A 288358-nucleotide genomic window follows, 5' to 3' on the forward strand; every position below is an offset into this window, starting at 1 on the left:
TGGCATCTTGCTGAGCTCAAACATTTTGTACCTGCCTAAAAGAAGTTTGAACTAAAACACAATGGAAAGCCAGCCTTTTGACACTTTTAATTACATGGAGAAAAATAAGTGGGCCCCACCAACCAGATCTTCCCCACATTACCCCCCATTTTGGTATTCACTGCACAAGTGTACATGTGCTTCAGCACCACCGTGCAAACTCACGCGTGTCTGGCAGGTGTGTGCAGCACAGCATACTGGGCTGCTGGCGCCCATTACCCCGGCTTTCTTGCCACAGATTGTGCAGTTCAAGCTATCTCCCAAGACACTGCAATGCCACAGCTTCTCCCAAGCTTCTCAGTCGTGTGTAAAATACAAAGTCGAGGAGAAGCTGCTGCATCTGTTGTGAATGTGAGGGATATGAGACTCTAGCAGATGAAAACCAAAGCTGTTACGAAAGTCGCACACACGGAGGCTGCAAATTTCATGTGGCCCTCTCCATTTTTAAATTATAGATTTTCAACTGTAAATTGGTTCAGAATTTCTGAACCAACTAACAGACCATTAATAGACTGAACATAGGCACCTTCAGTAAGAGCTGAGCTAAAACTAGAATTTATCCTACAAAATGTACTTGACTACCTGCTTGAAATTAAAGGTCTTTAAAAAGTAACTGTTCATGGCAATGTCTTGTAATGTGTTTAATCAGATAATAAGAAAACAAACAATGGCCTGTTACGTATATTTCCTTCACTTGAACATGACAGATTTGTTTTCCTTTGCATATTACACCACCAAGTGGCCCAATGCTCTTATTTTTTTCTGTTCACTGTTTCCTCTAGAGACATCACTGCACAAAACAAAATAAAATTAAAAAGCTGAATTGTTACCTAAAATAAAAAAGTAACTGGAGCATAATCTAAGAGATTCAGCTAGACACTTGTATTAAACTTTCTCCTATTATAGCTTACAAATGCAAATTTAATACAAGTGTAAATTCTATTATCTGTTTCTGCTCTTAGAGCAACTTAAAACTTATTAGGAAAAGGTTCATCTCCACCTTTATTTGGGTGATACATGTGTCTAGTGGAGTAGTCTGAAGAACCTGCTATGAACACCAGCATTTTCAGATAATTCCTTAAGTTTAAAATATGACATAAGTAATTAAAATATATACAGTGGAAAAAAAATGTTTTAGGACTTCAAATAAAGTCTGGCCAAACAAGCAAACCAAGAAAATTCAGAACAGACTTGTAATATCTTAGCTGAACAAGTAAAGCTTGCAGGTATTTGAAATCAGCTGGTCTACACACATGAGTGGCGGGCAATGAGATCAGTCTCAGAATCAATACTAAATATAATTTGGTTACATCTCCAAAAAATATTAGGTTGCAGCCTTTGATTAAAACTAGCTAGAGCTCAAACTTTCCATCATAATTTTCAATGCCCAATCTTACACTGCTACAAGAAAGCATGGCTTTATCTGGAAATCTGCTCCACATTTAGACAAAATTTAGCTTACCATTTAGACAAGGTTGAGCTAGAATTTTTATGTTAAAATAATATATTCCTTAAGCTATCTTACTGAGAGAATCTTAAGAGTTAAATACTCCTCCAAACCTGAGGGAGACACTTCTTTCAATATGATTATAGTAAACGCTGAGCAAAATTTTGAACCTTGCTGTTCCAAGCACTGCAGACAGTAGCCAGGCTGCACGCAGCAGTCACACAGATTTGAGCTAGACACACACAGTAGTAGAGCTACTACCCTGCTACATGGCTGCAAGCATATAGCTATCGCTGAGGGAAGCTTCTGTTCCTTATTTGTTCCATGAAGGCCACTCAATGATAGCTGCTGCCCTGAACAGCTCAGAGTAAGGTCAAAGTAGAATAATATAACTGGTAAGCAAAGTAAACAACACAATGGGATGCAGATTTCAACTATACCCACTTGGGTATACAAGTGTGATTTGCGTTCCGAAGCTACTAGCTGAATGGCAAGAGTGGGAATGAAGATAAAAGGTGCAGGTCTGGAACAAGTCACCACAGAAGACAATACTCTGCACTGAAAAATAGACTCTGCCAGGATCATATCTGCTCCCTAAAGAAATTATCTGCTGCAACTGCTAAGACAGGCTTCAGTTCCAACTTGTTCGCTGTTCAGATTTCTCCCTTATTTTACTCCAAATCCTCCACTTGACTGGGGAGAAACAGGGATGATGCATAAATCCCATTTTCCATCCATCTCCACTTGTGACCAAAGCTATGCAGACTCAGCTGAATCCTGTTTAATTTTCCCAACTTGTGCAGCAATAGCAGCCAAGAACCAAGGTCATAAATGTTTAAATTTCATGCAATTTCATGGATGTCTAGCAAAAATTTTTCTATTTTAGTTCAGAGATGTGCAACAAGGTATTTCTTCAGGTACACAAAATCACTTCAAGAGTTATTAAAAGACGTGTCCACAGGATTTGGACAAAAGACAGGATTTGGTCACAGGAAAGATATTTACAAAACACAGACCTATGCAAATATACACACAAACATATAACAGCATGATCGATATGACTGCTCTATGGACAATAAGGTAATCATCCATAACTACGATTGAATTACAATCTTCTTATAAAGTTGACTACAGTCTTAAGGATTTTGTAGTAGAAACAGATATTTGCCTATTATCATAAGTAAATTAATTAGGATTACTTTTCCTAGACAAAGTGAAGTGCTATTTCTTCACCACTAATAATTTACAATGTGTTTCCAGATGGGACTTACTACCCCCACAATATACAGTACTTTGGTGCTAAAGTAAAAAAGAGAAAATGCATCATAATGATGAGACAGTCTATTAAAACTAAGGGAAAAACTTTCATCTGCCACACTAGATTTTGTCGGGACATATGCATGTAGAAAATTACAGTGTCCCACTAACACAGAAGAAAAGAGTTATATCTTTCAGCTAATGAGTAACTGATTTAAAAGTCATACTGATAATACATGAATCAATAAAATATTGACTACATTCTTTACTTCAGCTATATGCGTTCGGTTATGTTTAGAAAGGCATGCTAGTGTAAAATATTAGTTTTAAATAAATGTCTGTCACAAAACCTGTTTATGTTAATGTTTCTGCTTATGAAAAACTCCCAGTGGGTTTAGCATCCCAAGCTTCTACATGCTTGTACACTCATGGAAACCTTTCAAAGATTTTACCACACATCTCCTGTGCTTTGCAGTGTTGTTTAAGAGATGAAAGATAGTATATGTGAAATACTTGGACATCTGTTTTCAAACATTTCCTCTGTGTCCAACAGTGGTAGCAGCACACATTATTGTCTCTCACTCTTAAATACTAGTTGCTATAGAAAATTGACACTGATTAAGATGAGGAACATGATCCTCAGAAAATATGCAGTGAACTGAAGTTTTTAATCCTGTGTATTCAATCAACAAGAATGAGACCTTGCATCTCTAATACCAGTGATAAAACTCTTCATAAGCTTATAAATAGCATTTTAGAAATGATGCCCAAAGAGACTTTTCCTGAATAATGCCATACATGGAAACACTGTGACCTGAAGCAGGTCCTTATTCACTGACAGTTACTGCCAGCTATTTGACTGCTAACGAAAAGTATTACAAAGAACATAGGTAACCACTTTCAAAGCAACTATTCAGAAGCAACTGTTGACACAGAGGTTCTTATCCTAGCCCAGCTCTGGGGTTTTGTGTACATAAGCTGCAACAAAATTCCTTCTTACTCTGTGATGAAATTCTGGAATCCAGTCAGCTGACATCTAAAACATCTCTGTTCACATTAGCAAAACATAAACACATTTTACACACCTCAACTTGCAGTCACAGTACGCATTCTACCACTTCATTGCATTAGCAGAAATCATACAGCAACCGACATGGATATCTTGTTACAAAGCTACGTGTAGACCAAGTAACAATACAAGCTGTTAACTTTCCTAGGTCACTACATAGTATTTTGAGGTTCAATGTAATATTGACTTTTTCTCTTTAATTAATAGAAGCTTCTCTATCTGCATTCCCTCAACGAGAGAGTATACTTTGCTCAAAAAGCAAATCATGCTGGAAGGATAAATTTCCTTCAAAAAGTTGCATATAAACAGTGACAATCTTCATCATCAACTCACAAAACCAAGTTCTTCAAACAGAACAAAAGTTTCTTAAACCTTTACAATAAATAAATGACCTATCATCTGTTTAGTCCTGCTATAAGGCCACATTGCACATTAATTTGAGAATATAAAATACCTGTTGTTATGGAGTATTAACATCTAATAGCTTCCTTTTTAAAAATCTGGTTTTGTTACCTAGAAAGCAGTGTTTTAGAAACTATTATATTGTTTCCATGATACTTCTTATATAGTTCCTTATATAGAAATTTACTGTATGATACTTCTCTTATGTAGAAATTTTCTATATAATAGAAAATTATATACTTATATAGAAATTTTCTTAATTAGTTCCCAGATAATTTGGCATACAAGTGAAGAATGTTACAATTAAATGATTCGGTAGACTCAATATTAGTATATAGCATACATCATGCAAAAAATCTTAAAATAACTAGCCGCTGATTTACTCCACATTAAAGCCTATTTATGGAAGACCCCAAAATTTCCACACAAAGAGAAAATAATGAGATGATGTGCAAGAGCACATATTTTAATAGCAATAAAGAAGTTTCAGGTACATTTTTATTTTTCAGCTTGAATTCAAGATTGTTGAAAGAATTACACCCCACTAATTTGACATATTGTAGAGGGTCTTGCTGTGTTTGCAGTCAAAGCACATGCTTCATGAAGTAGATTTTTAAAACCCTCTACAATAAATCTACAAATAACCTTGTTCAAATTTGTCTATTTCAATGCAAACATACATCAAGAAAACTTTTTTGAAGAAGAGGAAAAGGAAGAAAAAGTTTGATATCAAATACCTTTTATGTTAAATATAGTTTGCAGGAATAAAGTTAAAGCCCTTCAGCAAAAGTCTAATGGAAATCAAATCCCAACGTATGATTTTAATTACAAGGCTGTCACAGTCATCTGCAGACTGTACGGCAGAGTTAGTTACAAGTTTTTCTCTCTATTGTGATTTAAGTTAAAGGAAATGGAAGAGGAGTAGAAAAAGAAAAAAAAAGAGAAAAAGGAGGAAAAAGGAGAGAAGTATGATATGATAAAATGCTCCACCCCTCAAGTAATGATGCACAATTTTACACCTCAAAGTGAGGTTTATACTACAGTTACTTCAAATCCAAGTGACAAGAATGTTATAGAAAATACTACACTATATATACGATGTATTCTTGCTGTGTAGGTGTTGTGGTTTAACCCCAGCCAGCAATTACACACCACACAGCTGCTTGCTCACGGCCAGCAGAGCCAGCTGAGTATGAAGGAACACAGGCTTGTTTCTCAGGCAAGTGACAAGACCCAACAGCAACGCTCTTGTGCATCACTGAGAAATGCAGCATTTTCTCTTTCCAAGCTTGCCCAAGCTGAACAGTGCTTTGGAAGGCTGCACAGGTGTTTTTGAGGGGAAATAAATACTAATCTTTTAATTGGAAAGGAGAGCTGGAGACAAGGATTGCAAACCTGATCCATATTCTAGGTATGTGTGTGTACACCAACAGTTAAGAAAAAGTACCTTTGTCTGATCCAGGGGATGTTAATGAACGAGAACCTAGAAAGTGCAGTTCTCAATATTGGCAATATCTCACACTACTTGTTTGTGCATAATTCTCTCAAATTTCATTAAATACAGGACAAGATTAGTCAGGAAATTTCAGAATAACAATTGAGCAAATGGTCTTGCCATATAACATTTAAAAGAAAAAAACTTAGAAAGTCTGCCAGTCCTCTTGTGGGAATAGAGGATATAACAACTTTTTTTTTTTCATTCTATAAAACATGTCCTTTAAATATTTACTAGTCTTGTATTTTCTACATGTGGCCACAGCCCAAGCAAAAGCGCTCTACCTCTCACTAAAGTATGCTTAAGAACATTCACTGCATACGCAATAAGAGTATTAAATGATCCAGATGTGAATTAGAAAAACAACTGTGTCTATTATAGCTGAATTTCAGACTACTGGAATAAGATCAAGCAGGAAAGTTGTGGTTTATGCCAGAGCACCACCCACTCAATTCTCTGAGTAGGTTACCAAATGTCAGTAAATCTAACCAGTAAAACGCAAAACAAAGCTGTCACATCTGATTAAATTCCCAGGAACTGAATGGACAACGGTCAAGAGATTTTCTCTATCTTCTCAAGGTTTCAAAATAAACCTTGTGTAGATGTACAGCCACACAAATAATAAATTTCTAATTAAAAACTGTTTTTTTTCTGGCTATAAAACACCACATATGATTCAACAAACTTGAGGCATACTTACAGGACCATTGTGTGGGAATAAAATTAAAGCTTCTCTTTTGAAATAGACACAGCTTATTTTTGTACTCTAAATTTCAGATGTGAAATTTCAAGACTCATTACAAGATAGGTGTTTGTAGAACAAACTACACAGTGGTCCTGAAATGGCAATGACTGCAGTTTAAGTGGTATCAGCAACTACACTATTAACGGAAAGACTATATAGTCAGTTTTATATTTAATTCTGAAAACCATGCTTGTTTTGGTAAGTACTGACAGGCAAAGCAAATATGTTAACTTCCACCATTTCCAGGAGGTCCTAATTTATAACTTATTTTTAACCTGCACTGAGCAACACACATGTATTTTCCTTAAATCTACAACCTGATTATAAAGGATTTGTTTTCAAAACTGGTGAGCAAGTTCAGGCATTTAGTCTGTAAGGCTGACCCTGTCCCAGCCTGCGCAGGACAGGCACAACCATCACTGCTTTTCCTCAGGGCACTGAGTAGACCTGTTCCTTGGACTGGTACAGATCTCAGCATACCTCTGCAAACTCTCTACCCTTCCTCAGGCATATACAGCCTCTGCTCTTCCCACTGGTACAAATTTGGGCACAGGTTCTCAAACTCTAGGATGAGCAGGCCACTGCTCGAGGTCTTTATCCTGGATTGAGGGTTTGCCTCAAGCTGGAGCTTTGCTTGGCACGACCAGGTCACGGCCCCACACCACTGCCAGGCAGGGGGGCAACCCTCACAGGCCCCTTCGTGCCTAACCAGGGGCAACGTCAACCACTCTTGCAGGAAAGCAGGCTTCCCCAGTGCCCCTTCTGCTAGTATCACACTTGGCTATCTGGCTCTCACAGCCGTGGCAGGGGCGGTTCTGCAGCACAGACTAGCGTAAACACAGGAATATTTAGGCTGAGTCTTACCAAAAACACCGAAAAAGCTGCGCTGCCTCAGAGACTCAAGCGTGGGGGACAAGAGGAACAGGGCTGCAGACAGAAACCGCCTCAGGCAGGGAGCAAAGGGCATCTCCGAGGGCGCTGGAGGGAGCTCGCCGGCGGCTCTGTGAGGAGCGGGCGCGAGGGACTGTGAGGGGAGAGGAGCAGGCGCGAGGGGCTGTGAAGGGAGAGAAGCAACGCTGCCTGAAGAACGGAGCTGGGCCAGCCTGACAGCATCCTCCCACCAGCCCCGGGCTGAGCAGGGCCAGGCGCGGCTAGAAGGGCTGCCCGCCTCAGACAACCGGCGCGGAGCGGTGCGAAACTCCTCACGCTACCGCAGCTGCTCCCGCCAAGCCAACAACATACCAGGCAGCGACGGCCTCTGCGCATGCGCAGACTGCAGCACGGCTGGCCGTACCGCCAGTCCGCCAGGGGGCGCGCCTGCCCTCCTCTCACCGCCTTCCCCCCCCCCCCTCCCGGATGCGCGCGGCGCCGCTCGTCGGCGGGGCCGGTCACCGCGGCCGCAGCGGGGCCTGGGCGGGCGAAGGGCCGCGGCCGCCGCCATGGGGAAGAAGCACAAGAAGCACAAGTCGGACAAGCACCCCTACGAGGGTGGGTGGGTGGGTGGGCAGAGGGCAAGGCCCCAAGGCGAGCGCGGGCCCTCGGCCCTCAGTGCCGGCCGCCCCGCCGCGGGGGGAACGCGGCCGGCCCGCCCGCCGCGGCGGTTTGAAAAGTTGGGGGTGAAGCTGAGGCGATGTGGGGAGCGGGGCGGGGAGCGCGGCCCTTCCTGCCGCCGCTGAGCCCGGGGCAGGGAGGTTGGGGGTTGGTGGAGAAGCAGAAGCAGCTGTGGAGTCTGGAAGGAAAATGAGATTTGGTTTAGTGACAGCCTCCGAAAGGACTCCGAGGTAGCAGAGAGCTTGTGCCGTGCAGTTCAGGCTGAGTATGAGGGTGATTCCCGCGGTACTCACGCGGCTTCTTTCTCTGCTGTTTTAAGAATATGTAGAAAAGCCACTGAAGCTGGTGCTGAAAGTTGGAGGAAGTGAAGTTGCTGAACTCTCTACTGGAAATGCGGGACTTGATTCCAGCCTATATGAAGACAAATCTGAACATGAAAAACACAAGGACAGAAAAAGGAAAAAGAGAAAGAAAGGAGAAAAACAAGTTCCTGGAGAAGAAAAGGAGAAAAGAAAGAGAAAAGTTAAGGTATGTACTCATACTAGTGCATTTTAGCAGAAAAAATGCTTCAACTTCCTCTAGTCTTCACATCAAAAGGTGAGCAGGTATGACTGTCACAAATCGCAATACATTCAAACTCAGTATATTAGTTTTGCCAATTCCTTTTCTCCAGATACTTTTATTAGAAAAAGATGAGTGAAATCATTTGAAATGTGTCATCTTTCAAAAAATATTGTCAAATATAAGAGCACAGAAAATTAAAAAGGGGGAGAAAATTCTGTGTCTAAATAATTTATATAAACCAGAACGAAGACTTTACAAGTTCTTAATTAAAAAGAAAAAAAATGTATTTCCCTCTCGAGGTTCTTAACATAGTAAATAATTCTAACACGTTTATTCAAGGCATTATGTGTACCTCTAATTTCATATTTCCTGACTATTTAGTTTGTCTAACACCTTCAAAGATCATCTTAGGGGCTTCACTAGAGACAAGTCTCTGTGCAGACAATAGTGCAGAGTCATGCCTGTCATACTGTAAGTGGCTTTCACATATTTTGAAAAGATAATTCTGTGATACATTGCGTTGTACAGCTGAATTACTTCATTGTCCAGCAGATGGAGACAGTACATAAAGAATACAAGGTTTTTAAAGACTTACAAACTATTTTTTTTTTAAACTATGTGAGGTGGTTTTGAAAAATCCAGAGAGCATTATGTACAGTAATAATGCCGGTTTTGCAGGTTCTCTAAGCTTCTATAACAATCTTTCTAGGAGGATAAAAGGAAACGAGATCGAGACCATGCAGATAGTGAGGGAGAACAGGAAATGAAATGTCAGACTCCCATCAGATTGGAATTGCCACCAGAGAAACCATTGACGAGTACTTTATCAAAACAGGAAGGTAGGGGAAAAAAAAAAACAAAACAAACAATTTATTTCACTAATTGCAGTTTTCTTTAATTGACACACATTTTATTGTTCTTTGTTTCTGTAGCAAGTGACCTGACATTCTTTGCTATCTGAGTGTTTTTCCCCATCTCACACAAAAATGTGAAATTACATTACTGTATAATTCTTTTACAGAGTGGTATCTGGTACCTACATCAGAGTGAGCAGAATGTCAAGTAAGGCCAAGAGAAAAGTAGATCCCCTATATATGTTGTGGGTTTTGTCACTGTATTCTTTTCATTTATGATGAATTCTCAAGTTGTATCAGTTTTGTTTAGTTGATTTCTAATATCTTGGAAGTTTGGTACCTCTTGCAATCAGTTCTATCTAACACCCTTTTTCCCCCCACTTCTTTTTTGTCTAGAGGTGGAGCAGACACCACTTCAGGAAGCTCTGAATCAACTCATGAGACAGCTGCAGAGGTAAATGTCAGTGCTACAGGCTTTCAGAGCTATGAAATGAAAATAGCATACATTAAGAGGCATATAAAAAGCTGAGTGAAGTTGTTATTGCTAAATATATTCCTAACAGGACTATTTTAGGAATTTAAGTACTTGTTTAAGAATGCACACTTAGAATTTCTCCTCAGCTTAGGTTTCTTGTAAACACCTCCAGTTTCAAGTTTAAAGTACCTTTAAAAACCCTTCAAAAATAGGACAATTTTCCAATAATGTGATGCTTTCCTTATAAGAACTTTTTTTCAGGGAGGCACAAGAGTTTGGAATGAACTTGCCAAAACTTCTTTTACCTTGAGTTGTCCTATTTTTGGCATTGTTTACTATAAAAAAAGAAGTACACACTTTAAAACTTAAACCATGTTCTCTTGCTGTCTTATTAACCAAATGTCTTTTGATTAAAACAGATTTGCAGTTCTTTCAAGTAGCCTGTGGTTTAAGATATTTTTTCTTGACTTTAAGAATTAAGAATATCTGTATGTTTTACGCAAGAGTGGTTGAAAGATCTTTACCTGTCTCACCAGATTAAGCTTGAAACTTTGTTCACAAGTTTTCCCGTAACCTTAAATATTCAAGACCTTGGTGTATGTTTCAAGAAACTAACAATCAACTATGAAAAACTGTGTGTGGTTTTTTTGGCTACCTTTCCACGCATGCAGAAAGCAGCTGCCACTTCTGGTTTTGAATCCTGTCTCTCAGTTGGAAGCTGTTGTGCAAGTGTTCCACAGGTGTTGCAGAGTATCTGCACTGTGTGCTTCTCGGTTTGCCTAGCAAAATGCTTTTCATTGTTCTGTAACAATTTGGCGACTAGGAATAGAAATCTGCAAGTCATAAGTAAGCCTCGGGAAAAAGGCCTGAAAATGCCAAGGGTTTCACCAGTGTGTAGTATCAGCACTGGCACAGGAGGCCACTCATGTGCTGTGGAGTTTAGTGAAAGGCATAAAAGCAGTGGCTCTGGAGGAGGGATTCTTGCCAGTTTATCAACTAAGCCTGAGCCTAAGGAGAAAACAGCAACCAACTGTATTTGATTTTAATGCTATTAGAAGCACCCAGAAACTTCAGTGTATGTCGAAGATGACGGAAAGTCTTAGGAAATTTTAATGTAAAAAACTAAAATAGTTTACGTAACCTGAAAATTAACATAACCATAAGTATACACGTTCTATCACAATTTTTAGCAATAAGCTTTCCCTTCTGTTAATTTCAGAGTAAGCAGTGAATGACACATACACATGCTTATGACATTTGTTCCCGTTATTTTTCAATTACCAATATAATATAAAACCACTTCTTGAAAAGCCAAAACCAAAAAAAAAGTTTTTTTTTTAGTCTTGTGAACACAGTTATCAAAATGCAGAATTAACTTCTAAAATATATTTGTAGCACTTCTTTTGTTATATGGGGTTGCATATGGGATCTTCTCAACGTTCAAAAGCAAAAGATTATGCTGACATGAGCCGTTTCTAGCTTTATGGTTTTGATTCCTTTTCAGCTTAGTCCTTTCCTTTCTATTTAATACCAAGCCCAATGTGTCCTTTGCTGTAAGTTGAAACATACACTGTTGTTTAATTTCTTAACAGAAAGGATCCAAGTTCTTTCTTTTCTTTTCCTGTGACTGATTTTATTGCCCCGGGCTATTCAATGATAATTAAAAACCCAATGGATTTTAGTACCATGAAAGAGAAGATCAAGAACAATGGGTACCAGTCCATAGAAGAATTAAAGGTAATTCTGTAAATTTTATTTTGACTGCAGAGATGTATGATGCTCAATTGACTAGAACTCTTGTATTTCATGAGAACATGAAGATGCCAAAAGATTCAGTACTTCTGCGTGAAGAAATGTTTCTTGTTGAATCTTTGTGATCAAATAAGTTCTGGAAGTGAAAAAGAAAATACTTCTGGTTTGTAAATGTGCATCTCAAAAAGATGTGGATGGTTTCAGGTTTTATGTGGGATTAAATAGAACCTGGCAGTTTGTCCTTCAGCGGGTCACTTTAGATCTTTACTTAATAATGAAAATGTTAGCATTTCTGTCAGACTGCTCTCTTTTTGAACGTACTGCCTCTCAAAAAACAGAGAGTCTGGTGAATTTATTGGCTTTGCTTGTTACTACTTCATCATTTGCATCCTCTCACCTCGGTGCTAGCCAGGCTTATCTAGTCATGTAGATCCACAACTAGTGGAGGCAAGGTAAGCAGCTGCCTAACCCTGTGCTGTAGTGTGTATGGTGGATTCGAGGGCCTGTTCTGAAGGCCCCTAAAGCTTTTAAAAGGTGTGGGGGCTTGTTTTGTTTTGCTTTCTTTAGCAGAAATACTCTCTAGTTCTTTACTGGTCTAGATGAGGACCTGAGTGAGAAGTGTAATCTGTGTGTAATTAACAGTTGAATTTAGGCAGATGTTAAGAGTATTGGTTGTAATTTCTTGCACGTTCTTTAGAGCTCCAAAACTTAAGAATAATATTCCCTGTTGTTTCAGCTGTTCCTGGTTAGTTTTCCATTTTAACTTTTTGTCTTTGTAAATAGCTGAGAATGTGATAAAACATATCTACCTGTAGGGGCTCTGCAGTGGGTATAGAAATGAAGTTTCTAGCTCAGTTATTCAAGAAATGAACTTCAGACAAGCATACATTTCTTTTCTTCATTGTAACTGAAACTTTGGTGTATTCGTTGTAATGACTTAACTGAATTGCAACTTTTCGGTTTTTAAAGTTAGGTTTATTGTCTTTTTTTATGTTGTTTCACTTTGTTTTTCTTTTAATGACTGCTGATTGGTCAGGGAAGTGGGTAACTTTAGGTAGGAGGACTTCCATTGAAACTTTAGAAACTACAAACAATACTGAACACTTAAGGATGCTTTCGGGATGTTTATTGAGGTGCGAGTTTTGAGACTTAAATCTAATTTACATACTTATTTTTGTTTAAATTTTAAATTTAATAGATTTCTTTAATTAATTAAAAATGTTCTTCAAGGTTCTTTTTCCCTAACACTCAAGACACTGCATTTGCAACAAGAATTTTAGTACCGTATACTGTAAAATTTTAACTTTCATTCCAAAATTATTAATGTCTGTACAGGATAACTTCAAACTTATGTGTACTAATGCAATGATTTACAACAAACCAGACACCATTTACTACAAAGCTGCAAAAAAACTGCTGCACTCAGGGATGAAGATACTTAGCCAGGTAAAAGAAAATACAAAACAATATGTTAAAAAAAATATGCTGTTTTCTTTTTGATCCCTATTTAATTCCACTTTTCTTACAGGGATCTCATGAAAATTAGTAACAACTTGCTTAATATTTGTCAGATGCTTGCATATTAGAATTTAATGAGTACGTTTTTTTAAGGCTCATGCTTTAGTATTGCTACCAGATGAGTTATTGAAGAAATACTTGCATTTAATATTTCATTTTCTAAACTGCCTTTATACTTGCTAGTATAAGAAAGAAAGAACTGAAATAAAATCATCCTCTATGGGTAGATTATGAGAAGATTCATTGAAGTAGAAAATAAAAAGATTATGGTGTTTTTTAGGAGAGAATTCAGAGCCTGAAACAAAGTATAGAATTCATGGCTGACCTGCAGAAGACTAGGAAACAGAAGGACAAGACGGAACTGCAGCAAACTGGGGAAGATGAAAATGGTCCTGGGAAAGTCACAGGAGAACCTGTGGATGGTGACACCAAAGCATTCAAAACACCTAGCAAAGAAAACAAAAAGTGAAGTATTCTCTCAATAACAATCTATAGGATACACCCTTTAAATGCTACTGAAACAAGATGACTTCTAGGGACCAGCGGATGTGGGTTTCTCTCTTTCTGCTACTGTCTATACACTAAGACCTTTTCATCTCAAAGGAGCAACATTTATACAAAGCACCCTCATATACCAAAAATAATGAAGTTTAGAATCTTTTATGATACCATGATTTTTTTTATGTAGGCAACCCTGTACTGCTCACCAACTCCATTCCTTCAGTTATTTTCTATTTTAGTGTCTTTCACATAAGTGGTATTGTTTTGGAGGAAATTTGCAAATATGACCTCTTAAACATTTTGGTACAAATAACTATATAGATAATTTCAAGTACTTTTTTTTTTTTTTTTGCATAGTAGTTGTATTTGAAACATGTAAATGCATAGCTATAGAACTTCCTGAAATTATCTTTTAATATTTCAAAATAACCCTTTCAATATCTGAAATACTAGTGACTTTATTTTCACAGATTCTGAAATACAGATAGTAGAATTCAGAGTATCTAGTATTTTATTTTACCAGAAATATCCTTGTTAGTTTTGTGGGAGTGATGACATAAAATCTGACAACATGCTGCACTAGGAAGTCAGTATGGCTGAAGTAAGCTAAACAAAGACATTTGCAGGTACTAACATAAAAACCATTTGCTGATACAAATCTTTGTCATGTATTTTCCCCAGCTATATTAAATACAGGCATCTTAAATGGTGCTTTTTTTTGTTAGTTGTTTTGTCTACAAAAACAATTTCCTCACTATCCTTTTGTGACGTTTAGCCAACTGGTGTCTGTAAAATCTGTTAAAGCTAGTAACCAGGTTGCGTGGGTGTTATTCACAGGAAGGACAAAGATCTACTTGAAGACAAATTGCGAAACAACAGCTTGGAAAGGGAACAAGAGCAGATTGATCGTATTGTTAGGGAATCTGGAGGAAAGTTAACAAGACGGCTTGCAAACAGCCAGGTAAATCTTTGTCTTGGATATCTCTCACTTTTTTCATAAACCAGGCTTACTTAGCATTGTATGTCAGCTGAAACTCAGGGTATGCTTTTACTAGAGTTCACACATGACTGATCATTTGTGGAAATTGGCAAGGTTAAAAAAAAAAGGCTTATCAGTTGAATGCGTGCTGAATTTCATCAGCAGAGCAAGTTCAGCTTAAAATTTTCAGAAATTTTAGATAAAGTAGTGGAAAAGGATAAATAGTAAGGAACCTCAAGAGAATATGTCAAATCTGACCTGTCAAATCTGTAGTTCTGAAACAGCCACATATCTGAGCAAAGGTGATTAATGTTACAGGAGAATGAACCCAGTTTGGTAATACTGGGCCCTTTGGATTTTCTACATGAATTACATATTTTACCTCTTAGCCTCTGCAGAAACATTAATATTTGTCATAATTTCTTAATTCCTTGTGCCTAAGACAATAATAAAGTTATGTAGTGAAAATAAAAAAGTTAAAGCAGCACTCACTTCCAAGTCTGACTGATCTTTCCAAATCCGTTTCTGATTCCTGTGGGTAGGACAGTTTCATTAGGTATTTCTGTTAGTTTAAGGACCATGAATTTCAAACTAATATGTAAACTGAAATAGTCTGATCTTATTTCAGTGTGAATTTGAAAGAAGAAAACCAGATGGTACAACAACTCTGGGCCTTCTTAATCCAGTTGACCTTACTGCAGGAGGTAAGTTGGCATGGTTTGGGTAACAAGCTGCTTTTACCTACGTGCTCTGCTGCTTTTTTTGCTGGGGTAGATCAGCAAATGCTGGCCAAGAACCAAATGCTTCTTTACAGACTGATGAAGATCTGGATTTAAAAAGCTGCAGCTGAGGGAGCGCATGGATGAGAACCAGCTGTGGCAGTTGGGAGCAGCTGGAGGGAGCCCTCAGTGGCTGTTGCTTCTCCTTTTTACATCAGTTGTTTTTTGGAGCTGCAAGAGAACGCTTTTGCCATTGGAAAGAGACTACCTGCCGTATGCTTGGGCACATTTCATTCCTTGGACACCCCTTAAGTCTGATCCATGTATGGAGTGCAATGTCTGCTGACCCAAAAGATCACAGATGTTCCAGAATTGGCTACTGGAAACTGTCTGGGTCCCAAGTCATGTTGTCGTGTCAGTGCCATTGATGTAGTGCCACTAACTGTAAGAGTGAAGGCGCTTGAGTATTTAACTACCAGCTCATTACAGAACTGAGCTGACCAGGTCTGGAATAGACAGAATCCAAGCTGAAAAGTTGACTTCTCCCTTTTCGCTATTTGTGCAGTAGGAAATGTCAGCAAAAATAAAGAAACTGTGGTCTTCTGCGTTAAGAATCAGAGCCTCTATAATGATGCAGCCTCTGGTAGGGGCGGACAGGAAGAAGGAAGACTGATAGTGAAAACTTAACATTTAGGTTAGATCTTCTGTGCTTAACTTGTATTACCACTTGGTCTGGATCCATGTGTAAGACTACACACAGTCTTAAGTATGAAGTGTTTGGAGGGGAAAACACACTTTGAGAGTTGTATCCTGCTTATTCTGAAGTTTTAGCTATGAGTACTAAATGAGTATGAACATCTTCCTATGTCACTTAACTATGCCTTCATTATTTCTGTATTTTGATATATCCTATTGTAGAACCAGGTTACTGCCCTGTAAAGCTGGGTATGACCGCAGGAAGACTTCAGTCAGGAGTTAATACATTACAAGGGTTCAAAGAAGATAAAAGAAACAAGGTTACTCCAGGTAAGTACAAATATATAAACAAAATAGGTTGATCTTATTACTAGCACACAAATAGTTTGGAACTAATTTTTTTTTTTAATGATAAAGCACATTATTGCATGTACCTATCACACACTGAAACAGCACATCATGAAGTTTAGCTTAATTTACACATACAAAAAGGGGAGGCATATTTAATAAAATGTTCATCTGTATTGAGAAGAGGAACTATACCAGATAGAAAAAGGTTTTTGCTAGCTTTGGAAGAGCATAGTGGGGAGCTTGAGAACCTGTTACTGGCACCAGACTGAATTTTCATATTGTGTTATGGCAGACAGTTTTGTTAATAAAACATCTGTAAATACGCATTTGATGTAGATGTTACTAAAAGATGTTACAGTGTGAACAGATGGTATTCTGTGGAAGTTTGTTTTAACCATAAGAAATATGTTCCTAAAAGTTTTTCTTTTGGGGGATTGTTTTACAACCCCTTCTCATTTTCATCTGATACATGCGTGTCAGAGGTAATAATTAGTACTGTTGTTATTCATTAGTGACGTATTTGAATTACGGACCCTATAGTTCCTATGCTCCAACATATGATTCTACATTTGCTAATATAAGCAAAGAAGATTCTGACTTAATCTATTCAACATACGGGGAAGACTCAAATCAAGGATCTTTCAGGTAATCAAACTACTAGGGTGCTTTTCACAGCTTTCATATACAGAAGCATTTATGTGCAACTCTGCAGTACAGGCTATGTCTGTGCTGTTGAGTAATGTCACTACTGTCTTTATAGCCTACTCGGTTTTGTTTGTTTTAAGAAACAAATACTTTAATAAGAGAATTCGCCAAGATTGAAGGATTTTGATGTTACTGATACATGGGAACAGAGTCTAAAATTTCAGTGTATTTATGACTAACTTTGAAGGACTTGTGTTCAAAGCCATAAGTAGAGTGGGACAAATGTTTATACAAATGGGATTTTTTTTAACATTAATGAATTAATTACTGTCTTGAGGGAGCTGCATCTTTGTTAGTGTCATATACTGACCAAATCCCTGTGGTCACAGTGAGAGAGCTGAATCCAGAGACAGCGATTACCAACTTCATTCTTAAGTAGTGGGTATACTGCTTGATTTTCACATTATTTACTACAGTAAAAATAATTAATTCTCACTGTTTTTCTTATTCCTGGTTATAAAAACTTCAGAGTTAAAATCTTTTTGTTTTAGGAGAATCTCAAAAATAAAACACACAGTGGTATAAATTTGCATGAAATGTGGGAATACTTGAGTACAGTGCAGATGTAAAGCACCTGTGCAAATTTGCTTTCAGCTTGCTGCAGCTGCCTGAGCCAGTGTACTTTTCCTAGTTTTTCAGGTTTTGTTAGTAATCTGGATGGGTTCCTCAGCTACAAAAGGCTTGGATAACTAAACTAAAGCAAGCATTTAGATCAAATTCTGTGCTGTACATACTGGCTTGACTTTATGTAACTATTTCCATTGAATGTTTGGTACGAAAGTAGTTACTTTAACTGCCTTTTGCTCTTTCAGTATTCATGATTTTTTGATGAAATCACAAGATTATCCTTTCTTAATGGCTGATAGCTTGCTGGATGTTCTGACTAAAGGAGGACATTCTAGAGCTCTCAGAGAACTGGAAACGGTAAGAGTGGATTTGTGTACTCTCTGGTCTTTGGCTTTAGCACACAAGCTATAAAGCTAGAGAAACATGATGGTGATCCAATTGCTGGGCTCTCTTTTAATTGGTAAAATTTGAAAGTGAAGACTGATGTTTGTCTCCAGTGAATGGATTTTCTAGAAGGATTATTCTGACTTCTTAATTAGCAAAACATGAAAATTAACAAAATATTGTAGAGACAGTAACATATTTTTCCTCTGTCTATCCTCCCACTCCCATTAGCACTAGCTCCTGTTCCATTTAGGAAGAAAATATCAGTAAGCAGTTGTTTAGGAGTGAGGTGGTAATGGATGGGCCTTCTTGCTTCCATTAAAAGTTTATCATGTTTCTAGCAGCCACTGTTTAGTTCAGGAGATAAACAGCTACTCTTCAGATTCCTAGGAGATTTCAGTACCTGTATATGCCAAACATGACTGGAATCAAAGGGGCTGATCTAACAATCCTAACTGACAATCCAAGAATTAGTTGAGAATCTCCACAAAACAGTTCCTCTTAACTAAATGCCTTGAGTTTCACATCAGTGTAAACTATTGAAATAAACAGATCTTGGCCTTTTACTAATGGGTCAAATAGTAGCTAAATTAATACCAGAAACTTCATGGATCAGAAATCAACCTTTAGCCCCAGTTCAAACCTTTGCTTTGCATTACTAGTTTAGCTCTTTTCTAGTACCCAGTAGCGCTGCTGACTTACAGGATTCAACCACTCCTGTTGCAAGTATTAAGAGAAACACAGTTATGTATAGAAACAGAATACATTTCAGCCTCTACTAATCATCCTTCCCTTTCTTCCTGCCCCCCGGTAAATAATCTGATACGGCAACGCTGGGGAAAAGCATGTGGACTTGGCAAAGAGCAAATAAAATGGGTGCTGTATTGTAGTAAACAATATCTGAAGAAAGCCCTCTAAAAAATAGCTACTTTGTAACTTGGTTTACAGAAAAAGCTCATTATGACATTGTATATTTACCTCACTTTAAAAGTAATGCATTTTGTAAGGTTTTACTTTGAACTTAAAGATTAATGTCATCTTTAAAAATCCTTTCTCTATTCAGCCATTGGAGGAAGCTGAAGGCCCACATGAAAGAAATGATGCATTAAAAGATGTAAGGGTAAAATTTTTCTGTATCAATTAACTACTCTAACCAACCTGACTAACCCTGCAGCTACAAAACTGCCGCCAACTGTAAGGCCTGTGCAGCTACACTGAGACTTTGACAAGCTGTAGCTACACACTCTGTGAATGGTGACAAGGGCATGCTCTTTGTAGGCAGTTGGAGAGTAAGAATCTCCAAAAAATTAAGTCTTAAACGAGACTGTATGTCAAAAGAACCACAAGAAAATGCTCACGTATTTTTGTTTGTGATTGTTTAACCATGTGGTAGTCCTCCTGGTTGGCAGCTACAGTTGTTTTATTTGTATCTTAAACCAAATCAGATTAACATGAACTTGCAATATAAGTGTAAAATATCACACAATACATAACTATCTTCGAAAAGTTTTCTCAGATATCTTGTGCCCCTATAGGCATACAGTGTACCTCTAGAATCATTCCACCACAACCTTGTTCAATTAGAAGCAGCATAGCAGCAGTTCTAGGGAAAGGGCTGCTCTCCTGAAGCCTTCAGCTGCAGCCAGTTCCCAGGTTGGTTTTGAATTTTGGCCTTGGATCTTAGATAAACTCTGCTTTAGGTGAGCTCAAGGAATTTTATTGGGTTTTATTTATATAATTGGGATGCTGGTCTTAAGTTACTGTATCATTTGTGCATATCCCCACTGTCTTTGGCAGATGTTATTTTCTATGTGAGTATAAAGAAGAATAGTAAACAGACACTGTTCTCCAGTTAAAGTTCTGCAGTGTCTTCCCAGCTTTCCCCCTTTATATGTTCACTTGTTTTGTAGAGCAGACTAATTTTAACTAACTTTGTGTTCTGATTTTCCCCAAACAATTTTGTTGTTTCAAGGTTGATCTAAATATTATCTAAATTATTACTTGCCTCTTTTTTTTATTTGGAGATTATGGAGATTGATATTGCTGGGAGGTTGGACTCTGCTAATAATGACAGACTGACAGCACTAAAGGCAGTTACAAACTTTGGCCTGCCTATGGAAGAGTTTGATTCTGAGGGTAAGTGTTCTCGGTACTTGCACTTTGGATATGTCTGTAACTTTTTCAACTTCCATTCCCTTTATATAGTAATGCAAGTAAATATACTCTTTACAAGTTAGGATATTCTTTTCTTCATTAACAGAGGCTGAAATCTTCCAGAGGAAACTTGATGAAACAACGAAGCTTCTGAGAGAACTCCAGGATGCTCAGAATGAACGACTAAGTACAAAACCACCCCCTAACATGATTTGCCTTCTGGGTCCATCTTACAGAGAGATGCACTTGGGTAAATACACTTTTTTTCATCATTCTTGCAGAATACTTGTAACAACTCCAAGACAGATAAAAGTTTAACAGTTACAGTGCAGAACAAGTACCTTGTTAGGCCAAGAGATAAATGTAATCTCTGGCTTTACATACAAAAATTACAGGTATTTTTTCTTTATTAATGAATTCCCCTAGAACTGATTGGGAGCTTTCTCTATGCCATGGGGCAGACAATAACCAAACTCCTCTAAACACCATGATTTTTGCTGTGTCTTTGAACAGGGGTTGCCTAAGTATTACCAAGTTCTTACTGTAAGGCTAGCTTTACTCCAGGTTTCATCCAGTTACCAGGCTACTTAATTATACCAATTAATACCAATCATACATTCTTTAACTATTTGAGCAAAGCTTCTTGTCTCACAGGTCAGTTATACAGGTGATGTTAATGGCAACCTTCAAAGATAAGGGTGTCTGTTTTGTAAGTAAAACTAACTTGTGTAATACCGACTACAGCGTATGTGGGCTAAAGTAAGCACCTTGATGTGATAAATTCCCCATTATACCAAGTCTAAACCAGATCAGATACTATCTTTCTTAAAAAGTTTAAGTACTTACAGCTTACTTCTTGAAGGAAAACCACCTTTGTAGCAACAAGAACAGCCTCTCTATATACAAAACTAAATGCTGAATCCTGAAGGCCAGCTATTATGAACACAGGTGCTGTGTGGGTGCCACCAGATCTTGCTCAGCTGCTGTACCAGTGTGAGCCAGGTGTCATTAGCTTACTCGTTAGCTTTCAGGTTCCTTAATGGCAGCAAGCCCTGGTCAGCAGCTATTTCATTCCTCCTGTTCTTCTTAACCATCTCTTTTATAGTTCCCCGTATGTCTTGCATGATTGCACACCGTACAACAAAACTCTTCTGTTGCAGAAACATTATTTAACTGTCGTGGTTTCGGCCTGGTTGGTAGCCAACCACAATGCAGCAGCTCTCTCTCCCATCCCCTCCAGCAATGAGAAGGGACAGAGAGCCAGGCTTGGGGTCCGAGATAGGACTGGGATGGGGAAAAAATTCCCCTTTATGGTCACGAGCAAAAGGCAGACTCGTTAGGGGAAGAAAAAAAGAACATACATTTATTACAGACACTAACAACACATAATAGAGTAGGACAGTGAGAAGCATTGCCACATCCTGAGAACACCTTCCCCCCACCCCTCCCTTCTTCCTGGGCTCAGCTCTGCTCCCCATATCTCTACCTCCCCCAGTGGCGCAGGGGCAGGGAATGGGGGGTGCAGTCAGTGCTGCCACTTTCTTCATCTTCGGTGGGGGGAGCGTCTGGAACTTGTTCCCCCTGCTCCAGCGTGGTCCCCTTCTCACAGGAGACAGTCCTCCACAAACTTTCTCCAACATGAGTTCCTCCCATGGGCCGCAGCGGTCCCCACACTGCTCCGTCATGGGTCACTAACTTCCTCCGACTGGATTCCCTCCCACGGCTGCAGCCCTTCCCGAGCTGCTCCAGCGTGGGACTCCCCCGCATGCTGCAATCCTCCCAGTGCTGAATTACAGCAGCGGGGCTACCTTTTCCCACGAGACCCCGGCCTTTTTCGGGCACAGAACCTTGATCAGCTGAGCAGGAGCCACAGGCCATAAGTCAATGTCTGCTCCACCGTAGATCTTCATGGGTGGTAGGGGGGGCCGCCCTGCCGTCTCACCACAGGATACAGGGGGGTCTCTGCTCCGGCACACCTCCCCCCTCCTTTCTTCCTCCGTTCCTCCACTGACCTTGGTGTTCATGCAGCTGCAGCAACTCCTCCTCACAAGTCCCACTGCCCATCACCACGTCCCTTCTTAAATATGTTATCACAGAGGCGCAGCCGATTGGCTCAATTTCCCAAACAGAAGTGGAGCTGATGTGGAGCTGGGGGAGCTTCGAGAAGCTTCTCACAGGGGGCCGCCCCGATAGCCCCCTCCCTTGCCACCAAAAAAACTCCACCATTCACTCAACCCAGGACATTAAGCATAGTTCCATTTGTACTTAGAGTGTTTGCAGGGTGATGGGCTCATTTCAGTGACTCCATGTGTGTATATATAGCATATAAATACATCCACTTGTCTTTTCTAGCGGAAAGAGTGACCAATAACCTGAAAGAACTTGCACAACAAGTGACTCCAGGTGATATTGTCAGTACGTACGGAATCCGGAAAGCAATGGGAATTTCAGTCCCTTTACCTGATGCAGAAGACAGCTGGGTAGATTTGACAGAGGGTGAGTATCCAAACTGTATTGTAGCATCTGCTCAACTAAAACAAAACCACATCTGCAAATCATTTGACTGGCTTGTGGTAGAACTTGTAGTAACGTAGTTTCAACTTTCAGTTGTTCTCCTCTTCTTAAAATTCTGTTTCTAATGGAAAGTTGGTGTGTTTTGTCTCAGTCCAAAATTAATCTTCTGGATGTGTGGAACTTCATGTAGTTGAACCAAAGTAGTTATTTTACCATTCATCTTAAAGCATTGCCAAATTCTGAAGCTTGGCAATCTATTCAATTTTAGTTTTTCCATTTAGCATGAAGTTACAAGAGAAGAGTTATAATTCCTCACTTGCTAAAACAAGGACATGGTGCTTCTTCCTCCAAGCTGTTGGCTGTGTGCTCCTGTTGCTTAATGTGGCCAGCTGTAGTGCATTGTAAATTGACAGCATCAGTTCAACACAACCCCCCCAGCTAAAAGTACTACTGGTTTTGCTGGGTTAAAGAGTCAGGTCAGTGGGAAATAAAAAGAAAAAAAAAAAAAAATCTAAGTGCCCAAGCCAGATCTCCCCCTTGTGGCATATTACCGGTAAAAGCATACAACAGGCATTTGTATTCATTCCCAGTTCTTAAGGCAGGTAAGAATTTCCTTTCAACAAACATAATTCACACAACAAATTTACTCAATCTGTGGTTTATAAAAGTTTCAGTTAACATGTTATTTAATGAAAAGAACTGGATTACTCCAAGGAAACTGCTCAATAAAATTGAATTTCAAAATTATTGAGCAATTTCTTTTGCATAGCACTGTATGAGAAGCTGTGTAGCAGAACTGACTAACTGAAACATAATCTTTCTTGGACTGTTACAGAACACACAGCTAACTCAGGCCTGTCCACATACATAGAAAATTACTTTAGGAATGCTCTGTTATATATTCATTTCTTTCATTTAGTTGACCTGGTACCTGTTGTAAACTTTCAGACTTTCAAGAATCTAAAAAGACTGTCACCGTCCCTGAAAATGAGTGTGGTCCAGTTACAGTCTGAAGCTTCGGTGATGTTTACAGCTGTTTGTTTGATTCTATTTAAGAACCAGATAAACTTCCTTCAGGTGCATTCACTGAGCACATGTATATTGTGTGTTAAACTACTTCTGTTTATTAAATTTTGGAACTGATGACATTAGAAGTTGAATGGTTTGTATTAGAGTTACTTCTGCCACATAAATGCACTAAATTATTCTTTTTCCATTCCTTACTATTTTAAAGCACCTCTGCAGCATTTGACTTTTCATAGATTGTCAGGAAAAGTCAAAGTGTGCCTATATATGGTGCAGGGACTCAACCAAAAGTTCCTAAAAGTAATGTGTAGACTCTGTACCAGAATCTCACTGGGGCAAAACCCATTAATATCTGAAGATGCAAGTTTCCCTTTTAAAATTACTGTGCAACTCTTCTGATTGCGAGGAAGAGAAATAAACTGTTTAAATAAAACTGATGTAGCCTGATGAATTAACAAAAGATCAGCTTTGTAAGACATGGACTGTGGATGAATCTACTATTAGAGAAACACCACCATCTGCTCATAGTATTCTAAAACTCGAGGGCAAGCTTAGAAAGGTGTCGGGACAGTAAGGTGAGATGAAGAAACCCACCTGCAGCCAGTAAGTAAAAATGCCATATTAATATTTTACACGATCATACAGTGCTATACATAGGTCCTACCACAGGTGTTGCTTAATTATTTTTAAATGTTGTTCCTTTTTACCCTATGGTTGCAGTAGTACCTCGGCCTCAAACAGGAAGGACATGCAGTGTTTTGGCTCCATCTGATCCGCAACCACGCAAGTGCACAGGGGCAGGGAGGTGAAGCAGGAGGTCACTTAAAAGGCAAAGCACGAGTGTGAATTCCACCCTCTAACCCCAGCCTTATGGCCAACATCATCCATACACTGCCTTCCTTTCTCCTCTCTAAAAACGGCTGCACAAGTGTTTAAAAACAATTAAATTTGCTGGAATAAATTTTAAGAACTGTGAAAGGTTGAACAGTCAACCTGGATTTTTCTCCAGTAGTTTCAGTTGGCCCAGAATAGTTCTTACTACAGTCACCACTAGTTTTTTTCCACAGTTCTAGGTAATTGCAGCTGAAATATTATGCCAGGGAATTAATTTTTCAATTAATATTTAAGTCATTTTCATGCTACAAGCGAAGACAAGATGCACAAGAAGTAGGCCAGGCAAATCATTATTGACTCACTCTATAGCATCTCATTTCTCATCACTTACCTTTCGTACAGTGCAGTAGGCAGCCGCAGAGTACAGAAAACAGAGTACTGAAATTATTCTTCAGCTGTTGAACAAAAGTACCTCACTACCTATTTTCCACTTAATGCAAATTTTTTTTTAAATGTTTTTACTCATAACCTTGATATAATCTCATTAATTCTATGGGGAATTAAGAAATACACCTCCTTTTCATGAGAATCATCAAAATAATTGCAAAACCAGACAAGTTTCAGGAAGTTTTTTATTTAATGGTAAAACCAAAAGTTTGTTCTTCAAAAGAGTTTGCTAATTCAAGACACAATTAGCTCTTCAACTGAGATACAGTGCCACTTTTTCAGTTTAAGAAAACAATAATGCTGTAAGGAAGATTTTTTTAAATAAAGTTATTTCCTCGATCTTAAATTTCACAGTTCACTCTCAAAAGGACTGCTGAAAACAATTATTTAAATACAGTTGCTTCTTAAATTGAACTTTTTCTGTGGTTGAATATAGTGCTCTCATTATACAGTTCTGATGAGAAATCAGAAAGTCATCCTCAGATACAAGCCCTTTGTCATGACACAGTTTCTGGCGTTGCACAGTACACCGACATTGAGCGAGCACTGGGAGTGCAGAATGGCCTTTTAAAACTGCAACAAAACCTACTTCTTCCAGTTTGAAAGCTGCAGCTCTTGATACCACTTTTGTAAATGAGGTTAAATGGAAGTTAGCCCAAGCAAGTAACTAGCCTGACAGGCAATACAATGTAAACAAAAGCATTTCAAAATGCTGTTACAGGCAGCAAATTTTCTTTCATAGATTAGTTACATCTACATGCTACTAGTTCTGTGAACAGAAACACTTCAGAGCCAGCTCTATCGATAGGCATAATGCACTTTTCCAAATATATTCATGAGGCAAATAGTCACTTTACCTAACATGACATCAAAGACTGCTGAAAGGCACTTTTGCCACATGCATGGTCCTTATAAAACAATAAATAATATCTCAAAACAAATGCTTACTACAAATAACCAACATAAAAGAGTAGCAAAAGCTGCTTGAAAGTTTACTCAACTACAACACTGACATTATACTAACAAGACACCAAGTACGAAACTTCCTTCTTCAGCAGAGTCCACACATGAACCAGACAACCTCAAACTAAGGTTTTCTAGGGTGCTATTTTCTGTCAGAGACTTACTACAAACACAGTTTTGACCTACCAAATTGACAAAGGCCACAAGCACAATTTTTAATCCACAGTTGGACAATATTTAATTTGTTTCTGTCTTGAAACGTAGTCACTTCGTCCTCTAAAGAAATTACACAGTAATTAGAAAGCGGCAGTGATGCATAGGACTGCTTGTTAAACACTTCTCCAGTATGGTTTAGTACTAAACCCAGAAATGTTAGCAAATGCTGCTTTGTTTGTGGAAGGGTAAGGCATAACAAAACAGATGTTGGACTCATTAGTCACTGTGCTGTTTAGTCCTACTACAGGTGGTGGTGGGGAATCCATCCTTAGTTAATACATATATTAACTGGGCACAAGAGGTTAGCTTTACAAAATACTATCATCTCCACCAACAGAAAACAGATTAAGTGATTGCAGAAAGTAGAAAAATGCTAATTTAGAAATTAGCAAAAGCCATTAACAGCTTAAAAACTTTACAAACTAAACTAACTTACAGCAAATCAGTTTCCGTGATCATCTTACTAATGCTCTGCGCCTGCATTCAGTATTGAGGCTCTGCTGAAACATGAATATTCCATTATGAATGGCTTTTTCCATACATCCTTTTGTAACTTGCAAACTCTACTTGTTTCATAAACTGCGTTGCCTTTAAAAGGTATATAAACCAGCCAGTGGCTAGTCAAATTGAAGAGACAAGAATAGGAAAAAAACCCAAAGCCCACCTCATACAGCTGTTTATACAGTATCTGCTACTGTTTCTAATACTATCTTATTAGTTCTTCAGTTGCCAAACAATTCAAAACAGATCATTTCTTCTTTCACAAGCTCCCTCAGGAACGCAGTCAGCATACAGAATTCCTGCTGGGTGTCAGTGATACAAGCTGTTACCAGAGCCTGTCTAGCCCAGCACGCAGGATAAACTGCAGGTGCTCAGTGCTCCTCAGGATCAGGTATATATTTTAAATTTAAAGCTCGAATTTTAAAGGCATTCCCTTATGTGGCTGTATGAAATGTGCCTGCAGATACTAAATACAGAGGCACAGGAATACAAGGGAGAACATGTAATACAACGTAAACACTCTGAACTAGATGAAAGTTATTTCTGAAGAGCTGTTGGTCAAGAAAGTATTTGCGTAATACAACGTACGTATGGAGGAGGTGAAGATAATGAAAAAGTCATCTGATACTGTGCAATTATTTTTTTTTTCTTTCAAAGAAGCTCAGCACAGTTATGATGTATTTGAGTTCCCTTGCATTCCTCTTTCCGCTATTCAGCCGTCTCTCGCTGTGAAGTCCGTTTGGCGTTGAAGCAGGACAGGCTCCAGGTGCCCCGGGCGTCACCGCGCTCGCCTGTGACGCCTGCAGCACTGCGGAAGCAGGTGTGTCGCAAGGAATGAGGCAGCGCATTGTTCTGACGGGGTAGGGAGTTCTGCAGTGCAGCCACACGTCGTGGTGTTACCGGAGCTGCCGACGCTCCCACAGTGCAGGTAAGGAAAGGGACTCACTGAAAACGCTCCATGGCAATTCCAGGTAAATCCTCAAATCATTTCAGGAGAGAGTAGTCTTTTTCAGAGCAGTGGTTGTGTGTCTTCTAGGAACTTTTCAAAACTTCTTTCAAAAAAAAAAAAAAATCATTCTCTTATCTTGAGATGTTGAAGAAATAGGAATAGTATATTTATGTTTTTAGAATAAAGTCCTTCACATAAGGAGGGAAATTCTATGTCTTCACAGAAGGGAGGCAGTTCTAGATCGATTTTGATTAACTTCACCGTAGCCTCAGTTCAGTCCCAAACCTTGGAATTTGGCGGTCTCAGTGCAAACAAAGTAAGTCCTCAGTTCTCCCTTGCCTTTGACATTAATGAGTCCCCTACATTCACATGAATATCCCAACTCCTGTAGTATTTTACTTGTTTCTTCTGTGACCTTAGTGTGAAAAGAATTAGAAAATTTGTGAAATTCTGCTGATTATTCACATTTTTTAAAAATCCATAAACAATCAGAAATAATTTCTTAGACATTCCAAGGCTGCTCTGTTTACCTGGATTTTCCCAAGTTCCCCCGTGCTCTCCATTCGGCTAGCGACATTAACAGTGTTGCCCCAGATATCATACTGAGGCTTCCGGGCACCAATCACACCAGCAATCACAGGGCCGTGATTTATCCCTTAGTATAAAGAAAAGCAGCAGGTGTCATTACTGAAGCAGAAAGTTACGGGATATCTAGCTTCATTATAGGCTATACGTCATGAGCTTCAGGGGAAAGAAGAAAAAAAACCCAGAACTTAACCCTGCAACACATTTCTAGCACCCGCTATTACCACTCTTCTAGAGGTATTAGTCCTGAGGCTCAAGAGATGTTTAGTGACTCATTCATTGTAAAAAGGTAAGTCGAACAAGCTCGGGCAAAGTTCATGACAAAGAAAAATTCTTCCTTTTCTACTTTTAAGTCATAGAAATAAACATTTGTATAATGACAATATTGTCCTTTAGTCAACAGTTAGTACCAGGGTACTTCACTCTTCATCCGTACCTTTAATATTCCCCAAACTCATCCAGCTGCAGTCTTTGTATCGCTCACTCCAGGGATTAGATGAGCCCGTCCATGAAGGAGCTTGACATTAAAAAAACTTAGACTAGACTAGACAATACTACCTTCACCTATTCAGCATTTTATATTAATCCAAATACGGTGTTCAGTGTTAGAAGGGCTCCACAGCACTCAGCAATTTACCTAAGTCATCCTAGCTCATTTTTAATTTTTAGAACTGCAGAGTTCATATTCTTCACAAACTGAACTTACCAATCCGTAAGCGAAAATTGTTAAAGGAATGTCGGTTGATGCCATCCAGTTTACTCATCAAGGCAATCCCATATTCCACCATAATCCCAATGTGAGCGTGCTGTCTTTCCTTATCCTACGCAATTCATAACACACATATTAGTGATCACAGTATAACGCAGAAGGTCGTGTCAGCCTGCTATTCCCAAACAGTACTACTTGTGAATAAAGTTTATACGGATGAGACCACTCATTCTCCTAACTGTGCAGAATTGCACAGTTCAACAAACATTCAAAATGGATTTTAAAAACTACATTAAATTCAACTGAAATGGCTATGAGACGACAAACATGATATGATTAGATTTTGCAACAAATTTATGTCTGTCCTTTAGGATTCCAGATTTATTTTTGCATGTTTTGTAAAATATTATATACGTGCCCCCTAATGTCATACATGAACCTGCTAGAGTGAAAGTGAGCCTGAGTACAGAAACTGGTTTTAATTCTTCTGGGCGACAAACAGTTTCAGATTCAGATCTAACATGGCACTTGAGGATTCTCTTTTTGTGCCAGTTCTCAGGTATCACAAAAAGCTTACTGTCCAACTCTGAGATGGCCTTTTCTTTGGCAACTATTCTTTGACTTACCTATTATTAGAGCTATTCTGTTATGCATCTAGAAATGTTAAGCTGCTTGAATCAAACATTAAAGATGTAACAAGTATGCTGGGGTTACAGACTTCATACCTGCTTAAGAAAAAAGTGGAACTAGGAGATAAATAGTGAATTCAGCAGGAGACAATACACTTCTATCATCTTTTTCCACGTTTCAGAAAGTCACTCAGTGATTTACTTTCCCTTTTATATCACATTACATTCTGTTACTTTGAAGCGTACCTACGTCCGCCCAGAGTAAGGACGGCAGATTTCAGAGACAACGTACCTGGTTGTTCTCTTGGCCTGGCGTAACACTGAGACCAGCTGCTGCCATGTAAGTGCTTCCAATGGTTTTTATTTTTTCAACACCACTAAATTTAGGTTTTAGCAAGAGCTGTTTGAAGGAAAGGAAAATAGAAACTTGAAGCTTTAGTACCATATTTTATTGTGGGATTTAACCAGAGATCTTATACTGTCTACAACAAGCATTAAACACCTCTAAGAATACTGTCAATCACACGAAGGTTATACAAGAAAGTCCTGAGGATTAGTTTCACAGTTTTGATCTACCTGCTCACAGGAGAAACGAACACACTGAAGTACTGAAATAAACTCCTGAAATTCAGGACTTTCAAACCATACCACTAATGCATTAGATGATGTAATTGAAAAACCTGATCAGATGGGAATATATCTCTCGAGATTGCAAGGCTGAAGTCAGAACGTTAGATCAGCTTAGCAGCCTTTTTTCCCAAACTCTAATGCTCAAAGGTCTATTGAAACATTTTATTTTTCAGTAAATATGTAATCCAGTTCATTTTTGGCAGAAGCTTAATTACCTCATCAAAATCAGCAATGATTTCATTTAACAGCCGCAAGCATTCCAGGCCTTCTTTATTGACATCACATTCGGTATAAAACACCTTAAAATCTGGTACCGATGCAAACATGACACAGACACAATCATAAGATTGATGGTACCAGTCCTACAGGAAAACAAATACAGTCACACATTGTCGGCAGTCACCTTCCACCACAGGTATTCAAAACCATGATTATTTGTTTATAACCAGTAATCGAATTAGTTCTCCCATGAAGTCAACTGCAGTACTTTACAGTGGGCATCTCTTATTTTATCAGAAACATTAATGAAATTGATTTGCCTAAAGAAAAGCTGATATCTCTATGTATCTTAAAGATTCTCATCTATTCTGGTCAGTACCAGTCCTCTGACACTTGCCAAAGGTGTGAAATCAGCCATATTTATTCTGACGGGTATCTTAAAGAAGTCCTTACTGATGAACCTCTCACTGGGGTTGTTACCAAGGAGATACTAACTGTTCCTTAATTAACTACTTTTAAAATAAGGCCTAGCTTCTCTGATAAATTACAGTGTTTGGAAAGCAGTGAATACTTTTAAAATATTTGCCTAACTCAAACTGTGTCCTGAAGCCAAACCACCAATTCCAAAAACAGATTTCAGACACTAAAAGTTTGCATTTTTTTGAGGCCATTTGGATAGCAGATTCTTGGGTTTACAGAGGTCTTGGGATACAAACAAGGCAAAGAGTACAGAACCTTAGAGTCCTTTGTGTGCTTGTTAGCATGACATCTACGTCACGGAAGTCTGATTTTCTGTCCTTCAGATAGTAGAAATTAAACATACCTCATTTCGTTTTTCACCAATGAAATATGCAGCAACGTGTGCTGGAAGTACATTTTCCAACAAAAGCCTGTTAACATTCTCCATCGTTTCAAACTGTTCATGTTCTTTTTTAAACTTATTCTTCCACAGACAATCCAGCCGACAGTAATAGTCAATCTGCAAAGGGACCAAATACTATAAATTAAATCCATATAATATCTTGCTGAAAAATATTAGTCAATTTATTCAAAAAGTGTAGTAGCAATAAAGTTTCTTCAAGGTCTTTTGAGCCTATATTGTTATGAAAAATGTGCTTTGAGAATGAAGGTCAGAAAAATACGAAGCAGTCGGTATGAATGAATGCCACTTGGGTGCCATCAGGTGTATTTACCAAAATGACATTTTAATAATACCGTTATTTTTTATCTTGAACTACTGCCTTGATTTAAATTGCTTATTGACATATTCAATATGGACATATAGATAGATCCAAATTGGAAGAATTTGAAACTTCTGTAATGCAAACACTACAGAAAAATGTAAAAATTTTCCCACCCGTTCACAGTAAAGATTTTTACATTATCTATAACTACAAGTATATTATCTACAACTAAGTACAAGAATATAATAAAAAGATAAAAATATATACTAATTTAGAGCACAATATCAATGAACAACACTTGCATTTTATCTAAATCAACTTGCTGCAAGTAAAATAACTAACCTATTGCTTTTTAAATACATACCTGTTTTGCAAGTAAAATTAAGGTTATGTAAAATAGAACCAGATATAAATTAGTTGTTATCCTTGGCTCTTTGATGAAAAGCCTGAAAAGAAGAATGCAATACAAAGTCATCTGCATCCTTTAAGAAAATCCACAAGGTTAAGGGTTGGGGCAGAGGGGAGGGGAAGAAGAGCGTAGCAGAAGAGGGTGTCTTTATTCAGACATATACCACCAGTGCCACTGTTTGTTTGTGCCAGTGGCTGGCTGGTTTTGGTCCTACCCTAATAACAAGAAAGGTTTATCATTCAGTTCAGTACATGAACTGCATTTCATGCAATGACAAAATGGATGCTGAAACCTTGGTTAGTAGCTACTGCAGTGAGATGTGTTCAAGTAAACACGGCTTCATCTGCGTGGAGCCATCTTCATTTCCACTGCACTGCGCTGCAGCTTTCCACCCCACACCCCCACAAACACACAGCCAACTAAACCCTGAAGTAGGAAAAGAAACCTTCTTATTTGTGGAAAGAAAGATGATAACAAGTAAAAACCTGAATTGCTAAAGCAAAGACAGCCATTAAATCACACCTGTATGTAGTTCCATACAAATCTGAGACGCCACTCACTATTTCATAGTAAGATCAGTCTGTTTTACCACATCTATTAATTTTCACCAACGCAAACTAAATTCTCATTATATGAATAGCCTGGGATTAAGAGGCTAAATCAAGAGCTCATTCAGGCTTTTTTATGCTGTGCTGACAGCTCACAGCCGCTGCAAAACAGATTTATCCTAATCTTCAGCTACCAGACTATGCTGAGGATCTGAGAATGACTTACAAACGAACAGTAAAACTCTTCCACACGATTTCTCAAGTATTTTTATAGTTTCTTCCATTAGATTGGAGAAATTGTTCACTATTGTACTGACTAGCAAGGTCTTGCAAGCACAGCTTGAGCATCAGACTTTTACAAGGCTTTTCTTCATAGTTCAACAGAAGATCAACCTTATTATGAAATTAATATCGTACACCCTAGTCTTTAATGTAAGCTAAGCTTCCAGAGACCTCAGAAGCCATAATACAGGATTTATCAGAAAACACACACTTTCTCTAAAAAAAAGTTGTTATGGTCTAATATCTCCATGTCCTTAACTTTACAGAAAGGTTTGTAATGTCTGACTTACATGATATTTTGATATTTTAATATTCTGATACGTGTACAAGAAAAATCTAACACCTCCTTTAATGAAAAATTGTTGTCAGTTATAAGAAACTTTACACTGCACCTGGTACTGTTGCCATAGAAGTTCAAGTTTCTGTGCTGAAGGGTGTTAAAAATGACGAGGTAGACAGTCACAGCAATGGACAGGAGGAGAACTTTGAGTTCGAAGCTCATCTGAAGAAATACTGAGCAAGCAATGAACCCCAATATGCAGCAGTAAGCGTAATACTGTAAAAGAATTTAAAGAGCAGTTGTATTATTTGGGCTTTATGCCTAAGAGACTTTCAAACCATAGCAAATGCTCTAAGTTCAGGATCTTTGTAGTTTAAATAGAAGAAATTACCATCACTTCCTAAATACACTTAAAGCTTTGTTTTTAATTGCACTAAAAGGCTGAACTTAATACTTTTTTTAGTTATTTTTTTAATTTGTTAAAAGCAAAAAGATTTAAACAAAAAGCATCATACCAACATATGCAGTGTGAGTTAACAGCTGAAGTGTTGAGAATTGATCTCCTGAAGGCTATTAATTGAAGCAATTATTTATTTGAAATTCAAGACTAACTTAAAGCTGGTTCATAGTCCAGTAAACAGGCTCTGAACCAGAAACTCCAACATTCTGGTCCTATTTTTGACAGTGCTCCCCCTTTGTAACCTTACCCAGGTTCTGCATTCCCATCTCCCCCCCCCCCGTAACATGTGAAGACCATGTCCTGCTACCCAACCTTAGACACAGCTCCTTCCTAAGAACTTGGATGCTAATAAGCATTATCAAGCTGGGGCCCTTGTCCAATGGAATTACTGAAGAATGTCCCCAAGGAATCACAGTTCAGGCGAGGTGTCCAAGGTCAGCATGCGGCTGGGGCATCAAACCTGTCAGGTGGTACAAAGTGTTGTGCAGACAGAATTGCTCCCTGCTGCCGCCTGCACAGGTATAAGATGCTGAGCCAGCATATTTTGTCTACAAACAACTCCATAATTACCTCAGCTTCTGCTCCTTGAGAGTTTATTTCTCTTTTTGTACAAAGCACAGTTTAAGATCAGGGAGATTAGCTGAACAGTTAACATTTCTGCTGAAGTTAATGAAACCAGAACAATTTATGGGGCAACTCAGAATCAGAGGCTGTATAGTAACATATTACACCAACTCTGTCCTCCTAATGGCATTGAGGCTAACCTCCAAAAGATAACGCACACTCACTGTTACAACCCTGAAGCCAAACCTCTGAAAAAGAAAACACTATGCAGAGAACACTGACACAGGTCTGTTGGCCATTCAAATCCTTTCACTCTATCAAGATACTTTACTGGGACGCTTGCAAGTACATTGTTCATCTTTCAGACTCAAACATAATAACCATCCTGTTCTACTGCTTTTTCCTCAAAGTTTTAGATGTAATTTTAAGTCTGAAATTTCAAAAAAACTGCAAAGCCATGCTTCATTCATCACAGCAACAGCAGCTGAAACATCCTGATTTCGTGAAGAACTTTTCTGCTGTCAGATACTTAAAAAGGCTGTGTCTTATACAGCAACAGAACCTGCCAGTTGTCAGTAACATGTACAATAGTCAAACGACGAGGGGTTTAAAGTAGCATGTATTCACTACTCACAGTTTCCTCAACGCAGGACTGAGTTGTGTTTCCAAAAGGCTGATTTACAGACATGCAAGAACAGGAAATTATCAGATAAGTACAATGTGCATTATATACATATAACTTGTCATTTGTCATAAGGATCGGAATTAAAGAGTCCTCACACAGCCTGCTGTGCATTGTTCAAAAACATGTCCATCATCTAAAGGGTGGCCAGGTGACAAAGAAGCATCCCGAACATTTGGATGACCTCAAAATAGAATGCTACTTTGTAAATAAAGAGAGAAATAAAAGAAACCCTTAGAAAGAATCCTTTTGTGTCATTAGTGATATGCTTACTAATATATGCTATGTATCCTTACAGAAGTGCTAAAGAACACCTGTCAAAGGTGCTGAGTAACCAAAACAAGCCAAGACTTTGGCTTTATTCACAAGTACTCCAGACTTTTGAAAAGCCTTAAAAGATGCACAGTAAAGCCATAGCTAATGATAGAAAATATCCCTAGAACTGCCTTGTGGCACGAGTAAGTTTTTGTGTTCAATGATTTAAAAATGCTATCTTTATAAAAAGATATCAAAATGCTGCCCTCCGTCTATATTACACACACCATCCAAGACGCATTTCATTTTAACCTTAGAAATTAAGAGGGTACTTACATAGGTGGTAGCACACAGGTCATTTGATCCAGTAAAGTTTGCTGGTTTGCTCTTTTCAGTAGTCTTTAATTATCGGGAAAACAACAACAAAACCACCATACAAACTTGTTAGCATGTAGTCACTGGTTTTAAGTTATTTCTCCATACAGTGAGTCCTGATCCAGTTGCCCTTTCAGTGCTATTGCAATATAAACATTGAGTACAATGGTACCCCATGTAGTTGTATTAAACATATGCACACACGGTGCAAGAAGATTAAAATTGTCAAGTATTTACTTAATTTTTAATTTGGGGTAAAGTTGAGCATTAGCTATGCTAATCTAACAGCTAACTGGCACAAACGTGGTTCTGTCTCACCCCTCAGTTTCACAGCTGCTGTTCCTGTTCTCTTATAGGCTGTCTCTGGTGGCGTTCACATGACACCACTGTGAGTCAATTCAAGGACCTAAGCCAGCAGAAAAACAATCCTACAAAAGAAAATGAAGCACTTTCTACAGTATAGCTTTCAGAATAAAGTGCCCATGGAATCAGAAGAATGGCAGACCAAGCACGTGCGATCAGGAGGACATCACCTTTTAGTAGCTAGCTCTCAGGTTTAACATTTAGCATGATGTGTCACATAAAGCTCGTTTATAAAAACCACAGCAGAGTGGTCTTGACCATGAGGTTATTCCAAAGGGTTGTTTTCAAAAGTATGTACCCCAGGTGCAATACAGCACTCAAACTATAAAATACAGACAACATTTGCATCTTAGTCTAGCAGTCACTACCCAGAATGTCTTTGGTTTAAGAGAGCCAAGTTATAGTCTTCCCTCCATCTGCATTATTACTCACTAGTGCAAATAGCACAACAGACTGCTTAAAACTTCTACCTGCTACAGCCAAACATTTAAATTTACATAAAAAAAAATACTAGAAGACCATCTTAATGAAGAGGATTACAGTCAATAGTAATTATAAATGCCATCTGGAAAGCAAGAAAAGGTGGTGCAAACTAGAACTCGAGTCTATCACAGGTACTTTTAGTTCTACAAACTGCAATGTTTTACTTTTAATGCTTTTACATGACATCGTGCATTAGCCTTGTGTAAATCAACTGATGTTGCAAACCAGACATTAGATAAAGCACCAAAAAGCACGGTACTCAGTGAAAAGAATATAGGAAGTTACTTAAACTGTGGATGTTACAACAAATTCACAGAGTAAAGATAATGCTATTACTTACCACATTAAAAATGGCTATAATCAGCAAGGCACCTATAGTGATGACTGCTAAAGGAAGCCTCAGCAAAGGCATCGTTTCCACCTTTTCTGAGATAGAACAAAGGCGGCGCAGGAAAGGCCACTGTTCTGAGCAGCACTTCTGTGAACAGAATTGGTTTGTTTCAGTAACACGGATAACACTTTGATACATGGAAAGAAATATTTCTAAATATAAAATACTTTTTCTCTGCAGGAGAGTGTCAAGTGTCTTTGCTGGAATCCTACCATAGAACTCTGATTCTAGTCATTCAGATTAAATGCCTAATGCCTTTCCACAACTGAAAATAGAGATAATGCTTCTTTATTTAAAAGGGGCTGGGTGCTAAAATTTTCTGAATTTCTGCTTTAAACATTCAAAGTTATGATCTGATTGGAAGTTCTTGAGCAATATTACTAAAAATATAGTTAGAACCTACATTGTACTTTTTAGTTAGAGCTATGTTATATTTGGAACTACGTTTTCAGATGACTAAATTGAAACGAATCACAGACAGTCCCCTTTCTTGCCATCCTTCCATCCTCCATTTGCTGCTACTGAGAAAAACATCTAGTAAAGTGCATTTTTAATGATTGCAAGCATTATTCAAGGATGCTATACCAAAACACCCCCAGTGTAAAACTCAAGTCTAATGCAATTGCAATCTTGGAATTTTCTTTTTCTTTTCTCCATGTGTTTTTACGTATGTAGAAACCGTATGTGCATACATATACACACACACCTCTCTCTCTCTCCACAGATTCTCTCCATATTTATATATGGGCACATATATCTAAAAATCCATCCACCCATATATATATATATATATAAATAAGATACATAAAATCTGTACATGCTATCTAACTGTACTTTTAAATTAATCATAAGACTTTATCCCATGTACAGAGTGCAATTCATTTTTTTTCCTTCCCTTTTACACAACTTGAACCTGGCTCTGTAAGTTTCTTCCTGTGGCAGTTTTCCGGGAAGACCTCCATGACCACTCTGCAATAGGATGACGGTGTCACCTTCTCAACAGAACTTCAGAATCCCCTCTCACCCTTGGTCTGGCACAGCAATTTGATGAGTGTAAGAAACCCTCTTAAATCCCTTCTCTCTCCCACCCCTGCCTCCATTAGTTCTTGGACTGAAGAAGATTTTTTTTTTTTTTTTTTTATTTTGAATCATTGAACTCTGTGTCACAATGTGTTGTCACTATGTCATTTTTAACAGTAACTGCATATATTTAATACTGCAAAGAAAAAGGAACTACAAATGCAAAGTGTCCTAACTGACGTAATGGTGAATTTAGAATTCTAACAGCTATGAAACGGTTGCCAATAAATTATTCATGTCTATAATTTTTTTAAATGTCTGTAATCATTTAAACATAAATGATTATGAATACTAGTCTGGTATTCAAACTAATTTTTATTTTAATATTGTTCCTAGTATAGAAAATATCAGAGTTTACAACCAAAATTACTATTAAGGGAAAACAGAAAAATAATAAATTTTTAAAACCCAGCCCCACTCAGCAAGTGTTACTATCTTCCTCCTCCCTCCTACCCATCTATTCTGGCACTTGAATAATTCTGAAATATAGTGAGAATTTTCAGACATGAAAATCTGTTTCAGGAAATTAAACCTTCTGGTAAGATGAGGTTCAAGGCTCCCATAACTCCTACTAAAATTATATTGCTTAATTCATCATCCTAAAAGATTGACCAAGGTGCCAAATTAAATCCATCCACTTTTGAAATCAGGTAACTTTTTTTTTTTTTAATAAACTTACCATACATTTCTCAGCAAAGCACACAAGCAAAATAAGTACAATGATGATGGCAACAATGCCAAAGGAAATTCCTAGTTTTGCAGTTCTAAATGGAAGAGAAAACATTAAACAAACCAGTGTTAAATGAAAAAAATTTTCAAACCGCAACTCAGACTAATGTTTGCTAACAGTGTTTCTCTAAATTTAAATATAATTTCTCTTCTAACAGCACTGGATGACCATAACATTGCACAGGCTATTGTTGCTCTGTTGCACAAATACTATAAGATATTCTACTCCTGTCTACTGACAGCCTGAACCACTACTGCATGCATAAACCACATGGAAATTGCACTGCAACAGCCATGAAAAACAAATAGATCATAAGCTTCAGAACTGTAAAATGTCTGCTTTCTCGGAGGTATGAGGAGAAGCTCAAAGTTCCCTCCTTGTACCTCTACAGACAAAAGGATCAACTGAGCACATTTTAACCAGCTAATCCCATTTTTCTATTGCTCACTCTGTGCTTACAGCCAACTATTCCTGTAAAACAGTATTTCTCACTTAACTGATCATCTCCCTGTGTGTACTAAGCAAACACAATATTAAAGAAATATTTCTGTTTTATTTGCACACTGATATCTAGGTTCTTATATCAACAACATGAACGCACTACTTCTTTAAGGAGTAAATTAGTCCTAAGAGGTGTATGTTTCTTAAATGTAAACCCTCAGGAACTCCATAAGACTTTAAAAAATTTCATGCACATGAGTCTCACTTTAGCTATTGGTTAATTTGAATTATAAATTATTAAAATACTGACACTTACTTTGGCATTATAAACATCTGTATCAGAAATATACAAAGGAACACGAAACTGGCACATGCGAAGTAACTCTTCAGTTTTAGAATAGGAATGCTGCGATACTGAAACACAGATTATAATAAATTTTAAGGATAATTCCAGGGTTTTTTTAAATTCATTACATTTTTGTGATGACACATATATGCAAATTTATACTCTACTATTAAAAATATACATAGAACTAAAAGAAAAAAAAGAAAACCACCAAATAAAATTCACTTGAACATATGTCAAGAAAAATAGCCCAGTCCAAAGGATAATTTCAGAGAGAAAATCTGAAGAATTTCAGAGGGAAATCCACTAAGCATATAAATCAGCACTTCACCGATGCACATACTCAAAATCCTTATAAAAAAAGGATAGACACAGAAGTAAACCTAAAGTGTATACACACACACACCCCCCAGTAACTACATATAGTACACCACAGCACAGTAAATTAAAGAGCAGTTATTCAAACAAAGAAAGTACACTGTACCTAACAAATAACAGTATTATACTTGGACTGAAACAACTACAGAAAGCGTTTTCACTATGGATGTAGAAATACTTCAGGGGGTTTTGTGGGTGGGTTGTTTTTTGTTTTGGTTTGGTTTTTTTTTGTTTGTTTGTTTTTTTAAATCTCATTACTATATGAAGAGCTCTGAAAAGTAAAGTTGCCAAACTCCTATTAACTCCTTCATGGCAAGGCTTTCAACACAGATTAGAGACAATCTCCTTTAATTTACAGAATAAGCATTCTCATGGGAGAATGACCAACTCAAGCAAATCATGAGATCTGCTTTTCATTAGTTACCAAAAACCATACTGAATGTGCTGTCACCTCCAGGATCCAATTTCAGAATGAAAACAGTTTCCAATATATTGTTATGCTGCTGTGAAGTGCAAAATCAAAGACCAAAAAGGATTATTTTGCTCTTACCAACCTCTTTTTCAAGACCAGGTTCTGCAAAAATGAGTGAAAATCCACAAAAGTCATCCGATTTGCCACACCATGGACTGCATTCAAAGAGACACACGTTACAAAATGTACCCAACAGGCCAAGGAGAGTATGCAAAAGCTCTGTTGTAGTACGAGACTCCACAGTATATAGGATGAAAATGCTACTGTTTTACACACATTTGACAGTTCTGCAAAGTCTTTATGTTTCACAGCATAACATATGAGCAATTATATTTTTATGTAGCTGACAGGCAGATCCAGAACACTCACAGACAGCAGTGTCTGCCAGTTACATGCAAGATATAACCCCAGATCTTCACTAAGGTTTACAAGTAGGAAAGTATAATCACAGATGTTGGAGATGGCTCACAGCCTCCAACAACTTCCCCTAAATAATATTAGGCCCCTATTAGGAATAGCTGGGGTACAGTGATAACAGCCTTGCTATAGTTTAGATGAACAAAAGAGTTTTCCTCCCCAAATTCACTGTTTTACATTCTACAGGAATTTAAACACTGTATTTTAAATTTAAAAAACCCCAAACCCAACAACACTGCCTGTGTTTGCCTGCTTTTAAATGCAAATATAATGCCAAATGCATGACCTGCTACTGATAGGCCTTCAGTGAACTAGACACTAAAGCAATTTTATTATTACCCCCCAAAAAACGTACTTTGACTTTACACATAGGTTTTGTTCGGGATTGCACCCCAATTTCCTAACACTTCTTATTTTAATAAACAGAAGACAAACATTAACTTCCTATCCCCGTTTGGCTCATTACATCAGTCATAAGAAACAAAGCAATAATTTTGCTATTTCATAGTTCTATACTACATTGAACAGCTAGACTAACCATTGGCTTCTTGCTATAATAATGCAATAATACTCACACTATATTCAAATTAAAACAAAAAAAAGAAACTGAAGTAAACAAATATCGAAAAAAGGGAAGACAAAAATCCTGGTAACTTCTCATTTTTAAGAAATAAATTTTATATCTAGACTTAAAACTGAGAATGCAAATTATTCTCAAAGAAAAGATGAATTAAAAACCCAAAATATTGCATACTTAGTTGAACTGAGGCCCTCAATGGTTGACATCATTTCATCATAAATATCTTCCTCTATCCTTCCCTTCTGAGATGAATTTCTGAGAACGAAATGAAGTCTGTGTCACAAATGCTATCCAGAAACAATTAATAGCTACAGAGGACCACACTTTCTCAGTACACAAGTGGGGTAAGCCACCAATGAAAAGTTAAACAAGAATGCTTCAAACTGATAAACATATACATCCGTAAGCACTTTACTAAGCATTCCTCTAGTTACTTAAATCATGCATGCTTCAAGACAATGTTTTGATAAACTAAGAGAAAGTTTCACAAGCAAAAATCATCTGCTTAGTTAACTCAGTGGTACAGGTACCATTGTAAGCATTTCTACATATAATGTCAATTTTTTATTACACTACATGGCATACACTAATACTACTAACCACACTGTAAAATATAATGTATATTTACTTACATTGTAAAGTTAAACTGTATTTATTTTGTACTATGATATTTACAAACAAATCTAGCATCTCTGAGTAAGAAAACTAAAAGCTGAGGTAGCACAAAGAGTTACAATATATACATGTACACAATATATGAGGTATTTTGATTTGCTTTCCACTCCTCTTTAGGTCTCTTACTTCCCTACTCCCATCCTGCTACAGCCCATAAAGCGAAATGCAACCTGAATGACTGAGGTGCCAGTAAGACCAAGGAGGGGAAGCTCCTTTTAGTCTGCTAACAATAACAAATGTGAGTTGAGAGTCTTCTGAAGACCAGATTTAGCTTAATCTTTCTAATGCAGGAATACCATACACACAGTGATTAATCAACCAAAAGATCACATGCTTACATTACACTGAACTGTAAGAGGAGCACAGGATCATATATTTAAAAAAAAGAAAGTACTTTACAAACCTGTCGGAAGTTCTCTGACGCCCAGTGGAACACAAAGGTATTTCCTAAATCAAATAAGGAATTAATAATGTTACACACTTAGTAAATGGCAAACAACTACTGAAAGTAAACCTTGGGAAGCTGCCAAAAACATTTTTATTAACGAAGAAAAATTAAGAACCATTCTCACAGAAGAGCTTATCAAATATCAACTCTTTCCAGAAATGTTTTCTTCTTTAGCGAGTTTTCTGAGAAAAAAAAAAAAAAAAAACAAACCTGTTAGAAAATAATTGAACAGATCTTCCCTCTTCTTTTTCTCCACATGCTGAAATAACTAATATCAGCAAACAGACTGGAAACCACTTCCACAAACCTGAATGGGCAGATACCTAATTTAAAATTAACTACCACTGTCTGTCCACACAAAGTAGTGCAGCCTTGCTGTGCCTCCAGGAGCACAGCTGAAAGCATATACATCTCCTCCTTTCAGCTTTCAGGAAGGGCAGATGGTAGGAAAAAATAGCTTTCTTTAAAATCTTAAGAAATCTTAATCTTAAAAATTCTTTATTGGTATAATCTTGTTGCAGGTAGAGCATGTTCAGGGACTTCAGAAGAAGAGACTTTGGCCTCTTCAGGGATTTGCTTGGCAGGGTAACTTGGGGTAAGGCCCTGGAGGGAAAAGAGGCCCAAGGAAGCTGGTTGATAGTCAAGGGTCACCTTCTCCAAGCCCAGGAGCAATGCATCCCAACAAAGAGGAAGTCAGGTAAGAACACCAGGAAGCTACATGGATGAACAAGGAGCTCCTGGACAAAGTAAAGTATAAAAAGGAAGTCTACAGAGGGTGGAAGCAAGAACAGGTAGACCTGGGAGGAGTAAAGAGACACTGTTCAGGTAGCCAGAGATCAGGTTAGGAAGGTCAGACCCCTGATAGAATTAAATCTGTCCAGGGGCGTCAAGGGCAACACAAAAAGCTTTTACAGGTAGGTTGGTGATAAAAAGAAGACTAGAGGAAATGCAGATCCTCTCTGGAAGGAAAAGGCAGAGTTGGTCACCCAGGATATGAAGGCAGCTGAGGTATTCAATGACTTTTTTGCTTCAGTCTTCACCAGCACATGCTCCAGCCACACTGCTCAAGATGCAGAAGACAAAGGCTGGGACTGGGAGAAGGGAAAACCACCAACTGCAAGAGAAGATCAGGTTTGAGACTATCTAAGGAACTTGAAGGTGCACAAGTCCATGGGACCTGAAGAGATGCATCCACAGGTCCTGAGGGAACTGCTGGATGAAGTGGCTAAGGCACATGGAAAAACAGGAGGTGACTGGTGACAGCCAACACCACTTCACTAAGGGTAAATCATGTTTGATGAATCTGGTGGCCTTCTACAATGGGGTTACAACGTTGGTGAATAAAGGAAGAGCAACTGATGTCATCTACCTGGACTTGTGCTAAGCTTTTGACACTTTTCCACGTGACATCCTTGTCTCTAAATGGAGAGACATGGGTTGGGCAGATGGACCACTCAGTGGATAAGGAATTGGCTTGATGGTTACACTGAAAAGGGTTGAGGTCAACAGCTTGATGTCCAAGTGCAGAGCAGTGACGAGTGGCATTCCCTAGGGGTCGGTGTCGAGACCAGTGCTGTTTAACATCTTTGTTGGCGACGTGGACAGTGGGATCAAGCACACCCTCAGCAAGTTCAACACCACCACCACGCTGTGTGGTGCAGCAACATGCTGAGGGGAAGGGATGCCACCCAGAGGGATCTGGACAGGCTGAAGAGGTGGGCCTGTGCAAACCTCATGAAAATCAACAAGGCCAAGTGCAAGGTCCTGCCCATGGGTCGGGGCAATCCCAAACACAGATACAGGCTGGGTGATGGGCGTACTGAGAGCAGCCCTGCGGAGGAGGACTTGAGCGTATTAGCGGACGGGGCTTTGAGCAACCTGGTCTGGTGAAAGGTATCCCTGCCCATGGAACTAGATGCTGTTTAAGGTCCCTTCCAATCCAAACCATTCTATGATTCTGTAATTTTCTATACATTTTAAGTAAATATTGAGTGAATCTGGAGTTGAGGATAAATGATCTTTTTTCCAAAACTACATGTAGCAGGCAGGACCCCAAGATGGAAAAATATCAGGAAAATAAAGATAATTTCAAAGTTTTACTTTGAAGGTTTACTATGAGTACAGCATGCCAGAGATTGGTGGAGTTTGAATACTGTTAAATTCTGACAGAAGTAGTTGTTACACAGATAGCTTGGTTCTGTGTACACACTTAACACCAAAAGTAACAGCAGAAATTCAGCCACAAAAAAAACATTTTATTGTTTGCAATTGAAGGATAACAATCACTACCTTCAAACCTTACCTTTCTTCGCCTTCCCTGTGAACTCGAAGAGTCACTGCTCACACTTTCTCTGTGGTTCAGGTGGGCAAAGGGCCTGGCTGCTCCCCAGGACTCTAAATAACGTGTCATCCGAACAGATGCTCGCATCTTCAGCCCATCATTAACTCTTGTTTTAGGGAGATGATTATTTGATATGCATTGTTTGGACTAACAGAAAAAACACACTCATTTAGAAAACAGAAAATAATACAAATTAAAAAGAAATGAAGCTCTGTGTGCTTGAGTAGTTTAGGACTATACAATCTACCTGTTTAATAGGACTCTGAACACATATCAGCAATGTGTCAGCCAACCTCAATTCCTTTATCTCATTTAATTAATGTGAGCTAAAGCAAATCATGACATAATGAATTTGCTTCGGCTGTCTTTACAAGCCTCTGCTTGTAACACTGCAACATTCAAACTTCCTGGTTTATTTATGATGATGTGAGAGATCGCAGGATCTTATGAATAGATACAACTTCCTTGCAGTCAGCACAACAGCAGGGGAAAAGAGATTCCCAATTCCTGAGCTAGGGCGTATCAAAACATTGGTTAGGAGGAGATCCCACAAATTATAGACTCGGCATTAGATTATATCCTTATTGTCACGGGTGAAGAATCAGGCAGAATATACAGGGTATACAGCAATACCCTTGTGGGTCTACAAGGAAGCTAAAACTACAGAATAAACCAGTACATCAATGACTCGTTATTCTCTAACATTTCACAGGTACCTTCAAGTGAGCAGGGACCATTTTAACAGACTTAGATCCTCATTCTGAGAATATGTGCCGTGTACATGTAGGGGGTGTTACAGTGTTGAGTACGTAAAACATGCAACAAAGATAAGATTAAGCCACTTTTAATTAGCAAGAACTCGACACTGTTCCTTCCTGCAAAGATCCTGAAGAAGTTTATCATTTTCATTCTTTTTTCTTCTGAAATATTTTACTCATCAACCACAAGCCAATTCAAAACAGGTGTTTGCAGTTACCAGGCTCTAAAGTGGCAACCAACAGTTGCTAACTTTACACCTTGAAAAGAAGGTGAATCTCACATCTAAGATAGCGAGGAAGATGTCAGAAGCTATTTTACAAAGAATATTTTATCTGAAAGTAGCCACATAATACAGATATTCTTTCATGACTTCATCCCACCTTTTGACCTGGATTTGTGAGACATGCACTTCACACAAATACACAGTCAAATATGTATTTCTACTCTAAGTGGACCACATAAGAGGTTTCAGCATAACACTTACTACTTTCAAGCTAATAGACATGTCATAAAGCAGAAGGACACGTTTTCAGATCTGAAGTCCCAAATCCAGGATACTCAGATGACTCATACTATGCTTTAATTCTGTTGCTTAATTAAAAAGGTATATGCACCACAAACACCTATGTACTTAAAATGTAGGTATATATTTGAACAAATATACATGTTTGAAAACATACACATACCCTTGGATCAACCACTAAGTAGGTTTTGATATTCATGGATTCAAGGTAAGGATCCCTCAGGTGTCCATTCCCTTCCTCTACTTCATAAGCTTTGCCTAGGTGATTTAATGTTGCTTCAGTGATGTGTACACGGCTGAGAAGGGGAGAAAGAACAAGACACACAAACACTTACAGAAAGGTCACATTAAGCATTTTGTTTACATTTCAATGGCCACTGCTGACATTTCTGCTTTTCAGCCATCTTGTGCTTTGGCAGACAACTACAAACTCCTGCCAGTACTTAAAACTGTATTTGCAGTCCTCTACTGCAGTTCTTTGCCACACATCTTTTGTAGCAAGCATGCTAAAAAACACTTCCCATAATGAGATATAATCAATATAAAATTGAAATTAGAGATATGTAAGAAACAAGAAAAAAATGTGATCAAAGGAGATATGATGACTGACAAGACAGACTCATTCACAGGCAGGTTGTTTCAGAGGGTAAGAGCTGTGGGGAAAACTCACAAAAAAAACCACAAGTAAGGACTGTCTCATGCTAGAAATGCATCAGGAGGGGAGGAGATGGTTACAAAGTCTGGGAAAAAAAGCTGGAAAGGGTTTTTTTGTCAACTAGGAGGATAATTCTGAAAGTCTTTCTGACTGAAACAATCAGAGGAGAACATGACACAGTAACAGCAGCAACACAATTCTAAGGGGAGCAGCTAGGATTTTTCTGTACCCATTCACACTTTCCCTTAAACGTTATTTGGTGCAGTATCCTGAATCACGTCTTTCCATATAAATTACGAGTAATATCTTTACACAGAATTTCTCAACATGAGACTTGAGTGTGTTCATAAAATACAGTTTCTTTTCTTATATTCTACTTTCTCACTGTTCATCTTCCCACAGCTTTTCTCACTTTTCTTTGGTATGGATGGGTTAAACACTATGCTGTTGGTCCTGCAATCCATCAGCACAGAGCTGGGAACAGAACACTTCCAGAATGGGAGCTGACAGGGTGCAGCACTCCTGCCTAACTGCAGAGAGCCCAGGGATCACTGTCCCATACGCCTCTACTTCCTTCTGCTGCATGTAAGTTTGCCTGAGAATAATTTAGCCAAGACCTGGAGACCACTGGCTGTGGCTTCTCACAAGGAAGAACAAAAAATTCCTCAATACTTTTGGAAACAAGAGGTAAGAGTTTTGGAATATAGAGGATGCATGTTTCTATTTGTTTACTGGTCATTGTTTCAAAAAGCTGTTTTTTTAATTGTTACCTTGATGATGCAGATTTGCAAATCAAGGTGAACATTCAAATCTGAAATTTTAAAGCTTGCTCTAAAGCATCATTTTTTCCCACAGACTGGAGCATACTGGGTGATGTCTGTATTAACTGAGCCTTAAAACACAGTCATGTACTGCATCAAGTTTTCAGTAGCTTTCCATTTATCTCAAAAGGCAGTACATTTGTTCACTATCCACCATTTTCTATTTTGCCAAGCTTCCTCTCCCCTCTTCCCCAAATCACGCACTGCTGTAGTACATTTCAGATCTACCTGCAAACTTCTTGCCATTTAAATTACTATGCCAATGATTTCTCAGCAGTTTCTAATGCTTACTGGATTCCAGGATCAGCACGTAACCAAAAGCTGATACTGCTAAAGCTGCCTCTCAAAGGCAAGCTGTAGCGTGCTCTATTGCACCTACCATGCTAGTACAGAATACCTAACATATTGCACTCAATTTCCTATGCTAACAGGCTTCAGAATAACATATTCTGATCTTTCAGGTGTATACATACTAGAGAGCATTGGTCATAAATGCATTTTTAATTTTAGTTTTACGCTAGTCCTTTCTGCTTTACTACTGTATTACATTGTTATGAATGGAAATAATTTTTAAAATCAGAAAGATGAACAATGATACACTGTCAATGGAAATAAAATATTTATAAAGCTAGAAGTTTTCCCGCATCCTTTCAGAAGTCTTTAGAACTCCTTCATCTACAAAAACGCAAAATATATATACCTCCTATTTTAAATAAAAATTTCATACTGCTCCAAAAGACAAAACTTCTGCTTCCAAAGGAGCACGACTGGCTAACACTGGAATGGGGAATCCCAGACATAATTTTTTTGGCAGAGCAGGAAACAAATACAACATTTGCATAATGAATAGAAACCCTTCCTCCCTGTGAGGCTCAGTCTTCCAGAAGTGCAGAGTTTCCTTTGGCTGGTTTTGAAACATGGTAAGTGAGTGCTACAGACATATAGATATAGGAAGTATTAAGTGTACTGTTTCTGAATCAGCATGCCAACCTAAACCACCTTTATTCTTTAATAGATTATCAAACATAAACACAAAGAATATAATGGAATTATCAAAATTGTCAAGATTAGGCAATGGTCCTAAGCGTGACTAAGAAAAGTATGTTTTCATGCTATACTCAGAGTCATGTTGTTTGCTTTACCAACAAAAGAAATTTTACAACTCTGTATTCTTGTTTAATCATGCTGAGTCAACACACTAAAACACTTAACCTGGATGGTATTGCAAGTATTAACCAAGCTCCAATTAGTTTTCTTTCTGTTTTGGTCACCAATGCAAGAAAATAATTGGATATTCATATCCCCTTATCACTTTGCAGAAATAATTTTTATGTTACAAGCATATATGTAAAAGCTCTCTGAGGCATAGAAATAATAACCCTATAATGTCAATGGTTAGAATCCCTTTCCAAAAGAAACCAGTACTTCAATGCTTAAACATATGACCACACAAATCACATTCAATTAGTAAGCATTAATTTGCACAGACTGCCAAGAACCTGCAAAACCATGGTCTCAGCTGGGAGCAGAAAAACAGAGGCTCTTAATATGGTCTTTTTTGGTGCAGAATACCAAAAAAAAAAAAAAAAAAAAAAAAAAAAAAGAGGAAAATACAAAATGCTGGTGCTTTTAAAAAACATTTATATTTCTCCTTTTCAATGAGCACCTTAAAAAGGCAGCATGAATATCAACCTCAGACCCAATCCTCCACACTGCTGAGCAGCACAGAGCAAGTTACATTACTGCTTTGCCTCAGCTCTTCTACTCAGGACCACTCACTTCCCTTCCCCTCTGCCCATGACAAACACTACACAGAGAGAATACACAACCACCAACAGCTCCAAACTCTCCTCGCTTGGATGCTTCTCATGAGGCTGCATTTTAACGTCTGGGTTGTGTCTGCTTTTTGGGGGTCGGAGGAGGTGGTGAGTATAGAGCTAATATAAATCAAATGGGACCGATCAATATATTAAGAGAAACACTAGGTAAACATGCAAATTTGCCTTGTCAATGTAGGTAACATACGTATTCTTTAGCTAAACCTACAAGTATAGAATTATCTCTGTGCACAACATGAATTAACTAAGTCAACATAACGCTCTCCTGAAAACGCACAAGTGTCTCCAATGAAGTGAAGGTCAAGAAGCAGTAACTTGCCTAAGAACAGAATTTTCTAATTAATTGAAAACAGAATCGGAAAATATTAACATTTTATAGCTCTGCTAAGTACATATTCGCCCTATTTTCATCATCCCATTATAAGGGTTTATGTCACGGCAGTTACAAATTCCAGATTCATAAACCAGGATTACGAAAACCGTGATGACAGAGCGAATCAGCACTGACAGGGAGGATCCTCACCCAGGTACGCCCGCGGACTCCATGCGGTTTGCTAAGGACACGTCGTGCGACCAGACGTCATACTGCCACTTCCGGAGGCCGATCACACCGCACAGCACATTCCCAGAGTGAATCCCAACCCTCATGTTGATATCCACTCCTGTCGCTTCTCTCACCTGCCTACAGAGGGAGGAGGGTATTACAGCACAACTTACACTTTAGATTTTCTCTCCTCCTTCTGGAGATCTGTTAAGGTTTGGTCTCATTATACACTTAATGCAAAGGCAAGAGACAAATTTATGACCTAAATGCGTAACTATCTGACTACAGCTAATAAATACACTCTGAATGTTGAGAAGAAAACTAAGAATGGCTTTACTGAATATCTTCATAACCTTGATACATTAAAAAAAAAAAAAATCTTCTGTGCTATACTTACTTTATTGCTTCACACATGTCGAGTCCCATTTTAACACAGTTCCTGGCATGAACCGGTAAGGACACAGGTAGACCTGAGACACAGTAGTAACAGTCTCCCAGGATTTTTATTCTCATGCATTCATTCTCCTGTGAAATTACAGTAAACATATTTAACAGGAAAAAAAGAACTGCAAGTAGGCTAATGACACCAAAACTAGAGCTTGTCTATATCATTTTGAGAAAATCACGCTTCCTTCAGTCCTTTTCAAAGCAAAGCTTACTTCTCTCTTCCCACATCCAAATGCTAATTGCTCACTGGAGGGTAACAGAAATGACCACTTCAAGCATTTCTGAAATAGTCTTACTCATTTCTGACATTATTGCTGGAACTGTGTACAGTTGAGAAATTATAAATAAAAACAAAACTGCCACAGAATTTACCATCTAAATGTTGAAATCTATGTATCTATCTTTTAATCTTCATCTTTATTAACACCTGAATTACAGGCAGTGTGTTCACCTTTTCCTCAATTTTTGCATGGCAGCCTCATAAGTAAGATTGTACAGTGTTGTAAAACCTGCACAGAATTTAAGGAGAAGTTGGGAATTAAGATGCCCAACTTGGTAGCTTTGCAGAAGCAAAATGGGTTTTCTCATTTCAACTATGACTGAAGAGGAAGTCAGCACACACTAGAGTTTGTTATCGCTAATAAGAAAAAATGGCAGTACTGTGTCAGCAGAAAACTTTTTCCTAACTGTGCAACAGAGAATACTGCTGCCCATGACTGGCTGGAGAGACCAAAGGGGAAGAGCAAAGAGCTCCTCACGCTGTCTTTTGTTAAAACGTTACTGAAGAATTTTAACTACAATGGTTGCAAGCAAGCTAGGGCTAATTCTGCAAGGCTGTAAAGTGTTTGACTGATGAGTAGAGACAGCTTAATTTGGGCCAGCTGACACCATCAGCTGCCCAACCCTTCAGGCTGTGGGAACATCCCAGCAGTTCTTCAGTCAACTCCAAAACCAATTTACCAAACTAAGCTGTTCTCCCTCATCAGTCAAAGCCTTAAGAGAACATCCATCATTCTCCATCACCTTAAGCCATCCAGTAGCAGCAAGTGACAAGCTTCGATAGCCCTGTGCTTCCGAGATCAGCAAGGAAACCAAGCCCTAGGTGAGAGCTGTTAGACTTCAGCATCCAGCTCAGTGTCCAGGCTAGGCATCGATTTTTATTTAATTGGAGTAAATTGGAGCCTAAAACATTTTTACATTATGGAAAAGATGACTGCAAATACTCCCTGGCAGAACAAAAACAGCACAAAAAGCAGGAATCTCTTCTTATGGCTCAACCACAAAGTTGCGAAAGACCTTGACTCACTAAATCCAGACATTTTTTAAACAGTGCAATTTGCAGACAAGAGAAATTAAAACACATGATTCAAAATCTAGAACTTTTTCTATTTTTCTATCTGAGGAACAGTTGCAAAAAATGACCAATGTCTTTAACCTCATCTACTTTGGCATTAATGCTCATGGCAACTAAGATGACATGACCTACTCTGTGTGTTCTTAATAGCTGCTTTGCAACAACACAATTACTATATGGTTAGTAGGACTCCCTTATTTGCCAGTACTTGAAACTTTAACAGCAACTGAATTCATATAAATACAAAGATTAGAAACATCATTTAGTCAAAAAGGTTAAGTAGAATTTTAGCCATGTTTTAATCAGTGATGTATTTAAGAATTTATTCAATGACATCCACAAAGGCTTAATTAAAGCAATTTCAGTCCTCTGCTATATTAATAGAGTTTTTTCATATTTTCTGCAGAATTTTTATAATTCCACCAAAATCAAAAAGATTTTCCAAGTCCATTAGTTTTCTAATTCACATTCAGTATATCCAAATATAGTCAATTATGAAATCAAACCAACGTCTCTAAAATGAGAATTTGGGTAGATATATTTGTTTTTTTGATGTCATATAGGATGCAACGAAGTCTTTTCCTAATGACATATTTGCCTCATAATACTAACAGGAAAATTAGTGGATATGACTGAACATATATCCAAGATTAGGGTCAGTTTTAGAGGATAACAGAAATCATCACACAAAGTCAACCATGCAAACATGTATATGATACAGTCCCTGTAATCTGAGAATTCAAAACCAGAGTTTAATTTCTTTGCAACTGTAATAAGAACCTCAAACAGCACTTGGAAGTGGTAAGAACTACTGACAGCCTGAAGGGTCAGTAGTGAAGGTATGTCTTAACAGGGACCATTTAAATCTACTTCCCATTCTTAGACTTTTCTGTAAGTATCCATTACTAATTATTACTCCTGAGATAAAGAACTCCTTAGTCTGATGCAATAAACTGAATTTATGAATGTAAATGTGTGCCTGAGAGTTCTCCATTTTCAGAGCCAACAGACAATCCTTTTAACTGGACGCAGCAAAGCCCCTCAATACAGCTTGTATACAGTACTTCTTACAGCCATATTACAATCATTTATTGCCCTCAGACAATTAATTCCCTGAACAACACATATAAACCTCCAGACACAAGAATTGTAATTACAGTAACAACTTGCTAAATTTCCCATTTTTGTTTTAATTTTTGTTTTAATGTGTTTTTACTAGTTAGCTTTAAAGTGAAAAAGCAGTCTTCCCTTCCTAACTTCAGAAGCACTAACACCAATTGCCTTCTGTGTTACGGAAAAGACTTCTTTTTCCAGTGGTGGCCTTTATCTCTGCTGCACAACAAACTACAACACCTACCTTTGCAATCTGATCAAACTTTCCAAAAAGTTCATTCAGCATCACTACTAGTTCCTTTGGAGAGCAGTCACTGGCAAGGCGAGTAAATCCTACAATGTCTGCATAAAGAATGCTAGACAAGAACAAAATGAAAAAACAACATAATTGAAATATGAAGATAGTTCTATTCCAGTGTCAGCTTAAATATTGAAATGCATTTAATAGAAAGCATCTGTCTCTTTGGGAAACAACTCCAGAAAAAAAGGGTTCAAGAATCTCAACTGATTTAGAAGACAACACATCAGTTCAAGACACATTATTTTCTCACAACAGGAATGCAGCTCACTTCATCCTGAAACTCTACCTCCAAATTTTAATTTCAGTGGAAGACATATACTGCTAAGAACCAGCATCTTGTATTAATAAAATTACCTCTAGAGTTTCCACTTACCTAACATTTTGGTGCCTTTTTACATATAGACTATGGAAGTTGTTGTCATGCATTTGCCTATTATCATTAGTTTCCTTTAGTCGCTCTATAATTGCTAGCTTCATTTCCATAGATATATGAGCTGGCAGTATGGATAAAAGCAAATTTTCCTAAAAGGATAGGGGAAGAAAATTAGTGATGCAAAATTCTTAACACAGTAAATTTGAAACTGCAGGATTTTAGTGACTGAAAGAAGGGATTAAAAAAAACAAAAACAAAATTCAAATAGTTTGTGTAATCCATGTTAGGTTTTCCAGAAAAGACTTTTACATTACTGTTCTCAAAATCACAGATTTTACAGTTAAGTAAGGGTGTTGCATATTTTTTCTCTTTTGTTCCTTGTAACCTAGATGTGATATCTCTCTGTAATCGTGCAACGCATAAAAACTCAGTATTAAATACTGCAATTTCTGGATAAATCAAAACTTATTTTATCTACTAATCTCAGTGTTATGTTAGCATCATCTGATAAAGCTTCTGGTAAAAGCCTATATTCTACAGCGAACAGTCTATGCAGTGTTAAGAACCTTTGTGAATTCTCAAATATGGGTGAAGCAACAACAGATACAGAAGTGTCAACAACATGCTGCTCCAGCTTAAATGACCCAGGGGCCAATGCCACTGAAATAAAGTCTTTGGAACTAAGTGAGAATACAGGCTCTTCAAAAAGCACTTACATTGTCTGACTGTTGAGTGCACTGTTTTACACTGGCTTTGACTTAAAAGCTTTCTTCAAAGAAGACCCTGCTAAGTTGCTGGGCAGAAGAGGAAGACAAAAAGAGAATACTTTTAACCCAGGAAGGGCTCTAGCACCCTAGAGACAGTCACCACAGAAAAGGAAATGTTGCATGCAGCAGCTACAAGCAGGAACTTTTTCAGATGACGTTGTCAGCAAGGTCAACACATTGTGTAACTGAGTAAAATGCTGTCCCTTTGGACCAAATCTTTGCCCCCTTTGTCTGAATACCTAATTCAGCAATATACAAATGGCAATAAGCTGCCAGGGTTACTTAACCAGTGCCTGCCAGCAAGAAGAAATGCCTTGTGAACACAGTGGGGAGAGGGAGGCCTTGAGCATCAAGTACTGGGGCCTACTATACCTGGTGAGACAGCAGTTTAATCTCAGACTGCCCCCACAAAAAGAAACACCTCTTTCCCCTCCTCTAGCATTTTAATACTAGGAGGGTTAACCTTAGGGAACAATTTAAACTGACAACAGAGCCCCAGTGAATGTAAGGGGGCCATTTGAGGCTGATACATGACACCGTTTTCAAGGAAGTGATGATGAACCCTGAACTGCATTTCTCACATCGTTTTCACAGAGAAAAAGTGGGTGGCAAAAAGGAGACTCAAAATCGTGTGACAAATTTAACACAGATGAAAAGAAAGCTGTCCATAGACTTAAGCACATCTACACTTCAAACAAGCAACCATAAAAATAAATAAAAACACGTCCCCAACCCCGTCCCCCCCCCCCACACACACACACAAAAAAATAAAAGTTACCACATCGCCCAAAGAATATGAGCACACTGCCTGTGTAAACTGATCAGATGCTTCCCTGGCTGCTGCGTGGGGAAATTCTGCCAGGACTTTCATGCAGATTTGTCATCTCACATCACAAGATTAGCATCAGAGGACAGATCACACTAGCAGTGTGCCATTTCCTTCTTTTCAATTTGATCAAGTCAGTTTTCAGCCCCTTCCTTTTATCTAATAACTGGTGGGCAGAGAACTCAGTACACATCAGCCTTCTAGAGCTGCTGTTCTTAACCCTACTTATACCAGGATAAAAGAGGAAAGGCGCCCTTGTTTCAGCTTTGATACTTCTTTACAATCCTTCCTCAGTAAGAAATTCATGTTCCTTGCTTATTCTTTAAATACCACTGGACTGTATGGAAATAAACGATGTCATACTCAAACCCTGTAATCTATTATATGACTTTTTTTCCTCCCTTAGGCTCCAATTTTTTCCTTCTAGCATAAGAGAAACAGTTTGTGAGACAAGAAAATATAAGAACAAACAGTACTTTAGAATTCAAAACAATAAAAATGCAACCAAGGGAAGCATGAAACTAACTGCTGAAATTACCCTACAAGTATTATTCAGGGCATTAGGGGCATGTTCTTTTAAGTTACCTTGGGCCAGTCCCAGTAACATTTCATACTAGGAAAAAAGTAACTAAAATAACTGGCAATTACATTCCTGTTACAAATACTGTGATTTTCATATAGACAAGCCACAGAGAACAGCTTCCTCTCTTTAACTTCCTTCTTTTGTTACAAATGGCACAACTTTTATTTTTGATACTAGGTGGGTATCACAAAGATTGAACCAAGTCTTTCAACATGCATTAGTCACCAACCTTATAAAATTACACAGACTTTAGAAATGAAAACAAGCAATTGATAACATGAATTATTTCACTCACTTGTTGCCTCTTCTCAATCTTCAATTTCATTCGGACCTGAATGCACTTTAATGTGTATCTATACAAATCCCACGAAGCAACCTGCATTTGGCGTTTGTGAAATGCACCCATCAAGTTGCCACAAAGAAAAATGACAGCATTGGCAAGTAGCTGCACAAGAAGAAAAATATTTATCTACTGCAGAACAGTCATTGATACCTCACTAATACACATACTAGTCCCTTAAAAAGAATCAATCCCAGGCCACATTCAATTTTTCTCGTATCCTGACACACACCAAATCATAGTGTTGCAATTAGCCAGGATGCACCTGGCAAATATAAGCTAACTTTCACAGCCACAGGCATTCCTGTACAAACATACAGTAGTATAATGAAGCAGAAAATTCTGCTGTATCATTTAACATTTATTTGCAGACACCAGTGTTTCATTTAGGGAGAAACCAGTCTACAAACTTGTGCATCAGCATGATGAGTGAAGTCTAACACACACCTGCATCTAAAGAGCTGGGGTGCTCCTTTGAACACACCCTATTAATAAGTGTTGGGAACCCTGAAAGCACCCAGTAGCGCTCCCAGGCCCTGCCGACTCCCCCGGGCACGAATGGCCCTTTTGATCCTCCCTGTAGGCAGTGCCAGATAAGTTAGATAGACCCATCTGAAACAGCACAGGCTGGGAAGAATGACTGTGGCAAAGTTTGTCATATTTTGAGTAACTTCATTTAAAAAATAAAGTAATAATTCTGCTTCTTTGACTCTAGTCAGAAAACCAAAATGCATTCTAGATTAAAATAAATATGATTTTATTAAAAGCATGCAAAATACATTGTGCCCAAGCTCCAAATCCATGAATTTGAAACATTCATGTAGAAATCTGGAACTCATCTAAACAGGACAGTTATGCCAATAGCAAATGCTAATACAACTAGGGTATTTCATTACTTAATCAATCAGTATTTCCTTACCTGAAATAGAATGGATTCCTTATTTTCCTGAGAAGTCATGCTTACCATGATGCTTAGAACAATAATATGGGAGAGAGCAGAAAGAACGCTAATTATGACAGCACCTCGCATCCCAAAGGGTAGCATGGTATAAACTGTGAAGATTATGAATAGAAAGAATGGCACCTTTGGAAAGAAAGAGGAAGAAAGAAAAAAAGTTTTAAATCGCACATATACATTATTAGGTGCCTGCCAAAAATCACTACAGAACAAGGAGGAAAGTAGCAGGATGCTTGCTCATTTTCAGACTGAACAATTAAATATTGATGTTTCAAAGCACAATTAAAATCATAAGGACAGTGGTAGTCCTGAAAAGTGGTAAAAACATAAAAAAAGTGGTAAAAACTGGTAGTCCTAAAAGCTGAGTGAATTACAGCTATAGATTCATAGATAAGACAGTTTAACATGACATATCACCTTTAAGTTTTTCAGTTGCCCTTGCCCTTCATCCTTAATTTATCCATTACAGCTGAAGATGTACTTTGTACATCATGTATCAGGAACAGCGTGTTGCAAGGATAGCAATATTGAATAGAATGAGATTTCTCACCTTCTCCAAGTTATTACCCTAATTTTAACATCACCCGATCACATGTCTATGTTCACTCCATATTTGATAAAAACCCAAAATCCAGCCAATACTTCCTGTTGCTGACACAAGAGCATAATCGTTATAGCCACTAACTACACATTTAGCTGCAGAGGTTTTACAAAATGTGCAATGGTCCATGAAACTGCTAGGGATCAGAAGGAAGGTCTATAAAAACTTAAATCCATATTCATAGATCTGTTATAGTGTTTACTTGTATATGTATATATGGAAACTAACAACCCTGATCAGAGGAAAACATTGTAGCGTTCTTGGCTCAGCTCCATCACATCATTGTAACTCAAGTTGTACCATTCCAGACATGAGCTTCCTTCAAGGAAGTCTCAAGGCCCAGCCTGCACTTAAATGTTTTGCCAGAATAGATAGCTTGGTTGGGACAATAATAAACAGCTAAGCAAGCAAATAAAAGTTTTCATTCAACTAAAGTAACTTTTTCATGTTCTTCTTTACTATTTTAGCTGGACTAAAAAAAACAGTATTTTTTTTCTGCTACACATACAACCACCATTACACAATATTCTGAATGATGTGTAATAATTTTATAAGCAAATAGTAGCTTTAATTAGTGATAAATTCAGAATTTGAGATAAAAGTCTGGAACAAACATATTCACTTCTACTTTCTAATCTAGACTCTCCTCCTATTTTAGGCTTTAAATCAACTTTAATGAATTACCACGACAACACCATAAGACATTGGCTCGCAGCACTGAAAGCAGCAAAACCAAATCTTACTTCATTACACATTTGTACTTAAGAACAGTAAATTTTGTTGTCTCCTAAGGTAACAGCTTCTTCCTTAAGTTAAAAAATACTGAATAACAACTGTAAATACACAGTGCTGGATCCAGGCCATAATACAAATCACTTTTTGGTTGTTTAACTGATATTTATGTCTTTTTTTATTTGAAATAAAGAGGGGAAGGGGAAGAGTCAGTAAAATCAGATTAAAAGTAATTTTTATTCAATTAAAAACTCTTCTGTTTACATTATGAGAGTCTAAGAGGAGTTTCCTACAGTTTATGGTATTTTTGGCATCATGAAATTGCCTGTTTTCTGATCAGAGATACTAAGTAATGAACTTCAGCCACACCCAGATAGGCCAGAATGTGTCATTAATTCTTATTGTTCACTTCACCTCTCCCAGTGATGTGAAAACATGCTCCCTAGGGCACACCCAGCTCCAGAGTCCTTTATAGGTTTCTTGAACATCACTTTGACCCATATAAATTAACAAAGCAAATATTATTAATGAAAAGTTCTCTCAAAGATGAATTCACAGTAATTAAGATTTAGTAAAAATCTTAACTAAAAATACAATTCAATTACAACTTAAAGATGCAATTCCTGCATAGATTTATGCAGTTATCCAATACTCTCAACTGAACTATATTTTCACTATAATAAAGAATACAAACTAAAATTTACTATAATAAACCAATAAGACCAATTTAGAAAGTGAACCTAAATCTCAAGAAAATGTAGTTACAACGTACAGAAAAAATAAAGCACACCAACACATTCATATATACTGACTACGTGTCCTATGTAAGTCCCTGAAAGAATAAGACATACATACCTGTTCCCACAGTTGATAATCATTTTCTTTTTCAAAAAGAGATACATATCCTACGGTTAAGAAGCAAATCCAAATCATAACTCCAAATAACGTTAGCCATCTCCGAAAAAGGGATTCAATACATAAAAGTAAGTACATGACTGCAAATATGACGAGAGCAGCACATACTGCAATAATGAAGGCAAGATGATAATGTGCTTCCTGCAAATGCAAAACAAAGTGTTATATTTGATCTAAATGTCCCCTTTAGAAAAAATGGAAAATACACTTATACTGTCCTGGAAACAGCTTAGACAGCTTTAAAATATGCCAAGCTGAGTTCCTAAGTAGTCTGGCCGAGGCAGCATTAGCGCTTTCTGATATTCACAGAGATAATATAATTAAGACTATGATAGATACCCAGTCTACCCCAGTTCCACCATTATTATTCCCCAAATCAGTGGGTTTGGTCTTGTCATTTGCGATAAGTTCTAACTACACTATATTGTACAATGCAGATGTAACCAAAGAAATGCATTTAAGGAGTTCAAGCTTTGCTAAAAAGGAGTGTAACAGCTCTTTTCCTAAAGTTTTACAGATGACGTAGCATACAAATAATGTTGCTACTTCTTTCCTTAAAGAAGTAAAAGCTAAAAGGAACACAAGTACAATTGGTAAGATAGTATTTGTTGCTAAAGAGAGACTTAAAGAGACTTTATCATAAAGTATGGTATTTGGACAGCAGTGTTAGAAAGCAATGAAGTGTTATAACAGCTTCCTTATTACCTTTTTACAATATAATCTTTAAACCAACTTCCCTTTTTACCAGCTGTCAACTGGGCTAGCTTAAAGAGCACCTAATTTCTTTACAGAAAATCATATTACACTACATAACAAAAAGTTTTTTAAGCTGCATCTTTCCTATACCTATAGGATCCCTGCTCCTTGTTAACTAACTATTGACTCAATGAATAACCAGTTGTACTGGGAGATTCCTGTTGTGGTTTTATTACAAAAAGGAAAACAAACCAAAAAAAAAAAAAAAAAAAAAATCCGCAAATCCTTAAAAAAAAAAAAAATCATCACCTCAGGAATTTATGAATGACTATTATTTTACATTTCTTAGGTGGCTAACAAGAAAATATGAGAAATACAGGATGTTTTAATTTAAATTCTTGTTCCTTCCTTGGCCCCTTTATTACTTATTTACTATCATAGCTATCATTTAACATAGATTATGATTTGTTCCTAACATACAGGAAGGAAAGAACAATCCTTAAAGTAACTCTGTGTGAGCCTGACAACAGTGTCTCCTTTTTCCCCTGTCTCTTCAAAAACACACACAGCCTTACATGCACAATTATTTAATTTCTTTCAAGATTGCAACTTTGATACAATGTGGTTTAAAAATTATTTAGGCAGAAACATTGTGTGCTGTTATAGTGATTCCTCATCACCTTTGAAAACACCAAACACAAAGAAAAAGGTATACTCACATCAATGACAAAAAAGATTATAATTAGAGTAGTCCAGAAGATGATTGCAATGAAGAGCAGCAATAGCAGGAGTGGATGCTGCTGGCTTGTATAGCGGTACTTCTCATAGAGTGGGTCTGATATCCTGCAGTCGTCATTTTCATTGAAGAAGTATTTACCTTTAGCTGGCATTTTTGCCCAGGTTGGCTGCTACTTCTCTCAGTTCCCAGTGCACACAATAAGACACAGCTGAAGCTACTGCTTCAAAGTGGAGTTTTGTCTTTTTGCTGCTGTCTCTGTGATCTTTAGGCACACCAAGTAAACCACGTTCTCCAATTTTACTTCTCATGAGCATTAACTTCAGATTTCCAGTGCAAGCAAAAGCAAAAGAGTTAGCCTCCCCAAAACCACGGGCAATTCATCATCAGCTTATGCATGAATCTGTAGATCAACTTGTATCTGTGCAGATAGGAGGTTTTGGTCTGGGGTTTTTTAATGATTTTGCAAGTCTCTATCTCCTTCCCAGAAACTTGAATCTCACTTCCTGGGATGAATTCTGCAGAGAGACGGTATTATTAAATTAATGAATTCAGTTAAGTGCATACAGTGTTCCCCAAGGAAAGAAAGAAAGAAAAAGTACATTCTTTAAACTTCCTATCTGCATGCTCTAGCCAGCAAGCAAAAGCTGCTTCTGACTGGCAAGGTGGAAGCCCCACAGCCCCGTGCGTGGGCAACGCTGGCCAGCAGCCACAGGGGCAGGGCCGGGGCAGCGCCCGCTCCGCACACACCACCTGCACCTTCCTCTGGCAACTGAAACATTCTCATATGAAAAATGTACTCAATTTTGTTCCCTTTTGAGCAAATGACATCATTTCCATGAGCATGTTGAGTAACTGAATACTAACAACTCTTCTGAAGTGATGTGCATGCCTGCGTGTATGTGTATATAGACATATATCTATAAAATCTTTAATCACAATACACATTGTTTGTATTTTGTCAAAACGTGCATCTTAAAAATTAAGAAATCCTTTCTATTTCTTTCACAGTTTAATTAAAAGACATAGAAAATGAGAAAAGAATACAGCTGTCCAAGCCAAAATTCATTAAAATTCAAGTATCTTTTTTAAAAAAAAAAGAATAACATCTGGTTCTATATATTTCATTCAACTCTAATTATAGCGTTTCCAAGGCAATAGGTGTGTTCTGTTAACAATGAACATTAAGGAATGAACTGCATTGTTAATTACTAATGACCAATGTTTTTCAAATAGAGTCATGAATATAGTTCACTCGATGCCAAGGGATGACAAACAAAAAAAGCAGGGGGATGGGATGGAAGGAAGCATGAAAACCAGGATTTCAGAAGAAGTCTTATTAAAACTTAGTAACAGGGCAACGGCTTCTTTGCCACTTGACTGCTGTCACCATGGTGCCCAAGGCCATTGCTCTGGAGAGAAAGAGCCCACTAAGAGACTCACAGAAAAGCCAAATCCTACCCAGTTACTCTCAAAAGGCAAAATGCTTAATCACACACGTGTTTAGACTGCATTCACACTACAAGCAGAAGTGGTGTTAAGGAAAAAGTTTCAGAAACCATACTGAGTTATTTAGCCTATGTAAACAGAACCAAACACTAGTAGTATACTACCCAATTATTAATGACCAAGTATAGCAAAAAAGACATACCAATAACTAAACTGGACAAAAAGAAAAGTGAACTTTTGCAGCAAGATGAGTAACTACAACTTCTTGCCCAGAGTATATCACAAACTTGGATTGATCACAAAAAGGGAAAAGACAGTACTGCATCACTTTTATTCAGCAACACCCAGAATAAACTCACATACATATTAAAAACTGAAATAAAATCGAATACATCTTTCCTCTGTATAGTTAATGGTACACCTAATATCTCACCTGTACTGGTTCTTACTGAGCTTTTCTTCATAATACAAGGCATTTCATTTTTCACCTGAAAAAATCCTTCACGTACTCATACCATCTGCATGTGCATAATAATGCTCTTGACAAGGTGTGTGAATGCATCTTAGAAATCACTGAATTGACCTTTCAGTAACAAAGACAGCACGCTATAGACATTGGGAGTGTTACAACTGTGATGCACCAGAGAGGCAGAGAGCTCACTAAACAGCCTGAAGAATTCCTTTACCATGAGGGTGGGAGTGCAGAAACAAATTTTGCCTGGTGTGACCCACTATACATAAGAGACAACAGTCTTGCCATCCCAGTTCCCTATAAAAGTGTATTTTCAGAATAAAAGCAATGAAAAAGTTCTTTAATATAATTGCAGAAATAATATTTTGAGGGTAATTTTTATGATAATAGGCATTTTGACAGGCAGCTTTATTTTTCCTGTTAGCAGAACCAAATCCATTTTCTCAAAATAACTATTAATTACTAAGCAGTAATACATTACAATTATGAGAGACAAGTAATCCTGTCTTGGGCTACTTAATATTGAAATTTAAGAAAAACTACTTCACAGCTTGCTTTCTGTAATTTATTCTTATGACTATGCAAATGAAAAAACAATCCCAGGGACAATCTCTATTCTACAGAACTGTACTGTGTGGCTGTGATTCAGTTATCTAATGTTCAAAAGATGAAAAATATGTCAAATGTCAGCTTGGAACTATCTCTTAATATTACTTAAGAGTTTTATAGGACACCAAGTTGAAGAGACATGTCTCTTCAATGGTTTAATCCATTTTAATAAAAAAAGAGATGTCTAGTTTATCGATTTGTTTATTCCCCCACTGATCTTCGTAGATATACATTACAAGTAATTGTGAATGACCCCTGGGTCATAGCATTTTCTTCCCAAAACTCTATTAGGTAAAGAAACGCCCAAGGAATACTTTACTGATTTACCAAGAATCTATAATACACTGCATAAATGCTACTTTGAGATGAACAATTCAACTCTGAAATAGATTCAGTTTGCATATCATGTCCTGCTGTCACTATCAGGCCCCTTTTTAGAAAGCACCACAGAGCAACTTGTGCTCCTTCAGTACAAGTGAAATATTTTTAAAATTGTAAATTACTTGCAACACACAAAATTAGCTGTTGGAGAATCATGCAATTATGTATTAGTTAAATAAACACATTTTTTACATGTGACAAATGTAATGACCTGCCAATCATCATCTTACAACCAAAACCAGAAATATATATACGCACACATTTATATTAGTATAAGAATTCCATTTCAGCTCCAAACCCACTATAAATACTTAAAACAACTTTTTGCTCCCTCTCTTCCCGCCCCCCCCCCCTTTTTTTTTAACATTACTGGCATTACCTCTTTAAGACAATCTTTTGTTTAAGAAACTTGAATAGACTTAGCTGAAAGCCACCACTCTCTGTCCCCTTCCCCCTTTTCTGTTTTTTTTCCAGAAAGCTTTGCAAAATGTAGAAGACAGACTTGAGAGAAAGATTCTGCCTCACAGATGGCATCACACACTAGTAAAATCATCAATTCAACACACCCCTGTTTATAAGTTTAAGGATCACGTGAGCCCTGTGCACCGCAGTATCATCACTTTTGCTTTTTTTGGACATTGTTTCTTGGAGATTTGCTGTTTTGACACCACAAGAGAGGTGTAACCCTGAAATGGCAATATGCCACAAAAACCAAACAGCACTCCCAGAAGCACCAATGGCAAACACACTGAGCCAAATGGGGACTGGATCTGGGCTGCTGCCATAAAGCCATGGAGCTCTGATCATCAGTTCATTGGGAAAAACCCTCATTCCTTTAGAAGCCTTCACTGTGTTCTGAAGATTTAGGAAGAAGAAACAATTTGTCAACAAGATTACTATATCTAAGAAACAACCCTAGCAGTATTGGTTGGAATCTGAACTGAGAACCTACAGGAACATCTACCAAACAAATATGATTCAGTCAGATCTGGGTGAGCTCCACAGCCATCTGCGTGCCAATTAACGTGAAAAATATTTGGTTGGATAAAGAAATTTGCCCAATCAATATGTAAGAACAAACACTGGACATGTGATAGGCATGAAAAATTGGACAATAGGATTCCTTACAGAACATGAATCAGAACAGCTACAGTCTTCCAAATCTACTCTGTTTCAAGCCACTGGGAGCAAGGTTGTGTTCAGATTCAGCAACAGAAACTTATCTGGGTAAGTACTGGGGCAAGACCTGGCACACACACACAGCCACCTTTCACTTCCAACCAAAAAGACAAGATTTCTATCTTCCACAAATCTAAGTATTTATGACTGCTCTGTGCTTTTCTCCCCATGGATAGGAATTTTCTAGCATCACTAAACTCTCCAGTCCCCTACTGACAAAGGCACAGGATTCTGTTACAAAAAAATATGAAAGTAAATATTTCATTAGGCTACTAGGCTTGGACTGAAGATCTTTTGTTCTCCCAGGCTAGTTAAAACTGCCCACAGTGCTTTGTATCAATACACAACCTTTTCTTAAGAATTGGCCTGGACTCAAGAGTTGCAGAATAGACATGACCGTACTACAGAGCCTATAGAGACCAAGTGTTTTAAAGAAAACTAACTGAAACATGATAGCATGGGCTACACTAACAAGTCGTATTACAAAAGTCAGAGAAGCCTCTTTCTTTTGCAGTTTGCTCAAGATAAGTAGCTACAAAAAAGCAAGTCTCTTCACAAGGAAAACTAATCTGGGAATGTGCATCACACAGACCAACTCTTCACTGAGGCAAAGCAGAAAGCTCAGGGCAGATGAGGCCAACCAGCTGATGAGGTGAGAACACAATTCCTTGTGCCTCCAAAGCAGCAAGGACTTCCCTTGTTTCCCATCTCCACCCTTATCATAAACAATATTCAATGTATCACTAGGTAATAGCCTTCCCCCCATGCACTTGCAATGAAGGCATATTTTATTATATGAAAATATACTATAATATGACTAGTTACTAAACAGAGCATTCTTCCTCCCATCTTATTTTCTAAATCCGCTATTACTACTTTCCAAGGTGCATTAGTACTGTATTTTCCATTCTAATAGCCAACTGTCACCCAAATAATTTTATTAGCACCTCAAATTTCATATTCGGGTCAGGTGACTGTAAAATAATGTAAATGTTTGTGAGACAGAGGTGATTTTTGCCTCCCAACAATTAATTCAGCCCTAGCTGTGCATACTCCAAACAGCATAGATGAAGCAAGCACTGAACAGCCAGGAAAAATCAAGCTGACTTTTTTTAGCAACTTGAAATAGAACCACATAAAATTCTTGCATTTTTTAAACCCCTTAAAGCTTCTGGCTGCAAAGGTTTTTATTTCTCTGAAACAATACTGAAGGAGCAAATGCCATGAAGATTCAGGTTTCTCAAGATGCCTCTCAAAATATATGGAGATTCAAAGTTTGGCTTGAGTCTTTGTCCTAGTAATAACTAAAGGGTCTTACCACTGGGCCCCAGCTCTTTTGACCAGTAGTAGTTAGTGATCACTATCCCGCAGCTCTTTGTTTCAGTTCCAGTGATACTTTCCTACTGTCTGGACAATTGCCTCACCTCCAGAAAGTCCCTTGTCCTCACCGCTGGCTTGGAGCCAAAGGTAGAGCTGCACATCTCTACCTTTGTTGTTTCTACGCACATCCATCCCAATTATCTTGGTCACCTACTTCCCATCTAGAGCTCCAGTAAGTGGCAGAGGCTCATCAGTTTTCCCCCACAGCATGCAGGTGGATTTGTTTTAAGCACCCTGCAATGGGCCCTTTTCCCCACCCCTTCTGTTTTTAAAACACTGTAGATCACACATCAGTCCAAGGTCATTGATGAATGGGGTAACTTCAGCACCTTCCTCCCCAGCAATTGTCTGCAAGGAGCAATGAGAGGGCTGATGATGAAGGGAGGATCAGGAGAACATTGAGAGCAGAGCAGAAAGCCACTCAGCACAGTGACTCTCTTGAACTGTGGCACAAAGAGCGTTCGTCTCCCTGGCAATGCAAGGTGGAGTAACAGAAAGAATGTTGTGCTACGTGATATAAAAATCAGACTGATAACAACAAAATAGTTCTTGGGATGGCCCTCCTTTATTCTCTGTATTTGCAGAACATGAACAATTTTCAGGTGCTAGCTCAGTCATAGGCTGGGGAGTGGATCTGGTAAAAACCTGCACCCTTCTGCCCACTCACTCGCACAGCAGGACAAGCAGCCAGAGTCATCACGTCCTTTCTCCCCTCTCTTGGGAGATTTATTCACAGCAGCTACTGACCAAGTCAATGCCTTTCTGAAGGTGATCCAAGTATGTTGAGGTTCTGTTCTTAATTTCAAAACTACTGATGTACAAACACATCCACAGTAGCAGCCTGAACAATTTTTAAAGTATTTCTTCACTTAGCTGTTCATTTGCCAAGGACTCAAGTGCTGCGCACCTAAAGCTGCCTGTTTACTAAAAAGCAGTCTCACCCATGAAATATTAAAACAAACCTTAATAGCAAGAACCAAGTGAAGTGATATACGTTGTCTTATTCCTCTCAGTAACTGCTGCACAAAAGCAAGCAGAACCAGTTTTTCCATCTTTAACTACTACAGCACCAAAGACAGAAGGTACAGTTTTGATTTCCATTCCATCTTTTGTTTCACACATATGACAACAGTGTTTCTAAAATTACTGTAGCAATTAGCATGACAAGAATGATTGCTGACTGTAATTACCCATTAGCAGATATTAAAAGGGAATCAGGAATCTATAAACATCCAGTAGAATAATTAAGTATTAGTAGATGAATTATGAATCTCAGGCAAAAATAATCTCCAGTCCAGTGGACTCCACAACTAATTTGGTCTAGGAAATGAACGTTAGCAATCCAAATGTACACCACAGGAAATACCATTCATGTTGAAGACAACACTTCTTCCGTTTAGACTTTGCTTTCAAATGCTAGCCTGCAGTCACCCTAGTTTTTTCTACTCACACAAAAATATTATATGGAGAACAGATGTGCTTTCAGTGATCTGTCTGCTAGCAGTGGTAAATACTACTTACCCAGCTATGTTTCTTTATAAAGGTAAGCCTGTTTGTTATTTTTTTAATATATTTTGAAGGTTTTCATGCAAAATTTCACCTTCCTTTACTACATTTAATTTCTGAAGAGCTCCCCCTGCAATACAGAAGAATCTTACTTATATTTACCTTTTATTTTCTTACCAAAGGTGGGCATACCCACTTCAACACATCACCACTCAAAATTATATTTACATAAAAAAGCCAAATCAATACAAAAAAGTAGTCTGTCATTTGGAAAAACAACAACAACAAGAAAACAAAACAAAACAAAACCAAACAAGAGGCAGAAGAAATTCCACCACAAGTCAGAACAATCAGGGTAAAACACAACACTACATCACCTAGCCTGTGCTCTTCAACACCGAGAACCACAGCAATGGTAGTGCTAAATATACTGCAAATAAAGAGTTGAAACTGAGCTTTCTTTATTCACATTCTTATTTCAGTACATTGCTTCTTCTCATGACATTTGTTCTACAACAGCCTTTAATATAGGAGTAACAAGTTGTGTAATTTGAAAACAGTTTTTCAGGCACTAGTAGAAATGGAAGAGGTGAAACAACAGAGGCTGTGGTTTCACGAAGACCTGAGCCCAACAGCCAGCCCAGGCCACCCAAAGGAGGAGGCCTCACCCAGATGGACCCCCCCTCCCCTAACCCCCCCATCCTGGGCCAGCTGCACAGCCTGCCTGCCCGGGCACCCGGCTCCTGCACCCGCCGGGCTCTTTTCAGAGCCTGGTCACCAAATACAACAGAAAGCTGGTTTTGGCAGGTCACTTCTCTGTCAGGCTGGTGGAGTGTGACAGCTAGCAGAGGTATAGATGAGCTCCAGCGCTGGCCCAGTGTTTGGAAAGGAAAGGCAAACCGCAAATAGGAAAGCAAGGGCAACAGTGAGCTGTTAAACTGACTCATCACTTCACACTGGTTCACAGCCTAAGAAAAAGAATACCAATAATATCACTTCTAGAGTTGGGAGGTTTGTTGCTCTTTTTTAAATACAACCACTATTACAGGATGTGCTTTGAAGAAACAGTTTACAGTCACAGAAAGAAATCTCTATGCTACTGATCCAGGTAGGACAGAAAAGTGGTGAAAGAAGATGGCTCAGGAAACTGAAAATGTGTCATTTAAGACTAGCTCACCAACTACATCAGTAAAAAAGAAAGAAGTATCCATATAACCAGACTGGTGCAACTGAATTATATGGGAGGGCTTACTACTGTTCTAATGCAGTATTTTGTGCAAACACATGATGGTTCAACCAACAAATCTATTAAGTCTTATAATTAACTGCTGGGTCTGGCTCAGCAGGGTCGGGGGCAGGGAAGAAAAAAAAGTCCTTTTATAATACTGATTTTCATAAGCAGCAAACTCCAGGGTGTAAAAAGATATATCACACCAGAAGGGAATCGAGCTGTGCTTTGCATCTTTCAAAGTCCAAGGTGAGTGATTATTTCATGATTCCCAGACTCACTGTCACATCTTACAGATAGATGTTCTGACTTTAGCTGGTTTAAAATTGAACTTACCACTGCAAAAGTCAATATTCCACTTACACTAAGTTTTCAGTGACCTATTTAAAATTCAAGTCTTTGAAAACAGCAGCCCCAGATTTTGTTGTGTAATTTCTGTTTAGTTATATCAAAACCAGAATGCTTGCGCAGTTATTTATAGTAATAAACCCCACAGTATTAAGCTATATAAACTGAAAGAAAAAAATCTCCTGAAACACAGAATATTTAACTTGAACGTTATGAGGAAAAACAGTTTTCAGATGAGCTAGGAATAGGGTGTGTGTAAGCTTCAATATTTTCTGCTGGAATACCCCTGATTTTTACAGAAATAAAAAAAAAAAATCTGAAAATATCAGGGATTTTTAAGGAAAAAAAAAAAAAGAAGTATTACACTAGGTAACACTCTGCCTATACTGAAATCAGCAATAAGAAAAAAAGTCACTTCAGGAAAGGTATGTTTAAACTGTCAAGTTTTTTTCAGACATTATTACTTAGGATACAGAATTATAAGCATACGGCAAACAGAAGTGCTCAGGCTGACTTCCTAAGCTCAATATAACTACTTAATTCCATCTAGAATGAAATCTCTCATTTGTAAAGCAGTACTTTAAATATGCCTCAGCTTTTCTATCAGACTAAAACAATCAAGAAGCACAGACTGCTGATGTGACAGAGTCAGAGTACAAGGACGTAACTTGACTCTTCTAACTCTAGCTAGGTATGCCAACAGATGTTCAAAAAGAAAAAAAAGTAACCAAAAAAGATCACTGTGAACAGGAGTGTAACGGGCATCACACATTACTCTTATTTTTTCCATGTCTCATTTAGGGGGAGTGTTACAGGTCAACATAGAAAGGCATCTTTCTTACCTCTAGGGTAAATAGTGTATTTGCACAGAACAGGTGCAATCATAATATGTCAAGGGATAAGGGCCATGCTATGGGTGGGGAGAAGATAAAATCTGTCCTGAGCAAGGTAAGAAATCATTTGCTATTTAGGTTCAGTCCAACTAAAACCAGTAAACCAAAGAAGGAGTCTCAAAGATAAAACCCTCTCTCTCCTATCTACAGAACTTCCACACTACTAAACTGAGTAGAAATACATACGGGCAGCTGAAATTCAACTAATGCACCGATGTCAACAACTTTGGTTTCTTTGGCTTTTTTTTCCACAGTCTCTAATTTTTTGGATGAACTAAAATTGACATGTTAGTCATGGCCAAGGCCAAGAGATGGACAACGTAAGGAATACGACTGTGCATCAGTACCTGGAGCAGTGTACTGCAGGGTGATATTACAGTAAAAATATTTTCGTTAAGGCATTTAATGCCCTTTAAGTTTAAGAAAGCAAAGCCTTCATACTATTTATGAAACGAGGAGAGGAAGAAAATGAATTAAATCCAATCCCCCCTTTACTTAATAACTAGTACTTCAAGAGTAAATCCTATCAAGTATGTAATTTTGAAATTTTATTTCTATGTACTATTTATTACAAGGGAATTTTAATGTTCCCCAAACTTCTTCACATGTCAACCACATAACATTTGTTACACCACCACATCCGTACTTCACAGCCAAAAAAACTAAAACTAACACTTGCAATAAGGAAGTTCCCGCCCTTGTAGATTAAATATTAAAAACACCATCAAGGAGACATACCTACGCTTCTAATAGAAGCGTTGTTTCTACAGTCATACCCTACCTCAGGACATAACAGCAGACACACACAGTTTTTTTAAAACGTTTCCCAAAACGTAACACTGGGTTTAGGGAAGATCATTTGTGGACTCATTCTGAAATAAAACAATGATAGTGGGTTATAAACCTCTGAAATCTTGTATTTTCAGTCCCACTTGATAGCAACACACACTTCAAAATTGTTAGGAGTTGTATATGTATTTTTTACTGATCCAGAAGACACACCACATTGAGCCAAGCATCCATGAGTGCCTGGATAAGCTCTCTTGGATCACAGAAAGAGCCAAGCCATGCAGAAACAGTGAGAACTTTCCAAAGACAATCAACATGCCTCACTGGATTTTTTTTTTTTCCACACTGAATTTTGATTGTCTACTAAGATAAAGGAATGTCTGAACACAGATCTAATCACTATAATTCTTCTTGTTTCATCTTACTGTTTTCAAAGCTTTATTTGACAGCCAGCCCCACTGTTCCCAACTCCAACAGGCTACTGGAAACCTGAACCATGTAAAGCACTGACTCGCCAAGGGAAACTTGAGTATCTCACCTGGCAACAGCCAAAATGAAGCATATACTTTTAAATTAAATTCTCCTTAAGCAGTTTTATCCTTTGGATTTGCTGATACTAAGTCCATTTAACTAATATTAAAACAGAACTAGTTAATATAAAAAAATTGAAATAATACAATAGTCATAGCAAAACTTCAGGATATGACAAAAGTCACTTTTCTAAAAAGCTATGCAGTTACTGCCTCAGAGTGACATGAAGTCCACAGAATTTTTCAAAATAGCAAAGTATGCAGCCACTACCCTAGTGAAGGTTATCACTGATCAGTATCTAACCAACCCCCAGGGCTGTGTGCAGCCATTGAGAAAACACTTTTTACCTGGACTGTAACACTGAGCTGTGCATAACAGATTACTCTGGGGTTTTATGAGACTTATTACTGATAGATCTTACTGAGCCTACTGATAGAACACACATGCTTGTTTGCTCACCATTACAGGACACAGGATTCATCAGCAAAAGTCGTATTTCTCCACTCTGCTACAGTCCGATCATTCTGAAATGCCCGCGGTAGAATGAGTGCAGCCCACTCAAGTATGATCCTTGAGACAATCTTTTGATGCATCACACACAGCAACCTGCAACAAGACAGGGAATCTTTACTCTAAGGACCACTGTAAGAATTAACAATGCTTTTATTTCTTCCCCTCATAGTTCAAGGAATTAAAAATACTCAATCTCCATCTCCACATATTATGAACCTTTTACCCAAGCAATCAACAGAAGAAAGAGTACTTAACTAGACTGCGGCAAGCTGCAGCACAAATGTAACTTGACTGAAATACTTAATCATAGGTGGAAATGTCTAAGAAGGCGGCTGAAGACTGATGAGAGGCATCATAATTACTGCTAACTGATCCCAGTGCTTTTCAAGCAAGGCCTGTGCGATAGTAAAGGATACTCCAGTAAAAACAGGAGAAGAATGTTTTACTAACTTTTACAGCATTCTTGATAATGAAAGCCCTAAGTTTTTCAGTAAATTTTATTACACTCATGATCAAATATCAACAATTTTAAAAAAAAAAAAATATCACCACAAGAAGAAAAACTTGAATAAAACAATGTATAATTCAAACCAGCATAAAATATTATTTGTTCATTTGGATCACAGATCCGTGAATATGACAATATGTCAGGAAAACCAGACAAAAAAACCATATTCCCTCACTGCACCTTGTAGCTCTGGACAGACTATCTACTGCTAGTATGGAAATGAAGATATTCTGCCCACTAGGTTTGCTTGTCTTGGAGCATGAGAAAGGCAAAAAGGCACATTCCTAGGATGTCATGAACAGAAAATTGTATCTCCAGGTAGGCAGATGACCAGAAGACATGGTCAGGTTACCACCCTTGAATTTAGCGCACCAGCTCTCTGGTAGGGGAATCCATACCACACATAACAGGTCTTGGCTTTGTCTTCCTCTCTTCCTACTTTATCATCTTCATGTGTATCATGGGAACAACTGTTTAGATATGACAAGATCCCAAAGAAGTACCAGGCACCAGTAGGAGGCATGGTTGCTCACTATTCATTGTTGGAATCCAGTACACACTCACCGGGGACAGGAACCAAGAAGGGGTGTAGATGGTTTTACAGTAGCATTGAAACAATGAGCCAGAGGAGAAGAGGTCCAGAGCAGTAAATTGGAAGTAAGAACTTGATACAAGTTAAATAGCTGTGCTGGGAAGGGAACATATCAACATCTACTTTGTTGTTCACCCCAAAGCTCCCTCTACTAGAGACCTGCTGTGGAAACGGAAAGATGAGTGAAACTGTCAAATAATCTGGCACAAACATCAGAGTGCATACAAAGTATTTCACTGCAAAAAGACTTCAAATATACCTATAGCAATATTTTGTTAAACATGTGCTAGGATAAACAATCTACTTTAATCACCACTCAAAACAGGCACTCCATTCTGTCACAGTAGGTTAAATGTCCAGTTTGTACCTAAGCCCTGGGACAGTTATGACCAAGTGCCGTTACCTCTTGGCCAGGAGTTAGCTCCACCTAGCAAATCCCAACGAGCGTCAGTATTTATAAAAGTTAGGTGGAAACTGGAGAGTATTCTGAAGAAAAAGGTCAAGATCCTGACAGTCTTCTGGCAGCCTTGGAGATAGATGAGAGGAAAAAACAGTAAGACATCTCAGAGAGTTCATCTGAAAAGGCAGATACAAATCTGCTGTGCCTGTGTGTATGTAAAAGCAGAGATGATAAGACTTCGTTTAACCTCTGCTACATGTTCAATCTGGAATGCCTAAATAAGCTGTTGCTTTACTTTCACCTTATTAAGCATCCCATATTAAGGATGAGTCCCTGGTAACCAGCAGAGATGCCTCACATTCCTTTAAAATAGAGTAGTGCTGCCTGGAGAGCAATACTGGGCAGCAGCTGACCAGTATTCAGTTGGGAAAAAGGGTAGGATGCCCATAAAGTTAGGGTGTCCCAGAAATTTTATAATGCCTTGTAGAAAAATATATTATGACAGTTTTTTAAAATCATCCCAGAAACAACCCTCTCCAGAGATTTTAGAAAAGGAGCCCAAGGACCTAGAATTCTTGTTTTCAGTGTATGAACATATGTATTTGTAGTAATTCATACTTGCAATGTACCAGTTAGGTTTTAGAGAATTATTTAAGGACTATGCCAAATTCACAAAGTTTCACTTTTTTTTTTTTATTTTTTTTTTTAAAGATGTGCCTAAAAACATATTTTTTGCCAGAGCCCTCAATAAACAGTTAGTCCTGGTTTCAGCAAGATTCACTTCAGTTGCAGAGGGATCAAGCTGCTCCCCCACAAGTGTTCTCCGCATCAGATCCTGACAGTATACTACTTATCATACAGACATTATAAACAAAGGTAACAAGTGCGAGAAATATCAAAAATGTAAAGAAGGAGGGAAAAAAAAAAAAAAAAAAAAAAAAAAAAAAAAGAAGATTCTCTCTATATTGTAACTGAAGCTCCTCAGAGGCACAGAGACCAGTTTGCTGATAAGCAGCAAGTTTCCGGAAGTAAAGTGATACACAGACTAAGTACTTTGAGACATTTTTTGATCTGCAACACAGACAAACTTCTCTGCATTCAACACTAACCACAGGCACCTATTTCCCTAGCAACAACTTGCAGGCCATTTTCATTTTGACTGAAGAACATTTAACCAGTTACATTATGAGCACTGCACCTTGCTGCTATAACAGCAGTCGCTTTTCACACCTAGCAAATTGTTATTTGCGTAGTATTGAGCTGGTGGATCAATCCTGCACCTGCAGCACAGATCTGCTTTGTTGTGATTTTTTTTTTAAAAAAAGTATCTAAATTTTATCAAGCTAAAACTGGTCAACAGTGGGAAAAAAACCCTACAGTATTAAAAAAAGGTTTTCCTTTTGCTCCTTAGTAACAACTCTGTCTATTACTATTTTGAAGATTCTCCCTTTGTTTTAGGTTTAGAGTATTAGTGCACAAAGAAGAGGAAGATATGACATTAGTTCTTGATTAGTTTTAGGGAGATTTCATTAGCTTCAAGAAACAACAAATTTCACATAACAAAAACTCCAGAATGGAAACATGGATTATTTTTGTATTATGAAATCCCAGATCTATTATATTTCACCAAATGTAAGACTTGCTTAGAGCAAAGACTTGCAAAATTGTTTGATTCCTCCCAGTTTTATTCAAGACATCTGTTCATTGATCATTCACCAGCACATTAAATAAATTGTGGCAATCCAGATTTCACTGTGGTTATGGAAGTTACACAGAAGTTCACATCAGTTTTGATTACTTTTTCAAAAAAGCAGCACCCCTTCACTTTTTTCTTTTGATCCAGTTATGATATATACTTTGTATTCTGACCAGCAACATCATTTTTTAAACGTAAATAGAAGTTACTATTAATAACAACTTTGACTACTATTTTCAAAAGTGTTGACACTACCCTTACTCAGACTTTCCGACTGGTTCGGTGGACATCTCCACAAACCTCTGCCAAGAAACACTGCAGTGCACCAACAGTTTCTGGTTATCTACTCAGTTTATTTATTAACTTAAAAGTATAAAGTTGCCACTGCTCTTGAGAGTTTACCCTGCTAGTAGGCATAACAGCAACACCAATACTGCTGAAGCCCTAATTTGAATGCCCATCCTGAATACCTACAATTGTAGAAATACCCTAATTTAGTTCAAATTAATCACATTTACACTGAGAAGTGAAATATTTTACAGGAAATCTCTTATGTAATTTCTGAGTGACTTCACTAACAAAAATTTGGAACTGAAATACTAATATACATTTGATGTCTTTTGGGACAAAATAGTGGCATAATGTGTACCCAGTACAGATTTGGAAGTATTTTATAGCAAATCCGTTAAAAATGCATTTCATTACAATAACTGTAACTGAACAAAAGTATTTTAAAACAAAAACGTGATTTGTATTATTAAAATACTGTGCTATATTTCAACTATATCTTAACAGGCAGATCCTTCAGACACCATTTTATGACTGCTACAATTATACCCTCCTCAGATACATGTAGTCCATAGTTAAGAACTCTCAATATTTTTCAGAAACGTTTAAAATCTATTTCATATTATCTTTTTAAAATAAACAACGATTTATAAATAAAACTAAAGCTATTACAAATACTAAAGGTGCTTCTTTCTGCTTTACTGCCTGGCTAACACTTACAAATCTTCTAAAAATCACTTCCATGTTATCCTAAATGACAGTATAAGGAAATATAAATTGAACTGATGCTGAAAGTTTATTTTATTCAGAAATGTCCAAGACAGTTTATTATACAAACAATATAAATGCTCACGAACAAAAAAGAAAGTCAAACAATATTAGATAAAACTGGCACTACTTCCTCTCCCATTCCACCTTCAAAATTACATTGAAAATCACAAGAAGAGTCAAAAGTGTATTGATTTCTACCATAAAAGACTTCTTAAATTTCCTGAACTACAACATGAAGGAGCATTCTGACCGTGTTACAACTCACTGAACAGTCTTCAGTTCCCTTCTTCATTTTACCTCTTGTTGCATTTGAACTTGGCTACCGTCTTATAAACTGACATGAAATTAGATCCTCTGCTGGATACACCTAGAAAACGGAATTTTTACACAAAGACTGATTTCTGGCCTCTTGGGAGTAATATCTAATTAATACATGAATGTGAGAAGTTTGAAGTAAAAATGTACACATGCAGAGCCAATCTTAAATGTAATGCTCTCCAAGAGCTTCTGGTCCAATCTTTCTTGTTCTGACAGGTCTAAAGGTTATGTAGCACTGATAGAGTGGCTTTCAGTTTCAGTAATTAGGGGTTTTCTACCTGGTACAAGAAGTTAATTACGAAATTCGGAAACTGGAGTTTATAATTATACAATTTCATATCTAAAATTGCAACTTTTTAAAATAAACAAATGCAATGACAGAAACATTATTACAAGGCTGTTTCAAAGGATACATGGTCTCTGCTCTTGCAGCTACAGTTCTTCAACTTCAGTGGAAGCTCTGTGAGAACTCAGCACGGGTCTATCTGAAGCTCTGTTTATCTCAGCGTATTCACACTAGTATCTATTTTACATGCATACCTTGACAGGGTTGTTAGTGACAGGCATTTATACCAAAACTAGCCTGAATTAAAAACACCATAGCGTTTAAACCCTATAGGATCAACCAAAGGAGATGGAAAACGTGTCAAACTAATAATGCAACAGTGGACTTCAACTATTCACCTATAAGCAGATCAAATGTCAAAATGAGACAAAAAAAATTAAGTGACAGAAATTCAGAAATTACAATCTAGGAAGTAACCATTCAAAACTGAGAAAAAGCAATATTCTTTAATGAAACTATAATTAAACTATACAATATTAATAAAATCCCTAAGATTATCTTCTGACCTTGAGGGAGGAAATAAGAAGTTTTTATGAACACTATACCCCAGCAAAATACAAACTAATAATGGACTTCAGCCATAGTTCTAAAATCTGACCTGCTGGTAAATTTCCTAAAATATAACCCACAATGAAAAGACTTCACATTCCACATAAAAAAAACAAGTAGAAAGTGATCAGTTAGACATAGGGAAAGTTCTCAACCAAAACCCATGCTACGAAGCACCTCAGGAGCAGATCTGGGAAGAAAACTCAGGCTTGATAGTTCACTGGCCAAATCTTACCTGGTGGATCAGGGAGCACCTGCAAAAGCACAAAACACCCATCCAATTAGTGTCACAACCATTTCCTCACTTTTCAAAATTCTGATTACTTTTAACTTTCACTGAAGTCATTCAGCACAGTTTAAGAGCAGCCCTGAGATCCAAATATTGCCAAAAACCCAAGAACGTTATTTCAATAACCATATCCTGTGGCTAAAGCATAATAAATTCCAGAGGTATTTTTCTCGCCTGTAATCCTGTCTTTCTGTCCTGTGCACATAGAAATCCTCTAAACCCTCTGAAGCCCTTAGCCCCTGTATGAGAAGAACGACAACTGTGGTTAAAGCAAAGAACTCAAAATCCGTTTTCTAGCTTCTGTCTCCCCCACAGATTTCCTGCTGCCTGGCTCTAAGTACGTGGTATCCCTTTTTCCTCTCCCAAAGGAGCTGATCTAATACCATCATCCACCCACAAAAGATGCCAGCAAAATAAATTAATACTCACAAGACATTTTAGGAATATAGTAGTCCCAAGCTTCTAAGACACAAATAATTTTGGACTGTAACAATGTTAAGTTACAGTAAATATCTTCGTTGGCACTTAAATCTTTTGATGGACTTTCATCTCATACTTCCAGAAACTGTTATAATCCCTGGAAGAGAGTGTCTGTTCAGCTGTGGCAGGAAGCGCAATGCCGGGCTTTAAATATCACATAAAATAATAATTAAGTTGCTGTGCAATATTATTTTATTTAAAAAAATAAATATATAATTCAATAAGAATGCTTGATGTTAAGGATAGCAGAATGTCAGTCCTTCAACTCCCACTGACAGACATGGCCATTGCAAAAACACCACAGTGAATCAGTGCTGTAAATTCAGTTACAGAAGGGGGAAATCTTCCATCTAATGCCAGTTTTCTCAGTAGCAAATGAAATCAGTATCTCTGAGCAATGGCAAGACAGAACAGTAGATGAAATCATGAAGTTCCTTTCATTCCTTTCATGCAGTTGTAACACAACCACTACTTTTTTTACATATGGTTCAAGCTGACACATGCATTATTACCATCACTTCCTTATTTCTAAATAACTCACTGCTCAGGCAAACAAACCCTAATATAATAGGGGAAGGGCCTGTGTGTGAAGCGAGAGGTATCACTACCACAGATGTATTCAAATACAAGTATCTGCTACAGTAAGTGTATGTTTATTCATAAATCACCACCCTCCCTACACAGAGTTTAAATTGGTTTAATGAACAGAGAGGAAACTTCCGCTACTCATTTTAAACAACTAAACCCACAGGTCTTGGCTATGGCTCTGCAACAGGGGCTTCTCCAGTAATATCTGCTCAACAAGCTTCTCCTCCTCTTCCCCTCTTCCTCCCCACCACTTGCTCCTATCTTGTCACCACACCACACCATTCTTTCATCATTTGCATGTCACTGTTTCTAGGACCACATGCAGTCAGATCAGCTCAAAAATAACCACTTGTGTCTCCTAGATTTTGTTTCTTTTTGCCCAAGAGGCAGACGAGGTCAGTGACTGGGCAGCGCAGCTCCGTGGGCAGCAGGAAGGTGCTCCTTTACCTGAAAATGCTGCTGCAGCCAGCACGGGAAAAGAACTGTGCTCCCATGTGTGCCCTGAGATGAGGGACAGCCTGGAGAGATGATAGGCAAGAGCCAGATACAGAAAAGATCAACTTCCTGGGGGAAAACACACTTCTCAATGCCTTTGCTAAACAAGTAGCAAGGGTGGTCTGTAATTCTCTATTTAAACACCTGACAAAAGCCATTAAACAGTTTACTTATACCTAGTCCATAATCTCCAAGAAATATTCAAGAATTTAAACAATGGCCACCAATAATTGTATGCAAGCAGGGAAGACTCACCCCATCTCTGAAAACCAGAGCTGTGAACAAGGAAATCCAAGATGCTTTCCGAGACTAGGGAGGAGAGTCATAATTGCATCATTTTTCTAGATGAGCAGTGTCAATGATTTAGGCTCTGAGTCAGTACTGAGCCAGCCAATGCCCCACAGCTGTCCCTGGGGCACTGTGCTATTAGAAGTGATGACTTTCACAACAGGCTGCAGAGCAGGATCCAAGATGATTTATGCTTATTAAAAAAAAAGCAACAACAAAACAACCTGCTACTTTATTTTTCAGCAAGAGCAAGAACATACTGCCAGTACTTTGGGCAACTTCCAGCAGCCAAATTACTGTTAATGTCCGGAACGCTTTCCACTTTTGTCTGGGGGCCTCCAAGATAAGTAAATACAACCTTACGCACATTTCTATCAACATTTTGCAGAAAGAAAAAGCCAGAAAAAAGTCTGACTTGCTAGAACCACCCTATGAACAATATTCACACATCTTGTGACTGCCAGGTTTATGCTTCCACCATTAAATCACACTTCAAGTCTGTTGCCTAAAAAAACAGTAATTTTATATTGGGGGTGTGGGGAAGTGCTCTTTACTTCCAGCTTAGAATTGTTGCATGGCAAGATGTACACCAAAAGTATCTGTATTCAAGTGCAGGAAAGGGAGGAGGATCAATTGACAGAGTTTCAAGATAAAAAGAACTGTTTTAAAAGCTTAGCTCAGACTTTTAGTCAAAAGGGAGTTAAACACACAAACTGAAAAAATACCAATCATTTTGAGATCATTTTGCAGTTCATAATACATATTTTACTTATCTTACACACCTTCCCTAGGCAAATCTCAAGCCCAAGTATTTTTGCATTTGATGACCAGTCCAGAAAGACATGTGAGTTCCCAATGAGACAGAAACAAAAAAGCCACAAACATTCACATGTGCATAGTGTTTCTGAAATAACACTCCCCCAAGTATTTACAAATCCAAACCCCACTTTTACACAAACATTTCCCTCAGACATTTCTGTTGGTTTTAAATTAAGTCATTTAACTGACTTTCACTATGAAATACCATGATGCTTGAAAGAGAAAGTATCTCAAAGGCAAAAATGTAACAAATGAAGCAGAAACCACTGAAATACAACATAACACACAATATGACAAATCCTGTATTCATATCTATCACTGAGCCAGCCCTCTTCATCCAGGAGCTAACAGACAAATGTTTCAGGGTAAGGAAAAACATAAGCTGTGTGCAGCCCTTCAGTGACCTAAACCACGCATCGAACAGGCACATCTACATTTTTACCTACTCTATGTATTACACACATGAACATATATTTACATCATAACACACTGGTTTACACCCAGACTTCTACTACTTTATCACCATGTTAAGGCCAGGCATACAGACACCACAACAAGTCAGAAATGAGGAAGGGAAAGGACAAAAATGTAAGTGAAAATGTCTGGTATGTATTTTTGTTAAAAAATTCTAATTGATTCTTTAAAATTACTGTAAGCAGTTACTGTTTGATGATATATATATATATATTCAGGAACGTGTATGTTGGACTATACCAATAATTTCAACACTACCTCTTTGCCAAGTATACATATAAGCACGTACAAGCATAAAAAACAGATGAGAAAACAAATTTAATTTAAATACAAGCAAACAGCCAAACCTGAAGTTTCAAAAGGTTATAGCTGCTCCACAGTGTTTTTACAAAAAGATACAACTGCTTGAATATGTTCAGTGACAAGCATAGATAAAGGCCATCTTTCACACAAACTCTCAGCCTAGATGGAGTTTAAAAAAAAAGGTGCAGGCAGGAGACATAACAAATTTGCAAGAAAGTAACAGTTCAAGTCATGTTCCAGAAAAATCAGTGGGCTAAAAGAAAAAACCATCCCATTGGGAAACAATCTGTCCACAGCAGATATCAAGCACAAATTAAAAAAGCATTAAGAAAATGTTTTTATATTTAGAAAACAGCTCGGGACAATGAACTCAGAAACTAACATTCACTGAACTCTCCACCCAAAACAGTGATTTATGAAAACCTGAATTCTTAAGACAGGATGATGCACAAAAGAAGCAGAATACAATAAAATCAAAGCTGCAAATCAAGCATCCCAAGCACAAGAGATATTTTACATGTACTATGAATACTAGATGTCTGCTTTATCAACATCACAGCTGGAAAAAAGTCTGTACTGTGAATATAAAACAAGGATTCAAGTCATCCACAAAAAATAAATATTAAGACTTACAGAAAATAATATTCATGACAGCAAATATATTAATCAATACATCAATTCTTTTAAGTGTTGTTGGATTACAAATTTCCCCTAAAGTTTCCTTCCTCGGTTCAGATGAAGCCTTGAAGCTAGCACAAAAATGCACTTAGAAACCTGTAATTTAAACAAAAAGCAATACTTAAGTTCTAACTGTGATAAAGAATGCTGAATTAAGCACTGCTACATATGTGTGCGATTCTAATGTTTCTTCTCATACTGTGAAGGCAGCCAGCAGCACCGGGGCAGAGCCCTCCCGGCTCCCCAGGACCCCTGACCACACCGCGTGTGACCTCCCCAGCGCCCACACAGAGCGGAGCCGCGGGCAGATCCTGCCCCTCACAGACTGGGAGCAGCACCTGGCCTGACGGCTGCTCCTCCTACGAGCACTGCAGGGACTTTCTCTTTATGACCCTACAGAAACGATCAAGAGGTCAGTCTAAGGAACAGGGACGATTCAGTGAATGATGCATCAAGGAACTCGGACTGCACAGTAAATCCAGGTCAAGAAATCCAAAATAAGGTATCTTCTCTTTCTGGCAGAAGTCAAACAGAAGAAAAGTCAGGAAGCTCATCGATAAAAGTGGACATTTTTGTCAGTACTCCTACTTTGAGAAGGCTGTACCTCTAGTTCTTGTTCAGAAATTAGTCTCTTGAACAAACATGCTATAGTTAAGTACAAAAGCAAGGTAACTGCACCCATGTAAAACCATATGGCATATTCCAGAAGCACAGCATATAATCCTAGCCATATACTCCTTCATTTAGTGTGCTTGAAATCTAAACTTAATATTTCATTATAGGGAAATATATGTAAAAATATAAGTCATATAGGCCCGAGGAAAGTGCCTAAAAGTTCACTGACTTCTCCATTAAGACAGGACAGAAGTTATACGAATGATTTGGCTTACTTGCTCACAAAGTTAGTGCTCTATCAGGAGATTAATGATAGCAGATATTTTTAGCAGACACTCAATCACAAAATTGTGTTTTAAACAAAGCTTTTAGCACTTGACAGTAGAGAAAAACTCAACTTAGGCCAAAAATAGATCAAAATTCATAAGACAAGTGAAAGATGAGCCTTACAGTTTTGAGGGTGTTCCCCGTCAGGTTACTACCTTGTAAAAAAAAGGCTTGTTTTTTTTTAAAACAAGAGAAAGGGCAGGTGGGGCAAAAGAGGGGGAAAAAAAAAAAAAAAAAAAAACAACAAAAACAAACTACTGTTGCCTACCTTTCCATCCTGTTAGCTACGTATCAACATAGGAAAGATTTGACAATAATTAATAGTTTATTGGAATACTGGCAAACATCCCAAGCATCTTTGAACTACAGAAAACTACATCTTGGAATCATTCTGACACAGGTATTATTTCCAAACAAAAAGCATACAATGAAGTTTGTGTTGTACAAACAGTCTGTCCAAATTATCACGTTATCTAGATTTAAAGTTTGGGGTTTTTTTTTTTTAAGCCTACAGTAAAGAAAGGCTATGGTAAAGAAAACTAACTACCTAGCTACACAAATAAATTATTCATATATCAATTAAAATGTGAGGATTAATATAACATAAAATCTGCATAGTAACTGCCAATGTAGGAACTCATAGCCTCCTGTAAAGGAAAGCAGCAAAACCTGTCTCACATTTACCTTATACAGGATAACATTATACACAGGTAATAACTATGGCATTTTAGATTGTTCGCTGGAAACATTTTGTGTGGTCATCCTCTTGGGTTAGAATGCAGACCTGTTACCTGCCCAATTATTGTCTAAAAACCAGCACAGTCATAATTAGAGTTGCTCCCCTGATGTAAGAATATATGTTTATGTGAGAAGACATACACACAGCCTGACTGCCAACACTAGAGTGGGTGAGGAAGCAATGCCACCATAAGCAGCTCTGCTCTGTAATCACAAATTCCTTATGACTATCACAGGAACTTACATACATATTCTGAAGTTCACCTGGACATTGCTAATGCTCTTTAAAAGTAAGATTTTTTTGTTCAAGAAGGGGAACACAAGAAGGGCTGGTTGCATGGCATTGCACAGAGGGAGAAGCAGCACTCAGGCTCCACTGCTGAACAAGACATCTGTAAAGACCATCCACAATGACCTGGGCCGTCCCCTAGCAGAACAGGTGGTTAGTGCCTATAAAAACCAGTTTTTCAGGTCTGAACTCAAATTGTGTGGTAACTACGCAACAGACCACCCAAGGGTTTGGGGCTGACCAGAGGGTCACACAGCAGCAGAACGAATGGCAAGAGAATCAGTCTGCTTGTTTCCTTTTCAGGGAGCAAGGAAAAGCCTGGGCTGGGGGTGTCAAGTGCAGGAACAGGGACATGGGAACCCTGAAGAGCATCAACTGAATCCCAAAGAACAGGACAGGGAAGGGAGATTCAGGGAACAGCCTGCAGCACAGTTTGTTTTGCACTGACTCGCCATCTCCAGCATCACCTGGAAAACTGCTTTAAGAATTCCCCCCACAACTACCCATGTGTTGTTGTGACTGTCAGCTCTCATGCCTCCAAGAGTGAAGTGCTCCTAGCTGATGGGACTCTGGAAAAGTTTACATCAAATAGATGCAGAGGGTCAGCAGTGATTTTAAGGTCCAGGGCAGCTGTTCCCAAGGCCTAGGCTCAGTGAGCAAGCCCAGAGAGGCAGCACCCAGAACCCCAAGGTGCTTAAAGCACTCACATATGGGGTAGACAGAAATACAGCTAGCCGGTATCTTGCAGAGAAGGCACAAATCAGGGAGGTAACACCACTAACTAGCATACAAGATAAATTATTAAAATTCAACCATGACACTGAGAAGAGGGATGGAGCTGTTCCGCGCTGAGTCTGCACGCTTCCCCTGCCCACTGCTAGGCCACTGCTCTGAGAGTGGGGTTCGGGTCACAGCAACTAAAATATATTTCTGAACAATATGATCTCCAATGCATTAGGTAGCTGAATGCAAAAGTGCTTTTAAAACACAGCAGGTTTCCAGAAGGCACACGCTGCCTTCACCCTTTTGGTACCTCCAGAGTCCTCATCTCAACATTATCACTAGCCTAACCTGACTGTGAACTGGGACAGGCTTCTCCTAGGTCCACTACAGTATTATTACACAATATAATTAGGTCTCCTATGCCTGCAACCTACAGTTATTATATTTCTGTAAGGGCAGTGCCACAGTTAAAGAAATCCTTCCTCCTCCTCCTCCCTCACTTTTTCCCCCTCCCTTGAAAGCCCCTCTATTTCTAGTGAGAATGTTTTTATAGCATGTAAGAACTGCAACACCTTACCCTCCTTCCAACTACTCCAACTAAACTCTACACTATTTAGCATGCCAAAAGCTATGCTGAATACACTGCACTGGAGAAGCACTGCCTTGCTCCTTGCCTTGGTTTAAATGAGAAAGCAAACTAACTGAATCCCAGATTTCCCACGCTTTCTACAGCCGACACTCCTCAGACTTACCAGCAAGTAATAAATTTGGTTGTTTTGGCAAGTGCTTCTTAAAACACTGGTTACCCATTTGTGAATGCACAAACCCAAAGAATGATGCCTGGGATACTGATACATGGAATGTGAGGAGAAGCTATCCAGAAAAATCAAAAGAAACAAGCACAGTATCTTTTACATTCTGTAGCCTCCAGAAATTACACTTTAGTTAGTTTTCTTTATTTATACATATACACATATAAGTATCTTTATATATGCATATACCTATTTTTATTGGCAGTGTAGACAACTCCAGGAAAAGTCTAACCATCACTGATTAAGGATCCGTATTTCAGGATAATGCAGTTAAAAATAAGTACAGCAGAATGCATTTCTAAATACAAAAGCCTGCACAAATGTAGGACAAAAATTAATTCAACAACTAAAACAAGTGTTTAATGCTACTCTGGTAAACCAGTTTAGCTACAACTACATCCAAATTCCCTGTGTAAACATGCTTCATAAACAGTTATGAAACACACAGGCAATATAAGAACAACTCTCAATTCTTGCCTAAATCTGCCCAGAATCTTTAAAAACAAAATTTCCCCCTTTATTCTTCCAATATATTATTTGTGAATTGCAATTCAATCTCCTTTATCTAGCAACATTGTTAATTTATAGTCTGCACCTGACCAGAAGCAATTAACACCCACATGCAGTTCTGCTCACGCTGACAATCTGTGTCACTAAATCAAGTTCCACAACTCTGCATGTGAGCTCTGAACATGCAAGCAATCAACACATCAGCTCGCTGAGGAAAATAAAACTGCCTGTGTGGAATTTTGCTTACTGTGGCGCTGTAAGAACTGCATCAAACTGTTTTCACAAATTAACTATACTGGTTTTTTTTTTCCTATTTCTTTGAAAGCTGAATGTGGCATTTATACTGTTACTAAGTTCTCACTTTCTCAGAGCAACTCCTAGTTTTGACTACCTTCCAAAGGCTGTGAATTTTGTATTATTATGTTACATGCAACAACACTGCACTTAAAGTGAATGACAATATATGCCAACACAACAGTTGCTATTGTGCTGCAACACATCTTCTGCCTTATTTTAGAAGTGCAGCATCCTGAGGAAAAAGGGAGTCCGGGGCTTGAAACTGGTTTTGTATTACAACTAGCAGACTAAAAATAAAGAGTAAAAGCTACTAAATTCAAACCAGGATACTCCTCAGGAACTTGCAAAAAACTCTAGGTGATTTTTAAAAAGTACTGCAGTGAAATATTTTCATGTTCTTTTCCTGCCGTACAAGGAAAGCAGAGGAGCAGAGCTCTTTCTTAAGAAGTACTGAAATTGGGCTAATAATTCAATTGGCAATACCTCAAATCAAAACACAGTCCAGGTCACTTTTCCAGCATGTAAATATAACTTATTACTGGGATAAGTAGGAGCACAGTTTCACAGTATAGCTGCCGCGGAGGAGGGAACCATCCCCGCTTGTCTCTCCAGAAGTTCAACAACACATTCTTTGCCACTTCCTCTAGCCTGGCTGTTCTGTTCCTACAAGGGGGGGGCGGGGGGGGGGGATAAAAAAAAAAAAACAAACCAAACCCAGATTTAAAAAAATGCTTTATTAAAATGCCTATTAAAAAAGTAGCTTTTTGCTCACTTAGTTCCATGAATCAGCTCACCAGCAGGTCAGATGAGCACCAGAGCTGACTCCAGGGAGGGGCGGGAGCCCAGGGGCAGGAAGCGAGCAGCGCTGCCCGCTCTCAGTGACAGCTGCTCATTGAACCAGCTTAGCTGCACCATAAAAATCACACCCTTCATTGCACTTACTCCTGTGTTTATATTCAAAGTCATATAAGAATATTTCTAGGAAAAAAAAAAAAAAAGAAAAAAATTTCACACTGCCATCATTAGTAATTTTTGCAAAACTAGTAAGCAGAAATGAATTTAAAGTTCCCAGGACATTCCCAAAAGCAGCTGTGCCCTCCTGTAAATACACAAACCCTCGCTGAAAAAAAAAAAAAAAATAAAAAAAAATGTTAAATTCATGAACTACATGGATACTTCACAACAGAACAAAATTGGGCCCAAAACACCCAAACTTCAATCAGCTCACCAGATCGTGAAGAGACTAGCAGCTTATGTCAACACTAGAGGAAGAAAAAGGATTTGGGGGGTTAAAAGTCCACTGCCAGAGGGTTCACACCCAGCCAGGCTCCATCAGAGCTCCAGCCCTAGAGCTGCCTGGGCAGTCAAACCCAGGGGCACACGCTCCCCCCCAGCGCCCAGGCAGGCTGCGCCCCGGGCTCGCAGCTCCAGCCCGGGCTGCGCCTGCTCCTTTCCCCCCTCGTGAGAGGAATCGCAGATAGTCCTGACCCGACAGGAGCGGAGCTCACACACCCAACACCCACCCTCCCTTCTGGTGGCGGACTGAAAGAAATCAGGCCTGTAACCTACAAGTCATAAACCCACAGAAGTAGTCTTTGCCTCTGTTTTTCTCCTGTCCTCTAAAAAACTGCACAGGGCCTACATACACTAGTACACATAGAATAAGCAGGACAGTAAGAACCTGCACAATTAAGTATTAGAATTATTTATAGGCTTTACCCCTGATAAGAATTTTCATCTCAAAACCCAGATCATGATTAAAATGTACTAGTAATGACTACATACATTTCTCACATCTTACACATTTATTGGAATACACTAAGAGACAGATCTCACAAATACAGGTTTTTTTCCTTGGCATTGAAACGGCAGCCGCCTTCATGGCAGCAGGCTGAAAACGCCAGCAAAGGAGGAGCAGAAGATCAGGCAGAAAGTGTCAGGAAGTGAGAAAGTTTTTATAACCATACCCCAGCTTCCTTTCAAATGAGGAAATTGAAATCGAAATTCTGTTCTGCTACTGGAATGTATTTTTTTTTTTATTTAGTGCCACATAAGCTCAGTAGCAAGACACACAGGAAAGCCCCAGTAGAAAGTTCATCCTTTCTCAACTTGACCCAATCTGTTTTTTTCCCCACAGCCTAAGTCTGTGCTTGTTTCAGCAAGCAGGTCCTGCCCGAAATACCATAACAGATGGACTCAGGTTGACATGAGCCAGGTGCTAAGAATATTGGCATTTAAATTATCAGAGTTTTATTGCCTATTTCCATTAATTTCAGCTGTCTTTGAATAAACCTCAGTGAGCTCAGTCTGCTTGAATCCACCTTTGACAGCTCCTTCCCAGCTGCACTCATTACCCAGCCCTTCCCTGTGATTTGTCCTTCTATTGGCACCCTTGTTTCCCCACCATTTTGGTTACTTGGATGGAAAATGGTATCTAAGTAAGAATTACTCACTGCTAGGTAGTTTGATCATCAACTAGTTCTTTAAAAGAACGCCCTAGTATGAATGTATTGTATTTTTACATAAATAAATAAAGCAGAAAAACTCAACGTCACACACTGGACATTAAGTAAATAATGACTAAAACCCAGGCTATATTACAAATGAAGAGCATCATGAAGAGCATCTTACTGAAATATTTTATTCAACTAACTGAAATGCTAACTAATCATTATTACTCATAACAAAACTTCCGAGTGAGAAGTAACAAACTAAAAAAAAAAAAGTCTACATGTAAACTCTTTCTACACATATCTACCAATAAAACACTCACTATATCGTCTCCTTCCTTGAAATAAAGCATGCACCCATCAGACCTTACAACTTCATCAAAGTCCTTTTAAATCATTTTCATATTGATTATATTACAAAGGTATGCTTGTGGCTTTATAACCAGCCATTTGCAAGGCAGCATAGTTAAAAAAAAAAAAGGAATTTATTGCTATACTTGCTGAGCATCTCAGAAAAACACATTCCTTTTGTTGTGGGCTGAATGACAACTCGCAGAAACAAGTACTGGCATCACAGAGAAGATGGTACAAAGCCCTATCACTACTCTTAAGCAAACTGCAATGCAGGTCACAGGAGAATGAGTCTGAAAATTATCTCATTCAACTACCTTTACTGAAAATAAGGTCCTGCAAGCTACCTGAGCAGAGCAAACGCATATTCACTACAGCAAACACAGACATACACATAGCACTGGGGCACTTCAGGGAGAAGTTGTCAGAAACAGCCAGCCATATTCAAAGAAACTTGTCACCTTTCTCCAACTTACGCTTTTAGTTACAGCCTTGGTAATCTTTGTTATTTCTGTTTTTAACTAGAACGCGTTACTTAGTTTTATGCCCAGAAACAGAAGTTAAACACACCCTGTTTGTTCCTTCTCTCTAATTACAAACCAGAAGTTACTTTTAACGCTGAAATGAGAATTATAGAACAGCTGTTAAAGAGAGGTATATTTTGGCCGATAGCTGTGAAGGAAGCTCTTGGGAAAAAACATGCATGAGAGCATCACACAAGAGCCAGCTTTGACTTTGTTTCATCTTTAAAGTACCAACAGACCTGAAGCCTCTGAACTGCAAGGCCTGTGCTGTAAAAATCAACAGCAGCCTGGTTGCCACAGAAGAGGAGGTTTATTTGATTTTTATAAAAATGCTGATGAAAACAAGCCACACAAAATGAGTAAGTTTGAAGGATATATTCTGACACAAACTCATGTCATAGCTCCAGGCTACTGAGGAAAATCAATGCCTTGATTAGAAAAGGAACAGCAGCCCCATGTTCTACTTAAATTTTGTCATTTATCTTTGAGTAACCTAGACAAAATTATTTCACCTTTTACACCTTCATTTTACTAACTCTGAAAACACTCAGCAGTAGCAACCTACACATGATGTGCAGGAAATATTATTAAAGCATATTTACACTATTATATGTTATGCTTATTAAGCAAAGACAAACACTTCCAAAGGAAGGATCAAATGTACTGATTGCTCCTCTGCCTGCCTATATGGACTGCCGTGCTGCTTGGTGCCACAAGACAGAGCCTGGATCCTACTCGAGGTGACTCGGGAAGAGAGGATGGTGTAAGAGGCAAAAGGCAAGCAACAGCAATAAAGTCATTTGCGAGTCTCTGGAAATAACAAAGATAATGGTATTTATTATGAGGTAACTGTTATAAAAATCCAATTTTTTAAGACAGCATTTTTTCCAGGTGAAAATGTTGCGGTTTTTAAAATAAGAGTATGAGGAAATCCCAGATCAATGCTTTACTGTTTTCAAAACGTAAAATATAAAATGTTTTCAGCAAACACAAGACATTGATTATTCATGAAATCTACCGTAATGATCTAAGGAAGAAGTTGCACTTCCTTATTTTAATACAAGATGATCTAACTGCACAGTGGTTACAAACTATTTCACACTGTAACATCCTGTCAGCTTAGCAAATAATCATCTTGAAACCTAGTTTAATATATTATCTCCCTCTTTATGCAGTATTCTGTCTTTGAAAGAACTGGTTAGGTCCTCAAAAGGCGCTTTACAAAGACTGCATTTAAGAATTTGAATACTGACTGGACTCTAATTAGAGAAGAAAAGAGCAATCTTTGGCTCAGCCAGGACCCAGTTTTCATATGGAAATCTTTTTTTGGTTTAAGTAAAGTCTGTAACTCCACTTTAAGAGTATGCCTGAATCTTTGGAGCTGCTTGTGAACACAGATGCCTCTCACACAGAGCACCAAATCCAGCCCAAAAGACAACCAAAACCAAGAGAGTAGCACAGACAGCCGCGGGGCACACTAGCTAGTGAATACAGACCCTCACACCTTGGCAAGTCAAAGCAGCACTGAAGCAGACAGCTCTTTGTAACCTAGAAGACAACACCAATTCCACCGGCTATCTGCTCTTACACACACCTCAATTCCCAGGTTGATTCCTTATGATAATAAAATAATCTTTGATTTACACAGAAAAATATTTCCATATAGAAGTAGTCCCAAATGACATTTGCAATACAAGAGCCCTGCAGATGCTCAGCACAGTTTGACTATTATATTTTATTAACCTGAAACACCAAACAAACCCAGGTAGACTGGATCCTTTTCCAGAAAGAGAAAATGTAGCTTCAGTGCAAACCATGAGAGAGGGAGCAGTCGCTGGGTGAAGTATTTCAGCCTATATTTTATAGCCTTCATAATCAATTAAAATCAAAATGAGTTATTTTGATAAATTCTGTAATGTCAAATCCAAGTCAAAGATGTAACCCAGGAATAAACCTAAGAATTCAATTTAGAGAGATTTTTTTTTTTTTAATTCCATGGGGGATATTGTCTTCTTTTTTTAATCTAACAGCAACTGGCAATTACACAAGCACACCCACATTAACAGAAGACAATGATCATCTGTCTCTAGGCTAACACCTAAACTAATTAGCTCTCAACCAGCACCTGCTCTTTCACTTAAATCATGAGAACATAAATATCCACATACATTACAGAATGAAGTATCTTCCTTGTTTACTCTTAATGGCATTGACATTAGCTTCATTAAGAAAAAAATGAAAAAGTTTAATGGCTGCTTTACAAGAACTCCCAATGACCCTAATTGCTGTTAGTAATGGCTTCTGAAAGCATAAATAACACGTTGTAATGGCCATTAGAAATCAGTATTAGCTTACTGTTTTCAGAGTGGTATTCCACACACTTCTCATTTTCCATTCTACGTTTCTGGATAGAGGGAAACTGCCAATGTGTCAGTGACTTTGGCAAATACCAGTCTTAGTGTCAGCCACCGCAATGAAGATTTTTTTTTTCAAAAGTACTTAGTTCACTGTACACACAAACATACTATGAGTACACTGTTATCACAGGTCTTAAAGTAAACCTGCAACATGTTCTTCTTTCACCTGTAGGAGATCATATGAAAGCTTCCAGATCAGGACTTCAACATTTGAAATGTCAGGACACTTGAACAACCAACCCCCCCCCCAACACACACACAACCACACCACCACACTGTTTATTTCTGACCTAAGCACTACCATTAAACCATCCTAGAAACTTTCTCTCCTGGAAGCCTTCTTGCTTAAAATAAAATAAAATAAAGACATCACCACATTATTCTTATTTATCCCCAAAATGTATAACAACTACAGAATTTTGCTGTGGCACTTTTCCTTTTTCAGGCATAAAGTAAACAAGCTCATATCTCCTTTTTTTTTCTTTTAACGGAGAGTTCCTTTTAAAGTTCCTAGCTCCTGCATCACGAATCTTTGCACAAAGCAGTAAGGTTACTAATGCAGGTACAGTTACGCCATATTTCCCACTAACAAGAAATTTTCATATTGCAATGCCCAGCACAGGACACTATTTCCTATAATAAGTCACAATCAAGTCAGAATCAAAACCACAGTTTTTAAATGCATTTGCATGGATTTCCCCCACCTTCTATTTGCACAGCACTTAGCACAGCGTGGTCTTGGGCCACAACCATGCATATCAGGCACACAGCAACACAAATAAAACCTAACACATCTGACAGGAGAAAAGCAGATTTCTACGCTGAACCAAATTCAAACATCATGCCTTGTATTTACTTTGCGCGTCCAAAAATGCTTTCAAAGTGTCATTGCCCGTCATCAGCACTTCTCCAGACCACATCCTTACCCGTCACAAAAGAAGTCTCAAGTTCAACAGACTTTAGTGTGGTCCTGGGTTGCTGGCAACAATATGGCCCCGCTGTATGATATACTTTATCTGCCACCAGCAAACAAAAGATCCTAGCAATAATGATCAAATGCTGCATTGTATGTATGAGAAGTTTTAATCCCATTATTAACACAGAGCGCACTTGTTATAGAAATGCCGTAACATGTCCTACTGAGAAGTGACTTACCTATTCAGCAGTAAAAAAAAAAAAAAAGGCATAAACCAACCTTCTGCAGATATTTCAAGTTTTCCCCGGATATTTAAGTACCTCTTTCAGCAATTCAATGCCCTATAGTGCTAAGAAAGTGCAAGCAAAAAAAGATCCAAAAAGCTCCGTAACAGAACAGTCAGCTTTTGGTTTTTGAGCGCATTACTACGCAAAAGACAAACCCACCGAATAACTTCTCCATTCACCCGGTGTGCAGACACGCACATAAATTATGAGGCCTCGCATCTTACCCAATCTGCCTTTTCCTAAGCAAAATAAACTTGGAGAAAGGTTTGGGGGCCTTAAACTTTGTTCGCTGTTCCCAAGTGGATCAAGTGGTGTAATAAAGAGCAGTAAATAACTATTAGAGAAGCAGCCTACCGAGTCTTTTTTAATTTCGCGCTCCGCGGAGCGGGGCCGCGGGAGCCCGCGGGTGGCCGCCGGCCCCACTCCGCGAGAAGGGGCTGCGACGCCGGGGCCCTCACCCTCCCGCCGCGATCTCTCACCTGCGGCCGGCGGAAGAGGAGCAGGCAGCGGCGGGGCAGCGGCTCAGGGCTGGGGCCGGGCGCCCCGCCTCCGCCTTCTCTTTCCTCCTCCTCCTCCTCCTCCGCCTCCCCCGCCGCCGCCCGCGGTGTCCCGGGGGCCGGCGGAGCCGCCCGCCGCGCTGAGGGCGGGCGGGCCCCTCAGGGCCGGCTGTGGGGGCCGCGGGACCCCGCCGCGCACCTGAGGGCGGGCGCCCGGGCCGGATCGCCTCGGCCCTGAGTACCCACCCTCTGGCCGGGGGTCTGGGTCTGCACCGCCCTGTCCGTCGGTCTGGCGGGAGTCAGCGTCCTCCCCACCCGATTCCCGCGGGGGGGAGCAAGTAGCCATCGGCAGCATACACGCTGTAGAGGTGTGGAAACAAACTTCTGACCGAGACCCTAAAAAATATGAAGGTTTACAGCCAACTGTTGGAAATCTGGCCACTGTCGGGGTGCTTTTGGCAGGACTCTGACCTTCCCCTCAGCCAGGCTGCACCAGGGGACGAGGGACCAGACCCCCACAGGCCCTCACTGCGGCCATCTCATGGCATCCGTTTCCCATTCCTCCATTTGGTCCTCTCAGTATATTTTGGGCGAGTTTCACTGGGCTGACGATGATTCCTCCGTGTATTGAGCCTTGAACATGTGGCCGCTAATTCAGACCAAGCCTGGCTCTACCACATGTAAGTCCGATGCAAAGTTCATTGAAGGCAATAAGAAGAAACGCTGATTTATGTGGATTCTTGGATTATCTGGGGAGGCATTAGTCACAGGTGACCACACACAGCCCGTGGCAGGCAGGCATGTGCCTGGCTACCTGCAGCTACAACCACGCGTTCATTGTCCACGGTCGTACCATTACTGCAGTAGTACATTCTTATTAACTAAATACAACAATTTCCATTTGTGTACTGCTAGCCAGGCGGTACACTCTGTGGGCCTGAGCTGTATGCCTGAATTAACCCACTTGGAAGGAGCAGCAGCTCAGCACACACACCACAAGCACGACAGCTTCGACCCTCTAAGCTCCTGTTTGAATACTGGTGGGCAAATGGGAAATGTTGTATTTTCTGAGACTGCCCTGTCAGTGGGATGCTTTGGGGCTGTTAGGACTGGGAATTGTGGAAAGGAATTTAAATCCTGCTTCAGGAATTTGGGACAAGTATATAATGAATACAGCTGGAGAAGAAGTGATTATATACCTGAGGCACAGGACTAGGCAGCAAGTGAGCTGGACTCTGCTCCTCTGTTCCCTGCCCTGTGACACTTTTATGTGCAGCCTTGAGCAAGTTACTTAATCTTACCTAGGTCTTCCCATTCCTGTTTTGGACATCGTGTATCTGAAAAGCACTAAGAAATTATTGGAGCATTCAGATGAAAGCAGTGCATAGGATATTCAGACCATTTCTTAGGGGAGAGGAGAAAAAGGATCTTTCAGTAAAATGCTTGTTGAAAAGCTTTCCTTGTCTTCACTGAAAGTTGGATTAGATAACAAGATTTTAAAACTGCAGGAAATGGAAAATACATTGTTCTGCTGAGATCATAAATTGAGTCATTTCAGAACAGATGGACTCCATTTACCACTTCATCAAAATTTTGTGGACCTTCTGCGTACACAAACTGCTTAACATCATTTCTGTATACCCACAAATATTTGCTATCCCAGAGTAAAATCTAAAATTCCTGCATTATTCAGTGCAACTGACATTGTAGGGTTTTTTTTAATGGCAACACTTCCAAAACACCGCAAGTGCTGTACGTACACTGTTGTGCAGCTTGATCTTCAACTACTCGTAATTACTATAACACATTTTTAGTGAAATGGATGTAAAAGGAAAAAAGCAAAATTTGGAAATTAATATACAGTTAATTGGCTCCTGCATATGCTACATATAGACTTCCCCTTTTCTTTTTTCTGATGCTAATTTTTCTCTTGGGTGCCATGCAGCTGAAGTACAGTCACGGCTGATTTTCACAACCCAGATGCTACCACCCCTTACTGGAGAGCACCTGACATTGCTGGGAGCCCTGCTCAGTGCGACTACCCAAGCGTAAGGTTCTGTCCTGGGTGAGAGAAAGTGATAGCACCTAGCCTGTCATTTTAATGGCTTATCTTTTTGTACCTACAGATTGATCTAAAATAAATTTCCTATGTTTATGTGATAGATGCAGATGTTTGATACTGTGAAAATGTAGCCCTCAATTAAAGGTTCATCTGAAATTATGTTGTCCTAATCAGAATACAGCAGTCCCTAGGGTTTTATTTCCTTCTGTGAAAGTGTTCTTTATAGACAAGCAAGCATTCTCATTTTCAAGCTCTTAGGAAAAAGTCCAGCAGCTCTACAATGACATGTCCGTATTGAATGTGTAAAACCAGAGTATTAAACACACAAATCTAATCCTTCTAAAGATTGAATTGGATGACTGTAATGTATAATAAATAATTTTAATTTTTAGTTAAAATAAAATGCAACACATTAACTGATAAAAATATAATAAAATAAAATCCAAGCTATTTTTCAAATTTCTATTTAAATTATTTGTAGATAGGGTGTTTATACCACATCTACTTGCAGTGCTTGCAGTGTCATTTACAAGCTGAGTTACAGAGCATTACAGAAGTCAGTTTTGTACAATTCAGATGTGTGCTTCAATGTAAACTGCCATAGTGCCCAGTGCCATGAATCATTCTGAAACAGGGAAAGATCACTATTTTTAAAAGAAGCAGAAATAGAAAAACATAGTAATCTTCAACTATAATTCTCACGTGGGGGGTTACGTTTTCCTCTCAGTAAGTCATTGTGGGTTAAATCTGCCTTCAGTATATGTGTGCCTGTACTAGTCACAGTAGTAAAGGGGATGACAGCATTTGGTCCCAGCAAGCTACTTCTAAATCATTTTATTTGCAAAATGTTTCAAAATTCAGATTTTCAGTGGCTCCCATAAGTGAGTCAGTTAGGACTCAGAGGATGGTTGCTGACCAAATAAATGTGTGATGAAAGCAAATCAGAAATACAGTTATACCCCCAGAAAACATTATTTTAATTCCTTAGGAATAATTTGAAAATTAACATACAGTAGACTACTTTTGGGGTTAGATGTAATATAATCTTAAGTAGCATAATATGTTAAGTAGTACTTTTAAAATTAGCAGGTAGGCTTTTAAATATATTCACTCCTTTTAAGTATTCCTTTGACATCCTGCAAAACCACAGCAGATGGTATTTAGGAAAGCATGCTTTATCATGCTGCCTTTTTGCAGTTCCTCGTATACCCAGAAACAGTGACCACAACTATAACCCCTGCTTTTCTTCACTAGTTTCACAATTCTGATTCAGAAAGGCAGGAGTAAAATGTTGTCTTTAATGAATGCTATAGCAGGAAGTATTTATTAGAACGATTTATTTGTTTTGGATGAGATTCAGCATCTATTTACCAGTGTGCATAGGCACACACTACTCTCTTTGGCCACTGATCAATTTTGGAAATGGAACAAGTAACTTGAGTAAATTATTTGCTATTTCCTGTAAATTTATGAGTTCAAAGATATCTAACAACAGAACAATCCTTAAGTATTAGGCACTACATGCTTAGGAAGAGTGGAATGAGAAATTATTTTGAGCTGCTACATTGCTATCACCCTCATTTACAGGGCAATATTAGCATCAATTAAGCTTATGCTATTAAACACAGGAGCATCTTACTGCATCAGCCAGGCTAAAGAGAAGGCAGAGTTTCACTGCTGCTATGTAGTTTGCATTTCTAGGCCCTCAGATCAAGTAAACGCACTTCTGGGAATCACTTGCTGCTTTTCTGTAGATAAAGAAATAAATGCCATGCGTGTTTCTTTATGGAAATGAAAAGCTATTCAGGTCTCTTGTCCTATTTGTTATTTCTTTTAAAGCTGTCCAAGAGTCTAACTGACTTGGAATGACGATCATATTTTCTAGCATTCCAGAATTCATGAAAGTCAGTGGGACTTAATTCTACAACAGTAATTTCTCCAAAGAAAACTTCAAGCCCAACTCAAACTCACAGCACTGTGAAATGACAGAATATATTAGGAAAAGTACCAACAGTCAAAAAAAGTACATGACTGAGGAGCTAATATATTGTTTTCTAGAGGAACTGAGGGACTTAGGAATTCAGGTCCCACTGCCTGCAGCTCCAGAGCCTGGGGACAGGAGGTTCTGACTTCTTGGATTAAGAATCAGAAAAATATCTCCATCTCCTCTCCTACTCATGCTTAAAGTTCTTTCTCCAGAGGGAGAATGTGCTTTGTGCCTTGAAAAATCAGTGCCTGGCTAATCGCGTAAATCTTTTACCTGCACCTGCAGGTGTGATTTGGACTGCACCGAGGGCTATAGATCAGATTGGGTTTAAAATCTTCCTGTATTAAAATGGAACATTTTCTTCTAGAAACTGAATTACTCTCAATAATGCTGAGTGACAGAAGATCTGGTCTATGTCCTCCTAGAAAACTGTTAGATGGTCTGATTGAGGGGTTACTCTTTCTTTTTGTTAATTGGCAAGTTACACAAGGGAAGAAAATAAGTGACAGGAAGGCCATTTCTCTGTTGGATACCACAACACTGCAGGTGGATGTTATAACAAAATGGAAGATGTTAATTGATTTAAAGAACGCAGAAAAGAACAGATAATTTTATTTTCACAGTGAATGATGAAACTATTTCGCTGTTTTCAATTTGCACTTCCAGTGTCTTTGTGTTAGTAGCCAGGAGGGCATACTGGAAAAAAAAAGAATACTTTGGAAAAATCAGTGAGAAACAAACGGGCCATGTACCAAAACACTTTTAAGTAAATTGGAATACAATTCTAAAACAGAAAGTTCCTAGAGAACCCACTAGGAAACATGGATTTACTGAAAAAAAGGAAAAAAAAAAAAAAGAAGTCTGTTACAAGGCAATTTTACACGTGTTGACAAACTTCATCAGTTTAAATCAACATAGCCCTATTATATCAAAGCCATTGGAATAAAAATTATTTATATTACCTGAGGATCCAGTCATTTATATTAATTTACCGAGCTTAAGGAAATAGCTGTCTTCTTGAAGATTATAGTATTTAGATGGCAAGAGATAATACAGAGAAAGTATACAGCTCTCCCTTTATTTTGCTTTATGGTGAGATATAGAGTGTGTTTTCCTCTAAGTAGTTGGTATTTTCAAACAAACCGATATATTAACTATGGCAAAGCTGAGCAGGACTAAGATGGGAAATGCTTTAGTTTCTTACTTTCCTGAAAACCCTGAGTTCTGCTGCAGCAGTGACGGATGGTGTCACTTAATTGCTCACAAGACCAGCATCAAAACCCATCCTGGTACCACCAGACATTGAGATGCTATTAAATGTGGGGCAAGGAGGTTTTAAGGGTCAGTCTTGCCTCAGCGGATCAAACAGTGGGCAAGCGGTTAACCTGGCTTGTGAAGGCAAATCTGGCCGAGGCCCTGGGCCCCTGTCCCTGCTGAAGTCCTCCCCCACTCACCAGCAGCTGGAGGAAGGGCCTCGAGCACCACCTTCTCCTTCATCCCCCTGAGGAAGCCACGACCTGTGCACAGTTACTCTGTTGACTGGCATGGTTTCTGACATTTTGGCTGTTGTCTTCTGAACAAACTTGGATTGAAGATGAGTCAAGTGTGAATGGGTGGTCTAGAACTGAGCAAGATGTCCGCATAGTTCTAATCACTCTAATGACATACACACATTTGCTTTTGTCTAAAAATAGTTAAAAGTCTTTGAAGCTCTGAAATCAAGGGACTGAAAAATCAGAAAAAAAACCAAGATAAAATTGATCTCATTGAAATCAGTAGGAATTAAATTCAACAGAATTCAACAGAACCAGGCTTTTAGTGGCAATTCTTACAGTAAGGCAAATGAGTAACCTCAAATTTGCAACAGCAAAGGTTTCTCTCCTTTGCAATAAAAATCTAAGAATTTTTATTGATGTAGTAACATTAAAATTGTGTTCATACTCCATCTTCACTATTCCGATACAACACACTATGAACTGACATCTGGTGGGAAGTGATTCATTTCAGCATAAGGATTGTCTAGTGCTTTAGCATGTCCATGTGACTGTGGGTTGTACTAGTATTGTTATGATACAATTTTTCCATGTGGCTGGACTACTGAACAGGGGAGAAACTTAACTAGCTTCTAGCACAGTTGTATCAAAAATGCATACCTGCTGTTCTTTAACAGTGATCCGTCCAGCTCATTAAATTATGTCTTAACGGATGCCAGCAGCCAGCAAGAGCACAGGACAGCTGTGATTTCCTGTGCAGGCCAGATGAGGCACAAAGGTAGAAAAAGTGTATAAAAATTGAGAAAACAAATTAAAATAAATAACTTTCTAATAATGACATCAGAAAAGTAAACATCAGTTCTAATTTATGTCCTTTTAGCATTGCACCAGCTCATCATAATTGTTAATTGTAGTTTACCCTCACTAAGCAGCACCAGAACGTTCAGACTTTCCCAAATGTACAAGTACAGTAATTAAGAGTTCACAACTACTGTTTTTCCTGGACAGATTTTTATGTCTAAGTGTTGATAACTAGGAAAAAAGTACATAATACAGAAGCTACAGAACTAGCATTATTTCATTATTTCATTACTTGTTTTCTATTGCTTTTACTTCAAAAATACTCATCTAAAATCACTACTGTAATCAAAAATATTAGTTTATTCAATAGAAATTAAGTGCAGTAATGCCATTTCAAGATTTAGGGTTTGTTTTGGTTTGTTTGTTTTTGTAAATCAGACTATCCATGCATTGTATAGTTTTACCAGACCAGCACTCTCAGTAACTGCAAAAATTGGATTCCTTCCCTTTCACTCCTTAATGCTTTAGATTCTGTATTTGCCTATACTCTCCAAGAAGTTTGTTCTGGTTTTGATAGGCCATCATGTGACTTCATTCTGAAGAATTTATAAGTACTTGGTTGTTAAATATATTTATATAAAGCACTTTGTGTAGGAAAGCAGGCCCGGGGCAGTGAGAGCTGGCCCTGGCAGTCTCTGGCCTGTTCTGCCGGAGGAAGCGACGGCTGCTGGCCCGCACAGCCAGAGGTGCCAGGGCAACCCTGCTCCTCTTACCACCTCCTTGGCTCCTGACCCTACTAATATTGCTCAAACTCTTTTTTTTTAGGCAACAAAATTCAGTCTTCTCAGCTATAACCTTAGTAGTGGGATTCTGTAGGATTCAGGATGCGTATGTGCTGGCAGTAGCTCAGCAACACCAAGTAAGTTACTATTACCTGAAGGTGCTATTGTTTGCATACAAACAGGATAAAACAGAAGCCTTCAAACTACCTGCTGCAGTTGTAGTATGTTGCTTGAACACTCCACAAAAGTGATTCACTAGATGGCACGCACTCCATCTCAGAGATACTTGATATTTTCAGCAATTAATTGCTTTAATGTGTTATCTTGATGGATAAAAGTTTACATCATAACACCAATTTAGTAAGACACACTTTGGGATGAATAAAAATCTTAAGGAAAAAGTTACATTATTTTAGAAGCTACTTCTCCCTTGCACTGTCAGAAATTTTGAAAAGAAAAAGCAAACAAGTTAGTATTGAAGGAAGACAATATAAAAGATTTCTACCTGCTGTTGGGTTAGCCTTTGATTTTTCTGACTGAGAACGGTCTTTTCAGAGTTACTCATTACCAAGCAACCACAAACAAGTTTGGTTCAAGATCCGCTATAGTGAAGAGGATTAAGACAAAAAAAAAAAAAAAAAAAAAAGCCCAGCCTTGATCAGTCCCCTACTTACTGTAAGAATAAACAAGTCTTGTTTGGAAATAGGCCACAGGAGGAGGGAAATGCAAACAACAAACAACCACCACTAATGCATATTTCACCTAAACTACATAATGTTATTAAGAAAAATATTTCTTCATACTTCTGGTGCAACAATCTGCTGTATACAAACCAGCAAGGTGGATTTGCTTTCTTTTGTTTTAAGACGGAAGCTTTAAGTTCAGAACAGATATTGTTGTGTTACATTGCCAGGCAGCATAAACAAGCAATTTGAACAAGGTTTATTTTCAGATTTCGCTGTCATCAAATCTGGTTCCGTAAATGAACTTTAGACCTGTCCAAATGCAGTGGAGAGCACAGATTATTTTCTTTATTAGCTATTCAGAAGCATTTGATTGCCTAATGATCTTTCAGCTAGAGTGTCAAACACTGCTTCATATATAAGCAAAAGTTATTTTATATACCTGTACAAAAGCGCTTTTTTTTTTATTTTAAACAAGAAAAACACTCACCAAATTTGCACCCATGGTTCCTCAGACTTCCTCCACCACCACACAAATGCATTCTTTGCAAGCCAGCTCTTGCATACAGCCAAGTGGTTTCTTCCTCAGGTGTTTTGTACTATGGGAAATTAAGACTTCATTATACAGGATTAAAAAAATTTTTTTAGTAACAGCCTAGCATCCAAACATGAGATTGTTGAATGATTTTGCAGAAACTAGCTTCAAATATGGATGTATGAGGGATAGGGGGACATATTCTTACTTTAGCCTGCTCAATTAATGAGGTTTGTGGTTTATTTTTCTTTAAAAAACATCTGTAGCTGCAGTAAGTATTCTTTTTAAAGGACTATCAATCTCCATCCCCAACAGGCTTCACTATAGCCTGTTGGGCAGGATTTGATAAATGCCATATTCACCACCAAATCTCTGGGCCACAAAATAACAAAGGGTGGACTCAGTTTAAAAAGGATTAGGAGACACAGGTCAGCAAATTGAAAATATCAAGAGCCATCAAGGGTTAGAGAGACATCTTTTGAAGGACTCTTATCAGGAGATAGCAGAACCAAGACATACCAGTACCAGTCTTACTGATGAAAAACACCTTTTTAGCTATTTAAACTTGCGGCAGAATGTAGAAACCTTCAACATATTTCGATAGTGAGCAGATTCACCTGTTCAGTATCCGACAAGAAGTAATATCTGAGCGAACTCACCAGACAACTCGCAGCACCTCATTGTTCATGCATCTTGGAAGACAGAAAGTTGGCATTCTTCCAAATGGCTTTTATGCAGAGTATCTCCAAGAATTCTTCGCCTTCCCCTTACTTATTTGTGTACATAAGTGATTTTCAGGATCCCATCAGCTTTTACCAATTAATTTACAGCAAACTAAAGATTCACGTTCCTTTTTTGTCCCCGTTTCACACCTATCCATGTTCACCACTGGTTGCCCTGCTATAGGAAGGAGCAAACAGGAACAGACGATTTTTAAGCTAGCTACTCCCAAGAGAGAGGCCTGCTGAACTGTATGGCCAGGGTGTCTAAGAAAGGCACCGCGCTTCTGTTAGAAGGTTTTGGAGTCTACAAATTGATAAAATGGTCATGGTGGGAAAATCAGTGAATATACTAAGAATTAACATCAAAGCTGTACTAAATTTTAGAGTAATCTGAAATGTAAATTAATTTCATCTAGCGCTGCCATGCTAAAATGCACAATTAACAGCCACTTTCTGGCTCTTTTATTCCTATTTCCTTCTCAAGTAGACACTTGGCACAAACATTGGGCTTGTGAAGACGAAGTAAGGCCATGTGAATTTTAATTCCTGTGTTACTCAGGACATTGTTCATTAAGTAACTTGCAAAGGATTCTTGGTGCTGAATAATTTCTCTGCAATCATCTCAAACATCCTAACAATCAAACTTTGCAGGTTAGTTAATTAGGCTCAGAGCAAATTACTGTGGGGAAGAGCCCAGTAACTTTGGCACAGAAACATCTACAACTGTGATGTAATTAAGCACCATGAGAACTGCAAAGCTGGTTTCAACTTACAGATGAAACCATGAATACATGTCTGTCAGAACTGCTGGTAAATGACTCATTTACATTTAGGTCATTGCACCTGGAAAACATTTGTGAATAAAACTTGCAGAGACACTACAAATTATCTAGAAAATAAAGCTCTCAAATTCTGCACTTTCAAGACAGTTTCAAGACATCATAAACTTGACTCTTAGAAAATTATTTTGCATCATGAAGCAAAAGAATCGAGTTGCAAGCATTAACAGAAGAAATAATCACTACTTTTTGCACTTTATCAGGAGCTAGAATAATTAAATGTATTTTTTGTTACAGCCCCTAAATAGGTAAATACACTCCCTTCTTGAGTAATTGCATACTTTGTACTCTCATACAGCTTTTACTATTCAGGAAAATAATGTTGGAGTCACACATTCAGTTTTAAGAGCTGTCATGAGTTTAACATCCATCAATATGTCAAATGGCTGGCTGCTTTTATTTACAATACATTTTCAAGATGAGACTATTTTCTAATCAGTTGCTCACGTGTTATATTTAGGGTGCACTCTTGATGAATCCAGATATAAAATGGAAAAGGTCCATTTTGAAAGTACATAAAAAAAAGTTGCCACCAGCCACTGGACAACTAATTATTTTCTAAAGATTAAATTCTAGGAAAAGAAGTTTATAATAAACACATAAAAACCTGAGCTGTAAATTCAGAGGAAGATGCACAGAACATGGAAGTCAGCAAACAGAACCACGTCATGTCTCACAAACAGGAAGAGTTACTTACATTTCAGCCTCTTTTCTGCACAAGGTAGAAGACTGACAATTAAAACAAAAAAAATAAATACACAGCTTTTAACTATAAGCATCTTTTGAATTATTCTAAAATAAAAAAGTAAAAAAACCCTTGACAAATACATCTAATGTCAAACAGAAAGATGGATAAACATTCCAGCTTATATATTTCCGATGGTCTTTGGTAAACCACCAGCGGCAGGACTACAAGAACTTCCAGCATGTGTACGCCTCCCTACAGATTCATGCGAGGACGGAAAATAACCAAAGTTAAGAAGATACTTTATTAGTATCAGTCATGCTTCAGGACCTGTGCTCAACACCGTTTCCAGCTGAAGGTAGCTCAAATGAACTTTTGCGTATTTCTGCAGTGCCCTCCTCGGCTGTCCTGCAGCTGGAACACTACCACTCACCCCAGCTCAGAAGGCAAAGTAAACAGATCCTTGCACAAGTTTCCTATGTATAGTGCAGAGGAAAGTTAGAGAGAAATAATGCATTAAGAACCCTTTATACGTGTATATTCTTCCACTTATTCTGAGGCATACAGACTCTGCTTCAGCTCTCCCAGAAGGAAACGCGGCAGACCAGGCCCACTCCAGCAAAAGAAGCTTCCAAATCCCAGGCAGAGGGGCCTGGCACTCAGCTGGGGAAGCGCCCAGATACTACAAAAAATGTTACAAAGTGCCTTGAGTAGTCTGCTCTTTCCACAGTACTGTGAAGGAAAAAAAAGGGTAAGTGTCAAGAATGGTGATAAACTGCAGTAGTTAGATTAAACATTTATTTTTCATATATTCACAAAATCTTCACAAAAGTATTGAAACTCAAAAAGGAATTAGACTTGAGTCAAATACAGAGATGAAATGTACAAGACAAATGAGCAGGCAAACTAAAAGGTCTTGAAAGTATTTTACTTCAGATTGAAAAACGAACAGTTCAACTGTTCTGTTTAAATAAAGATTTGCAAGATATACAGTATTTTATGAATACAATGCTGGTCATTTGAGGCAATGTAAAATACCTCAATTTTTCCTTCATGCTTTTTTTTTTTTCTTTTTTTTTTTTCTTTTTTTTTCTTTTAGAAAGATACTGTTTACCAAAAAGAAACTTGAGCAGTCCAGGAAAAGCTATTTTCCATTAAATTTATGAAAACCATAAATTGAGGCAAACCTAAGATTCCCAATGGAATCAAGATTATCTTCCCGCTACCACCACCTTAAAATTATCACATGCTTATTGGAACACTAATATCTGCACCCTAAGAGTACATTTGCTTTCAACGATGAGGGTGATTCTTTTAAAAACACTTCAGTGTGGTAAATGCGATACAGATCTTTGCAAGTATTAAGTTTTGGAACAGTTTTGCTAATAGCAGCTAACAATACTGGATTAATATAATTTATAAATAATTGTTCCCTAAGCGGTGAACATAAATCTACACATTCACAATAATCTAAAACAAAATAAATACTGTGATTATGCATCATGTGGTACAACTTTTACTAGTTTCTAGGAACAAAAGCTCAACATCTTGTTGATAAAATTATCTGACCAAATTAAAATATGAATCTAAAATTTTTTTTAAAAAATAAACCATTGTCAAATTAACATCACTTAAGCTTAGTGTTTGAGTAAATATTACGACTTTCCGTATTTTTGGAATATATGTATTTTCCTTTTTGAAGTAAAACACTTTAACACATTGAAAATGTTTATTAATTTAAGTGATGACATCAGTTCTGGTCTTATTTTAGCATCATTTTACTTTAAAAATCATTGCACTCATTAGTGCCCATTAAAGGTCAGGTTGGTCTGTAATATTCTGTAAATGCGTATTAAAAAAAAATCTCTAAAAGCTAATAATACTTTTTATAAAAGCATCATTTCCAGGACAGCTGCATTAAATACAGCCACGTATGCCAAGTACACTTTCCTCTTTAAAGAAATAAGTGAAAGTAAATGCCACTTAACTTTCTACCATTGAAGTGTCCCAACTCCTGTTCCAAGCTATGCCTGTGGGTGTAATTACACATTTAATTCGCATTCATGGCACCAAAGTTGCTGCAACCTAGACCTGTAATGCGACTGAACCAGACAAATGCGGAGTTTAAATTAAATGATAACTAGGTCAATGAAGAAATACTATGAGATATGAAAGGTTTGGGTCTTTAAGGCAATACAAAATATATTTCATTATCTGAAGTTGTTTGGTTTTTTTTTGTTTTGTTTTGTTTGTTTGTTCGGTTTGTTTTTTTTTTGTTGGTTTGTTTTTGTGTTTTTTTTTTTTTTTAATAATTAAGTGTAAATATAAAAATGCCTAAGAGGGGAGTGAGAAAAAAATACTTTAATTGTAAAATTTACTTAAAGCTTCAACAGTTATCATCTCCTACAGGAGTTAGCAAAAATATAAAAGACAAAAAAACCCAGACCTGGAAGGGGGAGGGAAGGCACAAACAAAGAGGCATGGGATTAAAGCAGCCCAGGAATGCAAACATCTGTAACAAACTGTTTGTTTTTTGAAAACCAAAAAAAAAGAAGAAAACAATCACCACCAACAACCAAACAAAAAAAAACCCAAGTGGCTTTATATTTCTTTAAAAAAAAGAAAGGGTTGGGAAGAGACCACTAAGGGGAGGAAGAGAAGGATGCAACTATAAAACCCCATTGCCTGAAATGATGGCACTCTAGAAAACAAGGTGAAGGATACTTCTCCGAGATGACAAGCTCAGTGTCTACACAAAATACACGTACACTTTATACAAATGAAAAGCTTCATTTGCCACCATAAACCTTTCTTTCAGAGGAACAGCTTTTGCAGATCAAATGTCCTATTAAATCTTTTAAATGCCAAGAAAAGAAATTCTGAGCAATATAACTAGTAATGTCTCTTTATATGGATGTTAAGATGACAATTCAGATTATTTTCCAAACTAATCCTGAGAAAAATTTGTTTACAATTTAAACAGTAATGTTATGTAAAAAGTATTAACAAATCCACTATTACAAATGTCAGTTTTCCTATATGGTCATCTATATATACACAATAAAATGGTAAGTATATGCAAAAATAATAAAAAAATCATGCACAAATTACTTTCACCTTTAAAGGCTGGGTTTCCCTCAAAATACAATTTTTTGCTTTTTTTCCTATTTTTTTGTGTTTTATTTGTTTGTTACCACCCCCTAGACACACTGAGTACTACCTCTACAGGTCAGCATGAGCTGATGGGAAATACATTTATTTTACATTCAAGCTTTTATATCCTAAATGACCCTGTTGTAGCATATGACTTATCAAATGAGCAGCCTTTTTCCTCTTTTTTATTTTTTTTTTGTTCTTTTAAATTTTTTTTCTTTTTTTTTTCTTTTTTTTTGTTTTTTTTTTTTTTTTTTTTTTTCAGTGATCAATCTTCATGATCCGTTCCGTGGCGAGCTGGGAAAAAAAAATGCAGTTGCTAATCAATGTCTGAACAGTCTGAAGCTCCGGAAGAGATCCAAGGAGTCACTATCAAACTATCCTGTAGCATGAGATCATTGCACACAGAAGAACAGTCATAAAATAGGCAACTATCTACAAAGGTCTGAAAGAGCTGCATCCCTCTTATGTTTCCTCTTTTTGCCATGGAAAAACTGATGGTGTGATTTGCTGCCTTGATGTTGTTTGTTTGTGACTGAGGTACCGTGGCTTGAGTTTGTTGGACCTTGGAAGCCTTTGTTAGAAGAGCGAAATAACCGTGCAGATCCATGCTGTAAAAGAAAGAGAACATGGTAAATCAGTGCTAAAAAGAAAAAACTGTGGCAATTATACAACCCTATTTCTGGATAATGAGGACATTAACTCATGAAAGCGGTACTCTTGAAAAAACTGATATGGCAAAAGAAGCTAGGCCATGGCTTAGACAGCAGCACAGTACCACAAACTTCAAACTTGGTGGCTTCAAACAAATATTCCATCTCTAGACCCAAAACCACGCAGGTCAAGAGAGAAGAGCAAACAATTTAAATGCTGGAAAGGACAGAACTGTTCCATCGCTCCCATTTTGTGACCATCAGAAAAAGTGTTTTACAGAAACTTAAATCCATAATCCAAGATGACAGATGAAGATTGTTCAAATATCATCTGTTCAAATTCAGAAAAACATTCTTTTAAGACCAGGAATAATTTTATACATCATCTTTTTACAGATGTAGAGTTATCTCAGATGGTGCATATTCACATTCCAGCACCAGAACTAGCTCTGTGTAACGACACAAACACACATTCATGGTGTATCTCAAGGTCTGGTTTGTAAACTCTCGTTACTAGCTAGAGATAGATTGTCAGCAAGTAGGGGGCAAGTCTTCAGAATTACTCTTCAGAAATAATATTCTAGAAGAGTCCAGACTATTTTTCATGGGTTAAAGAAGTCCCAAATCCTGAAAAAGTATAAAAAATTAACTATATATCCAAAGCATATTGTATATAGAGGCATATAATATTTTCAGATTACTGAGTTGTCATAGCAGCGTTCCACAACATGAGAAATCCCCTAAATGCATAAACTCTGGCAGGTCTCATCATAAAGGTATTTGTCTTTAGAGGCAATTCCATGTATCAGCAAGGAATCTTCACCTCCCTTAATGAAAGACAGTTCAACAATTATCAACATCTAACAGAGCAGCCAGTCATAGTTTTAAACACAGATTTTTGCTGGTTTTCATTAAGTGTAGGCAAGTCTCATTAGTTTTCAAATTCTGCAGTGAAGACTGGACTGACATGCTTTTTGCAAAAAGAAAATGGGTGCAACACAGCTGTATACTTCTGGCAAATCTATATTTCCCAAAATAAAGTCAATCCAATTTCATCTGTTTTAAGACTGGGAAAGCCACTGTTGCTACCCCATCTGTGTGAGCTAAACAGAGAACCAGGTGATTTTAGATATGATCAGTGCTCAAAGCTTTTCAGTGGGGTAAAGGGGAGGTGAAAAACACAGTGTTTCCTTTCCAGAACAAGCTACCCTTCCATGGAGGACGTGTAATATTCAAATAATCTATACAGTTCTTGTTTTCAAACATTTCACAAACCTGAGATTTGTTCGTGTTGCTGGATGTATTGGCTGTTTGGCTATTTTGTGTTTTCCCACTTGACTGGGAGGATTCCAGTGACACTTCTTGTGACCCCACTCTGTTTGTGGTAGACTGACGACAACTCAACTGTTTAGAGGTTTTGCAAGGTGTTCCATCAGAATCCTTCAGGAAAATGTAAAGTATTAGTGAGTTTTTCTTAAGAGTGAGTGAGTTTTTCTACAAATGAGTTTTCCCTTAAAAGTAAAGCTATCAGTGGACAAAACTTAAAACATGTTTATTTTGTTAGGTATTAAAATTCTTTCAATCCAGACTTCTTACTGAGTAAAACTGACAGATTTAAAAATGTATTGATGCATGATTCCAATTTTTGCTTTGTTTGTTTTTTTGTTTTGTTTTGTTGTTTGTTTTTTTTTTTTTTGTTTTGCTTTGTTTTGTTTTTCTTTAATAGCATATTACTTAGGATCAGTCTTTTTTTTTGAAATACAGTTTTCCCAGAGAAAAGAGGGCTATGTAACTTTGTATCTACTGTATTCACTTTCTACATGTGTTGTGTCAAAAACACACTGCAATTTACATGTCTAGAAATTGCATAAGAGGTAACATCTTATGCAAGTTAGGATTCTGGATGAAATATCTAACTAGGATTCTGAGCTTTCAAAATGTATTCTGTAGAAATACAGATCAGGAAAAAAACCCCAAAGAAAATGAAAAAACAAATTCAGAAAACCTCCAGTACTTACTACATCACTAGAGCTGGACAGTGTAGACGATGATGATGATAAAGGACCCGATGAAGAATTTGAAGAATGCTTACTAAGTGTTTCTGAAGTTTTATTTCTAGGTTTTCCTAGTGCTTCATTCTCTTCAGCAAGATTATTGTTGCATTTGTCTAGCTGCTGAGTATCCACTATCAAGGTTACTCCATTACCTATTAAGAACAAAACAGAAGCATTAGAACACATTAACTGCTAAAATATGTTGCTTTTTTTTTTTTTATATACCCACTCAGTTATTATATATTTATATCCAGCAAGATACGTACAGACATCTGCACACGTACATACTTTTATTACATGCAGATACATGTGTGCATGTGTTTGTGTGTATGTACTGCATGCAGCAATCCAACACTTCGCAGAGGGTGTGGTGGTTTCCTGACAAGATCCATTAATGTACACTATGAAAACCACCAAGCATTACCCACAGTTCAAGATGGAAATTAGAGAGTTAAGACATGAAAAAAGGTAGTAGCAAAGTTCAGATGTAATGCTTAATAAGATTGTTTCGTGACACACTTCAACAGCACTCAAATACATAGGTTTAAATTTTGTTCCTATATGCCCGATACTCAGGAACTCCTACTTAATTCTGCTGGAGCTGCTAGCATCGTAAGAATTCCAAGTAAGTCTGGTTGCTTTGTATGACACCCTACACTGAAAACACCAGATACAGAACTCTCATATCTCACAAGCTTCTACCTTAACGAAAACCCCAAAGAATCAGAAGTTAAATCCAAACTAAATCTACAAGATGACCACTGTAACCGTTACCATTATCTCCATGATACAGGAAGGTTATTTTTTTAATTACTGCTTTATCACACATAAGGCACCTAGGAGTTACCTCTGATTTACAGAACACATATTTCTTGCCCCACCAGCTGTATTTGCATATAGAGTTTAATACATACACCACAGCAGGTATCTAAGTGTTACTCTGGAGTTTGTGGGACCGAACCGTGGTTGTCTGCCATTACCAGAGGGTACAGCAGTGCCACAGGGTCTACGCAAACAGCCCAGAAACACATTCAATTTACAAGGACAGGGAGGGAAATTGCTAACAAATGCTTTAAAAACAAATAAACAAAATCCCAACCTAGCCTAGAGACTGGGTAGTTGTGTCTTCTTCTCTGATTAGTCCCTAAAAAGAGAAAACTTCTAGTAGGCAACGGTCTAAAATTATTTGGAGAGTATTAAAATTAATTTGAAAACTTCCAGCCAGCAGATACACCTACACCACAAGAGGGTGGCAACTGGCTGGCGGTCAGAAGATGGGCGATGAAAATAAAAATGATTTTAAAGTACATTCTCAGCAAGTTTTCTGTCTAGATTTTGTGTACTTCCATTTGTTAGTAACAAGAATTGTGACTGATACTTAGGGATTTTTCTGCATAAAAGACTTATTCCACCTATGTGGTCAATCCTGGTTTAAATATTGTTCCATTCACATACAATATGTTAAACTTTAAGATGAAAAATAAAAGGACAACAGAGGGTAAGGACTTAGATTTAAACTAGCATTCCCAGTAATTCTTTTTAAAACCTGGTCCACACTGAAAGGACAAAGGAAAAGTGACAGTAACAACATGTGTAATTTAAACTGGAAGTTTTTCAAAAGTCTCCCTTTGCAAGCCAGCACTCTTTACAGACCTCTATGCTGACCAAATCTATCACAGTAAAATAAAGATGTGGTATGGCCTTTTTACTCTTGTAAAAACGTAAATTTTTTGGATGAGAATGCAAGAAAAAGTCCATCACTACCGACCAAAAAAGTAAATTTATATTAAGATGCATCCATTGCGTTCTGTGAGGCAAAAGCAACAACAAAATCTGTATGATCAAAATATGGAGGAAGTTTCCCACTTTCAGCCACGCTTAGTCAAAACTTACCATTACACGAAGACTCTGTCCTACTTTGCATTCCCCACTGCTTTGATATCCAGTCTCTGTATGTGGCCACTTCTTGTGTTACTCTAATTATTCTACCTAATATACTGTAAACAGGAAAAAAACAAAACCGTCACCACAACTGATTTTCAGATGCACAAAAATGCAAGCAATTAATGTATGAGATTTAGACTTGTAAAATTTACCTTTCTGTTTCGTTGTTAGGATAATATTTAGCTATTGGTGAAACTGCATGGCTCAAAACAACATAGGCATAATCAAAAGCCTGTTTCACTTGCATGGCACCATAGGAACTCCTCCCAACATCATTACCTTAAAATAAGAATATAATTAAATAAGTTTGAAACCATGGTCATCTCCTTTCAGACAGGAGACAGTAGTATTTTTTTAAAAACTGCCCTGAAGTCCCAACGCACTGCAGTTACCTGTTGTACAACAGGATTAGTGAAGCATAAATATCTGAAAGAGTTTAAAAGACCTATAGGTATTTACATGCACAGAAACCCAAACTGACAATTATCTGGGTAAAAGTGCAATACATGAAGAAAAAAAATGTAAAATCCTGTACTGCATATATTACACGTAGAACAGGACTCTCCTGGATGACATTTTTCTAGATCAGATACATGTTAACTCTTTTTTCTGAACAGCACTTGACTCACCATTTCAGAAGCCACCCATTCAAGTTAATAATCAACCTGAACGTTGAAATAACAGTACAGATTGAAACCACTATGTAGCTCTGTGACTTCACAGAACCAGACGGGGAGAGTGTGTAAGAGTACGCGTACCTGTGACACAGGCAAGCACGAGCCTGAAAGGGACGACGTGCACGTACCTATACACGTACAGGTACCTCTGCAGCCCATGCTCAGGCCCCCCCGTCTCACACGCTGCCCCCGGCCACAGGACAGGCACGCTCTTGGGTGACACTGCAACTTTTGCTACCAACATGTCTTAAAGAAAACCGTGGTGTTCTGAGTGCATCTTGAGTTCGTAGACATGAATCGGGTGTTTCTGTTTGATTTTCAGCAGTCATTCTACGCTATTCTCAAACTCCTCCAGATTGAGCATTGCCCTAGCTATTTTTCTTAGTCAGTATGTTACACCTTGGTTTATGAGGATACCTGGCTGTAACGGATCTTCAATATACAGCATTGATGGTCTGTAGCCATCCAGCATGCTTTTTTGCACTTCATCCTTGGCAACATAAGAGCCACCATCCTTTATTCGGATTCCAGTCTTCAGATAATTGAAGTGACGTCCATATAATTCAAAAAACTCTATTAAAAGAACACCATAGTTGGCATTGGGCATACAGGCATCTTCCCTGGGATGCAGCTATTAAGAAGAGAGAAAAAAAATAATTTTCTTAACACTTCCAAGTTTCAAGTGCCTTTAAGTGCCTTCTTTTTTTCACAGCAAACATGTCTAAATACAACAATAAATAATAATAAAGCATAATATATAAAGCAAACATGTCTAAACATAGTATTTTCCCTTGATAAAGCAGTTCTGCATCTTTAAAACAAGATGCTATCAAAACTTTTATAAACTAATCACCCCTTAAAAATAAGGCTGTCGAGTAGTAACGATTTTGTATTTGATCTTTCAGTTCAGGAAGTGAACTTCCAGCACTAATGGCAGGGTTCTTGTAAAAAAGCAAAGATGCTTGCACTTCACAAACCTGCGTCTGCAATGCAAATACTGGCTTCTAACGTGCAGAGCTATATAAATGATCCCCTCTACTGTTAAGTATGCAGACTGAGAGATTATGAACAAAACCAGTTCATAATTGTAACAGATACAAAACATGACTTCTTTTTTTTTTGCAGGAGCAAATGGAAGTGCTCTTAATGTAAGAAAAAATTAGGGTTGGGAGAGATTTTGGTTTCTTTCAAAAAGATATGCCTGTTGCCTTCATTTCTTTTGTGCGCAGCAGGCAACTGCAATAGCACTCAGAAAACACCAAGCTCCAGTTCAAGGCTCAGGCTTAAAAGTAACTACAAAATGGAGAAGTACAGATGTACACATATTCACACACACAGTTATACAATAACATTTAGTACAAGAAAAAAAATGAGGTTGATAAAGCCACAACTTCATTACTTCATGTTTCTACAATATTTTTCTCCCCCAGGCACAACAGTAGAGATTTAGCTCATGCATTTTGTTCCCTTAGACTTAAGAGAAAGTTGTAAAACTTGTTTATTTGACATCAGCTCAAAAACCTAGACAAACAAGCAGAATTCTGTTGCATTCACTAAAGCACATACAGGTTGTATGATCTGGAAAACAAGTGTTATAAAGGACAGCTGCATCTAACACTAACCTATGGAGCTTGTTCCAAGTAAGTTATACAACAGTGAAGTTATTTTACCATATGAATGACAGATGTGCCTGGTGTTGATACACCAATAGATGATCCAAACATCTCTAACACCAAAAGTACCAGCATGGGAGAAAAAACAGAAAACAGGTGGGATGAGTCTATTTATAAATGAAAAGAATGAAAAGGGGTGCAAAACCACAAACAGGACAGCTTAAATGAATGAATTTAAGGATTGATTAAATTCATCTTAATGTAATGTCCTTTTGCACCAATGGCATCAACAGATTTCATTAAGCTTACCTGAAGGAAACTGACAGCCATTAAAAAAAGACTATAAGAACCGATTCCACCTGTAAATACTTCATTAAGGTCCCTCTGCAACAGGAACTGTTTCAATACTAAAACTAGATACGGTAATACAGGATATTTCTGAAAGAGAAAAACAAAGATATTAGGATACTGTGATGCATATATACAACTGATGCTAAAAAAGCATACTGAAGCTATCTGTTACATGAAGTCTCAAAGCTAAGTATAGTTCTAACTTATTTTTAGTAACAGGGGAGAAGCCAAGTGCTCTGCCTGTGATCAATACAGTTATTTTAACTCTTCAACTCTGGTGGCAGATCTTAACAACAGAAAAAAGTTATTACCTCATAAAATTATAATGATTTTGTTTGAATATATAAATACACTTGTTTGTTTGTTTTTTTTTTTTTCATTCAAGTGAAAAGGAAAGCAAAGGAAGAACTATGGAGATACCCACATCTGTAACAAAATCCTCCTGCTACAACCAAGGTGATATCCCAAAGTGGACCAAGACGTCTGTCCTGCAAGTACTTCAGATGCTCAGAGCTCAAAACAGTTCTTCAAAACTACTTACACCCAAGTAACATTTTCAAAGGAGCCAAATACTTACCTTTGCATAACTGGTCCTTCAATAGGTTTGTCCACATGGATTTCCTTAGAGGTGTGCATACGCTGCACGTGCAGAGAACATGGAACTTTTGGACAGCAGTAGAGGCTGGGGCTATGCCTGCACTCTGTACATCCCCTCACAGGGAAGGGGGCAAAATAGGCTCAATAATATCACTCCTTTCATCAACACAGAGCCAAAGAGTTCCTTAGTGTTAGAGAAGAGCAAAAGAAGAATTTCTCCAAGAACTTCTCTGCACTAATCTTACGATGAGTATCAGGAGCCATATTTAAACGAAGATCCCAAGATCACTTTTGTGAACTATTAAGAACTTACAGTCACAAGCTGCAGTGTTGAATATCAGTATATACCAAAATTCAGAGATGGGATTTTTCTCAGCAAACTGCAAACCCTTAATTAAGGTTTCAGCTGCCTTACACTTCCTAAATAAACTGGATGGAGAGAAACAGGCATTTCCAAGGGCAACACTGAACATGACACCTCAGCTGGGTATTCAAAGTTACATGGGACAAAATAAGACCCAAGAGAATGCCCTGCAAGAGAGATCCCCAAGAACACCAATGAAGTCACCTGGCCAGTAGACATCCAGTTTTCTCCAAGTTAAACAAATGATGCTTCCCAGTAGCACAGCCATTACCTGCCGTGTGTCAGGGCGAGCACCACCTCTCCCCTGTCACACCAGGCTCAGCTGCCCGTGCTCTAGGCCAGCTCTGGTGTGGCACAGCTGCCCGTGCTCTAGGCCAGCTCTGGTGTGGCACAGCTGCACGGCCTTGGCTTGGGCTGCTGGGAAAGCAGCCGTGTGGGAAAGCGCCATGTGGGAAGCCTGGCTGGGCGTCCCTCCACTTCGCTCTGGAGCTGCTTTTCACCTCCGCGGTTCCCCTTGGTGTCTGACTGAGCCATGCTGCTGTGCACTGGTGCTGACCCTGACCTTAATCCTGACCCCAACCACTGACTCGGTGTCCTCAGCCTTGACCTTCTCGCTGGGGACTTGTCTGCCAGCCGCTAGCTGGACTATGAGCTGACCCTGATTCCTGTCACCGGACCTGCTCTGCTCTTCGGGTTGGGGTAGCACAGAACCGCACCCCAGCGGGCAAGGCCCCTGCCCCACACAGCTCCTGCTCTCTCCGCGGGGGCACAGCCCGCTCTCGCCATGCCCTGACCCGAGGCCCAGGCCACCTCTCTGAAGGGTTACAGGAATATGCCAGTACTGCTTTTTTTAAGCACACAAAAATGCCTTCAGGCTCTCAAGAGAAGACGACCTCCTGTCTTGAAATAGCACACAGGCAATCCTGGGCAAGTATGCAGGGCTTTATGGACTTACCTAAAAATAAATTCATATACAGAGTGTAACAGAAATACAGCCCCTGTGTTGTGGCAGAAACACAAATACAGACTGCCTGTCCACCACAAGACAATGCAACAATGCACAGGATGTAAAAACTGAAGTTAGCTACCAAATTCCAGGTAGGCATCTTATGACAGAATCTGGGCATCTTCTTTCCCCGACAAAGAGCTATATAGCACAAAACTATCAGTCTGGATTTAGCAGCAAATGGTTAGCCAACACAATCAACTTCTGTTCATCAGATAGAGGCTGAGAGAAGCAAGGTCACCCCACTTTCTTACTCTGAACGTGGGTGCAAGAGGCCTGACTAACACGAAGTTTAAGCGGAAGGTTTATATAAACACACAGGTGAGACTATGCAGACAACAACTCAGACTCTTCTACTGAAACTAAGGACAGAAATTTTTCTCCTGTGTCCTTCTACAGGTTAAAGAAATGAGACACTGTAAAAGCAAACTGAGATACTTTCATACTTGCTACTAAACATACATAAAGGAACTGAAGATTAACAAGTTGAAGGCCATATTTTCAACTGATCAGCAACTGAAAATCTGCCAAAATTTAGAAGACTTCTTGCAACTCAATAACATTATTAAAGCAGATGTACATGATTTCTAACCCTTATGACTGAAAATAAAGTGCTTGCTTTATTCAGATTTATGGAGTTTTCTGAAGGATTTTTACTTGCCTAGATGTTGAAATACTTCGACTCTCCTGCTGCCCGTTAGTTTGGTTAAAAAACAAAGCAGTTAGTAGTAGAACAGTAATACTTAAGCACTTAAGTAAGACTGAACTGCACTTCATCTCCCTATAAAGAACACGAAAATCCAAGAAAAATTTTCTAGTGCTTTTATGAGACTTTTACTGTGAGTGTCCAATGCACTGAATAGGGGAAGGAAAGTAGTACAATGATACTTCAAAACTTTAAACACAAAAGCACATTAATCCTATCAAAATGATCCCATATATTAAACAAAAATAACTGTAATGTATCTATGATACAGGTATTAGTGAATCCCTGAACAATAACTTATTAAATTTAACTTATTCTACTTAATTTGCATTTGTATGCTGAAACAATATTCAGTCTAGAACAAGAATATTCCTACTTTCTCAGGAATATGTGGTTATTACTAATTTTAAGATCAAGGAACCACAGTTGGAAGAGCAGGACATTTAAGACACGTATTAGCACATATTCCTTAGTCATTGTACCATTATAACTTCTCCTTACTCTCTTTGTACATTTTATCTTTGGGCCTTTTAGGACAATATATCCAAAACCTAAGAATGTCATACAGTGGTATCAGACAACAAAAAAAAACAAGTGGAAGTATATCTCTAGTAAGGATGCAGTCAAAGTAAAAGAGAAAATCAAATTAAGTCATTAAATATTCAGCTCTGTAGTTCTATTATAGTGTTGCCTAACCTTGATAAAATCTTTGATGAGCTGGGCTGCTTTAACCCCATTCTGTACATTAAAGCTTATATCAACTTTTACTTCAGTGAAGGAATCTGTCAGTTTAATAATGGGTACCTGCAAAAGAAAGACAGATTAAGTCAATACAGATTTCCAAGACACATTTGGTTTAATTCGTACCAGTATATGCACCAGTAAAACTGAAACATTTTATGAATCTGCAGAGAGGAGACAGACAGAGAAAACAGGACTCCTGTCTATTTATGAACTCACTCTCCTTGCCAATCTGTTTACGTAAACTTTGCTTTTCTAATTCATAAATGTTACTTTTGATTTACTATCCTGTTTAACAGAAATTAACACTTCATCTTTAAAGTGATTAATCTGAAATTGTTTTTAGTCCCTGGTGCAGAAGCATAGTTCAAGTGGGAAAAACAAACACCAGAGGGAGACAAACGCTTAAGAAATAAAGACAGATACTCTTAAGACACTTGTATGTCATTGTGGGTCACTGATTCCTCATCAAAATTATCTTCAAACACGAATCACAAGATATTGAAAGCACTTGGACATATCTCCACCCCAGTGGTTTCCAAATTACCTCTCTCTACTAACAACAGTCATCAATTTTTTTTAAACCCCTACACTCTTATATACTCTTAGAGGTAGCAAAAGGTAGGAAGTTATAATGGAATTAATCCTATACTGCACAAGACATACCATTACATACTTATATAAGGCTGTACTTATTATTTCTACGTGAAAATGTATTATGTCTGCTTACTTGAAACAAGAAAATATAAGTAAATTATGTAAAAACTCTCAGTCCAGAAACTCACAAGTCTAATCACATTAATTCACAACAATGACTAGTATAATCTCACCTAAAAGCAAATGTATATTGTGCAGTATGGAAAATCAGATAATTTTCCCCAACAGAAGAAATGCTTCTGTTGAAGCACTATCAATTATTTTGCCAGTAATAAAAACCATACTAAAAAGGTTCTACTGGTTCTATTACAAATTTATATATAAAATAGTTTCTGCTTATGAAAATTCATCCTTTTAACCAAGATCTTTGATTAGAAATTTAGATTGGAACAAGGAAATACCCTTTTCCCCCAAACTTACAGTTGCTTTATCTAAAACCTTTACTGAGTTTTCATCTGCTACATTGTGCTTCCTAAGAGCTTCTTCCAGGGTCCAAAGAGGTAATGTCTCCCATTTTCCAAACACAACTAAATCAATATCACTGAAATGGAAAGAAAATACAGATTTATGCAAATTAAAAGGCCACTTTACACTCAGAAGATAAACAACTGACATCCACATGTAATTAGAATAAAGCTGACAGAATGCAGCTTAACCAAATAATTTATTCTTAATTTTCTGAGAAAAGTTGTGGGGATGAACTCTTACACCTGGGGAAATAGAGAACATTTCTGGTTACCAAGGGGAGGGGAGAGATACACACACAAATCAACTGGGCTGCAAAGCCTGAGATTAGTCTCCTCAGGCCACACTGGCAGCAGACAGGGATCACCTTCTCCAGAGTGACTCAGAACAAGAAATCAACTTGTTGTGAATCACCACCTTTGGGTTGTATTAATCAGTAATGCTGATTTAACAGCCTGCCACTGAAAGGGAAAGTTCTGTTCCCCATCCTCTATTCCCTGTCTCCTCCTTTGCTCCTAGGTCTGGTGTTTGCCTAATCCACAGCAAATCAACTCAACATATTAATGGGCCCGGCAGAAACCAACTCTCCCCACCCTAACCCCCCAGTTTAAAAAAAACAAACAAACCCAAACAAAACATTCGGGGGTAATTTACTGTCTCTTTGCATCTCAAAGTTGGTTTTCTGGGTGATCAGAGTACCAGTGGGCACATGGTAAGCAGCTGGCCTGTAGCGCCAAGAACATGGAGCAGCGAAGAAGAAAATGTGGCAACTTTGACTTCAGGAAGCAACAAGCTGTTAAATAACATCAAGCCACCTAATTAACTTCACTCATTAACTCAGCTCCTTGAAGAGGTGTCTTCATCCCCCTACACTTCCTCCCAATGCACAAACATGTTCATTTGACTATACCAGGAGATGACACTCTAATTCAATGCCCAAACTCTAATTCAAAAGGCAACTGGTGTCCAAAGTGAAGCCAGTGAAGGCTACTGTGAGATCCAGAGCTTTTTCCTCTTTGCTCCCCAACTTCTTCTTTGATTTCCCCTGCTTTGTTGAAAACACAAAGGAGGAGAGCATATAACCCTGTAGTAATACTAGCAGGCCACTTTAGTGATATGGAAAACTATGTAATGGAAGACACAAAAAAAATTAAGAATAATTCCCCCTCTGCTCCTCCCAGATTCTATAGGTCTGCTGATTCATGAACAACACTGCTTTAACAGTCTCAAAGAAACTACATCTGCATTAGATAAAATATCTCTTGCCGACAAGCAGTGCCGGCAGTGGGCAAGTTCAGGAGCAGCTCAGCTGCATACCATTCAGCTGACAAGGATAGGCAGCACTCAGCCAGTTTCAGAAAACTATGTTCAAAACCTGCTTGGAGAGCAGGAAATGCTCCTGGACACTTTTCTTATAAATTAAATTAGTGTCAAGCCCACTACTGATGCTGGCAGTTAACAACGGGAGATGTTTTTCTGATGCACACCAAGAGGGAAAAAGCAGCTCTGTTGTCACCTTGATTATAGAGATTGCCTGCAAAATAACACAGAGATCCAGCAGCTAAACAACTGTGTGCCCGATCCTTCAGTATCAGCTCAAGTAAAAGGATATTAAGCAAATTCTAACACAGAGTAACAGAAATAAAAACACACTGTACGTCTTCCTGAATCCAAGGACCTGAAATCTAAATAAACTGTGCAGTTACTGACAGGTAGGCAAAACCTAGGGCAAAGGGAAGATTTGACAGAAGGCAACAGTGAATTAATTACCAACACGCAAATGTTGGTTATTTTGAATGTTTGGCAAGTACTGCCACAGGACGGTCTTTTGTGAGTTTATATACTGTGTTTAAAGTATCTGCATTTGTTCTCCTCCAAAACAGCTTAAATATGAAGGAAAGGCAGCATATGAAATCAAATAGGCAACAGCAAAGCGTTTTTTTTTTATATCAGTTTCAAAACAATAAAGCAAATATAGTAAAGAACTATTGCTATCAGTCATGGGGATAGGAATCGCTCTCTTGCATTACCATCATCCAATCAAGTTTAATCAAGCCAATTTAAAATCAATGAAAAAAAGGCCACGAACAAGGCCAAATGTGCAAACAATGTGTACTGGTACACCTTTCTTCTGACATTCCAAACAAAAACTGAGCAATTCAGCTTTCTGGCAACTCCTTAGACTAAAGTAGACACTAAAGCATCTGCCAGATACTTTCTTTTTCAAAGAGAGATGACACAACAACTTGGGTATCCATCACTTGGAGTCAGTACTAGATATGAATTCCTCATGTTTCTGAAGTACAGAACTCAATTCAAGTGTTAAATCTCAGATTTACACTATTTAAATGTGCTTATTCCCTGCAGCCATTTAAGTCTTTCATTCTATTTCTATTTAATTGTCAAAAATACTTAAAATTTCTACACAGAATATACCAGTGTCACTAATGACTTTTCTTTATGAAAATTATTAATAAATTTAGAAAAGGTAGATGTTGACTACTGTACAGATTTCACAGAAGACGGGTGAAAGAAAAAAAAACAATTTTGTATGTAAAATTTTCTCTTCAGTGCTAATATTATCATTAACAAGGTAATACTGTATGTTTCAGTTTAATCACCTGTGGAGATAAAATTTAGTTTTTCTTTTAAGGCCAATCTCTTATTTTGGTTCAGTCATTTAATGAAGCCAAAACACAAAATAAGCCTTTTTTGACAACATGGTAATTCAGACCTTTTACCAAATAGAGGCAAAATCTATACACACACATGTATTATAGTTAATAGTTTTAATTACTATATTTCTGTACACTTTGCAGAGTACTAATAGCTTAACACTATCTTAATATATAACAAGTATACACACAAGAAACGCAAATATTGGGAGATCAGATAATTCACTACAGGGGTACAGGTTCAACAGGCTATCTGTACAGAATTTACATTGAAAAATTACTAACCTTGTAGGTAAATATAAACCAGTTTTAAAACTTCCAAATATCTGCACCTGAAACACAAGAACAGGATATATGAAAACAAATTTTAAGGCTTCAGAAGACAAGCAAGTTCTATTAAGTTGCTTGTAAAGGCTGGTTATTGCTACCCTCCATTGGTAGATTTTGGTATTGCTAATAGGCAGATTCTGAACAGAAGCACCCTTTTCTGTTAAAGCATTTATATCTTCAATGGAGTATAAAAGGCTAATCTTCACTGTTATTACCCACAAAATATTAGTAACTTTGACTTTTCTATTACAAAACCTTCTTTGTAATGTAAAAATTTTCACCATGACCAAATGTGGCAAAACCCCATAAACCAAAAGATTTAAAAACTCTTAAGAATGATAGAACATAAAACACCCCAACCAGTATCAGTTCAATTTATTTTTTGCTTTCATATCTCAAAGTATACCCTTCAGTTTTTAAACATATTTACTAAGTTTAAGTTTAATATATTTCTGTTGCTTTGTATAATTAAAAAAAAGAAAAAATTTAAATCATGATCCTTTCTTTTTCCTGAATTACAGAGCAAATAGCACAATTCTGTTTATTTCTTCTTAAAAAGCAAACAGAAAAAGTTTCAGAAAGTTTCACATCCCACAGATTTAGTTTATTATGCTGGATTCTTACTAGTACTGGAGGTTTAAATAATCAGGTTTCCATTGTAAGCTGTACTAAAGCATGTTCTCATTAACTGAGCTAAGCCTTGCAGGGAGGTCAGACTCATGCACCAAGTCTCAGAGGGGGACTGGTGAGACTTCAAAGTAAAAATATCTACACATTCAGACTCATTTTCAACCAGTCTTCTGGTGTGTTTCCTGGAGTCACCTTACAGACTTGCATATTCTGCTTTAGTAAGTCTCATACACTAGCTTCATTGCCACCTACCTGTATGTCAAGAGACCCACTGACTATGTTTTTCCCTTATGGGATAAGAAAAAGAGGCAGATGGAAAAAGATGTTTTGCACATAAGTGTCTTGACACTTTAGCAGACTAAGAAGCAGTATGAGTCCTTCCTCTTGATTATTTTAGATCACTTCACTCTTTTTACCCCCTCAACCCCACCCCTGACAAAAAGCACATGCTGACAGTAAATTTAATGTTGAAAGTTCATAGCTTCTCAAACTAGAAAAGACTGCAAGGCATGCCACAGAACTAGCATCAATACTGTACTAGGTCTTAACAAAGCATAAAGGTATCACAAAGCTAAGAATGTAATAATTAATACTGGTTTTAATCCAGGATAAAAATATAAGGTTTTTGGTTCTGGGTTCAGTCAAACCAGGATTTATTTGGCCACCAAAAATGTCTGAAAAGTGCCTTTGCACAATAAAACAATCATTGATGAGTTCAGAAAAAAATTAAACATGCTTTCACATTATCAAGTAAAATTGTGTGTTCAGATGAACAGCAAAGAAAGCCTTAACTGAATAAACAACCCTGAATAAATTTACTGATACAACATATATTACCTTTACCAAAAGGAATGAGAAAACATCTGCTGTTGTACAGCAATTTGGAGCATGAGAAACACTGAATTATTATAAAAGAAACCCACACCCACACTTCAATCCCTCTCTCATCAAATCTGGAAAGATGGAAGAGGAACAGTGGGGAAATCAGAACAGAAATTTTAAAGGATTTTAGTCTATTACTGAATCAGAATTCAAACTGCTGAAGCTCTGTTGCCATGTACATATTTAAAGCATCCCAAATAAAGGACACTATTATGACTTGAGAGATGTAAGCACTAGTTTTTGTGGTGTGCCAACACTGCTGATTATTTTTTTGTTCTATGTGGACAGAGATTTGCATTCATAAGATAACTTAAGACTTCACAGTACTGTAACGGACTCCTTCTACTTCGGTATGTTATTGTTACTTTTTATCCTACATTTCTGCAGACTTGTTCATACTAAATTCCAAAGTTCCTGAAGGAGCTTTAATTACAGTGTAAATCCAAATATGCCCTCACTATGCACAATGGAACTTGGAAACCCACAAAAGTTTGGAAAGTTCTTGATACCAAAAATCCCTCCATCAAAACAAAAAAATCTATCCGTAGCCAATTTAAATTTCCCCTTCTTCTACATCATTAGGTAGAATTTTCTGAAGTTTGTCAAACTAAATAAAGTTCATCTTTCTACTTCCACTTCCAATCACAGTATTTTCATAACTGAAGTGTGAAGTATACAACATTACCTCTTTTCAGATCTACCACGCCACATAATACTCAGACACGAAGCTGAGGATGTTATGGCAAATGGTATCCTAAATTCCACTGTATAAGTACTTATTTGTTCAATTGTCAAATTTTCATATTCAACTCATCAAAAAACTTTGTCTTAAAATGCTTTCATTTAATGTTTTGGGTTGTTCAGTTTCAGTGTAATTAAAGCCTTTCTTATGGTCAGAGACTTGCTGATGCCAAGAACAGTTCTCACTTACTAGGAATGTTTCCTTCTAAGCACATTCCCTTGAGTAAGAGAGCAAATGACACAATTGCTAACTTCTATAAATAAAGTAACAGTTTAGGATACCTAGTTTTACCCGCCATCCATCTGCTTTTTCAGCCTTTTCCCAAGTGGAACAGGAAAAAAAAATAAATGTATGTGCACAGACACATTCCACGCGCTCTCTATACATTTAGATTCATGAAGCCTGCTCTTCCTTTTCTTGGTATCAGATTTTTATAGAGTATGTCTTACCTACGTGTTTAGTGAGAAACTACAAACTAAATGTGTATGTTTAACTTACAAGTTTATTTTAGCTGTATCTGCTGCCTCTATGACTCAAAATGAACAGTTTAAACATTAACTTAGCGCTTTACACTACAGCTAAAGCTGAGGACATTGGACCAGATAACACTCCACCTTCTCAGAGCATGTACTCAAAACTTGAATCTTACAAGTAGCTAAACCAACACAGATTTCCAGAAGGTTAGTGATTAACTCAAACAACTGAAAAATTACAACAAGACTGTCCAAGTTGAACACAGTTGAGTTCAGCAGTTCAGTTCTAAGCAGATCTGTAAAGTATTAGAAAAATAACATTAATTTCCAGATTATAACCTGACGTGCTGTTGTCACTGTTTAGTTCCCTCCTAGCCTCCACAAAACAGAAGTGCATAGAAGAGAATCCTTCCTTAATGTAACAACAGCAGACAAAATGCATAGTTACGCTTTAAAGAGCAGTTACTGACTTGAGAAAAAAGGAACTGGCACACTCTTGCTCTCTAACATTTTCAAGAACAAAGGAAAACAGTCATGGCAGTTTGAACTGGCACTAACTGAAAAGTGAACTTCAGTTTTCAACTACACAGTGTGTGCTTCCACTCAGTCGTGTTACAGCTAAGCCCAGTGGTCAGCTGTCACTTGTGGTAAGGCTTGCAATTTGCTTCACCTTCTTAAACAGATTATGGCTACAAAAAACAGTTTCAGTAGCTTAAAGAAAGACTCTTTTCTCAAGGCCACAAAGTCATAAATGCATATATAAAAAGTATTTTTAATACAAAAGGCCTGGCTTTTACAGATCAAGTGGGTCCTACAAAGAGAGCATTTCTGGAAGCACTAAGTTCTTGTGCCCCATTCAAAGGGTTAGTGGTAACAAAGAAAGATCCCATGGTAATAAATACATTCACCCCATTACACTAGTTAAGTCTGCAGCACATAAACTTGTCTAGAAAATAGTGGCATCTTCTCTAGGCTGAAGCAACCAGTTATTTTGGTGACATCCCCTACTATAAGACTTTGGCAGCGAGTATCCTGGTAAGCAGAGTCTCATACCCGCACTGTTTCCTACACTATTGCCTGTCAGACTGGCAGCCCACTACTCCTGCTCTTGATGAGGCTCTACAGCACTGCTTCAGTGAGTTCAACGAGAGCTATACAACACTCATGAGATACTCTGAAGTCACTTGCACAGCTCCCTCGGAAAGGTTATTGGTTTTGCTCAAAGACAAAATGACCAGACATGTGTAGCACTGACTCTATCAACTCCACTGAGTGGAAACTGCTCCTTCCATATCATACATAACATGAACCACCTTGAAAATGAGAGTGTATTTGCACACAAAACCATGTACCACATATATACAGCTTATACAGAATTCCAATTGTGGCATATTCTGCCAATTTCTAAAATCACATTCCAAAAAACAGGTTAAGAAGATCTGAATTGAACAGTGGATTTAAGTGACTCATGTCAAAACACTCTCTTTTACCATGGAAGGATCAAATAGCATTCCTTATACGAAAGATTCTGCTGTCTGAATTTGATTTGCTATTCTGGCTAACAAGTCCGTATTTTCAGCTACTGTTACCTACAGATAGATGATTACAGCTACAAATCCGCATTCTGAAAATGAACACCGTGTTAGTAGGGGGATACAATTAAACTAGATTCAATTATGCTAAAAGTCCAACTGTGTCCCCATAAAACCATCTTGAGTTGTAAAAGCAACTTCTCTGGCTTCTTTTTAATCCAACCTTTATTTAAAAAAGCAGAGCTGCATAGGAGAAGCTCTTGTTTTGACTGAATGAAGTACTAGCAAAAATCCATCTTCAGTGGAAAGAGGCATTACAGATTTTAAGCTCCACACGGACCTACAGACTTGTCTGTTCCTGTACAAAAAATTGGTTCCTTTAAATTTGCAAGATATGTCAATTTAGTTTAACTGCCATTAAACATAGCATGGTCTACACAACGTGGCATTGCTGGCATTCCACCTTAATAGACCTATTCAAGATTGCAGGTCTTTGGACTAGAACCCCTGCTACTAGTGAAGCTATGAGTTTCAGAAGATTTTTATTTTTTTTAAAACGCAATACTTTACAAGCACGCACGCATACCTGATATGTTCCCATTAATCTTAGTAAATACATGTTAAAGAGATTAAATATTGCCACACCTTACACTTGACATGTAGGGAATAGGTCTAGCTTGTCTTTATTCCCAGGTGTGACAGAACATGTTGACCTGTATTATTCTAGAAATAAAGATCATCTCTCTCATTTGACCAGAAATCCTTTTGGGCTTTTTTAATATGGAAAAATAAACAGTATATTCATTATTCAGTATTTCACGAGGTAAACAAGCACAAAATGTTGCTTTTATATATTAACAAATAGAACAGTGTCCTACTCACATCTGCATTAGGCCAGAGCTCTTTTATAACGTTTTCTATCCTGTTCACCACTTCCATCCGCATTCTCTCTTCTTCAGGTCTGGGAGACATATACTTATAAAAGTCAATGATTTCTTCATGAAGACTAAGAAAGAACAACAACAACAAAAAAAGAACAGAAAGTCAGGAGAAAACCCACAGGAGAATGAAATAGCAACTACTCTAATCAAACGTGCTTTTTAAGCTCCTCATTACCTATTTAGCTAAGGGTCAGTTTAAGAGTAGCATGCAATTTAAAAACACCCAGATTCACAACACTTAGTAACGTTTAGTTTCATGTTAGTTTCTTATGCCATAGGTCAATATTGCACTGCATTTGCTAAAAGCATGGAAGGAAATCTAAATCCAAGTGCCTTCAATTCACACTGAAAGTCACACTCTATTTTAATGCCAGTGTAACACAGAAATGGTTCAGTCTTCAACTATGAACGCAGCTGTAAGCTCCAAGTACACACTTTGCAAAAACTGAAACAGGAGGTTTTCAGCCAACGCTTCCTAGTCAGCCCCTTGGCACCAGCTAGGGAGTTTTCAGGCATCAGTCTGTATTCAGTACCAAGCTTTCAAAAAGTTGATAGTAATTGTGCCAGTACTAGAGCTAGAAAAACTGCTTCTTTTACTGCTTAGAGAAGACGCATAAACTAAATATGTACTCTCTCCCCATAACAAGAAAATAAGTAGTACAGACGCAACAGTGGTGGCTCAGAAAAATAAATGATTGACAGACAGTTAACCCATATATCTGACAGTTTACCATATTACATGTGCTTCTCACAGTAAGTTATGTTTAGATTGCCTATGATTACAGCTGAAATAAAAATATCTTCATACAGTGTCCCAAATTTCTACGCTTTTGTAATAACATAAACACAGACTTGACTAACAACGTATTTAAAAAAAACAGACACAACGCTTCAATTCCAGCCACAGAGTAGCTAAATTAATTTTCTTTGTTTCCTGCAATGACCATTACAGTAATAGCTAGTTATTTTTAAAAAATGTATTGTTTCTAGTTACCAAGTAGAACTGCATCTCTCCTTAAAGCTCAGAGGGGCCATCAGAAGAGAGCAATTTATTAAAAGCAAGCCCTTAGATGAGATGTGGAATCTAATACTTCCCCACTGCACAAACACTTAAATAAATCAAATGTTAATAACTGGAAGTTGTATACAGGTGTCAACAAAACAGATTAAAATATCTGAAAGTTGTATTTAAGAGAGTCAAGGTAAGGACAGAACTCAACCCATCTGCATTATGTTCTTCAATACTTCAGAGCTATGAACACCACAAGCTTCCTTCAGAGACAGGGGAATAAAATATTTACATTACTTTTCACTGAGTACTTATTAGAATTTCCACACACATTCGTTTAGGGGAATAAGCAACTTGTGGTGGCCATCACCACAGCTCTCTACAGCTAATGCAAAGAGAAAAATTCCTCTGACAGAGTTCCTCCAAAGGGAGATCTAGACATACCCAATTTAGCTGTTTTAATCAACCTTTGGAGAAGCTTCTCCTCCTTTGACACCTACAGTGGGAGCCTTCAAATAGTTAAGCTATAAACCAAAATAAAACAAATCCTCTCAAAAGATTTCCTGCGAAAATGCAAGGTGCCATCTCCCTCCTCTGTTCCCCCCTACTGCCACACTGTTCATGCACATCTTGGATACCACAACGAACAACGCACCTGCAGAATTCATACTGACAAATGCTGTTTTCAACATTTATTTTGACATTGGTAGGGAATTTCTTACCTACTCCTATGGCTGCTTTCTTGCTTTTCCCTAGAAGCTTACAACCTGGGGTTAATGTGCACATTCCAAACTGCCATCCCTCAAGTGGGCACTAACTCCTCTGCCTTTGGCTTGTTAGGCATCTCCTGCTCTTCTATTCTTCATTCCTATTCGATGTGTTGGCACTTAAACCTTCTTACAGTTATCCTCCCAGTGCAAGAATTGAATTCAGGTGAAAAGTACATGATAAAAGACAAGTTGAGCACTGCAACAACCAAGTTTACTCACCACCCTCACTGCCAGTCACACATACCAAATTGCTAATTCAGTCTCCATGTGCTTGACCATGCAGGTAGCATTCAAAACCAGGAGCAACAAGGAAAACAGGCAAAAATCCAATACCCAAACTCTAGAAAACACAAATGAATTTTCAACCGTAATTCAGTGAACCAGCTTACAGGAAGGCCTGGGAGTCAGCCCAAGGCGTCCTATCATGTCTGGCAAACTCTTCACTTCCTTTGTGTGCTACACTGTGGGGAACTGATCAAGCAGTGCAGCCCCGTTTCTGCCTCTGCTTCTCTGGACTAGCTGGAACAGACTGGTTACGTGCACGAGGCATGAGATTTGTCCCAGAGCAGTGTTTTTAGCAACATCTGACTGAGAGCATGAGTGCATTGCATGACATGAGTGGCACCATGTTGTCTGAGGGCACTTAACGACACAGGACATGCTGGGCTAATACCGAGGGACTATCCCTGGGGAGAAATTCATGCATGGCACAGCACAAATCCATACTGCCCATCATTAGTGGGCCCAGCTGCTCCTGGGCCTCCGCTTTACAGGAGTTAATTGCTCCTCTGTCCCATAAGGGAACTTTGAAAGAACAAGGCAATCAGAAATGCGGTCCCCAAAGTGCACAAAGGGCCAAGCCACACAGATACTGCAGTTCTCAGGGCCCTTCTCTTTATTAACTCCACTGACACTCTTAATTGAGATAATTGTATCAGTTGCTGCATTCTTTAGAAGCACATAAAATAACGAGGTGTTGTCAGAACCAGATGTATTTCTTTTTCCAAACATAAATAACATATGTCTGCATCTCTTTAAATGGGATCTTTCTTATTCTTAGGTAGTCATGTAAAGCTTTATGGCAAAACAAAAAATTAAGTAGCATGAAAACACACAGAAACTTAGATTACACATGCACTGAACATTACTAAATAATGCAGATGCAGAAAAAATTAAATCTGAGCTTTTTCAATGATAGAAGAAAGGCTTAAAGACTACTAGAGACAGTTCCTATCAGCACACCAGTTGGAAATACTACAGACATATCTGTGTTTCATCTGCTGCAAGACTCCATGCTGCTAGGACCGCCTGTGCTGCACAGAGCTGCAGAAGGCAGGCTGAAGTCATAAAGGCTCAAGACTACACCTGGAACCGTATTTCCCTGCCCAGTAATGGCTGCTGCCAAGAAATAAGGGAATGATTAATTAAAGCCAAGACAAACAGAAGTAGCCACATGCAGATTTCAGAGCAGTACAACATGACTTAGAGGCTTGACTCCAATTAATGTGGAGTTAACTCAAGCTGTATTGAAAATTAAAACTCAAGGTTATTCACTGTTTTAATCAACATCTACTATAGTTGATGTTTTTCAAAACAATTTGTTTGGATTAATGGTGTCTGTTTACAAGAGTCTCTAGTGATATTTTATATCTTTAGCTGAAATGAAGATCAAAGAGACTGAGAAGTTATTTTTGGCATCATAACAGTATTTTATTATTTAATGCCATTAAATTCATTAGTTATTTTAGATAAAAGTCCTTAAAAGGAGACTTGCTTTTAGAAGGAAATTACACTGTTATAAACCTGATTTCACTATGAAGAGGGATTTAATTTGGCTTTATAGTCATACTGAAGCATACTGACACCCAAGACCTACTTAGGATGCAGGGAGAGAGTTCTCTGTAATGCGTAAGAGCGTGCTTACTGGTTTTATTACAATAAATAGCAGTAAACAAGTGGGTCTTTGTCCTGTACGTCACAAAATCTTATTACATGGGGAAAAGAAAAATAAAATAGTCTCTTACACTTTCTCTGAGTATGTTTTAAAACAAAGTACTAGCTGCCTCACACCCTGTTTTCAGGTCTGTTAAGCTGATTCAATCAGAATTTCACTGACAGAATAGAATTATAGAGAAGCCAGTAAATATTACAGCGTATGATATGTTTACCTGACAGTTAGTGATGTGTCATTAAAAAAATAATTTATGGCTGCAAAAGTTGTAATCACAAAAAGGATTTCCAAAAGTAGTATCACTGAAGAGCACCATGATGAGCACAAGTCTGCCAGACTCAAGCTGCTCAGGTGAAAAGCTGCAACTTCTGTGCAGATGCAAGTACTACGGAACACAGTGCATTACATTTTTTTCTTTGTTTGATCACACCTTACTTCATTTTGTAGCACAACTTGTGGGGTCTAAATGAGCAACTCAGGATTCACAAACTAGTTTATATGTATCCAAGACATTGTTATTCTGGAGTATGAATCTTATTGCACCTCTGGCAATCAATTAAAAAATGATCATGTACAAACAAAATGTTATTTATGTTTTATATACACAGCACACAGACAGGTATGTGGACAAGCACATACACTTGACTGTACACTTCAGATACCTGACACATAAAGTGACACAACTCGCTAATGCTGTAACTCCAGAATTGTAACCAAGAGTGATACTGGGACGCACGTCACTTTGTGAAACGTAACTAGAGATACGTTGGTAACACGGACAGTGGGACTGAGTGCACCCTCAGCAAGTTTGCCGACGACACCAAGCTGTGTGTTGCAGTTGGCACAGTGGAGGAAAGGGATGCCATCCAGAGGGACAAATACAGGTGGGGCAAGGAGTGGATTGAGAGCAGCCCTGTAGAGAAGGACTTAGGGGTATTAGTGGGCAGAAAACTAACTGTGAGCCAGCAATGTGCACTCACAGCCCACAGAGCCAACCGTGTCCTGGGCTGCACCAAGAGAAATATGGGCAGCAGCTCGAGGGAGGGGATTCTCCCCATCTACTCCACTCTCATGAGACCCCCCCCTGCAGTGCTGTGTCCAGGTCTGGGGCCTCCAACAGCAGGAGGACACGAACCTGCTCAAACAGGTTCAGAGGAGGCCACGAAGATGCTGGGGGGGGCTGGAGCACCTCCCCTGTGAGACCAGGCTGAGAGAGTCGGTGGTGTTCAGCCTGGAGAAGAGAAGGCTGTGGGGAGACCTTACAGCGGCCTTCCAGGACTTAAAGGAGGCTACAGGAAAGATGGGGAAGGACTTTTTATCAGGGGGTGTAAGGACAGGATGAGGGGTAATGGTTTTAAACTGAAAGAGGGTAGATTCAGACTAGATAAAAGGAAGAAAATCTTGTCTGTGAGGGTGGTGAGACACGGGAACAGGTTGCTCATAGAGGCTGTGGATGTCCCCTGTGTTGGGTTTGTGTGTGGCGGGGTTTTTGGTAGCCAGGGAGGGGGCTACAGCGGTGGTCTCTGTGAGAAACTTCTCGAAGCTCCCCTGGCTCCAAATCAGACCCACTTCTGGCCAAGGCCAAGCCAGTTAGCGATGGTGACTGTGACTCTGTGATAACGTATTTCAGAAGGGGAACCTGGGAGAAGGAGTTGTGAGGGAAATAACTCTGCAAACACTGAAGTCAGAGAAAGGAGGAGGAAGAGGTGGGGAGGTACACTGGAGCAGATCCCATGGTGAGAGGGCAGGCTGCCCCCCTGTAGCCCACAGAGGTCCATGGTGGAGCAGATGCCCACCCACAGCCCATGGAGGACCACACGCTGGAGCAGGTGGCTGTGCCCAAAGAAGGCTGGGAGTCTGAGGGAAGCCTGTGCTGTTGTAGTTCAGCACTGGGAGGACTGCAACAGGTGGGAGGGACCCACACTGGAGCAGCTCAGAAAGAGCTGCAGCCCATGGGAAGGACTCACACTGGAGAAAGCTCATGGAGGACTGTTTCTCATGCGAGGGACCCCACACTGGAGCAGGGGAAGAGTGTGAGGAGTCCTCCCCCTTGAGGAGGAAGGAATGGCAGAAACAGTGGGTGCTGAACTGACTGAAATCCTCACTCCCCATCCACACACACACACACTCTGCACGAAGAGAGGAGGTAGAGAAATGGGGAGCAAAGCCGAGCTCACAAAGAAGGGAGAGGTGAGGGGAAGGTGGTTTTAAGATGTGGCTGCATTTCTCACTGTCCTACTCTGTTTATTTGGTAAATTAGTGGTAGTGTCCAAATTAAATTGATGTTCTTTTTCTTCCCCAGTCTTGTCTGTCTTCTGCCCACAATCACACTCACAAACTTTTGCTCACAAAAGTTAGTGAGTCATTCCTCCTTGTCCTGACCCCCAAACCTTTCGTTTTATTTTTCTCCTCCCCATCCCTGAGGGGGAAGGAGTAAGCAAGTGGCTTCATGGTGCTCAGATGCCGTCTAGGTTTAAACCACGACACCCCTCCCTGGAAGGGTTCAAGGCCAGGTTGGACAGGCCTTTGAGCAACCGGGGCTGGTAGAAGGTGTCCCTGCCCGTGGCAGTGGGGTTGGAAACAGATGATCTGTAAGGTCCCTTCCAACCCAAACCATTCTATGACCTATGATAATACAAGTTTTACTTCTTTGCACCAGGATCCTGATGCAGACTAAATGATTAGCCCACTGTGCTCACAGATTTCAGCAGCTTGCAGGAAGCCAGCCCAACACAACCAATGCCCAGCACTTGCCCCAACTGGGAGCACACACTGGACCTTCCCTGCCTGCCCCGAGCAGCTGAGAAGCAGAGCGCAGTCCTGCTAAGCAGAGCAGCCAGCAAGATAAAGATAATTCTGACTGGTTTTGCTTAGTCACAGGACAGCAGTTAAACGTCTTACGTGCCAACATGCAGTATTATACTAACCACAGTAATAAGTTCTAATTGAAAAATTTTCTGCTTTTTTTCATTCTGAAATTGTGTTATACTTCCACTCTTCTCTGCCTCTTCTTCACTCTTAATTTCACAGGAGAAATTATGCAGGCATGCATGTTCTAATTTCTCTCACCAGGGTGTTACCCGTAGCTTCTGTTCCAACTGTTAAAAACGACTGGGTTAAAAATTCTGCTCATCCATCCCAATAAGCTTCCTCTGCCTTGGGCGTAGATATTCCTTTGCACAGGAAATGCTACTTGCAACATCACTGAAAATAATTTAAAACAATGGATATTAACCATACGCAAAAAAAATGGTATTGTGCTGGTGCACTACAATTTATTCTTTGGCAGGATTTTCCAAAGGAAGCTTCGTTTTCTGAATGATGGAAATCTAAATTATTTAGAATCTCTGTGGACAGTGGGCAAAAGTAAGCAATGAACACAGATGACTTTTGCCTTCCCCAAACTCTATTCTTTAACATGAATCACTTCTGATTTAAGAGTTCATTGATTTTTATATCCACACTTGGATGGAATATTTGCAATATATCCCTGTAGCACTAAATAAGCCTTTTTATATCTGAATTTTCTTTGAATGAATAAATCCTATAGGACAGTGTTTAGTCACCCCTACAATTTTTAGTCTCTTCTGGAGAAAAAAAAAAAATCAAAGGCAACAAAGAAAAAGACTGTAAAATTTCAGGTTTATAATTGTCTATGGGGAAGAATATGAAGGAGAAACTTGAGGTATTTTAGTTTCTTGAAAGCATCAATACTTAAAGAGTCCTAACTACATCCATCCCTCCAGTCCTGAGAGGAAAGCTAGCACTGTACAGAAAAAGAGAAAATAACTTCAGTTTGAAGCTTCCCAAGGTATTTTACTAAGATGGTACTGTTTTTGCAACTGTAAAAAAAAAAAAAAAAAAATGTCAGGAAATTCTGATCCTTCGGAAGTTTCATGAACTAAGCAAAGCTTTTCCTTCTCCCATCTGCGACCTACTTGGTCCTAAAGTGGTTTTAAACAAAACTGTAACTAAGGTAAAAGAAAGACACAGAGAAAGAACCCAATCTTCCTTCCCCACCTCACAACCTTATTTGGTTGGTTGTTTTTTTTTTTTTAATATTTATTTTTACACCCACATTGACACTATACAAGATGGGGAATCCAACAGCTTTGAAAATTAACTTTCCATTTTAACACTATTCTCCTGCGAGCTTAATAAAGTAATTTCTACATTACTATTAACATCTACATGTGTTGAATAACAAAGCAAGAACAACAGACATTGTAAAATCACAAATTATTTTCCCACCTACAAACTCAAGCAAAACCAAACCTTACAGTAGTGAAGGGAACTGTAAATATGAAGCATCTGTTAAGGTGCTCTCTCTACCACCTGGGCCTCTGTAGCAGACAAATTCTTTTAATATTTGCTGGTTTAAGCTACTGAAAAAACACCTAACTACATCTGCAGGTGATTTAATACGCAGTTAGGTTTCATGGTGACTGATACATCAATCCTCATAAGAAACTAAAATTGTGCATAATAAGTAAACATCTTTCAAAAGCCTCAGAGACTTTGACCATCACTTTCTATATCCTTAGTTACTGAACCATATCAATGTATTATAGGTCACACAGTAATCATCTTTTGAGCCACATATGCCCTATGGGAGCTTTAAAATGAAACATTCTGAAAAATGTCCATATTAGTAACCTGACAAAACCAGGAAAGCTTAAGGAGCTTGGTTTTTGATATCACACATTCTTCAGTTCAGTTCACCCATTTGAAAAACAGCTTCACAGACCATCTTTTCACAGTTTACCTAAAAACCGACATGCAGAAAAAACCAGGTATTCCACTGTCATATGATTATTAAACATCATTAAAAATTAGGATATCTACTGAATAAAGTTTCCTAAGATGCAAATGGAGAATTTCACTTTGCAGACAGCTAGGCAAATGAGACTAATATTCTATCCCCTTCTGTTACAGTCCAGGCCTTTGCTACCACTCCCTGGCTTTCCAGCAACAAGGTCTGTTATAACAGGATTACACAAACCTCCCTATTCCATCTAAGACAAAGTTAGCCAAATTAAATCCCACCACCTTCATCAGTTCAGATAAGGCAGCCAACTTCTCCTAAGCATAGCAGGGAGCCCAAAGAGGACCCCTCAAGGACAGCAACAGCAGCCGCTTCCACCCAGGTGGCAAGGGGCAAAACAGGCCAGTGGAAAAAACACCTTCAACTGGCAGATCTACACCCAGAAGACCACCTCCAGCAACCCAGTGATATCTGAGTAGCTTTCAGTATTTACCCAAGAACAGTGATCTTTCTGACTAGCATTTGTCATCTGCCGAGTAATTCACAGAATTGCCTTTTAGGACTGAGGGTGGGCAAAATTTTCACAAATACATAAATGATTCAGGAACCCAGATCTTGTTTTCAGCACTAATGTCTTCCAGGATTAATATAATCACTCTGATACTAAGTTTGAAAACACTCTTCTGAATTAAGTTAGTTTGTTCACTTCAACAATTTTTGGTAGCCTGATTATGCACATTTCTTCAAATGCAGTAGAGTAAAAAAAGATGCCACTAAATTTACATTACAAGACCTACAATTTCTATCCTGTGCAAATATTTGAAAGTGTATAGCATAGTCCCTTCTTTCCTCCTCCCAATCAACACCCATCCCCCCCCAAGCACCTCAAATTAATGCTTTTCTATGTATGTTCTGGATTTAACATTAATTTATGGGTTTAACTGCATCATAAAAGGCACTAAAATAGCACTGCCTTATGGAAACGGCCAAAGTGTAGTAGAGACATATTAAAACATAGGAGAGAGAAGCGATGTGGGCGGTTATTTTCAATTATTTAAACTGTTATCTCCATCTTTTCAGTTTTTTATTTTATAGATTCTTTACTTCAGTCAGGATGAATGCTATCTACTTTTAACTGATTCAAGTTGTTTCTAATTAAAACTACCAAACACATTCTTTAGTCAGTAAGTAATGTAAGGGACTGTGTCCTATCAAGGTATAAGTGAGCATTTTTGTCTGTTTATAAATTGCAATGTGTGCTTTGTCTTCCTAAAATACACTCAGATGTACTACAATGATTCCTACAGAAATCTGTCTTTTAAGAGGAAAAAAATTCCTACTGAACTTTAATGATAAATCAGAGGCTTGAATTAGTCCTACCAATAAGCAATTGGAATTATAACTCTGCAACTGATCCACTGGCTTTTAAACTCATGCCACATCATTTTGCACTTCCAGCAAAAACATCAAATGCCAATTGGAAAGACCATTTTGAGAAGTACCCTTACTTCCCATTCATTTTTATTTTTTTTTTTTTTTATTTTTCAATCCTACTGTACATAAAAACAGTCTAGCTGAATCACTACATGTGTGGGACTAGCCTTCTATTTCTTCCCTGGAAAGCATCTACATCATCCCTCCTTCCCATCTCTGTAAGCAAGTGCTATGGGAGTCTGCTGCTTCTCTTCTCCCAGGCAATGGGCTGCCAAAGTAAGGCATGTGTTTCACTAACAGAGGAGTGAAAAAAAAAAAAAAAAGTTAAGAGAAACTGCTACTTCAACTGAGCTGAAAGGAAAAGTACTAACAAAAGAACAAGATGAAGCAGGAGAGAGGTTTTGTGCAGGAAAAACAAAGTGGGAAGAGCAGAGATGGGAAATAGCTGCTTTATTTCATAATGACAAGAAGGCTTCAATTCTAGTAATATCTAATTATCTTGAAACACACCAGAAATTCCAACATGTTCTATAAAATACTACCACACGGTTTTTCTGTAGCTCACTTGTAGAAAAGTATTAGTCTGTTGGAACAGTTACATATACAGAGCAACTATGCAGTTTGCAACCTTGTAATTTAAAATACAGATATATATTTTTTAAAGCCTTTAAGTTTCAAGTACAACTGTTAGCATGCACTTCATACATTCTGTAATTACAACTTGAGGTAAATTTCCAAACAGCTAAAACCACAAAGAAGCTAAAGGTATCCATTTCCTATAGTGGGGGATTAGTAATTCCTCAGCCTGCCAATTCCTCTTGCTTAAAAAGCTCTCACTCAAAAAGACCAAACAACAGTTTATAAGGTTTTTTTTAAACAAGAGCTTAACAAGAAGTAAATGTAACTCTCAGTAGTACTTCAGTTTATATCAGCTGAACTTCCCCCCCCAGAACAAGCATATTAGATCAGTTTTGCAAGTATCACCAATGGTGTTACTATTAAACCAGAACAGTGGGATACAGCAGGTCAGCTAATACACCTCTCTGTTGGTCTTCATAAAGCCAGGCTAGCAGGACAGTTCTTCATACATCACTAGTATATTGCTACTATTTTGTTAGTGTAGTAATTATTATCACACAAACAAACAATCTGTGACCTGCCAATAAATGACACCGCATGCTACCTGGGCAGAGGTGAGACTAACGCACTCCCAGCAGGCTTATGAGTGCTTCTGATGTGCTAGGAAAAAAAAAAAACTCACCTGAAGACTCTGATTGGAGCTAAACATTCGCAGCACAGACCTTTGTCATCAAGTAAATGGCTGCGTGTGCAGCGGGTCACCCAGCATGAAGGCAGGCAAGCCTTGTGCAGAGCTCAAAACAAGGTTTTCTAACACAGAAGTGGAGAAAAGCCCTCTACTTTCACACACACAGCGGGTTCTGCCTGGCAAATACTCTTCTTGTTTATAACTTGATAAATTATTTGACTTGAAAGATCAGCTGTATGAAATGTAATTATTAACTCCCATCTCCTTCTGCCAAGAGTTGATTTAAACTTTCAAACATCTGCCCCAAACAAACCAACACCAGTCCCTAAGAAGGGAGACACTACCACAGTCCAAGGCTTACACTGTTCACCATAAAGCCAAGTCAAAAAGCTGTTTAAAGCCTGAGTTCCTACCAGCAGCTGGTGCTGCTTACACACTTGTCCCTGCAAATCAGTAACACACACTCCAGAGTGCACTGTGCTAGCTCCAGAAAGCCACCTCACGTCCATCTGTGCAGCAAGCCTGCCTTTTAGCTGCTAAGTAGGCAGAAGGATCAAGAACAGAATAGAACTCTGAAGACCTCTGCTTCAGTAACAGACATCAGCTCAAACTTAAAGTAATTTTATATTAAAAGTCCAATAACTAGCCACAGTTGCAGTTTGTTAATACTTTTCCAGCTCCAGCATTGGAACATTTTCAAATTAAATCTGAAGTGCCAGTGTGCCACCTGGAAAGTCAATGCAGATTCCTAAAGCTTTCCAACGTTTTCTAACATTCACAGTTTTGGATGGATTTTTTTTTTTGAGGAGGGAATTTTACACAGCATTTTTGAACATTCAAAGAATATGCAAGTGAGCCACAAGTCACTTCGGTTGCATCTCCTATATCAGAAGTATTAAAAACTTCTTATGAAAAGATTTGAAGTTAGCACTTACTATTAAAACCACAAGGTTTTAAGTTTGCATGTTAAATTTATATTCTTCAAGCAAAATGGACAGTGACCCCAACTTACCTGTCTAGCACATGTTCAGAACCAGCTTATCACCCATTTTCTACTTGTTACTGCACTCTGGTGACACTGTGCTACAATATTAATACAAGTTTAGATGCACTGCTAGCACATCCAGAGAAAAGTCAAATCCCAGAAGTAGTTCTCCCTCTCACTTCCAAATGCTGAAAAATGACTAGAGGGGGTGCATTTTGAAGGAGGAGGAAGAGGAACAATCACACATACTGTGCCAAGGTACAAGGAACATTTCGGACAACTTTTTACTTTGGTGATTTGTTATCTTTGCAGAAAGGGTGTGCACAGTGAACTATGTTCAGATTAAACAGCGCAGTATTCATTTTGGGACTCATGATGCAACAAAGGTATGTATTAGCAACTATTTGCTCATATTCTGGTTTGTTCTCTCATGCTCAGATACTCCCACTTGCAAGGCAGGATGCATGGGTACCAGAAAACCCATGGGCCAGGAGCAGTAGCACTCAACCTAAAAAATATTTTGGAGTCACCAGCTTCCTTTCGCTCTGCTTATCACTCTGGGCTAGAAAGCTACAAACAGTAACTGTCAAAAAAGGACAATGCCTAGGCAGATCACAGGAATATGTTTCCTGAGATCACCTCTGTTAACCCAGTGATAGAAATGAGCACTCAAGAGCTTCAATGTCAGGAACTGGAAGAAAAGCTTCCTCCTCCAGTGTAGGTGGCCAGTCTCGTTCTCCAAAGTATCTGGAGAAGCCAGTCTCTGCCTAACTCTCGGATTCTTCTTTCCCCTGAAGCTTCAGCAAGTACATCTGTCAGAAAACTACCAATATAAGCCTAAAAATATTTCACTGAAATACTTTCCATGAGTCCAAAGTCTTAAAATTCAGACACCAACGTATGCTGACAGATGACTTATAAAAGATTTCATGCAACCACCTGAATTACTGGGTTCTGCTTGGACATAAGGACAAAAGAATCAGCACATGTTAAAAAAAAAAAAGGATTTCTAATGGCTCGAGAGTTAAATCCTCACAATTGACCCAAGCCTAATAGCACGTAGGCGAATGCCACAATGCACTCTAGGATGGGAGATCCCTGGCATGGCAAACCTCCTCAAACCATCCACACGTGCATTAACACATTTGTGCAGTCTTCTGACAAAAGTAGCGAACGGAGAGTGAGGGGCTGTGCAGAGCTCTCAGAAACCCACTCAAGATTCATCCAACCCACTTACTGAAACCACTCTCTCAAAATAATTCCAATAATGATTTGAAGATTAAGCAAATGTATCTAGCGTACCAAAAAACTGAGTAGAAGATGCAGCAGTGGAGACCAGCTATCAGGGAAGCATAAGAGGGTCGCTGTGAGCTCTACGAACTGCTGAATCAATTGTAACTGGAAAGAGCACGCTTCAGCATGCCTGAAGCAGGTACGCTTCAGAGGAGCAAAGGCTGAAGTGAACTATTCCAGCATATAATGTTCAGTGACTTAATGCCTACAGGCAAATACCACATTATACAAGAAATGAGAGAGAAAGTTTGTTATTACATAGTTATCCTCTTTCTTTGCTCTAAGGTGCTGTTATGCCAGGAGCTGACACTGGTACCTACTCACTGCCATTGAAACATTATCTGTTCCAACCTGCACATGCCCTGTTGCACTTGGCCAAGTTGTAACAAGAGCAGCTCCAGAAGATCACTATTTAATTCAAATTTAGATAGATTTTAGCTAAGAAAACTGTTGCAGCTGATGTATAATGTAATTACAAAACAGCAACAAGAGCAAGACAGTACTGTCCTTTCTGCCTAATCTCAAAAACTATCCTGTAAGAGGAAATCCAAAAGCTCGATAAGGCAAACTTCTCTTCCACCTATTGGAAGCCAAGGTACATGTAAAGAAGCTGCTTACCTCAAATAACAAACTACTTCTTCAAGGCAAAAATCAACATGAAAATTTTCTCCTGTGAGTACCTGCCAAGTATGACTACTACAAGGAAAAATCCCCATGGATGAATGACAGTAAGACACTGAATCTAAAACACAACCCGAAGGCTAAGTAAACAGAAGATCCTCAAGCACGTGAATTGAATCACCCAAATGAAGAAAAGTATGACATAACAAAGCAAAAATTAAATAAAATAAACTATCAGGACCTCATTTTTTTCAGCCTGGTTCAGTACTGATCCAAGACTATGTGATTTGCAATCATGATCATTTTTCAGATCAAGATAGTTCCTTCACTGCACTATACTTAATCCAGCACTTTAACTGTCAGTTGTGGAAAGCTTGCTGACCAGGAGTACCTCTGAATGCATAAGAGATAAAGTCACTGTGAAAGAATAAAATTGCACATCATTTTCAAAAATTATACACATACTTATTTTGGATTAAAGCCAAAATCTCACTGAGGGAGAAGGGGGAGGAATGTCAATTAATGTAAAGGAGCATGCTTTTTGTAATAATCCCCTTGAAATGAAACAAACAAAACAAGCCAAAACCAGAACAAAAAAAAAATTTGCTTTTTGTAATACATAAGAAAACATCAGCTGTTCCTAAAGTAAGAGAGGAAGTGAACAGCTTTAAAATTAACACAGACAAAATGTTAAGAAAGAAGAAAGTTATGTTAACACACTTCCTCAGTCTAGATCAATCACAACATCAAGAGGTCTGGCAAGGTCAACGAGTTTGATTAAGGACTCACTATCTTCAGACTACACACTGACATATAACAGTAAGATCAAAACCTCAGTCATCAGATTACAGCAAGATATTCCTGCATGTTGTATTTTAGTGGTATTCTTACTCTAATTACAGTATGACATTATAGGAAGGGCTTATCTATGCTTGACATTTGTGACAGTTTAATGCAAGTTCTCTCAGATTTTACTGGGCCCATAAACAAAGTAATTGTAAGAAAGCATGTGACACTTTAAATGTGTGTACTTAAATCTATCTGGAAGTAAATCTACACTGAATGAAGACTATGAGCCAATGTTCCTACTCACCTACACATCTCTTCCTCTACTACCCTCATGCCTCTGATTTAAAAGTTTCTAGAGGACTTTAGTGCTTGCACTTGCCCACTGTTATATCCCATTACTGGTAGAATCATGACACTATTTCCTCCATGCTAACAACATCTTTGATAGAGTGTTGGCTATTTCCCCCCTCATAAATCATGCTGACAAGATGGAAGAGTAGAGATGCGCAGACGCTTACTTCGATGCTAAGCCTCTGCTATTTTTTCCAATAAAAATCCTGTAAAATGCAATACAAAAAAAAAAAATGCAAGATATATGCAATACAGTATAGTGATGGAGAATTCAACCCCATGAAGCCTTCTCAAGCAATTGCAGCAAGACTGTACCTCTTTAGCTGCACATTACTTTTGAATAATTCAGATGTAGTTCTCATGCCATGGAGACATTACAAGACTGTCAAAGAGACTGATCTAGAATGAGGGCTGCCAAATAATCTTAATTGTCACCACGGGAGGAAGAAAATTAAACTGATGCTTACCAGTGTAACACATCCTCAGACCCAGTCATGCAGCCAGTCCATCCTCACACTGAGCTGATGTGCTAGAACTGCCCTGGAGCAGCTGCCTCCTCCCTGCCACCTACCCTCAGCGCTTCACGGCCTGAGGAGGCCGTGGGACGAAATCAGCTCATGGGTTGTGCTGCTCAGTTTCACAGTAATTTTGTGACACAGCTTTAAGGGTCAGATAGATAACTATCAGGGACAGCTAGTACCAGAAGACCTATACTGAATGCAGCAACACTAATACATTAATTGCATGATTATGATACAACACATGAGTATCACTAATACAAAGTTACTGAAAAGATTTAAACAAGCTCTAGAGATCTGTAGGAGAGGCTTTTGTACAAACTTAGAAACAAGAGCTTCGCTGCCTCAATCCATGTCTATCTCTTGCTGTGACATCATTAATTCACAGTATTCCTGGAAAAAATTCCTGCTGTGTTATCTATTGTAGGTTAAAGTCACAAAATTATTAAAGTTCAAATTGTTCCTTCTGTAAAGCTATTTACAGCCTAAGAAAAATATCTAAAGCCTGCATCCAGTTCACTAGTTTTCCTCTTTTTCTTGCTTATAGGAATATTTCATTGCCATAGCAATATATACAGGAATATATCACTGCTAGCACACACACCTCTCAACACAACGCCTGGCTCTGGGCCGCATTCTGCTACAGCTGCCAGTTGCAACATCCATCAAAGGGCACAGGGACCACTGTCACATGCAACATGAACAAAAAACTTGGAAGCACATGCATTATTTTGGAGCACATACCTCATATTCAGAGATGTATTTTGAATGACCAAATTGTGAGGTCAACAAAAAGAAATATGAAGTATTATATTATTGCCTATTTCGACAGCAAGGTTACAATGACAACTTCTCAAAAACACATTTCAACTTTTGCAAACTCCCAAAGCAAAAACCAAACCTCATACTTCAACTTTAAATAAGTGAGTATAAGCTGCCCACAAACAAAGTGTAACAGTAAAATGGTTTAAAAACAAACTGAAGGACAGAAAAACCCAACAGTATGCTTTCATGATATGGGTCCCCATCTGCTTTCTAAGACCAACGATACAGTCTCAGGCTTCCTAACGCTGCCCTTATATTAACAGTTTGACAATTAAAAAATAAGAGCTACAACCCAACACAGTTTAATATAATACCAATAAAGATTCAGGATGAGATCCTCTTTTTTCAACTGCATACTGCTACAAAAAGCATGTATCAGCTCTTGGGAATCAGCAAGCACACAAGAGGGAATGACATACTCTTCCTATTACTTAATATAGACATCCCTATCTACCAAAAAAAGTCTGCCAAACTTCTGTTCCTTATATAGTCACTCCAAGGTAAATAGGTGCCCAAGTCCCAAACAGAAAATAAGAATCGGGAGGAAAAAAAAACAGTTTACAATAATACATTCACATGCTGTTTCCTTGCACACATAGAAACCAGCCGGCCTCTGAAGTCCTCCTTAAGTTGTTTAAACAAAACATGCCGAAATGTTGGCACCATTCCAAAATTCTGCAAGATCAAACAATACTGTTATATAATTTTTACAGTATTGTTTCCTAAAGGTTTCCTTGAAATACATTTAGTCCAACATCTCCATCCCTTAGTAAACATGTTTCTCTCTCCCAACCCCTCCAAAAGAGGTAATTTCTTACTAGAGGAGGCTGTGGGGAAATATCCGATTTCACTTCCATAAAACCCAGATGACCGCCTTCAGGAGCTGCACAAGCTGTCACAAGGGTACTGCCAGAACTGTGCTGTGGCATGACTCAGGACAAGACGGAGAGCAACGGTGGATCTTATCAGACAGATACAAGGAAAGGATTTGCACCCAAGTCACATCCTTTCACTTCTATCTTACAGCTTATATATGCAGCTACGGTGAGGAGAGTACTGTTCTAAGAGGCTTTTTCAGGGAGCAAGCAGATTTGTGTCTGTGAATTTTTCCTGAATAATTCATTTTTATTCATGATGTACACAGCGAATTCAACTGCAACCTGCATTTTAACATATATGCCTTCACTAGTCCAAAACGCATGCAACTGCTCTAACAGAAGATACATTTAGAAGTCGTGCATGCACCTCATCGTTTCACCAGAAGTCAGAATTCTGTGCACAAAAGTGCTTGTTTTACTTACATGAAGCATTTGTATGTATCGAGTAATGCAATGGCCAATCAAGCACCACCAATACATTTGATTTAAGCACTTAGTAGTACATGATGTAAACCAACACAATTGATTAGGATTTCATCAGATTTTCCTAAACTAGGCATTCAGTCTGGCTACATGTCTTGCTACAGGTGCACATACTCGATGATCTTAAAGGTCTTTTCCAACCTAAATAATTTTATACTTGATGTGCTCACTCTACACCCAGCTTTTTCTGTTTATGCTCCAACCCACGTGGAGATCATGCTACTGTGGCTGACACCATGCAAGGGCCTGAGCAAGTAAGAGCTAAAGAGACACAGGGTAAGTTATCTCAGGCAGACAACTGCATTACTGCAGCTACACATCCTCTGGTCAACTCGAAGCCTGTGGAGAATGAGCTTGCGCTGATCTTAATGCACTTAGCTTCTTTTTAAAAAGAGATTAAAGAGACCCAAGAAGACGACAAACTTCACATGGAAAAAAATGGTAATAGAATTTCTGTAGCAAAGACGCATGGCTTTAAGCTATTTTCTTCCTAAAGTAGTTACAATTTTATTTCATGGTATCCTCTGTAATCCTGGACAGCATGCTGGGAACCCTTATACCAAATAAACTGAAGCCTGCTCAATTCTGTGCCAACCAATTCTGCAGCCTGTGAGCGTGCGTGCCCATGTGTACACCTCTCCTCTGGGGGCACAGGATTCTCTACCTTTCATGGCAAAATTTCCATCAGTACTTCAAAACAGTGTGCATTTAATATTTCAAATGCACTCTTTTCTATTTCACCCAGATTCCTCCTCGGGAGGACATATTGACAGATTTTCCTCCTTAAACTCACACATTAATCGGGTTCTTGCCTTTTGCTGCAGATTCTTGTGAAAACTAACCAGCTACCTATAGCATTCCAAAATCCCTATCTCCTGCCTGGGAACTGCGTATGAACTGGACTCTTTCCTTTGGCACAAGAATCACAGAAACCTACAAGAAGACAGGCCAAACTTACATACAAGTCTTTATTTTCAAGTTTTGTTACGCTTAAGACTTCTGGCTTAAGCAGTTCTTCTTGTGCCACCTTTTAGTTAGGCTCAATCTAAAAGCAGTGAAAGCTGTAAACCAGCCATTTCAGTATCCCAAATACTTTTTCTTCCTTTTTAATTGTGACACTTAGGACACACACATGCACACACACACAGAATCACCCCCAAACCCCCAACCCACACATTCTTTTACATCCTTGAGTTTTGCTACTAAGTACCCTGTCAAGGCAAATCCAACTAAACACGTAACATACCTTTAAAGAGTTAAGTCAACAGTAACATCATACACATGCTGTAAAACTTTTCATTCAGTTTCTGTGTTATCTGCTCTTTTAGCACTACTGTCTGTTGAAAAAATCCCCAGAGGATGTAAGATATGCAAGCTGAATCCAACTGGTGCAAAGCAACTTGCAGGCAGCACTAGACAATTGATTTACAGTGATATTTCACAAGTCACCAAGTTAAGAGTACCAGAGCAATGCAGAGTACCTGTAATGCAGACATCTACATTATTACTAGAACTGCAAGTCTGAAAACTTAGACTAAAGTAAAATATTTAAGATAGGCCAGAATGCAATGAATACAATAGCATCATTAACTCTGTGGGAGTAAAAACTAGCCACGTGTTGAATGTTAGTGTTTCAGCATTAGTAAATGTTAGCAAATATTGTGCATACTTTGTAAGATATTTTAAATTAAAAACAATACTGCTGTGAATTATTTTTTAATTAGTTATCTCTTTGTATTTATAAACAGCACGAACTAAGACATTATGTCTCTCAATAAAAAACCCGAAAAGAAAAACCTCAAGAGATTTGACTGAACAGATTGTTTAGCTTTTAACCAAAACCTCTACTATTTCAACATGTTTACCTGACCTAAAATCTTTAGACACCTAGTTACAGCTGTTAAGTGTTTACGTAAACTGTCCAACTAGCTAAAAATTATTGGGACTGTTTTTCCACACAGCTGATCAATATAATTGAGTATTCAGAGCTGGTTTTGCACAGCTGTACACACAAGTGACATCCTTGCACTGGAAACACGAATGCCGCATGTCAGCTTTCAAATGTGTTTGCCAGCAAGTCAGGCCTAACCTTTCTGAAAATGGGACTGTTCCGCAACACTGCCATATTCAGAAGACTCAAAATTTTAAGTGATTAACTGAACAAAATTACAGGATGGTATATAGGGAAAAGTGTTGAGAGCCTTCACTGTTTTTTCACAATTTGCATTGAAACAATCAGGGAAGAAAATGGTATCTGTTAACACACAAGTAATGCTGTAATAGGGCTGCAGGTGTCTTTTTTTCCCCAATAACTGTTATAACCAGCCAACACAAAATGGAAAATCATGTTGGAAATAATTAATTTAAAATATTTCCCTTAGCAACAACCTCATTTGCTAGGTTACAAACCTCTCCGTCCATCATTACTGTCCAGTGTCTCAAGACAGATGCCTTACAACAGACAGTTATTAAAAAGAAACTTGTATGCGAGAGCGATGGCAGCACCTCAGTGCACACCACAAGCAGCTACAGGGGAGGCTTCACACAGCCTTGCCAGCAGCCAGACAGTCACACTGCAATCTTCACAAGATCTAAGCATTTTCTATGCTTTCCTAAGAGGCTTCAGCTCCTTTTATAAATCGTTTTCACAATTTTTCATTTGAGATTTGTTAGCCAACTGCCTCTAAATACCTTCAGAATAAACAGCTTTCTAGAAGCAAACACCACTACTTCCATAATTTAGGAAAAGCAATGTAGGGGTGTATCTTGAGACACTCTAACTTACCCTACTTTGAACAAAGGAAATAGCTAAAAAAGAGCCTCAGCCTCATGTAAATATATGCTGCAAACTAGATAGTCAAGCCAAATGCAGACCAACATATTTGAGTACTTTTTGATACTACTAAAAAAAAACCCTCCACAACATGCTTCAACTTGGAGTTTGAAACCGATTCAAGTGAAATACTACTCTAGCAACAGACACCACCTTGAACACTTTGGTACAGTTGTTGTTATTATTACTATTATTATTACTATTAATCCCTTACTGAAGCTCACCCTTTCCTCCCCCCCCCTATCTTCAATAAAGGGAAAACATATATGGATTTACAAGACAGAGAGATGAGAAAGGCTCTTCTAAAAATTTTCCTCAACCTTCAAGTAAATAAGTGACAAGCTAGAAGATAAACAGAGTCCAAAAACTAACTTACAAAAAATTAAGTGTCTGGTATGCTTTGCACACATTACTTTTAAGTTATGTGAAGAACTTTACAGAAGGTTCCGATGTATAGGAACTACAGAACTTAAAATAGCACACTTCTGCAGTGTCATTTTATGAAATTATAACCCCAGCAGTAAAGGTAATACAGGAGCTGGCAAGAAAATAGGGAGCCAGAGGTGGTAAGAGTTTATCTTCCAAAGTGACCAGCAAATTTTAATAGTCATTTTGACAAACCTTACAACATAGCAATTTCAGAAGTCAAAGAGGTCAAATGTTTTCTTTCCAGTGGGAGGGGGGACTGAAGGACCCTTAGGTACAAGTTGGGCACACAAAAACTGACGCACCCAAATCATTACTGATTTCTAAAATGAGCTCTTCCTGGCCTTTGACTGTCACCATACACCTCCCCCATCTGAACCCTGGAATCAAGCCAGAGTTGTTTGTAAAGGAGAAGGACTGGAAAGGGTATTACACCTGCATACACCATACCAGAAATCCGTACTTAACAAGTCAAATACACGTCAACGTGCTCTTGCCATGAGGAGGAGGGGTATGCTATGAGTCAAGGCAAAGGTTGTATTTTGAAAACCATGAACTTTAAAAAAAAAAAAAAAAAAAGGCACAGAAGTTACCAAGTGGCTTTTATCCAGGACATCACCCATATCAAGCGCCATCCCCGTGTTTAAAAAAAGGGGGGAGGGAGGGCTCAAACCAGTTTTCAGGTAAACAGAAGATACATGTTTGCCTGCCCTCGATCTCTGTGGGCTCGTGTAATGCCAACCGATAAGACTTAAGCTAACACAAAAACACCACGGACAAAACACTCAGATCAGCACACGCATTCCACAGTCAGAGATCCATGAAAACCAGTAATAATCCCATACTGAGATCCATAACGCTCCATACATGCACACAAGTTTATTTCTGAGAGCAGGTGCCAGGATGCGTGCAGACCTTCTCTGCCAGATCTTAGAAAACACACTCCCCGTGTAATTACCTAGTCTATGTGCTTTAGCAGCAGGTTTTTTTGTTTTTTGTTGTTTTTTTTTTTTTTTTTAAGTTATAGCTCCACAGGCAGCACAAAGCTTTAGAAGCGTGCTTGGCAGTGGCTGCGGAGGGCAGGCGTGCAGGACCTGTACAGCTGATGGGCAGCGCTCTGCCAGCCCGAGCGACAGCCAGGCGAAGCGCCTCACCCAGCCCCACACCGACTGCGTGAGCAGCAGCGGCACCGGGCGCCTCGGGAGCCCCCCGAAGCAAGCCCGGAGCACCCGCAAAGCGAGCGGCGGGGTGCCAGCGGAACACCCGCGTTTGAGCTGCGAGGCGCGTTACCGGCCGCGGGGCGCGCAACGCCCCACGTGCGCCGCGGCGGCGGCAGAAGGGCCGGGAGGAGCCCCCGACCCTGCGGGCAGGCGCGCCCGCGCCGTTAGCGTGGCCCCGGGCACCGGCCACTCGCGTTTATCCCCTCACACACAGGCTCCCTGAGGAGCCGCCGCCCCGGGCGGCCCCGCAGCCCGGCCCGCCGCCGCCGCTCGCCCCGGAGCTGCCCCGCCGCAGGCCGCTCGGCCGGCGGGCACCAGCGCAGGCCGGCTCCCCGCGCCACGCCGGGCACTGACAGCCGCGGCCGCGGCCCGCCGCCCCCTCCCCCCGCCGGCGGTGCCCCGCGGCCCCGGCCCGGCCGTCCTGCGCCACCCGCCGGGGCCGGGGCCTGGGCCGCGCCCCGCCGTCGCGCCTCAGGTGCCGCGGCCCAGCGTCCCCCGCCCCGTTCCTGCGGGCCGGCCCCGGCGTGCGGCCCCGGGGCGGAGAGGACCGCGGCCCCCGCCTCCTCCGGAGGCCGGGCCGGGCCCAGGCCCGGCGCTGCCTGCTGCCCGGCGCCCCCCTCGCCCGCCCGGCTCACCCCACGACTCCCTGGCTGTAGTTCCTCTTCTTCCAGGGGGTGCCGGTGTAGAGCGGCTCGGCCAGGCCGGCCTGGGCCCGAGCGGCCGGCTCGTCCCCCAGGGCGGGGGCCCGGCCCTGCCCGGGGGGCCCCAGCAGGAGGCTGTAGTTGAGCCCGAAGGTGCTGGCCTTGTTGTCGCGCTTCCTCTTGTTACTGGCGGCCGCGGCGGCGGCGGCGGCGGCGGGCGGGCCCCCCCGCGCGGGCCGGGCCCAGGCGGCGGCCCCCGGGGGCGGCGAGGCCTGGTGGCGGCTGCGGTTGTGCTGGTTGTTGGCGCTCTCAAGCGGCAGGAAGTCGGGCTGGGGGTCGGCGCGGGGGGCGCGGTACATGCCGGGCGGGGAGGCCGGGCCGGCCCCGGCGGGGGCGCTCTGCTGCTGCTGGTGCTGCTGCTGTTCCTGCTGCTGTTGCTGCTGCTGCTGCTGGAAGTAGAGGTTGCGGACCCCCTGCGTGGTCTCCCAGATCTGCATCCACAGGCGGTTCGAGGGGCCGAGCTGCTCTGGCTGGAACCAGGCGATCCGGGGATCCATCAAACGGGGACCCACCCCGGCTGCCTCCGCTCCCCGCGCCGCGCCGGCCGCCGACGCCGAGACCCTGTCACCGGGTCCCAGCGCTAATGGCGGCTCCTATGGAAGGGCAGCTCCGCGCCTGCCTGCTCGCTGCCGTCGCTCCACAGCCCCCGCCCCTCCTGGCGAGCGCGGCGAGGCGGGGCCCGGCTGGGCCGCCGGCACACGGGCCGCGCGCATGGAAGGGGGGCGGCGGCCCCGGCCTCGGCCCCCGCGACGCCGAGCACCCCCCAGCCCCCGGGCCGGGCCGGGCCGGGCCGGGCGGCGCTCGGGCGAGAGCAGCGGCTCCGCTCCGGGCCGCGCCGGCCCTCAGCGCGGCCGCGGGCTGCCGGGGGAGGCGCCGGCCCCGCGCTCCGTGGGCGGGGAGGGGCCGCGGCCGGGGCACGAGCGCTCGGCCCGGCTCCCCCAGCACCAGCGGCCGCGGGCCGAGGCCCCGGCGGGAGGCTCGGGGCGGGCCCGGGCCGGCGCGGCGGGGCTGCTGCTGTCAAGGCGGGCGGCGGGCGCCCGTGCGCGGGCGGCAAGGGCGGCGAGCGTACCAGTACCCGTCTGCGGGCGCGTTACCCGTCCCGCACGCCGTCAGCCGCCGCTGCGCTCCCCTAACTCTGTTTGGGGACAGTTAGGGATACTTCTAGGTCTTCCTGCATTTCATTCAGCTCCGAAGGAGAGGAAAAGATAGCCTAGGTGCCATACTTGTGCAGCCAACGCTTCTGCAGAGGGAAAAACACATCACATCCACGCAACACAGCAAACGGCAACGTTTAGTAGCACAAGTTGTGGTCAGATTCAGTTTTATTTTTAGTTTTTTTCATATTACAGCCTTAAAGCATCTTTCATTCCAGCTAGAAAGTTTCCAGCATGCTGCATGGAGGGCCTGGTACTTCGCATAGTTTAAAAAATGCGTGGGAGAGGATTTCTCTTTAGGAAGACATAGGTGGAGGTTTTGGAATTAAAAAGCTGCATTTCAATTCCAAGGATTCCGAGGTGGACAGTTTGTAAATAACTCTTAGCACCACTTACTGATAACGACTAAAGACTAAAGTTCTGGCTTCTCCCCACCAGCTCAGAGTAGGACATTTTGGCCTCAAGCCCTCATCGGTGCTGTCACAGGGCATCTGACCTGCAGTGTCCAAAAGTAACCCAGCTACAGCAAGAAGCTGTAGGGTGAAATTTGGTTTTTGATTGACAGACTTAACTGCTTTGAGAATTAGGATCTATACCTAAAACTACCATCAAAAGTCAAGTAGAAACTGGTGAGACTTAAGCACAGCTTAGAATTGGAAAAAAACTACCCTAAATAACCCTGTTTTCCAAAACCCACATACTTCAGCTATTCTGAGAATTATACCAGAAAAAAGGTAGCTAGAAAATTACTAGCCTGATGTTCCTCTTACATCAAAGATGCAAATAAAAAGGTTTCAATTCATAAACTTTTTTTAAAAGCACAACACAGTAAAATGAGCATAAGCCTAAAAAATTATTTCATGTTATCATTAAGGAGATAAAAGTAACAAAAAATACCTGGTTTTGGTTTTTGTTTGTTTGTTTTTTTTTTTAAAGCTAATTCTGCAAAAAACAATGATTTGTTCTATACTTCTGTAAACTTAAATGTAAACAAATTTTGTTGTGGGACTGAGGACTGAATCATTTACAGGATTCCTCAGTAGAAACCCTAATCCCAAACAAATCAAGCCAGGACACAGCATGGGTAGCGTAGTACCACAAAGGCTTTAGATTAGGGAGTATACCTATCAGGTATTTAAAAAAAAAAAAAGCAACACCCCCCCCAACCCAACATAAACACCCCACTTGAATATCATCAAATTGATTTTTTAAATCATGACTTTGAACTTTAACTCTTTTACTTATTAAAAAGAGAACTTCCCAGAAAAGGTTATTTAAAAACATCATGCATTTTATAGCTGAATCAGCCATTCTTCAGCTAAATTCTGGAAGTGCCTGTCACTCTCCATCAAGAGGTGGGGAAGAGGTCAATGCAGTTTTCCTTAAAAGTTCAAAAAAAAAAATTCACATCAGAGGAAGAAGAAAACAAAGAATCCTCACCAGGATTTTTGTCAAAAAAAGGAACACAAAATCAGGAGAGTGTATACTAAAATCCCAGTGCATCTTTAAAAGTTGCATAGGTATTTACATGAGCACCTCGCAACACCAGCGCTGCACTGGGACCTTCCGTTCTGTTGAGAACATATAGCAGCCACAATCATTCTAATAGCGTACGGATTATTACAATGGTATCTTATTTCAGCTCACAAGCAGTTTGATTTAAGCCCTTAATATACCAGTAATGCAAGGAGTTCCTGACACCCAGATTTAAAAAAAAAAAAAAAAAAAAAGCATCTTACCATACCCTTTTTGTATAAGTCTCAAACTATGTTTTTTTGTGGTCACTGAATTATGTCTGACAAAATGCCTCTAATAGAAACAAGGAACTTGGGAAAATAATACAGAAACAAAATGGAGTGTATTGATTTAAATGCATGCTATTTTTCCCAGAAGGTACAAAAGTTAAGTTTGAATTTATTTGGAAATTAGACAAAAAAACCCTCACTGCTCAAGTCAAAGCTTCTTCAAACAAAGGCTCACCATGTTGCAGCTGTCATGGAAAAACTTCCAAGTTCCTTCATCTGCTGGGACTGTCAAGAGTTTCAGGTTTTGCCAATTATCTTAATGTTATATATCTTAACAGTATGTCCAACGCAAACTGTATTTAGATTGTTTGCTCGATTCATCTGTGCCAGAAAGTAACAGTCACGTTATTTTCAATTACCACTACCATTGCCTGAATTTGAATTTGCAACAGTAAATGTAAGGCTAGACATTTCTATCTAATCCTCTGGGAATGCTTTTACTGAAAATTACTTACTAAGGAAACAGAACTTGAGTTTATATGCATTTTTGGTTGGTTGTTTTCTGTTAATATTCCACAAGACATGCATTTCATTTATAATACTTAAACTACAAGCAAATTTTAAATTAATTTGTTCTCCTACAGTTCTCATTTTGTAATTTTACTGTGCTCTGATTTTTTTTTTTAATATTTTCTTTCAAAATACAAATGTAAAACCAAGCTAGGTAGTACTAGTTAAAGTTATTCTTGTTCCTCTACAATGACAATGTTTTTGTTTTTGTTTTTTTTTTAAAAGGCAAAAAATACCTTCAATGCACACCATAAACACCAAATAGTTCAACTATTGACCATTATGTTGTATACAGCCATCTTCTGAATGTCAAGGCATGATGTATAAAAAGTATTTCACAACAAATGCTTATTTAAGTCTTGCCACTTGTTTCTTTACATGGTGAGCAAAAATAAAACCACATAGCAATGATAACTCCTAATCTACACAGTTGGGGATTCAACACTTTGCAGGCTGCAGAGAGGCCAAAGCAGCAGGAAATGCCACCGGTCCTACTGTTCTGAACGGGGCAGGGAGCCCACAGCCCTCTTTACTTTATACCATAGACTGCCTTAAATTCAGCACCTATTTTGGTATAAAATCTCAACTCAGAGCCAGATTCTGTTGTGCTAGGTGTCAGACAGGGAGACAAATAAAGCAGCAATCCATTATTTCAAAGGACTGCAGTTTTTAATTGAAGCACAGATGATGCCTTAGGGACTAGGATAGGCAAACAAATTCAGTTTCAGATACCTGTTTCGATACCAGTCTTATCTGTGTGATTACATGAACTGATGAAGATCACTTACATCTATTTAGCATCTATTTACTTATGCTGCACACTGTCTAGCAGTCCAATTTCTGCCACCCTCAAAGTATCTTTAAGACCTGGCTTTGCCTTTATAGGCTGTCAAGGATCTTGTCTTCATCTCAAGCTCACCCTGTATCTATTTAAATAAACCAGTGCCAAAAAAGCCCCGAAAATATTTAATTTGCACCACATCATCACTTCTGCTGCCGTCTTAATTTTCCTTAACTGTGTCAGAACAACTTTTATAGCCTCAGTCTTACAGCTTAGCTCTTCCATACTTATAAATCTCATCTGATTTTAGGCCTCAATCTGACACTTCTTTAAATCACCAATAACTTGCCCTGTCTTCCACAGACAAAAGTCTTCAAAAGTCTTCCATGCTTTTCCTATTATCTTCTATCTTGTCCCTTAGAATGTGCTTTTTAAATTACCGTAGAAAATCACCACCTCTCATTCAGTCATAAGCCCTCCACCAGACACCAAGAGCAAGTTAGACTGAACTGGTAGCTAGGAAGGTGATTGAGTAAGATTTTCTTATTCAGAGAAATAAAAAGTATGGACATCAAAATATGCTGCTGGCTGATTATTATTAGATAACTATAATATCATAGAAACTACAAAGGAAGATGAGGGTTCTATTTTGCTATGGGCCACTGGTAAGGGCAGTGGACTTTGACATGGTCTCACAACATGGGGTGTTGGGTAATCACATGTAAAAGTATCATTAATATTAGTGATGAGGTTAACAAAACAAAAACACCTCCCAAGGCTACAGTTTACCTGTCAACCCAAACATATCTGATGAGCTGGAGTCAGAGCCACCAGTGTTTCATGCCCTCAGCTAAAACAGGCCCACTAAGGTGCTCTGGTCTCCTCAGATGAAACTGAAGGGATTATTTTAGTTTTTGTATGTTAGGGCTTTAGTACAAACTCTCACAAGAAATCAAAATGGTTTTGTATGTCCTAATTTCTCTTTCAGCTATTAGCTAGAAATGGCATGTGCACCAGAAGACAAAAGCAAATACTTTAAGCACTAAAAATCAGAAGCAGTATGCAAGTGATATCATTTATACTACGCACCTATCTTATGATGACACAAATTATTTTTTGTAAAACATTCAACTGATTATTGCATAGCAAAAAAAATAATCCATGCATCTTACTGCTGGAATAGTTTTAATATCTAAATGCCTGTCTCCACTTGAAGGAAAAAAACAGGGTCTGATAGATTATATTAAGAAAACCAGGTCTTCTAGTGGATGGTCAATCTTCTATATATTTATCTGCAACTTTCAGATTCATATTTGAAGATGCAACATCTCTTCTCATTTAGTAGCCCCAAAAAACTCACCCTAAACAAAAAATAATGTACTTCATTTTTCTAACAGTCCCCAGGAACCAGATTCTGACAGCTACACTTAATGTAAAATGCAAAGTCCTACACTTGGGACAGAGTAATCCCATAAAACAGCAGGCTCTTGAATGAATAACCAAAGAGCAGCTTTGGAGGGAAGGGTCCTGATGGATAATAAGCTGAAGAGAAGTCTGCAGTGCGCCCTTGCAGTGACGACAGCTGGCAAGTAACAGGCTACACTGCAGAAGCTTGGCCAGCAGGTCAAGAAAACTGATCAGCACTCATGAGATCACATCTAGACCACCATGTCCAGTTTTGGGCCCCCCAGTACAAGACGCAGTAGGGCAGGTCAAGCAGAAGGCCACCAAGATGGTAGAGGGCTAGAGCACATGATGAACAAGTAAGGGCTGAGGGAGCTGGGTTTATTCAGCCTGGAGAAGAGGAGAATGCAATTGTTGTTTTCAACTGGAAACTGAGGTTGTAAGAGGGTACGGAGCCACTCTTCTTGGCAGTGTGCAGTCAAAGGACAAGGGGTGCATTTTGCAGCAGGGGGAAGTTTTACTAGATACAAAGGGAAAAAGAAAAAAAAAAAAGGAAAAAAAAAAAAAAAGCATTCACAGGGAGGGTGGTCAAGAAATGGAAAAGGCTGCCCAGAGTTTTGGGATTTACATCCTTTGAGTTGCTCAAGGCCGAGGACAACCTAATTTCAAAGTAAGTCCTGCTTTGAGGAGGGGACTGGACTAAGAGACCTCCAGATATCTTTTCCAACCTCGATCATCCTGTAATTCAATGTAGCACACAGAAAATGAGAGCAGAACTTTCTGTGTGAAAGTCCTTTTAAGTGCTCCAAACAAATATTAATACCTTTTATCAGGCTAATATTATACTATCCTCAGTGTACAGCAAGTATAACTAACACTAGGATTAAAATCCACACGCTGTGCAGTCTTATGCCATAATCCACCTAGCTACTCTTTCCTCAGCTGTTACGCTCCAGCCCTCTTTGCTGCCTGCCCCTGCCAAATCCCAGGATAACCTTTCAACCGCTCCGTGCTCCTCGGGACTTCTCCTAGACTCCTCCAGCAATAACAGGACTTCCAAGGCAGTATAGCTGCTTAAACTCATTTTTCACTTTCTCTTGCATTTGACAAAATACCATATGTCAAAATTGCATAAAGTCAGTCATTTGCAAGCTATCCCATCAGTTCCCAAGCCTGCTTTCCAATCTAAGAGACCAAAAACTAACAGAGAAAATTTGGTCTTTGTAGTTCCACACCTAACACTGTGGGCAAAGTTTTGCCAAATGCTAGATGCCTGTGCTAAGAAGGGGGAAAAAAAACCCTCCTATTTAAAAAAATCAGCACAACAAAATACTTTAGTGTCTGTGGGATTTTTTTCTATAAAATTGTGGATGAGAGGATCTCATTCACAGAAACAGAACCAAAGCTTTTGATATGTAGAAGTTCACATACAATCTTAATCGGTGACATTTTTTGAAAATAGTTTCCGTATTTTACAGCTTAAAAATCTCTATCACAAGTAATTGAAAAAGATATTTTAAGCAATTAGAAAGTTACTTTAGATAATATCTCAATATAAAAAAATACTTACTAGGTTTACTTCCCTGAATTCAAATTCATCCTGATGTAGAATTACAAGGAAGAAAGTAAATCATATTGGATTTTCAGATATACCAATCAAAATAAAGTAAAAACAGGGAGCTGCGTGTAAGCATAGGATCCTCTTACACTGATTTCCACAGCAATTATCATAAATGAATCTGAAACAGTTCTCTCTTCAGTAAACCTCATGAAGTAACAGATCCAAGTGCTGACAGTAATCTACACACTTGTCACACACTTCTCTTGGGAAGTCTGCCATAAGTGCCTCTGCAATTCCAGAAATAGGTAAGAGCAAATAACAAATATGAATGTTCTGCCACTGCTTAATTCCCTGAAAAATAACTTGAGCTTTTAAAAATTTTTTTTTTATCTGGCACATAACCAAGACTATTCTCTAAATTACCTTCCCATGCAATTACAGTTTTCCTCCAGGATATGTGAGGATTTCTAAACAGTGACAATGGTGCTATGTACAGGCCTCAGGACTGCAAGGGCACATTCTTATCCCTGCTAACACTTAATCTCAAAGTATGCTATGTGTTTTTACGTTGATGTGACTTTCATATTGCATCAACCCAGAAGTATAAAAATACTGAACTTAAAAAAAATGCAGTATTAACATGAAAGCAAAACTGCTCTGCTCGATACATTTTCGAAGTTCAAAATGGTTATATTTTTGGAAAACATTACTCAATAAGGGAAACCTTAGTTTAAAGTTCCTCGATGTTTCAAGTTGGGGTTTTCCCTAGTGTCTCCTGATATGCAATGAATCTTCTCAAATTCATCTTCACATTGTCAAGAACACAAAGTTGATCTGTACTATATTGTCCTTTGCCTTCTTTTCGCATCTGTAAAACCAAAAAATACATACTTTACTAATGGAGAAGTTTCTCCTATTAGATCACCAGAAGTTTATAGTAATTTGATATAGGTCTTCTAAAAAGATGCTACCCACGTCTTTTGAGAACTCCAGCATGTTCACATGTGCACCTCCATAGCTAGCAATTATTTCTGCAAGTCAATTTACTATAATACATATCTGCCTAACACTAGGCTACCGTTGGCATGCTGTTTCACTCCTAAATTTTAAACACACACTTATTTTCTGTAGGTTTTCATAGGAAAGGCCTTGCACATCTAACTAACCAAGCAACTGTAGCACTGTCAGGTATGTATTTTGTGTGTGTAAGTCCTTAGCTTTAAGACTATGAAAAGTGACTCCTCAGGCTTCATCTGACTAAAGAAACAACATACTGAAGCTCGTTCTCTAAGACAAGGATGTATCTGAAAATTAAAGTTTAGAATTTCGGCCTTGTGATTCTTGAAAATACAGAATACATGATCTATTTTAATTAACCAACAACAGAAGAAAAATGTCCACCTGCAACTACAGTAAGCGAAAGATGTCAATGTAACTTCAGAAGGAACTTTTCTCCCACCAGTTTAGCTGTTCTCCTCCTGAGACATCTACAGGATTTTGTGTGGGGTTTTTTTTTTGTTTGTTTGTTGTTGTTTTTTTTTTTAACAAGGGTTTCAGAACAATACAGTGGTTTAGACATCAATAATGCTGATGGTATAATGCAGATGCTACGCTGTTACCCTGACAGTTCCATGAACTGCAAGGTAAGTGTGTTTGCTTTCCTCTAAAGCACAATATAAGGAATTCAATTATTAGTTTTCGGGGTTTTTTTTGGGGGGGGGGGGGGGGCCACCTTATAAAGCCATATATTCCTGCTTAATTCTCTCTCCTAGTGGCCCAAATCTCAAAGCTTTAACCCACATTGTGTGTTGAGACCCTGAGCTGGCTGCATTTGATGCCTACCCTCATTTTGAACACTGGCTGAAATTTTTTCAGTGCTGGAAGCAACTTGATCTGTACTGCCGCCTTTTCTGCTTCTTTACCATCTGCAAATACATCAAAAAGCGCATCCAAGGCTTCCCCTGCTACCACAAGAGAAGATTCCTTCATAGCTACCTCAAGAAGAAATTTTCCAATCATCTGAAATGAGAGAAAAATTGATTTTTCCAGCAATTCTTAAGAAAATGGGAAGAAATATCAAAACTGGTTTAGGCTTGCAATGCAAAGTTTGCTTCTTCACCTTTAGTGTTTCAGCTGTATCTTGTCCTTTCGCCAGGACGCTGCCAGAAATTCCAAGGATGCTCACTACATTCACTCTAACACTGACATTGCTGCTGTGAATACCCGCTTCACATAAAGCCAGTAGCTGCTCAGGAGTCATACACTGTTGATCAGGAGGGAAAAAAACCAAAAAAATAAAAAAAGGAAGACAGAATTACATTTTCATGGCAATTTGCATATGACATTTATATCATTTGCTTTTACAGAAAACAGGCAAATTTGTAACTGAGAAACAGAGTTCTGTATTACGAAAACTACACGAATTCTGAAAATGTAAACAGCAAGAAAACAGTTAAACTCTCCCTTTCAACTTCTTAAGGTGTTTCTTCCATAAAATGACCAAGGCTGCCTTGAAGCTGCAGGAAAATGTTCTGAGCCCAAAGATACTTTCACAAATTTACCTAGGCTCAATAGCTATTTCCAACTGATTACATCTTAATAGTACAGAAGCTAATTTCTCAGTTTAAAGCCAGACAGGACCAGCAGACCATCTAGTATTACACCTTGTATAACAAACTATTACGCTTTATTCCTACATTTAGCTCCCTAATTCATGTTCAACCAAGATTCTAGAAGGACAACCAGCTTTACCTAGATGACATCAGGAAATAAAGAAACCACATTTCTAGGTACTAATTTACTAAATGCTTGTCATTATATCCGTCTCCTAAACATACTACCTGTGGATTATTGCTGTTTTGGTTTTGAAATCTCTTTTATCTGTTTATATATTAAGGAGGAGATATATAAAAAAGAATTCCTGTAAGGTCCATCAAAAACACAAAGAATGCATGCTATTAAATCTATTCTTTCAGTGTTCACAGTTGCTGAAATTTAGCTCTTCATTTAAATGGTTTTGTTTCAAAAACTTTCCAGCACAATCTCACATGAATTTGAGCATACCATAGCATTTGAAAGTTTTTACCTGAGAGATGTTCTTTGATGCCATTGTTTGTAGGAGAGCCCTCAAAGCGCTGGTAATGGCTTCCAGGAATTCTGTGTCCGTGGGGAGTTCTGTTACAGAGTTGAACCCAGAGCCAAAAGTTAAACAGTAAGATGAAGGATACAAGAAACAAAAAAATAGGAATTTCTTGATCCCTTAATTGTTCCTCCAGGTACTACCACAAACAGGAAGAGCTAGCTTTTCAGAGGCTGGTCTCTGTAGGTTGTAACCATAGTGATTTGTTTGAATTCAGTATTAATTGCATCTGGAGGTTAGACCACAGTTGGTGCTCATTTTCAGGCATGTCCCTGGTTAAGACACTCGTGTGACCTAACATATGGTAGAAACCACTGCCATCCAAGCAGAAGCTTGAAAACTGGTATCACACAGAGGCCACAGTACAGGAACGGAGAAAATGACAGAAGCTGACTGAATACTGTAACTCCTTTCTTCTCTATTTCAAGCAGGCTTGTTAGACATCCAGAACACTGGACTCTTTCCAATTCATATAAAGAGCATGTTTTCTGGTGGTTTATTAACCCTTCAGAAATCTATGACTCAAACACTGCATTATTCTTGTTTAACTACAAATTCATCAATATCAGACATCATCTTCAATGCATGTTCTGCATTTCTTGAAGCTTTTTATTCTCCTCTGATGTGTTCTTGTTTTCTGGACCAGTCCAGATGCAGAACCTGTCTTGATTATTTCATGCCTATCTCCTCCTTTCCTATGTAAGCAGCTTTCAGCCTCTTTTTCACCCTATTAACCACATAATTCCTACTGACCACATGTCAGTATGTTATCAACTCTATCTGGAAGTTTCCATTACATTGCATTTAACTATTAAAAAGATATTAATGAAAATGGATCTGGGCCATTAAACTAATTTATTAGCACCCACTGTCTTCAGCTAGCCACTTCCTCATTTTCATCTAAGAACTTTCCGACTATTGCAAAGCATAACATGTAGACCCCGAAATCCTGAAAGTCCTGCTCTTCAACCACAAAACAAATATTTTATATGAACTTACATGCATATGCCTTCATATTTATTTTCATTTCCTGTATTTTAGTTTTTCGAGCACTACATTCTCAGTAATAATGTTCCCATAGACTGATCATGTGTTTTTAATGACACTGAGAAAAAAGCGTGTTTTGCAGGCAGATGCATTTTCAAGCATTAACGTAGTGTCATACTATACACTACAGCAAGTAAGAACTACATACACCACATTTGTAGCTACAAATGAAGATGCCTGAAGGAAGGGAAGAAAATTGAGCTTCTCAAGCTTCTAAGAGACAAGAAATGACAAAGCCATACATATGCTAGACTTCAGCAGATCTGTTTTAGGAAAAATGCTTTCTGACAATTTTGAGAATTGGCAGGCTTTTCCAGCCTCTAAGAATATCTCTTATTTTTTGAAAAGCCATCATCATTGACCTTAAAACAAAAACACATTATCAGAATAGCCTGAATGAAGCAGCCTGTCAGGGAACCAGATCATCAGCTTGGAACCAGTCTGGGGTTGGGGTTTTTTTGCCCCTTTTTTTGATCGCAGTTCAGCTTCTCGAGCATCAGTAACAGAGAGATCATAGCATAAACGGTCCAACAGTATTATTGGAATGATGCTGATCTGATGTATAAGATTACAGGAGGTAGCTGGAAATGCTAATTGCTGCATATCTACACTCGAGCATCCAATAATACTGATAACTAGAAGGTGTATGGGGAAGCTATCACAGTATCTCTACGAAATAATGTGTTTTGGACGAACTACAGGGGATACACATTCTAGTGTTTACCAGGATGTATCTGATATTCTAGAATAGTACTTTTAGAAAAATTAAATATATTGCCTGCTCTACTGAAATTGAACCACCACCATAACAGGAAGTTGAGCAGCTTTAATATTTAGTCATAAAAACTTTGCACATCTTCTTACTACAAACATCTTTTCAGTAACACTGTGCAATCATATGCATAAAGCATATACTGGAGACAAGGTGGGTGTTCTTCTTCATACTGTAGTAAGCATGCACATTCTTGAGATTTTTGCAACAACCACCTTTGCAGTAACTTCGTAAGGTTCCTGGAAAAATTATGTGAAAAGACTGTGCTAGATACCCTTTTTTTCACATGTCTATTTAGGCTAGTTAGCACATTTAAAAAGAAAATGTCCCATCTTCTTCATGGTTTGTCTGATTGATGAAAACCTGCTATTATTACAAATATGATCAAGCAAACAGCTCTGGTCTCACAGCAAGGCAGGATTCATCCACAGATTTAGTGACTTTCCGTGTGCAGACACAGATGTAAAGCCTATTCTTGCATTAGAAGCATACTTGCTCAAGATGCAATTTGGATAAACCCGTCTTATCAGGATACGCTGTTCTGTCAGCACATTTCCAACATTCAGTATCATTATTTTGAAAGGCCAAAGGGATAAAATTAGTAATAAAATGGTGTTAGAGCTTAACGTACATGGCTACCTTATACCTATATGATCAGCAAAGGAGGGGTCAGCAAGCCCCCTTTACTAAGCATCTTACCCATTTTGGAAAAGACTAGCTGCGAGAGATGCTGTGCAAGGGACTGAAGTGCTGAAGCTCCTCCAAGACAATCCACATCTGACACTAATAAAATGCTATGAAGACATGTTAAAGCTCTACACTGCACTGCATTCAGTCTGAAACAAACAAACAAAAAATGCATTTTGCAGATGTTGAAATACAAAGAAGGATCTTGAATTAAATAAGACTATGATCCAGTGTGCAGTTTACAGAAACATTTGTATCTCTTTATTCAAAATCATGTATCAGAACTGCCATTGTGCAGATCTTAAAAGTAACCCAAAGATGGACAATCCTTCTAAGAGTTCTAAAACAACTGAATATACATGAAAAATAGTAAGAGAGACAATGAAATTCCTACTTTTTAATTAATGGTTTCCAAGACGGATTGTGCATACAGATGTCTAGAGCAACACTGTTCGGAAAAGCAGTTTTTTCAAGAATCTGAGGAGGGGAAAAAGAAAGGTTTAGCAATAAGGCTTTTTTTTTTTTTTTTTTTTAAAAGTGTGTTTGGAGGGAAGACTGGTATTTTAGCTTAATGTCAGATACTTCAAACTACATATTTCAAAGCTTTCCAGGTAGCACGTGTCTCACCTGTTAAAAATGCCAGAATCTTCCTCAATCATTTAAATGGTGCAATTATACACCGGGTTTAGCATAGCATATTTTAAGTATCCAGCTGTACTGAACAAAAAGTAATTTCCTAGGTCTCCGCTATTCTTTTTTATTTAGATCCTTCTTACAGATTCTGCTGCAGAATTTTCAGCTAGCTGCAAGTCTAAAAGACCTTACCATGAAACTTAGACTGCTTGCTATTAAGTACAAAAAGCCTTCAATGTTTTCATCTCACACCTTGATGTCTTGGGTCAGAATTCTACAGTGCTGTTGAACTAGCATAGTAAGTGATTCAAATGATGAACTTCACCCTTACAACCCCAAATAAGAATGAGCAAAACTACTTTGAAACAAGAACATCTGAATTCCTGTCAGTGTCAAATATTGTACTTCAGACACTATGTAAAAAAACAGGGAAAAAGGAACTTGCACTTTTTCAGTGCTGACTGTTGCCATTCAGATATATTACTTCCACCTCACTCAGCTAATATGGAAATCTGGCAGTCATGCTTCTACTCAAACCTTCCTTTCTTTTTGCAGGAAATCTTTTTCATGTCCAGATCAAGGAATATCCACCTTCATAATTTGGAAAAGCCAAATTAAAAACACCAAACAAAAAACACCACCAGATTTCCGAAACACATGAACCTTGTATTCCTACTTACATGAAGAGATTATTTAAGTCAAGACAGCTCATGTGATGATGCTCCACCTCTAGGCCAACAAAAGTGAAGCTACACTGATTTAAAAAAATCTTCATTTTCTGCAGATGGATTGGGATAATTTGTTTGCCTAACCTGGGATACAAATCAGGCACAAGGGAAAGACTGTACCACGTGTTGGAAATAAAAGACAATACCTTCTGTGGAATGAGGTTGTTCAGAAACGCTGAGTTAACCTCATCAGACAGGCACAGGGGTGACATTAGTAGCCCGCTCCCCTCATTATATGAGTTTTCCATAAACAAGTCACTTTCATCACTGCTGGAGAGTTCTTCCCATTCGTCATCAGAGGGATCTGAGAACAGAAGACAGACCTGTAAGTGTCACAGCACTCACGCAATAGGTATCCTACTGCTCAATTATATTTGGCTCCACCTCTCACTTTATGAGTCTTTAAACTCTTGGGCTCTAATGAAGTCCACACAAACCAAGTGCCAATAAGCCACAGTTCTAAATATCATACTACTTTTGTTTAAATAGTTTTATTTTTTAAATTATTTATTTTATATTCACTGGGGCAACAAGTATTCTTATGAGATTCTTCATACACAGGTACTTCATTCTCTGATACCAACTATGTTTCACTTAAAGATACCAAAAAAGGTATAGAAGCAGCATTTCATGAAGCATTTACTAAGATTTTAACTTGGGTTGTACAATTTTCCTTTTTGAGGTAGGCTTAGCTTAAACTGATCACAGTTAATAAACAAGTTAAGGCAACTGTTTTCTCTGGCAATCCCAAAGCCACAGACAGATGTCCTCTGGCTGGGCAGTAACTGTTCTGGATGAAGATGTTACTGTCTCCACAGCAAGGCCAGTTGAAAGGAAATGACAGTAAAACAAGCCAAAGCAAGCCAGATCCTCTGTTAGCCATTTCAGGCCACATCTTTTAAGCAAATTAAATTTGTTTATAGTTATAAACCTGAACTATTTTTATACTTACATGACTTACTCTACTAGCAGATCTGTAAGGGCAGGCATGGTGAGAGGGGTTGAGGTCATATTCCTAATGGGCACAGCTACCGTAAAGTGAATAATCTGTCCATGGCTAAAGGCAGACTTGACCTGACAAGCACAGGCTAAGTCCACCATTTATATTTAAACTGATATATCTACGTCCAGGGAGTTTACACTGATTTATCTAAAGTTGTTTTAAACCTGGTTACATTTTAACTGGTATGACACTGGTGTTTATAAAAGTCCTAAGTCTATAGGTTGGACTGATCCTCCTCACTGACAGGCGAAAGCTCTGCCTGCGTACACAGGTCAGTAAATTTAACTACTGTCATGACAAAATACCATATTTACCCCCAGTTAATTTTGACAACATAGATTCACGTGAAATCCAGGTACTGCGGTAACTACAGTAACAGCCACACACTTTTTCTGCGGCAAAAGGTAAATTCATTCACTTATAATACAGCAAGAAAGACCTGAATGAATGCATTTCACCTGCACTCTGCAGCAGCTGAAGAATTTATTTGAAGGTGATGACTACTGTTTATCCAATGCAAAGTAACTCAACAAGCTGTGGCAGCTTGAACGCATGGGCATCTTCTTTTGCTTATGGTAATATCCAATTAATTCTACAGCCATAATATGCTGATGTTAATAGCCTTTGCATGAGAAAAGGTTGTCTTTTATGCTTTACCAACCCACAGTAGCAACAAGCATGAAAACAAAGCAGACACCACCCTTTCAGTCAGTCTCGACTCTTCTAAAAAAAAAAAAAAAAAAAATCCATCTGCATCTTTACAAAAGAAACAAAGCAAAAATCTCCTTTGAAAACGAAATTATAATTATATGAGCTGACCATCCAATTCAGCAACAACAAAGCCAACAGTCATTGTATGTTCACAGTGAGTGACCAGGACAGAGCAGGAGCCGAGCTCTAGAACAGCATCTCGTAACTAAGATCAGGTTTCTTGTAACGTTCTTGGAAATACAGAAGCATTTCCGATGGCAATCCCATCTTAACTAGTGTTGGTAACCTACGAACTACAGACTGGACAGCAATGCTGGAGCCTCCTGGCCTCCTTCCTGTGTCCCTGTCAAGGGAAGAGCATTCTGCTTCTTCCAAACGCCAGCCCACATTCAGTGAAACACGTCTCTTGCCAGCCTGGTTATTTCCCTCAGTTCTGTGGCAAGTGGAGTGTTTATATGAACTCAGCATAATGGCTAAAGCTATTTTAGTCCTCAAATAACTTGAAAATTAAATGAACAGCTGCCTCTGGATTCCTCTTAATTTCTACAGACTATGTTTCTCTCTGCCCATGAATGGGTAAAGTACTGTAGAGAAATACAACACAATCAACCTTACATTAAACTGACTGAATGACAGAATATGCAGCTTATCCACAAGAGAGTTTCCAATTAAAGGGGAGAGCTTATGAATTACAGCTCATTAGATGAGAAATGCAGTTATGAAAGGAGCTTCATATACTAGGTACAGAATTTCCTTGCGCTGCAAGAGAAAAAAATAATCACCAGTGGGAATATGTGGGTATTACTGTGGATTTTATTAGAACCTGGAAGATTTACTCAGAAAGTTAATCTCCTACACAATTACTTTTGCATCAGGTTTACAATCTGTAATAGCAATTAAAGTTTTCATGTTGTGGAGGCTTTTGGGGGGGGTTAGTTTTGTTTGGATGTTCTTTGTGGCTTTTTTAAACAGAAATTCAGAATTGCTTATTTATTTTCCTGAAGATTAGAAGAGCTATCAAAACTGAGTATCAGAGTTCACAGAAGATAGAGAATATCTATTTCTTGCTCTCCCAGAATAACACTTTCTTTCTCCTCCAAAAAAGCTCATAAAGGTAGGACTCTGAACAGCCCAAATCTGCACTGCTTCCAGAGTTGCATGCAAAAGCTGTCTCTCCTCCTTCTTTTACAACACCTGTATATCAAAACTAAATCAAACCTACAAGATTTATCTACTTAAAAAAAAAATGATGACCCTGTCCTGCAATAAGATTCAGATGAACACTCGGACGATGCTCTAACTGAACAAAGATTTTGCTGTAATATCTTTTAGGAAATGTCTCTTTGGCATAAGTGCTTTTTTATTTGTTCTTAAATGTTACCACAGGTAATATCATGCAAAAAAATATGTAACCAACAAAAATTACTTAAATGAGAAAAACCCACACTTGAATTAGTAATAGAAATTACAATTCAATCTGCCCTCTAGATCAGGGTATCAGGGACAATAAGTCTCTGTGCATCTGCCCTTAAAAGCTAAGATCACCAAGCAGCAAGCTAAACATGACCTGTTCCAGAAGCAAAATGCACCGCAACACTTGCAATGAAAGAAATTCCTACAAACCTTCACTGCAGCACATATTAACAATGATTTCCAGAGCAGTCTGCTGAGCCATCAGTAAAGCTGTCACTTCTTTCAGTTCCCACTTATCAGACTGAAAAATAAAAACATGAACCAAACTTAATTTTGTAAAACAACATTTCAGTGTAATTTAAAGTAGCAAGCTGTCAGTTAAAAATACAGCCATTTCCTCTTCTCATCCTGGAACAAAACTTAAAAAAACCCCAAACAAAACAAACACAAGATCAAGAGGCATTATCTATCATCTTTCTGTTGTATGTTTCTGAACAAACTTTACACTGAAGAAACACCACCTGCAGTAAAGTTGTAACAGAAAAGATTACCTAATGTTAGATAAAGCCCTAACAGAAACATGTATTCCTGTTATTCTTTTCACATACGCAATACTGAATGCATTTGTCAACCTCTCAGCCATCTCCACTCATGACTGACTGGTTACTACCATTAAAAATCTCACTCACCTTACACAGAAATCAAAACTTTCTGCAGTAGCTACAGGCAGAAGTGTCAGATAAGCCTACACCTTCCCTAGAGATAAGAAACAAAAATGTGCTTTCCTGATGTGCTCTGCCACTTGGCCACACTGGACCAAGTGGTGCTGAAATTCTCTGTGCCCATCTTTCACATTTTAGCTAAAACAGTCAAGCTCTTTGGGAGTTAAGATTAGTAACACTGCTAAGAAGTTTACTCTGGCTAATCCCGAGTCAAGACCAGTGAGATGCTCAGCCAAATGCACCAAGGTGTCCGAGAGCCAGCCAGCCACACTTACTGGAAGTAGATCTGAAATGTCATTTTCTCTCCTGACTTTTCCTTTTGGTATTTCTTCCATGTCATCATCTTCGCTCAAAACACTGCTAGCTGTAATATCACTCATGTTTTCGTCAGTTTCTGCCTCTGCAGCAAGTTTTAACCTGTTTTTTTCAGCTTCATTCATACGAATAATCATTTCGCCAGCATCTATTGCTAACGATTCTGAAAAAATCTTCAGGATTGCATTAACCATGCTTCCCAGGCTGCGTGGTGGAATGGTATCCTTGATATTCCAGATAGTGCCTAAACAAGAGGTAGTTGAAGTACCAAAGTTATTAAAACACTCAATTCCCAGCTCTGTAATAGCCATATATTTTGTAAGGACAAAGCCTCCACTACTTAAAATACTCAATGCTTCTATTTCAGTATGAATATTCAAGTGTTTTCTCTACAGACTTGTATTTTTTTTCTGTTTAGCATTTCATATACTCATCTGTAATAACTAAGTTATGCCCACATCTTAAGCTCAAGTAAATTTCAATATGTAAGTATACACAGAATACTTGTGTGGAATGATAACCATTTTCTAAGGATGCTCAAAATTCATTTATTACACTCCAGTATCAAAAGTCACCATGGTTGAGCATTTGAGATAGAAAGAAGAACGCAAGATAGGGAATCTGAGGTAAAAATCAACAGCTGTTAAGATCAAAACGATTCCTGTACTACTTATAATTGACTCATTTCACTGTTGAAAACCAAATGACCAGTTAAAATGCGTTATCACACTGAGCAGGTACTGAATTCAGAATCAAGCATTTAAGACAGTTTTAAAACTAGTTGCAAATATCTGGTCACTCCAGAACACAATCCCAAAAGGCAGAAATAACCTCATGAACCATCTATACAGGCTTTAACAACCAGATGTCCAGACTATAGCAGAGAAGACTAAGCCTTCTGTCCTTCCCACTCCCCTTTGCCTGCCATGCTCTCCATCACAAAGCAGTGAACACCCATGAGCATTGTACCTGCTATCAGGGTCCTCAGGAGGATATGCTTCATTGTGCTCTCTGGACACAACATCACGGTTTCCAATACTTGTTGTGCAGAAGCATTAAATGAAGAAAGAAGATCTGGATTATCTTCTGTCACTGCCTGCAAGCAGTTTGCTGCAGCAAACAACAAAGATAATTAACACGCCCAATAGTAGCTTTCACTCTCCTAATGAGAAAGCATTATCTTCCTGGAGTAATGAAACACAGACACAAGAAAAAACATGTAATGCAGCATCACGTTGCAATGGTATGACACTGTCCTTCACAAGCTGTGTTTTAGATTTAAAGACTTTCTGTGGCAAACCTATACATAAAACAGGTAAGGACAGTACCACGTCAGACAGGGAACTAGCTGTATTAATTTTAGCTACTCAAAATCCAATTTCTTGTATACTGACTAGGGACACCAAATAACACTGCAAGCACATACAATTGTAAGACCATTGTAAGACTGTAATAATAACAATACTACTAGTAAAACCTCGCTGAAAGTGATAGGAGTTGTTTGGGGTTTTTTTAAATGGACTATGTCCTTTGGACTACAAATTAAACCCTTCATTACCAAAACCGTAAAACAAAAACACAGCCTCCGTCTAGAGCTTTCTTTCCACAAAATCTTTCCCCTCCCATGTCACCACCAATAAGCCATTCCCCTTTGGACTGAAAACAAGCACAACAGATGTCAACTTCTGAATAACATGCTGTTCAGAAAGGAATCAAAGTCTTATATTCAGTGTAAAGTGTAAGTAATGCTGAGGCAGATGCACTATGCAATGGGTGGGACATCAATGTTACATTCATATAGTAAAGAAAAAAAAGTCTATTTAAATCCTTACCTTCTCTTTTTACCACTTACCTACTGAAATAGCCAGGTCCACATTGGTAGAAAATTTCTTCATGTAATGTAACACAGCCTCCAGACATCCTTCTTTATTGAATATGTATACTGCAGTATTGTTGCATTCACTAATGCATAGAAAAGATTAATAAAACACTTTTCCCCAGGAAAAAATTACTGTAACATTTTAAGGAACATGTACTCGCTATTATTCACATTTTAAAAACCTACTTAAGAACTACATATTAGTCAAAGAGCTATCCTTCGTTATCGAGGTTATGATCAATTCTATATAAAATGAAGAAAGAGAAGCTGCAATACCCCGGACACATTTGAGGAAAGGTGGCTTCTGCCAGCTGCCTCCTCACACACAGTATTCGGGAGTTTACTTGGGAGCCCAAGTACAGTGTCATGCGGACAGAGCCAGCCAGAGCGTGAGAGGCAGCTCACAGCTGCAGGCTACAAGCCAGCCCAGCGCTTTCTGCAGCCATGGAAGTCTTCATCCATAAACCCACTGACAACAGAACAGGCTGCTGTCTATCACATCAACATTCATTTACTCCAGAAAGTGACATGCATTCAGAAATACATGCTAAATCAGTGCTAAATGCGACATACACTTTAATCATCTATTCTCTTGTGTTTCTTCAAGTTTTCACAGCTATTCCCATTTTTAAACTAATATATTGATACAAGACAAATTCCAACTAAAAAAGCATGGGACTTAACTAGCTATGAGGGTCTTCAAAAATTTACTTTTGAAAATGTAATGTCTCAGCATCAATGCCAGCCCCACTTTTATCAGTACCAAACTTAGCAATGAAGTCAGCAGTTCACAATCATTGCCACAAAGTTCCAAATACAGAAGTGATTTATAGCACACTTAATGATTATAGTTCGTGCTCCAGAGAACTTCTGTCTACAAAAGTAATTTAAAAAATGAACACAAAACATTGTTCAGTCAGTTACAAAGGGTCATGTATTCTGTGTAAGGTGCTGAACAAGCAGTTTCTGCACTGTTCTAGATTCCAATCCCTAAAAAAAAAAAAATTTACAAATAAGGCCTCATGCCAGCAACCATACCAGACAGACATAGAGGCAGCTCCACTGAAATACTATACAGTACAAAACAAAATTCTGTATGGACCAAAGTGTACAATGACATGGAGCTGTTACAAAATGAAGTGACATGACACAAAATTCAAGGAGAGCTTTCAGAACAGGTTTTGTATCACTTTGATGTTTATAGCCTTTTCTATAGTAAGTGTTGCCATTTCTCTTCATTCACCTGCTGTTTCCAATGTAGGCTACTAATTGAACAATTCACATTCTCACATATTTAAATAGATTTGCATCAGTGCCTCAGTCACTGAGGGATAGTTTGTCCAAACATTTAATATTAACTTTTGTGGAGGCCTGCAGAGGTAGGAAGTAGTACATAAACTACTCATATTTTCAGATCACTGATCAGAATTTAATTTTCTCCATCTCCCATATCATGACAAGCATCTATAGGAACCGTACACAAGACCTCACAACCCAAACTGTACAGGAGAGTGACAGGACAACTTCAGAAAACAGTATCATAACCTAGGACGAACAATCAATAGAAAACAGATGTCACTCTCCTAAAACTAATGACCAACTTCGTGCACTTTTAAAACCCTTCACTTACAAAAGTAACTCACAGTAGAAGATAAACTTGTATTTCAGATCAGATGAGGGCTAGCCATTTATTAAGCAAGGCACACATAAGAGCAACACAATCAGAAATCAGCATCAGCAACTGAGTATATCTTCCCATGCAAGGCCAAGTCATTTCTTTTCTGCCTCAATTACCATGCTCTTTTTCAGGAACAATTTAATTTAGCTCTTCTAAAAGGCCAGTGTTTACACAGCACTTACCATACATTCCACAGCAAATTAATAGCCTCATTGGCTATGTCTTCGATATAATTTTTGTTCACCTCTCTACATTTCTTTGGAGAGAGCTGGTTAGCATCTAGTCCAGTGCTACACTACAACCAAACAAGAGAATCAGAGTTTGGAAACAAACAAGCCAAGAAAAAAAGCAAAACTTAAAAAATTGACAGCAGAGTGAACAGAGAGATCTCTCATGAAGTGTTTATTACCAGAACACCTGACTACTTCCTTATTCTCTATGAAAACTGGACCACAATGGAATTGAATAATTGCGAATCTTCTTCTCTTGTAGAAAGACTCTTACAGTACTTGTTTTGCATTCAATAGTGTTTAGAAGCATTTTTTTTCTTTATAAACACCTAGCAATTTTAGAACCTAAAATGCTGTTTCTTGCTAATACAGTCTGTATGCAATTTTCAACAGTTTTTTCTAATCACAAAGATTAATTCAGCTAATATCTTGCTGTGATTTACAATAACGCTATTACCCATATTTTAAAATGGGGAAGAAACATACAGAAAATGATGGAATTGCTCAAGGCTGTTCATACAAAGACAGCAGGTGACAGAATTCAATGCAATTTCCAAACTGCACTGCAACACCTGGACCAAACAAAGAATAGGTATTCAGTACAGATCATTCTACGATAGCAGTAAGTACAATTTTAAATCTAACCTTTCATTTAGACAAAATTGTTTACCAAAATAACTCACTAGAATAATGTTGCAACATAAACGTTGGATCCGAACCTTGACTAATGGAATAGACTTGTCCTGACTGATGTTCCAGATGTCTGTTCTTGAGACTGTTTATGCAAAAATCATCCTAGGCAGCAAATCTCACTACCACAGACCCGAATTAGCAGGTCAGGAGGCAAAAGCAAGTAGTTTGAAATCTCCTGAGTATTTTTTGTACTATTAAACCTACTGAAACATTATTTTAAAATATCTTTCAAATATCTTCATACAAAGATCGAACTATTTTTGAAAATGGGATAATTCAATGGCTAGATCAGTTTTAAAATCAGAATAAAAATAAACACACCTCTTTCAGAAGTGCGACAAGGGGTGTCATGATGTCTTTTGTCACCATGTCATCACAGACTTCAAATCCTCCACAAGCACTTAGATTTCTTGGGGGGGGAGGGGGGTAGGTTGTGGGTGGGAAGAAAGAAAAAAGCTTTGGATCAGATACAATCATTTCCAGGAATGTTTAAAAAAAAACAAAAAAAAACAAAAAAAAACAAACATGCATTCAGTATTCTTCTCTAAAGGTTATGGTACTTTTTGTTTTAAAATCAATCTACTTAATCAGTAAATTTAGTCTTCTACCTTCCTAACATGAAAGAGTAACTTTGGTATTAGGAAAAAAAAAAAAATTAATTATTTTCACTTACTTGTCTATCATAACTAGAAAGCTTATCTGTATGAAAACCTGACTTCTGTCAGGTATTACTCAGTGTAAGATACAACATCAATGTTAACAAGTATTAGCAGTAAACTGTAGGTCTGACTGCTGAATATCAACATTTCAATATTTACAAGTTTCTCAAAGCCAGCTATGTGCACACTCTAACCCACTACAGTGTTATCGAGACACAAAATGCCATACTAACAGCATTCAAATTCTCTGTATTTCTTCATACTACTGTTGATTTTTTTTTTTTTTAGCATAAAGATGGAAAGCAGCACATTCCAATGGCAGTACATAAAATGGTAGTAAGTAACTTAAACCCTACTCCTGACTTTAAAGTCTCATGGCAGCCTATTGGAGTAAAAGGAAAGGCCCTCTCTTGGGGACTTCGACTGACATAGGCATACTTACTCAAAACAGAGTTAAAGCAAGAGAGGCAGGCATTCAGGTTCGCAGCATTTAACAGCAAAACCCCACACATGAGCATGCCAGGAGCACCTCATTCTAACAATACTGGCAATGGCTTACCGGAGAGCACCTGCAGCTGTCTCGCGAACAGCTAAACTGTGATCCATCAACAGCGGTCCTAAACACCGGACAACGTCTCTCTGCAGAAAGGCTGGAATGACATGCTTCTGCTGCAGCAGCTTGGAAATACTGGCACAGGCATACTCTCTTACCTCAGCACTTGGATGCTGCAGCTGGGGAGACACAAACAGGACAGATTAGGAGGAGCTAGGGAAAAAGTAGTTGCAAGTTTTTATTGAGTGAAAAGACTGATCTGCCTTTTGATCTGCAGGCCTAGCACTGCAGCTCCCGATTTACTGCTCCTGAATGAATCAAGAGCTTTTAACTTCCATGGAAGTTTACCAGTCTTTGCCTGGGTTATGTGTGTTAACTGTATGACTAGATAAACAATACTCTGGGTGATTAACAAGAAAGCCGCAGTTCAGACACAGATTTGACACTAGCTGGCACTGGTGAGACCTCATATCTACTTTCAATTACCACATTTTTAAAAAACAGACAGAAGTGGGGGAAAAGTATCGTCAAGGAGGTATAGCCGACATAACATATGCCACCATAAAAAAACCCTGAAAACTCAAAAAATATGAAAAAACATGATAGCCTTTAGACAAGGTCAAGTGTTGCTTAAAGACAAGGAACAAGTGTTCTCTACATCCCCAAGACAATACTGACTTGTGCTGTGACAAAGGTTTAGGTGAGATGTAAGAATTGCAAATCATAAAAGGAGAAATGCCAAAAAAGGAGAAGCTCCAAAACAGGAGAAGTGCCTATCCTAGAAAGTCATGGAGTTCGCTGAAAACCTAACAGAAAAGATAAACATCTGCTGAAGAGCAGAGTGGAAAAGAGTGGCACATCAGATACTCACTGAAACGGATAGAGATCTCTCAGTTCATCCTTACCTAGGCATTTCTGTATGTAACTTTTTTTTTTTAAGAGTGAATAGTTTAGTCCAGAATAGTCAAGCAGTGATTTGTTTAATGAGTTCAGTTAGGTGAAGTGAACAGAGGGGATTTATTTACTTAAAAGAAAACAGGTTTTTACTTCTGGTTCTAAAGTCACACGTTCAGGAGGTTTAAACTAGTTTTCATCTGTAATACTTAAACCAAACCCAAGAACGTGGCCAACTATAGGCCAAGCCCAGCCTTTTTCAGCACTTTCTATCAGTTCTTTCTTACGTTTGCATCTTTGACTCACCCCTCCGGCCACCTGTAAGAAAACTGCCCAGCTGGCTAGGCCGAACCCGAGCACAGGACCGCAAGAACGCCTGCAAAGCCTCTCCAGGGACGAGGGGCACAGGGCAGCGTCCCGCACTGCCCCAGCCCCTCGGGGCCGGCCAGGAGGCAAGAACGAGAGCCCGGCGGCGAGCGGCGGGGCCGCCCGGGGCAGGGCCTCCGCCTGCCCGGCCTGCCGAGCCACCCGCGGGCGCGGCCGTGACGCCGGAGGAGCGACGCGGCGGCGAGAGGAGGGCCGGGCGGCGGGGGATGCCCCGCACGGCTCCTGCCCGCGCCCGCGGGCGGCTCAGCACCCGGCCCCTCGCCCGACACCGCCGGGGCGGGCCGAGACCTCGCCCCGACCCCCCTGCGGCGGCGGGCAGAGCCTCCCTCGCCCCTCTCCCGAGCGGGGGGCCGCCCCGAGCCCGCGCTCCCCTTCCCCCTCGCCCCGCCGGCGGGCGCCCCCACTTCCCGCCCGCACCTTCTCCAGCAGCTCCGCGGCCGGCTCCTCCTCGGGGCCGCCCTCCCCGTCGTGGCGCTGCTCGGGGCCGGCGGGGGCGAAGGGAGCCCTGCGGAACCGCCGCGCTCGGCTCTTCCCCATGGCTCCGCGCCCGCCGCGCCGCTCGGCGCCGGCGCACGCACGTGGGCGCCCCCACGCAGGCGCGGCCCCGGCCCCGCCCCCGCCCCCGCCCCGGCCGAGGCCTGTTCGCTGCCGGGGGGGGTGACTCCTCCGTACAGACAGAGCGACCCCGCGGCACAGGCGCAGCCCGGTCACCGACCGGGGCAGCACCGCCAGTACGGGCACCGAAACGGCACCTGGGCTCTGCGACACGCGTGAAACTTACCCCGGCGGCCCTGGCACCCACCCATCAAGCGTCCTCGCACGCGTTCGAGGACACGGCACCTACTCTGGGTGTTTCCCCACGTCTAAAACTCAAAGGAGGTAAATGCTGAATGAAGCAATTTCCTCTCCCAGCAAGGTAGGATTGACCTGTAGGATGCAAACCCGGACGGACTTTCCCTCCAGTGTCAGTATCTTAGAGCGCAAGAACCACCTCAAATACAGGAAATGTTGGTCCAGTATGAAAGTTACAGACTTCAGCTAAAAACTTGTGAAGCTCTTCTGTGTCCATCTGAGATCTGTATTTGCACAGTACAAAAGAAGATAACAGCTGTTTATACAAAGAATTTATTATATACACGTTTACCTACAAAATACATAGCAGTTAAAAATAATGGATGGGCAGAAGACTTACTGGAAAAATCACAGGAGACAATTCTTAATGTCTCCACTGACAAAGTTACATCCATAAACTGCCTTTAAAAGCCAGTCTACCTTGTAGTAGGAGTTACTGAAGTTGCAACAGCTTTGCAGTTTAGTCAATTAGAAGAGTTTGAAACAATTAAAAAGGCACCTTGAACAACTCTTAAAACTCTTTACAATTTTAGTTATTCAGCAGTTACACTTCATGCACATAACATCCACACCTTGTTTTTAACACTCTGAATAATAACTTTTGTTATTTTATTGTGGCACTCTTTATATTTGCTTCACCAAACCTGAAGTTAAACATTTGCCATACTAGTTTCATATTCAGATTATCGCAGCATAAAAATCCATTCAGAAGGGGCATGTGGACTTAAGATACAGTACCACCTTACAACTGGGAAGATACAGGCATATTTAAGACAATTTTTAAAATATTAAAATCTTAAAATAACAGTGGTGTGAGCCAGGTCAAACAAGGAGCTATGTGTGACCACAATGAAAGTGGCTGGTGCACCGTATATACAATTTGACAAATATGATCCTTGATATATTTGCGAAGCTCTGAAACAGTAAGACCAGTTTTCTGCAGCACAGACAGACAGTCTTTCTGCAAGCCTTTTGACCAGTTCCAAAAAGAGTGACCAAGGGACAAGGACAGCTGTAATGAGTAAGTGTGCTAATAAAACATCATGGGAATGCTAAGTGTTCCTTTCAATACTGTTCATGAGAACAAAAAAAAAAAAAAAAAAAAAATCCATACAGCAAATATTACTTCTTTTCCTGAACATTGGCATCGATCTGCTATTTACAATAGCTTCAAAGACACATAACACAAATGAGGTTTGATTTTCAAGTTCAACTTCTTAGCAGATTAACATACTTCATCTGTATGTTCTGTTCTAGCTGAAGTAAAAAAGTGACACTAATACTGAAAAAGAGGTAATCAGAAGTAGCAAAAGCACTGATAATATGATAACAAAGAATTTGGATAAATAGTCAAGAAAGTAATATTGCACACTTTCACTGTCAACTGTGTAAGACTTTCACTCCCAGGCAGTGACAACCAGTCCTATTTGTCTTTTTGCTGTCATACTACCTTAAAAAAGGGTCATTTTTGGTTTCCATGGCAGTGGAAAAAAACTGAAGACAGCCCTTATTGAACATGAGGCCTAGGTTTCAAAATGAGTTTTCCAGTCTGCAAAACAGAAAAAAAAGTTTAGACCTTTGAAGTTGAGTCCAACAATCACCCTTCAAGTTCAATTTTAGAAGCTAAGTTTAAAATGACCCACAGAACAATACTAAAGTATTCTACATTCCAGTTTTACAGACACACAGGATTTGTTAATGTGTGTAAAAGTGCTGTTCAGAAAAAAATCTGTGTGACTTTTCAAATTATTCACGTTTTTTGAAAAACAAGGCTTAGGCAATGAACCACTAACACTTACATCATCACAGGACATATTATATTCTGCCAAAACAGTCCGACATCGAGCTGCTATACTGTGTGGATTGTGTCAAGGAACACAGCTAACACTTGCACATGGAGTAAGTAAAAACTGAGAAAGCAGTATTAGCATAGGCTTCAATAACAGCAGTAACCACAACACTTTTAACTTGAAAAACATGGTCAAAGGATACATTGATGGTGCGACCACTCTTTTATGTATTCCAGCAAAGAACAAGCCTATTAGGGTAATACAGCTGATTGTGAAAAATGGGTGATTCCAAAGTGATGTGAAAAATGACACCTACAAAAGAAATCAGTTTCGTCCCACGATGTACTTTATAAAGCATATATAAAGTTGCTGCCTAGTTCACTTAATTTAAAAAGAAATACTGCTCCTAGACATTTCTAATTACTTGTGAACAATTCTTTAGATAAGCATTCAAGGTGTACTGCTTTGTTAGGCACTGTCCCAGGACATATTCCACAACAATTCCAGACAGCTTGAGATCTTAACTAAAAATTATCTCCCAGTTTAATGGGAGAAGCACCTTTAGCCTTTCAGTTTTCAAGATATTATACCACTTGACTGCAACACCAAGCTATGAAACAGACTACACTCTGATTAGTATGATCTTTACCTTTTGTGTCTCTGGGTCTATTAACCAGTTCCAAGCACCAGTTGCTGTGCAGACTGATACCACTATCAGAATCACTGATAAAGGAAAGAACAAGAGTCATTAACAGTATACCTCACTCATATTAAAAAGCATTTATTTTGCAGCAGCAGCTCTTAAGCATTTATTTCTTCTTCCACTTCTGAGGAAAGAAGAGCTTCTACTTGGAAGGCAGACATGAAAATAGGCAAAGAAACCTCTATTGTGTGAAGCTGTAAAGATTCTGTACAAGTTTTCTAGACAGGATAAGTAGGCACCAAAATCTAAATTCTGTCAAATAAAAACATCCTGACACTTTGAAGAAATTAAAGATTCTAAAATAACACATCTAGCACAAATATGAGTTGAAAGACTGGAGTAAAAGTTGTACCAAATGTTCATTATGCTATTTAAGCTTACGCAGTCTAGGCAACAGAAATGCATCACCATTAAATTGCAGAGAACTAAAGCTTCTATCCTGCTAGCTCTTCTGCATAAGAAAAGCCTGAGGCATTAGCACCAGCAGTTTCCCTGGCACATCTAAGTTGTGTTATGCTTCCCACCCCAATCAACACAATTACAAGCAAGCAAAGCTGACATTGAGAAAAAAAAACACAAAATTTAAACAGGAGGCAGAAGGCATGTTAGCTTTAGCACATGATGATTAACAAAAACCTCCAGAATGGTTTAGAAAGAATAATCAGTTAACTGCAAATGGATAATGCTAGATACATATTAGAGTAACACAAGATACCAGACTGATTTTAAGAGAAGAGACTATGAAAGGTTGGGTAACAGGGGTTGATGGAAAAAGAAAACAACAAACACAAGGGTAGAGAAAGCTCATATTCTATTGCACACTCATAAAGCCTTGCAACTTTCTCTGGACATTTGGCAGTTCTGAGTGTTTTCCGTGGAGCCTGAAGTTCTGGATGCAAATAGTCTTTTACTGGCGAGGGAAAAGACAACAAAAAACAACACAAAAGAACACCCAGAGTTACCAGCCTTTAGGACCATAGGACAGAACCTGAAAACAAACCCCAGGTATTCATGAAATACTACTTTCAGCTCTGTAAGGCCACTTTGACTTACTGACATTACAAAATTATAAAGAAAATTAAAAAGTAACCCTAACAAGTTACATTTTCAAAACAAAGTTGGAAAAAGGGAATCTATCAAAAGCTTAGAGCTTCTTCTCCATAGAAATACTTTTTTTCCTAGGATAAGAGGAGGAAAAGTTAACATTGGGTTAAATACCCCATTATAATTAAAGTAAAAACTCCCTATTTTACATAGATTACAAAACGGGCCAAACAAGCAGTTAGGAAAAAAGTTTGCTAGTGAACACAACATTAGTTATGCAAACCTCATTTAAATATGCTTAGAAGTCTCCAGTACTTTTTTTTTTTGTTAATTGTATCTGACAGTAAAGAGCAATTCTGGAAGTTAAATGTACTACAGCAGGTGCATACAAGGTATACAGATATACTTACACATATCTGCTAGCTACCCAATTGCTCTGAAACAAGGAGGTTTGGGGTAGTAGTTGCTTTGGGGTTGGTTGTGTTTTGAGGTGGGGTGGGTTTTTTGTTGTTTTTGTTTTTTAAGTAGTCATTCCTCCCATTTCTTCATTTGAAATTAGCCTCTTGGCCTCTTCGGACAAAAGACGGTATTTTATATGTTCTAAAAAACATCTGTATTCTTTGAGTACAGAAACTCGGCAGAATCTTAGAACAAAAGAGCAGTCCATTTCCACCATGGACTACTGATCCCAAAGTTGGCAGCATATCTGGGGTATTTTTTGACTTCTCCCTCCTTCAAACTGTCCCGTTATAACAGAGACAAGGACATGTTCTGCTGCTAAGGCATACTGCTGTAACTTTTTCACCTTCAATTTTGTAAGGACTAGCTCACCCAATCGTGTTTAGTTCAAGTAACTATGGTGACTGTCTGGGAAGTCTGAGCCTTCAAAACAAAACAAACCACAAAAATCCAAACCAAAACAGAAACAAATAAAACAACTTACTGTCCCAACTACTTCCAGAATAATTCAGCCTTGAGCCAATTCAATCTTGACCTCATTTTTTTAACTCTGGTTAAAGTGTTAGTTTGGGATCTTGTATTATCTTGTTGAAGAGTGTTTGAACGTATACCATGGAAATTGTAAAGAGAGTTTAGAGCACAGATTTTTGTTTGCGCAAACATAAATCAAAGATACACACTAGTAAATCTAAAAAGTTTGAAAGAATCCCATTTATCCCTTGGAACATCAAACTTACTTCTCCAACGTCCTGTAGCTGGTTGCAAACATGCAATATATTCAGTAAGTCTTCTTTCAAAAGCTTTGAGATCTGGGGAGGATGTATATCAAGCATAATTAGATCTTCATCTATTTAGTCAAATTTTAGTACAAAAGATAAAAGGAATTCTCTTTTCCTCTGTACACACCCATTTCTTAAACAGGCAGATGAAACCAATGCAATGATCATTTAGACGTAATAAAAGAACAGTCGAAGTAGCTTCAGGCAACTTTAGCTAAAAAGTACAATGATGGAGTCATACTAAATGCAAGAAACACTCCCACTTATGGAAAATAAAATTGATATAGTTAAGAAACCAGAGTATTTTAGACATCTTTCAAAATACTGAGAGTTAGATTTAGTATAGCTTAAATAACCCCTCCACACAGAAGAAAAATATCACATTTTGGAGTATTAATCACATGAGGAAAACATTTAAGTTCTTTTATCTATATAATGGTAATTAAAAAAAGTTTGCCATCTGCCAGCTGTTCAAGGGATTATTTGTAGCAGCATGGCTTTGATGACTTTTTGTACAAACTTCTAGTGACATACGTACACACACACATACACATAAAATCCCACAACAAACACTAGCCCAACGATCTCATTTTAATTATTTTTCTTTAAATAGATCTTTATTCTTATTGCCATCATTCTCCCATGTTTTTTTCCCACTGTTAAATGCCATACAGCATTTCAAGTTCATAGTCCTAATTTGTTTTTTTAAAAAAATATATATCTTAGCCAACAACCTAATGCTTGTCTACAGGCAGCTGTTTCACCTGAAGTCATGTTAGATTTAAGCTTCTGTTCAACAAGGTCAGTATTTGACAACATTCCAGTCAAAGCCAGAATTCTACCTGGAGTCAAGTTTTTATGAGCATAAACTTAACTTTCAGGTGAAGTGTTTCAGTTAGCATCACTCTGGAATTTTTTTCCTTCAGCTTGCAACTATGGCTAAATTATTTACCATAATAAAGCAGTTAGCAAAATGAGAATAAATATACTTATTACGATCATTACTAATGCAGTTTTTCAAACTGTAAATTTACTCTTAAGTGATTTGCAGGTGAATTGACGGAAGAAAAGATTATAGCATCTTGACTTCGGCCACAGAACTGCTAACTAGTCTTAATTACTGCCAACAGACCAGTAGTTATGAGGGGAAGCTAAGCCACTGACAGCCATTAAAGCTAATTAACTGCTCCCAGACTAACACAAACCCCTACAACTAGTCACTGAAGTAAGGGGGTAATATGAGGCATCACATGAAAACCTGCTATTTGAGAAGTAGCACCCTGTGGACATAAAATCAAGCTATTGATAACAAAATTCTTGAGAGAACACTCATATAATGTAGATGGCATTAAAATTAAAACAGTGAAAAAACATCTTAGAAAATAGGAACTTTAAATTTTAACTTGGTTTTGAATATCCATGTTCTAAGAACCCTGAGTATCACTTTGGCACCTGGCAGCTGTAACTAGCAAGGCACAGTTCTTAGATCCCTACAGCTTGTACAGACATAGTAACAAAGCCGTGACAATGCTGGACTATCATTTTTTGTTAACATGTCTACCTCTAGTAGCTACTACAAAACACCTGCTAAATCTGAGACACTGATGCATTTCAAAAATCTCTACCAGTCATATTTTTGGTCACTAAAAACTCCTTTCAGGGATTTGACATCCTGTAAACCATAACTTCAAAGAACATGCAAGCTCAGCAATTAATGTTTTCAGACAAGGTCTATTATAAATAGACCTCTCTATTTGAGGTCACGTTCTTCAAGTGGAAGAGGAGCCCTGGCACAGCGTAACGCCCAGTGTGCTAGATGGGCCCCAAAGCTCTAAGAAATGCGTTTCACGTAAAAACCCGTGAGGGGAGAAGTAGGTACCGCAGCATATGTGGATTTTAAGAAGTTAAAAACCAAGGAGCCCTGTCGAGAAAGAGCACCGAAAGGGAAAGTCCCCCGGGCAGCTCTCCCCACCCCAGGGGAGGAAGGCGGCTGGCGCACCCAACACACCGAGCCCCTCAGCACGGGCCTTCCCTACGGCAGGGCGGCCGCAGAGCAAGAGCGGCCCACCCGCAAGCCCCGGGAAGCGGAGGCGGCCCGGGACACGCCGCCGCAGCTCGCCCGTGGGCCGAGGAGGAGCGGGGCGGAGAGGGCGCCGGGGCCGCCCTGACGGCGGCGCCGCGGCCGGGGCCCGCTCCGGAGGGACGAGGCAGCGCGCTGGGGCAGCCCGGGCGCGGAGCCGGAGGTTCCCTGCGCGCCGAACAGGCAGCTCGGGGCTGGCGGCCGGCCGGCGCACTCACCCTCAGCCTGGTCCAGGGAGTTCATGACTGACGGGCAGGCGGGCGCAGGGCGCCAGCCGTGCCCCTCACCACCAGCCAACCAGCCAGCCCCACCCCCGCAACAACGCCGCGCCCGACTGGCTAGCCGCCCGCTCGCCACGCCTCCCTCAGCAAGCGCGGCTCGCATTGGGCATGGAGAGGGAGGGGGCGTGGCTCGGGACATTTGAGGGCGGCGGTGGTGGCAGGGAGCGGTGGGGGGGCCTGCCCGTGGGATGGCCGCCCGTGAGGACGCTTTGGGGTTTTTTTTGCGGAGTCCCGGCCCTCCTTGGGGCGTAAAGCCTAGGAGCGCTTGGCCCTGCCCGAGGTGGTTTGCCCCGAGTGTGGGGCCGCTGCCTCTGGCGGGAGAAGGGGTGTGAGGTGCCTCCGTGCCTCGTCCCCTTCCAGCTTTATTTAGGAGCAGGTTTCTCTGAGGCGGCAGCGGGTCCCGGCTGGGCGGGGAGCGGTGTGACACCGGGCGGGGGAGGCGGGGGCTGCGCTGCCCCAGCGGGTCCTGCTCGTCCCGGCTGTGTTTCGGGGGTGGTGACATCCGAAATGGTGTCTAAAAACAGTGCTTAATGGCTGGCGGTTTTTATAGATTGTAATCGGCCCATTAGGTGTACAGATATCAGACATCGTGATGCCGTGGCCCTTGCTGCTGTCCCGTTAGGATGCAGAGGTAACCAAACTGTTATTTTTCTGAAACGAAAGCTTCCCAAGTTACTGAGTAACTTGACTAGTGAGCTCTCCAGGGACCAAGACTTTGCGCTGCCATCTGTTTTCAGCTAACCGATGTTGGAGGCTGGCTTGGTAGTTTGTGGTCCAGTAAGAGTTTCGTGTTGCTGTGCTCGGAGAGCAGTTACTGAGAACTGAGTGTTCTCGCGAGTGGGATGTGGTATCGTTTCTCTCTCTCGTGGAGCGTGGGCTGGGCATTACCTGTGTACAAAGACTTTCTTAAAGGGAATTTGGAAGGTTGTGAAAACATGATTTGTAGTCGTTTTGCTTTCATTGCTTTTAAGTGAAATTACAAAAAAATGTGCTTAAGTTTTAAGTTACAGTTGCTTTGGTGATGACTCACTGAATGTAGATGGTGGCATAATATTTTCTCCAGAGTATTTATGAGTTGAGCTTACTATAGTTTTGCCTAACTAGTTTAAGCTAACTTTAGCTGTGTGAAAATCAACAGAAAGACTCCCACTGGTGGTGGTTGGAATTCAATTAGCCACATGGAAAGGCTGAGCACCTCGGAGGTGTTATTTCTGGCTGTTGGTAAAGACTATAGCAGATATTAGTACTAGAATATTTCACAGAATCAGAAGACTTGGATCTTTTATTCTTTTATACTATTATTCTTGTATTCTTTTATACTATTACTCTTGTATTCTTTTTTACTACAGCTGTACTCTTGCAGTTCGTAGAACCTTATATTAATCAGACACCATGAAGTTAGAGGCTGCCTTGAAAAATGTGCATAGACCAGGGAGACTTCTAGCATCCTGAAAGTATCAGAAAGTTGTAATTTGCCTTGGACTATATATACTTCTGTAAGCTTGTTGGTGTGCAGATCTTCTGATCTCTTTTATCTTTTTCTAGGTACTAGGTACACTTCTGAACAGATGCAGATATCTTAAAGCTGTTTTTTATTCAAACTTTCATGATTTGTGACACTGAAAAGCTGAACCTACACCAGGAAAAAAAATCCAGAAGCAATAGCCACTGATATACTTAAGTAAATTAGAATTCTTTTATTGTTATGTAAAACTTCTTGAGCAGTTCAAAATGCTTTTATTTCCCCGATTTTTTCTTTTCCCAAGTAGCTTTTACTGTCTTCTGTACAATTCTGTTGACTAGACACTAGCTAAGGTAGATAAGACAGTGTAAGTGTCATCACAGTACAACTATGACTTGAATAAAAGGTTTCTTAGGGTTAGTGCCTCTGTTAATAATCCTTGGTATCTTTTTTTCTGCAAACACTTGTGAAGCTTTAAAGTTAACAGCTTAAGCAAAAGGGCTTAGTGTACATTTGGATTGGTTAACAATGCAGATGTGATTGGAGGAAATGCACTTTGTTAGCTTAGAATAATATCTCAAGTATCTCTGAGGTGCAAGGCGTGCATCTTTCAGAGTTGAGCATCTTTGGTATCTATTTCTGGTTCTCACAGCTGTACTTGGAGCATAATGTGTGAGCAGCTGTTAGCAGCATCTGCTATCAGAGATAATTAGGATGGGTCACTTGTTTCTTAGTTTGATTGCATTTCCACCCTTCTCCTGCATGTTTTTGTCTACATAATCACTTCTGCTCATTTTCCTCTAAACAATCCCTCCCTCTTGAGGCAACATGTTACTTCAGGGATACTATGTTGATGTTTAAGGCTGTTAAAAATTTGATCTTTCTGAATTTACTAATCCTGTGTTTTTATAAATATGTTTATTGTAGTAACTACCTCCCAATCTTGAAGAGTATTATCCTAACTTGTGTTTAGTGATATGAGGATAGCTTTTACATGCTTTATAATCCTTTTCTAAGTAGGTTTTTGAAGCTTCAAATCTTATCAAGAAACTCCTTTTTTTTCTTCATTCCATCTCATTTTTTCCTGAAATGTTATCTATCCTCAGAATTACTGGGGTTTCTCTGTAAGGAGATCCATATTCAGGACTTGATTTAGACTAAAAAATTCTGATTGGAAATTTTTTCTCTGCATTACATTTTTTTTTTTTTTGTAGCAGGCCTATGGAGAATATTTCAAAGTTTATCCTGGAAGATAATATTTATCAAAATGCGACATCTTCTGTAGAAAAGATAAAGCCTTTTTTGATATCTGAGCAAAATCCACAGTATCATCCCTACACAATGTGTGCATAGTGGAGAAATACACATTTGGTGTGTGTCTTGATGTAATAGAGGATTTGTGTTCGTTTCTTAGAATTGTAATATGAAGCATGTTCTGTCAAATTGAATATGGTAGGTTATGGCTTGAGATGCTAAATATGGTTTGAATTTTGATAAAGCTAATTTGTCTTATTCTTTTTCTGCAACTGGAGTGAGGTTTCTACGTACTTTTAGGTAGTTAGAACAGGGGTAGTAAGACTCGCCCTCTTATTCCTTATAGCACTTCAGAAGGCAGGCTGCTTGTATCCAAGATAACACATGTTTTAGTTAATTGTTCCTCTTAACACGTTTTAGGGTTGCCTAAAATTATGTTGTGGAAGTTCTGTGTTCTAATTATCACGCTGTTTTATTAATCTGTGGTGACTGTTCTTTGCTGTTTGCCTTCAATATTATTTAATCTCCAAACTTTTTTGACTTTCAGCCCTGGCACAGATCTGGGTAGACTCCATATCTTCTGAAGTGAGTAATATGTAACAGAAATGTTGCTGTGAAGCAGTTTATGGAAACAGTGAATGTTTGGATGTTAGGCTTAGAATATCAAATTAAAGGAAACTCCTGTGGCAACTTTTTGTTCACTTTGTGTCACGTTTTTGTATTGGGATAGCTTTCTTGTTCCATCTTGAATTGTGTGTATTCAACTTCTCCAGTCCCTCGTCCTTCCCATTTAATTCACAAGTAGTGTCTTCTCAGCCTTGCCTCTTATTCCTCAAGCTTTCCCACACTTCATATTTGATTCTTCTAAAAAGCTGACAGGGAAGAGATGTGTTCATCTGCCTTTTCCTTGTTTTGAGAGGAGTACCTTAGTTCTTCAAATGTCTTTCCCCGTATGATGATATTGAGCGACAAAGCTGTTTTCTTTTATTGACTTCCAGCTTTGAAGTTATGTGTTTGCTACAAGGGTATTTTATTTGGAAATCTTAAATTTACGACAAAGATATTACATTATAATAATAAAGGCTCATAGGAAAACCAAACTGCTATTAACAATGTAGAGAAGTCAAGACTGAAAGCTGAACTTGTTTCCTTCCTTCTGGATATAGCTGTGGCATATCCGCACTGTGGGTAGACAGACCTTGAGAGGTAGAGAGGCCACTGTTCCTGTCTGCCTGGTCATTCCCCCCAGGTATGTCCCCCTCTCCCTCCCTGGCTGGCAGCTGCTGTGCGTGGTGTACCCCGAAGGCGTCCGTGCTGCTGTAGGATGGGTTGTGGTGCAGTGACAGCTACATTCATAGGGCTGGCAGCTTCCTGAAAGTTGGCGTCTGGTCGCTTGCTTGAACTCTTCTGCTCAGTCTACTTTGTGCTAGACATGGGAGTAGGAAGTTTGTTGGCTTTTGAAATGATGAGCCATATAATACCTTCTCTTGCCAGGATATGCTGTATTTCTTACTGGTTTCAACCATGTTTTGGGGCATTTTCTTGTCCAGCCTGAGATCCTATTCACAGTAGCTGCTTTGAGGGTTGTTGGCATTCGGCTGTCTGCTCGTCCTCTACTGTTAATGTTTGATACTACTGTTGCAAAACAATGATCCCTTCCAAGCATAAGTGCATTTTTATTAAAAACAAACAAAATAACCACAAAAACACAAGTCTGGTTATGGGTTTTTTCCTCTCACATTGCTTCATTGTGTACCTGCTTCCAAAAGAGCATATTCTGAAAGAACATGACAGTGCCTCTGTTAAGTGAACTTTCCTTGCTCTTCTCTCAGTAGTATTGCAGTTATACCACAGAATTGGGCGATAATTTCTCTTGAGATTTTTGGTTAATCATCTTTTGAGGAAAAACACAATGTTTCTAGATAAAATATAGAAGCAAAACGGATACTTTAATTGTTTGTGGTCAGTTAGGTTATCAGTACCTTTAAAAAAAGCCAAAAACAAACAAAACACACACCCCTACAGCTATCACATGTATGTTTGCATTAATACATGCATTAGACAATTTCCTCTGTAGTGCCCTCTGTATGTCTGTTGCCCTAGAACATAGGATCTTTGGGAAGTGCAGCAGTTAATAAATAGAACACAACATATCCCAGCTCTGTTTTGGAGAATCCTTATAACCACTGCAATAGAAATATAAAGAAGAAAAAAAAAAAAAAAAAAAAAAAAAAACAAAACACAAACACACCACCACCCTCCCCCAAAACTGACTTTCCTAACAAAGCTGTATTCATTAAAGATGTCTTTTTGTACAGGGTGAGGTAAGCAAGTATGTGCGAGTTTGTCTTACGGCAAGCTCACATGGTGAGTTCAGGATATAACTTCTCAGTAAGGTCTGTCTTCAATACTGTAATGCTTAATTTAGAATGTCTAATTGATGTACAAATGCCATATCATTATGGGAAGGAAATAAATGAAATAAGTCGCTTTAGAGCCTGTAGGTTGCTGATGCTTAACAAAGGCTCTTCCTGCCGTAAACTGTTCAGTTCCTCTTTACTCAAGGGAAAATGGATGAAGCAAAAACTTTAGAAGGATCTTGTATAAGCAGAAATCTTGGCTCAAAAGGTGCCCCTGTGCTTTCAAATTTTTGCGATGACTGTTGTGATGTCAGTGTACTTTTTTAGGCTTTATTTAAACAATGTCAGGAGGAACTGACTGAGCTCCTGGGTAGCGTATTGTTAGGCAAACCCAAATAAGGAAACACGACCTTTTCACATCACCTTAGAGCTTGTTAAAGAAAGAGTAATATTACATCACTGTTTGATAGGATACTATTTAAAAAACAAATATAGTATGAAAATCTATTAAATGTGTTTATCATTGTTTAACACTTTGGATTATTCTAAGTTTTAAAAGACTTTTCTGGTAACATATACCTAACCTCATATTCTTATCTCATTTAGGTATAAATCCTTACAAATCATGTTAGAAGAGTTATTCTTCCCAAGATAATTATTCAAAGGATTTTGAAGATCTGAATAGGTAAGAAACTTTCAGTAGCGTAGATAGATATTCAAGGCTTTGAACATCCTATGTGTTTAACAGAAAAATATTTGTATCTTACAGCAGCAATATACATTAATTTTAGTAGTAATCTGGTCATATGAGTAGATAAAATATCGAAGGAAAATATGCCTTAAAGCCTACCACGTTCTAGATTCTGCTCTTTGAGATTGAATTCCAAAGCACTCTTACAGGTACCTGGTTACTGAGTTTGTGGAAAAAGAGTGGATGTTCTTGTAGTTATTTGAATCAACAACTTCTATGGTATACAGGCTTAATTCTAGATAATAATTTTTTGAAAAGTTTGTTGTCCCATGTTATGCTTTGTTTCAACAGCAACCAGGGCTTTTCTTCTGTTTTTCAGAATGCATATGTACATATATTACTTGTTCTGGCATCATCCTGCAATTTTGGGGGATTTTATAATTAGTTACCTCTTTTCCTAAATAATTTTTTTCTTTCTATTAGTGGTAAGAGAAACTTACTCCTCCACTAGAGACTACATTTAGCTCTATAGATAATGATGAGTGTACAATCAAATTAAAAATAAGCTTGAAAAAGTTCTCGAGTGTTAACATCTTCTAACTCAGGTCAAGCTATGGTTAAGTAACCATTATGTTATTAATTTGTTATTAATACATTTTAGAATACCAGGAAGTGATTTAAAAGAATGAGATGCATAGCTTGAGAGGAATGTCACTGTACTGAGGACAAAACTAACTTACATTTGGCCTAATTTTAGCGGATTGGCCTTCTATTTGCAACTTGATCTCCTACCTGTGATATAAAGTATTTTTCTTTTGGTTTTGTTTTTTTTTTTTTTATATCTCTAAATGGATTTTCTTGGTTTTAAGTATAAGAATTAACCATATAAAATGAAATACCTGTCCATTTTTGTGACTGTTACAAATAGTTACAACAAATAACCATCAATTACTGCTGATTATTTTCCAATCTGTAGAATAAGAATAAAAATACATAGATATAAAAAATAGGAATATAAAGTAAGGCTTTATTTCACCCATTCTGTTTTGTCTGTTTAGCAAAGATCTTGCAAGTGTTTACAATCCAAAGTAGGAGAGTGGTTTTCAAAATAGGATACTTAAGAGCAAAAGGATCTTACCAAGATATTTATTCTTTTTAGCAATTTAATTGGTTAGTCCACAGATGTCTGTAAGTGGTATGCTGGAGTAACCTCTCTTGCTAAACTATGTTTTCTAGAAGTGCAACTAATGATTTTGCCAGTTGTTTTAAATATTCTCATTTTGATTAAGTCTTTGAATTTGTAAGCTAGAAGTTTCAATGCTGAAGAAAGTAGTCTTCTAAAGAAGACTATTTAAAATCCAGTATTAAAACATTGTGCCAGGCTAATGTGCCTTTTATCCTTCTAAGAAAGCACAAAATAGTTTTCAAAATAATTTATTAGTCTTGTCTATATTTAAGGAAAGGATGCTATATATCCCCATGAAATATGGAGAACTTCTGTGGTGGGATAACTGTAGATGCTGTGAGGAACAGAAAATGCAGAATAGCAAGAAAAGCAAGTAGCTGCTAATGCAAAATGAGCTTGTATGAGTTTTAGGAACAGTCTTCTGCATCATTTCAGTCTTAGTGAAACATACACATTCAATTAGCAGCATTCCCTTACACTCAGTATTTTGAAAATTGATATGTGTGATTAATTTAACTTCCCCCGTAAGCATGGAAGAAAAATATTTTGCATGAACTGGCCTTTTATTTTAACTTGGAGAAGAGTGCATTCAAATCAAGTTTTCTCCTTGGCTTTGAAGAGTTTTTGGGCAGCAATATGAGCATTTGACAGGGAAAGAAGATTAATATAAGATACCAGTACTCCTAAAAAGGTAAGAATAGTAACTAGCTCCTATTCCTTTTTACAGCATGCACTTTTCTATAGTTGACAGACAAGTTCATAATACCTGTCAGTGTCCCTTCCAGGTCTAGTGGTGGTAGCCTTAAATCATTATAGAAAAATCGTAACTGGTTATCTTCAGGAGGTGCACTCTTTGGATCTGGGATACATGTTGAAGCTTGAATTTCTGAATGATGCTCACAGAACTTGTGGTGTAAATTATTGAATAAGCATGTTTCTGCTTTGTGGCCTCTGAAAGCTGATAGATTAATTCTTAGTGTAGCAAAAAGCTGTTGTGGTCAATAGGACAGGGTACCATGTCCCAGGGAAAGTTGGCAGGTATATCCAGGTATAGCAGCGCACTTGGGAACATGAGTTGCATTTGAATCTGTGGATGCAATCCAGCAAATTTATAAAATGTGGGAGTATGGCAGGAGATTGCATTACAGATTACACTAGGATTAGGTGAAAAAGATCTCTGGCCTGGTTTTCTACTGCAGCACTTTTTGTATCACCAGGGGTTTCTTGGGTTCCCAGTAGACTGAGTAGATATTTATCACGGGCCGTTATACTGGAACTTCAGGGAAGGCAGATACTTTAAGAATTCATGTTCCTGTGGTGGAAGAGAAAAATGTTTTGACAATGACACCCATATTTGCTTGCATTAGGTGTATGGGGAGATCTAACTCATAAAAGGGGTTGGGATAATAGAAAGAAACTGAGTAGGAATGCGAGAAACAAATTTAATTCCTGCTAGAACTCAATGGCAAAAATATGTAGGTGCTTCCCTTCAGGGTAGAGAAGAATATTTATGAAAGTTCTCTGTCACTATCTAAAGAAGTTGTTAATCCCAAGTTATCTAGGACAAGTTTATGAATTGTGTGTATGTTGTAGAATGTGGGAAGATCTGTGTGAGGAATAATTGCTAATTGAGTTTCAGGGTCGCTTATGGATTTACCTGTACCCAGTCTGTGAGTTCTTACAAGAAGGTACAACAGGGATATTGCTTGATTCACTACCTGTTTTTTTGTACAGGCAAGCTGGTGAGCAATAGGGGTGTGAACATATAATGCTCAGCTCAGGAGAGGAGAATGAATGCTTACCCACCAAACTCACGTAGGGATTTTCAGATCAAAAAAAATTAGAAGGTGGCTAGATGTTGGAGAGAGGCAAGCAAGCTCAATTCTGATGTGTGTCCAGTGTGAATATTTTTTCAACATGGCTCTTAAAGTATTTAGGAAAGGTGTTCTGTAACAGAGCTGAAAAAATGTTCCAGTTTAGCTCCCAGTGTCTGGCTGTAGCAAAATAAAGAAGTCTGGTGGCTTTTCCTAGTCTCTTACTGCCTTCCCTTGGAGTGAGATTTGAGTCCCTGCATCAAAATGGAAGAAAAGTCAAGAGAGAATTGGACAAAAATAATCCTCTGTGGGTTGGAATAGATGAATGGGCTGTTCTCAGTAGATTAATTTGAAGAAGTATGTGGCCAAGTTAAACCATGTTTCTTATGTCTTCTTGCATGTCTGTAACAAATTTCCTCAGGGAAAAAGAAAAGGGAAAGAAAACCCTTGCTTCAAAGAACTATTTTTATAATTTTTGACAGTATTGTTAAATGGTAAAGTAGTGAAGACTTGGCGATGTTCTAATATAGTTTTGCAGTCTGTGCTGCTGCTTAATTGATTTTTTTCACTTGGTTGCAGATGACGGCACCAGGGATGACTGTAGAGAGAAGCTGTAACTGCAGTTTTACCAACAGATGCAGAATGAATGAGATACCTTCTGACTGTCATTGTTGCCATCAGCAAGTAGAAAAAGTGGGTTTCTATTAAGATTTTTTTATTCTGAGATAATTACATAAGTGTAACCCGATTCAGAAATGTGACCCTGCAAATATGTAGATAATGTTTGAAGATCATGTCTATTTAATGTTTCTGGATCTCCTTAATATTTCTAGTTAGTCCTAAAATGTCTTATCTCCCAGGCTTTGGAGTATGACAGCCATGAGGGATCTGTTTAGGTTACTTAAAATGACTTTAGAACTAAGTCTGATTTTAATCCAATCATAATTTCTCTTCTCTGTTTTAAAGGTCACCTTGCAGCATTTGGTTGGATTTTGCAGTCTCTTTATCTAGACATACTAAAAGTAGTTTCAGATACTATTTTTGCCCGAGTAATCTTTGCAGGTTTTGATGCATGTCAGATACCTTTCTAATTTGAAAGATTGCTTTCACTGTTGCCAACAGAAGGAAAAAATGGAAGTTGGTTGTATAAAAAGGACTTTCAAGTGCACAGAACTTTATTTTGTCTAGTCTCTAGTTCTTAGTACTTGAAGCAAAACTAGAAGAACTTTGGAAAAATGAATTCAGAGTAACCTTCTGTTAAACAGAAGAGAAACTTCTATCACAAGTGTGTCTAATCCTGGAAAAGTTAGTTTTCATTATGTTGCTGTTCATCTTCTGGAGGTGAGCTGGGTCAACTTGAATACGAAGATCTTAACCACTCAAATACACCCAATTCATTCTTCATGTAAGAGGGCTATCTAGAGGACAGGATATCTAAACTGTAGCACCTTTGAATTCCTTATTCCTGCTTTGATGTTTGAACTTTCATTTCTCTTCCTCCCTGTAGCAAAGTGTTTTATACCAAGTGGGTGTACTACAGTATATGGAAAAAAGCCATAGTTCTTCCTTGACTGTCTACTGTCCCACTGGTAATTTCAGGATTAGTGTTGGCAAACTTTTTTTGTCGGTGAAACAAATGGAGCTTGTGACTTCCATATCTCTCTATAGCGTTATCAATAAGAAACGTGATCTTCCAAGTCTACAAGACTAAAATCAAGATATCAGTAAAATTCTTAAAGGATCATGTTTAGCATCTATCCACAGAACATAGGGATCACTACTCTCAATTTTTGCGCCTCTATCTTCAGTATTTTGAAAAAAAAGGCTACTAACAAAATTACACTAATGTCAGAGTAATAGTTCATAACAGACTATATTCCTTTCAGTTGAATATTCCCCAGTATACTGGGATGGTGAGAGAATCAAATGCTAAATATAAATAATTTCAATAATTTGTATATTTCACTCTCAAATCCAGCACTAAAATATGATCAAGCAGGAATCACTAAAAAAAACCCTTCCTTTTATGTTATTACAGCTTCCTACTGTATTTTGACAAATAATTTCAAATTCCTGTGGGTTAAAATAGACATCACAATTACACTTCCTACAATATCAGGAAGTATCTGTTCAATGAGCACACTATTTTGTGGGTGTGGTTTTTTTTACACCTCAACACTGGAGTTGATACTTGTGGCTTCTGGTGCATACAAGATGGCATCAATAGCACAGCAGTGAGAAACAACGACAGACTTTTATTTGTATATAACCAACTTCAGGGGAATATGTTCGAGTTGTAAGGAATCAGTTAAAAAGCCTGGTCTTGTGGCAGAAATAATACACCTTACATAAGTCTGACCTCACACATGTACACCAAGAAGTTAAAAATGGGTTTGTGTTCTTGAACAGCCCAATGAAGCGCTTTCCTCTTGCACTGTAATTGTTCTTCATTATTCTATCAGAAGAAAGTTTAGCTTGTGACATCTCACTTAAAATAGTCCCCATTCAGATCTGCAGTTTAAATTTCTTTCAACCCATTAGAATTTTCAACACTGATTCCTGGATAACAGAACTTGACCTAGTTAAAATAAGACAGCTTTGAAATAGTTCACTGAATTAATTTCTAATAATTCATAATACATAGAGTGAATAAATATCTGTCCAGGGTTGTTACTTAAATGGCATAACATGCATGCAACAAACTACCACATGCAATAGTTAATGATGGGAAATTATATAGAAATTGCTTAATTAAAATTTCACTTTCTTGCATTGATTATTTGAAAATGACTCAAAATCCTTCTTAAACTTTTTATCTGTGTTTGTTTCAGAAATTTATTGTAAATTTACAAATTTCACATGTTTTTTTATATCAAGAACACAGTGGTAAAAAGGCAGCTTCTCCTGGAGGGAAAGTAACTGCCCTGTTCTCCAGTTAAGTAAAAAATACTCTGGAATTAAGGAAAAAAAAAAAAAAAAAAGCCTGTACTAATCCTATTTCAGGTATAGGTGTTTGTGAAAGTCTTTGTATGGAATTGGGAATCTTTATCTCAGTTTAGCTTTAGATCATGATTGACCAATAATGTTTTGACAGTGGGAAGGAGAAATTACAACTTCTTATTTATATTTCAAATGAAGGTCATATACTGGTGCTAAATCAAAACTAACCTCTGCAGCTCCTGGAAGTCTCTATCAATACTGAACTGAAGGTTTTAAAAATCTCACTCAGTTACGTTGCACGGACTTAACAGCTATATTTTTCTTTTCTTTTGTAAATGTGTGAAGTAGATGAAAACACAAGCTTGATAAAGCCAGCTATCTCTTCTCTGTAGTATATCATAACATGCCTCTGGAGGATGCACTGGCTCTTGTAGTTGAAGCTTTTGGGAATATATTTGCTGAGTGTGAGCAACAGGAGTGTACCAGGGTTTTACACAAGGCAGCTGGTAAGGTAGATGACTGCCTAGCACAGGAGCTCTGAGGTGTACACTGTGCCTCTGGGCATTAGACATAGTTCTGTTAAGCGCAGGGAAATGCTTGGATTAGGTGGGCATGAACTCAGTAAGTGACTATGCAAAGACCAGAAAAGATATGATTGAAGGTATTAATGTTTTTTTCCCACTGAAATACCACTTTAAGCATCTTTTAAATCCGATGTAAATAAGCATTGGTACTTTCCACATAAATAATCTGTAAATAAATGTTAGGCACTAGAGAGCAAAAGTTTGTGTATAAAGTGCCAGTGTGTGTCTTAATGGGCATGTGCATCAGGAAGCAGGGTGCATATATTCTTCACAAAACTAGATACATTATAAGGACATATACACAAATTCCCTAATGGGCAATTGATCTCTCACAGGTCATGGTTGCAAAGTGAGTATTTGATCACCTGCTAATGCTGTTGAGTGTTACATTATATTTATGTATTGAGTTTTAATAGTGCTGTACGCATAAATGCATTTAGGTTAGTGATATCCATCAGTCCATTAAGCAGAATGCAACTCTTCGTTTCAGAGTTCAGTAATTTAATGGTGTATAAACTTATTTTAATTGAAGTTTAAAATCCAGCAGAATATCTCTAAAAGGGAAAAAAAAAAGCCACACATGTAAATTATAGACTTGGAATATCTGTGTCATTTTGATCTTAAGAGCTACTCTACAGAAAATTATCGCATCCCCTTTTATAAGGGAATAGTGAGATTCTTGCAGGCTTCTGCTTGTGTTCTTAATGTCTTCTGAAGAATTGCCTACCACTTTTGTTCATTTAGACTAAGCCTTCTTGAACAGATTGATCTTTCAACTGAAGTTGGAGATGCAATGTCTCGTGAGGATGCAAGGCTATGTACAAGCACTGCCACCCATACCTTAAGTAAACTTCCACCTCTGCTGCTGCCCAAGCAGGGTTGCTTTCTCCAGCCTGTCAACTTTCCTCAGGTTAAACCTTCATTTGGGTGGTACTGCCAGGTGTTGTTCTTCCAATGCTGTGTCAGTTCTGTATTTCAAAGTAATTCATTCTGTTTTCATGACCAACTTGATCACTTGTCATAGTACATTTACTCAATAAAAGTAGAACAAAACATAGTAGAAACTACGTGAACTGCAATCAAGTAGATGGGTGGGATGTGGGAAAATCTGAACTTGCAAATATTTGGCAGTGATCAAATAATAGTTGAAAGACTGGAACTCAGCTATGCTATTTTCAGAGCAAACTTTATGTGAAAGAATAGGAGAGTAGGGGAGTATACTATTCTTTATCTAAAAATGAATTCGTTCTAACGTTATAAAAGCATAAGAATATAAAGCTTATCTTTCATGTCCTTAGTCTGAAATCAGATTCAACTACCGTCCTTACATCTGTTTGAAGTTGGTATGGGTTGAGGTGAACACCTGGCTATTTTAGAAAGGCTTTTTTTTCTCCTCTGTTGTGAACTTTTCCCATTCTACAAAGCTTTCTTTTTTAGTTATCAAGTTGGTTGCAATTCTTTTGAGTTACTGAAGCTCATTGAAAACCAAAAGGGCAGCAGAAACGGTGAGGGCGGTTCAGGTTTTAGAGTGTGGTGCTTTGTTGTAAATTAAATGCTGCTTTAATGATTGAAATAAATAGGAAAGTCAGCAAAAAATATTGACAACTGCTTAATTGGATTATTTTCTTTTATTAAATGGTAGTGTGAAAAGACACCAGATGTACACTCTTCATAGCTATTGATGTTAGTGCTGAGTTTGATTCCTTGGAATGAATACTAGTTGCAAACTGTATGAAAACTAGTGACCTGCATTATGGTCATGGATTAAATCCTTGCTTAAAACCGGCCTCAGATGACATCTAGTATGTTTGTCATGACAAAATCACTCAGAAATAAAATCTGGCTTCAACTTTCCATATCAATTGTACTTCGTTTGTCAGTTTGTGTTTTGACTTGCGTGTGCAGGTTAACATTGATATCAGGGAATTTTACTTTGTAGTGTGCTCCTGCTAAGATTAGTGACACTGCAGGTCAGTGTGCTCTGTTGTTAAATATGTACAGGAAGGTTATACTTGTAGCTCAGTGGTTGTACATCTTTTAAAGTAGGGCACTATGAATGATAAAGGCATTTGTATCTGTTGGTATGTGGAGTCACTGCTTTGTCTGCAGTGCTTTCAGATAGGTAACTGGCATTTCTTAAGCCTGATGTTTTCAGACCCTCACAGAGTCCTGTTTTCAGTTTGTTTTAAAACAGTTGACAATAAAAACCAAAAACCATTTCCAACTGTCAGATGCAAAGGATAATATTCCTCCTTTTAACACCTGCCAAAGGATTTGGACTTCTGGGATATTCTTGACATCAACCTGCAGAATGGCCACTGCTTGGAGGGACACCTGGCCTTTTGCCAATGCCAGGTTGTGGTTTAAGCCCAGCTGGCAACTATGTACCATGTGGCTGCTTGCTTACTTCTCCCCCGGTGCGATGAGGAGGAGAATTGGAAGAAAAAGGTGAAAACTTGTGGGTTGAGAGAAGGACAGGTTAATAGGACAACACAAGGAGAGAAGAAATAACAGTAATATTAATAAAAAAAATATAAGGAGTGATGCACAGTGCAATTGCTCACCACCTGGAACCCAGCGCTCAGCTTGTTCCCAAGCCATGATCCCAGGTTCCCCAGTTATATACTGAGCATGATGTCATATGGTATCACATAACCCCCTTGGCTAGTGTGGGTCCACTGTCTTGGCTGTGTCCCTTCCTAACTTCCTGTGAAAATTAACTCTATCCCAGCTGAATCCAGGACACAGATGAGAGTGACAAAGCTCTGTAGCTGTTTGGTTTAATAACAGTAAGTAATTTCTGGTTAAAATCTTTGCAGTGCTGTCAACCATACACCTATTATAGTTGGAGAACTTTATTTCATTTAATTAATTAAAACAATGGCCATCTTTCTTCAAGCCAGTCTCAGCCTGAAGGATACTGTTTCTACATTGAAATAATTAGATACTGCTTTCTAGAGCATACAAGTCCAGTGGGTTTCTTTGGCTTTTTCATGATAGCCAGGGTACTTACTACATAGATGCCTGTATGGTTGTTACTGTTGTCATCCAAGCAAAATGAAATGTTATTCACAGTAGAAATACAATACTTTATAACTACAGTATTTAGAATTTAAAATAGGTAGAAAAAATTATTAGATATTGCTGTATATGTAAAATAAAAATAATGCATACTTCCTGATTTAAATACTTTTTTTTTTTGTTGGGAAAGGCAAAGAAGGACTGATTTCTAAGACAGCTGAAGAAACAAATGAAAGCTAAATGGGAAATAAGTAATTTTCTTATATCACCACTTGAGTTTAAAGTTCTCATTTTAAACTCTTCCAGAATGGAAAAAAAATATTTTTCTGAATCGCTGTAGTTCAAATGACTCTCAGTGAAAAGGTAGATCGCAGTCAGTTTAAATGAAGTAATTAAAGACTCTAAGCAGTCATGTGCCCTGCTTGCAGGGTTGCTGACCATGAGAGGGAAATACCTTCTGGGCTGTGGAAAGGCTAGCTAGCTTTTCTGTAGGGCTATGCCTTTGTTTTTGTAGACATGTGGGGAAAGGAAAATGAGTCCATTAAAACAATTTTCTCCCGTAATTTAAGGGGGAGGTTGACCCATAGTGACCATCTCTCACAGGTAATGGTTTCTGGTAATCTAGCTACAATGCCTGTCACAGCTGCTCTCTGTACTTGTGAGCTTCTTGGTGTTAATCAATAATTTGACTGTTGCATGAGAACAGAGTCTTCAGAACAGCCATGGTCACAAGGGTGCGGAGAGGAGGGAAGGGGCTTAGAGTTAGCTCGAGCTTGTACTCCATAGAGAGTCAGTGCTTGGAGAGGAGCAGACAAGTGATGTTTCATATTTGATTTGATTTGCAAGGCAAGGTGATTGCTGCTTTCAGTGTATTTTTCAGCCTATTTAAGGAGTGAAGGTTTTCCTCCTTGGTAGGAGTTACATAACCAAGCATGATGGTTAAATGTGTGAATAATTTGCCATTCCTGTATTTTACAGACATATAAAATATATTATAAAAAATATACTGATGTGCTTCTCTAGTTGTGAAATTGAAGTGGATGTTTTTACTGCTTATTAGTCATGCAATGCTATGGGGTTGTCTGAGAGTGCGCAGTAGCTGTTAGCTGACATAATCTGAAAGGTGTTATCAGAACTATAAAAGATTATTAGAGGAATTGTGGGTTTTTTTCAAAGCTTTTCCTCTTGGCATGGGTTGATTCTTTTAAGGTTATAAAGAAGAGAACTTTTCTGTGTTCACTGTAGATAGAATAAGAAGTAATTGGTTTTATTTGTAATAAAGATTTACCTTGGATACAAGGAAGAAGTGTGTGGGCAGAGATGAGAATTGGTGAGATATGCACCCATCAGTGGTAATGAGTATGTATGACTGCATCAAACATTAGGACAGGACATACCTTTTCATTTTAACAGTGTTCTGCAGCACAGTATCAGCTGGAGTAGTATGTTAGCTTTGCAGTTGGCCCTCGCCTGAAACCTCACTCAGGTATGCAGGATACTTAAAAGGAATAGGATATTGGACTATATTTTGCATTGAAGTGAGAAGTTGATGTTAGATTATCTATTTGAAGACATGAAACAATCAAAAGCTTGTAGCAAATCATTAGGCTTGATAGTACAGTAAAATGAAACAAGATGGCAATTAGCCTTTCACTGATGGAAGAGGGGAATAGATTTTTAGATATAAGTAGATGTGGGGAGGGTGACCGGCTACAGAAACTACAACTTTCTTACAATATATATTGTATTTTGCCACAGCTATTCATGTCAAACCAGTACATCACCGATGGGGAGCATGACTAAGAAGACAGTGCTGGCAATAGTGGAAGTCCTGTAACCACGTGTGCATTGTACCTTCTGTCATACTCCAGCCTGTGAGAACTTCTGAAAAATTTGAGAAGGCTTTTCTGTTAAAACAAATGTTCATGAATATCAGTGTTGTACTTTTGTAATTTTAAGTTAAAAGCTGCTAAACAGTCGCAAAATAAAGTTACTTTTTTTTATATACAGTTGTCACCAATTTCACTTTGTGCTTAAACTTCATCTGACTATTCAAGTCAGAATGAGCAGGTCCAGTCAGACCTGACTTTCTGTGCATGTTGGATGGGATGGGTGGAATTTCTCTAAATTCATGGAAAGTCCATCGGTTGTTTTTACATTTTGATGAAGGTAAAAGGACTGACTAAAAGGACAACAACAGAATTGTTGGTGTTACTTGCTCACCTAGTAACTGACAGCATTCAAACAGTTTTATATTGATCTCTTGAATATTCAATTTGCTTGGAATTGGGGGCTTTTGTATTTTGAACTGGTTTTACTTACATTATAACTTGAAGCTATAACAGTGGAAAAATCAAGGAAAATATTGAGATAGTTGTAGTTAGAAAAGCAATCAAGTCAATTTATGTGAAGAACCACCTTAATCTATGGTTACATACAAGCCAATCAAATACCAGATTTATATATTTTTAACAGCCATTCTACTGAAATATCAGGTATACTTGGATTTAGTACATGCAAAATAAATGGTAGACGCTTTGCAAAAATAATTAATATCAAGAATAAATTACTGCTTATAGATTGAACATAAAGGAACAATGCCAAAAGCACTAGTTCAAAACTTCCTGTGGATTTCTCCACCTTCTGAAAGAGACAATTATTTTCATAGAGAAAATAGTTTAGAAGTATATGAAGCACATGTTATTGAAAGCAACTTCTGTAACACATTAAATACATCATAGATACTACTTACAACCATAATAGGCACAGTACTTTTTCAGAAATGAGTAAAATTTTTAAATGACTGCAGTGTCTTCAAAAATGGGGAGTAGTTTTATTTTATATATTTCTGGTGTGTATGGTAACTGCTTTTCATAATTGTAGGGGAAAATTTCTGCTGGTAGTAAATAGCAAAGAACTAACATGTATGCTTATCGGTAATTCTTTTTGTTCGTCTTGCAAGTTAGGCTGTCTCATGTTTTCACTGGATTGTGTGGTAGAGCACTTTGTCTAGAACATTACATGGTGACTTCAATATTATGTTTTTCTGATAGTGCTTGCTTGATTTGCTCTCATAACTCATGTCAGCTGAGTTTTCATTATTGAATTTGTTCATTCTACAAATTAAATAATTTCATAAATTTAATTTCACCAAGAAACAATACCAAGTATAGATCTTAATTGATCAAAATTTCCCTGTAGTGCAAACTCTGGAAAATAGTTCTGTGCTTAAGAACCAAGTGGTGTCTTTCTGCAAGACCTGCCTACTTATTTTTATCTTGCAGCTTTTTTCATTCACTTATTGCATTAGCTAAAACCATTAGGAACTAACTGTCAGCCCAATAGTATAACTTATTATTTTTCAAGTCTCCCTCTAATATCTGTTTTTTAAAATGTAGGTATGACTTCTGTGGTAAGTGGTAGTCTAATGATAGTGGCCTCTTTGGATAGCTAGCTAGTCCTCAATGATTGCAGTCCATCTAACTCCTACCTATGCATTTATTTGGCTGTTGATACCACAATGTCTGAGGGCTGCATGCACTTATAAATTATCCTGCCGGTGTCCATGTGAGATAGGAGATTGCATAGGCTTTCCCAGGGGGACCTGGAAGCGTGTTTCAGAGCCCGGAATTGAACTAATTCTCTTGAGCCCCACAGTAGGTCCTTAATCACAAAATCATTCCCCACTTCCCCCAAAGGGATTTAATGTAATAACTTGTATCATTTAAGGGTTTCTCTCTTTTAACACTTGAAGTTGAGGTTTTGAGGTGAACTTGGAGTTACCTGTCATGGCATAAAAATCTCTCTTTTCAAAGGCTGGGAGTGGGAAGTTGCTGGGCTGCTCTGGCACGTGCAGGGATTGATCAGGTCCTGCTGACCCCACAGTGGGCTCCAACAATGAGTGGAGAGCTGGCACCTTGTGCACATAAACCTTAATCCCTCTGTGTCATGGGGAAGGTGCTAAAATTAAGTATTCTAAGGGAATAAACAGTGAAAGAAGTATGTATCTGCACTGTAAAGATCAGAAGTTAGGTGTGTAAAAGAAATGAAAAGGGGTGTTATGTTGCCATTTTAGGAGTCAGCTTGAGCCTCTGACTTCACATGTGAAAAGGAAATTTAAGGGAGCTAACCAAGGAAAAAACAGTTTACACCTGCATTTGGATACAAATGGGGCGTTTCTGTGGATGTTTACTTTCCAAGAGAAATAGGTTTAAGTTAGTAGCCTTACTGGTGTGAAATTAGAGAAAAATAAAACCTAGAAGTTCTAAACTCAGCATGCCTGCGCACAAAGGAAATCATGTTTGAAACTTCACTCATTTAAATATAACAAAAACCCCATCCAAACCAAAACAAGCAACAACAAAAATAAGCACTTGTGAAACACAAAAACCCAAACCCAAGCCTTGTAGAATGTTGTTCACTAAATGAGTTGTAGACTTTGAATTTATTTTTCTGAGGAAAATTCTGAGCTGCTTAGAGGAGTTTAGGTACTTCTTTCATTGTCCTGCTATTTGCAGACTTTTGGAAATGGTCTTAAACTTCATTACAGACAAATAAAAATACTTATTTATCCTTCAGAGAGGTGTTTGGTTGAGGTGTGCTCAATTTTAAATTGGTTAAAAAGGCCAGTGGCCCTTAACAAACATTCACAATACCGGGGAGCATGCGAGAACAGTGTGATGTGCAGCCCCATACAGGTGAGTAAAGGAAAAAAAAAAAAAGGTAAACAGAACTTCGAACAGGTAAATATTGAAGTCCTACTTCATTGTAAAATGGCTGATACTGCTTCTCTTATGGAAGAAGCGGCCTGGTCGTTTCAGTGTGGCGCCGGGAGCCGGCCGATCTGTCCGTCACGGAGCCGAAGCGGTGTCCCGGGCCTGGGGGCTGCCCGCCCCACAGGGCAGCCGGGAGCGCGGCCTCTCCTCGGGCCTGGGAGTACGGGCGCTGGTTGTAGAAAGCAGAGGAGAGATTTGCTGCTCATTTTTAGTCACCTGTGAGTTTCTAGAGCTCGCTCGGTTCTCCTCAGAGCTACCGGTTGTGCATGGAGCGTGGGGCTGTGTGAAATAGCTGGTGGCTGCGGCCCAGGGTGGAGGAGACTGAAGCTTTACCAGCTCTCTGTCTCCTGATCTTCCAAACTTCGTATTACACCTGAGGATAGGAATAAATAAAAAGTGCGGCTGGCGTCAGAGGCCCACAGGAGGCATGTTGTGGACACCAAATCACTCTCAGTGCATCCTTTGATCAGTCTGCAGTTTATTTTCTGAACTGCTTAGTTGTGCAGTAGTCACTTGAGGCCTACATTGCATTTTACAAAGAAGAAAATGTATCAGATGAGATTTTAACTAGAAACCTGCTTCAGTGATCAAGTAGAAAAAGGAAAGATAACTTTCATCTGTAGTTAAGGCTGACATATGGCCCAGAGTGCTTGAATTATTGAATGCTTTTCATATTGCCAGTACTACAGTTGATTTAGATGTCCTCAGGGCTCATGTGGTGATATATTTTAAAGGCACTGTATTTTTCATCTTGTGCTCTTACATCTTTAGCTGGATTTACTTTTCTGACACAAAACTTGGATTTACAGTATTTTTCAGACAAACACCAGTGCCACTCTGACCTGCCTTTGAACTTAAATGTATCTGGAGTAAATGAAAATGTTGTTGAGCTGTAGTCACTCTGCAGAGATCTGGCAAAATTTGACTAACTGAGGCAAGAGAAAGTGACTTCCTCATTTGAAATGTGTTTTGTGGGGCATATAACTTCTTTTCATAGTGTACCAACATCATGACTCCATTTCAGTCTGGTACTTTTCCTCGTGCCATGCACCTAAGATGAAAGAGGCAGGAAGAGGAGTGCTGGCAAAGGGAGCGGGAGGCTGCCCAGCTCCCCGGCCAGTGACTGCACCTTGCTGGTCCGAGCTGCTGCGGGGCAAGGGGAGCAGCTCTCACTGCCAGCCCTTCACCTGGAGCCTGGGAACTGAACACAAATCATGGAGGGCAAAGAGGCATCCAAAGCCACTCTCCTGCCTGAGCAGATCAAAGCACCGCAGAGAGCCCTGTAGCTGCTGCAGACCCAACAAAGAGGGAGGAAACAGTGGCGTCGCTATGCCTTTTATTTCTGTGGGCAAAACAAGCGTGGAGTGCTTTCTACCCACTGAAGACCAGGGAGGAAAGTGCACTGCTCCCTTTGCCTGCATTCTCTTTTATCCCGTTGCTTCACCAGCTGGCACCTGGTGATGAGCAAGGGAGCCTTGTACCAGGAGTGGGCAGTTCACCCGTTCCACCTGGCAGGCCTGCCTGCTGCCGTCATTGTGTCCAGAGGAGAGCCCTGCTGCAGGTAAGAGCTTCTTCACGATACATTTGTCTAAAATAATCTATAAACAACAAAACCAGGCTTCAATTAATGCAGTTTTGCTTGGGTGTATTGTTAAAGGGCTGTGTGTAAAACCTGGATGCAGTGGGCTTAGCTGTTTCTGTGCCTTGCAGTGCCCAGGCGTGGCCTGAACCTTGGGTGGGCTGTGGGGAAACCTGTTTGCTCAGTCCCCCTCAAGCACCCCCATGAGCTGTGGGATTAAGAAAGACAAGTTACTGGTTTATGAAGGTGATTTGTAGTGTTCTCCAAATGCAGAGTGTGAGTAGGGAGGTTGAGGCTTATGTACCTGTCTGTGGTACAGTGGCAATAAACTTTGGTCTTTGCAACAGACTTACTTCAAATACAATTATTGGTTGGCTTCTTAATTGCTGAGGGAGTGCCATTGCTTTAGTGCCTGAGTGCATGATGATGGAATCTTGATGTTTAACTATTTTAATGTTTTTAGATACAGTTCTTTTAAGCATTTCTTAATTCTCTATTCTTTATCATTTCGTAGTTATCAGTGATACTTAGGGCTGAACATACACAAACACTTTGATATGTTTTTCATTTGTTTTTTTTTGTTTTAAGGAGTTTTGCTAAAGATGAGTGCTGTGTGGGTACCAAGCAAGATGATGTTTCCTCTTGTGATAATGTTATTTATGTGGTGCTTGGTTTTCCTTGGTCTATGCGCTGAATACATGGTGTGAGCCTAAAGCCCTTATCCTTTATTTTGTGCTCATATGTGTGTTGTAAACTTTCTGATGATGTTTGTAAAAGTACATATTTTATTGAGTATTTTTCTCTTTAGTAGTACCTCCTCATCATCCTTTTATAGTGTTTAATGGGGTGTAACACGCTTGGGGATGTAAGTGGAACATGTAGAGGGAAGAAAATTTCCATTCTTAGGTCTGTTTTGAATTAAATCATGTACAATGTTGGCTTGACAGTACTTAAGCTACTTTGATGTCTTAGCAGCTTCTTAATATCCTTTCAGTGAGAACTAATTGTTCAGAAATACTCAGTACCAAATTCTGGCATCCTCTGTAATTGTAGTTCCTGATTTCCTGGGTAAATCTTAGACTCAAGTGTCAACTTGAGTCAACAGTTCTCAACTGAGAAATGTTGATTTAACTGATTGTTGTTCTGATTGATTTAAGGTATGTAACCTGTGTTCACTGCTGGTTTTATGTTGAACATACATGAACAATGCTAAAGCTGCAATATCAAATATTTAGAAGATGTTGAATAGGGGCTCCAATTCAACCCTACCCCTGATGTATACGATGATTAAGCTGTATTCCTTAGTTATGGTTGTCCTCTGTTGTGTTTGATTATTGTTCACTTATCTGCACAAGAAGTTTGCCTCAATATATCTGGGGTGTTTTAAAATCACAGCCACCTTATGTAATAAAGACAGATGGTGTTGCAGAAGTTGGAAGGCTACTCATGGGTAAAAGGCATCAACAGGCTCTAATCCTCTAAGGCTGGGTTAAGCCTGAGAGCTGAGAGATCACAAAAATCATGATGTTCTTCTTGGAGTTTCTTTCCTGTCACAGATTTTTCATGTAACTTTAGGCAAACCATGTAAGAATTGTCTGTAATTGGATCCTGTTTGTATAAGGATTTCTTTATTTTGAGTATCCAATTTGGTATGCAGGTGGTAGGTACCCCCCAAGTCCTCTGACTCTCTTGACCTCAGTGACAAGGGACAAACATCAGAGAAAAGTCAGAGGAAACAGGAGGCTGAGTGCAGTGTGTGCTAAATGCTAGGTGGTAACTGAAGGCACTCCCTTAATTACACTCCATATAGTAAAACAAACAAACAAACAAACAAAAAAAAAAAAAAAAAAACCAAAACCACAACAAACCCTGATGGTAAATAAAATGATGCATTGCTCCTTATCAAATAGATAGTCACTCAATTACAGAAGTGGTGTGTCTTTAATACACAGTCCTGTAATCAGAGTGTGCCATACTACACGTGGGTTTTGGAGAGACCACCTGGTGGACCATACACCTTCAACTCAGATGTGTCCTGATGTCTGAACACTTTGTTCTGCATCTGTAAAGCTTTTTGAGGCTTCCTAGGGTATGAAAAGCAAACAGAAGCATCACTGTATTGCTTTATTTAGTAGCAGTATTGCTTTACTGTAATGCTTTACCTTATTTAGTGGCAATTTCCTATGCAGTTCAGTGCAAACCAGCTGTGGCACAGTTTAGTAACGTCTGCTTGGGTCTTCTCTCTCTGACTGTTGGAGGGAAGAGTGTGCAATTTGTGTAAACTAATTAGATGTGTTGAAGCAAGACACATAATGTGAATGGGATGAATGGAAGTAGAAACTCTTATTGGAAATGTATCTGCTGCCTCTTGTGAGCTACACTGAAATTGCAACAGCAGATAACTCTCATGGAAGCTGTGAGGTTTCAATCCTCTTCATCTTGTGCTGTAATCATTTAGGCTCTTGGGTTAAATCTTACTGAAATTCCTGCTAATGACAACTGTGTGGAAAGGTTGGATGCAAGGACAGGCTGTGGGCAGGATGAGTTGGTTTGTGAAGCCAAGCACACAGCCTGTGTGCCGTAGATGGAGCACTTCTAAGTGATAGAAACCCTTTTTTTTCTGGTGAAACTTTCAAACAGTGAAACAGCAAGGTAGTAAATAACAAAGACTTTGTTTCTGTCTGACTTGGCTAAGTGGACTCAATCAGCAAACACAGCCACAGGCAAGAGCTGGCTCTTGCTGCACATCTGGGTACAAAGAAGGCAAGTTGTGTTTCAGATGGGAGATGGTGCTTTGGAGCTGCAGCTGGAAGACCTAGTGCTGTGCTGCAGTGAAAGAAATAAATACAATCCTCGCATGGCTTATTTTTTCTTTTGGTTGCACTAGCAGAAGGGAGAACACTTTTACTGATGCTGTTTTCAGAGAAAAGAAAAATATACTCGAATTGCCTGTTTTGTGTCCATATTTTAGGCAGAATTTGGAGATATATTGGGAGCCTATTAGAGACCACAGAAACGAGCCATGACTGAGAAAACAAGCCTCATGCTGTTAAGTTTTAAGAAATTGATTTTTTTCACAGAAAGATGATTGGATGTGATATGAGTGCCCAGGTGCCTCGGCAGAGGAAAGACATCTAATAACTGGGAAGATTTCTACCCTTGCTGACAAGGATTTAATGTGTCCTAAATTCCAGGGGTTTACCCATTGAATCAACAACATTTTTTTTTTCCTGTCTTTGTAGGGACTTGCTGAACCCACTGTTGATACATTGGTTTATCTGATGCTTTTTCTGCAGTTCAGAGCTCCAAGGGATTAATTGCTTCAGAGAAGTCATCTGGATGAATGGGCAGGTAGATAACCTAACTGATTCTGAGCTTACATTCCTGGCACTAGCCGAGATGGCATTATTAATTACCCCGGCTGTCGGTCAGCAATCACTGCTAGTGCCTCTGCCTGCAGCTCCTCCCTTTCCTATCGGGGCTGTCACACCTCTCCTGAGCTTGCTGAGTGGTTCCTTCAGTGCCTTTGTTTTATGCAGTGCTGAGTCTTTCCTTCAAAGTGATGCCATGTGCCTTAAGTCCTTAAGCAGTGATGTAAGGGGAAAATAGTCCTTTCTACACCAAACTCTGCTCCATGACTCTGAATCATTCACCTGCAAACGTAACTCTCCATGCTTGGTTTCCTCTGGCAGACCTGCTCCCAGGGGCCCCAGTACCAGTTTTCCAGCTTTGTGGGAAGGGGCCACGAGGGTTAGGAAAGCTGACTTTAAAGTGAGTGGGAGAGGTGAGTGGCTTGTTATGACAAATGGGAAGCTTGAGGGGTTTATAAGGTTTTGGTAGGTGTTCCCAGGCTGGAGCAGCACCCGGTTGGGCTTCACTTCAGGGGTTTGAGAAAGCCAAGAGGTGCTGAGTTGCCTCAGCTGTTGCTGGTGGAGACAGGCGCCCGCACGAAACCGAGACCACTCGTGTCCTCGGAGAGACGTGCGTGAGTGTACTGGCCCTCCGGAGCACCCCGCTCTTTGAGCCTCCTTCCCTGGCCCTGCGAGACTCTTCCCGAGCCTGGCCGCGGGCGGGCAGCGCCCGGCCGGTGCCGGCAGGGTCCCGCCGGTGCCGGCAGGGTCCCGCCGGTGCCGGCAGGGTCCCGCCGGTGCCGGCAGGGTCCCGCCGGTGCCGGCAGGGTCCCGCCGGTGCCGGCAGGGTCCCGCCGGTGCCGGCAGGGTCCCGCCGGTGCCGGCAGGGTCCCGCCGGTGCCGGCAGGGTCCCGCCGGTGCCGGCAGGGTCCCGCCGGTGCCGGCAGGGTCCCGCCGGTGCCGGCAGGGTCCCGCCGGTGCCGGCAGGGTCCCGCCGGTGCCGGCAGGGTCCCGCCGGTGCCGGCAGGGTCCCGCCGGTGCCGGCAGGGTCCCGCCGGTGCCGGCAGGGTCCCGCCGGTGCCGGCAGGGTCCCGCCGGTGCCGGCAGGGTCCCGCTGTCCCTCCCGAGCCGCCTCCGCGGGTGCGCCGAGGCGCTGCCGCCTCTGGCCGCCAGGGGGCAGCGGCGCACCGGGGAGCGCGCGGCGGGGCGGGGAGGAGCCTTCCCCTGCGCGGCCGCGGGCGTGGGCTCGCACCGCGGGAGGGTTCGCACCGCGGGTGTCGCGGGGTTTGTATTTGCCGGCAGGGCCATGGGAAGGGTGGCCGTCCGGGCGGGAGCTGGCCAGGCTGGCACTGAGCGCGGGGAACGCGGCTCGGCCAGCCCCCGCTGGCAGGGGAGGGGTGGGTCTGCGGGACCCTGGCGCTGTAGGTCGGCGTTTGCTTCTGGAAGCACTCAAAAAGAGATGGGAGGGCGGGAAAAGCAAGAAGAGGAATTAAAATAATGCGTCTGAGTCTTGCTTAGTTAGGTCGAGATTGTTGTCGTGCAGGTCGGGATGTTTGTGTCAGAAAAATATGCTATAAGTTCTTGATTATTTCACTGATAACGATCTGTGTAAGTACCATATTCTACAGTATTTTTATCTGTTCAGTATGAAGCCTGTTCTGACAGATGATTAAGGAAAGAACAGAAAGGAAAAATAGAGCTCCATGACAGGACTTTCCTCCCCAGCCTGAGGGCTGTCTCGCACAGTGCCCTGAACAACTGGGGCTGTGTGTGTCGGGCCAGGAGTGAAATGGGGGGGGGAGCTGGATGGGGGCCACAGCCTTCAGGAGGGGCACAGGGGAGCAGCTTTGTTGGGGGGCTGCACTCCCAGGCCAGCCTGCACCCGAGCTTCTGCAGCAAGTGGTGTAGGAAGGCTCAGTAATACCGTGAGGCTAGGAAAATCACCAGCCCTCACTTGATTAAAACTGGAGTTTTGATTTAAAGTTGCTTTGGGGAAAATCAAAGGTCTTCTGTCTCTGCGTCTGTGCTCCATCTCTGTTCTGACACTGAAAGCTTGCATCACAGAACTGAAGAGCAGAAGAGGGTCAGAAAGTTGTTCCTGTGTTTCCTTGACATTTCTTTGTGCCAGTTCCTACCTGGAGCATTTATAAAAATATGTAATGAAATTAAAAATTTGGTTAAAAAGGTGGATATTTCTATTCAAACACTGAAATGGATTTGGGTCAGAAAGAGGAATGCCCTTTGCCAGCTGCCTCTGAGTTTTAAAATCAAGCAAACAAAAATGCTCCCAAATCAAAACCAAACAGCCCTGCCTCTGCCCACTGTTCCAGCCGGTGCCGGAGGGCTGACCTCAGTGTTTAAGGGCAGTGGGACTGAGAGTACCCAGGAGCACACCACCTCCTGTGCAGAAAGCACTGCGCCCACCTGGACATTACAGAACCTGTAGAAAATTGTGTGTTACTTTAATTTGCTATGATAACACATAGCAAACACAGGCTGGCTTGTCTATTAAGAATCTTCCAAATATGTTATTGAAAGATTTGATAAATGCAACAGCACTTAAACAGGTGGGTTTTTTCCAAACTCAGGGTTAGAAAAGCACCCTTTGTACATCAGGCTCTCTCCTGCCTTCCTGCCATGGCAAAGCGGTCTTGAAAACTCTTTGCTCACAAGCCTCAGATGAGAATCTGAAGGAAAGAATTTCATTTAATTCTTTGATGTGGGAAGGTAGCTACATCAGTCTTAGCAGGCTCTGCAGCACAAGTGCTGTACGGGGCAGCCAGCCACGAGGTGTTGGCTCTCTGCAAGCCAGGTGCCCAGATTGCCACTGTTCTGTACAGCTGTATGATTATTCTTGCTGATTTTGATAATGACAATGATCCCTTTTAATATCTTAATGGGGAACTGAGACATCTTGGCAAAAATATACCTGCTCCTTTCTCCACAGGGTGGAGCGTGGTTGTGGCTGGGAGGTCACTGGCCGAGGTGAGCATTAGGTCTGCTGGGGAGGTTGACACTTCCAGCATCCCCCTTGCAAAAGGCGGAGACCCGGTACCATAGCCCCACAAAGGCAGGACCTTCCTATGCTACTGGTGTACTGCGTGCTGGCCTGGGCAGAGCAGGGCACCTCACACCAACGTCCTGGGTCCGCCTGCCCTGAGAAACTGCATCCCCTCAGAAGTGGAATAGTTTTTCACTGTGGAAAACAACCCTCCGTCCCACTAGTGTGCAAAGTCACCTCCTGTGCTTCATCACAAACTGAGTTACCTGATTAATGTTAGTCTTCATCTGTACTTTCAATGTGGGCTAATTTTAGAGCTTGGAATAAGGTTGATAATGGATTCAGTTGGTCAGAAATAGCTATTCTGCTTTGAATACGCCAGGCTGGATCCAGATGAATTTCCCCACAGAGGCAAGTTGTTTAAGCTTAGTGGGTTTTGCCCATGTTCTGCATCATCTGCAATTAGCTAGCAGGGCAGTGCCCCACTCAGGAGCTGGTGCTGAGCTCAGCTGGGCTCCTCAGTGCCTGTGCAAGCTCCTGTCCAGTGCAGAAAGAGCCGGGGGGCCCTGGTGGTCACCCCAGCCTGCCCTCCAGTCACAGTCTTTCCCCATGGAATGGGGTATCTCAACCCCTCCTGATGGCAGAACTACAAGTTCCCCAAAGGCACAGGCTGGTTTTGGTGCTGGTAGGGTTTATCTGTGGTACCCTGCATGTGACGCTTCTCTGGCTGTTTTGCTGGTTTCCACTTGAAATTAAATTGTTGTGCCAAAAAAGTGACACAGCAGGATGTGATAATGAGTGTTTTAGAGGAGTAAGGATGGGTGGGGATTACAAATTTTTTGTCCGTTGATAAAAATGGATAGAAGGTCCCTTACAATCTCTTCCCAATACATTTGCATTTGGGAGTCCCCTCCGCGGCTGCCTCTCCCCACCGCAGTGCCGTGGGATGCGGTTGTGCCACCAGTATCAGAGGCCTGCGGCAACGCCGGGTCCCTGGCACCACAGCTGCCCGTGCTAGCGCGCGGGGCTGTACAGGGACACTGGTATTTCAGGAAAGTCTTGAAAATAATTAAAAGTCTGTCTGGTCTCTTCTTTAAGAAGAATGCTGCTAAAGAGAAATGGAATGCAAGAAGGAGGAAATATCCCTTCTCAAGTTTCATAAGCTCCTCCGTGGGGGTTTCCTTTCGTCCTGAAAAACATCTGCCCAGTGGGGAAGCGGCTGTGCCGGCCCCTAGGCATCCCTGCCATGCAGGGTGCCCCTGCCCTGTGCCCATCCTGGCTCCCAGGTTAGCCACATGGAACTGATGAAAATGTTGAAGGTGAGAGTTTGGTGTTGAGGTCCAACATGAATGAAGCAGGGATGTTGTTTCATGAAAAAACAGTGTGGGAGCAAATTGCTGTGGATCAATGTAATCTAATTTCTTTGCTTCTGTGATCTAAATACATGCTTTAATAATTTATTAAGGGAGAGTGTCTAACGGGCAGGAGGGAAATGATAAAGGATGGTTTAACAGAAAGCGGTACAGGGCAATAAAATATTGAAACCAGTCATTAAAAGGTGGGTGATGTCCAAGTAGTTAAAGGTGGGAGGGAGAGAAGGTAAGATAGGCATCATGTGTTGGGCAAGAAGAACTGTTAGAAAGTCCAGCAAGTGCATGTCTTGTTCCCACTGTATCTTTGCACTTGCTTGTGCAAAAGCTTTTAACATGTATGTCATCTGGTAAACAGCAAGAATAGAGGACTCTGGGGTCTTTTTGTCTCATTGTGTCTTTAAGCACTTTCTAACATGATACTTAGGTTTCTGGACATAGTTTTGCATTGAACAGTATGCAATAGGAAGGACTTGTCTGAGGCTTGGTCCGCCTGTCAGACAAGGACTAGTCTGAGACACCAATTTGATTTTCTACTGCACTGGAAATTTTTTCCTGATAGCCCTGAGCATGTTCCTTAACTACAGAGTCTGTGTCTGGCAATGGGACAGTGCTCAGGCTTGAGCGGGGCTCAGACAGGCTGGTGGTGGAGGGGTACAGAAATACTACAGGGAATTAATGATTTGCTCCGTGTATCTTTGATTTTTCACCCAACAACAGTAATTGTAGGGAATTGTAATTTGCATTGATTTTCTATACATTTAATGTTGTTTTTAAAAAAAAAAAAAAAGTTTACTCTGCAGAAAAGCAGCATTGATCTTTTATACAATTATGGATCCTGGCTGTACCCAGTGATCTCTTCATGTATTTCTTTTCCTATTAATAGTACTTAGTGATTAGTATGTAGTAAGTGATTTAGTCAAAGCTATTTGGAGGCCAAATTTTCTAGGGAGTTCTTGCGGTTTTACACTATCATTACTAATGGGCTGAATTTCAAATATATTCAAATTTGTTTAATATTTAGCAATCTGAAGTCTATGTAAGTATTACTTCTGTCATGCCCGCTCTAAGTGGCCTGTGTGCATTCAGAAAGGTTTGTATCAGTGACATTGCTTCAACAGAAAAGCACTGAAATAAATAAATGCAACAGTAACACTTTGCCAAACTGCGTTCCAGACAAAAATTCTTCCCCTCACTTTCATTCACCTCTCATTATGACTGACGCCCCCTCTTGCCAGGCTTTCGTCCCTGTGTTTATGTGGTGCTCTGGCACTGTTGGTTGGAGGAGCCCCACAATAGGGACAGGAGTCAGGGCAGAGCGGCTGACGGGAGTAATGGCTTTGCTTTGTACATCTGTCAGCTAATGCTTAACTAATGCAGAATTACTGTCAGCCTCCTGCGGAGCTCACTTTCCTCTCCACCTGAATGCGTAATGACTCTGTGGCAAGTAATTTGAAATAAACTCTTAATGGCTGGACATACAGAAAATTAGGAAAGTAGCAGAAGTTTGTCATGGCTGTTGTCTCACTGGCTTTCCCGGCCCTCAGGGCAGGTGTGGGGCAGTGGGTGCTGATGGTGCAAAGCCCCCCCCCCATGGTGTTGGTGGTCCCTGGGCAGCTTTTGCCCACTGGGCACCAACCAGACCAGGATGCAGTGCTGCCTGCGGACACCAGCGACTGCTGTTGCCTGGGAGATGCTGGCCTGGTTTGGGGGCTACCTACCCTGCAGGGGCAACTCTGCATGCAGGAATCTGTCCCCAGTGCCAAGCCCCGTGCTGGCATCACCGCTGTCCCACAGCAGTGCTGGTGCGTGGGGCTTCTCCTGGGCTGCGGTGCACCCTGGAGCCACTGCGGCGCTTTGCCCCAGAGAGCAGAGCAGTCCCGGTGCCGAGCTCTGTCGCTCAGTTTGCAAACCCCTTTGGAACCATGTGGGAGGAAATATGTTTTCTAAATGTTAGTCATTACCAGCTAATGGGGATGTTAGCAAACGGGGAGAGCTTGGAGACGCGGGGGTGGCCAAACACGGGCCAGCGGGAGGGCTGGGCTGCCATGGGGGCTTGGCAGGATGTGGGGGCTTGCTATGGGCAGCCCCGAGACCGCCAATTCCTCCAAAAATGACTGCTGGAAATAGTGAGCTATGGCTCAGTAGGACGGGAGCAAATCCCAGGTGACATCTCTTTGCAGTGGGGAGGATGTTCTGACTCCTCAATGTCCCTTCCCTCCCTGAGAGGGGCCCTACAGGGTGTATGGGAATGTTTGAGTGTTCTGTGCTGCTTTGGGGCAGAGTGGTCTGGGTTAGTAGTGTTCATCAGCTGTGGCTTGTCCCTGCTTGGGCAATGAGGGACTGTGGCCAGCAGCCTGCCTTGGTGGCATGGTGACGGCTGAGGCCGGCCGTGCTTCCCACAGGTACTGCTGGGTTCAGAGGCAGTTCTTCATTGGAGGTCCAGTCCTCTTAAGGTCCCCCTGGCACCTGCACCAAAATCATTTCAGGTTGCACATGCCTACCTGCCTCATGTCTCACCAGAGATGTTTGGAAAACAGCATCGGCCTCCCTGCTTTGAGCAGGAAGGGTTGATGTTCACAGAAAAATTTTGTAAGTGGAAACATTTCCACCAGCTCTGTTGACAAAGTTGGGCATCACCTTCTTTAGCAAACTGTGGTATCCTAATTTCACATTTGGTGCAATAGTAGTTTCAGATCATGACGGAAGGAAGATGACCAGGCTGAGACATCTGCTGTGGGCAGGCAGCTGTGAGCTCCTCAACACAAGGGTGGGACCACCCTGCCATGTGGGAAGATATTTCCTGACCCAGTGTCTTTAGGATTTTGATTTTTTTTCTTGTTGTTTTTTTTTTTCCCCCAAGTACTACTTTTCAGCTAGCAGAAAACATGCAGGAAAATAATTATATTAGAAAAATTTAAATCTACCATAATTTCTCGCTTCAACCACCAGGGAAAATACAGCCTCACATACAAATATTGAATGGAGTTTTGAAAACAAGCAGTGTCAGAGGCGCCTGGTGTTTAGTCTTTGAAATACTGCATGGAACATTTATTTGGAAACCCAAACGTGAGTCAAGAGCATGGAGCAAAGGCTGGGGCTGCTGGGCTGTTGTGCTGAAGTGGCTGATGGCAGGCAGCTGCAGCACGAGCTGGTGACTCGCCTCAGCATGGGCACGAGGTTTCGGGATGTGCCGGCATACAGCCACGGGACGTGCGGGCAGTGCCCTCCTTGGGAGCACAGCCAGTGCCTGAGCCGTGCCCGTGCCCCTGCCAGCCTGCACTGCTGCAGGTCACGCGTGCGTTTGACCCATGCATGTGGATTTATGTACACGCTGCCTGTTGAAGGGTATGTCTGTAAGGTGAAGTGCAGCCCCAGGAGGAGACTCCTGAGCTCACCCTGGCAGGCAGCAGGCTCCTGTCCCTGGCAGTGCCCCGGGAGCACAGGGCTGCACAGACCAGCCCTGGGTGCATCTCCCACTGCCTCCGTGCGCGGGGCTCAGGCTGGCTTTGCTGGAGTCGGCAGAGCTTCCCACTGGCTTGTTAATAACCAGACCTGGAGCGAATCCTTAAGGCTGGGATTTAATATGGGCTGTAGTTATTAATGCATCTGAAAAATGGAAACCACAAGTGAGATGCCATCTCCAAGTTTCACTAATGGAAGGATCATTCTATTTTACTTAGCACAGGGAAGTATGGCCATTCAAACAGCTTTAAACAAATACCCTGTGCATAAAGGAGCCTAGGAAGCAACTGGTCACTGAATCTCAGTGTTTCTGCACTCAGTTGTTTGACAAGATAGTGTAAATGGTGCTTAATTAATTAGAAGAATTAGTTTAAGAAGGGCTTACAGTTTTTGAGAACAGATTTGAAAGCTATTTCTGAAAGTCTGTGTTTTTCAAGAACAAGTTGCACACATTGTCTGCCCAGAGTGCCTTGAGGCCAGTACCAGGCAGCCTGGTCTGCATACCCAAACTCACACCATTGCTGTGGTGACAAATTGCAAAGCCATTAATTTGTCATGCACTTATGGTTTGCTTCTCTCCACTGTGTCTAATCACAAGCTTGAGAAGATCTCTGATGTGGGCCATGTCTCAGGGCTCTCTTGCAGATCATCGCACCTCCAGCAACTGCTTGCTGTGCCCAGGCCTCTTAATAACATGGTCAAGGCAGGGTGAGCACTCTGGGTTGGACTGGGTGGAATTTATGTATCCTTATTCCTTGTGCCACACCACTGTTCTTATGGCTGATGCTTAAATTGGGGAAGAAAATGAAAAAGCCAGGAGAGGAAAGCAGGAAGGGGTTAGGCAAGTGTTCTGTGCATCCTTAACTACCCACAAACTGAACCTGCTACTGGAAATCAGCAGGTTTGCCACTCTGCTCCCCAGGCCATACCAAATGCTCAGTGGCCTGCAGACCTTTGCCATGTGGGGAATTTTTGGTTTTGTGTATTTCCAAATAAGGTAACTCAGACTGTTTTGGGAAAGTGTTCTGAGTCCCAATGCAAGTAGACTTCTACAAAGCTCCCAGGGCCTGACTAATTTGAATTCATGGGTCAAAACGACCAAATTTCTCAACTTTAGAGTCTGTTCTCCTGTAATCTGCCAGTGCAGCAGAAACATTTCTCACCCAACACAGTCCTTCCTTCTGCCATGTGAGATACTTGCTTTTCACCCTGGAAGTCCTCAAAGTGCTAGCGCTGTAGAAACAGTGTTTTGGGAATCCAGGTTTATTGTACTCTACTGAATTCAAATCAGTTTTTACTCCTTTTACTGGTAAAGAGATGTTTTTTCCGAACTGCGGCCACTGTGATCCAGCCGGGCAGTCAGGCTGGAGCAATTTTTTTCAGGGATTTCCATTGGTAGCAAAGATTTTGCTGGCCAAATTAGGCCCTCAGAGACAGCTACGTCAATGCAGCAGAGACCTGTGCATGTCTCCAGCTGTGATCAGTGTGGCCAGAGAGACTCTGGTCCCCAACACTTCTATATGACCAACTCACTAGTGTCACTGGGTTAAGTTACATATGGTCTGTTGACAGGTAGGGCAAGTATATAGTTGTTATGGATATAATGGTCAGTCATGCCCTGTACCAGCTTCTACCACTTATAAGTAAATGGGAATTGATCTTATGTTTGGACAATGTCCTCAGAAAAAACATTACAACAACTTACCCTCTAGGCTTCCACTCTTGGGTCTCCTAAAGCTGTACAAAATTAAGGGGTGTTTGCTCAGCTCTTACAGGGCTCTTGCACCTTATCTTCTGCCAAGGAAGCAACAACCACTGTACGCTTATCTAGATCCACCTGGGCCAAATATTAGCTACAGCCAAGTGCAGCTGTGAAATGACTTAATTGGACTGGAGGCCCCTGGGCACTCCAGGGTTTAGATCTTTCCTTCAAACAGCCTCTTCCACCCTCTGTCCCTACAGCGCTGTCACTTGCCTCCTAACAGCCACAGCTCTAATTGTTTTGTTAAATTTTGTGAGTTGTTTGTAGCATCCATTATCTCTTTTACATTGTCCCTTTTGAAGGGGAGGCTCCATCCAGGCTCATTCGTGTAGCTCCAGCAGACCTAAAAAGTCACCTCTTCTTGGTACAGCACCATCTGCAGAAATCAGAGCATAAATGCAGAGCAAAAAAGGGAAGCAACAACAAGAGCAGAAGAAAGCAGCGTGCCTGGGAGAGGGATATGAGGAGAAAAAGAGAGAACTTTCTTTGATGTATTCGTTTCCTCTTATTAGTATCCATCTAGTGGTGCTCAGGCTGAGATAGCTGACCTGTCCAAAAGTTAGTGATCCACACACAATCCACTCCCAATAGTGCAAAAGTACAGACATCACAGAATGAAAATAGCAAAAGTCAAGATGAAGGAGGAAACCATGGGCTGCCAGATATGAGTGGGAATAACCTAAGTTCACCCAAGTGGCAGAGGTACTATCTTAGTTTGCGGAGAGTGAGGGGAAAAAATGTCTTAACAATCTCATTCTCACACCTATAAGCACATCTCTTCTGTGTTTTCTATGCTGCTACTGATAAAGACTGCCCACGCTTGAAAGGACCTGACAGGGTACAAGGTCAACCTTATACAATTTCCTCTAATTGTGTAGGTCTGGCTGACCTCCTTATTCCAGTGCAAGGAGGGATAATGGCAGGCAGAGATGACAAGGGAAAAAGATGGCCCAAACTTTTCCCACCCCTGTGGTAGGAGACTGCCTATGATCACAGACTCCCATTTCCATAATACAGGCTCTGGGTGCACTGGCTCCTCGCTGCTGCCTGCTGGGAACGGCAGCCCCCCTGCACTGCTGGCGCGAAGGAAGTGGCAGGAGGCACAGGGCATTACACACCTGAATTAGCCCAGCCTGCCCAGAGCAGATGGCAAGCTTAGGTTTGCCCCACTCTCAGCTTTCTGTTCCTCTGCCAAGGCATTGGGTTGCTCTGCTGAATAGAAAAAGGGGGGAAATACATACCTGTGTGCTCTGAGCCAGCCCTGCCCTCTGCTGTGTAATCACCTGCTTTGGCTGATCTGTCCCTTTTTCAATTCAATTTCTTAATTTAGAGGCTGCTTTTGTGCTGCAGAGGGTGTTTTGCTGTTTCCTGGGAGATCTGCATGTGGGTGAAAGTGATAACTCATCCCCTGGGTGACCACCACCCAGACGTCGTCTGATGGCCCCCAGAGCATCGTCCCCTCCAGATCCGAGGGGAATGCATCTCACAGCTCCCCACAGCAGCACTTGCACGGCTCTTCCCAGCGAGTTTCTTGAAGTCTTGCCAGTCCTGGAAGGAGGTGTGTTGGGCATTGGTACTAGCTTAAAAGTTTATTTGAATTGCTCCCTGGAGACAGTGCCAGCTTTGTGTTCAGCTCTGTTGGAAAGAGATGAGAAGAAATTTCACAGAGACAGTAAGTCAATATCAGTGCTCATAGGTATCGCTTCATAATAATGCCTTTTGACAAATGGATGTCAGTTCTCCAGAAACTTAGCTCAAGAAAGCAGAAAATGAAAACTTGCTGCAAGTTTTTATTGCCGATGCTTCATGCACAATCACAGCGAGCCTGCACCGTCTCCTTTCTCAGCGCTTGTGTTCCTGAGGAGATGAAATTCTAATAGATGGACAGCAGTAAAATAAATCACTGGCTCTTAAAACTATGGAAAATAGTATCATAGGGAATAATTACTCAGAGCCACTAAACAGTTCTGCAAAGAGGAAATATGTTTTTAGAACAGATCTATCACAGCTAGAAGAAGCTGCAGGATGTGCCCAATAGGTCTGTGGCCGTGTTGGCCCAGAGACTGGGTTCCTAACAGCGGCAACGGGACGTGCCGTGAAAAATGCTGGGCAGGTGGGCAGCATGCCCTCCCCTCCCGTGGCAGGACTGCTGGCCGCGACGGCTGCGGCACTTCCTCTGCTGGCACCCGGGGGTTGGAAGTCCTTTTTGTCCACTACCTGTCCATCAGGTTGTAAATGCACTTTGGAGGTGTAAAGACTAACCTCTCGGTTTCCCTGTTAACTTCTTGCCCTTGTGAGAGGAAGGGTAAAATGCTGTCCATTTCCAGAGAAGCCAAATGGCTGCGATTGCCATTGACTCCCATGGGAGCTCCAGATGCTCAGCTCATTTGCAGTGATCCTCCCCAAAATGCAGACTCATTTATACTGCGTGTGAGAGGCGGTCTACTGGAGCTTGCAAAGGCAAAACGGAAAACTGTGCTGTCTACATTGAGGATGATTTATCAATTCTGTTCCAGATTTGGCATGTTTGCCTGTCACCTGTGAGCACATGTGACCTCCCAGCCACCTCAGGATCCCTTCCCTTTGCAAAGCCTTGGCTCCTGGCAGGCAGTGGCACTGGGATGCTCTGGCTACCTGGGACAACACCCAAATTTTGCAGGGAAGTGTAAATTGTGTGAGGTGAGCTGTGGAGCTCATTGCTGGCAATACCATTATGTCACAGTGCTGTCTGTCTCTACCACCCTGCTTATCCAGAAAGCACACGAACCTGCCAGTCTTAAAAACTCCTGAACGAGGGGCCTGTTACTCTCTTAAATGTGCTACTTGGCTTGGCAAGGCTGAATGGATTATCCACTTAAAACTCAAACAGTTGTGTTGATACAAATTGTCATGAAAGGATTTGAGAAGCTTTAGGACCAGATAACGGCAGGAGCACAGGTTTGGAGCAGATCTTGGGAACAGCTCAGACCATCTCCCCACTGTGACACAGGACCAGGTGTGTCAAGACTATCACTAGCTCCTTGTCTCACCTGGTAGACAAAAACAAACAAAGAGAAAAGGGCTGGAGTGTCTCTGGGGATGGCTTGTTCCTGTGCTTCTAATGGAAAAGTTCTTCCTCAATACCAGGCTGAATTCTCCCCTGATGCCATTAGAGTGCATCATCCTGGACCTGGAGCAGAACTGGTTCACCCTTTTCAAAACACTTTACCTCTGGGGAGATTGTAAGCATGTCCTCACTATTCTCCTGTAGACCAAATACAGTCACACTGTTAATTAAACCTGTTCTCTCCTGGTTTTGGGTTGCTCATGGTTTTTGTTGTTCTCCTCTGGACTTTCTGCAGCTCATAGTAGGTGGGCAGTTGTGCTGGTGCCTGGCATTGCTGCTGCTGACAGCTGTACCACTTTTCCACTCACATTGGTCATCAGGGATGGGGCACTGTCTGGGGTTCCCCTCACCTTCTTCAAGCTCCTTTTCAAAGGTCTCACCTCACTCCCGTTGAAAGAAACACCAGCAGCTGAACCGAGAGCGTGGCCAGGGCTGGACCCACACCCTCCTGCTCGCTGGGCACTTGCTGGCTGCTGTCCTGCACCTCCGGGGACTGAGAGGACCCAGCCTTGCCTGCAGCTGGCATTAACACCGTCAGAGCCGGCTTCAGAGCTGCGCGGAGGTGAAATAATGCGGTCCCCTCCTCAGGGAGTGGGGCATTGCGTAGGCACAAAGCCTGTGTGCCGCGTCCACCTCCAGCTCTCGCTCTTTGTGCTCTAGCGCTGTCCTCTTGCACAGAAACCCTGATGTATTTAAACTGCTTTTGTAAGATACTTAGTTTAATGCCTGTGTATGTCAGTAGCTTGCAAGAGCTTTGCCTGGCCCTGCTGAGGAGACTACATGTCAGCCTTGCCAGACCTGTTTTTAAAGGCAGCCTTTAAGTCTGTGCACTGAAATTGCTTTCATAAGTGCATGGGTGAACAACCTGACCATGCCAGAGTGATTGCTGTTGATTTCAGTTGGAAGGTGTATAGAAAGAACCCTGAATGAACAAGTGTAGATGTTGACCCAGGGCTGTCTTAGAAAAAGCATTATATCTTCTTTTCTAGCTTTTATTTTCTTCCAAGACACATTTATTGAATGACCCTCTCAAGTAATTTGAGGATGTTCAGATGTGCAAAAAGAACAAATGTGGAGATTCTATTTAATAAATAAAGTTGTGGGATGACATGCCAGCATGGTGGTGATACAGCAGCTCTAGGTGCCCAAGATATCATACGACCACAGACTACTTGGGGCTGATGCCCCAGGGCCAGACCTGCATCACACATCCCTGCTCCCCTCCAGCACTTGTGGGCCACCCGAGTAAACCCAGTCCCCTGCTTTTTACTCCAAAGGCTCAGTGCTCGGCTGGTGTAAGCTGCAGCTAACAACTCATGGTCCATAGAGGGCTTTCCAGTTCCACTGCCTAAACCCTTAGATATGCCCTTAAATCTTATGTAAACAATAAAATGTAAAAATGTGCATACCCAGGTAAAGGCTTCGTGAAGAATGGAAGCATGAGGCTCAAAAATGTCTTAACTATATAAATATATATTATATAATATTTATATATTATTTATTTATAAGATATTTAATAAAAGGGTAGTTACATATATGTACATATATGTATAATTTACCAAGGACTTCCTAGCTGCCTGTTTTCCTGAGTGCCATGGTGATAAGCTTGGCAAAATTACTAGGTAAATAAAGAGACAGACAGCCAGACAGAGATTTAGCCTTTAATGTAAAAGAGCTTCTTAAAGCTGGGGTGGTGAAGCGATTTTCTAGTTTGTTACTGTCCATGCTGTGCAATCATACTGGGCTGCTCATCAGATAGGGCTTCCTGGAGAACCAGCACCAGATGATAGTATGGCACTTTGAAAGTCTCTCCATAGTATGGGTACCATTAAATAGTCTTTCTTCAGGCTGTGCAGCATTCTGGAGTGCGAAATGGTAGTTGTGGGTATGACTGTGTGGGGAAAAAGAAGAACAAATACTTTGGGATAAACGCCCACCCCAATATTTTAAATTTTTGTTGTTTAAAGAACAGCTTACTCCCAGAAAGGTTCAAGACGAGAGCCATCTTCCATTTACCTTTTGGCCAACAAGGAAGCAGGCCTCAGTAACCAGCAGCCCAAGGAAAATAGAAGACTGCATAAAACTACAGCTGGTTATAGATCACAAAATTTAACCTCACATCCTAACTGTCCTACATTTTCCAGGAGTGCATTATTTTTCAGACTTACATTTATTCATTTCATTCTGAAGATTTCCAGAAATTAACATGACGTCCGTTTATCACAATGTGGTGGGGTAAAAATTCATTTTAGTTTCTATCTTTGTGCTGCCTGAAATGGAACATCTGTGACTGCTCTAATCTGTATAACCACAATTTGCCAGCTGACTTAAAAGTTATGGTGACATCAAAAGCGATTTTATTTAATACTGAGTGTTCTTGAGGACTGAGATTCGTTGCCCATTTTGGGGCGGGTGCTTGGATGGCCTGCAGGATGAGCTAAGACTGAAAGCAGGACCTTGTGTGGGATGGGGTCCCGGGGGAGGGATGGGCACTGAAGCAGTTACCCCCATCCTGCTGTTTGGGCAGGCTGTTGCTCTGCAGCGACAGTGAGTTACCTTGAGGTGTGTATTACAGATCAAACCAGTTTAATTTTCTGCCACAAAAAGCATCTGATGCTTTTACTTGGGGTAGCCACCGTGGCAAGTACTATTTTTTCCAGTTAATTTTAGACATCAAGAAAACCTAATTCCTTCGGGTTGCTTTCGGTGCCGCAGCCTGAGAAAGCGCAGCGCGGTGTCGGTGATCTGTTTTCCACAGGGGCTGCTGCGATGCACACTGCTCCACACAGCTCAGAAAGAACTGGGGCTGCTGTAATTAACGTAGCAAAACCTTGCTTCTGGTGTCAGTTAATTCCTTATGTTTATATGGTGAGGAGTGCTAAAGGATGGACTAAAATATTCTATATTTAAAAAAGGAAAAAGAAACAAAAGGGGGGGGGAAAAAAAGGAAAAAAAGGGGGAGAAAAAACCCCAGGAAGTTGAGATGAAACCAGCTCCTGTACAGTGAGTATTGTCAGTCCCAAGGCGCAGGGTAGTGGCTGGGAGGGGATTGGAGAGAGCAAGGTGAGCACCCCTGGCATGGAGGCCTCCCATCACCCATTTTCCTGAAAACAAATACAACAGCGGCAAAAATCCTGCAGTAAAATTTGCAGGGTGACTCAGGGCAAGGAAACTGCATGCTGCAGTGGAATCCCCGATGGTCTCACCTCCCTGTTTGTTAACTGGTGTCTAAATGAGACTTGCAGGTGTAAGAAGCGGGGAGCAGGAAGAGCTGGTGCTCTCCAAAACAGGCCTATCTTAAAATACACATTTCACCTTCCTTCCCATGTGGAGCTGCATCTTCTCCAACTCCCCCAATAACAGCCCTAGATGAACTTTCCACTGATGTTTTTAGTCTTGTATTTAACCTATCGGGATCTTCAGGTCTCAAAACTGGACATGAAAAAAATTGTAATTGAACTTTAGCTAATTGCTGTCAGAAGCAATGTGTACTGTTTCTGTTTGAGGAATATGAATACTGGGACTTTGAGAAGCTCAAGCAAGCCATGCAGCGTGGCCCTGGTGTCATGAGAAGGTTACTGAGAGAGAGGAGTGATCACAGATTTCTCTTTGTATGGATTAACCAAGGAGTCAGTTACACTAAAATATAAGCATATGCTTAAGCTAATTTGATTTTCATACTAAATAAAGCATGGTGATCATTGACCAAAATGCTTGTGCTCAGAAGAAAGCTGTCTGCAAGTTGGAGGAAGGTGTACACTGAAACCATTTGAGCTTGAGTTTGCCTGCCCATGGTCAGCATCTTCCTCTGGAGCCAGCTGGGCTGGTGAGGAGGCTGAACCTCCCTGCCCAGGGGATGGCTCCCACTCGAGTGGATGTTTTCTAATTCACTTCAGCCCAAATGGGTCCTGCTAGGGCCACGCACAAACCTGTCTGCTTGTGAGCCAGCATGGAAACCCCGGGAGTTACCCGGCAGCCATGTGGAGGGGAAGGATGCTGGACATTGGTGCATTCAGCAGATGATGCCCTAATTCAGTTTCCAAACAGTATTTTGCATTTAGGTTATGCTGACAGGGGGTACCTTGCAGCTAAGCAGAAAAAAATCCCCAAATTTGCATGTATGAGGTTTTGCACGGGTTTCTCTGCAGCCGCATGTAAGCAGTGTAAGTGAAACTGGGCTGCAGCTGGTGCAGGCAGGTAAAACCTAAACGACTTGCCAGGCCAGACGTGTCACTGCAGCAGAGCCGTGGCTGAGCCTGGGCATCCCCTGCCCCACAGGCGGCTGGTACCCACAGCCCCGCTCCATGCAAACAGCCCTTTCGATGTGCCTCCCCGCTGACGTGTGCTTGGCTTCCTCGCTGCCAAAGCCAGCTCATTTTTCTGGGAAGGATGCGATGTTGCGGACAGCAGAGCTGCTCTCCTGTGTGCTACGTAGGAGGGCCTCTCATGCCCCAGATACATCAAACTGCATAACGTTATCTCCTAATGGGAGCGCTGGGACTCTGCTTCAGGTATCTGCAATGCTGGGGCGGTTCCTCACCGGGAGAACAGGACCCACGGGTGCTGGTGGTGTGGGCTGCAGCAGCCGGCTCGTGGACGGGGAGCCTGCGGGAAGCAGAGACCCGACAGGGGTTTAAATTGGATATCCCTGCCGAGGGAGCCCCGCGGCACCGAGTGCCACGAGGTCTCTGCTGGCGTTAATCTCACTCACGTCTTCCTGCTGCGCTCTCTCCAGGGACGTGTTTGTAATGGGGTTGGAGGGTGCCAGCAATCCATAAAAGAGTGACAGACAAGCTGTTATATTGTTATATTTTGCTACCTATCATTTTAATGTCACTTTTAATGTATGAATTATACCCCCATTGTGTGTAATTATATTTCTCCTCCCAACCCTGCTCAAGGAACAATGAAAAGATGGAGCTGTTAATATTAAAAACAGCACATCTCTCTCAAAAAAAGTTAGAGGTCACACCTTAATTCCTAGTGCATGAGGATAGTTAATCAAAAGATGATGGGACTAGAATGAGTATGGAGACAGAAATATCCTGCACAATTTCTTGTGGAATTTAATTAGAAAGGAGGTATTAATAGCATCTGTATGTGCAACTCTGTTTTGCCTTGCAATGTGACTAGCCTTACCTGGAGCCAGGCTGGTGGAAAGCCCATTGAACTTCTCTTTCCTTCCTCCTCTTCTTCTTCTTTTTTTTTTTTTTAAAGGAAAATAATGAGCCAAAATCATTAATAATAGTAATACTTGATAGCAATAAACCCCAGCAGGAGTCAACTTCCTATCATCTCTCCTTAGAGCTTCTCTTTTAGGTCAAGAGATGATGCTAATCGATGAGGCATTTTGCAAAAGTTCGTGCTCTACTTGTCCCAGTAATGAACCTTCAACCTTTAATTTTCTTAGTAGCACATAGTTCCTTGATGGGAAAGTCACTGTGGGGGCCTTCATGTTGGAAAACCAATTATTTATGCTAATGGGGGGGTTGGTAGTGTTTGACTTCTGTCCCTGGTTGCTTGGGCAGGTCTGTTCCTGGGCTGCCCGTCACGGCGGGATGAGCGCTGGTGGCAGATCAGAGCTTCCAGGCCATTTTCTCCCCAACGTGATGTACTGCACTCCTGGGGCAGGGACCTCATTCCGGCTTCATGTTCGCAGAGTACACCTGCTGGATGGCATGGCTGGAAAATGTTTAAGCAGAAATAGATAGCTTATTATAACAAAGAAGTGGATTTCCTTCCCTTCACACTCAATAGAGACTGAGATTTTTAGTACTCTTTTTTATTAATTTTCTCACAAAAGAGAAAAATGTGAACACAGTCAATATTTTACAACTTGATTTCAATTATGAGCTCATAAAGCAGACTCTGTTTCTTAATGAATTAAAAAATGAAGGCTTCATTATTTGAATTCTGCATGGCTTCCAAAATGCTTTGTCCAGCGGAAAACTGCAACAAAAATGCAAGGCATTTTCTTACTGGTTATTTTGTTTGCTTTCCCTTTGTGGTTCACGCACAGGTGGGCTGGAGGCTGGCTGGGGCATTGGGCAGAGTGTGGCCTGGCCATGCCTGCTGCTGAGGTACAGGTTTGCAGCTCTGCTGGGATGTGGTGGGAGATGTGCACCAAGGGGAGGTGAGAGAGTGTGGGGAGGAGGCCAACACTGAGTGGAATGGGATGGCCCTTGGGGTCACACATGCTGTTCCCAGCTCTGCCTCAATGAATTCTGTATCTCAAACAGTTCATCTTTCAAGTGCCTATTTTTTTAGATGATTTTTTCTGTTTGTCAGTCCTGATGCTGAAGGAGGTAAGCCAAATTAAATTTAATCTTTAGTCCCTGAGCATGCTCCCATGTTGGTGCCGGAGACCTGACCAAAGCAAAGCCCATTTGTGCCATTGCCTTTAGTCAGGGCCAGGAACTTGCCCAGTGGTTTCAAAACAGCAGCTCGCAGCAGAAAGCATGCTCAGGTGTCCCCTAGGATGCCTCTGCCCAACACAACCGCTTTAAATTGTCCTTCTGCTTCCTCTGTTCATTGTTATATTTTCAAAAATACTCCATTTCTTAGGACAATACTGACCTGCACAGCCTGTCAGTAATGTCAGAGCCTTTCCATGGCACCACCCATCCCACGGATAGCACAGACCAGACAGCAATGCGGAGCGGGGCCTGGGTACAAGCAACCATGGAGTGTCAGGGAGGTCCTGGGCTCCTGTCCCTCACATCGGCATAAACTAAAACCACTGCCAACGAAATCACTTGGCAAAGCTGGCTCCTTGCCCTGACACAGGGTCATTTGCCCATTGAGGCTTTATGGCGTTGCAGGTAGGAATGAAGCCAAAGCTTTTGCTGAGCTTCACTGTAAAGTGACAGTGCTTCATCAACAGCCGCCTTCATCGCGCCGATGTCAGGAGTCAAGATTTCCCAGAGTAGCAGTAATGCGATAAGCCCTTCGCAGCGGGGATGGCCAGAGCGGGGAGAGCTGCCTGCCGCTCTATTAGCAGATGGCTATTAGGAAGGGGGAGCACTTGGCTACCTCCGAGTCTGGATTTGTACTTACCTAGGAAAAAAAGCGTGTTATGCAAGGGAGGTTTGCTTTGACCTTTAGATAAAGACAATCTCTGCTAAGCATTCAGGCTGTTATTTTGTAGTGGCGCCTTGTTTTCCTGAAGATTCATCAATGTGGGCTTCCTGGTAAAACCGAGATCTTATTTTATATGTGACATATGCAGAATGATTTCTCATTGTGTCTGGCAAAGATTTAAAAAGTATGCGTGGGAGTGTCATCTGGGCATGAATGTTTGAACACAGTCCTTCTGGGATCATTTGAGTCCCTGAGCTGTGGGGTCTACAGTTAGATCACTGACTCAGCTGAGTGATTTGTACGATTACATAGAGCCAGGCAACACACTATGGGCTGAGCATCTATGTGAATAATAAATAATCCCACCATTTGCATTCCTCCAGCATGCCCATCTTCTCCAAGCAACGGCCCCTGCCTACCTTTCGGAGGTGGTGGAGGTCAGTGCTTGGTTTATGTCCTACCAGATGGTGGCACAAAACCAGCCAGTGCGTAGACCTGAGGTGCCGTGCTGTGGGGCGAGCCGTGCCCGCCACGGGGCTGCTGCACACACACAGCCACAGTAGGCTTGGCCGGCCGGCCAGGCGCTGGAGAAGCGGACTGCAGCTCAGCGGAGCTGCCAGCCTTGCAGCAGAGAGTCATTTTGTGATGAGGAACGTGTGTTCCCAAAGGCAGACTTCAGCTCGTGCCGGGAGGAGCTGGGATATTCTCGTGGTTCCTTGTTCTGCTGCTTGTGCCAGTGCAGGGGAGGTGGAAACCCAGAGAGGCCTGAGCATCCTTCCTTTGCAAAACCTTTTATTTCTGGAAGGGAACCAGTGGCTGCAGCACAAGCAGAGAGGAGGATGCGTGTCGCCTCTGCGCAGGGGCACAGGCATGTTTGGGCGCTGGGGCTGCTGGCGGCTGTCGAGGATTTCCAGCAAGTCCTAGCTCTCGGGCTCATGCAGGCACTTGGGCTCCAATTATAGTGATATCTTGCTCTCAGTCCAATTAAAATTTCATAATCTCTCCACCAGCCAGGGTGGACAGAGTGTACGCCAGGTCAAGAAATATCTCCTAGCTACAGTACTTCTCCAGGAAGTTTTTGGCTCCATGAGGAATATTACCTATACAGATCTGATGGAGGAAGGCTGTAAAACCGCAGAACTTGCAGCTTCCTTGCAGCCCTTTTTGCAAGCTATTTTATTCTACATTTGGGGGCAGGAAAATTAGGCTTTGAAATATGAGTTGTAGATAAGGCTGTAAGGAAGCTTAGGATCACAGCCTTAGGTGAAAATAAAGCTGTAATACATAAAGCATTAAAAAGGTGAAGTGTAATGGCAGCCTCCAAAGACTTCTGAACAGCTGCAAGGAAGTCTGCCTTATTGCTGTGATTTTAACATGAATTATATGACACTAGGAAAGACCTGCTTCTGATCAGAGAAATGGCTACATGGCTGTTTACTGCAATACACCAAGGGCTCTATTTTAATCAGAGGTAGCTGCCATTTGTCCACCTTTTTGTTAATGGTGTTATTGATTATATGAAGCCTCTCGCAAGCCTCAAAGCACTTTACAGAATTAGGGGAAGCCTCTAGAGCAGAGTTGTTTGTTTGTTTGTTTTTCCTCTATGGAGCAGCTTCACCACAGACCAAATCTTGAGGTCTGTACCTAGCTCCATCTTAGCCAGACCTTGCTTAGGCAAAGCTCCAGCTGGCTTTGGCGCTTGCCCGGCAGAGGCAGCGAGCGGCTCAGGGCCCTGTCCGGTGCAAGCGGCCAGTGCAACCGGTAGCAGGAAATGCTCAGATTTTGCCAAATAACTACATTTGTAAATAATACATAAATTAATTAATTTTGGCCTTGCTGGTACCTGTCTTTAAGGTGGGTGTTGCTCACTGTTGGGGTATGGCTTGTTGTGGGCAGAGGTGGGCAGGATGCACTGCTGCAGCCCCACGCAGCCCAGGAGGTTTGGGGCATCCAACCCAGACATTGCTGGCGTACTTGAGCATGTTTTGATTCACTGGCCTCAGTGAACAGAGCCGCAACCCCATCAACTGCCTGTGTCCCTCCCTAGAGCCTTGAATTGAGAAGACACTGTGCTGGGAGATACTTGCTTTGCTTTCTGAGCTGGCTCTGGAAATGCAGCTAGTGAGGTGCAAGGGAACAGGCAGGCATGGCTTTTCATCAGGTAGGAAAAGTTTCAGATCGGAAGTCATCTCCTCCTGCGAGCAGCTCCTGGCCCGGCGTGACAGCAGCAGTGCTGCTACCATCTGTTGGTGAACAGCAGAAAAGAAGCAACAATAAACCCCTTAATAAATCACATCCTAGCCATGCAGGTATGTGTGGCACTGCTTTGGCCACCACCCCTCAGCGAGCACAGGAAGGCGTGCCATGCCGCAAATACCCCTCAGCAAAGCTGGGTCCAAAGCTTCCTTGGGGACAATGTCAGCTGCGCTGGCACTGCTGAGCAGCAGGTGACATTCAGCTTGGGGTGGCTGGGAAGGCAGGCAGCGCGCTGCAGCAGGCTGCTGAGGAGCGCTGGCCTCCCACAGTGTTTTCCTGCAAAATCTCATCCCTGGTGGCTGTCCCTCAGGGGGTGGGACAGCGCTGGGGGGACATCAAGGCTCCTGGGCCGCAGCTTTGCCAGGGCCACCCAGAGCACAGGTGCTGCAGGCACAGCGGGTGTCGGGGCCCACGAGCCCCACAGGGTGTCTTCCCCAGGGCCCAGCAGCTGTGCGGGGCAGCCCTGGCACGGCCGGGAGCTCCTGGTGAGTTCATGCTGTACTTCCAGACCCCTTTCGCAGAATGCCCTGGTGCGGGGAGCCCAGCAGAGCTGCAAAGGGCGGGCTGAGCCACGCAAGCAATGGCTTTAAGAAGGTGGTAGTATCTTAATGTCCAAGAGATGCTCGTAGAGATCTGAACCTGCCCTTGCAGGTGCTGCTAACCCCTGGCAGAAAGGTTGCAGCTCCAGAGGTTTATTTATCTTTTTAGAGGACGCTCTATTTATCATTTAAAGGCTCTCTCTAAGATGGCAACCAGCCTTGACCACGGTCCAGCTCATCCCCTCAGCTCCCTGCGGAGCAGGGCTCCTGCAGCTCCCGCAGAGGTTTTCTGTAAATGTTGCAAGGCTCTTTTTGTATTTTTAATGATGAGATGGACAATAACTCTATTTACAGGGAAATCTTCCTTTTGCAGGAGTATCATGTATACCTCTTTCTTATTTGTTGCTGCCTGTTTCTACAACCCTCTTGCAAATGGGTAATTCTTGTTCTGATTTTTTTCTAGCGGGGATGTTTTGTTTTCCTGTTGGCTGATGCTGTCTGTTCAGTCTGTGGAGGATTAACCTATGCGCTGTTGCTAGGTGGCCTTAAGCAAAGAAATAACGCAGATCACAGGCTCCTGCATTCCTACAGTATGTAACTCCCTTGTTCAGCAAGATTTTTCTTTCTCTGTCCCTCTCATGTTTTCTGTTTATTGCTGCGGAGGTATATATCTGAGGATGCACATGTAAACTGAACAAAAATAATGGACCAGAGCCCTCAAAAATGTCAGGTTTATTTGGTCTTAAAATATTCAGTAACTAACTCTTTGCAAGCTCTTTCCATTGCTTGGTTTCTGATGGTGTCCAAGCCTCTTCCATCATTTTCAGATTTTTTTTCTTCCTGATGTGAGGTCTTGGGCTCCTGAGGGACACACAGCTTGTCATCACAGCCCGCAGGCACTGGGAGCAGGAGGTGCCAGCAGGGCTGGGGCTCGCACCCCTCTGAGACCACCTGGGTGTGTTGGGATTTCATCGGGGCCACAGCGTGATGGGTCTGGGCATCCCATTGTGTACAGAAAAATTACCAAGAGTGGGGAAGATTTCAAGGAAGAGCTGAAAAAGTGATTGCAGGGCTGACAGAATTGGCTGGCGAGGAAAGATTAGAAGAATTTCGTAGTTCTGGCATGCCTTACTGCCAGGTCACGGTCTACCAGTGTCTGTGGTATTTTGCAGCACTTTAGTGCTTTTGCTCAGAGGATCTTTGAAGTCTCTTATGACCCAAATACAGCCTGAGTCGTGGAACATTTCCCAGAGAGACGCAGCAGTTATAGGCTCTGTTTGCTCAGTGGTGAAACTGAGTCAGAGTGATTTAAGAGCGTTGTTTTCCTCACAGCTTATGCTCAAATCTGCAGTTTTTAGAGGCAACTGCACTTCATGTGGACGCAGAGCCCAAGTCCCATGGCTCTGTCCCAAGGCCACACAATATTCACCAAAAACCCGGTCAGGCCTCTGTTGACTCCAGAGCCTAACTTCTGTCTCTGCTCCAGCTCCTGTCTTTGCCGGTATTGCTCTGGTCCTCTGTGCCCTGCCTGCACGGGCATATTTTATACTAACTAAAAACAGTGAGAGGATTTTGCAACATGGTTTAATAGTGAAACAGGACTCTGCAGCCTCCTTCTGTGTGTGTGTATCTGTACCAACTTCTCACAGCGTTAGAGAGGCAGAGGTTTCAAAGGCACCCAGTTTCTTCAGGTGGGGGATGGATGAGAGCACCCTGCGAGGGCAGATAGGTGCCTCCTCACTGCATGTCCCTGGGGAGAGCACCCAGAGGTCTGCTTCTCCTTGGGAGACCTTCGGTGTTTGCACCTCCAGAGATAGCCATCAGAATGAGCTGGTTGTATTTATATGGGAAAGCCTTTTATCCCAACCTTTTTTTTTCCTGTTGTTGGACAACTAATTCCCTGTACTGACTGCTGGTACCCTGGGAATTAACTTTCTTTTTCCCTTTGACCCATCTTGCTGTTTGAACTGCTCATAAGCAGCATTTATCATCCCTCTTCAGATGCTGATTAGAGCTGAGCAAATACATCACCGTGAATATTTAATGACTTGGAGTTTAAATTTTTCACATATCTTTTCTTGAGAGTTCATTTTACAGATGTTTTCTGAAGTGTGGTTATTCTGAAATAATTTGAAATCTCCTGAAATTGTACACTGGATTATTAAATTAGTATTTCACACTGACACCATACAGGGCAGTTAGCAACTGGCCATGTAAAACCCGTAGTGTTGCAGGTGAGTCCAGCTGGGGTGCGTGCAGCCATGTTTCCAGGGTACACACTCAGCTGTGTGAATGTAGGCAGCAGTTGCCATGAACATTTTCGACATCCAAAACATGCTTGCCATTACAGTTTTGCCCAGGAATGCCCAGGTCATTTGACAGCAAGTAGTAGGCAGGTACAGTACAGCCCCAGGGAGAGCTGGAAAAACCCACTCCAAATTACAGACATCTTTGTTTTGCATCACTATCACTTGCCTACCTCTATTTCTGATCTCCAGCTAGGGGTGATGTGACCGATGGGCCTGCTGAGTGCTTACCGTGGATATATGTTCCTCCTTCCCAACCTTTTTCTTCAGTCTGTCTCACATGTTGAATCTGGCAGTTTGCGTTAACAAAATAGGTTGGTCTGAAATGCCCACAGGATTTTTTCTTTCCTAGCATAGCAGGGTGGGGTTTTTTGTATATACAAAGAACGCTGACGAAAGGATACATATTTCTGTGAAGCTCTTGTATTTTTCCTCCTGCGGCTCTTGAGTTCAGCCACCCCAGCGTGGCTGCGGTGCTGGGTGCTGGGGGTGCCCATCTGTGCCATGTGAGCCCAGAGCCGCGGCGGGAAGGGCTGCAGCCGGGTGTGCGCCTGCGTGCGGGTACAGCTCCCCCGTGGGCCTGCTCACGTGCACGGCCGGAGCAAACTGCAGAGGGGGAGGATAGATTTGTAGCAGGGCAACAGCCTGGCGTTTAGTGACAGTCAATGACATGGCTAGATCTGGTGCTGGCTGCCTTGGCAAGCTTTGGCAAGTCACCAAGTGCCACTGTGTCTCGGTGACCTGCTTCCATACAGCTAGTCTGCCCTTCGCCTGCAGTCATTGGGCAGGTAACTGCTAAAAACACCCCAAGAAGGTGAGCTCACTTGTTCACCCAAATGTCAGTAGCTCCCAAGAGCTGGAGGAGCTGCCAAGAGTCCCTGGGAGCAACCCCCACCCCAACACCACCCTGACTGGGACAGGAGCACTGTGGCAGGGCGGTGGTGCTGGATGGGGTGCATGGCTCCCCCAGAACAGAGAGCAGAGGGACAAAACCCACAGGCAGACCTCCACGGCCATCCCAGGGCTGGTGCCAGGGACCCTTGGAGGGATGATCCCTCCTTTCCCTCCTGCCGTGGCGGTGCCTGAGGCAGCAGCCGGCAGGCGCGACTGGCCCCACTGGAAGCCTAGGGGCAGCTGTGGCCTTGGGCAGCCTGGACTGGCTGGAAGGAGGTGGTCTGCAGGAAAACTCAGTGTCTCATCTTCAGCTTCATCGCTGCCTCCAAGGGGCTGGTGCTCCTGGTCCCATGTGTGTGCTCACCCAGGGAAGCGAGGCAAGTGGCCTGGGAGGAGCTCTGGTCCCACATGCCATGTCTCACCCTGTGAGGGGGAAGATCTCTCCAAATCTCTAGAGAAGAAACAAACTCCTGTGTCAGGAACTATTTCAATCTAACTCCTGAGGAAAGCAGGATGGTTGTTGCTACTGTCTGAAATGACTCACAGCCCTGTGGTAGCCTTGAGCTGAGAGCTCTTTCAGGTGCAGATGTCTACTAATGCTGAAACAGAAATAGTAGTGATGGTTTTGTAAACTTTATACAAGTTTTGTAAACTTTATAAAGTTAAGCAATCTTCTGCAGTTCCTAAACAAGGTTCTTTCATCATTTTTCTTTCTCATATAGGAGAAGACCATGTTTGTGGCTAAAATTTGGCAAGTGTTAAAAACCTAGCACTCTGTATGTGTAGCTTTCAAAATATGAAGACTGGGGTTTTGAAAAGGCCTGAATTCGCTGGGAATTTGTTTCCATTAAAAGTCAACAAGACCTCAGCAATTAGCTTCCCTAACTTCATTGGGAAACCCCTACCAATGTGCCTGCTAGATATGTCAGGGCACTTCGGAGCATTTCACAAACTAAAAGCAGAATTATTGATGTAATCAAAACTTCCAGAAGTTTTTGCTGGCCTGCAGTATTGAGAGTATTCAGCTATTGGTTATTAATGATCACACAGCACTCAGAGAAAGCAAAGCCTCATACAAATGTTATGTCTTATTGCTATTGATTGGTTGTAAGGGCATGACTTGAGCAGAGTATGGTGAAATAGATTAACTTTATTAATTATTTATTGCGTAGTAACTAGATATTTAATGTATCTGTACAGCTATTGTGTCTCCTCTGCAGTTTGATTAACATTTTCTTCACGCAGAAGAACAACGCTCACAAGCAGTAAAACATCTTTTCTGACATGAAATCTAGTGGCAGAGCAATGACTGCCCCCCTCAAGGGCTACTTCGTCTTGGGAGAGCTGGGCCCTGTGCAAAACAGCCGTGACTGTGCCAAGCGGAGGAGCCACCCCAGTGCCATGGCACTTCAAAAGAAATCTGTGTACATGGGGAGCAGCGCTGCGGCCCCCACGGTCTGTGCCTGGGAGGGATGCCGTTACAAATCCTTGGCCGAGAAAGCAGGACTGGCAGCTCAAAAATGGTGAGGGGGGTGAAACATGACGAAGACACTTAATCTGTGCCTCAGGCCGGGAGTGGTGGGATTCGGTGGGGAGAGCAGCAGGCGGCCCCCAGCTCCCGCTGCGGGGCTGGCGGCAGCGAGTGTGCGTGTGCGACACAGGCTCTCCGGGGGCCGCAGTCGGTCACTCGGAAGCAGCGGCCCTCCCTGGCCAGCTTAGCCGGAGCACGGGGCCCCCGCAGCCGCCCTGCGCACAAAGCGAAGGCAAAGCCCCCCGTGGGGCCAGGGCTGGTGGCGGATGCCGGGCCGGTGCTCACGGCCGCCAGCACCATCACGTGCTCTCAGCTTCGGCTGCTTTCCTTGGGAATGCGTTGGTAGCATTTGGGTTTCCTATGTGTGCTGCTTGAACTCAAACCTCTTTTGTGCTCAGAAGAGGCTGTGGGTTGCTCCGAGAGGACTGATCCCAGGTGCGGGCCGGTGTAAATCAGAGCAGTACACAAATTGGCGAGTTAGGATGGCGTAAAACTCATTTCAGGGAGGCTGTCCACGCTCAGCTGACAGTGGGAAAGCCTGTGCTGCCAGCACTGTGCACCCCCAGCCTCGCAGCCCCTGCCTCCTCTGCTCGCCCCCTCCCTCCATCCCCCCGTCTCACCCCGCGGCGCCACTAGTTTTCTCACAGCTCCCGCTGCTTCGTGTTCCTCCCCCGGCTCCCGTTGCTATGCCCCGCTGGGCCGGCCGCCGGCAGGAATTTGTGGCCTGTCCAGCTGCTCCCAGCGTGGCCCCTGCGCCCCTGGCTGTGCCGCCGATGAGCCCCTCTCCGAGCTGCTGCCCCAGGGCTGGGCACAACACCAGAGCTACGGCCTCAGAAATGCACCGGGCTCCTTTCCCACGGCATGTCTTCAGAGGGATGCGCTTTTTTCCCTCTTGGGAAGACGTGCCAGGACGTCACATCGTGCTGTTCGCCGAGCGGGGATGGCTCACAAGCCGATGGCTGCCTTGGGCTCGATTTTCCCCTGGGAGCTGCAGGCACGTGTGCTGCCTCGCCGTGCCCACCGTGCCGGGCAGCAGCATGGTGGTGTTCGACCTGCCCAGGTGCTGCTGTACCATGCCGTGCTGTGCTGTGCCATGCCACACCGGGACACGGCAAGGATCCCGTGGCAGTGCTGACCCGAGAAAGCCCAGGGCCATGCAGCAGTCCCCGGGAGGCTGGCCCAGCAGCACAGGCTCACCCCAAGGCAGCAGTGGTGGTTGCACGGAGAAGCGTGCAGGCTTCAGGTGTGCGATTTTTTCGTAGCCTTCCTGGATGCTTGTGCCTGCCTCTGGGAAATGCCACATGCTAGGGCTCTGGGCATTTGGTGCCTGGTTGGAGGACACAACAATAATACTGGGAGGCATAGCAAGATAACTAAATAAAATAAACAAATAGCATGGCAATTTTTAAAGTGGTATTGTTATACATATTTTGAGAATTAGCACTGCTGCATTTAAAAATGTGCTTTAGGTTTAAAAAAACCCCAACAAACTAAAAATAAATGTCAACAAACCCAGTTCTCTTAATATTCTCTGCCTCTCCTTTTTTCCCCAGATGACTGTAAGCCTTACCACTGATAAAGCTTATTCCTTTCTATCTAAGAAAGGAGTCCTAATAAGAGAAGAATAAACACTGCCAATCATAGGATTTAAACAGAACATCAGTGGGGCTGAGAGTAGAGAAACATTCCATGACCCTTCCAAAACCCTGTGGGGAGATGAAACCGAGAGTGATCTGTAAAAACCCGGATAGGTTCTATAGAAACTACTTGACAAATCTTACCGAATGTAATAGAGAATGAGATCTTTTCCCTGGATTTTTGGCATCATCCCACATTACTCAATAGTGAGGAGATAATTTTCTATTAATTTCTATAGCAGTATTTCACAAGAATAAAATCTGTATGTTCTCACACTGCCACCTGCTCCCCACCACAAGCTCATTCACATTATTACACCGATTCAGAGGGGGGGACCATAAATATCTCAATATTAAAGAACAAACTTTCTTTAAAATGCTGCTTTCAAAACTGCCTGGGGGTCTGCCTGTGCAGCTGTGGGGTTTGTTAATCAATAGCACCACGCAGTACGCCGTGTCTTTTTGCGTAATTACAGAGTGAAAGCAGACACAGAAAAGAAGCAAGTGGAAACTATTAATTTTGTAGAATAGGACTTGATTTGTGTTTCAGTTTTCTTTTCTTTGGTGCAGTGGGAATGAGCTGGAAGAGGAGGTGACAGCACCAGTTTGGCTGCCTGTCCTCAAGCCGCTTGGTTGAATGTGAAGCTGCTGTTTGGATGTTGCTTTCCTGGACCCGTGAGCAGCTCTGGGCATGCAGAGACAGAGGGGACTCTGCTGCTCCCCTGGGACAGGGATGTTGGGCAGGGACAGGGCTGAGCTGGGACACATCATGCTGCAGCTGTGAGCACCAGCCTCATACCACTGGTTGCCAAAGCTGTGTCAGTGATGGTTTTCATGGTAAAGACATTCTCGAGGGTGAGAAGGTTTTGGTGCAAAGGGTAAGCATCACTACTTGGTGCATGTTTTTTTAAGAAGAAGCAGTAGTAGTAGATGGCAGGCTAATGCTGAGAGGATTGAAAACGTAGACAAGGCTTCCTATTTTTGTTTGGTTTATGAGGAAACAGCGGTGGAGAGAGGTTGCTTCTCCCTGATATTTTATTGTGAATATATCAGTGGAGTAGAAACCTTTGGAAATACAGGAATTTTTAGAGAAGCTGTGCTTTCCTGTGTAAAATGCTAGTGAGAGCCTAGACCCTGGCAATAGGTTGCTCTTTGGCTGCTGTTAGGAAACTGCTCCAGGTGGTTGCTGCCAGGTTTGTGTTTGGCAGTCTTTGATAGGGCATTTTGAGACAAGTTGCATGGTGTGGGTGCTGCCAGGTCCAGTTCCCGGGGTGAGTTTTCCCCGAGGCCTCCCAGCACTTCCTAACACCCTGCTGGGACCAGGCTTAAGGGCTTTGGAAAGCCACCTTATACTTCCAGAGATGACCCTGGTCGAGTGTGACTGGGTAAGGTGTAAGAAAAGGTGATGGACCCACTGTTATTAACATTGCTAAACCTTTTCTCTGGATGAAGAGGAATCTTCTGTCTCTGGAGTGTAATTTTGAACATCTCACAAACATCACACAGATACATGGCACAGATATTTATAATCATAAAAAGAAATAAGGGTGTCTGAATATATGGGGGACATGAATCACTTCTAATACTGAAGGTCGATACATAATACCTTAAATAAGTACTCTGAGTCCAAGTGCTAATTATCTGCTAATGGGGTATTTGTTCTCCTTCAGTTATGTAAAAGTACACAGCATTCAGTTTAAAGAGTGCGCTTAAATGGCTCTGTACTGGCAGAGAATGAACAGCCCTGAAGGCTGCTGCCATGGTTTGCCCTGGAGCTCCTGGAGCCCCTTGCTGAGCTCCTGGTGCTGCCCTCACCTTCTGCCTCTCCTCTCCTCCGGCCTCTCCTCGCTTTGTCCACTGCCCGTGTCATTTTAGCTTTCTGTCTCCATATCTCAACGTTATCCTAGTCAGCAATGCTGGCAGATATGTAAATAAAATTATCCTATATCGTGTTTTTTGCCATGGCTGCTGGTCCGACAGCAGTGAAGATGCCTGTTGAGTACAAGGGGAGCTTCCACCGAGTAACAAAGCCCCATAAGGCGAATGAGCTCTTTGATCACAACCCTGGTAAGAAGGGGTCTGAGTGAGCACAGTGAACTGCTCTCATGGAGAAAGAGGTGCAGTGACCCATCCTGATTGCAGAAATGCCTTGTTGGAGCCTGGCAGAACAGAGTTGACATCAACAAGAGGGCGAGGGCCAAGGACTTGTGCTGGAGCCAGCAGCTGGAGAAAGACCCTCACATACCTCCACTGGCTGGCTCACCCCAGAGCCATCGAGCACCTTGCGTACACCAGGGCTTCACCCTCTTTTAACTAATTCAGATGAGAATGTATTTTTTATTTTGTATGTCCTTTGAGAAGCAGTACAGACCCACATCCAATGGGGACGAAAGGAACCCAGAATAAGTTGATCACAGAGAGATACTTGCTCTGAGCTGCCATAAAAACATGGAAATGCAACGCTTTCTTACACTAAACATTGTAAGTTATTAAGTAACATTATAATGCTATAAGTTATCTTTACGGGAATATTCAAGAGGAAGATGCAGAGCCTCGAAAATTCTTTTGTGCTAAAGGTGGTTTTGTCATGAAGTGCAGATCCTCTGCCTGACTCCCACGCCGTTTCCTGCTGTATCTAATTGGAACAGAGGCCAAAATGAATACTTCGCTTGGTGAACTATAGAAAGGGAAAAATACCTGCTTGTATTTGTAGGGTATTGCACAGCCTGTATCTTTAGCACTGTTATGAGTAATGATTGTTTTCCTGTAACTGTGCAGCAGTGTGTGTGTGAGATTCCTCTACAGATGGGTATTTTGTGATATTTGAGCTAAATTCAGCTCCAGTGTATGATAGTATTTTTCAAAAAGTGTCACTAACTGCACCACTTACTCTGTCTTGATTTCAGACTATTGTATGTCTTCTTTAACACAAGGAAAAATGATTGATGGAAGTAAGTGCCGTACACAAGCGAAAAAGAATTTAAAATCACTGTGCTTATTGGAGATGTATGAATGCTAATGCTGGTGCACATGGCATGCATGCACATGAAACAGGCTCGTAGTCCTGTGCCTAGTAAAATGTGTTTCACAGTGAAACTTTCCCTTTGTTTCTCATTCTTGGATAACATCTCAATCCCTTTTCACTGTAACTTCCCAAAGCATAAACTCCGGTGCTCTGGCTGGATCCTGCTCGCAGACACACCAACAGCTCTTCCCGTGAAGCCTTGCCTTTCTGTGCACATCCTCCCTCCAGAGCGCCTCTGGTTTCTGCTGCTCTGTAGCCCGAATTTCAGGCTATGTCAGCCTTCTCTTCTGACTGAAATGTGGGATGCCAGTTATTTATTTATGTAAAGCGTTTGGAGGCATTAACTCAAGAACACCATAGAAACTGGGCTGGTATTGTAGTCGGGGCTTTTATTCAGGTTGTCTGATGCACTGTGGATGCCGCCCGCCTTTGTGTGCGCCAGTCCCGTGTTTATCCTGACGATGCCTTTGTGTTCCCTATTTGACATATTTTACTGTAAATAAAGAGCGACACTGTCTTGCAGCTGTAACCACTGTGACATTTGACTCTCTGCTGAATGAGTGCATTGTGCCGTGTGCTTTGGAAACATTATTTTAAAGAAATAATCCAGTCCTTTAATAGTTTCCTGCATGTGCTTGTATTCCTTTGCACATCCAGAGAGCTCAGGTGTTTGCCCACCTCTGTCAAACCTCAGCCAGACCGGTTCCTGCCGTGCTGAGGGCTGGCAGAGGTGGAGGTGTTGTGGGCACCAGGTCTCGGCACAGGTCGATTCCTGATTTCTGTGCTCTTTATAGCTGCACATAAACCCTGCGATCGGATGCGCTGTATGGCTTTTTCTGAGGCATTAGCATTTGCCACATCTCTCCTGATACTATGCGGCTTCTCTTAATTAGATCTATGCATATGACATATTTGTTAATTTAAGGTTGTTTCTGTTACTGGCTGCTCCACAATTAAGGTGATCTTCCCTGTGCTGTCTGGTCATTTGGTGTTCACCAGATCAGTCTTTTATGTGTTGAAGATATTTCTCTTTTTGACTTTAGAACACTTAAATCCTAACTGAGGCTGGATTTCCCAAAGCAGGCTTGGTCTATTGGGTGCCTAACTTTCTTAGTCCTTGTTGAACATCCCAGCTTTCATGAAGCTTTTTTTTTTTTTGTCTTTACACAACTGTGCTATTTTTACACAACTTGTAATTTCAGACCGATTCTGGAACATTTTCAAAATAATTATGTCTATATATAGAAATGTATAGGATTTTGCTCTCAGTATGGAATGCCAATAAATCTATATGTTATTGAGAAGCTGGTAGTCCTGCCGGTATTTCCCTGAGTAAGTCCAAGCCATCAGTTTCCTGTTAATGTTGCCAGGGTGGAACTACCTGAGATAACACTGTCTGTGCCAGCTCCCTGCCTTAAACACAACCGTTTTGGGAAAATTCAAGCCAAAGTGCTAATATTCTGGATATTCTCCGTCCAGTGTGGATGGAATAAGATCCTGAGAGAGTGGGATAGTGTAACCACTTTTGGAGGGGAAACGAGCTGCTTGTTACTATTGCTATGGGTAGTAACTTCCTGAAAATGTCACAGAACTTTAAAAATTATGTTCACTGTGAATGCACATGGCAGAAGACAGCAGAGCAAGGTGAAATCATCATCTTAAGTTAGTTGGCAAGAAAAACGAGTGTGTGTATCAGTTTTCCCCTACATCAAAAGGGAGTGTATTCGTACAAGCGCTGGTGTCTTTGAGGAGGAGCAAGGCAGTGAGCAGAGGGCAGAGCCCACCACGTCCCCCCGGCTCCGGGCTTGGTGCCTCCCTGTCAGCCCCATGGGACTCAGGTCTCCAGGGAATCCCATGGAGGAGCTGGCAGATGCTGAGAAGCTGTCGGTTGCCTCCACCAGCAGATCCCATCTTCAGACGAGCCATGCTGAGCTCGAGGGTCTCCGCTGTGTCTCAGTACTGGTTCCCTCACACCAGCAGCTGCGTTGTGTATAGTACAGGAGCTGTGTCATGTATAATATAGGACAGTGACATCCCCCAAAGGGGTTCCAAGCAGAGAATCCTGCATCCAAATCACCCCAGCGACCTGACGAGATGCGGACATTATCCAGAGCTGCAAGAGGGCTCTTGATTTTCTCCCGGAGAGAACAGCTCTGCACTTTGGCACTCTTGGCTTTGTGCTTTTAATAAAATTCCCCAGAATAAAAAGGAAAGGCATCTGTGAGGAAACAAGATTGATAACAGATTCAAAATGTATTTTTATTGCATTCTTAAATTACCATAATTAAATTAAATTATTAAATGTATTTTTATTAAATTAGCACACAGGCTGGTGTCATTTGCCTTAAATATTTTAATAAAGCCTGTGAAGTCTTCCCTTGTTATTAGCGCTCTTGGAATGTATCTATTTTAATGACAATGTGAGTTTAAGTTCTGGCGTTGGTAAGGAGAGCCTGGGTGGGTGAACTCTGCGTTTCTCTGGGGGGCTCAGCAGGGTTACAGGGCTTTCTTTGCTCAAGAGTGGTTACAGGACCAGAGGCTAGGGGAACCACATACACTGCCTGTACATATATCTGGCGGAGATACACAAACGATGTGTTGTGACAATAGAGCAGCAAAGCATTTAGGCACATGTTGAAAACTGTGGAACGGAGATGTACTTACAGAGCAGGGCCTGGAGAAAATCTGTGTATTGCTGGGTTTGAAGATAATAGAGAGGGATGAATTAATAATTATGTATGTGTGCGCTAGATTTGAAGACAGATTTATGTATGTGTTTCGGTTTTTTTTATGCCAAACCTGCCTTCCCACTTTAGCTATAAACTGGGTATTTTTCAGCAGATGCCAGCATGGAAAGCAGTGGTTTCAAGGGTGCTGCTGCTTTGATGACAGCCATGAGAGTGAACTTCAACCATTTTCATGGGAGGGGTTTGGAATGCTCAGACCAGGTCCCCTCACCTTGCCAGCAGCTGCTCCGAACCAGGTAAGGGCTTGCAAATAAACCTTCTCACAGGCCCTCTGGCAAGAGAAAAGGTCAAAAAAAAAGAAAAAAGAAAATAGAAAATGTATAGATTTCTTAATGAATTGAAAAAAGGGGGAAAAGTTATAGAACTGGTTAATTTTAATTGCAGCTTTCAAAATTATTTTTTAAAAAGTATAGAAAATACAGGGGCAGAGGGCTCGATGGCAAAGGGGGTCGGGGTGGCAACGGGGCTTGGGAATTACTTGCCAAATGGAATGTGTAAAACTAAGGTTGAAATCCCCTCTTTGCCCGATTGGACGGGGATTTGAATTTGGGTCTCTGAACTCCTCTGAGAGTGCCCAACCGCTGGCACATTCTGGGATGAGAATCTGTCCTGCTGAAGCTGTTCTGCTTTGTAAGAATAATTAAATATTCATTGGGCCAGTGAGAGAACAGAAACAATTTGATAGCCTGGGGATTAAGCCTCTCCAATAAGACGAGGATACAGAAGTAATTCAGTTCCTGATCCAACTCTGATGCTGAACGGATACGAAACTAGGGTCATGCTGACCAAATCTACCATGTTCCTGGTTGTGTGTTTCAGTATATCAATATCACAACAATCCTTTTTCCTTGTCAAGCCTGCTTATTTCTTTATAGAAACTGGTATCACATCGGCTTTTGTAGTGGTGAATCTCTGTCATCTAGAGTGATCCCCATTTTTTATTTGGACCAGAATTGGGACCATGGGCTCTTTAGCAATCCATCCTTGTCCTTGGTTAGCCCTTCTGAACCCCCAGTTTGATACTTAGTGCGGTGATGCAGAGGAAGTATATCTTGATTATAGCGGTGTTATAGGAAACATTTTTTACTGTATGTCCAGGCTATGGTGGTAATCTGTTGTCATACAGTAGGATGGAACTGTAAACCTTCATTATGACATTAATAAACGCATTAGTTTCTGTCAAACCTCAAGAAACCAGAAAATCACCACTGAACATCCAGTCAGATGCGATGCTGCCTGCGTTAAGAAATCTCTTTACAGTTCTGTCCTGAATTCATGTGATCAAACGACAAACTCATTCCAGAGTTATTTGGGTTTGTTTTGGTGGGGGGGGGGGGGGGGAAGAAAAAAAGAAAAAAAAAAAGAGGATGAAGTTTTCCAGGTGAAGAATCATTAGCAGGAAAGCAGTGCTTTCCCACAGCCCCCTGCACCCCGCTGCGTGATCCGAGCCGGCACTGTGCCCTTCCCGCTGCCCACGGGCCTGGCCGGGCAGCCCCAGCCCGCTACTTCTGCCAGGGCTATTTTCACAGGATCTTAAAAGAAACCTGCACTCCGTATTCCTTCCATTCGAGACACCTTCTCTTCTGATGTCTGGATGTACAGACATCTCCCACGACGGCGCGGGCCCATCCCGTGCAGAGACGCGGTCCCTCGCGCACGGGTCGGGGTGCGGCCGGTGACGTGCTGGAGGCGCCTCGTCCCCGCAGAGCAGCACCGGCCCTGGGAGCCGGCCAAGCTCTTCCGAGTGGGAGAAGAAACTCAGCGGGTGTTCATCTTGAGCAATTTCATTCAGAATTTGGCACCGAGTGCTCCGTGGGATAACAAGTTTAAAACACTTAGGATTTTTCTAGAAGAAACCTTCCCATCAGAGAGGCGTGGGCGACTCCAGCTCCTGCTAAACTTAACACATTGGGGAAGGCAAAGTAAATAAATCTTCCCTTCCAGCTCTCCAGAAGCAGCCGAGCGGCGGGGGCGGGGGGTGTTTAAACCCGTCCCCCCCCCCCGCAACTTTTCCCGCGGCCGCTGAGCCGCCCGCGTTCGGGGCAGATTTCACCGCCCCCCCCCGATGCAGACGAAAGGCAACTGTGCCGGTCTCCGCGGGGGCCTGCGCGCTGCGGGCGCGGCCGCGCAGCCAGCGCCGGCCGGGCGGGGCGCGGGGGAGGGGAGGCGGCTCCGCGCGGTTCCGCGCCGCTCCGCGCCCCTCCGCGCGCGGCGGCGGCGAGTCCGGTCCGCGGCGGCGGTCCGCGTTTTGCGGGCGGCCGCTGTATTTCCCGGGCCGTCCATGGCTCGGTGCTGTTGGCTCTCTCTCCGTCTGATCGGCGCAGGCTGCGCGGGGCTCCCTACGGGATCAGAGCGCTCCCCCGCCGGGACTCCACTCCTCACATCCTCCTGCTGGGACTCAGCTACATTTCCAGCCAAGCCTGGCTTTATTATGTGTGTCTGCACTGCAGCCCCAGCAGCAAGATCAGGAGGAGGAAAAGGAGCCAGGACAAAGAAAAGAGAGGGAGGCTGGCGAGAGCTAAAGAAAATAAAAACCCAGGGCAGCAGCGGCAGCAGCGGCAGCAATGAAGGCAGGAGCGGTGCCACCTTCCAGCGAATAACCCATGGAGGCAGCTAGCGGCCCCGGCATCGATGCAAAGAAGCACTTACCTTGTTCCGCGAAGTGCGTGCGTGCAGGGGAAGGCGGCGGCGAGCGCGGCCGGCCGCGGGGAGCCCACCCGCCCGCCCGCCCAGCTCCGCGCCGCGCACGGCCGGCCGCGCCGCGCCGGGGACACGGGGCGGCCGCCCCTCGGGCCCCGCGGCCAGCATAAAAAAGGACTCGTCGCCCTCCCCGGCCAGCGGCGGGGGCGAGGAAGGGAGAGGCAGCCGGGGGCGAGCGGGAGGGAGGGGGCCGAGCGCGGCCGGGGGAGGATTTAGGAAAATCGCAAGAAGGTCGCACCCCCGGAGCGCCCCGGATTGCCGGGGCCGGTGCTCGCCGTGGGTTTAGACACTTAATTCTCCCCGCGCACCCTCCCCCACCCCAAGCCCAGGGACCCCGCGCAGGGCTCTGCTTTTTTTTTTTTTTTTTTTTTTTTTTTTTTTTTTTTTATTATTATTCTGAAACTGCGAGCCGGACTGAGAGCCGCAGGGCGCCTGCAAACTTTAAAGAGAACAAAAAGGCGGGTGGGGGCGCGGGCCGGGCTCGTTTTGCGTCGGTAGTATTTGCACATCCAAGGGAGGGGGGAAAGGAAGACAAAAAAAAAAAAAAAAAAAAAAAAAGGGGTAAAAAAATTGCAACTGTTGCGCCTGTGATTTGATTTTATTTTTTTATTTTTATTTTTTTTCCCCGGGGGGAAGGTGCCCGTGGGGGTGGAAAGAGGAGTTGAACTTGCCGCATTGCAACAGGCAAAAGAAGTGAGAAAAATCAAATAATCGATCCCGCTGCTGCTGCTGCCGCTTCGCCTCGCAAAGTTTGGAGGTTGGGGACGGAGGCGGGGGGGGGGGGGGGGGGGAGAAGAGAAGAGAGAGAGAAAGCAGGGAGAGGAAGGGAAGGCAGGGACGGGAGGAAGACGAGGAGGAGGAGGACGAGCCACGGCGCCCGGACATGTCCAGGAGGAAGCAAGCCAAGCCCCGCTCGGTGAAAGGTAAGGCAGCCGCCGCCGGCCCCGCCGCCCGGCCCCGGGCAGCCGCCTCCGCCGCCGCGACGCGGCCAATCAGGGCCGGGGCCCGGCTTGGCGGGGATTGCAAATCCCCCCCCTCCCTCGGTACGGGCCGGTGGTGGCGGAGCCCCCCCCCCTCGGAACGGACGGCGGGCGGGCGGGCTCCCCACGCGGGGCGTTCGCCCCGCGTGGGGAGCCCGCCCGCCCGCCGTCCGTTCCGGGGGGGGGTGGTGGTGGTGGTGGTGTTTGTGGGTACCGCGGTGCCGGCCGAGACTCGCTGGCGACACGTGTCGCGATAATTGAGGGAAGAAGCCGGTTGCATCGTTGAGGAGGGGTGGGAGGAAAGTTTTGCGGTGATGTTCGGGTGCGGTGGCGCAGCAGTGGGCTGGGGAAGGGGGGAACGGAGCACACGCGTGTTTTAGCCGCTTAGCTTGAAATTAATGTTTCGTTATGATTGGGAATAGTGGGGCCGTCTGTTTCCTCCCGCTGTCCAATGCGCGTAAGGGAGGTGAAAGAAGGGGAGAATTAAACCCGATTTGATAGACAGGGCTTGAAAACTTGCATGGGCTTTAAGAAACAATAGCCAGATGTAGTAAGAGTTGCATTCATAAAGGCTAAACGTGAAACTTTGCATATTCTTCACCAGCCACAGCGAAGGGGTGTTTAAAACCTCCTGTTTACCTCCATAAGAAACCAGCTGCTGGCAAAACGTAAAGGGAGGGCCAGGATCAGCCCTGCGCCGTATTACACGCCTTGCCAGCTTTTTGACTTAAGTGAATGGGTGCGAGAGGGGAAGGCGTGATTTCCGAAGCCTTTCGCTCCCGGCCACGAGGAGGTTAGCTGATGTTGGGTAAGGTTTTATTGTCCTCTGCACAAAGCAGAAGTCGCAAACTCAGAGGTCTGGGGGCTTTGTTGTAGAAGCACAAAAGGATCGTAACTTCGGATGCCCAAAAGATGAAAGAAAAAGTCTAAAGCATTCATAATTAAATAACTTGTAGGTGGACAAAATTAGCATGCAGTTAATCGACCAGCTAAAGAACGAATTGAAACTCCATCCAGGGCCATTTTATATTATTTGTGAAATATCTGCTGTTTAGCAGATGATTGCAATGTAAGTCATATGTGCTTCAAATGTTTATGAAGTTTTTGTAAAGTCAGTCCTTCATCTTTATACGAAACCCTTAATCATTTTTTCCCCAGACTAACAGGACCTTTTAGCATTGTGCTGTGGGGCAGTTTGCAGCGTGGCATTGTGACCCTCTGCAATCCCAGACAATCTTTGCTAAAGGAGCTACTTCAGTAATTGGTAGATGAATGTTACTGTCCACGGGCAGAAGAAAGGGCAGAGCTAGAGTTATTTCTAGGGGATGCTCTGAAATACGTTGTTTGAAACTAAAAGGATTGCCGTTTGAGAACAGTGGTGCAGGCCTCGGGTCACGACTTCCCTTGGATGAGGGGATCACGTTTAGTGGCCAGGCCTCTGGAGTTTAAAATATTTTTCTGTGCTAAAGTGTCACATTTAACATTCAGGAAATAGTTCTATGCCAGTGAAAACCGTGTTTGCTCTAGAAGCTCCGTCAGTAGACATTGACATCTCATGCCATAATAACGCTAGATATTTACTGTTAATTAGTAATTTATTTTCTACCTTACTACTTTTTAGGCAGCAGTGTCTCTCACAAGGGGTTGCTACTTTATAATAAAAATTTGACCCTAATTCTAATACAGAACTGATCGCTATTTACAGGAGCATTTTTATGAATCAAAGCAGGTAACTTACTGGCAAGTCATAACTAAGAAATATTATCCCTGTAATGTAGAAATATCTAGAAGGTCTTTGCAACAGTGAGCTGGGTGAATCCCAGTTTTTAAAGATTCTAAATATTTCTGTAGTCTCTAGACACAAAAAAATGTCTTTTCAGCTTCGGCGTAAACTGGCTATAAATTACAGGTCTTAGCATGAGCTGACTAACAGAGAGTCTAAGGAATGAGCTGAATCTGGGTGAAATTTTGGATAATAGGAGGCAACTCATACGTGTATGTAGGATAAAGAATTTCTCCTTTTCTTTATATTCATCCATACTGTCTGCTTTTAAAAAGTCCATCATATACATTTGGTGGTCTAGGGAGCTGGCAACCCAGTAGATTGCCACAGTACACGTTTCCATGGAAATAATTGAGTTGTAATAAATAAAGGCACTCTGAGGTCACAGGTTTCCCAATTCAACTGAGAAGAAAACAAGCATAAATTATGGGGATATATGTGTAGCATTTAGAACTTAAAATAATTTACTATTTTTCTCTTTTCCGTATATTTATTTCACTTTGTATAGCAGCTTCGCTATTCATTAACCGCTACTGAGATTTGTGCATCCTTTTTCATTGAGAAAGATTATGCATTAAAATAGAATCAGTGTGTGCCTGTGATGAAAGGGATTATTCTGCATGCAAAAGGCAAGTTGCCTGCACGTTAACTGGGAGTGATGCTGACTTTAAAGAAGTGACTGACTTTGACAGAAGTATAACATGTTGACAACTCTTAGATGCACGTTATTTAAACGGAAGTGATTGCGAAGAAGAACTGGATGCCGGCAAAGCTGCAGGTCATGTGGCCCCTGTGCTGTATTATCAGGTCTCAGGTTCAGGCTGGCAGAAACTTGCAGTAATTCCTGCAGCTGTAACTCCAGCAGCAGCCATGGACTTTCCCCTGGCATGGGATTTATGATTTGCAATACAATACACTGATTTGTTTTGACCATTAGTTTGTGCAAACTTGAAGATATTAACCTTGTGTGTTAATAACAAAGTTCTACTTGACTTGAAGGAAGGTTGTTTCAGATCAATGACGGAGTAGAAGTAGGAGGGGTTGTCTTTGTTGGCTTACAGAATAAATGCTTCAGTAACAGTGTGGTGGTAGCAGCGATGGAGTAAACCATTGGCCTATTCTGAAGCTTTACTTCACATCACAGATGAAGCCCATGAAAGTGATTTTCCTCCACACAGACCCTTCTTTTGCCCTGCTGCCAGTAACCGCATCTGCCGAGGGCTTTTTCAGTTCTCTGTAAGGAAGAGTTGTACCGTACTTGGTGTCAATAAAACCACGTGGCCCTGAACCCCAGAACCATAACACAGTTGTGAACATCAAAACACACTCTCCCCTGTTATAGGTGTTCAGGAGTGATGTTAACACCAATGTCCTTAAAAGTCTGTCCAGCACCCGGTGGCCGGGGGGGCTGAGGAAGGCAGGCGGTCATCATTCCTCTTGGTTAAACTGCAGCTTCTCATGCTACAGCTCGGGGCCTTTGGAAGCAGTTCTGGAAAGTGAAGTGCTGAGATGCTGGTCACAGTAACGTGCAGGGCTCCAGTCCCATGTAATTGTAATTGAGGAATTACTCGACTGCAATTTGTGGGGACTGGGCTCGCGTTGGCACAAGGTTTTAAGCATCAGATGCACTTTGGTTGCTGAATTTGACAGTTCTGCAAATTGCTGTCAGCTTGCAAGGGTATTTTGTGCATAAACATGCTAGTCAGTAATCAAACTGTTTTGCAAAAGAATGCACTAATTAAGTCTAGATTTGTTATCCTACTTGAAGCTGCAGAATTGCTGTCATATTTTTTTTGCTTTTAGTTGGCAAAAAATGCTGATAGAAACTTTTGATTCACACCCTACCTGCCTCATTTGTGTCAGTCAAGAAGAGGAAAGGGGGGTTGCTTGCTACTTCGTTATCTGCAAAGTAAATAAAAATACTTCAACCATTTGCTGAGTTCCAATTAGTTGATTGCTATGAATGATCTTCTTTAAAGAAATGCTGTTTTACCTATCCGCTCATAGAAAGGTTTGATTTTGAATGTCTTGTGAAAAGGATTCTCTTTGTCTTGATTGATGTCAAGAATAAAAGCGTGATGGTAATATCCCTTTGAAAGCTATTGTATTGTCAGCTCTGGCTGACAGCAGGAGGCCCTCCTAGTGCTATAGATTAGCGCTGTGAAAACACTGACATTTTCTTTGTTATATTGCTGTTGTTCTGCTTGCAAAGTCAATTATACAATGTCGGAGCTCAGTTACAGAGTTGACTGTGGAAGTAACAATGTCTTTCATACTTGTCTTAAAGATATAATTTTCCTTTTTTCCCAGTTGATAGAGAAGAACCTGAAGGTACTGGAACAATACATTCTACAAATTAAATTTTGACAAGTATAATCATAATTGCCAAATACAGGAGACTTGTGCGATTATCCTTTAATTTTACAGTTCATTCAAGTTTCCATGGAATTTTATTGATATAGTGAAAGCAGCAGCTAAAATTGATAAAACTCATCTCAAATAAGATTATGCTCTTGATTGTTCTTTATCAAGTGTAGCTTTTGGGGGATTAGGAATAATTGGAGATGTTGGTGTTCCGTTGTGGGGCTGGTACCCTGAGAGCGTTTGAATCCATGCAGCATACCGAGCACTGCCTTCAGGGATTAGCCTGCAGTTTTTAATTTTTGCCTGTGTATTTTGCTACAAGCCTAGCAGCATTCTCCCCTGAACTCCACAAGTCCCATTTTCATGCCTTTCTCTCCCTCCGGTACGCTCTACTGGATGGGGTCTGGGTGGTATTTAACTGGTTTTACTGATTGAAACCTCCTGCCTGTGTGCGAACACCTTTTAATCGTGGCCTGTTCCCATTGGTCTCGGTGAATATAATGAGTAAATGTGGCCAAAAATTGAAAAGAGTGGGAAAGGTAACGCAAGAGGTTTAAATAAGAACGGGGGAAGATAGAAACCTCATCTTTTTAGTGATGCTACATCTAAAGCCATCAGTGTAAAACAACTACCATGTAACGGTAGTGGCTCTCAGAGAACGCCTCCTATTTTTTTTTTTTTCAAAAATATTTGTGTACAATCAGTGCAAGTTAAAGAACATCATTCACTGCTGAATTGCTTCATATGACACATGCAAAAAAATAATCAGAGAGCTCTTGTTAGGACGTTAATTGCAGGATTTCTAAATTACTGTTATAAACTAATAGAGTAACAAAAGATTCCACAGTTACCAGTAATTTGTCAGGATTTATTTTGTTTTTCTTCAATAATTGAAAATTAATGTCTTGAAGTGAAAGCAGATGTTCATGCCATCCTCTGAATTGGATATAAAAATGATGTTTTGTAGATGCGTTAAGCTTGTGTAAATACAAATTGTCTTATCATAGACGGGGCTTTGGCTTGGGTTTATCTATTGTTTGGTGCCAAATTAACTTTTAGGTTAAACCTGGGTAAGTGGTTTCAGCCTGTTTAAATTAACTAAGCCAAGTGCTTGGGGTGGCACCCAATGATCAGTTATTACAGTAAATGTTTTTAAAAACCTACCTCACCTGCTGGCTTTGTGAATGAAGATACTCTCCCATACCATAAAATTAATGTTTACTTCTGTTTTGATAGATATGCTCTTGATTGTTTACTCGGTTATTTTTACTGAACTAGTTAATTTATGTCATCCCTCCCAATTCCAATTTGTGCAATCAGTTTTAGGTCATTACAGCATTTGAAAAATGCAAACCACATTTTTTTTAAAAAAAGAAATAATCTCTTGGTCTCAAGCGTTAGGCTACAATCTCTAAAAGATAATAAATGTCTTCATGTATTATAATATTCTCTTAAACAAAAGATTATTAATTACCCACAATAATTGAACTGTCTTATAAAAATGCCTACAACAACCCCTCATCACTCCATCAGTATTCTCCTTAAATGCCTCTGAAAAAGGATGGCTATTATGATCCCTTTTATCCTAGTAAATGTGCTGGAGTAATGAAATACTAATAATATAAAACCCATTACAGACTCCTGCTAAATCTTGACTGGCAAATGGGTGGTGGAGGGGAGAGTTTGATATTGGTGGATGCGGACTTGGAGGGTGCGGGTGGGAGCTGGAGCCAAGTGAAGACCAGCGCCAAGCTCTCTAGCACATGCATTTATTCTACATACTTTTAGAGCCCAGAACTAGATTCCTGTGCGTTTTCTTTCCAGATGTCCATTGGTAAATGCAGAGAAGCTGGTTCCTTGTTCTCTTAGACAAATAGGGTGATATGAGTTTTAAGTACTACATCTTGATGACACCTAGATGTATATACATGTGCAGCAGTGAATTATGGTGGTTTATTGGAGTCGCTTTATTTGAGGGAGTAGAAGGATGTGCAGAGACTAAATGGTCTCTTGTGACATTTCCAGCTACAGAAGGCTCAAGCTTCGACCTCTTGCAATGGTTTATTTTTTAAAATGCAAACAAAGGGACCTGACGGGGTTGCAAACTGGGTGATGCCGTTTGGAACAGGCTCACAAATCTCGTTGCGGTACAGTGAATTGGTGTATGGCATTAGCTTTCCACTGTATGACTTATTTCGGATAGCACTGCAATACCCATCTGAATCTAGCGATAAGTAGCTTCATTATATTGTTTGCATTTGCTTAGAAAGAAAACCTTTTCCTTTCTAGCCACAGATTAGGCAACAGAAAGACCAATTTGCAGAGCTTGTAAATGCCACTTGTTAATCATATGCAGTACAATTATTAATTTTTTGTTTCTTTTCCCCCTTGGATGTATTAAGTCAACTTTTTAGCTTTTTATGTAATTGAAATTTGCCCTTTTGTTACCTGGGCATGAATTATTTTTGAAATGTTGTCATTACCCGCCCTGCTGTGAGGTTTATCTCTTCTGTTCATCCTAATTAAATAAAACATACTGTTGTTCACCAGTCTTGTGTTGGAGCGAATTACCTGCCTGAAGGCTCGCGCTGGTGTCGGGCACGCTTGTTGCAGCAGCAGCCGTTGACTAACACATTTACTTTTAGATTTTCATTTCAAAGAGCTCAGTTTGTGCAGTGTGACAGGTGAATGGTGAATGCTTTACAGGACTTTCAAGAGCTGAACAAACAGCAAAAGGACTTATTGCTACCGCAGCGGAGTGGCAAGTACAAATGTAAGGCAGCCTTTGTGGCAAAGGAGCGTTTCCTTCGCTGGATAAAGGCCACTCAGGAGACCTGAAGGGCTCGCTTGGGTATGCTGGGGGTGAAATAATCTCACTCATGGTCTCATTTAAACCCACCCTACCTGCGTGTTCTCCTGGGCAATTTCTAGCGGGGTTGATCTCAGCTCTCTTTGTAGCATCACCTGCAGTCGTGTTCTCCTTGAGTCTGGCACTGATAACGAAGGCTGCCTCAGAAGTGTAACAGTTGGAGTTTCTTTACGTGGAAGTTATTTCCAGTTGATATTAGAGAAAGTAAACAATGCATTTGGGTTTTAAAGTGAAGCAGAGGGAAAGGTCCCTGCTTGTAGAGAAACAGTTTGTTTAAGCCTCTGATAGTGTTACAGAAAACGCGTTGCTCACTAGTGAGATCCTGTTATGAGTAAAAGTACAGGAGTTAACAAGTCGTTGTGTACCAGTCTCTGTTGGCTCCTGCTAGGCTCTGGAGGTTTGGTCAAATGTGGCCTAATTCTGCTTTCCAAATATTAAAAAAAATTACACAGAGGGCAAAAAGACAAGTCCTTAATATGCATATCCTGGGAAAATCCTAAACCAGTATTTTTACCCCCTCCAGTCCCAAGGCTAATCAAAATTCCTTTGTTTCCACATCTACCATTAAAATATATGCCTCCCTTGGTTGTCTGCTGACTGTACAAGTTTAACCACTCAATCGATTGGACTCACAAAAGCTGTTACTGCGTTTGTGTAGCCTTTGCCTACAGGTAACTTAGAAATGGGGGTGAGGCTCCTGACAACCCCTCCAGCAGGACCGGTGCTTAAATTAGCAGCTCTGCTCGTTTCGTGGTGATGCTCACCTGGCTGAGATGAGGGTTTCTGGGTTGCCACTGAGGGAGGTTAGCCAAGTCTCCACCTGGTGATTGATGGAATTTGCTTCACATGGTGGTGAACGGGGTGGTAATAGAGATAACGTTAATAAAGACAGACTTGCAGTGCTGTTTGAAAAGTGTTTGGTGCAGTGCAGGGATAAAGTCCTTCACTGGTTAAGTATCTAGGACTCACTTTTGCAGCTTTTAGGGTGAATACAATTTTTCCTCTTGACATTAAATAAAGCTGGATTGGATGCCTGATTTTAAGCCAACAGCGTACGTCCAAGCTCCCTGAATCTGTTGGAGAACTAATGGTGTCAATCAAGGTCTCAGTTGATGTTGGAGGACTGTGAGTAGCCCTAGGCTTGTATCAGCCATGGGGTGAAACCTCCGTCTTGTTTTGGTGATAGTGTTTCTTACTGACCTTAGTGGGGATAGGATTTTATTCTCATTTCTTGCATTGCATTTGAAAGAGCAAGAGAAACAAAGAGATTTGATGGGAATAGTCACTTGGCATCCAATGCTGCAGAGAGCACCCTCTATTTCTTCTGCTGTCTCTGAGAGATTGCTGCTGGGGGGATTTGTAGGAAGGCATGGAGAAGGTTCAAGGTGCAGAGGATGCAGCAGTGCTGTGGGAGCTCCCTGATGGCACTGTAGGAAACCCAGGAGACCTGGGTTGTGTTTAACATCTGTTCGTGTAAGCAGGTACAGATTTATGTGAGCAAAATTGACTGTGATTCTGTATCTTTTCTATCTCCTGTCCCCAAAATTGGAAAACTAAAAAGAAGTGGAGAAAACACATGGTAGAAGGATGAATTTAATACTTGGGAAAGCAGAAATGCCAAACAGAGAAGGATAGAAATGAAATAAGAAAACTAGGAAATCTGTTGCTGTCATTTGAGTATGGAGGGTGCATGATGATTAGATGCAAAGTTTTGGCACAGAGGTTTAATTACCTGGAGCTGCATCTGTATTATTTTTAACATGTAAAGACTGAGAGAAGGAAGAGATTTGAAAAGTAATTCCATCTGCATGGAAAAGGGTATGATTAAGCATAGGCAGAAAAAACCCACTAGAAATGTAAACCACCTAAACAAAGTAGCTTTTCTGCTCTTAATAAACTGTGACAGTGCTTTCCTGTCTGGAGGAGTCTATTTGTTGTGTTTTATGGTTGTTTTGTGTTTAATGTAGAGAAATGTGAGGGCAACTGTGATTGCACTCATTAATTCTGGAAGTTTCAAATAGTTTACGATCATGGCAGCATCTGAACTTGGCCTGTGAGGCCTCCTAATTGTTGAGGGTTTTGGAGAGAAGAGGAGGTCCGGGTGGTAACTGGAAAAAGTAGGCTTGCAACACTTACGTGACTGCACGCAGATACATATAATATATGGTAAGTGTTCACATGCTCATGAAAGAGAAGGTCTAGAGGAATAGGTAGTATATTTTGTTAGACCGGCTAGCATGGCTGCAAAATGCAAGGAAGTTTTTGTGATGCATAAGCTTGCCTCCTGCTCTGAAAAAAGCAGCAGCCTTCTGGCTATATTGCTTGATAGGTAAATGCAGCTTTGCTTTAATTTACTTATTCAAGCTCTTACTCAAATTTCTATTGCTTCATTAGATTACTCACATGAGCAAAGATATACTGGATTACATAGTAATGCCAAGCTTGTATATTATTTATTGCTGAATTCTGTGGATGCATTTCAGTCGGGTAATTTGCTTGTGGCCTCCTTTATTTCTAGGAAAATGGCATGCCTTGCCCTTCATAATTTCTTTGCTTTTACTGACCAGACTGTTCCCCCAGAGGGCATGTGGGATGTGGCAGAGTATTGAAAATACTGGGATGGAGAAGTAGAGAAGGAAGGCTATGTGTGAATTGCACCTTATTTATGTTTATGCTAGATTTATATGGCAAAAATGGTGTGCTTCTGGCAGTGATACTTTGTAGGGAATGTAGTAGGCAACTCTGGGTGAGAAAGTTGTTGCCTTGAGATGATTTTTTTAAAGATAAAGAAGTACTTTCAGTCTAATTCTGAGCATCCTTTAGGAGCATGGTACAGTATATTATGAGCCATTTTAAAATGAAACTGTGAGTGCTTGTCTTCAGATCTTGTACTGAGTCTCACCTAATGCTTGTGTATGGCTCCACTGATTTGATTCCCTTTATTTCAAGGGTGTTTTCTTTCATAATTTCTTTCCTGCTTGATAACAGATAAGTGAGATTTGTTTTAAAGCTCCCATTTAGTTTATTTTGACCACTATTTTTGGTCCTAAATAAACATTCAAGAGAGCTGCTGGTTTTATTCTTCTCAGTATAAATAAATTCAGTAATAAACCCCAACGTAAAGGTGAGGATCTGAAAAAAACAAAACAAAACAAAACACCCCCCACCCCAGAGAGATGCTCGGCAGAGTTGTCGTGTGACTGGTTTCCAGTGCACCGAGGGGAGCTGCGGAGCCCTGCGTGCCCGAGCTCTGCATGCCCGAGCCCTGCCTGCCCAGCTGCCAGGCTGCACAGCCGGGCATCCCTGGCTGCAGTGGGAGCTGCTGCTCCAGAGCCCTGGGGGGACACAACCCCCTCTGACATGCACCAGGAATTCACCCAAAGACCAAATGCATATTTTCATAAAGAGGTATCTCAGCTATGATTTTTCCTCCTTGCCAGTGGGTCTGTATTCAAAATGTGGCTCCAAAGAAAATGCATCAAAAAATGAGCTTTTAATTTGTCACCTGCTGCTGAACCACCCTGTCCTCCTTGAGATGCCAAGTTGTAAATGAGGTTTTTGTATCCCCACACACGGCCATCCAAGAAATGTTCTGTGTGTCGTAGCTGTCAGTGGCACAGCTGAAGACATCAGACCGGTGGCTTAAAACCTGCTGCTGTCTGATTGGCACGAGCAAAGCCAACGCAGCGCAAAACCTGAGCAAACAAAAAAGCAGGTAGAGAAACTGTTGTCTCTAGTGGCTTGGGAGGTCCTGGCTGCCTCCAGAGCAGGGACTGCTTGAAGCTTTCTGTCCGGCAATGTTGAGGATAAAGGAAGCAAAATCGTTTCTTTGTGCTATCACTCAGAGTGCTGTTGGAAAACTCCCTTTTAATTACTCTTTAAAAAATGCAATATTGGTTCTACAGATTTTATTTTGGAGAACAGTGTCTCATCTGGCTGCACATCCTACAGCCCCTTCCACTGTGCATGTTTCTCCGAGCACTGGGGACAGCAGGTATCCCAGCTGACAAGTGCAGCTCGTCTCCTAGCAAACCTCAAACCACCTAATGAAAGCTTATCTTGAGATAGAAATCCAGAACTTTGATTTTTAATCTATAGGCAAATGACGATAGGTTGAAGGAAAACTAGCCCAGCTGTGGGACTGGCAGGAAAACTGGGTGTTCCCAGTGCCCCTCCACCCAGGAGAGCAGCTGCTGCTATTAATAGCTGCCCTGGCCAGGTAGAGGCAGCTGCCCTTCACCATGGTATTTGAATGCCTGTATCACTTAGGCAGCTGAAAATTAATAATAGTAGGAACTAATCCTGTCTTACATGAAGGTATTATTGTGCATAACTAACCTCGCGATGCTGTCTTCTCTGCCTTCTCTCCTGCTTTCTTCCTAATATCTGTAGCATGTGAAATGTCGGTGGAGTCTTTTTAGCAGGTTTGCTTCCCTTCCCACAGCATCTCTCCTACCTTGGGAAGCTTGAGAGTATTTTGCTTTGAGGGAATACCTACAGGTAGGTTTCCCTCCTTGAGTGCAAGCCTCTTTACTGGTTTTTCCTCCCTTGATTCTTTACTGTTTTTTTTCCTTGTTGTGATGGAGAACATAACCATAACCCCGCAACGTGTTAGCAGATCCCCAGGTCAGTCGTGCCTTGGGGAGGGAAGCAGGCAGGGGAGGAGGGGGCAGGCCATGGCCTGCCTGCGGGGCGGTGTGCCCAGAGTCCAGCCTCGGCTGCCGCTCAGCTCGTGGTGGGATCTGCTGAGGTGATGGCAAGGAGAAACCATGGTGGAATTGTCCTGCTGCTTTGGGAAGCTGAAGGCTGTTGGTGCTCTTATTTGAGGGAATTCATCTGCTCTTCTGTCTTTCTTATTGTCTACTGCTGGCTTGACTCGATTTTCTTTTATTGATGCATCCGAACAGGCTTGTTTTTCTTCTGAAGATTTTTTTTTTTTTTAATTTGATGTTGCCATGTTGGAAAAACACACACCAGCCTCTGGGTTAAAAGCAGTCTGAAAATCAACATATGTTAAACCCCACTGCTCTAGAAAGGAGTGTGGAGATGAATCCTGGACAGTTTGGGGCTGCCGTTACCTTACGCTCAGCCTGTGAAACTCTGTTTTTTGCCTCCTGGCTGCCTGGCGCAGTCCCGTGGCTGTGCCCACTGCTGCACAAGATGAGGGCTGATCCAATGGGTTTTGCTCTCCCCCTATTTCTGGCTCCTTGTCCCACTGCCTACTTAGCAAAGGACTTGCAGGAGCTGATTCTACCCACCAGCCCATCAGAAAAGTAACCCTGTAGCTCTCCGCTGGCTGCAGACAGGTCTGGTGTGTGTGGGAGCAGGACAGGGCAGGGCAGTCCTCCTCGGCAGTGTTTGAGTGCTGTCAGTTTAGCTCAAACCTTTCTGAAAAGAACCTCGGCTGGGGAGGTTGGACTGTGGCTGCTCAGGTGGGATGTGGGTGTGTGGCGTTCGCATCTGCAGCGGGCTGACGGGCAGGTTGCAAAACCTCTGCAGACATGTCCAAGAGAAATGGCTGTTGAAGCAAATGCTCACATCTGTGGTGTAGCAAAGGATGCAAAACCATGTGAGCACAGCCTGGGGAAGTTCACTGAAAATGATGAAGAATAGACTCAAGTAGCACAACTGTTCGCTACTCTCTCCCATTCCCTGAGGACAGTGTCCCAGTGGAGGTGTGAGCTGCGGAGCGCTCCGTGGTGTCCCTCAGTGGTGGCTGGGCGCTGCTCCTCATCCCTCTCTGGATGGGGATCCCAGCTGAGCGCGCAGCCATGCTTCCAAAGCAATGCAAAACAGAGAGAGAGAGCGAGCTCATGTAGTGGGGAAGAGGTGAGGCACCCAGAGATCAGAGTTTGGCTGGTGTCTTTTGCTGTTCCTGTGCTGGTGGAAGTTGCTGGCAGCAGCCTTGCATGAGGCAGCGTTGCTGGATAACAATTTTCTTCTCTATTCTAACTTAGTGGAAATAATGCCACTAAGAAATTAGATTATGTATGTCAAGAAAAAGGGAGATTTGTTAATTCTGCTTTTAGCTTGCACCATAGGCTGTGTCACCATGGGCACACATCACCAAGTGGGTGCTCCTGCTGATCCTGGCACTTAAACGCCAGACGGTCCTTTGGCAGACACTGGTTTGTCTCCTGCGCTTGGATGACTGGGGATACGATGGTAAATCCCAGCTCTTTTTGTTCCTTTCTACAGGCTTTTTTCTTATGGGTGAATTTTGATTATGGTTGACTCAAATACTGCTGTGTGCTATAACCTCATGTATAGGCTGGCTCCTGTTTCTGGAGTTGTTACGTAGCAATGACTTTACGAAGGACAAAGCCTCTGCTGCCCAAAATACCCTGTGTCCTTGGGCCCACCCGGCTGGTGGCTGGCCTGGTCATTAGTGTTGCGGCAGTAGCTTGTGCTTGTTTGTGTTCTTATTTAGATTATTTCTGATGTGGCAAATTTCGATGACTTTCCCTGCTGGGAAGGGCTATCTTCTACCCCCCTCCCTTCTTGTTTGCTTATTTTTAGTCATAGGAAGTAAAAGAATTGGCTGTTTGCCAAGAAGAAGAAAAAAATAAAAAACCCAACCAAACACAAACCCCAAAGCAACCACAACATTGTACCTTTCTTTACTTTTTAAAAAAATTTCCTTGTATGGGTAACTACTGATGTGCTTTTCTTAGTATAAGCTTGTGATTCAATGTTAAACCAATAGCACATCAAAGAATAAAATAGGGTGGTTTCTTGTGTGTTCAGATTTGGGAAAACATTGTGGTGTGAAAATATGAAGCAATGTTGTCTCATATAAAGGAATAAAAGAGAGTGAGATCTTTAAATAACTCAGCGTGCTTGTGCAATAGCATTGATCGGGCTGCAGTCTGGGCTCTCGAACAACCTTACTTTAAAAGAAAAAAAAAAAAAAAAGCTTTACATTTTATAAATATTTCTGCCTCTCTTTCTCTCTCTTTTGCAATACCTAACATACATTGTCTGTACTGCTGTTAACTCCCTGATGCAGAATTCCTAAGTTTGGGCTAATAGAAAATTTGGAGGATTCTTCATTATCTGAACCTCTTGAGAAATACCAAATATGTTCCAGTAATTGTGGTGTAGTACAACAGGGAGTCACACTGGCAGTTTGTTGGAAAGGGTTTTTCCTGTAGTTATGAAAACCATACAACTATTAAAATCCCCAAAACTGAAACCACTGGGATTACTCATATACTTACAGTTAAGCGCATGCCTAAAGGTAGATATATTCAGCATGCTGTTTTTAACTTGCGTTTGATTCCTAGCTTGAGAATATCAGAAAAAAAAAAGTAAATTCCTCCATCACTTCAGTCTTGTGCAGCCTTTTTATTCTGCACTTACACAGCTGTAGCACGCTGGGCGGTGGCTCGCGACAGAAGCAGGCAGTTTTGCTATAAAGCGAATTATTGATAATAGAGAATGAAAAGTTTGTAAAATAGTAAGACACTCCAGGCTGTTAGAAGTGACTTGGAGTCAAATTTCTCCCTTCCGGCCTCTGCCACAGCTCCTTGATGACTGCGCATGTGTCACTTGATTTTTTTTTTTTTCCCCCCCCCCCTCTCTCAATATTTTTCATCTCAGTTGTATGCAAAGACGGTATAACATTTCTCCCTTGGAGAGTAGAGTGAATTTATTAAATGCTGTGAGATGCTGGATAGGTAAAAGTGAAATGGAACACCAATATTGTAGTTCAGGTAGTAATAATTGAGCTTGCTTTGTGGTTGTTTCATCATCCCTAATCTAGAAGATGTTTTATAGAATAGAATTAACAGGAAAAACTAGGAAGTGGTGCTTGCTTTATAGCCACAGTGTAGAGACTTTTGTCCTTGCCAGGCAACTTCTTACTGAGAAGGCACAGGTTGCCTTGCTCTTCTGTCCCCAAGGCAGCAATAGTACCAGCTCTCTGTATTTCTTAGTTTCTCTCTTAAGAAGTATTGAATCAAAGCAAGTTTTATCTTGTATGTTACTTTCCCATGGAAAACACTGGCACGTGCTGTTAAGTGTATTGATATATCATCCTAAGGAGTTAGTGCACCTATTCTTCTTAGAAACAAAACACATTTTGCTTTTTATGAAACCATCTAAACAATTTGCTTTGAGCCAGAATTTGGAAATATGCAGGTTGTGGAGTATACCTAATACAAAAATGTATTTGTTGCGCTGCTTTAAAGAAAATCCATTTGCACAAGTATCAATATGTGGGGGTATTTAATTTTAAAAACAGTCCCAGCCACTTTGTAGAAAGATACAATGCAGTACATACACTCATTTTAGACACTACTTATTCTACCGTGTCCCATTAGTTGATGTTTACACAGCGCTTTGGAAATGTAAAGAGCTATATAAGTGCTTATTATTACTACATTATTATTATTCTCCCTCCTGAAAAAAGACCCTCTAGGGAGAGGGAGACTTACTTTGAATTTCATCTGTAGTACAGATCTCACAAGAAATATACCCGTTTTGGTTTTTACATTCTTCCTTCCTCACTTCCACCCTTCTAGAAAAAAAATATGTGTTGTGTGTTAGAGATTACAGAGCTCTTACTTAGTTTATGCTTGGTAACTACACCAATGAGAACATTATTTGAAGGCATATCAAAATCTTAAAATAGGTTTTTATTCCAGTCTGTGCAATGAAATGAATTGCCTCCCTGGTTTTGGCCCCTGTGGTCCCTTGCCCAGCCTGGGCCCCGAGGGACAGGCAGGAGCTGGTGGTGACGCCCTTTGCTGGGGTCCTCCTGCCTGGCCCATGTGGGCCCAAAGACAAAAACCACTGAGTGAAGGGAGTACAGGGACAGTGCCAACAAAGCCTTAGAAGAATTTCCTTCCTATGGAGAGGAAGCACTACAAGTTTTTCTGTGGTATCAGAACTATTGTTTTTCCTTGTAAAGAAAAATTTGTCAGTCCCTCATCTCTTTTATACTCTTAACAGCAGTCTGCATCACTGCAGGAGAACAAGATTTCAGTTTAAGTTATTTTAACCCCCTTTATGCCTTGAATCCTTATCACAAGAAGGACTTCTGGTGGGCAATGTTAACCATTTACATCCTGAAATTTGAGAGTGATTCTCTGTGCCTCTGCGTTATATACTGTGCCATAATGGTTGAGGCTGTATTCATGGCCCGTGAAATCTGGAGTTATTTTTGCCTGGGTACCCCTAGGCTTGTACCGTCATAGACTAGGGAAGCAGTAACCATAAGCCTCCTTTGAGTACAGTGAGCAGCACTTCGCACTTCTCTTCTAGTTCTACCTTTGTTACGCTGCTCTCCGGTGTTCCAGTCCTTGCCTGGCCTCATGCTGGGCTCCCTGCCATGCAGCAGCTCCGCTCCCAGTGGTCTCTGCCCGTCGCTGCTGCCAGCTGCGTTTTGGGAAGAGGTACAGTGAAAAGGGAAAGAGGCCTTGAAAAAATATGCAGGATGGGAGAGCCTGAAAATGATGTTTATTATGGAGCATAACCTGACTTAGATTTGTCACTGTATTTGGCCCTCGGTTGCATCACCGCACATGGCCACTAAGTAATGAGGTCACATGCAGCATTTCAGCCTGGTTTCCAGCAGAAATGGGGTTTTATGCAACCATCCTTACCAGCATGTGTGCATGTGCCCTTCAGTGGTGGTTCAGTCTGAGCTGGTGTCTCCCAGATGTGGCGGGGGGTGCTGGTCACTGGTAGCTGTGGTCCCAAACCTCTACAAACAACAGCAGGGTGAAAGAAGGGGGGAAAGCCCCAAAATCAGCTGGAAAGGCTTCAGCAAATGCTGAGCAGCTCGTGCAGCTGAGTGCTTGCAGTATTGGTGTGGCCATGGGAATGGGGACGTGGTGACTGGCTGGGCCAGTCCTGGTCATGTTCAGAGCTCCCTTTCCTTTATTCATTTCAAGTGATTAATAGTTCAGCTGTGTGACTGACAACATTTCCAGGCGTTGTCTAAATCAAAGCTGAAGTGTAAATGTGGTCTGATAACTTAAACATATGTATTATGTTATTATTTTACAAAGAGTTCATCAGCCTTGTCAGTGCCGGTCAGATGCTTTAGCTTCAGAAGAAAGCACTAGGCTTGGGGGAGGTGCAGGACAGGGATGGGGCTGGCACTGGCTGGGGGGGAACAAGGGATGGGAAACCCTTTGTCTCTTAGGTTGCATCCCTCCTGAAGCTGCTAGCCCCCAAATTACCACCCAGGAAATTGTCCGTGGGCAAGTTCTTCTGTGCTCAGTGCCCAGGGGCTCACTGGTGTTGGGGGAGGTAGTAGGGGCGGGTTGGCACAGCCTTGCAACCCTCTCTGCTTTGTTCCTTTCTAAATAACAATTAATTTGGGGGTGGAAAACTGTAAATTTTTATAGGCTGGAAGCTTAAATTCAGAATGAAAACCAGTTCACTTCAGCACCCTGGTTGTTTGATTGCAGATGAATGCCCAGAGACTGAACCTGGGGCAGCAGTAGGTGTACATACTTGATATGGTTAAAAAGGACAAAAAAATCCACAACTTTTCTTGACTCTTTCAGTCTGAGCCTGCCAATTTTGTGGAAACCTTGTCAGTGAGAGCAGACTTGTTACTGAAACCTGGCTCTGGGTGATGCCCAGCACAACTCCTGGGTGATGGAGGGTGCTTCCCAGACCCTGCAGAAGACTCGGTGTAACTGGGAAAACTCCAGAGGGATTGAATTTACATGCTGTGGCTTAGTAAAAGGAGTTATCTGCAATGGGAGTGAAAATCATCAGACCTGTGTGCTCATCAGGTTTCCTTGTCAGCCGTTGTCCCTTCCCCTTGGGGTGTCATTTTCCACTTGTGTTTTAATAACAAACACACCAAAATGGAAATGCAGGTGGCAGTCATTGCCCTCACTGTGGTATAAATCGTGGGGTACAGGAGTGGGGCTCAGCCTTGGGGTGGCTCTGTGGGATGGGGTGGATGTTACCGATTCCTCAGTGTCCCCACACCTCCCTGAAGGACAGGGGCTGTCCCAGTCTCCCTGCACGCATGCCAAACAAATCCTAAACACACGCTGGCACAAAGATGCTCCAAAAACACAACTGGTTTGTGCGGCGGCAAGGGAGAGCGAGCAAATATGCTGCAGAAAATAAAGCCCAGCTGCCCATTTTCGCCAGCGAGCCCTGGCCGTGACCGGCCCCACGCGGCCGTGTCCCGGAGGCCGTGGGGCAGCGGGCTGGCTCCCGGGCCGGCCCCCGCGGCGAGTGGCACGACCAGCCCGGGGCCGGGCAGATGGCTCCCTGCCGGCCGCAGGGGCCCGGCTCTTCTGGGAGCGAGCCCCGCTGAGACTGCAACAACAGCAGCCCGGGAGCCGGGCAGATGGTCTGCTGGCGACCGCCGGGATAATTGCATCAGCTGGTTACTTCTGCAGCCAGCGGAGCCTCCTATTTGTACCGCTCTGAAATGATCCTGATTCCGCACACCACACCCCCCCCCCCCCCCCCTTTTTTTTTTTTTTCTTCCCTGCCTTGTTTAAATTTATGTAGTTGTTGTGAGGGGTGGGGTGAGGCCCGGGGGCGGCCATCTGCCGGAGGGGGTTGGTGGCAGGGTTGGAGGAGCCTCCAGCAGCCGTGCGCAGACAGACACAGGAATGGGTGAGGGGACAGTGGCGGCTTGGGGCTCCAATGATGTTGCAGAGAGAAGAGCTGGACCAGTACGACCCTTTCCAGCCTGGGCGGTGCACTGCAGCCTCAGTCCGAGCGCGATCCGCCTGCCAGCCTCCCCCTAAATTGCTCCACATCCCCGAGCTGCGGCTCCCACGAGCGTGCCAGCCCGAGGTCTGAATAATGCAGCGAAGCCCCTCGGGTCCCCTCTCTCTGCCCCCCCTTCCTTGGGTCGGCACCTCAGCGCTGCTGCGGCAGGAGGGCTGTGAGATGTCCGCTGGCGGCTGCTGTGCAGCCCTGACTCGCCTGCCACCCTCGCTCCTCCTTTTGGGCTCTTCTTACATAGACAAAAGAGCTGCCTGCTCCTATCGGGGTCTCTTCTGTTTACAGGGATTGCTGGCAGGTGTGGGCTCTGGTGACTTTCTAAACTGCAAAATATTTATGGAGGGTAGGCAGGGGTCCCTGGGGATGGCTGGCATCCCCCTGGTCGGTTCCTGAGTGCCTTGGTGCTCCTGTGCATCCTGCTCTGGGCGCAACAGGGAAGGGGCCGAGAGTGAGGAAGTGGTGCCTGCTGTTTGCTAAAGTTTATTCACTCTGGTTTTATCCCTCAGCATGGCACAGGTAGTTGCAGTAGAGCTGATCTCAACCTGCTGCTGACCCAGATGTCCTGTAATCCCTAATAGTAGTTGGATTAGATTTTGTCCAGTGAAGTCCTCCTTTCCTTTCCTTTTTTATATTTATTTTTTTCCCTTTGCAGTAGTTTACACCCCAGCTGACATACAGTCTGCTGCCTGCCTTGACCCTTGCCTGGTTAGTCCAGCTCCCAAGAAAGACTTGCCCTTCTTTTGGGCAAAGCTTTTCAACCTCGGCCTCCCCTCTGTGCTGTCCTTCTTGTCCCTTTGCCCTTTTCTGTGCACGAGATTGATTTTACTGCTGTGAGACTCTTTCCACCTCCACTGCTTTCATTAGGCAGATGAGATCTTTCACCTGGCTTTCTGGGTGCACAACCAAGTTCTGTTATGGTAATTTTAGGATTTTGGTTTGTACCCATCCATCAGATTTTCCCACTGGCATGAGTTCTGCAAAATGTCCCAAGTTCAGGTGGCTACAGTGTGACACTGCTAGTCATGAGCTTCCCGTTACAGTTTTCAAAAGGGATGGGATGTACGGATGCATTAAAGGTTCTTAAAGCACTGGATAAAGTCCAACTTGCCATCGGAGAGGCACTGCCCAAGTTCTGCACAGCTTCAGTCACTACAGCGCTGCGGTGGTTTTGGTTAGTGATGTGATGGTACCAATATGAAAATGTTACGTTGCCCAGTTTTGTGAAAGTCTCTTTATCTGCCATAAGCTCCAAATATGCAGCTGCGAAACTTTGCAAATCTCCCGCTGGGCTCTTCAGGATCAGTTCTCATCTAGCCTTATTTTTTCTTTAGAAATTGTAGGTGTGCGTAATTATATGTATTTTTGAAAGCTCTAACTATGCCTCATTTAAACTTCTGCAAACATCTTTGTGAGGCCAATTAAATGCCTGCAGAAGAAAACGATCAAAAAATGAAATGGGAAAATGTGCATTTACCCAGATAGAGCTCGCAAGCCAAGCAAAATGTTATGTTAGCCCAACAAATGGGTTATTCAAGCAAAGTTCTACCAAGACAAACATGGGAGAGTCAAGGGTGAGTGAGTTTTGAAGCAATATGGGATGTGACTCTCTCAAGTTCAGTTATCAGGATCGCACAGGTTGAAAAGATGGGGCTGATTTAAGGTCCACTTGAAAATAGCATTGGAAGGACCCTGAAAAAAGCAGTCTGAGCTGAATTTTTCAAATACTCTCCCCAAAATTCAATTTGGGGTCTGAACCTCTGCACCACTGGATAACTCTTATTTGCATGTATTGAGTATTGCAAAAGAAGTCCGTAACAATGAAGTCGGGGCAGCTGAGCGAGAGGGAGGGATGTGTTATCGTAGCCTCTGGAAGGCCCTGGGCAGGGTATTTTCTCCTGTCCAGCTCTGGGGAGAAACGTTCCCCGCAGGTGTGGGGGCTGCTGCCCGCCCCTGCCCCTGCCGTGCTAGGGACCTGGTGCCAGCAGCGGTGCAGCGGGCAGGACGTGCTGCCGGGTGCGGGCGGGTTTGGAGAGAGACAGCACAAATGCAGTGACAGGCTTATCACCTTGACTGTGTTTTGAGGAACCAATTCTGCTGCGCTGAATTTGATTTCTGTTTATTTCCCATCAAAGTTAGAAGTAAAACTCATAACTGGATTGGGCCTAGTGTGCTCCCAGTCTATGCTGCTGCTGATCAAAAGCAATACTCTGTTTCTAATTTGAGAAGGTTTTTTTTTTTTTTTTAAAAAAGTAGTTTAAAACGAGAGGAAACTGTCACATCCTGAGTGACATCCTGTGTGCTACAGCAGCGTTCTTGCTGCTCAGTGATCAGAATTTCAGCTGAGGGAATAAAATCCAATCCATGTAAAAATGTATTTGCTTTGTGAAAATCTTGTAGTATTGCAGAAGCTATTTTCTGATGGTTAAATGCAAATCTAAAATCTATATCCAAGCGAACAAAAAGATTAATTAAATTAGTTGTCTGGAGGAAGTACAGAGGACACTGAGTTATTGATTTGATTTTAGTAAATTCATTTTAATATGCAAGATTACATTTTTAATACTTGAATTTATCTCAGTGTTTCACAGTGCAGTTAATTATTTCTCAGATTGTATTTTGTTCAAGACCAGTGTTTTGGTATTCACTGCTGCCTGGCTGCTGACATGCTTTCTGCTGTTCAAAGTGACTGCTTGGGCTGTCCAGCCCCACCAGACACCTTTGGGTGCTGCTAATTTTGATTTGCGTTTGTTTGGCTTGGTGTTGTTCTTGGAGGGTTTGGGCAAATGCCTGCTCTGGGCAGCTCTGCTGCTGCCTGTCCTGGGGTGGGGGGGTTCAACAGCATCTCCTAAGGGATGGTAGCAAACTTCCCACCTGCTCCATCCAGGAGCAGGGTGATTTTTTTTGGCAGCCATCTGCTGCACCCAGCTCCTCCAGCTTTGGGAGCCTCAACTGCTGGCTCCCAAACAATTTTCTCCCCTGCCTGGCCATGAGAGGACAGGGGGGCTGGCAGGGTGGAGGTGGGGGCACATGGTGCCTTCTGTCTTTGTACACCACGTGGGGGAAAATCTGCCCAGCAGCCTCGTTTGCTCATTCTTCTGTGTTGTGAGCAGCCAAACTGGCCGAAAGGGAACAAATGGCAGTTTTGGTATCTTGGCAAAATGCTATGCAACCTACAAAATATGCCCGCCCCACGTGCCAGGCTCTTCCCCAGAGCCCGGGAGGGGTGTTCAGCCCTGGCTTTGCCCGTGCCACATCGCTGCTGGGTGTAAAGCAAGGAGACCTTGGCTGCAGGGGCCGCGGACCCCAGCAGCCCTGCACACAGGGCTCGGCTGGGCTGAGGCACCGGGAGGGTGGTTATTTCCCTAACACTAGTGAGCGCGTGAAACCAAAGGTGTTGATTTAAACAATGCTGACCTAAAACGAGCAAGTTTTAATAAATGTAGTATGTCTTACTGACTTCTGAGTTGTGCTCAGTATTGCTGGAACCTGAGGTGCTGGCTTCGGCTGCCGCACTTGCATATGACCGTGGGCCTACGAGTGGCCTTCAGCATCTCTGAGTGAAGCCTGCCTGAGGAAAGAGAGGCACCGTAGAAAATTAGTTCAGCTCTGCCCACAGCATCAGGGGGTGATTTACTCACATCTTTAGTATTTGGAAGTCAAACTTAATGAAGATAGATAAGATATGTTGACTCCTCTCCTTAGCTAATTTATCAGCTTTCGAACCTGAATATATCCATTAAGGTGCATACTTGTACTGCTGCTGGAGAGTTTGCAGTATAGTTAATTTTTCTGTTTTATACTCGACATTAAACTGCTGTATGCCTTAAAACACCTGGAGAACACAAGCCGATCTTTTAGAAATATGCTTAATAACGCTGTTTATGGAGATAAAAGAGCAATAAAAGGGAAGAGGAAGATGCTGCCCTTTTGGGTACTAATAGCCATGTTAATATGGATGCAGATGAGTGTCTCTAGCCCACAATAAACGATGCTGTATATTGGCTGGGGTGGTGGCCCGGTTCAGTTTGTTACACACAGCGGATGGGGATACGGAGGTGGGGAAGCAGGGAGAGGGCAGGATGCTGAGCAGTCCTGCTGTCCGGTGACCATCCCCGCGGCACCCCTGCCCATTGCAAACGTGCCGTGCGGCTGCCTCTGCCCGGGCGCTGCAGCGCCGGGCTCTTTCTTCCAGCAGTTTGGCTTCAGCACAGCAAGGACTACCTGCTGGGGAGCAATGGAAGGGGATTTCTGTAAGGCTGCAAACATGGCTGTTTGTAGTTTTGGGTATTTTGGTACGTATTTATTGTTTATTCCTTCCTGTCTATTAAATGAAAAGTATAAATGTTTAGCAAGGATAGGGTGGGGAATCACTTGAAACAATGTCACAACACTTGAAGGGCAATATTTTTGGTTTTGAAACCTTTAGTTGTCAAAATGGCAATGTAGAAAAATCCGTCCACCCCGGGTGTCCGTCCTGTCTTGCCAGTGACACACAAACTCCCAGCTGTAAATCGGGGTGAAAATCATAATTTGGCCAGTGCCAGCCTCTTCGTGTCAGGACCCACCAGTATCCAGCGACCTTTGCTCTGCAAAAGCAGTCTATGTAGCCAGGAACTGACTTTAATTTTTAAAGAGTATTAGTTGACATTGTAAAACCTGATTGCCAAATAAAAGAGTTAGAGATGCCCAATCTGGTGCTCCCTGCTAAGAATAAAGTGGTTGCAGATATGCATACAGACATACATACACAGATATTTATGCTACATCTGAGATATGATACTGAAGGCACACGTCTGTGTATGAATCTGTGATATCTCTTAGAGCAAACCCCAGACATGTCTATAAGTATATCCCATTTCCAAGTGGCTGGTTGGAGAGAGCACTGAGCTGACATATATTAGAAAAATAATACCCTGAATGGTTAGCACAAGAAATATCAATGTTTGGGATAAATTTAGCAGTGATGACAATTCTGTTCTCTTAAGATACTGTGAAAGTGATGGGTGAAAGCTTTGACATCTAAAAATGGTTCATCCCTTCTGTGTGTGCATATTCACTGTAGTTCTTGAGTGTCTCTGTCCTTTTCTCACCTTGCGTCAGACACACGGACAGACGCAGTGAGTGTTGCTCAGGAGTGGTGACGTCCCATAGGAATGGGTATGTGAAGGGATGCTGTCAGGAGTATGTCTTTCTTCTCGGGTTTGTGTGTTTAAATGTAGATCACCAAGACCTCTCTACAAAAGTTCAATTCTCCCTTGTGGTTCTCCCTTCTCATAGCACAGCCACTGTGCTGTGGATAAGCTGGGTGGTCAGAAAGCGTGTTTAGCAGCCAGTGTTCCCAGTTCTTGTCAAATACACAAACGTTAGATTTAATTAAATGAGAGATAACTTTTATTAAGACCTAGCTACGACTTCAGGATTAAGTTTGTGATAACGTGTGAACGTTGGAAAGATTATTGTATTTGAGCTCTTGGTTTTGTTGTTTTTTTTTTTTTTTTTTTTCCCTTCTTCTTTTCTTTGGAAATCAATCTCTTGTTAGATTGAGTTACCCTCGCAGCATTGCATTCTCTGCCGTTCTCTGCTCACTGGGATCCCCAGGCAGGGCCCGATCCTGCAAAGGAGCTGTGTGTCCCCAGGTATCAGAAATTGGCAGCGTGCCCTGCGGTGGCAGTCAGGGCACCTCACCCGCAGTCCAGAGACCTCTGCTCCAGCGGCCACGGCAGGCAGGAGGTCAGCACCCACCCCCAAACAGGTTATCTGCAGCTTCCTCCTCAGGGGGCTGTTCGGAAAAGCTGAAATCAGCCTAATGAAGGTGGGCAACCAGGAGCCACTTCTGGGAGGCAGTGGGAAGATTCGGGCTGTAAACGATTTCAACAGGATAAACACATCACTTTCTATCAGTCTCTTCTCATTTGGGAGCAGGCCTGTCTTTTCTTCCTTCAATTAAGCTCAATTAAGTGTAGAGACACAAAATCCATATTTTTCCTCTTAAAAGTTACAGAGTAAAAATTAGGCAAATAGGTAAGCTCTTATTTTTCCTGTCTGCCCTGTGGGATGTTTTCAGCAAACTTTTGTAATGTATGTGTAAGCTGCTTTCCAACTCGCTGGTAAATTATTTCACTTTTCTAGCTCTTGGATTTTATTAAATTTGAATTTTTGTTCTCATTTCAGTTCATAAAAGTGCAAAAGACTACTTTCAAACCATACCCATTCTGGCAGATTTGAAAGAAATGCTATCCAATCCCTGTTAGGTTAAAAATAAAATAATCTGAGTTACATATGTGAATCTGACTCCAAGATTTAGAAAAACGTAGAGTGTGCAGGGGGCGCTGGCATAAATTGTTGGAGACTAATTCCATGCTATGTATTTAAAGTAAAATATTTTGTAAGCATGTGCATCTTACAGCTTGATCAAAGCTGTACATTTTACTTGGTGAATGAAGAGTTAGTGTTAATAGCTGGGGTGAAACAAGATGTTTCTAGCTCTGCTTTTTTCAACAGTTAAGTGAAAATTCTCCTAATGTTTTATTACTGCAAAAGTTGTATGATGTTTTTTCTTTCTTGTTAAATTTCTGTGCTGTTTCCACTCTCTCCCCCAGTGGCAATGTTGAATCTTGTTTTATAAGAGAAGGATCATTATGTATAATCAAGCAATTTAAACAAATGATCTCTTAGTTCAAGGAGACATATATAATATAAACTTGCTGAAATGAAAAGCTGTTTTTCAAAACACATCATGGTGTATTTTTGAGTTATTAAAAGCTCTCTCATTTTGGTTTTGAAAATGGCCCTGGCTGCCAGAAGTTTGGGGTTTTTCGCTGATCACTAACCTGTTGGCTGGTGCTTTGACAGCACATCAGTGACGGAGATCAAGGAGTATTAATCTGTCTTGTTTCCAGTTAAAGTCTAAATGATGTTAACTAGCCGTCTTTGAGTAATGTGATACTACAACCCCAAACCCAGCTATGTCAGCACACTTTGGGGAAAAATCTACAGCTAATGATGCTTCAGAAGGTGTTATTGCCCACAAAGCCAGTTGTGGGTGGTTATTTTCAAGTGATGCAGGCACACAGGGCACATGGAAAATGATCCTTCACTGCTGCTGAGGCAAAGGGGTTTTTTAGAAGGTATCACTTAAGCTATAGGTCTGGAAACATGATAGGTTGGTTTCTTCACCTGTTGTTGTTGTTTGGCAAAAGTGTTTTCCATGGATAGTCTGTAGCCAACTTTAGCCATTTGTTCCTGCACTCATCCCTGGGGCTGACTGTGGTGGGACATCAAAGGTGTGGGGAAGGAAAGGGGGAGCTGGGAGTGAACTGATCTACCTCCCACCAGTCCTGGAGTTTCTTTCCAAATTATCCCCTCTCAGTCCTTTCAGAGTGCAATTTACATTTCTGGGGGTACCCAGTAAGCATTTGGGCACTACAATTACTCTGGTGCCTCTTCTACAGTTTTGTTACTTCCATGTCAATAAGTGATGAGTCTGGTTGGAAGAGAAGGCTTTACTCCAAATTCCACTGACTCCAATAGCCCAGAAACAGTCTTTTTAAAGTGATCTTCAGGTTCAACTGAGTAGGTGGAAGTGGGGTATTTTAGGAGACTGATCTGTGGTTTTGAACAGCATCTATCATAAAAACACAGATGTGAAAAAGAATAATTTGTTCTTTATTTAACAGTGCATTAACTTATTTGAAATGCAAGTGTGTTCAATTCTTTTTTGAATGAATGTCTGTAGATAGTTACTTTAAAAGAACAGGATTTTTTTTTTTTTTTTCCCAATGTTTAAGCAATTAGAGCAAGTGACAGCTCTTTCAGGTGTTCTGCACTCTGGAAAGATGAACAAAAATGTCCAGGCTTGAGTACAATATCTGCTGCGGTTCCTGCTTCAACAGGAGCCACCTACATGTCTTATTTTTGAAAGTTGGTTAGTAACTCTGACAAAAAAATAAAACCTGCCTTTAAAGTAAGACTTAAGATACTGTATAAAGTTAAATACTTTAAGGTCTTGAGCTTTCTAGTTTTTTGTATGTTGGAGCTGTTGGTGAGCCAACGTGGAGGCTGTGTTATCAGTGTGAGCAGTCAGAAATACCGACATGTCCTGCCTTGGTGTCAGGCTGTCTGTTGAAATGAGAAGTGGGTAAGTGCAATATTGATCATATTAGAAGTAAAATATTCCCAGTTTATCTGAAAAGATGTGGAAGAACATGTCCCATTCCCCTGAATTTGAATTAGAGATGATTTTAGTAGTCTGCAAGGTGGAGAACTCAGACTGTGAGGGATGCTGGGGGTTGTCCACCCAGAGCCAGTGCGGTGGGGAAAGCCGTGGCAAAGAGATCGATCCCCCGCAAGGCACCGGCACTAACTGGTGCATGAGGGAGCCTCTTGCCTGACCAGGGGTGACTGGTGCTGAAGGGCTGACACAAGAAGAGCTGGGAGGTCAGGGGCAAGTCCAGGTCTCCCTGAGTATAGTAGAATTATGGTGATTATTGCATGTATTTAGAAGAAAATCTTGTGTCTGCTGCTTCCCAGACAGTGACTATCACAAAACCTTGTCTTAACAAAAAAGAATCATTTCACATTTTTAGACAAATTGCTTGCATGATAGAGGAGAAAGGAGGATGTCTGCACTGTTATTGATTACAGGGTTGTCTTTCTGATCAATAGAAAGTTTTACATACACTTGAGTGATATTAACCTTAACAGCCCATCCTTGAAACCAGTCAGCACTAATACAAACTGATGGTTTCCCAGAACACTGTCCTGTCCGTAACTCATACAGAAGGGATGTTGGCGGTCGATCCCCTCTCTACTGCATTGCTATTTAGGCAGTTCATTTGTCAGTGTGACTCAGAGTCGTTTCTGTACTGCTGCATGTATGTCCAAAGCATGCCTACATCGTGAAGCATGAGTAAGCATGGACCAAGCATGATCACAGCTCATATTTACTGCAGGATTTCCATAAGATTATGTAACTCTGTCAGGAAATCAAGAGAACAGTAGTGAAATCTCATTAACAGGGAAAAATACAAGTGTGGATAGGAAATATATTCAGATGTCATCAAAATTTGTAGAGGAACTCTGCTTTGCTGACCCATTGGCTGTGGATAAAATTTGTCTGGGAAAAAATACTAGTTCAGCTAAGTAACCCTGTTTGCCTCCACGGTAAACTAACTATCTGAGGATTTTTTATAGTGGTTAAGTTGGAAGAAAGTTCTTTTTTTTGAAAGATAGGGCCTTTTGTGCATTTTTTTCTGTCTCTGGTTTTGAGGAAGAGATTTGCAGATTATAAGAAGTCATTCCAGAAACCATTCAAACTTGGGGGACATGTTTTCCACACAGCAAAACTACCAGCGCTTTTACAGTTTGTGTGTGTATGAATAACCTTGCATCTGCATGTGGTTCAGGTGTGGGAAGTTTATTCTGAATGTCATTTCATAATACCCATTATGGTACCTTTTATTTAGGGAAGTGGGGCTATTTTGATTCTTCTTTCAAGTTCCATTAATTTAGCCCATTGAAATTTAAATACAAAACTTTATGCAAGTTATATTTCTTTACTTAAACTTCTGTCAACGTACTGGCTTGAGCCATGTGTGGAAATCCCCATGCCCCGTTTCCCAGGCTTAGCAGTACTTGTAGGAGACAGGACTTACAGTTTTGGCAGTCTTCCTCCTGACAGAAGACCAGAAATCAAAACAAGCTAATAAATATGACAAGGAAATGTTGCAGAACACAAAGCCCTGACAGGAGCACTTGTCAGAGAGGAGCAGACACAATATAATTTGCCTCCAAGTAAAGATGGTTTGAGCTAATGTTATTCCCCATGGTCTCTGCCCATAGAATAGGGATTTTAACAGCTCTGGAGGCAGGGGCAGAAGGGGCTGGTGGCCTTATTGAAGGGGGATGAGGGTGTGTGTTTGTGCCCTCTTTGTTTTTACAGACACTTTTGGAGTTGCTGTCCTGAGCATTATTGCATTTACTCTTAAATTGGGCCTTTCCTTTCCATATCACAGCTGCATGTTTGGTTGGTTTGCTCCCTCCTGGTGCTCAAATACTTGTAAAAATTAGCGCCAATTAAGAGTATCCTGATGTACTCACCTGACGCCACACTTGCATTTCTGCACAGCAGCTGAAGAAGTGCATGGCCCTCATACCTGCCGCAGATGTGTGCATGTACACAAGCACGTGTGCCTTCGCACAAGCATGCAGGCACTGGGTGTTTGCAGAAGGGACATAGTCGCTCAGTAAAACGGGATAGGAGCCTCCACAGTTGCCTGGAAAATGCTGCAGGCTCCTGGAGGAGAGAGGTTTGCTCAGGCTTCTGTTTAGTTTTGCTTTGGTTGCAGCATGCCTGAATATTCACTCTTGGTGGAAAGCAAGATAAGTACGTGTCCCTTCAGCATTTTATGAAACAAAGTAATGCAGATATCTATAAGTGAGACATGACATGAAGCATACAGATAGCAAGTTTGGAATAGTTCTGGGAGTTAAGAATTTACATGTCTTTATTAATTATTAGATGTTATTAGTGTGTGACTAAGGAACTGGGAAGCTCTAAGCGTTCTTTTGAAGTAGTGTACCCAAATTAGGCTAAATAAATAAATAAATCTAAAAATGTCGGGGAATGTCTGCTCTAATGAATTTTCTAAATACACAAATCACACTTATTAAATCAGCGGATCTTTTAACTGTAAAAATATTATTACTGTTACACTAGGGAAATTGAATCAGAATTATAAAATATTTGGAAACTCTTTCTATGTTTCATTTCAGTGGAAGGGTTGTAAGTTTAATAGGAATAAAAAAAAAGTAGACTTCGGGATAAAGTTTTAAAATCCAGCTTTCCCCCTTTCTTTGTATGTGTGCCAATTTTCAGTAAGAACTGTATTCCCCTTTTACTCTTGTTTAAAATAAGCTACATGTATAACAAGACATTGAAATGTATTTATGGTATGTTAGCACTAAGGACAGGTTGTTAAGGGGTCATAAAAAATATTAGTTTCCACTTTATGGCAGCTGAGTTGGTTTTTCTGCAAATTAAATTTGATGCTATGAAGGGATATATGCGATATATACATCTTTCTCTCCCTCATTGTAATTTCTTTCACCTTAATGCAGCCAACAAAGCCTGTCTTTCTAGTAGGAAGAATCCCAGCTGGAGAATTTCCCTTGACCTGTGCAATAAAATTCAGCAGTAGGAAAGTGTGGGGCATCCACTCACGTGGGTCATTCTGTGTGACCAAAGAAACTTCTCATGGCAAAGGAGGCAGGATGAGATGCTGGATCTTCCATTATGAGCTTTACACTTGCTTTTATTTACCCTTGCATCTGTATTTCACTTTGCAGTATTTATTTTATACCATTTGTATGTTCCTTCATCAAAACATTTAGACTTATGTACAAATAAGACAGACTTTCCTGTCGGTATTTAGGAGGCAGTGCAGAAGAGTATATTGGTTTATTATGAAAATACAATTTATGAACCAGAAATGATCATAGATGCAAATTTATACTTTGCACATTTATTTTTTTCTTAATAAGAATATGTATATTTTCATCTGGGGAGAAAGCAGCATTAAAATGAGCGAGCCTGGGGAGTATAAACACACACAGACACACACACATGCATACGCTTGCATGCACAAAAGAGCCACAGTGAGCTATTTGCTCGAGAAACAAACTCCTACAAACGGCCCTCGAACACCCGTGCTCGCTGGGGAAGGCTGAAGCCCTCCTTGTTCGGCCGCCGAGGGCCTGGTCCCCTGCCGCGGCCCCGCGACGGCAGCAAAGCGGGTGCAGTGACAGCTCGGCGTACTCATGCTTTTGGAAACTTGGGTGTTTCCGACTGGGACCAGCATCCCAAGAGGGGGGTAAAGGGGGAAGTAACGCCACTCACCAAATGGGTTTTTCCAAGCCCTCACAGCTCTAATTAAAATGGTTGGTCAGGAAAAGCCTCCTCTCTTTTCCTTTTCCTGTGCTACCTATGCTTCAAACAGCTCACCAGTGAAAAAATTTCCAGGTTTGAAGGATCGGCAGTAAAAATCTGTATTTTTTTTAGGCCGAGGTATAGAAATCTGGTCAAAGTGTTTGTTTTTTTTTTTTTTTTTTTTATTTCCAGCTGTGATTAATAGCCCCAGGTGCTGAATGGGGTATTTGTGGAGGGAAGCATGATGCTAAACAAAGTGTTTTGTACAGCAACTCTGCTCCTACTGGAGCTCGCTGCAGCAGGGATGAGGGCTTTAGGCATAACGTAGTAAAACCTGCTTTGAAGAATTAGGAAGTAAGACGCTTAAACATGTGTAAGAATAGAGTTGTTGTGTGCTTTACCATTTCATCAGTGACCCTCAAGGTAATTGCTGTTGTTTAAGTAATTTTATATTATTATTCTCACATTTGCAAGTGTGAATTTTTCATGGACATTAAGCTCTCTACCTTGAACCTAAGTCTGAAAATTGGGGTCCCTCTGCCATCTGGGACAGTTCAGGATGGAGGCTAGCAATAATATCATGCCTGATCCACATGAAATGGGAGATGTTGCATCTGCTTCTGCTGGGTCTGGATGATATCCATAGTGTAAAACTGGCTGTGAAGTGGGACTTGATTTACAGTGATGATGAGATGAGCTAGAGAGTATTGCATCCTGATGGCAGCTCCTTGCTAAAGGAAAGGAAAAGGCTACTCTGTGTCTACAGCAGGAGGGCCTGGAGGACTGTGGCTCTTGGTCTGACCATAGCAAGCAGGACAGCGAATGGAGTTTTTTTGGGAGCTTTTGGTCAGATGGTTTTGACTAAGCAGAACACGGAAAGGTGATGCCTGTTGGTAGCAGTGGGAAGCAGACCGCAGTCCGAGGTAAGGTGTACTCAGTCTGCTGATGCATGTAAATCTCTTGATGTGCTTTACCAGAGCAAGAGGTGTAGTGTAAGGAGTTGCAGCCTCACTGCCCATCTGCAGATCCTAGTCATCTGCTTCTTTTCTTCCCTGGTTTGGTTCCTGTTTCCATATACAAGTTTATGTAAATTGATTTCAGACCATTCCCCTTTCTATGTGTCATTAAACTGTCGTAGATGTTAGCTTTTCAGCATCCTCATTAGCTGCCTCAAGACAGGGCCAGCACATGTAAACTATTTTATTAGTGTCCTGTTTATATAGAAACTTTATAGCCCTAATGTAAAAATAGTGCTCTTTCCTGTCTCTTCCCTGCCCTCCCCCCCTCCTATTTTTTATTTCCTGAGAAGCAAAGCATGCAATAAATCTGACTTGGTGAGACCCTGCTTTCTCTGTGCAATGCCTAGTGTTTGAACTTCACTGTACTTTGGCTTCATTCTGAAATTTCATTTCATTGTAGCCGTTTCTTTACCTTCAGGAAATAGTAAAGGCCTTTCTGGCATCCCTTTGCCCTGCACCATCCTTCCAGCTGAACTCTGGCATGTGTGCCTTGTCTTTGCCAATGGCAGCTCTCAGGTCTGCTGTCTTCCAGTGCAGAGCCCCATGTCCCATGTGTTTGCAAATACTGTCTTGGGTGATACCTGAGATTTGTGTACCTTCGCTCACCAGGTATCTGTGCTCAAAAGTGCACAGGGTGGTAGCAGAGCCTTCACTAGTACAACTTCTACACCCAAAGTCTGGAGGAAGTTGTAGGAAATTGCAAGTATTTGAGTAGCATTTTGGTCTTTGTACTTGCTGACCCACCTCCGGTCTCTCACTTTTGATGGGTCTCTTGCATCATTGTCTTGTTTTTGGGTAACATCAGCCTGCTTTTGGCATTTTAGCAGAGCAAGTGATTGCTTCACAACTTGCAAATTTGACTCATGGAATTAAAGTCCTGGCCATGAATTGTAGGTGTGTTAATTCCCCCCTTCTCTATTTTCTTTGTTTCGGTTTGTTAGGGTTTCAGTGTGTACACGTTTCTGCCAACCAGCAGCATTCCAGATGGAGAAAGAATATTTAAACTCTTGGTTGCTGAAGTAAAAAGCATGATTTTATGAGCAATGTGGGGAATGCCAGATTCACCTGTTTTGTTTTGCTAGAGCTTCAAAGTGCCTGTTTACTCATAGTAGATCTATTTTTGAAAGAAGGTGCAGACACTATGGTGACAGTTGCCTTAGAAATGCATATAATAGTGCCTGGAGGAGCGCACTCGCAGGCAGCCAGTGCTTGCCATCTCCTGTCCCTGTCCACAGGAGTGGGCCAGCCTGCACCCCATGACCTCAGGCATCTCCACTTCCCTCTCCATCTCTTTGCTCTCTGCCCCATGCCTGCGCTCTTGCCCCACTGGAGCTGGGGTGATGTGGGCTGGGGCTCAGCATGAGCGGGGCAGGTGAGGGTAGGGACCCTGGGTGGACTCATCCATTTCCAGCAGAGCTTATTGCAGATGATGGGTCTGGGAGCACAGCACATCAGTGGGAGCTCTGTGCTGGGCACGAATGGGCCGTGGGTGGGATGGGTCCCATGAGTTGGGTGGGGTGTACCCCACCAGTCTCATAGTGAAAACTCAAGGCAGAAAAAGCAGAAGGATCCCCAAACTCCAGTCCTCTTCCTGCATTTCTGAAGTGGAAGTAACAATTAGGAAGAACCAATATTGAAAGAGATTTTTGTCCAAAAAGGCAAGAGGAGGGTGAGGAGGCACTGGAGACAGGTCCCTTGTGCTGGGGACACAGGAAGATGGCACAGTGCACTGCGGGGCAGAGGGCGGGTGGGCAGCACACCCAGCAAAGGGGACTGTGTCTCCCTGCGGCAGAGCAGCAGGCACAGTGCTTTCTGGTCAAACCTGGGAAACATGAAACTGGATGTTCCAGTGCCAGCTGTTGCTGGGACCATTTTGCACCAGTGTGACAGAAAACTGTGGTTCTTGTGTGGGGCCACGGTGCTGATGCTGTGGGTCTCGTGTGTAGAACGGAGCAGTGGGCTCCTCAGCCAAGTGCCTCATCCAAAGCAACCTCTAAATTCCTGAACATTTCACAGATTAAATACCATGTATTGCAATGAAAAGGAAAAAAACCCAACACCCTGTCCTCTGGGGATTAACCTTTAATGACATGCAGTAAGAACCATCAGTAAGAGTGTTGATCCCAAATCTATAATGGAAAGCATGGAAATGGGGTATCTGCAGGCCCAGTTTTAAGAACTATAAGGTTAATGTATTGCATGTATAAGATGTTGATCTTGAGAACAACCTGAAACATTGCCTGCATTTTATTACACCGTACACTTGTATTTATTTACATAATAGATTTTGATGGGAAATATCTGTCTCCAGTGAAGTCTGTGAATTAGAAACACAAAAACTAAATACGAGCACTGGGAATAAATGCGCTCTGGCTCATGAGTCAGGTGTGCGGTCCATGAGAAGGGCTGTGATTAGCCATTATGTATGTCCTATGGTCTTTCTTGTCTTGCAGAGATGAGATTTTTATTTACAACAATCCCTTTCTCTAGTTGCAGTTACATTAAGTTTTGCCATAGTGTTTGAAGAGGCAGGCCCGTTAGCTGTGCACAGATTTACTGTGCGAGTTTAAGCTAATGGATACTTATCAGGCAGGCTGTATTTGGTGATCGTCCATCATTTGCTCATTAAACAGTGTATCTAAGTGATTCTCATTTCCTCCCTGCCATGTCTGGAAAGGAGGAAACTAGACACATTACAATGGAATATTAATGTCCTGGAGGATTTAGCCACCCATAATTAGATCTCCTTTGCATAAACCTGCTAGTGCTACCTTATTTTGTTGTTTGTCTTGTTCTCCTTAATCACCTTCACATCTTTTTCTGTTCCTAACTATCTTTTTTTCAGTTTTCCTTTGTAATTCTGTCCCATTTGTTTCATCCTTCTTCCTTTTTTTTTTTTTTTTTTTTTTTTAATTTCTTTTTTTTCTTTTCCCTGACCTAGAGAACACAGTAATCTGGGTTTCCCCACTCCTCCCTCCTTCACACAAAAAGGCTGACTTTGCCAGCAAAACCCATGGTCTCTGCCAAGCCCTGTTACTGACTTTGGAGAAAATCAGCTAGAGAACTTGGGCAAATTTAGGCTCTGAACTAGCTAAACAAGCCATGTCAGTAAACCCTCTTGTCTTATTCCCTGGCCTGCTGGCCCATGAAAGGACTAATATATAACGGTCCTATTTAAAGTGGAAAAACCCCTCCTGGCCGAGGGCCACCAATGGCTGAATCGGCTGTGTGCTGGGCAGAGAACAGGGAGGTGGCTCCGGAGCTGTGAGCGATTGTGCTGAGGGCCACGCACGGTTCCCGTGGGCAATCTCAGGGTTAGGGCATGGGTGAGGAATGCACCGTCACCTCTCTGGGGATGCCCTGGTGTCCCAGTGCTCCCTTCCACCAACCACCAGGGAAAAAAAACGGCAAAGCGTTACTAGAGCTAAATGGAAATGATGATGCAAACGAGCAAAGTATCTCGTGAACATGGGGAGACCTGACAGGAATCCTCTTGCACAGCTGATTTTCCAAAGGGAATAAATCGGCTCAAATGGCTGGTATAAAACACACCTGGCTGCTTCCGCCAGTATTGTTTTGACTCCTTGAATGTTGGCACAGGGACACCAGGGGGATTTCCCTTTCCTTTTAGCTGCAAGGTACGGCAAATGCATCGGCATACACTCGCAGGCATCTGTGTTCAGTACACTGGCAAAGCCCCACGAAACTTCCTATTTTCCTGCTGAATGTGAAGGTTTCCCTCTGCACACGGGTGGCAGAAAGCCCCAGCCTGCTGACAAAGGGCAGCCTGGTTCCTGGTGGGCGGCGGGCCCTGGCTCGGGGCCGGCTCCCCGCCCTGGCGCGCTCCGGGCAGCGGCTGCAGCTCTGCTGCAGCAGCGCTTCATTGAAAAAACTAATGTGACCGTTTTTCATACAGCTACTTTCCTTCACTGCCCTTCTGCAGATTTTTGCAGACTTTTGTCTCACCAATATTAAGAGGTGGAGAATCTAACAGGCAACATCTAAGCAGAAGAGAGGGAAAGCCTTACACCCAGCCAGGAGGTGATCTGAACAGAAGGAACTAGCTGGCTTCTGCTCAACATAGCCATTTTCAAACTTTTTTTTTTTTTTTTTTTTTTTTTTTTGTTGCTGTATGCCACTGCTAGTTGTGGTAGCAGCTCCCGATGCCACGCAGGACTGAACTTCTCTGGGCGGTAGGCAGAGTGAGAGCAGAGGTATTCTCCTCCTCTTTCATTTTGAGGAACAAGCCTATCCATACCTCTCCAAAGGACAGACTCTAGATGTGCGTGGAAAATACCAGGCTATTTAAAGTGTAAAGATTGTTAACATCCTTTGTGCTCCTGCCATGCCAAGCAGCTGGAAACTGGCTAATTTACAATCCTCAGTCAACAAAGTTTTGAGCATCCTCAGCTCCCTTTGACTTCATGGAAATGGAAGCTGCTCTGCATTTTGCAGGATTAAGAGCGCTGTATCAAATCCCAGGCTGCGAGTGCTGTGGGATGAGTCACGGCGGATGAATGGTGGTCGGATGGGGCTATTCTGTGTCCTGCACTGATTTGGGAGCATGTAATTTCATGTGAAGGGAGGGACGGAGCAAAGGCTGGGTAGGACAGCACAGAGATGTACGTCTGAAAGGCAGCAAAGAAGCCTGAAGATTATGGAAGATCACAGAACTCTTGCTTGTGAGTACCTGCAGCTAGGTCAGGGAAAATACGTAATTATTGTGTGACTGGCTTACAATGCAGATTGGTGCTAGAGAATTTCTCTAGAGGGAAAGCTGTGAATCTTGACACATACATTACAGCTAATACACAGGCACTGGTGAGATTTCCCCAGGTTTATCTGAGAGTGTTCTGTCAGCAACAAAATCTGACAAAATCCTCCAAACTAAAAAGTGGCAGCAGGATTTTCTGCACTCAGGCTGTACAATGGTGTTTTCCAAGGCTGCTTATGGGTAAGGGAGTGGCCCTGGTCCCGAATGCAGCTTTTGGTAACAGCCCTGATTCAAGAATGTTCCCCCATCAGCTTGGGGACTTACTTGTAACCCAACATATTTCTCAGCAGTTTCTCAAACTGTCACAATTCCTGACATTTTAGTTAGCATGCTATGGAGTTTTTATATTATGGGAAGTGTTAAACTGGTCCTTGTGGTCCTTGAAGCCTGTGTAATAGGATAAGGGAGCATACACATGCCATCTGAATTACTGAGGGGCTGTTGCTCACTTGTAAAGCTTGATTGCATCTAGAAATCAACATTTGGTTCAGAACCGTCTTACTTTGATAAGGTTAACTTCTTTCCTGGGAGTGATAAAGTGTTAAATAAGCACTGTGACTGTGAATGGAGTTCAGGTAATGGTGGCCCCATAAATAGATATTCTCATTCTTAGGGGAATGGATGCTGAATCCTTTCAGAAGTTTCTCTGAGCACAAAGAACCGAAATCTTTGAGCCTGCAGCACTCGTGACCTAGCAATTAAATAAGCATCCTTGGAGAACATCTGAGACGAGCAGGCAAAATGCAAATATTTGGCGTGTGTGGGAGTGCTGTATTGTGATGTTGCCACTGCCCACAGTTCCTCCCCACGTCAGTCCTGTCCTTGTTCTGGCTCTTGCATTTGGGTCCCACAGTCGGTTGAAGCAGAACAGAGGTCTTCTCCGGGCATGTCAGCAGTGAGTCCTCCCGTGCTGGGGCCGAACCAGGAGCGGAAGCAGACGTGTCCTCCTGCTGCCAGCCACGTCCTCCCTGCCCCAGGCCATGGCTAGGCAGTGCACAAAGTTAGCAGTCTTCTGAGTTGACTAACAGTAAGATTTTCTATGTTGCCAAACCAAGGCTATGTTCAAGTCAAACCCAACCTTCCTGAAGGGTTCCAGCTGCATAGATTCCCCCAGATTTCACCAAAGTTACGGCTGTTGTAGCAGGCACACCCTCAGGTGAGTTTCCTCTAACTTGTGTCATCATCACCACCCTGAAGGATGCAGCTAAAAGAATGTCTCCATTTTTTATTTCCAGTATTTTATCACTGTGTGGTGGCAAATACTAGGGACCATTTACAAAAGAGAGGGGAAAAAAAGTTAATGCTTTAAAAATAAAAATACAGTGCTGTGAATATTGATATCAAAGTTTAGTACTTGATTTTGAAACTCTTTCTTGCCCATCTTCTGATCAACTATGTAGTGAATTTGGCACTGGGAGACATATGTAGCCTCTCTGTTGATGCAGTGTGTTGCACCTTGGGTGCCGTTCTGTTGATCACATAGGGAGCAGAGTGGGACCGAGCGTCTGTCCTCTTGCTACATTGTCTCCGTATTACTGAAGGAGTAAAAATATGCTTTTCCAAAGCATTTCAAAATGATTGCTCAGATGAAGAGAGCAACTTCTGTGGTTGCAACCATGGATTAATGTGCAGGCACACAATGTAATCTGGGGAGAAAATGAGGTGAGTTTATAAGGGAAAACGAGAAGGACCCAGCAAAAACATATGAAGTGCACTTATTAAGCTTTGGGCAGAATGTTCACATCGGTGATTTTGGGTGTCTTCATTTTCAATGACCTGTATGAAATGCCTCCAAAATTTCATGAAATGCTGAGCCTTCACCATTACGTCACCAGGACTCCTGTAAAGTAGTTAGAGCTAATACAAGATCTGTAGTTGCTCTAGTTGCTGATACAAGATCTCAGCTCTCCATCTTAAACTGTGCTGCTGTTTCCTGTGGTATTCCCAAACCGCAGAGCATTTCAGGTATGTGGGTGGTTCCTGCCCATGCTGAACATCAGCTACGTGGACTTGTGTGTCCACACATTCAGAGTGATTAACCAGCACAGATGGAATTGTCTAGTTCTTGACTTAAGTAGTTGTGATTGTGACTGTTGTGTCTCAGAAAACCTATTTTCCTGCTAATGAAACAGTAGTTATTTTGCTGTGCAATGTATTTTGGAAGTGATTGAGTTGGATGCTTCCTACCTCTTCACCAGCTTTTTTGCCCCTTACCACTACTTAAATAACAGCAACCACAACGTGAACATTAATGCACAATGGTCACCCGAGTCAACCTACGTTTCAAGGAAAGATGAGAAAAAATATTAAGAAACCAAAACTTTAACTGAAAAATCAAGTTAAGTGAATTACTCCCTGGCTAATAGTGCAGACTAAGGTTTTCTTTTGACTTGGTTCTCAGTAGTGAGAACTGGAAATCCCTTCACAGCCACAGCAGACGAGTCTGGTCTGGATCCACTGTGCCCTCCTGGGGAGGGCTGGGGCCAAGCCCTAAGGCAGTCCCCAGGAGTTCTGTCCCCACATGGGTGCCTCTGGGACTCCTCTCCCCTCCATGCACAGTGTGATGTCCCCACATCTCCCACCAGCCCAGGAAGGCTCCTCCTGCAGTCCCTAAGTCCAGCAACAGGTGTGTGCAACCAAGGACAAGTTTGAGCTGCAACTGGCTTGGGTGTCGAACTTGAGTTTGGGAGGAAGAAATCAATTATCTTTCCCTCTGACTTCTGTGGCTTCTGCTCCTTGCTGAGGCTGAGGTAAAGCCAGCAGTGACACCACTTCAAATGCTGGCTCCTTAAGTAACAATTTATATCCAGAAGATTAAGGTGGCCATGGAGGCACCTCTCAGCTCTTGGTTTTATGCCCATTATGGAGAGGGAGCAGAAGCACAGTGGAGTTAAATGTCTCCCTACAATTATGTTTGGTGCCTGATCACCTATTTTTTTTCTTCAGGCTCACAGACACCCTTCCCCTTCAAACATCTGTGGCTTCTTAATGACAGTGGTGTATAGACTCAGTCTTTCTTTTTTTGGATGTGTCATGCTTTTGCCCCTTGTTTCTCTGTGCCTGCTGCCTAGCTTAGTGGGTGGATGGGTGGGCAGACGGGAGCCAGTGCTGGGGTCAGGGCTCCTGACTGGCTGTTGCTGTGACCGTGCTGCTCCATAAAACCCCCTGACACTGGTGCTGAGCAGTGCCTTGACCAGTGCTCATGTCCTGCCTGGATGCGTCTGGGTACCTGCAGCATGGGGGCCCGGCTCCCTTTCTGGCAGTGCCCCTGCCTTGTGCTCGCTCTCCGAGTTTGGCATGCTGTCCTACTACCCAAGAGAAACACCAGTCCAATACAGCAATACCTCCTGGAGTAGGCTTGGCTGTTAGTTTTTCTTATGGTTGATCCTATGAAAGATCATGTTTGCTTAAAAAGTTAAAAAAAGGAAAAAAAAAAAAGAAAAGAAAAAGGGGAAATAGTGGTGTGAGCAGCAGCTTCAGGGAGATGTGTCTGTGTCTAAGCTCAAGAGGCTCCATCCCACCGGCCTCCTCCTCACACAGAGGTGCAGCACTGTCAGCTATGTGGTGGGTCTGTGCAAATAGGGAGGGAGAACCTGAAACCATGACTGCAATAATATAAAGTGAATTTAAGTGCCATCATCTTCACATATATGTTCTCTGTCCCCTTTTCAGTCATTAGGGAGCAAAGTAAATTAATGCCAACAGAGGCTGACTCAAACCTTTGCCCTCATTTAAGGGATTCCAAAACCTGCGGTTTTGTTACGTGCTGGAGCCAGATGCCCTACAGCAGCTCAAGGACTAGAGCAGTCTCTGGTGTTTAACCAACATGAAAGGCAGTGTGTTGCTAAAATTGCCGATGACCAGTGCTGATCCCATATACTTCTACTTGACTAGGACTGAATTTATTGCCTTTATGTATCTTTAGCAGACTGATTTTTTTTTTCACCTCTCTTACCAAGATAAAATGTAAAGAAATAAAAAAATCTCAGCATAATATAAAAAAACCTGTCCAAGCTAGGCAACCAAAAAGCAGTCAAGGATAAAATAAAATGAAAACATTCCACTTGCCTGTTTTGAGTAAGGTACATGAATTGCTAACTTAGCTTATTTAGTTTTGGAGCTGAAACCTCCCAAATGTATGTAGATTTTGATGTTAAAACAAGAGATATATTTGTATAAGAGTGAAATCGTATTTAGGATAACTATGTCCAGAGTTTTTCTATTAAGAGATGAGTCAAACCAGGGACAAGATGGTGGTTTACAGAACGCAAAATGGTAGGTGAGCCCCTAGGAGAGAGCATGCGTGAGCCAAGCCTGCTCTGCCACCATCAGGAATAGTACCAATAACGGCTTCAGTAAGCGCCTAGCTTTGATATCTTGCTTTTCTCTGTCATTCGGGAATGAAATATTATGTGGCATGGCCTCTATGGTAACATAGACGTTTTGGAAAAAGTGTAACTGTGTCTCAAGGATGATTTTTCAAAAGAAGTGGCCAAATTCTGTGCTCTTCCCTTGGTAAACTTGGAGACTAACAGGACTGGAGCTGTGCCCTTCTGTGGAGTATGCATTTGTTTATGGTCTGAATATAAAACCAAAATTCATCAAAGCATTGCATGTGTATATTATCTTCTCTGTTCCTAATGCCACGTGACACCACGTCACCACTGACATAACCTGATAGATAAACTTACAGAATGCCAGAATTCCTTACTGCATTGGAAAAAAAGGGGAGGAAAGCACAAAATCAAGAATCTTACGATGAAAATGTACATACTCAATGTAAGTAATCACTGGAGCAGGTTCCAGGGCCTGGGCATACAGGTCCCAT

At 41.1% G+C, this 288358-nt stretch overlaps 6 protein-coding genes and 1 long non-coding RNA gene across 16 annotated transcripts in view; 3 read left to right on the forward strand and 4 right to left on the reverse strand.

Moving 5' to 3' along the window:
- The first annotated feature begins 7798 nt into the window (after positions 1-7798).
- On the forward strand, positions 7799-24197 carry BRD7 (bromodomain containing 7). Its single transcript, XM_042797418.1, has 17 exons — positions 7799-7942; positions 8325-8533; positions 9279-9408; positions 9820-9877; positions 11491-11635; positions 12986-13096; positions 13449-13633; positions 14507-14630; positions 15277-15352; positions 16286-16393; positions 16927-17059; positions 17932-18043; positions 19134-19184; positions 20095-20206; positions 20331-20474; positions 22577-22720; positions 23687-24197. Exons 1-17 carry the CDS (start codon positions 7894-7896, stop codon positions 23749-23751), a joined length of 1956 nt encoding a protein of 651 aa, XP_042653352.1. The 5' UTR covers positions 7799-7893; the 3' UTR covers positions 23752-24197.
- A 1019-nt stretch (positions 24198-25216) lies between these two features.
- ADCY7 (adenylate cyclase 7) lies at positions 25217-93477 on the reverse strand. Of its 3 annotated transcripts, XM_042797416.1 has the most exons (32): positions 93408-93447; positions 77977-78124; positions 77494-77512; positions 73294-73416; positions 72863-73052; positions 71737-71883; positions 60496-61030; positions 59021-59221; positions 56794-56958; positions 55830-55979; positions 53359-53507; positions 52929-53040; positions 50168-50295; positions 49750-49908; positions 46076-46208; positions 44592-44777; positions 42245-42288; positions 41341-41421; positions 40252-40324; positions 39290-39387; positions 38482-38566; positions 36672-36809; positions 35447-35509; positions 34808-34846; positions 33262-33425; positions 31995-32076; positions 31270-31425; positions 30443-30589; positions 29890-29997; positions 28966-29080; positions 28205-28329; positions 25217-28089 (listed from the first exon to the last, which is right to left on the reverse strand). In XM_042797416.1, the coding sequence occupies exons 7-32, from the start codon at positions 60664-60666 to the stop codon at positions 27943-27945; spliced, it is 3219 nt and encodes a 1072-aa protein (XP_042653350.1). In that variant the 5' UTR covers positions 60667-61030; positions 71737-71883; positions 72863-73052; positions 73294-73416; positions 77494-77512; positions 77977-78124; positions 93408-93447; the 3' UTR covers positions 25217-27942. The 3 variants fall into 3 exon arrangements, with proteins under 3 accessions (XP_042653350.1, XP_042653351.1, XP_032854077.1); XM_042797417.1 differs by lacking the exons at positions 72863-73052; positions 73294-73416; positions 77494-77512; positions 77977-78124 and having other exon boundaries at positions 93408-93477; XM_032998186.2 differs by lacking the exons at positions 72863-73052; positions 73294-73416; positions 77494-77512; positions 77977-78124 and having other exon boundaries at positions 93283-93427.
- Positions 93478-106356: 12879 nt separating this feature from the next.
- On the reverse strand, positions 106357-151068 carry TENT4B (terminal nucleotidyltransferase 4B). The gene is made up of 12 exons (XM_042797539.1): positions 150254-151068; positions 127142-127265; positions 121956-122002; positions 118951-119071; positions 117829-117936; positions 114418-114546; positions 112913-113126; positions 111971-112097; positions 111768-111871; positions 109839-110026; positions 109096-109260; positions 106357-107778 (listed from the first exon to the last, which is right to left on the reverse strand). The coding sequence occupies exons 1-12, from the start codon at positions 150814-150816 to the stop codon at positions 107599-107601; spliced, it is 2070 nt and encodes a 689-aa protein (XP_042653473.1). The 5' UTR covers positions 150817-151068; the 3' UTR covers positions 106357-107598.
- Positions 151069-151623: 555 nt separating this feature from the next.
- HEATR3 (HEAT repeat containing 3) lies at positions 151624-176277 on the reverse strand. 4 transcript variants are annotated; one of them, XR_006165738.1, is made up of 16 exons: positions 176095-176276; positions 174403-174575; positions 173506-173593; positions 172444-172556; positions 170557-170666; positions 169674-169814; positions 168665-168948; positions 167878-167968; positions 164687-164844; positions 163574-163656; positions 163192-163328; positions 160620-160708; positions 159654-159797; positions 159377-159553; positions 153454-158402; positions 151624-152854 (listed from the first exon to the last, which is right to left on the reverse strand). XR_006165738.1 is itself a non-coding variant. In XM_042797533.1 (15 exons), exons 1-15 carry the CDS (start codon positions 176212-176214, stop codon positions 158283-158285), a joined length of 1956 nt encoding a protein of 651 aa, XP_042653467.1. In that variant the 5' UTR covers positions 176215-176277; the 3' UTR covers positions 151624-158282. The 4 variants fall into 4 exon arrangements, 3 of the variants coding, with proteins under 3 accessions (XP_042653467.1, XP_032853692.2, XP_032853684.1); XM_042797533.1 differs by having other exon boundaries at positions 151624-158402; positions 169674-169742; positions 176095-176277; XM_032997801.2 differs by having other exon boundaries at positions 151624-158402.
- A 509-nt stretch (positions 176278-176786) lies between these two features.
- On the reverse strand, positions 176787-183705 carry CNEP1R1 (CTD nuclear envelope phosphatase 1 regulatory subunit 1). Its single transcript, XM_032997924.2, has 6 exons — positions 183603-183705; positions 181263-181334; positions 178969-179042; positions 178522-178631; positions 178329-178383; positions 176787-178078 (listed from the first exon to the last, which is right to left on the reverse strand). The coding sequence occupies exons 1-6, from the start codon at positions 183625-183627 to the stop codon at positions 178037-178039; spliced, it is 378 nt and encodes a 125-aa protein (XP_032853815.2). The 5' UTR covers positions 183628-183705; the 3' UTR covers positions 176787-178036.
- A 120-nt stretch (positions 183706-183825) lies between these two features.
- On the forward strand, positions 183826-200965 carry LOC116962768. Of its 4 annotated transcripts, XR_004407793.2 has the most exons (6): positions 183826-184296; positions 186342-186579; positions 186929-186966; positions 189348-189426; positions 193012-193125; positions 200736-200965. It is a non-coding gene; the product is annotated as an uncharacterized LOC116962768 (long non-coding RNA). The 4 variants fall into 4 exon arrangements; XR_004407786.2 differs by lacking the exon at positions 186342-186579; XR_004407794.2 differs by lacking the exons at positions 183826-184296; positions 186342-186579; positions 186929-186966 and adding exons at positions 187548-187630; positions 188700-188748.
- Positions 200966-246894: 45929 nt separating this feature from the next.
- ZNF423 (zinc finger protein 423) overlaps positions 246895-288358 on the forward strand; it is a 233513-nt gene continuing 192049 nt past the window's right edge. For both annotated transcript variants that reach the window (XM_032998756.2, XM_032998762.2), the window contains exon 1: positions 246895-247023. In XM_032998756.2, coding sequence (XP_032854647.2) covers positions 246984-247023 — 40 coding nt within the window. In that variant the 5' untranslated portion in view covers positions 246895-246983. The remainder of the gene's footprint in view (positions 247024-288358) is intronic.

Source organism: Tyto alba, unplaced genomic scaffold, assembly GCF_018691265.1.
Source record: "Tyto alba isolate M040663 unplaced genomic scaffold, T.alba_DEE_v4.0 Super-Scaffold_26, whole genome shotgun sequence".
Taxonomy (NCBI): Eukaryota; Metazoa; Chordata; class Aves; order Strigiformes; family Tytonidae; genus Tyto; species Tyto alba.

What these genes read in the sequence shown, in the direction of transcription:
- BRD7 (XM_042797418.1), top strand. Translation starts at nt 7,894, where the DNA reads ATGGGGAAGAAGCACAAGAAGCACAAGTCGGACAAGCACCCCTACGAG. An exon ending in AAGAAACAAGGTTACTCCAG is followed by an intron (nt 16,394 to 16,926) that starts GTAAGTACAAAT and finishes GTTATTCATTAG; the next exon opens with TGACGTATTTGAATTACGGA. An exon ending in GGAAGAGTTTGATTCTGAGG is followed by an intron (nt 20,207 to 20,330) that starts GTAAGTGTTCTC and finishes CTTCATTAACAG; the next exon opens with AGGCTGAAATCTTCCAGAGG.
- CNEP1R1 (XM_032997924.2), bottom strand. Translation starts at nt 183,627, where the DNA reads ATGAACTCCCTGGACCAGGCTGAGG. An exon ending in CTCCCTGGACCAGGCTGAGG is followed by an intron (nt 181,335 to 183,602) that starts GTGAGTGCGCCG and finishes CATCCTCCCCAG; the next exon opens with ATCTCAAAGCTTTTGAAAGA. An exon ending in AGCTACAGGACGTTGGAGAA is followed by an intron (nt 179,043 to 181,262) that starts GTAAGTTTGATG and finishes TTCCTTTATCAG; the next exon opens with TGATTCTGATAGTGGTATCA.
- HEATR3 (XM_032997801.2), bottom strand. Translation starts at nt 176,214, where the DNA reads ATGGGGAAGAGCCGAGCGCGGCGGTTCCGCAGGGCTCCCTTCGCCCCC. An exon ending in CCGCGGAGCTGCTGGAGAAG is followed by an intron (nt 174,576 to 176,094) that starts GTGCGGGCGGGA and finishes GTGTCTCCCCAG; the next exon opens with CTGCAGCATCCAAGTGCTGA. An exon ending in ACATTTCAGATCTACTTCCA is followed by an intron (nt 167,969 to 168,664) that starts GTAAGTGTGGCT and finishes TTTATTTTTCAG; the next exon opens with TCTGATAAGTGGGAACTGAA.
- ADCY7 (XM_042797417.1), bottom strand. Translation starts at nt 60,666, where the DNA reads ATGCCAGCTAAAGGTAAATACTTCTTCAATGAAAATGACGACTGCAGG. An exon ending in ACTTAGTGGTTGATCCAAGG is followed by an intron (nt 44,778 to 46,075) that starts GTATGTGTATGT and finishes TTTTTCTGTTAG; the next exon opens with TCCAAACAATGCATATCAAA. An exon ending in TTGGTGAAAAACGAAATGAG is followed by an intron (nt 30,590 to 31,269) that starts GTATGTTTAATT and finishes GTTTTCCTGTAG; the next exon opens with GACTGGTACCATCAATCTTA.
- TENT4B (XM_042797539.1), bottom strand. Translation starts at nt 150,816, where the DNA reads ATGGATCCCCGGATCGCCTGGTTCCAGCCAGAGCAGCTCGGCCCCTCG. An exon ending in CCTAACAACGAAACAGAAAG is followed by an intron (nt 111,872 to 111,970) that starts GTAAATTTTACA and finishes TCCTGTTTACAG; the next exon opens with TATATTAGGTAGAATAATTA. An exon ending in GACAGAGTCTTCGTGTAATG is followed by an intron (nt 110,027 to 111,767) that starts GTAAGTTTTGAC and finishes TGTTCTTAATAG; the next exon opens with GTAATGGAGTAACCTTGATA.